We start from the raw sequence: 288,358 nt of genomic DNA, 5'->3' as shown, positions 1-288,358 counted from the left end.
AAATGACTTCAATATTGTTGATCACGCTCGTTTAGTGGCCTGAAATCAGCGCATGTAGCTACAACCAAAATGTTTCTGTTGGTGCAATATGTTAGCATTTGGGGCCCCATTTTAAACTTTTGCCTAGGGCCCCACTTTGCCTAAAACCGGCCCTGTACCCGGCACTGGGGACCGGAGTGTGCGGCTGAACGCTCCGGTCCCCAGTGCCAGGTATTGATGCAATAGACTCGCGTGAGTTTCTCGCATCACACTTCCAAGTGTGACCCCGGCCTAAGAAGGAAAAGTTTTGGAATTCTAGAAACCACAGGATCAGAGGTGTATGTAGATTTTAAGGTACCTGGGGCGAGAATTCAGTTTGGTGCCCCCATCCCAGGCACATACGAGATTTGCACACTTAGTCACGTGCCGTTGAACTGCTCGACGCTAATTCTCTCAATGTTCAGTGAAAAACTGAGAGAAGCAGGAAGAAAAGCTCATTGTCACATGACTGTAAGATTGAAAATCACATATGAGTGACACGGCCATGTGATTCCTGCTGGAACCAGCAAGCAGAGCCGAATCTTGACAGTGAGGATATTTCACACTGCTAGGAATGGCTGCAGGGCTGCATTTTATAATTAAAGGGTGCATCCAGATTTGAGATAAAAGTCTACAGTCACTCTATGTGACTGCTGGCTTCTGAATTCTCACAGCACTGCACACTTAGGCTAGGTTCACATTGCGTCAAGTACATGGCGTTAAACGGATGCGTTAAACGCATATACAGAAAAGGAGCAAAAAATATGTGAAATTCGTCGTCACAGTAACGCTAGCGTTAACGCATGTGATCGCGTTTTTCATTTTGATGTCCGTATCCGTTTGTCTGCGTTTGTCACTGTCAATAAAGTTGTTCATTTTTTTTTTTTTTTTTTTCCCTTTTGTCATTGTCGGGTGTGGGCACAGACTCATTCTCCATTTTGAAAGCATTGAGTGAACTTCTGCTAGCAAGATGTTTGTGTCTGAGCTCGTCAGATTTCGCTTGATGCGGTTGCGACTTCGTCAGAGAAAGCGCAGTTCGCAAAGGAGATATTGGATCCACGAAGTGAATTTCTTGCGGAGTACATATGGTGCCTTTCACACCCTGTATGTGCAGCTTCGGGATCACCCCTCCAAATTCCAACGCTATCTACGGATGTCCATTGAGACCTTTGATGTTCTGCTCTCGCATGTGACGGATGAGATACATCATCATCGCAGCACTTTTCGTGAAAGCATCAGTGCGGAGCAACGTCTAGTAGTGACTGTGAGGTAATTATACATTTTTTTTAGCATTCTATTGACAAACACTAGATGTAGGTATCGTGGGGCATAATGTTCATTTTGCAATTGTATATTCTATTGTAACTAGGCTTTAGATGATCACTAACAATCCTAATTTTTTTTTTTTATTTAAATGTCGACAGATATCTGGCTACCGGAGAATCTTTTTCGTCACTGCATTATCAGTTTAGACTTGGGAAGTCAACAATTTGCCAACTGGTTCGGGAGACTTGTGATGCCATTTGGAATAACTTGCAACCACTTGTGCTACCAACCCCGACATCAGAAATGTGGCTAGCGATTTCCCAACAGTTTGAGGATGTGGCTAATTTCCCCAATTGTATTGGTGCCGTGGACGGCAAGCACATACGGATTCAGAAACCTGCGCATAGTGGTTCCCTGTACTATAACTATAAGAAATACTTTTCTATAGTATTGATGGCTATTGCGGATGCCAGGTACCGTTTTGTTGCTGTGGATATTGGTGCTTATGGCCGGACTAACGATTCCAGAGTATTCAGAGACTCCAACATGGGCCGATGTTTGTACAGCCAAAGTTTCAACATACCCTCATCAAGACCTCTTCCGGGGACCGAAGGCCCAAGTTTGCCCTATGTTTTAGTTGGTGACGAGGCGTTCCAACTAGGACAAAATCTCCTCAAGCCCTACTCAAGCTATAGTCTAGACTCCAGCAGGCGCATTTTTAATTATCGCTTGAGCCGGGCTAGACGTTATGTGGAGTGTGCCTTTGGGATTTTGACATTGAAATGGCGGATTTTACTAACCTGCATGTAACTGCAACCAGAAAATGTGGACCGTGTTGTGAAGGCGTGCATCTGTCTGCATAATTTTGTGGCGAGACATGAAACCCAGGTGGTAGACCCTGATGATTGTGAGTCGAACCTCATGAGCATTGAATCTACTGCTGTTCGGTCAACAGCACAAATAATGAGGATTCGTGATCAGTTTGCACACTACTTCACACATGAAGGCCATGTTCCATGGCAAGACAGATACGTGTGAAAATATTGTAAAGTCTTCCTGATGTTGTGTAAAAAGTTACCTTATGGCGTGTAAAAAGTTTTTTAACAAGATGTCGTGTTAAAAATTACCTTATGTCGTGTATAAAGTTGTGTTGTGTTAAAAGTTAAAGTCATCCAAGATTATTAAATTTGAAACAGTTTACAACATGTTTATGGGTTTTTCCAACAAACTTTTGGTACACAGGTTTAACATATGATATCCCATAGGGAAGAAAAAAAAGGAAAATAGAAATTCACAACAAAAAACATAACAAAAAAAAAAAAATAGAAAACTTGCAACGTGGTTATTGCACCTGGCTGGGGACACTGAACTGTACTAAAGACTTTGGTACTGCACGGGCGTATTGTCTGCCCAACTATATGATGGACTGCTACTATGTCTATGAGGTTCCACGCTCGTTTCACCCCGGCCTCTATATTGAGGGTTGTAGGCCGGCAAGTCCATTCTTCTAGTTCCCGATGGAGCGGGTTCTTGTGGTCCCACAAATTCCTCTACAAGCTCGTTCAGTCTTTGTCTAAACATAAAGTTTCTATGTGCCGGGATATTTTGGGCAACAGGCACATAGGATAAGAAAAGTAGCTTCCACTCATTAGCAGAGTAGACAGACTCGCGTGCTTGCAGCTCGGTAATTTCGCGCCTCACGTCTTTCAGCTCACTGCGACACATGTCCTCTACCCGTTGGAGTCCATCCACGATAATTGCATCAGCTTCATCTTTTTGGGTTGCTCGCTTGCGTCCACGCTGTGATTGCAACCGGGCACTCACACCTGCAGCAACAGTGCTTCTGTCCGCAGATCGTGGCTCGCTGATGCCAGACACATCTTCAGGTTGTGTTGGTTCCACTGGAGAAGGTTCCAGTTCCTCTGTCGGTCTCGGAGCAGCGGTACTGCATATCGTGCTGTAACCCCAAAAAAAAATTAATATAAATAAAGTAAATTAGTTACCTTTATTAAACAATTTTGTCTCGCACACAGACGTTTTTGTACTTACGAGCGCTGAGACAATGTTTTTTGAAGAAAGAGCAGTTGGTCGTAATGCACATACGGGGTCACCCGTTTACCACTGGATCCACTTGCTGCATTTTGATTGTTCCGGTAGTCACGGACAAAGCGATCGCGGATGGACTTCCAACGGGTATGGACAGCATCGGCTTTAAATTTAAAAAAAAAAAAAAAAAAAATAGTAGACAGATAGTTTGAAGATATAGGAAACATTTTTCATAGTTTGCTAGGATAGTTGAGATATAAATAGTAGATAGATAGTTAAGAAATAGTTTTTAGAAATAGTGTATAGATAGATAGTGTACAGATAGTTCATAATTGAGAGATAGACAACAAGTGGATAGGTTGATAGGATAGAAATTTTTTTGGGGTTTACATTTTCCGATGTTACGTCACCAATATTTACCAATTTTTTTCTTTGAAGTTGTAGACTTCTCCATGTATCGGGGATCAAAGTGACAGATTATTTGATCCCACAACTTCCGGTTTTTCACGATGTCATGGTGGGAGCTGTCGCTCTGGTCCCATATGGAGGGGTTGGCTTCAACAAGGTTGATCAGTGTCTCGTTGTGGATAGTCAATGGCTCTTCGTCAACGACAATCCTTTTTTTTTTGGCCGCTGACTTGGACTAGGTAAACCCAAAAAATTTAGGTTGATAGTTTCAATTTCACTGGATGGCCATATTCATATATACAGAGATAGATAGATACATAGATATAGCAATAGATAGATACATATATATAGATAGATATAGATAGATATATAGATACATAGATATAGATAGATAGATACATAGATATAGCAATAGATACATAGATATAGATAGATATAGATAGATATATAGATACATAGATATAGATAGATAGATACATAGATATAGATAGATAGATACATAGATAGATACATATTTATAGATAGATACATAGATATTGATAGATAGATAAATAGATAGATACATGGATATAGATATATACATAGATATAGATTGACAAAAATAGATGGAGCGATAGATAGTTGATATTTTACAGGTATAGTAGATAGAAATTGAATAGATAGATTGTTGATAAATATTGGATAGAATATTTCTAATTTGATATTTACCACTGGCAGTTGTGGCGACGACAGACGGCTAGGGACCTTCTTTCTTTTTTGTCCTCCGTGTTGCACCACCTATTGTGTATGTAAAATGTAAAAAAAAAACATTTTAACATTAAATTATGTTAACATTCATTGGATCAATAAATTTATGCCTGAAAAATTCAACATGTGTGCTATGTACCTTTGTTTTTTTAGCATGTTTTTTGGGGGGTGGTCTAGCAGCCTCGGGCTCAGAAGACTCCTATTCACAATAAAACAATAAACAGGATTGTTATGCCTAGCTCAATACAATGGAGTTTCACACAACATTATAGTGGTTTTTTAAAGTGCAAGCCTACCGACTGTGACGAAAAAATCGCAGACACACTGCTGCTGCTGCTGCTGCTGACATCTGTGTCCGACATCTGTGTGCAACAAAGCAACATGTTTAGTACACACACATCCGACGGACATTTTACAGACTCCCATGATGTATACTGAGATATATATATAGAAATGTACTTACATTTCAGGAGAGGTATTGCAACACTCTGTCACGTGCAGTAGTCCTATTGTGGGTGGTATATTCCTCTTAATGGCCGAAATCACATTTCCTGTCACATGACACATGTGACCACCCTCAAACGCTATTAAAACGTGTGGTCCTATTTGGAAATTTTTCATGATTTGCGTCTGACTGCGTTTGCCATAGCCTTCTATGGCAGAATGAACGCTTCCGTTAGTAGTGCGTTAGCTTGACCGGACCCGAGAACGCTGCAAGCCGCGTTGAAGGTCCGTCAGAAAAAAAACGTTATGTGACAAACGCATACCAATTTAGGGATGCGTCACGATGCGTTTTACAATGCAAGTCTATGGGCGCGTTAGTAAGTGCGTTACATTGCGTTTTTACTACTTAAAAACGAGTCCGTTAGACGGACACACCTAGCGCAATGTGAACCCAGCCTTACAGGGTATGTCCACACGTTCAGTATTTGGCACCACACCCAATACATTGAACGTGTGATATTTATCTTGTGGAGACTGAGTGTCTAAAGAAGATAAATAGACATGCTGCGGTCTGGAAAGATGTGCCGCATGTCCGTCTCCACAGGGAAACCGCGGGTGCCGGTGAACGTATAGTGGAGATGGGATTTCTTGAAAACCCATCCCCTATGCTGTAACTTCTGGCTGCTGCGGATTGGACGCTGTGGATGTACATAGCGTCCAACCCACAGCGTTTACTGACTGTGGGAACATACCCTTAGGATCTTCCCTTTCACAAGTATGTGATTTGCATACTCTTGGGCACATTCCGACTAGACGTGCCTGGCCTTGCTCAAATCAATTTCACAGAGTGAGGCCAAGCATGTCTAGTCGGCATGTGATCACATGTATGCAAATCACTGGCACTGTGAGAATTCAGAAGTCTGCAGTCACATAGAATGACCGAAGATTCATCACAAACTTGGACAATAGCTTTAATGCTCCTAACATAAATAAAAATATGAGAATTAGTCATTATCACAAAAAAATTTACATCCAGGTACCTTATAGATGACGCAGTAGCGTAGCTACCGGGGGCAGAGGGGGCGGCCCCGGGCCCTGCGCTCTGAGGGTGCCCACCCAGAGCTACACCACTGTAATGGTATTGGCGTGCACAGAAAGCCAATATAATTACATTCTGTGGCAGAGATGGGAGAATTGATCTCTCTGCTCTGCCACCCGGCCTCTATGGTCCCCTTGAGCAGTGGGCCCCCTCCGCCCGTCATCGCAACTGTATCAGCTAGATGCCGATATTACTGACTGCATTGATGAGAGAAGGAAAGTTACGCTCCCTCTCCCATCATTCCCCCTGTCAGCATCTGACATCCCTGAAGCAGACACTGACAGGGGTCTTGATGACATCACTACTCAGCGCCTGTAGTCCAGAGATGTGCGGGCGCTCAGAGTAGTGGAGGAACCAGGAGAAAAGATGAGTTTTGCATTTTTTATGGAGGTGCATTATACTATAGATTATGCCTATGGGGGCTGAATTATACTACAAAGTCTGCCTATAGGGGGCTACATTATACTGTAGAGTTTGCCTATGGGGGTGCAGTATACTATATAGAGTCTGCTTATGGGCGCTGCATTGTACTATAGCGTCTGCCTACGGGTCTGCATTATATTATATAGAGTCTGCCTATGGGGGCTGCATTATACTATAGAGTCTGGCTATGGGGGGCTGCATTATACTATACAGTGTCTGCCTATGGGGGTGCATTATACTATAAAGAGTCTGCTTATGGAGGGCTTCATTGTACTATAGAGTCTGCCTATGGGGCTGCATTACACTATAGAGTCTGACTATGGGGTGTTGCATTATACTATATAGTCTGCCTGTGGGGGGCTGCATTATACTATAGAAAAGATGGACTCCAAAAGCTAAGATTTACAGTTTATTAAAGAACCATTAAAACAATACAAGATACAGATAAAGTATATAATGAAGAAAATAGTAAAAAGTGGAAAGGCGACACTAGTGCCGCATACACATATATCCTGCTCTAAAGGTAGAATCAAAGGAAGGGAAATATGCCATAACTCAATACACAATAAATATTCTAATGATATTGTAAAATGTAAATCATGATTCACAGCCAATCACCTGTCAGATAATAGAGTGAAATTCACATATAAGAAGCAGGTATGAAGAAACAAGGCATGTGAATCAGAAAAACTAATAATAATAAATAAGGTGCCTAATGCAAATTACGTATGGCAAAAAAACCATATGTGTGAGACCTAATTATACCCCCGAGGAAGCAATATATGCGAAACGCGCGTCGGGGCTCCTCTTTTCCGCATACGGCTACATGGGGTGACTCTACGTGTGTATTTACCCTCTTACTTGTAAGTACATTATAACTTGATTGATGCATGTGCTTGGGACTCTTCCCCATTATACTTACACATATATACTATGATTTACTTTAAAATATGCATGAGGCACTTTATTTATTATCCCCTGTGAATCATATGCACACCTATTGTTCCCCTGTACCTGCTCCCCATGTGTGAACTATCACATTACTGCTGTCAGTATATTTGTATACTATTGGTATAATTAGGTCTCACACATATGGTTTTTTTGCCATACGTAATTTGCATTAGGCACCTTATTTATTATTATTAGTTTTTCTGATTCACATGCCTTGTTTCTTCATACCTGCTTATTATATGTGAATTTCACTCTATTATCTGACAGGTGATTGGCTGTGAATCATGATTTACATTTTACAATATCATTAGAATATTTATTGTGTATTGAGTTATGGCATATTTCCCTTCCTTTGATTCTACCTTTAGCGCAGGATATATGTGTATGCGGCACTAGTGTCGCCTTTCCACTTTTTACTATTTTCTTCATTATATACTTTATCTGTATCTTGTATTGTTTTAATGGTTCTTTAATAAACTGTAAATCTTAGCTTTTGGAGTCCATCTTTTCTTTTGGTTTATTATATATTTTGATGGCTGAGCATTTATTTGTAGTGCCCTTTTTATAGGTTTATCTAATTATACTATAGAGTTTGTCTATGGGAGGCTGCATTATACTATAGAATCTGCCTATGGGGGGCTGCATTATACTATAGAGTCTGCCTATGGTGGGCTGCATTACACTATGGAGTCTGACTATGGAGGGCTGTATTATACTATACAGTCTGCCTATGGGGAGGTGCATTATACTATAGAGATTGCCTATGGGGGCGCATTATACTATATATAGTCTACCTATGGGGGTGCATTATCCCATAGAGTCTGCCTATGGCGGGCTGTATTATACTATCGAGTCTGCCTATGGGGGGCTTCATTATACTATAGAGTCTGCCTATTGGGGGCTCCATTATACTATAGATTCTGCCTATGGGGGGTGCATTATGCTATATAGAGTCTGCCTACAGGGGTGCTTTATACTATAGAGTTTGCCTATGGGGAATGCATTATACTATAGAGTCTGCCTATTGGGGGCTGCATTATACTATAGAGTCTGCCTATTGGGGGCTGCATTATACTATAGTGTCTGCCTACGGGGGTGCATTATACTATAGAGTCTGCCTATGGGGACTGCATTATACTATGGAGTCTGTCTATGGGGGCTGCATTATACTATAGAGTCCGCCTATGGGGGCTGCATTATACTATAAAGTCTGCCTATGGGGGCTGCATTATACTATAGAGTGCCTATGGGGGTGCATTATACTATACAGTCTGCCTATGGGGAGTTCATTATACTATACAGTCTGCCTATGGGGGCTGCATTATACTATATAGAGTCTGCCTATTGGAAGTGCATTAAAGTATATAGAGTCTGCCTATGGGGAGTGCATTATACTATATAGAGTCTGCCTATGGGGAACGTATTATACAGTATAGAGTCTGCCTATGGGGAGTGTATTATACCATATGGAGGCAGGCCTATGGGGAGTACATTATGCTGTATGTAGGTCTATGGGCAGTACATTATACTATAAGGCGGCTTATGGGGAATGTATTATACTATATTGAGGACTGTGGTGAATTATACTATATGGAGGCTATCTAGGGGGCTATCATACATTGTGGAGATTACAGTGAGAGGGCCATCATACAGTGTTGGAGCCATTAAACAGTTTGGGGGCTACTAAACGGTCAGTATACTGAGTGGGTGGTACTAGTGAAGGGGCATTATACTATGCTATATAGGGGAGCTGTACAGGGAGAGACTGGGGTTATTATTAAATGTAAAGTGGGCAAATTTGCATTCATCAGCCCAGAAGCTGCGCATGGGACATACTTGGACATTCCAACATGACAACGATCCAAAACACAAGGCCAAGTCGATCTGTCATTGGCTACAGCAGAACAAAGTGAAGGTTCTGGAGTGGCCATCTCAGTGTCCTGACCTCAATATCATTGCGTACCTCTGGGGAGATCTCAAGCTCGCAGTTCATGCTAGACAGGCTTTTTTGCAAAAGAAGAGTGGGCAGCTTTACCATCTGAGAAAATAAAGAACCACATCCACAACTACCACAAAAGACTTCAAGCTGTCATTGATGTTAGAGGGGGCAATATACGTTATTAAGAAATGGGGTATGTGAACTTTTGATCAGGGTCATTTGAATGTTTTGGATTGTCATTATGATTTAAAAAGAGAAAACACAGTAGTTTGACCATAAATGGCTTCACCCAACCACTAACCATGAGTGAAGAAAAAGTTTTGGTGTTATCATTCATATTCTCTGAAAAAAGGCCAAGGTAGCAAAAATTCTGCCGGGGTATGTAAACTTTTGAGCACAACTGTATCTATGTAAGCAAGCTGATCTATTATCCATCCATTGAATATCTTTATATTTAATTTCTATCACATTTCTATACAATCCATCTACACATCATTTTCTATGTATGCAGAAATGAGATGTTATTACATTCTCTCTATGGCAATCTAATATATAAAGCTGAATGTGTGTGTATGTGTGTGTGTATGTCCGGGATTGGCATCTGCACCATCGCAGCTACAGCCACAAAATTTTGCACAGTCACACGTCTGGACCCCGAAAGCGTCATAGGCTATGTTGTGAGGCAAAATTTTAACCCCGCGCTTTCCAATTCACCAAACAATTTTGCCCCTATCTACATAATGGGGAAAAGTGAAAGGAAAAGTGTTGGAGGCAAATTGACAGCTGCCAGATGTGAACAAGGGGGACTTAAAGAATGAGAGCGATGGCGCCAAAGAGTATATACTGTACAGTTGCTAAGGTGGGGCCCCGACATGGGATACTCACCACACACGGGGATATGAACACACACACAAAATGCGCCACACACTACCACGTGCTTGAACACATATACCACCCACAGCACACATTTCACCACACATACACCAACCTCGCCACATAAAAGTCAAAACACAAAAGTCGCCACTCAAAACTCGCCACACGCAAAATTCGCCACATGCAAAACTAGGCTCACGCAAAACTCGCCACACGTGCAAAACTCACCTCATGGAAAACTCGCCACACGGAAAACTTGCACACGCGGAAAAATTGCCACATGAAGAAAAGTTGCTACACATGCAAAAGTTGTTTCACACAAAACTTGCACATACTCAAAACGCACCACATATAAAACTCGCCACACGCAAAACTTGCTGCACACAACTTGCTACACACAACTTGCTACACTAACCTGTCATATTCAACTCAACACACAAAAAGTTGCTACACGCATGTCGCCACACAAAACTCATCTCACAAAAGTCTCTACATGCATGTCGCCACACGCAACTCAACACACACAACGTGACACATGAAACTCGCCCTAAAACACACACAAGTCTGGTATTATCCTTCAAAAATAAAAATCTGATTAATAAGCAGACAAACTACAAGAGCAACAACTGTACCATATAGGAAATACGGCAGCTGTCAGTCACATGACCTGTCTATTATGTGTATGTGTGAGCTAATATATACTGCCAGGGGGTGGGCTTACTGTTGGCTGGGGATTTATCAGGCTGCCAATTTAGCTTACAAATACTGAGGTAAACATACTGACCAAATAATGTGTGAACGAGGTCTAATACAGGAGGAGATGACATACAGGTACATACTATATACAGGGGAGATGACACACAGGTATATACTATATACGGGAGCAGATGACTCACAGGTATATACTATATACAGGAGGAGATGACTTACAGATATATACTATATACAGGAGGAGATGACATACAGGTATATACTATATATAGGAGGAGATGACATACAGGTATATACTATATACAGGAGGAGATGACACACGTATATACTATATACAGGAGGAGATGACATACAGCATGTATATACTATATAAAAGAGGAGATGACTCATAGGTATATAGAGGAGGAGATGGCATACAACAGGTATATACTATATACAGGGGAGATGACATACAGGTTTATACTATATACAGGAGATGACATACAGGTATATACTATATATAGGAGGAGATGACATACAGGTATATACTATATACAGAAGAGATGACATACAGGTATATACTATATACAGCAGGAGATGACACATAGGTATATACAATATACAGGAGGAGATGACATACAGCAGGTATATACTATTTACAGGGGAGATGACATGCAGGTATATACTATATACAGGGGAGATGACATACAGGTGTATACTATATATAAAGGAGATGACAAACGTGTATACTGAGAGGAAAATGAGAGGTGTGAGGTGAAATTGAGTGGTGTGAGGTGAAAATGAAAAGGTGTGAGTGCAAAATGAGAGGAGTGAGGGAAAATAGTGGAGTGATCGGAAAATGACAGATGTGAGGTCGAAATGACAAGTGTTAGTGGGGAATGAGAGGAGTGAGGGGGGAATGAGAGGAGTGAGGGGGAAATTAAGAGGAGTGAAGGGGAAAATGAGAGGTGTGAGGGAGAAAATGATATATGTGAGGGGAAAATGAAAGATGTGAGGGAGAAAATGAGAGGCGTGATGGGAAAATAAGAGAAGTGAGGTGCTATAACTAACCACAGATATTTACTATGCCCAGGCAACGCCGGGCTCTTCAGCTAGTTACCTATAAATATAAAAAGAGTAGACAATAAGTCAGAAGTTGGGTTGCAGAAGCGTTGGGTAACCGGCCCTCTTGTTATATAAGGGTGCTTAATCACATTGTGACCTGGCATCACAGTTCGGTGTGGATTTCGGCTCAGTGAGTGGAGTGCCTAACATGCTTTCCTGGAAAGTTGTTTCCACCTATATCCCTTCCATGAAACTAAAGGCCATTAAACCCTTATCAGAGATTTCCAAGTAAACAAGTAACATCTGTGCCCGCGCTCCTGCCCTCATCTGCTCCTTGTCACTGCACGCTTCCACTAGATAGAAGTTATGTCCCTATAAATGTGATCACGGGTGGGTCATTATCTTATTCGGGGGGGTTGTTTCCATACAGCACCAGGCACACGACTTTTCTACTTGACACGCTTTACTATTTTACACATTTATCACATTACATAACTCCATCAGCTCCTTACCGTGCACCTGACCTTTTACACAAAACCTGTAGAAAGGCATAGTCTTGCTTTATTCATGCCTCCACATCTAGTTAATACTGCTTTTGGTGATTATACCAGTCTGATATGTACAGGAACTGTCCCAAAACCCGTGATTGATAAATTGCCATAATTTCTTTTTAAGTGGCTGCACCCTCTTCATTGGCATTCTGCCAGCACTATAGGAGCTGCAACTTCTTCCCCTCGCTTCCTAGCATGTCTTGCACCTATTAAAATTCAATCACTTGCTGAAAGTCCACTTCTTTCCTGTGCTTGTGTACAGTGTGGTAGATCGGCTCACTGGGCTGCACACGGAGGTAGACACAGGTACACTGTCACTTTAAATCTTTCGTTGGTTTAATAGACATGTCGCATAAATCAGCGTGAACTGAAAATAAACACGTCCCTTCCGGCAAAAACAGGAGAAACAAAACAAAATGGTATGCAGTCTCTGCATCTGTGGGGATCGGCCCGCTCAGCATAGTAACCACTCACTGATTCAGTTTTTCCTTCTCAGGACACAAAATGCTAGAGTTCCTCTCTGCAGCCCTACTGAACCCTGAATGGCTCAGGAAGCCGGCTATTTAACCCCAGACCGCACCCTGGGGTGGAGATAAGGTGGGCAACCTCCCAATCTATGGTTGTCCACAAAACCCCAGCCTTAAAATGGCCATTTAACCTCTCTCAACACATAGTGTGCTGGAGCAAACTTCTGGATTTCACTGAACCTAATAGTCTCAGTGAAATGTATCTCGCCTCCAGGACTCTGCCAGTGACTTTGTCACAACAGTTTGACATACAGAAGAGCTGAGGACAAAGACAAAAAAATGCCCCCACTTCTTTTACAGAGGGAAAGACCCGACACTACTTCTTATAGAGCAGCAAAGACCCAGCTCCGCTTCCTGTAATCTGGTGTAATCTATTATCTATCTACAGTATCGATCTATCTATCTATCTATCTATCTATCTATCTATCTATCTATCTATCTATCTATCTATCTATCTAATAGTCAAAAAATAGGAGGCAGCACTCCAAAAATTAGTTTCCAAAAGAGGTGGACTTTATTAGGTCCTCATGGCATCCCATGTGGACCTAATAAAGTCCACCTCTTTTGGAAACTAATTTTTGGAGTGCTGCTTCCTATATTTTGACTATTACATATTGGCAAGTATGGATTGATTGCTGGGACTACACAACTTTGTAGTGCTGATACATTTTTCTCTAACTATCTATCTACTTATCTATCTATGTATTTAGTAGAAAAAATACTGGAACCTCACCAAAATAGCACAAGTTGGGTGCAAGGCCTCCCCGACAACTATCCCGTTGTCATATAGGTATGTAGTAAGAAAAGATCTATCTATCTATTATCTAGATCTATTATCTATCTATCTATTTTCTATCTCTCTATTATCTATCTATTAGCTATCAGCTATCTATTAGCTATCTATCTAATATCTATTGTCTATCTATCTATTATCTATCTATTATCTATCTACAGTATCTATCTAATATCTATCTATCTATTTTCTATCTATTATCTATCTATCATCTATCTATTATCTATCTATCTATTATCAATCTATCTATCATCTATCTATTTATTATATATCTATTATCTATATATTTATTATCTATCTATCTATCTATCTATCTATCTATCTATCTATCTATCTATCTATCTATCTATCTATCTATCCATCCATCCATCCATCTCGCTTTGAATACGTATTTTCTGTGTTTCTGGCCATAATGAGCACATTTGGGGTTTGTGCTCCCATCAATGATGATTTTTTAGACCAAATTTAAGATTGGATCTTTTGATGATCAGATAAACTTTCATTGACAGGTCTGTGCCGTGTTTGCATGGATCGGTAATCCGGAATGAACATGCTTTTCTACTCATATTCTGCCAATTACAGAGGCTTTACACACAGCACAGCAATTATCCAGGAGAAGCAAAGGACATTGCAATGCTGGTGTCACTGACAAACACTGAGCTCTGACCTTGTAATTCTATCCCTGGAAGCAAAGTGGAGTATCCTGTTTGTAAAAACAGAAATGCTGATCAAAATAATAAAGCGGGAATATGTCTTTACTCCATCCACATCAGCAGACAGCGATCCCTTACAGCATGAGATCAGCGTCTGATGGAGGACGCTTACACACTGACGACACTTTGTTATTCCCCTGGGCTAACACTGGGGTACATGCTAAAATAATATTTCCCATTTCCTGATTATTTTTATGGGACCCGTGTTCCTGTATTGGTTGGAGGATAACAGGAAGAGGTGATGATATCTGGCAGGAGATGATGTCACCTCGGGCCCCGCTGTGTGATCCCCGGAGGGGCAGAGATAATGGCAGTGTCGCCTGCACAGTCATTTACTTGATATATAATCAGCGTCCTCTATGGAGATCCTGAGCTGAACAACCCAAACAATGCATATTCACGGACATTGTGGGAAAGTTAGTATTCGTAGTCATTTTTAAGATAAACACTAATGACCTGGTCTACAATTATTTATTTATTATGCTTTGCTTACCAAGCGCCATCATATTCTGCAGCGCTTTACTGACATCATCGCTGTCCCCATTGGGGCCTACAATCTAGATTCCCTATCGGTATGTCTTTGGAGTGTGGGAGGAACCTGGAGAACTTGGAGGAAACCCACATGGGGAGAACATACAAACTCCTTGCAGATGTTGTCCTTGGTGGGATTTGAACCCAGAGCTGCAAAGAAGCAGTGCTACCCACTGAGCCACTGTGCTGCCCCTACCCAATCATTGTCCATTTATGTTCATTTGTCCAGCAATCTTCATCTTTTATGCAGGCCTAAAAATCATGGTTTATTGACTGCAGTATAGGGGAGTCAGGAGAAATTATCTAACAGATATGGCCGACTTTAGATCAATGTTGTTCAATGCAATTGTCTAAGCTAATCTAACCTGGTGTGCACTGGACAAATCAGCTTTGTGTTGTTTAAACATTGTGTTCCTAGTTTTTGACAAAAGCTAATGTTCAATTTGCATTTTAGGCCAGAGCTGTAATCACAAATCTGCCAGCTGCTATTGGTGTTGGACTGGCCCACCCCAGTACTGAAGGATAATCTGATGGTGCCAAGTTGTGATACAAGTGGACAACTACTACAAGAAGTCTGTAGCCAATTATTAGCCTTTAGGACAGTGATGGGCAACCTTTTGAGCTTGGTGTGTCAAAATTCGCCAAAAAACCGAACATAACTTGGGTGGTGTGTCACCTTGATAAAAAAACCATAATTTTGCGACATGTATAGTTTAAATAACAAATATGTATAATTATAATTAACTTACTTGCTTAGTGACGTCTTTGTTCATCTGTCAGTTGGTTTCTTTTGTTGGTCTTGCTATTATTTAACTTGTGTGGGGTGCCGTGAACTAAGATGATGGGTCTCCCCTGTACACTAATGCTGGAGTGCATAGCAGATGACGGGTCCCCCCTGTACACTGATGCTCGGGTGCAGGGCAGATGATGGGTCCCTGCTGTACACTGATGCTGGGGTGCAGGGCAGATGATGGGTCCCTCCTGTACACTGATGCTGGGGTGCAGGGCAGATGATGGGTCCCTCCTGTACACTGATGCTGGGGTGCAGGGCAGATGATGGGTCCCTGCTGTACACTGATGCTGGGGTGCAGGGCAGATGTTGGGTCCCACCTGTACACTGATGCTGGGGTGCAGGGCAGATGATGGGTCCCTCCTGTACACTGATGCTGGGGTGCAGGGCAGATGCTAATCACTAGCTGTCCTGTGACTGTCCAGGACATTAGTGAAAGTCCTTTGCTTTTCTCCCTCCGGCCCTTGGTGTACTCTACAATACCCCCAGTCATTCTAGTGGCGGCACCAGGGGCAGTGTGCGACAATGGCAGGCGCCCTCCATACATAGCGTGTGATGAGCTCCTCTGAGGATTTTTGTTCACTTCCTTTCCTCTGAACTGGCCTGGGATCGCTTCCTCGGAGCACACGTAGCTCCGTCAGTAATGGCTCAAGTGTGTGTGTGTGTTTCCCCCCGGGAGGGGGTTGGGAGCGTGAGCCGTGGCCAGAGTCCGCCTGCTTCCTCCTGCCGCTGGGAGGCCATGCATTGCTGGCTGCAGTGACGGAGAGTGAAGCGCGATGAGCAGCTCTCCGCGGCTCCGCTCCGTGCTCTCCGCCGGCCGTGCTCTGCAGCAGGCCGCCCCCTCTGCTGTGCAGTGTCATGAATCCCAATGGCTAGGGATAGCAAGGGACAAGCAAAGTAATACAAAATATCGGACGAGCTCTAGGGTGATGGAACCTGGGCTGACCGCTGCCCTACGCCTGACAAACGCAACTAGAGATAGCCAGGGAGCGTGCCTACGTTGGTTCTAGACGCCACGCACCAGCCTAAGAGCTAACTAGTACTGCAGAGAAAATAAAGACCTCACTTGCCTCCAGAGGAATGAACCCCAAAAGGTACAGTTGCCCCCCACATGTATTGACGGTGAAATGAGAGGAAGGCACACACATAGAGATGATATATATAGGTTCAGCAAATTGAGGCCCGCTGTAAACTAGAAAGCAGAACGATACAAAAGGGGTCTGAGCGGTCAGCAAAAAACCCTAATCAAAAAAACCATCCTGAGATTACAAGAACCCATGTGCCAACTCATGGCACATGGGGAGAACCTCAGTCCACTAGAGCTACCAGCTAGCATAGAGACATAATAAGCAAGCTGGACAAAAAACCAAACAACTGAAAATCAGCACTTAGCTTATCCTGAAAGATCTGGGAGCAGGTAGGCAGGAACCAAACAGAGCACATCTGAATACATTGATAGCCGGCAAGGGAATGACAGAAAGGCCAGGTAAAATAGGAAACACCCAGCCTCTGATGGACAGGTGGAAACCAAAGGCCGCAACCCACCAAAGTCACCCAGTACCAGCAGTAACCACCAGAGGGAGCCCACAAACAGAATCCACAACAGTACCCCCCCCTTGAGGAGGGGTCACCGAACCCTCACGAGAACCCCCAGGGCGATCAGGGTGAGCTCTATGGAAGGCGCGGACCAAATCAGTCGCATGAACATCGGAGGCGACCACCCAGGAATTATCCTCCTGACCATAACCCTTCCACTTAACCAAATACTGGAGTTTGCGTCTGGAAACACGAGAATCCAAGATCTTTTCAACAACATACTCCAATTCTCCCTCCACCAGCACCGGAGCAGGAGGCTCAACCGAAGGAACAACGGGCACCTCATACCTCCGCAACAACGACCGATGGAACACATTATGAATAGCAAACGATGCTGGGAGATCCAAACGAAAAGACACAGGGTTAAGAATCTCCGAGATCCTATAAGGACCGATGAACCGAGGCTTGAACTTAGGAGAAGAGACCTTCACAGGGACAAAACGAGAAGACAACCACACCAAATCCCCAACAAGAAGTCGGGGACCCACGCGGCGACGGCGATTAGTGAACTGCTGAGTCTTCTCCTGAGAGAACTTCAAATTGTCCACTACCTGATTCCAAATCTGATGTAGCCTGTCCACCACCACGTCCACTCCAGGACAATCCGAAGGCTCCACCTGACCAGAGGAAAAACGAGGATGAAACCCCGAATTACAAAAAAAAGGAGAGACCAACGTGGCAGAACTAGCCCGATTATTAAGAGCAAATTCGGCCAGTGGCAAAAAAGCAACCCAGTCATCTTGATCAGCAGAAACAAAACACCTCAAATAAGTTTCCAAGGTCTGATTAGTTCGCTCCGTCTGGCCATTCGTCTGAGGATGGAATGCAGACGAGAAAGACAAATCAATGCCCATCTTGGCACAAAACGTCCGCCAAAATCTAGACACAATCTGGGATCCCCTGTCAGAAACGATATTCTCCGGAATCCCATGCAAACGAACCACGTTCTGAAAAAATAAAGGGACCAACTCAGAGGAGGAAGGCAACTTAGGCAAGGGCACCAAATGAACCATCTTAGAAAAGCGGTCACACACAACCCAGATAACGGACATTTTCTGTGAAACCGGGAGATCCGAAATAAAATCCATGGAAATGTGCGTCCAAGGCCTCTTCGGGATGGGCAAGGATAACAACAACCCACTGGCCCGAGAACAGCAAGGCTTAGCTCGAGCACACACTTCACAAGACTGCACAAAGGTACGCACATCCCTAGACAAGGAAGGCCACCAAAAAGACCTGGCCACCAAGTCTCTAGTACCAAATATTCCAGGATGACCAGCCAACACAGAAGAATGGACCTCGGAGATGACTCTACTGGTCCAATCATCCGGAACAAACAGTCTTTCTGGTGGACAACGATCCGGTTTATCCACCTGAAACTCCTGCAATGCACGTCGCAAGTCTGGGGATACGGCGGACAATATTACCCCATCCCTAAGGATACCAGTAGGCCCAGAGTCTCCAGGAGAGTCAGGCACAAAACTCCTGGAAAGAGCATCTGCCTTCACATTCTTTGAACCTGGCAGGTATGAAACCACGAAATTGAAACGAGAAAAAAACAACGACCAACGAGCCTGTCTAGGATTCAAACGCCTGGCAGACTCAAGGTAAATGAGATTCTTGTGATCAGTCAAGACCACCACACGATGTTTAGCACCCTCAAGCCAATGACGCCACTCCTCAAATGCCCACTTCATGGCCAAAAGCTCCCGATTACCCACATCATAATTGCGCTCGGCGGGCGAGAATTTTCTAGAGAAGAATGCACATGGCTTCATCACCGAGCCATTAGAACTTCTCTGTGACAAAACCGCCCCCGCTCCAATCTCGGAAGCATCAACCTCAACCTGAAAAGGAAGTGAAACATCTGGTTGACACAACACCGGAGCAGAAGAAAACCGGCGCTTAAGTTCCCGAAAGGCCTCCACGGCCGCAGGAGACCAATCAGCAACATCAGCACCCTTTTTAGTCAAATCAGTCAAAGGTTTAACAATACTGGAAAAATTAGCAATGAACCGACGATAAAAATTAGCAAACCCCAAGAACTTCTGAAGGCTCTTAACAGATGTAGGTTGTGTCCAGTCACAAATCGCCTGAACCTTGACGGGATCCATCTCAATAGTAGAAGGAGAAAAAATGTACCCCAAAAAAGAAATCTTCTGGACTCCGAAGAGACACTTTGAGCCCTTCACAAACAGAGAATTGGCCCGCAGAACCTGAAACACCTTCCTGACCTGTAGAACATGAGACTCCCAGTCATCAGAAAACACCAAAATATCATCCAAATACACAATCATAAACTTATCCAGATATTCACGGAAAATATTGTGCATAAAGGACTGAAAGACTGACGGAGCATTGGAGAGTCCAAAAGGCATTACCAAATACTCAAAATGGCCCTCAGGCGTATTAAATGCGGTTTTCCACTCATCACCCTGTTTTATCCGCACCAGATTATACGCACCGCGAAGATCTATCTTAGTGAACCACCTAGCCCCCTTAATGCGAGCAAACAAATCAGTCAATAATGGCAATGGATACTGATATTTGACTGTAATCTTATTCAGAAGGCGATAATCTATACAAGGCCTCAGGGAACCATCTTTTTTTGCCACGAAAAAAAAAACCTGCTCCCAGAGGGGACGAAGATGGACGAATATGTCCCTTTTCCAAGGACTCCTTAATATAATTCCGCATAGCAGTATGCTCTGGCAGTGACAGATTAAATAAACGACCCTTAGGGAACTTACTGCCAGGAATCAATTCTATAGCACAGTCACAATCTCTATGAGGAGGGAGCGAATTGAGCTTAGGCTCCTCAAAAACATCCCTATAGTCAGACAAAAACGCAGGGATCTCAGAAGGAGTAGATGAAGCGATTGAAATCGGAGGTGCATCATCATGAACCCCCTGACATCCCCAGCTTAACACAGACATTGTTTTCCAGTCCAGGACAGGATTATGAGTTTGTAACCATGGCAGACCAAGCACTAGTACATCATGTAAATTATACAGTACAAGGAAGCGAATCACCTCCTGATGAACGGGAGTCATGCGCATGGTCACTTGTGTCCAATACTGCGGTTTATTCATAGCCAATGGTGTAGAGTCAATCCCCTTCAGAGGAATAGGAACTTCCAGAGGTTTCAGACTAAAACCGCAGCGTTTAGCAAATGACCAATCCATAAGACTCAGGGCAGCGCCCGAATCCACATAGGCATCAACGGAAATGGAAGACAGTGAAAAAATCAGAGTCACAGACAAAATGAACTTAGGCTGCAGAGTACCAATGGCAAAAGATTTATCAACCCTTTTTGTGCGTTTAGAGCATGCTGATATAACATGAGCTGAATCACCACAATAAAAACACAATCCATTTTTCCGCCTATAATTTTGCCGTTAACTTCTGGACTGAATTCTATCACATTGCATAGTCTCAGGTGCCTGTTCAGAAGACACCGCCAACTGGTGCACGGGTTTGCGCTCCCGTAAACGCCGATCAATCTGAATGGCCATAGCCATACACTCATTCAGACCTGTAGGCATAGGGAACCCCACCATAATATCCTTAATGGCCTCAGAAAGACCATTTCTGAAGTTTGCAGCCAGGGCGCACTCATTCCACTGAGTAAGCACCGACCATTTCCGAAATTTTTGACAATATATTTCCGCTTCATCATGCCCCTGAGAGAGGGCTAATAAAGCCTTTTCAGCCTGAATCTCCAGGTTAGGTTCCTCATAGAGCAATCCCAATGCCAGAAAAAACGCATCCACACTGAGCAATGCAGGATCCCCTGGTGCCAATGCAAATGCCCAATTCTGAGGGTCGCCCCGCAGGAAAGATATTACAATCTTGACCTGTTGAGCAGGGTCTCCAGAGGAGCGAGATTTTAAAGAAAGAAACAATTTACAATTGTTCCTGAAATTCAGGAAGGTAGATCTATCTCCAGAAAAGAACTCTGGAATAGGAATTCTAGGTTCAGACATGGGAGTGTGAACAACAAAATCCTGTATGTTTTGAACTTTTGCCGCGAGATTACTCAGGCTGGAAGCCAAACTCTGGACATCCATGTTAAACAGCTAATATCAGAGCCATTCAAGGGTTAAGAGGAGGTAAGAAGCAGCTAGACAGCAATTAAGGGCTAGGCAGCAAAACTCTGAAGGGAAAAAAAAATAAATAAATAAATAAATTTCCCTTAAACACTTCTTTTTCTCCTGCTTCAGCCCAAACAATTAACACTTTGTTGGCCGGCTATACTGTCATGAATCCCAATGGTTAGGGATAGCAAGGGACAAGCAAAGTAATACAAAATATCGGACGAGCTCTAGGGTGATGGAACCTGGGCTGACCGCTGCCCTACGCCTGACAAACGCAACTAGAGATAGCCAGGGAGCGTGCCTACGTTGGTTCTAGACGCCACGCACCAGCCTAAGAGCTAACTAGTACTACAGAGAAAATAAGACCTCACTTGCCTCCAGAGGAATGAACCCCAAAAGGTACAGTTGCCCCCCACATGTATTGACGGTGAAATGAGAGGAAGGCACACACATAGAGATGATATATATAGGTTCAGCAAATTGAGGCCCGCTGTAAACTAGAAAGCAGAACGATACAAAAGGGGTCTGAGCGGTCAGCAAAAAACCCTAATCAAAAAAACCATCCTGAGATTACAAGAACCCATGTGCCAACTCATGGCACATGGGGAGAACCTCAGTCCACTAGAGCTACCAGCTAGCATAGAGACATAATAAGCAAGCTGGACAAAAAACCAAACAACTGAAAATCAGCACTTAGCTTATCCTGAAAGATCTGGGAGCAGGTAGGCAGGAACCAAACAGAGCACATCTGAATACATTGATAGCCGGCAAGGGAATGACAGAAAGGCCAGGTAAAATAGGAAACACCCAGCCTCTGATGGACAGGTGGAAACCAAAGGCCGCAACCCACCAAAGTCACCCAGTACCAGCAGTAACCACCAGAGGGAGCCCACAAACAGAATCCACAACAGTGCAGCCAGCCTGCCTGTGCCGCCGCCGACCTCCTGCTCACTGGCGCTCACTTTCTGCTTCTAGGGTGGATCCATGCCGTGTACACTCCAGCAGACTTCCGAACTTCCGGCCTGCGCAGCAGGGAGCAGCGCAACGCCGCACCGCCGCCCCAAACAACAGAGCTCTGGCGCAGAGCGTCTGGGCCTGGGACTTCCGGGAGCTGCGCCGGGTCTACCGGAAGTCCCAGGCCTAGACGTTCTGCGCCGGAGCTCTGTTGTTTCGGCCTACAGGCCTCCTGCATGGCATCCGATCCGATAAAAAATCGGAACAGCTTGCCATGCAATTTAAGGATGCAATTTCTATGGGGCCACGGCCGGCGGCCACGTGTCACTGAAAATGACTACGCGTGTCAGCACTGACACGCGTGTCATAGGTTCGCCATCACTGCTTTAGGATCTACTGTATTTTTTTAATCTGTTGCATCACAAAATCTTATTGCAGGGGGTACACAAGTACTATATGTTGACCCCTCAGCCGCCGAGGTTGACTGCTCATAACCTCACAAATAAAGAAAATGGTCATGTGGAGACTGCTGAACCGTGTTGGGCGAATGCAGCCATGATTGTATCAGGGCGCGGTGAAGCCTTACAGGACCAAAGTCGGCTGCACTTTTGCTTATGGAAGACGTGTAGATGCGGTAGGTATCATGTAGGGGTTTTTATTCATTATTTCATCTACACATTTCAGGGTTGAACCGTCTCCTTCATCAGGATGAAGTTCGTCGATGAAATAGCAAATGGAAATCTTTAAAATATACCTACTACATCTACCACTGGTAGACACAGGCAGAAAAGGGCCCCTGTGCCAGAACAATATATGGGCACTTTGCTGTCCAATATAGTCTCATGACGCACAATTTCACATGTTTTGGAGGTGGTAGTGGCCCCCTTATCTGTCGGGCACCCGTGTGGCTCCACAGGTTGCACCAGTCATATGTCCGCCCCTGTCACATCTACGTATCTTCTATAAGCAGCACCGCAGCTGATTTTGGGCCTACAAGAAATTCGCTGCATCTTCATACAGTCTCCGGCTCTGGTCACATCTGCGTTTTGGGTTCTTTTTCTCTATTGCGTTTTATGTGAAATATCAAACTGAAGCACAAGTTCCCCATTGACCGGTTCATTTTCTTTTTAGATACAAGGCAGGCAGCAATACTGGGATTTAGGACAAGGGCTATATTTAGTTGGCTTCGTCTCCTTTTAATCCCTTTAAAATGAGATGTAATTAAATAAGTAATGTCTGCATTTAATACATTAGTTTCTGCAGAGTCACTAACAAGTCAATTATCTCATTAAAATAAGAAACAAATGCAAATGTGTCAGAATGAATGAGAAAAGGGAAACTAACATAACAGGCAAGAAGAAGTGACGACACCCAGTGACCACTAAGAAGAAAACTATGGTTAATAAACAGCTCTCGGGGTTCCTGGCACAGATTACTCACTATCACAACCTCCAACTGGGAGGAAGGCTTGTTTTTGTACAAATGTGGCTGCAGGGTTCCCTGCTGAGAACAACAACATCTCTCATCAGTCATTGTGATGGGATCTGGTATGGGGTGATATGTTCTGCAATGTAAAGCAAAAGGCAAATAGAAGATACTAGTGGAGCTGCTGGAAAAGCTATCACTTAACTTTGTCATTAGTAAAAATTATATCCTCTTAATGTATGCATCACTTTCCATAGTTGTTGCACTTGTGAAAATACCTGCACTATTATTTGCGCGCACCTCTCTGTGGCGCATGATGCACTGAGGAGGAAGGGACGCCCTAGCCAGGAGATCCTGAAGCAGACGGTTACTTACCTACCATACTTGCGGAAATATGACTGAGATAAACTCGTTTGAGGTCCAGTGGACCCCCACACAACTAATTAAAGGTTACTGGTCACTAGATCAGAAGTGGACGTTTTTTGCTCTTAGTTTATTCCTACTGCTCCCCAGAGTATTTTGGGTTTTTGTATGTTTGTTTGTTTTTTTAGTTTCCCATATGGCTCCAGAGATATAAGTTTTTTTTATATAGTGCTACTTTTATGTTGTTTTCCAAACGTGTCGTGTGATGTGTCTCACAAGTTGATAGCAGCAGAACATCCTAAAGACACGCCCTAGAGGAGCATGTGAGCCAGGCACTTTGATAAAAACTATAAAAATTACTACCAAATAAAAAGGCCTCATATCTCTGGAACCGTATGGTGGAATTTAAAAAAACAAACAAAACATTAAATACTCACGGGAGAGGTAAGAATGAAATCAGGACACTTTTGACTTGGTGACAGGTCCGTTTTAAAGAAGTGTCCATCCAGGGTAGAGATGGGTGAATAACTGCAAGTGGAATTGAATTCTACTGGAATTTTATAAAAAAAAATCCACATTGGCAAAAATGGGAATATTTTGAAATTCACTTCTGCGCAGATTCAAAAATCAAAATGTAAAAAAACCACATCTTATAATCACCTCACCGCTCACCACAACGGCCCCTTCATCACACGTCTGGTCCTCAGATCGCCACCACTAACACTGAAGTGTGTTCCTGCCCAGAACTCCAGTATGAACGGGCGGCAATCTGAAGAATCTGTGAGAAGACCAGAGCAGTAAGGTGAGTATAGGGATTTTTTTTATTTTTTACAGCTTACATCTATTATGTTCTGGGGTCTGGAGAGATCCTAGAGCATAATAAGGGACATTAGATTTGCAGAAAATCACTTCTTAATTCCTGGGAAAATTCATGCAAACAGTCAAATTAGAATTTTGCCTGATCAGCTCATCTCTAGTCTAGGGCTTACAAAACAACTGTAGCAGAGGACCAAAAGTTCTCTACCTTTTTTAGTCTTAATACATCATGAAAGGGATTCTGTGTCAAGAAGTCACAGAAGCGTGTGACCCATAGGTCTTCATCCCCCTGGCCAGCACTCTTAAATAAGGTGAGGCAGTCCTCACCACATTATTCTTGTTCTATCCTCGGCTTGCCACGTGAAATATTCTACATCGAGACCTGGTACTTCATTCATCCCAGATATATGTGATCATGTCACTACTGAATTTGGATAGGACTGCCCCATCAGTGAAAATTGACAATTAGGGGGGCTGAGATCTGAGATCTCTGGGGACCAAATCGCATGCTACTGTCATGTGTCAATCTATTTCTTTATGTGTCGAGATGGAGAACCGCAAAGGTAAATCACTAAAATTTACTTTCTGTTATTTTTTAAAAATGTGTTCCATGGACACCCTTTTAAACTATTAGTAGCTCATGAATTTTTCACTAAGGACAAAAAAATTAAAAGGACTAGACAGCTCTTCCGACATGTTAATTGTCACGGCGGTAACTCTACTTAGCGTGGTCACTGCTTGGCTTCTCCTCGTGTCAGGCCTTCTCGCTGAGTTTGCCTCTTGCAGCACTCCTCGGCACTGCTGCATCTGCATTTTTGTTTCCATTGGGTTTTAGGGTGACATGGCTGATCTCTGCGGGAATTTAGCCTTGCTGTGTCCCGCAGAGATCAGGTTTCCTAGCCTGTTAGCACCTGTTTATGCATATCTCCCTATTCTGTCTCCCAGTATCGACTCGGCCTGTTTACCCACTCAGTTTGACTTCTCCATTCCTGACTCTGACTTTGTATAGTGAACATGTGCTGCCTGCCCCGACCTCAGACTGTCTGACTACGTTTCTGTTTCAACCTCCTGTACCTCATACCTGTGCCTCTGATGCTCCCGTCCGCTGCTACAGTCTCAGGGACTGCTGTTGAGTTTTATATGGTTGTCTACTGGCAGCCCAGCTCATCCTCACCATCAGAGGCCCTGGTGAAGACCCGATCACCACTTAGTCACACCCTCCAGTATAAGTCCAGCCTGTGGCGCAGTGAATCCACACCCATCAGCGTTACATTCATTTTATTTAGAGAACTTTTCACTAGTTTGGACATGTTAAACTGGCCACATCATGGAATAGTGGATGCAGAGCTGAATAAAACATCTTACAGTGCTGATGAGGGAGTAAATGAACTCTATTCCCCCTGGAAGCTTCCCCGTTTCAGCCATTGGGGAGGCGCCGGCAAGGCTTAAGTCACCACGTTATATGTAAAGAGCAGCCACTGTAACTGACTGAATGATGAACCATCTCATGTGGTCGGCAGCCTTTATTTAGTGGCAGCAGGTAGATATTCTGAAGGTTGGTAATAAATAGATACAGAAAGTATAATGGAAAATTGTATGATTCTATTTTACAATTAAAATTCTTTACTTGTTTACATTGTTTGTAATCCATAGAAACCGGAAGTGTTGTAATTTTTTATTGGGCTAGTGGAATGTTTAATCTCCTCTGACAATAAAAGAATGACATAAGTGCGTTTCAGGAGTAAGTCATGTGTCAGATGTAAGAAGAATGAGTCAATAGGAAACATGATCCAAAGGGAAAACAATCAGTATTGGGATGTAGAAAGGAAACATGATCTTTGGACCAGAAGATTACGAATTTCCAGGGGTAATATATAACCAACATATCAAGTCTATAACAGCCGCGACTATAGTCAGTGCTTAATGAATGACTTGCATCCAAACATAAAATGTTAGTATGATAAATGCAATGCTGTATTGACACTTTGCTGTAATTTGACCGTCCCGCCATAGTTCCAGAAGCCGACCCTACAATCCTGACTCTTGATACCTTGTATCGGCCACATGGTTCTTGAGGTGCCGATACATCTTAGATAACAGTGGGGTTGCTCACTTGTTTGACATACAGGTATCTCTATCAAATGCCTCATACACATGCATACACTGTTTGGTTGAGTGTGCATGTGTTTGTAGTAGGGAGAGTATAGTTAGACATTTCCAAACACCAATGTCATCTGTCCGGGGAGTCTGGAGGCCAATATAGATATTTTATCCTGAGCCGATCCCTGCAATATTAAAGGCCTTTACTTTGGTGCCAATTGCAATTGTCAACCGTTGGAAGAGACAATGGGCTCAAAAGTCACATGTGATACTTGTTGAGTTAGATGTGAGTAGGTGACTTGTAAATTTTTATTTCAGGTGGTCGAGAGAGAACCTTAGGTCGCCTTCAGGTCCCAAGACCTTGTCACATAAGCGTCATTATTAAAAAGCAATAAATGGTGCAAAAGTACGGATTGAACCTCTGTCTATGTTCCAGATTAGGGGGAGTCTCATGTCCCATCTGCTACTTAAAAAAGGCAAATGACACTCAGAAGTTAGTGGGCACTGGTAAAGATTCTACATTTCAGCCCACAGTTACACCTATGACTCTCGCATAGTACCTGTACTTTATGCATGATTTGCGTCTATTGTAAGTTTACTTTGAAGTCAGAAATACATCAGGTTGGGCTAAAAAATGTTTGGTCGTTAGGAAAATGTAACAGGCATGTTGTATGTTGGGTTGTCCAGGACTTTAACACTGATGGCCTATCCTTAGGATAGGTCATCAATATCTAATCGGTGACACCGGGCACCCTGCCGATCAGCTGTCCCCGTGTTGGCGACAGCTGGAATTGCTTAGTTGGGGAGCTGCACAGCTCCTTCGATTGTATAGTGGCCGCGGCCGGATACTGCACATCTGTCCCCTATTCAAATTAATAGGGGGTGGATGTGAAGTACCCGTCCATGGCCACTATTACGTCAACGGAGTTGTGCTGTGTATGTAAGAGAGCATGCGGTAGAAAATGAGATTACCCAGCACTGTGTGTCTTTTCTGAATGGAGATTGTCACCTACTGCCAAAGCAGAATCGTGCAAAACGAACAGGAAGTAGAAGAGTTTTGGGAAGGACAAGTCTAGATGGAGCATGGGGTCAGGTGACCTTCGATCCCTGATATAAGAGGTACGAGTGGCAAGGCGAGAAGTGATTTTGCGCAAACCAGTGAAACGAGCATGACATGTGCTAAAAGGGAGGCCAAAACACTGGAACATACCAAAAGACCAGAACCTGCAGGTTGTTGTGCGCCCACGAGTGGGGTCCAGACGAAGACAGTAAGGATCTGTGGACCAGACCATGCCGGTCAGTACCTGAGCCTCAGTCTAGCGCCAGTCAAGATCTGTGGACCAGACCATGCCGGTCAAGACCTGAGGCCCAGTCTAGCGCCAGTCAAGATCTGAGGCACAGCCATCTTTTCTCCAGGTCCAATAGACTACCATTGCAGGTATAGCACCAAAGACCAGGTGAGGACATCCGCAGCAGTAAAGCAGAGGCAGAAGTGAGCCGAGCCGTCACCTCCAGCAGTGACGTATGGTACAGGGTTGTTATGGTCTGGTGATTAAGGAGCGACATGCGACTAGCTCTGGGCAGGTGGTAACTATACCGACCGCAGTTCCTAATCTTAACACAGACACTAGCAGTAGCCGTGGGATGTTCCTGTCACTCCCTGGACACCTCGTCACAGCCGGAGATCTAGCTACCCCTAAAGGTAGAAGCAGGAAAGCTATCTTGCCTCAGAGAAAATCCCCAAAGGATAGGACAGCCCCCCACAAATAATGACTGTGAGAGGAGAAGGAAATGACATATGTAGTATGAAACAAGATTTAGCAAAGGAGGCCACTACTAGCTAGAAAGAATTAGTACAGAACAGAAAACTGTGCGGTCAGTAATAAAAACTAGAAAAAGTCCACCGCAGAGAATGCAAAAATCTCCACACCTGACTAAAGGTGTGGAGGGCAAACTCTGCTGCCCAGAGCTTCCAGCTTAGCTGCCTAGATACATACTGATAAGCTGGACAAATGAGCAAAACATAGAAAGTGCTAAACAACAAAGTCCACAACAAGTGAACAGCAAAAAGACAAGCTTTGCTGAAATGGTCAGAGTGACAGGGAAATCCTCAGAGAGCCATGACTCCAAGCTCAACAATTGACAACTGGCATTGAATTAGGGAAAAGGCCAGACTAATATAGCAGAGCCAGAAAGACGATCAGTGAAAACAGCTGCTGATGCTAAATCCAAGAAGCAGCCATACCACTCAAAACCACAGGAGGGAGCCCAAGAGCAGAACTCACAAAAATGCTACTTATAACCACCGGAGGGAGCCCAAGAGCGGAATTCACAACAAGGGTTCAGTCTGGTGTAGTGCAGCCAACGAGATGGGGATTGAACAGTGTGAGTAAAGGCCCAGAGAACATTACTTGGCTGTCAGAAAAACTTGCGACCTGGCAGAAGGAACCGGAGACCCCTGCTAGGGCCTGTAATAAAAAGGGAACACTATATCGACGCCCTTATGAGTATGAATACTGCTCTCATCAGGAATTAGTCAGATGGCATAGAGAGCTTGCTGTAAGTGTCATAGCTTGCTTGATAACAACAGCACTGTAAATTGTATATTGTAAAAACTCTATTTTAGTTTGTGTTGTTAAAATATTGTCCCCTAGATTAACTACCTCAATTGTAAACCACACTTTTTAACAATCTTTTGCATGTCATAAAGAAACACCCAGGGCCGGCGTTAGGGCCAGGCAGCCACCTAGAGCCCCCGCTCCACCAGAGGCCCCAAACCAGTGGCGTGCTGATAATAGCAGCACACCATGCGGCTGCTATGGGGCCCGTAAGAGGGGCCTGGCGCCGCCACCCTGCATCGCGCATTCAACTTATCGGCATCATAGATGCCGATATGGTTGAAAGCAGTAATGGAGGAGAGAGCGTCAGATGACGTTCCTTCTCCCATCGTTCCCGTCTGCCTCTCACACAGCCGGTGTGTGATGACATCACTTCATCGTGTGCCACACTGTGCCAGCAGTGGAGGGAACGGCAAGAGAACGCCAGAGCGTGAGCAGAACGAGAACGCCAGAGCAGAGCGAGAATGCCAGAGCAGCGGGGGAACAGCGAGAGGTAAGTAATGTATGTATGTATGTGTATGCATTATAGTGTGTGTGTGGGGTGGGTCTGCATTATACTGTGTGTGGGGAAGTTGGGGCTGCATTATACTTTGTATAGGGGATCTGCATTGTACTGTGTGTAGGGGAGTTGGGACTGCATTATACTGTGTGGGGGGCTGCATTATACTGTGAGTGAGGGGGCTCTATTATAGTGTGCGTGGTGGGCTCTGCATTATACTGTAAGTGGGGAGCTGCATTATACTATGTGTGTGGGGGCCTGCATTATACCATGTGTGTGGGGAGCTGCATTATACTATATGTGTGACTGCATTATAATGCGGTGGGGGGCTGCATTATACTGTGGTAGGGGGCTGCATTATACTGGGTGTTAGGGGGATACACTATACTGTGTGTAGGGGGTGCGTATGTGTGTGCCTGCATTATACTGTGTGTGGGGCTGCACTATACTGTGTGTGTAGGGAGGACTGCATTATACTTTGTGTTAGTGTGTGGCTGCAATATACTGTGGTGAGGGCTGCATTATACTGTGGTGGGGCTGCATTATACTGTGTGGGGGGCTGCATTATACTCTGAGGGGTCTACATTATACTCTCTGAGGGGGGCTGCAGTATACTTTATGAGGGGGGCTGCAGTGTACTCTGAGGGGGGCTTCATTATCCTCTGAGGAGGTCTGCATTATCCTCTGAGGGGGTCTGCATTATACTCTCTGAGGCGGGCTGCATTATACTCTATGATAGGGCTGCAGTATACTCTCTGAGGGGGGCTGCATTATACTCTATCAAGGACCATGGCGAGTGCATTATACTATATGTATTATATGGGAACTGCATTATACTGTATCGAGGACTATCTTTACCCATCATTCTTTCTCAGCCGGTGTAAAGAAACTCGGGAACAAACGTCGAACGACTTCAATATTATCGATCAAGCTCGTTTAACGGCCTGAACTCAGCACATGTAAATACAACTAAAATGTTCCTGTGTGATGGTGCAATATGTGAGCATTTGGGGCCCCACTTTAAACTTTATTATGACCATGTCTTCAGTCTCGGATGAGGGTAGCACTCAGTTTCTGCTTTTTAATTTTTGCAAATTTCTAGAGATGCCCTCTGAATAAAACTTCTGGTGTGTCTCTATGACATTTCAAATTATTTTTAGAAGTGCAACTACATGTTAAGGACCTCCAATATGGCCTGCTACCTTTCTATCTAAGCAGTCTAAGGTAGTCATTGTCAAACCTTATTTTGTCATAAGTTCACAATTTTCCCTCGCCAATTTCTGAGTTTATCAGAAAAAAAAACAATGACACCATGGATTTAGGTTAAAAGTTACTTATTTCTGTGGCTACCGGTTTCCATTTTGACTATGACTTTCTGTAAATTATGTTGACTTACATCACTCTTCAACATAATTTATCCTCTTTGGTCCCTCCTCCATGAGCCGTATTGTTTTGTAGCCTTTGTATGTTATAAAACCAAAAGAAATTTAATTTGAAGCTAAAATTTTTCCAAAACTAATCATCAACTTTTCACTAATTTGCTAAACGGTTTCAGTGGCTGTTCAAGAAATTATTATTACTTAGGTTTCACGTGTCTCCACCGGCCGTGGATCTCCCAACCTGAACTCAACGGACTCATATACATCTATGTGGCTGTTGCAGTTGGGTCCGAAGACTTCCGGAACAAGTGGACAGGGGAGCAACTTTTAAGAAAAAAGGACAAAAGGGCTTCTGTTCCCTTGTCATCAGGATTGGCCAGAGTCCCAGAAGTCAGACATCCACAGATCAAAATGTTATGCTGTATCCTAGTGACGTGTCATAACATTCTAAAGTGAGAATGCTCCTTTAAAGAAAGGTTAAGACACAGCTCATAAAACAGGTCAGGTCATCATACCACATGCCTAAGTTAGCCTGGCCTCTTCAGTCCTTAGGAGTCCTCGGTTGTGTGAGGACCTGCTGTGTCTTATTAGAGCATGAACTAATAAAGTAAGACTGCGAATGATGTGATCCGGGGATCGCTGACGCTAAACATTAAGGAAGTGATACAAGTGTCAATCATATATAACAAATAGCAACATCACCTGCGTAAAAAAACACTATACAATAAAAAGTATCAATATCTAAAAACAAAATACGGTAAGTATGATGAAAGGAAACACAAGATAAAAAAATACATTTTTGTTTAAAGCGTAAAAGTATTTCTTCTTCAAAATTATTTTTCTTTGTCCCAGAATTGTCAATATTTATTAATTCAAAATCTACAAAAGTACAAAACCTGAGATCTCAGAAGGCTGATCGTCTTTCTCACATGACAGGGCCGTGTGATTACAACAGCACATGACGAGACACGTGAGGCTTGAACATGTAGAGAGGAGCACACACATACTAAAAGTGTTGTCCTTGGGCAGAAAAGACCATAATCTGCTACTGCAAGGAGTGTCGGGAAATGTCGTACTGAAGAAGACCCTGGCAAGACAGTACCAGGATACTTCTTATTTACCATGTCTGTAGTTAACTAACAGAAAAAGTCACAAGTTACAAACCTTTTTCCCTAACATGGTACCTAATAAATAGTAATATATACAATGTAGCACACACCCTATTTTTGGAACATCTGTGCGAAAATGCCGCCCTACGACATTGTCATAAATCCCCGCAGAACAACATCCTAAGAGATCTCGTTTTAAGAGATATTACCTTTTCTAAATTGGTGATATGTGGCTATTGGATAATTTAGTTTTTTTAGTTAATTTGAAATATGAATCAGTACAGTCAAGATAGATCATAGGGGTCAAATGCCCCATGGCCTCGCTTCTTTTTCCCTTTCCATTTAAACATTCCCCTTTCCCCTCTGATTAGGAATTTAATTACCTATAGATGTACCTGTGATTTATAAAATAGAGTATGAATAAAATTTGATTAATCAGATGAACACTTTTTGAATCCATTGGACAATTTTAAAAAGGCAGGATTGTATTGCTTTAATCCATTAAAAAAAGGCAAAGAAATGCATAAATTGGTATACGTGCAAGGTATAAGAGCACTTTCGCACTGTGGCCATTTCACAAGCAAAACTCAAGTAAAAAACATTATGAGCATATACCCTGTAATAAGTAAATAGTAAAGTGAAGTTTTATTACTAGAGACAAGTAAGGATTGTCCCGGTTGGGTGCACCTTGTCGCCGTGGGATGACTTTTGTGCTTTTTTTTAAATCAAAATAGTGTTAACTAAATACCCTATGTGTCGTAGAGAAAAATTGTGAAAGCCGTAAAGTCATCTCCGGAGAGAGGACATATCAACCTCACATTGAACTGGGGAAAAGAGCTGACACTTCACTCTCCATTGAAGTAGGACCCCCTGTCATGAAAGGTAATTACAACAGAGATATGCTCTGAGAGCCAACCACCAAGTCTAGGATTCATGTACATTGAGGTGGAGAAATACAGGAGCTTTCTCTGTTTATAAGAATCAGCTTCCTCTGTTCAAATGATTTTGCTCAGATGCTCTGGAGCCAATGGTCAATGATGAATTTTGAGGTTTGCATCCATCCATTATTTATGAGAGATGTATTTTTTGGCATCATAGCAAAGGGACAAATATAGCACATTCACTCTCATCACCGTTAGGCCAGATGAAGACCTCCAACTTAATATTGACAGATGGCTAATGCTATCCATGCCATATATTTCTCTATAGAAAGTGGAAATTGTGATAGGAAACATGACAACAATATCTTCCACCTGGGACTTCCAGGAGTAAAAATATCCTGAAAGTTGGGGATCTCATAAAAATCTAAAACTCCTAGCACATTCCATGACCAGCCCCCATATGAGCTCACCAAGGGGAACTATGTGGGCGTAACCTTGATCTAATAAAAATCAGAATTTGGATTTTGGTAATTTGTCATTCATGTAATATACAGCTTGCTGTAGTTCTGTCCATTTTCCTAAAGAGTAATCTGAGCCATTTCTGTGACACAGGTTTAGTTATTTTTTTTGTCATCCCTATTCTATGTAATTGTATATACCGTAGTGTTTTGTTCCCATTTTGTAACATCTTTGTATATTTTTTATAAACACTTCCCACCTTTCCAGATTAGATTTATCAAATTAAATAGCTCTGTTCCTCTTGCTCTGTAAACCGCACCCCTGAAGACATACGCTACAGGTAACGGGTGTCCAATATGCTTGTACAAAACATTGGTGGTGGCAACTAGTAGTTCCTTTTTGTTATTGTGGAATTGGCTGTGATCATATCGAGTATATATCGGAGGTTTATATACCATACGCTCATTGAGTTCCCCAATAACTGGCCTAGTAGTGGAAACAGCCGCCATCTCGTATATCACTCGTCAGTCAATTGCGTAATTTTCCTGATGATTGGAGGCAGCACAGTTGCGTTCCATGACAAATTGGTGGCAGCGGTGGGATCTGTGTGATCTCCATGGTGTTCTCCTTGATAAAGTGGTGGGATTTGCACGATTCCCCCTGCCGTCTCTTCTCCCTGACACTATGCAAGACTGGAAGTAACTGGATATAAATCCTCTCTTACATTGGTCCAAGATGTATTAGGAAATCAAAAAGGTTAGCATGCGTTTTTAATTCATCAATGCATTTTGAAGAACACATACTTCTTCATAAAGACAAGCAACAAATAGTTTTTTATTTATTCGTGTGTGCCTGACACTGTTACTTACATGTACTATTACTATTTACTTATTACATGGTATATGCTCATTTTGCTTTTCTCTTGGTTTTTTTTTGTGAAATGGCCACAGTGTGAGCGTACTCTTACAGATACCAACTTATGCTCTGGCTCTTTTTTGGTTTTGCTGTAGTTTCTTGTACTATGCATTGCCCCCCTTCCAGAGCTAGGCATTTCATTTTTATAGCTTCCCATGGGCAGGTGCATGAACAGTCAGGCCCTTGTCCTCCAATGCTCTGAGTCTTACCTATATTGAGGTTGGCTGACACAAGTTGAGGTTTTAATACCAGAGACAGAATCGGACCGTCCCGACTGGGTACACCTTGTAGTGGTGGGATGGTGTTTACGCTTTTTTGATCAAAATAGTGTTAACTAAGTTCCCTATGTGATTTATATGTACTATTACTATTTACTTACTGCAAGGTATTTACTCATTTTGTTTTTCTTTCTTTTGCTTTGCTTTAATCCATACATAAAACTCCACTTTCATCAATGGAGCCCTAAGCAGCTGCCTGTTCTGCCTACCCTTTGCCATGCTCTTTGTATAAGATGGTTAATAGTCATTGTTACCGATTTGCTCTCTCCGTTCATAACAAGCATTCAATTGTCATCCAATTTCAGGTGAATCAAAATGTGTCCCAGAAGACTGTAGTGGCCCATGAAATCCAATACGTCGTGCTCAGTTTTCAAAACTGTCCTTTATGTGAGCCTGGACTGCAAAGTATGTCCTACGAGGAATGGTTAAAGGATCTGGGAATGTTTAGGTTGCAAAAAAGAAGGCCAAGAGGAGAATTAATAGCGGTCTACAAATATCTGAAGGGATGTCACGGTGTAGAGGGATCATCTTTATTCTCATTTGCACATGGAAACACGAGAAGCAATGGAATGAAACTGAAAGGGAGGAGATACAGATTGGATATTAGGAAAAGCTTTTTGACAGTCAGGGCGAGTGGGATAGGTTGCCACGAGAGGTGGTGAGTTCTCCTTCAATGGAAGTCTTCAAACAGAGGCTGGACCGACATCTGTCTGAGATGGTTTAGTGAATCCTGCATTGAGCAGGGGGTTGGACCAGATGACTTAGGAGGTCCCTTCCAACTCCAACATTCCAGGATTCTATGTTTCCAGCCTCAAAGTCAACCATAAGCTCCAGTGGAACATGGACTGATGCGATTAATCAGCGCTGTTTGTAGCCATAAATGTTCTCATATTTTCATTACATAAATAAAGGGTAATATAGTAATGATTTGTCATATGATATGTGCAATGTCCGTGACTCACTTGACACAGGAATAATACGATATCTGTAACAGGATGACACAGTGCAAATGACATTGTGGCTAAAATTAGTATTGACATTCATATAAAGGCCAGATCTACAACCGATGGTGGACGGATGACTGTGACCTAGTTACTGACTTTTCTAGTATTGCATGGGTTAGGTAATACCTGATCTCTGAAAGAACAGAAGTTGCCGGCTGGGAACGTTGGCTGCCGGCAGTGCGCTGAACATGTTTGCAAACAGAAGGAACAGAGACAGGAGCAAGCATGTTAATCCAGGATTAATTTATGACACCACCATACATATTTGGTTTAACTCCTAAAGGTTCAGAACACAATGATAATATATCATACAGAACCAGCTGCGTACATTACATGTGCTGATCCCAGCTGCCAGAACTTTCTCCATGGTGCATTGTGAAGGTGTCCTCGAATATCAATGTCACTCACTGAGTCTCATTGATGGCAAATGATTCGGGCAAGTTGGATTTTAACATCTCCGATTTTTTCTCCATATGGGAGATAAGCAGTGGTCATGTCTGACAGTGACTTATCTCCCTCTTTCCATTAAAAAAAAATCCAAGCATGCTCAAATAAGCAGAATGTGCATGTATGTGGGAAACAGTACCTTTGAAGGGTTATCCGCAGGATAGGTAGTAACTTATTGACCAGTGAAGGTCCAACTTCTAGGACTCACACCGCTTGGCATAACAGGGAGCTTTTGCGCCAATTAGAATGGAGCGGCAATGTGCAAACTCGACCTATGCTTCATTCACTCCCTATGGGGCTATCGAGCGCTGTGCTCGACTTTTTCTGACAACCCCATAAAGAATGAGTGAAGCAGTGGTCAGACTTGCAACCTGCCACTCCATTTTGTAATGGAGATAAAACTTCCTTGTAGGGGCTAAAAATTCCCTGGTGCAGGTCCCAGCGGTGGCACAACCAATGATCCGCAAGTGGTCACCTATCCTGTGAATAGCCAATAACTTGATCTTATAGGACGACCATTTTTGCTTCAATCCAAATCCCTGACCTACTGATACGCCATGTGTGGAAGGGTTTTACTGCTCACTAATGAACTTTCACATCATGGTGAAGGCACAGGCGTAGGAGCTGTACCCACACGATAACCGGTGGGTGCCGGCTATAATAGTCAACTTTCCTCTGTAACCAAAAAAAATTGGTTTAAACATCGATCCTGACTCTATTAAAGTTAAAGTGGTTGTCCATCCTTAGAATACAAGCCTGCAGTCACTCTATGTGACTGCAGACTTGTGAATCCTCACATCGCGCACACTGTGAGCTAGCAGGATTCTCTGATTCGATTTGCATACTTCGGGCCACATTCCGACTAGACATGTTTGGTCTTGCTCCATACACTTGCATTGAATGAGGCCGTGCACGTCTAGTCGGCACATGACCGCATGTATTTAAATCACATTTATGCGGTCACATGCTTGCCCGCTCCCAGCACCGGAGAGTCCTCACAGTGCACAGTGTGCGTTATGTGAATATTCACAAGTCTACAGTTACATAAAGTAACTGTAGACTTGTAGCCTAAGGCTGGTCAACCCCTTTAATAGTGACCACAGGACCTGTATAATTGGACAGTGGAAGTGGGTTACTATAACACCTTTTTGGAACCATTGTGACATGATAGTGTGATATAAGTGCATCATTATTGCAGCCAGATCCTACGAAACTACGGTAACTCGTGTCAGTAAGGCCGTACTGGGCCTCCGGCCCTCAGGGGAGGCCGCCATGACAGGGTGACGTGGGACAATAGGGAGCTCATAGGAAGGTTGGGGGTTATAGGGTTAACAGGAGCCGAGGGGAGGGACGGAGTTTTTTGAATTTGAAAAGGAAGGAGGGGTCGGACACAGGGCAAGGGGGAGGGACCTTATAAAAGGTAGTGGCCACGAAAAGGGGGCAACCATTTTGGGTACTCACCAGCTAGTGAAGAGAAGCTCCCACCCACCCTCCCTTTGTAGTTACGGTTTTTAAAGTTAGAATCGGTGATGGTTATTACGAAGTCAGTGCTTGGTTTTTTTAACACTATGAATATACGTATGTACAAATTTCATATTGAAGATATTATGTCGCGGCAGCATGGCAGGGGGTGGTGGTCCTCGAAGTTGGTGGAGGTGGAAAATGGCGGATTGATGGGGGGGGGGAATCTCAATAGGTCCTGGACTCCCCGGGGTGATTGGAAATCGGAAAAGTGGTATCGATAATCCCGTGGAGGGGATTATTAGGGGACCCACAAGCAGGTGTGCGGTTTTGGTCTGGCGGGTGGAGTTTGCCTCCGAGCTGGTGCATAGCGGCTGGGGGTAAGGTGGATATAAGGCCAAAATAGGTGGCACGGTTGGCAAAAATATTTAATACAGTTTTTCGGGCTTCGAGGATCATCCACTTCCAGGGTTTATTGTTATATCATTTTTATATGTTAAATGTTAATAAACGGCTGCTGTGGCCAATTAATCCAACCTATTTGTCGTGTGTTTTAATGGGGGGTATTCTTTGGCCGCAAGAAAGGGGGAGGTGGCCGTTATCCCGGGGGTGTCATAAGGTAAGGTGAAAGGTTTTATATTAGAGCTCACAGGAGTCACGGATACCCGTTGTCATGCCATGTGTATTCGCTTAGTCAACACCACTTTTAAAACATTCCCCGTCTCTCTGTCAAAATGTTTATGTGTAGCACCCATAAATTACCGCAGAAACATATACCTACTTCACAAGAAAAGAAAACATGAAGCTATGTGCGCAGAAATATAAAACTAGTTTCAATGCAAAATCAGAATGAAATTAAAAGAAATAAATACATAAAAAATAAAGGTTAAGATAATGCTTTTACACAGAAAAGGTAGGAACGTTGGAAATAAAAAGCAAAAAATTTAACAAATATTCTCATCCTGAAAGCGAAAATAGTCCATGTACTGGGAAATTTAATGAGTAACTAAAATTTTTTATTTTTAACATGGAAAGTAATGAACATTTGTAAATCACTTTATTAGGGGGCTTTATCTTCATTCCTGTAAATACAGAAAAATTACCATTGTCCGTACTCCAAAATGAGTACATTCTGATATCAATGCAAAGGAAGGCAGATAGACTGGGGAATAATTGGAAGCCACTCACTGTACATGCAATTTATTTGTGATTGGTGAAGTTTCATCAAGGATAAAAAAATAAAAAATAATAAAAAAATAATATGGAAATGTAGTTATTCAGTAAGGTATCCACTAAACAAGGGGTAAAAGCGTATCAGGGTCACACTATAATTACCACAATGTGGTGGCATAGCTATCTGGGCCATTGTAAAGCTAGGGGTGAAAGGTTACACTTGCCCCCATGACCTCTGTTTGCCACCTTGATGGTCTGTGGTGCCGGGAGGGAAAGGTGTTGCTGGTATAAGTTGTATTATTGTAGTGAAGGAAATTAATGATTACCTGCACATGAATGGATTTATTTGATATTTTGACATAGTTAGGGATAAATGGAGAAATCTGTTCCGGAGAGGTGAACAGGAAATCTGACTTCCTTGTCTTTTTTACAGTAATGAATGAACGGCATTGTCGCTGCCAAATAAATCTGTATGTAAGCAAAGCGCACGAAATACCTGATAATTATTTCCCGTAGATTTATGCAATCTTTGGGTGTGTGCGGACGGCTCGGGGGAATTTCGGGACATTTTTGTGCCGTGAGGTGAGGCAATATTTGTTTATACAACTAAGACGGAGAATTATGGAGTCATGGGAAAAGCACACAACCTGAATCCTCACACACACACACGTACGCTGCATGGCACACACTGGCTCAGTCCCAGGTCCTTCCTAATAATTGGACACTTAGGGTAAACATGTCCCCCCATTACCAATCCCACGCTATTACCGTTCCAATGTGACCTGATCTCCAGGAAGTCTGTTTCCATCTTCAGTTATGGCGCTACACCCAGAGGAACACATGACCGCTGCAACCAGTCACTAACTGTAGCATGGTACCAGGATGGTGTGGCCTGTAAGTTCCTGTTTAACCCCCTATCAACCTCGCACTGTCTTTTCACAGCAGTAGGGCTGCTACTAAATCAGCTGTGATGTCATTGATGCTCATTAATGGTCCTTTACCTGCAACCTAGCAGGTGTCAGACCCAGAAGAGAACTCTCTTTGAAGGAGACAGAAGCAGTTTATTACCATTTCTGCCTTCTCTTTTGCCAGCTAGATGGTGCTTAAAGGGAACATGTCACCCGGATTTCCCAATATAACGCAAGGCCGGCACCTTTAATCCCTCTTTTACAGCATTCTGCCATGCTGTATTCATATCCTCAATTCCCTCTGCAAGGCATAAAAAAGACCCTCTATTATACTCTTAGATGGCGCTGTCCGGTCCGATGAGCATCTCTGGTCTTGATCCCGCGCCTCTTCTCTTCTTACGATTACTGTCCTCCTTCCGTGTTCCATATAGATATCACATCCTACATCATCTACACATTGTCCCCCATCGCGTTTCTGCGTAGGCGCACTTCTCTCAGACCTCCTGAGAGCAGAGCGAAGTACTGTAGTGGGCATGCTCGAGGAAAGGCCAAAGAGCGCAAATGACCCATAGGTAAAGCCGGCGCATGCGCACTACAGTACTTTGCTCTGCCCTCGGCAGGATAGAGAGAGAAGTGCGCCTGCGCAGGAGTGTGATGGGTGATACTGTGTGGATGATGTAGGACAGGATATCTACCTGGAATAGGGAAGGAGGACGGAGGTAAGAAGGAAGGAGGCGCCGGATCAAGACCAGAGACGCCCATCGGACCGGACCGCACTGTCTGTGAGTATAGTAAAAGGACTGTTTTGTGCCGTGCAGTGCGGATTGGAGACTTACATACATAGAGGACTGAAAGATGCTGATCTTACTTTATATGGAGGAAACTTGGTGACATGTTCCCTTCAATGAGTGCTACATAGTGAAAAGGAGCATCAGCATCGACACTGCTTCTATAGGACCCGCTGATCAAATGTTCACCCGGTGTGTGCCGGTATTAGCGAAAGGTGCTAGGTCTTTGTGTAAGGAGGAAGACTGGGTTGCGGGTACCTGCGCTGAGCCGAGACCAGAACTGTCGGGGCTGCGTCCCATGTTGCCCGGGGAAAGGAATAGGGGACCGGACAAACCATGAGCCAGAAAGAGGGAGCGTGTTAAGAGGGAGAACAGAACGGAAAGCGCGCAAAGCAACAGGCAGGTTTCCCGCCGTCATATTTCTTACAGTAACTGACGCAATAAAAATATATTGTGTCTCAGCTTTCGTGGGACATATTAAGTAATTTACTCATGTAAATAGAATTTTTTTTTAATTTATAGATATATATTTATAAGTTACAGTATTTTTTTTGTATAATTCACATCCCAAAAAGGTAATATCAATTCCAGTAATTTATTTGAAACCCCAAAAAGCGCAGAGCAATAAAACTATTTCCTCCACATAGAACAGCCACCTCAGTGAACAATATAAAAGCTATGGTTGCTAAAATGGGGAGAGGTAACACTTTTATATATGGATGCTCATTAACACCTTATAAATCTATTTTATATGTGTTGATTTTGGATTGAGAATGCCTTTAAATTACATGTCTTACATTTTAGTTTTCGTCTTTGGGCAGGGTTACCGACGGTCCGAAATTCCTGGAAAGATGTAAAAATAGAGCACTTTATTGCCCTGTCCGTAAAAAAAAATATGAGGTGTCCTTGACTTTTTTTTTGACGCTGAAGAAACTTCTACTTTTACTATAATTATCATCATTTTACAGTTTGCAGTGAAGGCAGCTGATCAGTAGTGTAGTTACTGGGGAAGGGGGAAGGGGGGAGGCAGATGGGACGGTCGCCCCTGGGCCCAGCGCTCTGAGGGTCCCACCTGGAGCCAGGGCTGGCGTTAGCCCCCGGCACACCCGCTCAAGGGCCCTGAGCATGCGGGGGGCCTACTCACCGTCGAGGATGCCTGCTCAGGGAGCCCCGGTACATGTAATACTTATTCAGAGGGCCCGATGACATCACGTCTGTGCGCCCGCAGCCTGATCAGTCACAGTGCAGAGAGTCGAAAGACAGCAAAGCTGAGGAGTCTGGTCCAGAGCAGCTGCCACGAGGAGAGGTGAGTGTTTCATTACATATGGAGCATCATATGGGACCATCATATACTGGAGCATCATCTGAGCCCAATCATATATGGAGTATCATATGGGGCCAATCATATATGGAGTATCATTTGGGGCCAATCATATATGGAGCATCATATGGGGCCCGTCATATACTGGAGCATCATATGGGGCTGACTAGTTGTTAATAAACAATATCTGGTAGGGATTATGAATCAACTGAGCTAGCAAGAAAAGGGACCCTACATGAATTAGATAATTAAAATAGACCTTTTATTAAATGTTATTAAAAAACAAACAAACATCCACCGTGCAAGTGGAGCGCCCCTACGTTAAAGGCAATGGGGTACTCGGTACCGGGTCCCTCTGTCTCATTTCTGGGGATGTCACGGTGGCCCGACCCGGTCCGTGGCCCTTCTGAGGGGCGGCCAATTAAAGGTGTAGTTTGTCTGGTGTTCGTGACGCCACCTGTGGTATTCGGTCAGGATGACCGACGCTGCTTAGGGATCCGCTGGGGTGATGGAATGGCAGCTAGATGGTATACCTTCCCACAGGTGAAGTATGTCCCCAGGGCTTCCCAGATGTGTAGGTGATGATGGTGGACGTTGTAAGGCGCAATGAATAACGAGGACACAAGGTTCAGTCTCTTTACCTTTTACTGAAGACTTCAGCATCCACAGTCCAGAGCAGAGATCACAGGGCAGGCAGAGTCCGGCCGGTCCGAAGGCACATCCAGAGTTCCCTTGTTCAGGTGGAAATCAGTAGCCTTCCTACTAGCGCCTGTGTGTTGTAGTACCTCCCTGCTGAGCACCACGGGATAGTCCTCACAACTTTCGTGAATGTTTCTGATGTTCTCTCTCTGTGTCCCCCAGATGGTATGGATAGGACAACCCATATGACGGGGTAGGCCTGGAATTAATTTATAGGGACCCTAGAGACGCCCCTCTCCCACAATTTGCCTCCGTGTCTTCTTAGGTATTAAGGTCGGGCAGCCAACTTGGAATTGACTGTCCTGCCGGTCTCTGAAGTAATGCGTAGAGTCAGTACTCCCTCGGTGTTCCGGCCACCGGCTACGCGCCTCGGAAGGAGGCTGCCGGTCTCGGGGCAGGACTCCTCCTGGTATTATCTCCTTGTGCTGTGACTTCGTTGCTCTCACTCTCCACAATACAATTCGCTTCGTGTCCTTTCTTATGGGTGCAGGAGCAGCTCCGTAACGCTCTGTCTCGTGCTTGGCCTCTGTCATGATCCCACCCCTGACTGGGACCCTCTGTCTGCAGCTCAGATGTTCCTCCTTCTCCCCCTGTCTGCCTGACAGGTCCTCTCTGGGTCAAACCCAGGCAGCTTCTGACTGGCTTCCTATCCAACCCACCAGTTTTACCCGTGTGTGAGGAGTGGCCTAGTAGATAGAACCTTTGCTCCCCCTGGTGGACTGGAGTGTGAAGTGTAGTGTGTGACTGTGATACCTGGCAAGGTGAACTCCTTTAGTACCATCAGACGAAATATCACTCCCCCTGGTGGAAGAGCGACATTACTGCAACGACCAGGACTCTGGGGCGCTGCACTCCCCCCCCCCCCCCTGTTAAATCCAGTACTCCGGGACTGGGAAAAGAAAACAACAATTACAGGTTATAAAAGACATGCTAAATTTTTGGAATGCTGTAAACAAGTTAATTTAACAGTGCTTCCCTTTATGGGAGGTGAGGACACTTGAACGTTACAAACATGAACATATTTACATTGTGCATAGGGCAAATTGAAAACAGTTATTATCTATCTATGAAACCAATTACCCATATAGGTATTCTATCTACTAAGTGCTATAACAATAATTTAACGTTTTTTTATTCTTTATTTTTCTCTAAGTGCAAAGTCTTTTAACTCACTTCCTAAGGCTCTTTAGAGGACTCACTAACCTCTACGGGTTCACTTTATTGAAATTCAGCTTTCAACTTTCTATTGTCCTCAATTTTATTTAAAGTACATCATTAAACATTTCTTATCCTTGACTACATACTATCACTATGTAAGAACATTATTACTATCTAACTACTTAAGGCAACATTATCATGTTTTATCTAAGTGCAACAAGTGAACGTTCCCTTTAAGAGGAAACCAAGTCTTTTCTGAGGTAGTGCAAACAATCAATTTGCAAGTCAGTTTAAAGCAAGAACTTTCATGCTGTAATCAGGAACAGTCTCTTCAAAAAGCTCTTCTTTGTAAAACCAGTAGAGAGCACCTTTAAGAAGGTGCAAACTATGTACAATAGCAGTTTGTAATCATGCGCAGTCCATGATTCAAATGTTCTTTGGCAAAACAGTGATGAATTGGTGTAAACTAGAAACAATAGGGATCCCGGGTAAACGAAGGGATCCCTTTAAGAAGAATAACCCTGAATGGGTTTAAAGCAGCAAAAAGCAGGAAAACAAACAGTTAACTATTTACAGTTTTCGGTTCTCCGAGGTTTATTCTGGCGATTCAGGAGGCGTCCCCTGTGGGTGCTGACCACCACCTGCTACCACATAGAGTGCATCTGCGCTCTGGATAGGGGTCTGTGTACTCACAGTTCTCCTTGGAGTGATGGTCTGCAGGCACTTGGCGCACAGGGAGATCGGAGCGAGGGCCACTGACCCCGGTGGGGAGTCGCAAGATGGTGGCACAGTTTCTTCTGGTTTGTACTTAGGAACGTGAAGAGCATACCACCCTTTGTCTCCCCAGTGACGGGTATACCGAACGTGGTCCCCCGGGTAAAGATCCCGGCCTGGGTGTCCCTCAATGAGATGCACCTCCACATCCCGCCGATTCACAAATACTTCCAAGGCGAGACCGGGCTCTTTGATGAAGCCCCAACCTCCCTGTAAGCGGCAGGTACTGATGACTCTGTAGCGCTGTGGGCCTCAGTCCTCCTCAGCCGTCTGTCTGACCCGGGCCTTAGCCTGGAGGTCCTTCTCCTGCTCAGCCTGACGTTGGAGTTCCTTCTTGCGGGCCCATTCCTCCTCCTGCCGGCGTAGCTGTTGGCGATATTCTCGCTGGTGGATGACCTCAATGCTCTCTCCCTCCGTCTGGGCCTCTCCCGGGAACCCGATCAGGTTGGTGGTAGCGCGGGTCCACTTAAAGGTCATCCACTCCCCCTGGAGGTTTACGGGCTGCTTGATAGGCTGTAAGGGAACGTCGGCGGTCTTTAGAGCCTCCCAGGGCCTCTTGCATTCGATGCGGCTACACACCCGTCCGGGTGGTCGTGGCGGCGGTGAGTCTACGTCGATGAGCAGGGATTCTTCGGTCAACCGGGCTGGGTCGATGTCGTTACCTGCCTCCGCGGCATCTTCGGCGTCGATCTCCTCTTCTGCAGACTGAGGTGTCGGCGCCTGGTGATGACGTGGCCCCTTGCTGGTAGCGGCCGCTCGCTGACACAGGTTCCGGAGCTGATGGCATAGTTCCTCCACTTCCGCCCCGAGGATCTCCTGGTCCACGCGGCCTGGTAAGGGTTCACTCGGCTCCCATTGGCTGGGACTGGTGCGGGTTTTCTCCCCCTCTTCCGGGCGACCTCCGCTCGCCATGCTGCCAACCAGATTGTGCCTCGTGGCGTTCAGTGATTCCTGCTCCTCCCCGTCCGGAGGGTGGTTCCTTCTTCCCCCTCCACCATCCCAGAGCAGGAGGCGGACCTTTCTTGTTGACGGACATATCTCTCGGACATAGTAGTATGTGTGGGGGGCTGGCTCCACTTTCGCGCCGTTCTTCCAAGCTACTCCCACGAAGACACGCCCCACTCCTCCTGCACGCCACATGGTGCTGTAATGGCGGCGGTTTTGGCGGGAATTTTTGGCGGCAAATGGCAATACACAGTCCTTAAGCAAATCACAGTTCCAATACAGTTCTGACACAGTTCCTAGGCACACATGACCTGATTCTTCAGGCTTAAGTAGATCCTGTTCGTGACGCCAAGATTTGGAGCGCCCCCACGTTAAGAGCAATGGGGTACTCGGTACCGGGTCCCTCTGGCTCGGTTCAGGGGATGTCACGGTGGCCCGACCCGGTCCGTGGCCCTTCTGAGGGGCGCCCAATTAAAGGTGTAGTTTGTCTGGTGTTCGTGACGCCACCTGTGGTATTCGGTCAGGAAGACCGACGTTGCTTAGGGATCCGCTGGGGTGATGGAATGGCAGCTAGATGGTATACCTTCCCACAGGTGAAGTATGTCCCCAGGGCTTCCCAGATGTGTAGGTGATGATGGTGGACGTTGTAAGGCGCAGTGAATAATGAGGACACAATTTTTCAGTCTAATCAAATATGTTTAAGGGGGCACCAAGGTCCACAAAGTGGGATCACAACCCTGACCAACAAATATGTATGGCAAGAAACAACAAAGAAAAAAAGGGAAGGTCATACAAATGGGGATCACCACACAATGGATTTAAGCAAAAAATAAACACAGCTTTTATTAGTAAATATTAACAAACATGAAACATGCATTTAGAAAAAACACAATTTTTAAAAACAATTAAAAAGGTAACATACTTGTTCCTTCTAAACACAGCCCATAATAAGGCTAACACCTGCGCCAGGGAAATACAGGCCAATCCCTATAAAGGGGTGCCTATATGGACACCACTGTACATGCACAAAAGATATAACAGGGCAAACCCATAGATGAATCCCTAGAGGTTGACAGAATAAAAAAACAGTCCTACCAAAACATGACACAATGTGCACTCACAATGTCCTTATCAATACAACCAATAACACTACCCCTAATACCGGGATAACCCTAATGAGTGTGCACAGGAGTGATTCTCCTGATTCACATCACCACATAGGCTAAATGCGAGCAAGGTACAGGGTGCCCTGTGTAAAGCCGTTCATATACTATACCATGAACCCATCCCTAGCCGTGCATGGCCTGATTGCATGAGCGCAGGTGAAGCGGTGACCTGACGCGTGTCGCCACACTAAGGTGGCTTCGTCAGGGGTGACAATTTTGCAGTCTCTTTACCTTTTACTGAAGACTTCAGCATCCACAGTCCAGAGCACAGATCACAGGGCATGCAGAGTCCAGCCGGTCCGAAGGCACATCCAGAGTTCCCTTGTTCAGGTGGAAATCAGTAGCCTTCCTACTAGCGCCTGTGTGTTGTAGTACCTCCCTGCTGAGCACCACGGGATAGTCCTCACAACTTTCGTGAATGTTTCTGATGTTTTCTCTCTCTGTCCCCCAGATGGTATGGATAGGACAACCCGTATGATGGGGTAGGCCTGGAGTTAATTTATAGGGACCCTAGAGACGCCCCTCTCCCACAATTTGCCTCCGTGTCTTCTTAGGTATTAAGGTTGGGCAGACAACTTGGAATTGATTGTCCTGCCGGTCTCTGAAGTAATGCGTAGAGTCAGTACTCCCTCAGTGTTCCGGCCACCGGCTACGCGCCTCGGAAGGATGTTGCCGATCTCGGGGCAGGACTCCTCCCGGTATTATCTCCTTGTGCTGTGACTTCGTTGCTCACTCTCCACAATACAATTCGCTTTGTGTCCTTTCTTAGCATGCTGCCGCAATGGGTGCAGGCGCAGCTCCGTAACGCTCTTTCTTGTGCTTGGCCTCTGTCAGGATCCCACCCCTGACTGGGACCCTCTGTCTGCAGCTCAGATGTTCCTCCTTCTCCCCCTGTCTGCCTGACAGGTCCTCTCTGGGTCAAACCCAGGCAGCTTCTGACTGGCTTCCTATCCAACCCACCAGTTTTACACGTGTGTGAGGAGTGGCCTAGTAGATAGAACCTTTGCTCCCCCTGGTGGACTGGAGTGTGAAGTGTAGTGTGTGACTGTGATACCTGGCAAGGTGAACTCCTTTAGTACCATCAGACGTAATATCACTCCCCCTGGTGGAAGAGCGACATTACTGCAACGACCAGGACTCTGGGGCGCTGCACTAGCAACCGTGCATGCTAAAAACACCCTACACCAAGAAATCTATCCTCACAATCTGCCTGTCAGCGGAGGTTGGCACCCTATTCAATATATGAGTATGGCGCCCCCACTCCTCGGCGGCTATCCCTAAAGCTCCTAGATATCCCTTTGCTGGTGAGACAGCCAGACTCCCAATAAAAAACATAGAGAGGAGGGTAGGGATGCTGTATGAGGACTGATGATACAGACAAAAAGTTCTGGAAAGGTGCTAGTGGATCACCCCCAGGGGCCGTGGGGTCCTCGGGTCACAGGGGGATGTCACGGTGGCTGACCCTGTCCTTGGCCCTGGGACGTCCGTGTTAAAGAGGAAAGGTCTTTAAAGGGATAGAGTTTATGTTCGTGATGCCACCTGTGGTATTCGGTCAGGGTGACTGACGCTGCTTTAAGGGGTTCGCTGGGGTGATGTTATGGCAGCTAGATGGTGTACCTTCCCACAGGTGAAGTATGTCCCCAGGGCTTCCCAGTGTGTAGACGGTGGATGGTGAGAGGCGCAGAGAAGACCGAGGACACAAGGTTGAAGTCTCTTTACCTTTACTGAAGACTTCAGCATCCACAGTCTAGGGCACCAGATCACAGGGAAGGCAGAGTCCGGCCGGTTTGGAGGCAAGTCCAGAGTCCCCTTGACCAGGTGAAAATCAGTAACCTTCCCTTGCGCTGCGGTGGTGTAGTCCCTTACTGCCTATGGCTTCACATAAGGGTCTCACAGATGTGGTGTTTCGCTCTCTCTGTCCCCCATATAGGATAGGGCAAAACAAGTATGACTGGTGACTTGATCCTGTTTATAGGGTCTCTTAGATAACCCGGCTCTGTAGGTGTCACCGTGCCTCCTGGGTGTAGGTGCGGACAGGTAACCTGCAATTAGCTGTCCTGCCGGTCTCAGAAATAAGGAGTAGAGGTCCTTACTCCCTTGGTGTTCCGGCTACAGGGATTTTGTGCCTCAGAAGGAGGCAGCCTGAGCAGGGCTGGTCCCCTTTCTGGTATCCTCTCCTTTGCTTTGACTTCCTTCACGCTCGCTGCAATGCAATTCTGCCTTTCAATGTCTCTTATTGGGAGCTGCAGCTTTGAGGGCATGCAAAGCTCTGTTGACCCTCTGTCCTCCTTAGACTACTGTCTGGAACTAACAGAACTCCTGTCTGGAGCTCTGTCAGGAACTGACTAACTTCTGTCTGGAACTGACCGACTTTCCCTACAGACTACCATTTATATATATATATATATATATATATATATATATATATATATAGGGAGTGACCTAATAAATAGGAGCAAAAGCTCCCCCTGGTGGCCTGGAGTGTGAATGTGTTGCATGTTTGTGATACCTGGATGCAGTTATCCTTTCTTTTCCTCCAAACGTAGCATCACTCTCCCCGGGAGGAAAGCAATACCACTGCGACGACCAGGACCCTGGGGTGCCGCACTCCCCCGTTAAATCCAGTACTCCCAGACTGGGAAAAGATAAACAACGGTTACAGGTTAGCAAAAGACATACAAATTTTTGAAATGCTATAAAACAAGTTAATACTATACTAAAGCTTTCCTTTATGGGAGGTGAGGACACTTGAACGTTGCATTAACTATGTACATTGTACGCGTACTTTCACGGATACAAAACTTTAATAAAACAGTATGATTATTAACTAACTATTAAGTGCCATGACCCTCACGGGTATACTGAAGAAGCAGCATCCGTTCCAGGTGAAAGAAGTAGTATCAAAAAGAGTCTTTATTCTGCCATAGAAACATACAACGTTTCGGCCATGTTGGCCTTTATCAAGTATACTTGATAAAGGCCAACATGGCCGAAACGTTGTATGTTTCTATGGCAGAATAAAGACTCTTTTTGATACTACTTCTTTCACCTGGAACGGATGCTGCTTCTTCTTTCTACAAGTGTGAGTACTGTTCAATTGGGATCCTTGAACTTTGGAGCGTGCATCCACACACTCTGGTGCTGTTGGTTACATTTTTTTACATCCTCACGGGTATACTATCTCAAAGTTTTCATCCAACCCCCTTGGGTTACTTTATTCTTTTCTTTTTATCAAAAGTGTATCAGGATGTCAGCTACATAAAACATGACTCTATCTAAAGTGAAATCTCAACTTTCATCACTATTAACTTCATTAGTTCTTTAATATATTCTATCAAAGTGCAACGATTAAACATCCCCTTTAAGGGTTCCAACAACATTCAAGTCTCTTCTTTTTGAGGTAGTGCAAAGTATCAATCACTTCAATATTCAAGTCAATCATTAATGTAACAGCAGGAACGGTGCAAGAGACCCGCCATTAATCCTCAACGTTGGGCTTGGGCGGGCTACAAGGCGTGTATCCAGACCTGGAATCCTGCCGTGCCAGACGGGGTTTTTTTCAGGTCTCCGGAAAACAAGACAGTTATCACAACAATGTTAGAAGCAGTCTTTTTAAAAACTTCTTTAAAAGCTCCTTTTGTAAAACCAGTAGGAAGCACCTTTAAGAAGGTGCAAACTATTTACAGTGGAAAGTTTGTGAATTATTCACTGTCCATGACTCCAGTGTCTTTAATTAAGAAAACTTGTGCAAACTTAGGATCCTCTTAAAAACTGAGGACCCCTTTAAGGAATAACCCTGGCTGGGTTCAATTATCTTTAGCAGCAAAGAGTTTTTAACAGTGAACTATATACAGTTATTTTTCACGTTTCCTGTGGTCTACTGGGGTAGCACGGGTAAAGGCAGTCCCTTGGGATATGGGCGGCTACCAGGTACCACAAACGGTGCGCCTTCACTCCTGATGGGAGTTCCACAACAGGTTCACTCCTGACCTCTGTTCCACAACAGCTTGGGTGCAGGTGATGGTTGGCCCAGTGGCTACTGCAGTCTCCGTAGTGGTGATGGTACACACCATAGTCTTAGTGGTGGTGCAAGCTGCGGTGACAGTGGGAGCAGTAGTGGTTGTGGCTGCTTTGGCACAAGGGGGCGCTGTTACTTCACGAGGTGGCATGGCTGGTGTCTTGGAGCTGGGCAGCTTGGACATGGAGTCTTTGCATTTGTGGACGTTTAATGTGTACCACCCCTTTTCGCTGAAGCGCCTGGTGTACGTGACGCGGTTTCCTGGGTACAGATCCCTATCCGGGTGTCCTCCCCAGAGATGGGATTCTACGTCCCTCCGGTTAACAAATACTTCCGCATACAACCCCTGCTCCTTTATGAAGCCCCAGCCTCCTTGCAGTTTAAAAGTTACCACGGTGCCCTGCTTAAGCGGGGCCTGGTTTACATAGCGGTCCTTGCGGGCCTGGGCCTTGGCTTGCAGATCCCTTTTGTCAAAGGCTCTGCGCTGGGCCTGGTGTTCCTCCTCCCTTTCTTCCCATCTGCGGGTGAGTTGCTGTTGATTATCATCCCAGCTCAGGACCTCTAGGGTTTCTCCCTCCTGTTTGGCTGTCCCGGGGAAGCCCATGAGGTTTGATCTGGGATTCACCCAGCGGTAGATTGTTTTCTCCGCATATACCTCCCCAGGTAGGCTGGCAGGTTGTATTGGGGCCTTCAGGAACTGTTCCATCCCCGTGGCCTGGTCCCACTTCCCTAGGATCTGGAGTCGGGTGGACCCATACCAGGGTGGTGCAGCTACGGGGCCCATTAGGAGGTCTTCAGCTACCAGGGCAGGGTTGTCACAGTTCAGGCACAATTCTGGCACAGTCTCTAGGCGCACATGACCCGATTTGCAGGGTTTAGTAGATCCTGTTCGTGACGCCAAAGTTGGATCGCCCCCATGGCAAGGAAAACTAAATCTCCGAGCTGTCATAAATACCCGGACACCACCCGAGCATACTCGGGAAAACCCGAGCAACGAGTATACTCGCTCATCTCTAATTATTAATCCTATTGTAGTAAAAGAGTTAAAAAAAAGACAGAGCAAGAAAAAAGTATTTTAATATTCTTAATTTCACCATACTTACAACAACGCCTAATTCCTGCGACGCTCTCGATCGCCTGCAAAAAATAAAAAATGATAAACCAGCCGTATACTCCCTGTCTGATGCAGTCCAATTAATAGTGAGTGTCCCACGACTATCTCCCCTATAGAGCTGTCACATCAGGAGATGTGACAGCTCTATAGACCTTCAGTGACACACTGGCAGGAGACAATGGCTCCTGCAGTGCATCAATGAAGAGGTTACCTGAGTTCATTGCTCTCACTTGATGGCAATGCTGCGTGGGAATTTTCCTATACAACAGTGCCGCAAGTGAGAGTATGAACTATACTCACAGCGGCGGAGGGATACAGTGCGGAAGAATACCTTCTGTTATTGTATCCCGGGGCCCCTGGAGAGCGGTCACATCAGCTGATGTGGCAGCTCTCCATGGGAGAGCGTCTTGGGACACTCGTATTAATTGGATTTCTGCGGATCAGGAAGTATATTGTTGGTTTATTATTTACATTTTTTTACAGGAGATCGATGGCTTCGGGATGAACGTGATTGGTGAGTATGTACTCTATGTTGTATGTACTGTATGTACTGTATGTTGTATGTACTGTATGCACTGTATGTTGTATGCACTGTATGTTGTATGTACTGTATGTTTTATGTACTGTATGTGTGACGCGATGAAAGATCTTCTTTATCAGGTAGTCACAATGCACACAACATGTTCACACTCCAGGCCACAAGGGGGAGATTTTGATCCTATTCCTAGGTGACTCCCCTATATATATTGTGGTTTGGAGGGAAAGGGAGGTCAGAGAGACAGAAGAGAGCAGACCGACATAAAGTGTCAGAAGGTCTGAAGGGGCCGTGTAGTCTGAAGTACTACAGCCCCTGGAGAAAGAGACATACAGAAGGAAAGAACATCGTTCAGTGAGCGTGTAGGAGAGCAAGGCACAGGAGAGTGATATCAGGGGAGACCAGCTGCAAAGGAGCTGCCTCTCTCTGAAGCGCAGATAACCGGTAGCTGGAATACCGAGGTTGTAAGGGACTCTAAGCCTTACAGCAGAGACTGGCAGGACAGCTGAATTGCAAGTTACCTGTCCGCCACAAATACCTGAAGACACAGTGGCGCATAGAGCCCGGGGCGTGATAGAGTCCCTGTAAAAAGGCTTGAGTTACCTGTCATACAGGTATTGTCCTATCCTATGTGGGGGACAGAGAGAAGAACTGTGAGGACCTTATCTGAAGCCATAGGCAGTAAGGGACACAACACCACCGGGCTAGAGGAAGGCTTTTAACTGCACCTGGTAAAGGGGACTCTGGATTCGCTTCCAAGCTGGCCGGACCCTACCTGCCCTATAATCTGGTGCCCTGGACTGTGGCTGCCTGAAGTCTTCAGTAAACCAGGTAAAGAGACTGCAAACCTGTGTCCTCGTTCTTTTCTGCACCCTTCACCATCATCTTCGATCTACACACCAGGAGCCCTGGGGATATACTTCACCTGTGGGAAGTTATACCATCTAGCTGCCATAACATCACCCCAGAGGACCCCTTAAAGCAGCGTCGGTCCCCACTGACCGAATACCACAGGTGGCGTCACAAACATAAACTTTATTCAATCTCCCTTTTACATGGGAGCCCAGGGCCACGGACTGTGTCGCCATCGTGACATTCCTCTGTGAACACTGGACCCGGTATCGGGTACCTCATGGCCCTAGCGGGTGACTCATATGTTGTATACACTGTATGTTGTATGTACTGTATGTTGTACGTACTGTATGTACTGTATGCTGTATGTACTGTATATTGCATGCACTGTATATTGTATGTACTGTATGCTGTACGTACTGTATGTTGTATGTACTGTATGTACTGTATGTTGTATGTACTGTATGTACTGTATGCTGTATGTACTGTATATTGCATGCACTGTATATTGTATGTACTGTATGTAGTGTATGCTGTACGTACTGTATGTTGTATGTACTGTATGTACTGTATGTTGTATGTACTGTATATGCGTGTATATTTTTTTCTTTTTTTTTACATTCAACACATTAGCCGGATGATGGGACTAATACTGTCCTATCATTGGCTAATGTGTCAATCACTGTCACTGTAGCAGGCATAGCCAAATGGGACTTGTAGTCCCATCGGACGATGCCTGAACACACACACACCAAAGACCGCAGACCCCCGGACAGTGCCTCACAGCCCCGAACAGCGCTGCAGAACCCCGAAGACCCACAGACAGCCCACAGACCCCACCCGCACACAATGACACACACACAGTCACCGCCCACACTCCGCCCACACACTTCCCTCCTCCCGATCTGCAGCGTTTCATCCGCAGCTAAACCGCAGACCTTTTTTACATCAGTGGTTTTGCTGCGGATGTGCCTGACTCAATGGAAGTCAATGGGTGCAAAAACGCAGATCCGGACAATGAATTGACATGCTGTGGAAAAAACACCGCTGAGTTTCCGCGTGTTTTTTTCCGCAGCATGTGCACAGCGGATTTGGTTTTCCATAGGTTAACATGCTACTGTAAAACGCAAGTAAAACTGCTGCAGCAACGTGTGCACATAGCCTGAATCCTGCGCCGCTCAAAGCCGCGCGGCACCACTCATTGGCTGAGCCGCCCGCCGGCTGAGCCAATGAGCGGTGCCGCGCGGGATTTGAATCCCCCGCCAAGCCTCAGGCCAGGGGCGCTCAGCCAATGAGCGGTGCCGCGGGGCTTGGCAAGGGATTCAAATCCCGCACGGAACTCTCATTGGCTCAGCCGGCGGGGCGGGGGATTTGAATCCCGGCCGCCATATCGGTATACCCATAACTTGGGTGTTCCAATATGGCGGTCGGCGTAGTTCCGATGCGAGCAGTGGGGAGATGAGCGGCTGCCGCAGCTCATCTCCCGGCTGCGTCGCCGCTGACCTCCCTGCGACGGGAGATGAGCCGCGCTAGCACCGCTGATCTGCCAACGGAATAGCGGTGCCGTTTTTGTCACTTCTGGAGGCGCAGTTCGTGGCCTTCCGGCCGTCGTGGATTGTGGGATAGCGACACAATCGCTGAAAGCTGTGACAGAGCCGATTGGCAATTATATATTAGATAGGCAGGAACAGAAAAAAGAACAATAAAATGTTCATAAACAATAGCAACATATAGTGAATATCATGATGACAGCAAGCAAAGAGGGTACTTATGCTTTAAGATGCTTTAACCCCTTCATGACCCGGGGTATTTTTGTTTTGTCATTTTCGTTTTTCGCTCCACTCCTTCCCAGAGACATAACTTTTTTATTTTTCTGTCGATATGGCCATGTGAGGGCTTATTTTTTGCGGCACAAGTTGTACTTTTGAATGACATCATTGGTTTTAGCATGTGATGTACTAGAAAACGGTAAAAAAATTCCAAGTGCGGTGAAATTGTTTTTTGTTTGGCTTTTTTGCAACTAAATGCTAAAACTGACCTGCCATTGTGATTCTCCAGGTCATTACGAGTTCATAGACACCAAACAAGTCTAAGTTCTCTTTTATCTAAGTGGTGAAAAAAATTCCAAACTTTGCTAAAAAAAAAAAAAATTGCGCAGTTTTCCGATACCCGTATCATCTCCATTTTTTGTGATCTGGGGTTGGGTGAGGGCTTATTTTTTGTGGGTCGAGCTGACGTTTTTAATGATTCCAGTTTTGATCACCCGTTGTTGAATTGTAATGCGAAGTCGTGGCGACCAAAAAAAAGTAATTCTGGCGTTTCAAATTTTTTTCTTTCTATGCCGTTTAGCAATCAGGTTAATCCTTTTTTTAATTGATAGATCGGGCGATTCTGAATGCGGCGATACCAAATATGTGTATATTTGGTTTTTTTCTTGTTTTATTTTGAATGGGGCGAAAGAGGGGTGTTCTAAACTTTTATATTTTTTTATTTTCTTCATATTTTTTAAAACTTTTTTTTACTTTTGCCATGGGAGGGTAGAAGCTGGCATAGCCTGATCGGCTCTGCTATGTAGGAGCGAAGCTCAGATCGCTCCTATGTCGTAGAATTACTGCATTGCTATGAGCGCCCACCACAGGGTGGTGCTCACAGCAATCTGGCATCAACAACCATAGAAGTCTTCAATAGACCTCTGGTTGTCATACCGATGCATCGCAGACCCCCAATCACGTGACGGGGATCAGCGATCAGCGATGCGCACATTTCCGGCCCGATGGCCGGAGGTGCTAGTTAAATGTTGCTGTCAGCGTTTCACATTTAACTACTAAATAGCAATTCCACCCGCCACTATTGTGGGCACATGTCAGCTGTTTTCAACAGCTGACATGTCGCGGCTTTGAGGTGGGCTCACCGCCGGAGCCCACATCAAAGCAGGGGAGCTGACCTCGGACGTACTATCCTGTCTGAGGTCAGAAAGGGGTTAAGGAACCTCAACACGTTTCACCATTCTGGATCATCAGAAGGTTGGATATATTGATGCGGTGGTTGTGTTCCTGAGGAAGAAGTCACTTGAACTTCGAAACGCGTTGAAATAAAAACCACTTTCCTTCATTTGGATATCTTTGGTCCTGAATCTTAATCGGCAGCGCGGATTACATCCACAAACCTTCTACGGCCGGGATCACACACAGCGAGATACTGCCGAGCCTCGCAGGTTAAAACCAAGCTCTGGCACCGGCACTCCGGAGCGGAGCATGCGGCCGCACAGCAATACATGGAGCCGCACGCTCCGCTCCGGAGTGCCGGTGCAAGAGCTTGTTTTTATCCTGCGAGACTCGGCCGTATCTCGCTGTAGTGTGACTCCGGCCTACCTCTTCACATCTGATACGGTCACCTACAGACCCGTGGATCTGCTGCAGTGGATATTCTCAAAGAGATCTATATGTCATTACATTAGATCTATCAGGTTAGTGCAATTTCAATAGATCGCTTATTTTGTCCATCGGATAAGACCCTATGTGCGCTGGTTTCTTCTACAGTTACATTCTTCATATTTAACCCATGGCAGTCCCTGAATGTCAGCGTATAATGCAGTCTGTAACCTCATCCCTCATCTAATGAAACAGTCTTCATATAATCACGCCGGATCATCAATCCATATTTCCTGGCAAACGGCAGGGGTGGAATGTGCTGACCGCCTGTAACCACATACGGGGGTCTGGGTCTTGTCCCACATTCACCCATATGTTTATACAGGACTGGTGTTGGTGGAATACCTAAAGTAGATACACTAGGTGCATGCCCTTACCCTTGTATTTAGGAGCATAGGTGTGCACACAAATAAAGGGGCACTCCAGCAACTGGCACTGAGGAGTTGTCCAGTATAGGGCTCGTGCAGACGACAGTGTTTTTGGTCTGAGGGTTATCTGACAAAACATCGGATCGCACTCGGACCAATGTTATTCATTGGGGCCGTGCATGTGTTACATTTTTTTTTTCTGTGTCCAACCGGTATGAGGGCAAAATCTCAGCATTTATACTTTGCAGCCGATATCAAAACTGAAAGAGATCAAGTGGAGTATAAGTTGGTATACATGCAATGTATAAGAGCATGTTCACTCTGACCATTAACCCCTTAAGCCCCGAGGGTGGTTTGCACGTTAATGACCGGGCCAATTTTTACAATTCTGACCACTGTCCCTTTATGAGGTTATAACTCTGGAACGCTTCAACGGATCTCGGTGATTCTGACATTGTTTTCTCGAAACATATTGTACTTCATAATAGTGGTAAAATTTATTTGATATTGCCTGCGTTTATTTGTGAAAAAAACGGAAATTTGGCGAAAATTTAGAACATTTAGCAATTTTCCAACTTTGAATTTTTATGCCCTTAAATCACAGAAATATGTCACACAAAATACTTAATAAGTAACATTTCCCACATGTCTACTTTACATCAGCACAATTTTGGAAACAAATTTTTTTTTGTTAGGGAGTTATTAGGGTTAAAAGTTGACCACAAATTTCTCATTTTTACAACACCATTTTTTTTAGGGACCACATCACATTTGAAGTCATTTTGAAGGGTCTATATGACAGAAAATAACCAAGTGTGACACCATTCTAAAAACTGCACCCCTCAAGGTGCTCAAAACCACATTCGAGAAGTTTGTTAACCCTTCTGGTGCTTCACAGGAATTTTTGGAATGTTAAAAAAAAAATGAACATTTAATTTTGTTTCACAAAAAATTTACTTCAGCTCCAATTTGTTTTATTTTGCTAAGGTTAACAGGAGAAAATGGACCCCAAAAGTTGTTATACAATTTGTCCTGAGTACCCCGATACCCCATATGTGGGGGTAAACCACTGTTTAGGCGCTTGGCAGAGCTCGGAAGGCAAGGAGCGCCATTTGACTTTTCAATGCAAAATTGGCTGGAATTGAGATGGGACGCATGTTGCGTTTGGAGAGCCACTAATGTGCCTAAACATTGAAACCCCCCACAAGTGACACCATTTTGGAAAGTAGACCCCCTAAGGAACTTATCTAGATGTGTGGTGATCACTTTGACCCACCAAGTGCTTCACAGAAGTTTATAATGTAGAGCCGTAAAAATAAAAAATAATATTTTTTCACAAAAATTAACTTTTCGTCCCCAATTTTTTATTTTCCCAAGGTTACCAGAAGAAATTGTACCCCAAATGTTGTTGTGCAATTTGTCCTGAGTATGCTGATACCCCAAATGTGGGGGTAAACCACTGTTTGGGTGCATGGCAGAGCTCGGAAGGGAAGGAGCGCCGGTTGACTTTTCAATGCAAAATTGGCTGGAATTGAGATGGGACGCCATGTTGCGTTGGGGAGCCCCTGATGTGCCTAAACAGTGAAACCCCCCACAAGTGACACCATTTTGGAAAGTAGACCCCCTAAGGAACTTATCTAGATGTGTAGTGAACACTTTGAGCCACCATGTGCTTCACAGAAGTTTATAATGTAGAGCCGTAAAAATAAAAAATAATATTTTTTCACAAAAATGAACTTTTCGCTCCCAATTTTTAATTTTCCCAAGGGTACCAGAAGAAATTGTACCCAAACATTGTTGTACAATTTGTCCTGAGTACGCTATTACCCCATATGTGGGGGAGAACCACCGTTTGGGCACATGGCAGAGCTTGGAAGGGAATGAGCGCCATTTGGAATGCAGACTTAGATGGATTGGTCTGCATGTGTCATGTTGCATTTGCAGAGCCACTGATGTACCTAAACAGTAGAAACCCCCCACAAGTGACCCCATATTGGAACTTAGACCCCCCAAGGAACTTATCTAGATGTGTTGTGAGAACTTTGAACCCCAAGTATTTCACTACAGTTTATAACGCAGAGCCGTGAAAATAAAAAATCATTTTTTCCTACAAAAATGGTTTTTTAGACCCCCAAATTTTTATTTTCCGAAGGGTAACAAGAGAAATTGGACCCCAGAAGTTGTTGTCCAATTTGTCCTGAGTACGCTGATACCCCATATGTTGGGGTAAACCTGTTTAGGCGCACGGGAGAGCTCGGAAGGGAGGGAGCACTGTTTTACATTTTCAACGCAGAATTGGCTGGAATGGAGATCGGACACCATGTCGCGTTTGGAGAGCCCTGATGTGCCTAAACCGTGGAAACCCCCCAATTATAACTGAAACCCTAACCCAAACACACCCCTAACCCTAATCCCAACCACACCCCTAACCCCAACTCCAATACACCCCTAACCCTAATCCCAACCATAACCCTAACCACACCCCTAACCCCGACACACCCCTAACCCTAATCCCAACCGTAAATGTAATCCAATCCCTAACCCTAGCCCCAACCCTAACCCTAGCCCTAATTCTAACCCTAACCCTAGCCCTAGCCCTAACCCTAGCCCTAACCCTAGCCCTAACCCTAATGGGAAAATGGAAATAAATATATTTATTTAATTTTTTTATTTTTCCCAAACTAAGGGGGTGATGAACAGGGGTTTGATTTACTGTTATAGCGGGTTTTTTAGTGGATTTTTATGACTGGCAGCCGTCCACACTAAAAGACGCTTTTTTATTGCAAAAAATATTTTTTTTTGCATTACCACATTTTGAGCTAAGCTAAGCGATGCAAAAATCATTATTTTTTCTATAAAATAGTTTTTATCGTATAAAAGCGCCAAAACATAAAAAATGATATAAATTTATTATCGCTGTAATCGTACTGACCCGAAGAATAAAACTGCTTTATCCATTTTACCAAACGTGGAACGGTATAAACGCCCCCCCAAAAGAAATTCATGAATAGCTGTTTTTTGGTCATACTACCTCACAAAAATCTGTATAAAAAGCGATCAAAAAATGTCACATGCCCGAAAATGTTACCAATAAAAATGTCAACTCGTCCCGCAAAAAACAAGACCTCACATTACTCTGTGAACCAAAATATGGAAAAATTATAGCTGAAAAGCATTACTGCGCAGGCGCCAGCGCACTATGTTCCGGAGCACAGTTAAATACTTCCGGGACATAGTGTGCGGGCGCATGCGCAGTAATGCTTTTCGGTTTTGCCCGCAGTAGGGCAAAGCATACTGCGCGTGTGCCACCGAAGACTGTATGGCGCACGCGTACTCTTATTCCTGAAAATAATGTGGAAAACAGGGACGGACGGGGTGAAGAAATAAAGAGGATACACCGCCCATCTGACTGGCAAGAAATCATTTTAATATCCCGCCAATTTGAGCTGACAGAGTCCCTTTAAAGGTTTCATAGGAGCACCAATATGTCATTGATGGGGGAGTTGGGAGGGCATCTCGGCATCTCACCCTTGCGATAAAGAAAATGTGGACAATGATCATACAGTTACAAAATAAAAAAATATGGCTGTGCTCTATGAATAACGGCTCAGACACCTGACCAGAAGAATTCCTTATATTAGCCTTAGGCTTCATACAGATGTAGGTTTGTTTCACGTACAAGAAAACTGGACCGATTTTTTTTTTGTATCAGACTTTGATCAGAGTGTGGTCCAATTGTCATCAGTTTTTCTCGTATATGGAAAAAAAAATAGAAAAGTTTATGCACCTTCTCCTATGTGACAGCCATTCGAGTGCGGTGAGAATTTTTTTACGGACCTGCATTGCCGATTTTGATCAGATGCTCAGATCCAAATTGCACGTGTCCAGGGCCGGACTGGCCATCTGGCAATTCTGGCAAATGCCAGAAGGGCCTGTCTGGTCATAGGCCGCCTTGTCTGCTACGTTGTTAACAGAATCGGTGTTCTCAAGATACCCATACTGTTAAGAGTTGTGATGGAGCACAAAGTCACCTACTCCGTCACTTATCCCAGCAGGCCACGGGTATCATTAGAAATATTGGTCTTGTAGAAAATCTTTCTTTCCTCCATCCAGGGTAATATTAGTAATATATCCCATCTGGTTCATGGGGACGGGAACAGCATGGGCCTGTGTGACTTCAAGTGCCAGGACTGAACTTCAGCCCCAGTCCATACATGCACGTGTCTCCGCAATTTTCTGCTAACTACTCGGTCAACAAAGAATCATAGCAATGTGAATGATCCCTTAGACCAGAGGTCCCCAACCGCCGGTCCGCGGACCAGGACCGGGCCGTTAGGGTTTTTCAGCCGGTCCGCGGCGCCCCTGTTCAGCGGTCACGTGGGACCGCTCATTAGAGAAATGAATAGGCGGCTCCACCTCCCATAGGGGCGGAGCCGCATAATTCATTTCTCTAATCAGCGGTGCCGGTGACCGCTGACAGAGGAAGAGGCTGCGGCACCGAAGACCAGCTGTCCGGGGGAAGGAGCGGGACGCCGGGAGCAGGTAAGTATCGCATATTCACCTGTCCGCGTTCCACACGCCGGGCGCTGTCTCCATCTTCCCGGCGTCTCTCCGCACTGACTGCAGGCAGAGGGCGCGATGACGCATATAGTGTGCGCGCCGGCCTCTGCCTGATCAGTCAGTGCAGGGAGACGCCGGGAAGATGGCGCCGAGGAGCTGCAAGCAAGACAGGTGAGTATGTGTTTTATTATTTTTATTGCAGCAGCAGCAGCACAGCTATGGGGCAATAATGGACGGTGCAGAGCACTATATGGCACAGCTATGGGGCAATAATGGACGGTGCAGAGCACTATATGGCACAGCTATGGGGCAATAATGGTGCAGAGCACTATATGGCACAGCTATGGGGCAATAACGGTGCAGAGCACTATATGGCACAGCTATGGGGCAATAACGGTGCAGAGCACTATATGGCACAGCTATGGGGCAATAATGGTGCAGAGCACGGTATGGCACAGCTATGGGGCAATGGTGCAGAGCACTATATGGCACAGCTATGGGGCAATTATGAACGGTGCAGAGCACTATATGGCACAGCTATGGGGCAATTATGAACGGTGCAGAGCACTATATGGCACAGCTATGGGGCAATTATGAACGGTGCAGAGCACTATATGGCACAGCTATGGGGCAATTATGAACGGTGCAGAGCACTGTATGGCACAGCTATGGGGCAATAATAAACGGTGCAGAGCACTGTATGGCACAGCTATGGGGCAATAATGGTGCAGAGCACTATATGGCACAGCTATGGGGCAATAATGGTGCAGAGCACCAGGGAAACAAGCATGGTGCTCCCACTCATTCTGAACCTATGGTAAGTTGAATCACATTCTCATTATAAATGTCATAATTATATGATAAGTATGCACTAAGCTCCATCCCTCCATAACCCCATCCCCATATGACCAAAGCCCCGCCCCTGCCCCACCCCCACCGGGCCATGGAAAACTGGTCTTGCTTACAGCCGGTCCCTGGTGCAAAAAAGGTTGGGGACCTCTGCCTTAGACTATCAGAAGTATGAGTACTATCTGTGAAAACCACAGATAGCACTCATACGAGAACATCAAGTGTGTGAATGAAGCCTTAGTCAGAAGGCGTGGACAAAAGTGTGCGCTCAAATGAATGAAAGTAAAATACCTGCAAAACTCCTGGTGCTTAGAGCGGGAGGGTCTAGGACAACCTGTATGTAGCCATGTGAGCCAACCTGCCTACACCAGAAGCAGGGCCAGCTCCAGGTTTTTGTGAGGTTTTCCTGAACCCTGGGCGAAAGATTTTCAGTTGGCCAAAGATTTCATTTACTTCTGACATTACATGAGTGATAGCTATTATAAATTCTACAATAGCTTAGAAATGAGCGAATCCTCACAGTGCACGGTGTGTGTCCTAGTGGGGATTCAAAAGTCTGCTGTCAAACAGAGTGAATGCAGACTTATCAATATGGATTGGACAGTATAGTCCTCCATACAGTATTATGGACACTATATAGTCCTCCATACAGTATTATCGGCACCACATATTCCTCCATACAGTATTATGGACACTACATAATCCTCCATACAGTATTATAGGCTTCCTATATTGCTCCATACACCATTATGGGCTCCATATAATGCTCCATACAGTTTAATGGCTCCATGTAATGCTACAAACAGAATAAAGGGCCCCATATATTGCTCCATACAGTGTAATGGGCTCCATATAATGCTCCATACAGTATAATGGGCCCCATATAGTGCTCCATACATAAAGAAGTAATCAAATACTCACCTCTTCTCATTCCCGCAGCTCTGGTCTCCTGTGCACTGCTCAGCAGAGGGCTCGCTATAATGAAGATACTGGAACTGCGGGGAACAGGGAGAGGTGAGTATTTGAGGAGGGCAGGTGCCAGCTTTCGTACCGGGCTCCCCCAACTGAGGGGCCCTAAAGAGTGCCGGTGAGGCTAATGGCGTGTTGATCCTCCTGTTCATCTAGGGCCCCGAAACTTTCCCTGGTGCATCGGGTGGTGACGCCAGCATTGCCCAGAAATTTCCACTAACCAGAGTGGCAGTGTGTTTTTTTTTTATCATATCAACACCTTAAGAATAAGTGAACAGAGTCTTCTGTAGCAGGTCCACTCCCAAAAAATTTTTTGAAAAATTGCTTGAAAGACTCTTTCCATTAATTTCTATTGTAAAACAACTTGCTAGTCAAATTTTCAGTGTTTTAAGCATTTTTATACCTTTTTAGGTTTTCAAAGATAAGAAAAAAAAGTGGATTCCAATAGAAAATACTCCGAACTTGACACTGTCCAATCAAAACTCTGCAAAAATGCTTGGAAAAACTTTTCAATGTCGCTTCAGGAAACAGAAAACCTTTCAAAATATTCGGCAAAGAAGAAGTGTTTCTTCTAAAGAAAAAACTCTGTGTTCACATTTAAGGTTTACTGAAAAAATTCTTGGGATGGAGAACAAGGAAATTCATGTTGATGACTCACAATTGAACATTGGACAACCACCATTCCTATATAATTCACGCATGTTAAGTGGAAATGTAAACTTCCAGCTGCGCCCTGAATACTATCAGGTCTTTGCTTGCAGCGTCACACCCTTATTTTTATTAATTTGCATCACAGTCTAGTTTGTGGGAACATTGTGTTACTAGGTCACAGTGAGCGATAACATTGCAATTCATTAATAGCAGGAACGTATTGCATTTAGTAGAAACGGGTTCATGGGTTTTGATTTGCCCCCAATTAATCGCTCCTGAAATGCAGTTTAGGGTTCGCTCACATTTGCGTTTTAACAATCGCTCGATGTTCATCTTGAAAAGTTGGGCGAGTGTCATGCATATGTCATGCGAGTGCAATGCAAGTATTCGATCCTTTTCTCACCTAGCATCCATATGACATCCATATGCAATCCGTTCATAACATCATCTTTTACATACTGTAATGCTGTATGTAACTTAAAGCTACAGGTGCTTCTCACAAAATTAGAATATCATCAAAAAGTTAATTTATTTCATTTCTTCAATACAAAAAGTGAAACTCATATATTATATAGAGTCATTACAAACAGAGTGATCTATTTCAAGTGTTTATTTCTGTTAATGTTGATGATTATGGCTTACAGCCAATGAAAACCCAAAAGTCATTATCTCAGTAAATTAGAATACTTTATAACACTAGCTTGAAAAATAATTTTAAAATCCGAAATGTTGGCCTACTGAAATGTATGTGCAATAAAAGCACTCAATACTTGGTCAGGGCTCCTTTTTCATCAATTACTGCATGAATGCGGCGCGGCGTGGCAAGGAGGCGATCAGCTGAGGTGTTATGGAAGCCCAAGTTGCTTTGATAGCAGTCTTCAGCTCGTCTGCATTGTTGGGTCTGGTGTCTCTCATCTTTCTCTTGACAATACCCCATAGATTCTCTATGGGGTTAAGAATAGGCGAGTTTGCTGGCCAATCAAGCACAGTGATTCTGTTGTTTTTAAACCAGGTATTGGTACTTTTGGCAGTGTGTACAGGTGCCAAGTCCTGCGGGAGAATTAAATTTCCATCTCTAAAATGTTGTAGTCAGAGTGAAGGATTTGGAGCGCCCCCACACCGCCGCAGGGCCGAGGGGTACCCGGAGCCGGGCCTCGGGGATCTCAGTCCTGGGGTTGTCACGGTGGCTAGACCCGGTCCGTGGCCCTGTCTGTCAGTGGGGGACGTCCGTTGCAAATAGGTACTGTTAACGGTGGTATAGCGGTGCAGTTGTGGGGTGCAGGTCGCGGTAAATAACGAGGACACCAGGTTGCAGTCTCTTTACCTCTTTACTGGAGATCTCTCGGTCCTCAGTCCAGAATCCGGTCCACCAGGCTGCGCAAGTCCGGCCGGTCCAATGGCACTTCCAGAGTTCTCCTCACAAGTGGAAATCAGTGCCTTCCTTCTTAGCGCTTTGTGTTGTAGTCCTTCCCTGCTGTGCTTACGGAAAGTACCCCACAACTGTTGTGTCTGTTTCTTAAGTTCCCTCACAACTCGATTAACTGATCTTCTGCTAATCTTCCGTCCCTTCCTGATGTTACAGTAAGAACGGCACCCGTTTGTCAGGTAGGCCTGGAGTTCTTCCGGGACCCTAGAGACGCCCCTCTCCCGCAATTGCCCCCCAAGACTTCATAGGTGATATGTGGTAGACAGCCCGCCTGAGACTGACTGTCCTGCCGCTGTTTGGAGTATGGCTTAAAGCTGTATCTTATTCCACTCCCTCGGCGTTCCGGCCACCGGTAATGCGCCTCAGCAAGGTGCTGCCTCTTTCAACAAAACCCCTGCTGGTATTCTCCTTCTGCTTGATTTCGTTTCTCACTCAGCACAATCTATCTCGCTTCTAATCCTTTCTTAGGGCACCGCCGCTATTCTGAGCAGGCACAGTCCCGTTACGTTCTTTCAATGCCAAGCCTCTGCCAGGATCCCACCCCTGGCAGAGACCCTACTGTCTCTTCCTCCACAACACCCTCTCTCACTAGGTGTTGCTTCGTTCGATCCAGTCAGCTTTCTCCTCTAACTTCCTGCCTGACCCCCAGTTTACCCACTATGGTGGGGAGTGGCCTAATGAATAGCACCCTTAGCTCCCCCCGGAGGCCCAGCTGTGAAACATATTGGTGTCTGTGATACCTGATTGGAGGAACTCCTTCAGTGCCATCGAACGCACCATGGCTCCCCTTAGTGGCGGAGCCACAGTACTGCAACGACCAGGACTCTGGGGCGCTGCACTCCCCCCTGGTTAAACACAGTACTCCGGGACTGGGAAGAAAACAACAATACAGGTTAGCAAAAAGACATACAAATTTGTTGAGTGCAAAACAATAAGCATACTTGAACAGGCTTCCCTTTATGGGAGGTGAGGACACTTGAACGTTAAAAAACATAATCAAATATCATAGCAACAGGCTACAATTAACTCCCATTACCCAACCGGGTATTCTACTAAGTGCAAATGCTGGAACAATAAATTAACATTGCCTTTAAGAAACATACACTCTTAGTTTATCAAAGGCCTTCCTATAATCACATTACAGGGCAAGGTAACTTCACATTCTCCTACTTTGAACCTGCAGGACCGCCTGTCCCTATGGCACCAGACCTACTGCCTCTCCTTTCTTTTACAGGACCGCCCCGTTCAGCCAGGGCCTACTGCCTTTCTCTACTATACATAGTATAGACATAACATTCCTTTCAATTTGAGAGCATGGAGCCCACTCTGCTTGGCTCCTATAAGGACTCACTCACTAACCCCTACGGGTCTACTTTCTGTCCTTAGTAACGAACTAACTTTCTATGGGGACGCAGGGTTTACCTTCTATCCTCACCTTCGTTATTACTTCTTTACTTTTAGTTAAACGGAACTCTACATCTACCCCTACGGGCTTTCTACATCTTTCTCTTCAAAGAACATTATCTAGGTTTCACATTTTAAACAAATTAAACACACATAACTTTTCCATGAAAAACAGTTACATTTCCTTCAAAGCATTATCTTGACATTACTGTTCTAAAACAGTATCACTTTCAAGTTCAATTCTAACCTCCCCTTTAAGAGGAGATCAAGTCTTTCTGAGGTAGTTCGTCTTCTCAGACTACCAGTCCATGCTCAACAAAGGTTCCGGTACGGTATCTTCACAAAGAGTCTTTGTTTAAGTAAAACCAGTAGGAAGCTCCTTTAAGAAGGTGCAAACTATTTACAAGCAGTTTGTATCATGCACTGTTCATGATTCAGCAGTTTTTATAACATTGTGGAACAAAAAAGCAAAAATAAAAAGCAATAGGGATCCCGGGTAAACAAAGGGATCCCTTTAAGAGTTAACCCAGGACGGGTTTTAGCAGCAAAACAGCAAGGAAATAAACAGTTAACTATTTACAGTTTCAGGTTTCCGAGGTTTAGTTGGACGGCTTCCAGGGCTGCACCTGGCACTTAACCCTTCTTGGCCTGGGCAAAGTGAGGTCCAGGGTTACACCCAGTGCTGGACAAACGCCGTTAATCCGTCTTGCATGTACAGTTAAATCATGCGCAGCGATGGAGGTCTGCGCAGCTTGAGTATGGGCATTTGCTGCAGCAGAGGTAGCGGCCGCTGCAAGATCAGTCACTGGAACAGAGTCAGCAGCTGTGGCACTAGCAGTCACTGGAGTGGTGTCAGTTGTCAGGGCAGGGTCGTCCTTCATACCTGCTTCAGATGCGGTCCCTCCGGTGCCGGTCTGCTCCGTCTCCACTGGGGTCTGGAACGCTGGTTGCGGGACCTTGTGCTGCGGCGTTGTCATCTCTGCTCGCAGCATACCCCTTCCCGGCAGCGCCTTGCTTTCCAGCTTCGGAGCGCTGGGACTTCTTTCCTGCTCCGGACCAGATGAGGCTGCCGACAGATGTCCGGTGAGGCTCCTGATGATGGCCTTCTTCCACCCGGCCTCGGTGCTCAGCTGCGTCCGCCGGGGTCGGTCGCCGAGCTCGTCCACTCCGGCCTGCAGGAATTCAGCGTCAGCGGTGGAGGCCTGGTTGCGGTGCCCCTCCGGGTAGCTGGGGGAGTCCTCGGCTCCGACCCCACGCTCCGGCTCCGGGTGGCTCGCCATGGCGTCCTCCATGTCTCTGACTTCTTCTTCCTGGTCCTTTTCCCGCTCTCTCCTTCGTGGGCGGTTTCGTTTTCTCTGTCTCTGCCCACCATTGAGGATCAGGAGGCGGATCTCGGCTGCTGACGGACACGTCCTCAAGGGGCCGAGATATTTAGACTGGGCGGCCATTGTCTTTCGCGCTCTTCAGCTTGTTCACGCCCACTTCCACGCCCTTCTTCTTCTCCTGCGCTCTCCTTAGCGCTGTAATGGCGGCGGTTTTGGCGGGAACTCCTGGCGGCAAGTGGCAACACACAGTCCTTGTAATAAAGCACAGTCCAAGCACGATAAATCACAGTTCCAAGGCACACATGACCTGATTCTTCAGGCTTAAGTAGATCCTGTTCGTGACGCCAAGATTTGGAGCGCCCCCACACCGCCGCAGGGCCGAGGGGTACCCGGAGCCGGGCCTCGGGGATCTCAGTCCTGGGGTTGTCACGGTGGCTAGACCCGGTCCGTGGCCCTGTCTGTCAGTGGGGGACGTCCGTTGCAAATAGGTACTGTTAACGGTGGTATAGCGGTGCAGTTGTGGGGTGCAGGTCGCGGTAAATAACGAGGACACCAGGTTGCAGTCTCTTTACCTCTTTACTGGAGATCTCTCGGTCCTCAGTCCAGAATCCGGTCCACCAGGCTGCGCAAGTCCGGCCGGTCCAATGGCACTTCCAGAGTTCTCCTCTCAAGTGGAAATCAGTGCCTTCCTTCTTAGCGCTTTGTGTTGTAGTCCTTCCCTGCTGTGCTTACGGAAAGTACCCCACAACTGTTGTGTCTGTTTCTTAAGTTCCCTCACAACTCGATTAACTGATCTTCTGCTAATCTTCCGTCCCTTCCTGATGTTACAGTAAGAACGGCACCCGTTTGTCAGGTAGGCCTGGAGTTCTTCCGGGACCCTAGAGACGCCCCTCTCCCGCAATTGCCCCCCAAGACTTCATAGGTGATATGTGGTAGACAGCCCGCCTGAGACTGACTGTCCTGCCGCTGTTTGGAGTATGGCTTAAAGCTGTATCTTATTCCACTCCCTCGGCGTTCCGGCCACCGGTAATGCGCCTCAGCAAGGTGCTGCCTCTTTCAACAAAACCCCTGCTGGTATTCTCCTTCTGCTTGATTTCGTTTCTCACTCAGCACAATCTATCTCGCTTCTAATCCTTTCTTAGGGCACCGCCGCTATTCTGAGCAGGCACGGTCCCGTTACGTTCTTTCAATGCCAAGCCTCTGCCAGGATCCCACCCCTGGCAGAGACCCTACTGTCTCTTCCTCCACAACACCCTCTCTCACTAGGTGTTGCTTCGTTCGATCCAGTCAGCTTTCTCCTCTAACTTCCTGCCTGACCCCCAGTTTACCCACTATGGTGGGGAGTGGCCTAATGAATAGCACCCTTAGCTCCCCCCGGAGGCCCTGCTGTGAAACATATTGGTGTCTGTGATACCTGATTGGAGGAACTCCTTCAGTGCCATCGAACGCACCATGGCTCCCCTTAGTGGCGGAGCCACAGTACTGCAACGACCAGGACTCTGGGGCGCTGCACATGAAGTGATATAAAATTTCCTTGTAGATGGCTGCGCTGACTTTGGTCTCGATAAAACACAGTGGACCTACACCAGCAGTTGACATGGCTCCCCAAACCATCACTGATTGTGGAAACTTCACACTAGACCTCAAGCAGCTTGGATTGTGGCCTCTCCACTCTTCCTCCAGACTCAGGGACCTTGATTTCCAAATGAAATGCAAAATTTGCTTTCATCTGAAAACAACACATTGGACCACTGAGCAACAGTCCAGTTCTTTTTCTCCTTGGCCCAGGTAAGACGCTTCTGGCATTGTCTATTGGTCATTAGTAGTATAATACACTCCCCATAGTCCTTCATATAGTATAATACACTCCTCAAAGTGCTCCATATATTAAAATACACTGTTCAGTCCTCCATATAGTATAATACACTCCTCATAGTTCTCCATATAGTATAATGCACCCCCATAGTCCTCCAGGCAGTACAATGCACCCCCCATAGTATAATGCACCCCATAGTTCTTCATATAGGATAATGCATTCTGCATTGTCCTCGATACAGTATAATACAGGTCCCATATAGTATATATAGTATAATGCACTGCCCATAGTCCAACAGAGTATAATGCAGCCCCCATATAGTATTATGCAGCCCCCTCAGAGTATAATGCATCCATCAGAGTATAATGCAGCCACCCCATAGAGAATAATGCAGCCACCCCACAAGTATAATGCAGCCACCCCATAGTGTATAATGCAGCCCCACATAGACTATTATATAGCCACCTCATAAAGTATAATGCAGCGTTCCTTATATAGTATAATGCAGCCACCCCATAGAGTATAATGTAGCCCCCTCATAGAATATATTCTAGCTTCCTCATAGAGTATAATGCAGCCTCCCCATAAAATATAATGCAGCCCCCTCATATAGTATAATGCAGCCTCCCATAGAATATAATGTGCCCCCATAGAGTATAATGCAGCCCTCTTCATATAGTAAAATGCAGCCACCCCATAGAGTATAATGTAGCTCTCTCATAGAATATAATCTAGCCCCCTTATAGAGTATAATGCAGCCCCCACATAAAATATAATGTAGCCCCCTCATAGAATATAATGCACCTCCCATAGTATATAATGTAGACCCCCATAGAATATAATGCAGCCCCCCTCATATAGTATAATGCATCTCCCGCATAGATTATAATGTAGCCCCTCATAGAGTATAATGCAGCACCCCCATAGAATAAAATGTAGTCCCCCTCATAGAGTAAAATGCACCCCCATAGAATATAATGTAGCCCCCTCATAGAGTATAATGCAGCCCCCCCATAGAATATAATCCAGCCCCACAGTCCTACAGTATTAGGGGCACCAGTACTCACTCACTGATATATATATATATATATATATATATATATATATATATATATGTATATACATACTGCTCAAAAAATGAAGTGAGAACCGATTATAACTCCAAGTAAATCAAACTTCTGTGAAATCAAACTGTCAACTTAGGAAGCAACACTGTTGTGCAAATGGAATAGACATCAGATGAAAATTATTGGCAATTATCAGGACACCCTCAATAAAGGTGTGGTTCTGCAGGTGGGGACCACAGACCACATCTCAGTATCAATGCTTTCTGGCTGATGTTTTGGCCACTTGTGAATGTTGGTTGTGTTTTTACACTCGTGGTAGCATGAGACGGACTCTACAAACCACACAAGTGGCTCAGGTAGCACATCAATGCGAGCTGTGGCAAGAAGGTTTGCTGTGTCTGTCAGTGTAGTGTCCAGAGGCTGGAGGCGCTACCAGGAGACAGGCCAGTACACCAGGAGACGTGGAAGGGGCCGTAGGAGGACAACAACCCAGCAGCAGGACCGCTACCTCCGCTTTTGTGCAAGGAGCTACAGGAGGAGCACTTCCAGAGTCCTGCAAAATGACTTCCAGCAGGCCACAAATGTGCATGTAAACATAAGGATGAATGACCTCAGGGAGATCAAAACATCCAACACCGCGGAGACACCATCACGTGATCCAGAACACTGCCCCCATCCCTTATGGGAAATATGCAAATGCATGTAGAAAAGCCGCGGAGACACCATCACGTGTTTCTCAACGCAAGCAATGAATAGCCAGGTCTTTCACCGGGAAGGAGCGTTGAGAAACACGTGATGGTGTCTCCGCGGCTTTTCTACATACAAATGTGCATGTGTCTACACAAATGGTTGGAAACCGACTCCATGAGGATGGTCTGAGTGCCCGATGACCACAGATGGGGGATGTGCTCACTAGCCAACACCGTGCCGGACGCTTGGCATTTGCCACAGAACACCAGGATTGGCAAATTCACCACTGGCGCCCTGTGCTCTTCACAGATGAAAGCAGGTTCACACTGAGCACATGTGACAGACGTGACAGAGTTTGGAGATGCCGTGGAGAGCGATCTGCTGCCTGCAACATCCTTCAGCATGACCGTTTTGGCAGTGGGTCAGTAATGGTGCGGGGTGGCATTCCTTTGGAGGGCCCCACAGCCCTCCATGTGCTCGCCAGATGTAGCCTGACTGCCATTAGGTACCGAGATGAGATCCTCAGACCCCTTGTGAGACCATATGCTGGTGCGGTTAGCCCTGGGTTCCACCTAATGCAGGACAATGTCAGACCTCATGTGGCTGGAGTGTGTCAGCAGTTCCTGCAAGATGAAGGCATTGAAGCTATGGACTGGCCCGCCTGTTCCCCAGACCTGAATCCGATTGAGCACATCTGGGACATCATGTCTGGCTCCATCCACCAACATCACGTTGCACCACAGACTGTCCAGGAGTTGGCAGATGCTTTAGTCCAGGTCTTGGAGGAGATCCCTCAGGAGACCATCCGCCGCCTCATCAGGAGCATGCCCAGGCGTTGTACAGTAGGGAGGTCATACAGGCACGTGGAGGCCACACACAATACTGAGCATCTTTTCCTTGTCATGAGGCATTTCCACTGAAGTTGGATCAGCCTGTAACTTCATTTTCCACTTTGATTTTGAGCATCATTCCAAATCCAGACCTCCATGGGATATTCATTTTTATTTACATTGATAATTGTTATGTTTTATTGTTCTGAATACATTCCACTATGCAATGAATACAAATTTGCAACTGGGATATTTCATTCACAGATATCTAGGATGTGGTATTTTAGTGTTCCCTTTATTTTTTTGAGCAGTGTATTTAAAAACAATACTCACCTCTCCTCTTCGTTCCCCCGCTGCTCCAGGCTCTGCTCCGGTCTCAGCAGTTGCAGTGCCTGCCACACAGCATGGCGTTTGATGAAGAGATGTCATCGTTCACCTGCTGTGTCAGAGGAAGGAGGGAATGAAGGTGGAAAGAGCATCATCTGACGCTCTCTCCTCCATTATTACTTTCAACTGGTGATAATATCAGTAGATCTTCAGATAAAAGCAGGACAACACAGTACATCAAACATAACAAAATAGGATATTTTGGAATCCTCGCATACTGCACATATTCCAAGCAAGTTACCCACGGATCCAATCTTCACTGCATTATTAACATGTGTAGCTAATTAGTGGTTCTTCATTAACAATAGACGGGTTTATGTAATGGCAATGTTATGCTGGCTGTTGCTGATCTTTAGCCATTAGGACAGGAATAAACGTTCTGTAGCCATCATTGACTCTTGTACACATTTGTATTTATGACTTATTCATATGGCAGCTTGTTTAGCTCATAGTTGCTCACACTGATCTATAATTAGCCCTTTTACTCAGTGACTCCTTGGGGTTGGTAATGAGGACATGGCATTATTTATTACTGTGTATAGAGGTGGTCCTTTACGTCTCTATTAAAGGGATACGCATCATGTGAAGGTAGGACCAGAGGTTTCCTTTCATGGTAGGAGCAGTGTTACTGCAGATCTCTGAGTAATGACCTTGTGGCAATTTACACCCGAGGTTCTCCCCCTGCGAAACCGTCAGGGTTACAAGCCAAGTATACGTACAATGTCCTCTTCCTTCACGTTTAATAGGCACAGCAGAGCAGAGGGTTTTTAAAGTGATATTCCAGTCTACATAAAATATTATAGTGCTCAGTATATTTGTTGATAGGTCCTCCAGATTACCAGCATGGTGTCCTTCACCATTTTCCAAGGAGGAGGAATAGGGGATAACTTTCCGATTGCTGGGCTTCTGAATGCTGGGGCCCCTATTGATCCTGAGAACAAGAGCTTTGTAGACCGCATGTGATGTAGCAATGGTCAATCATGCAGATTGCCACTCTTTCACCTTATGGGGCCACAGAGAAAACCAAGTGCAGTACTTGATCAACCATCGCTCCATTCACACATGGCTCTTTAGAGCTCCAGTTCTTGAGGTCGGTGGGAATCTCAGCGATCAGTAACTTTTTTCCCATCACACTTGAGAATATCTTTTCTAACATACAAACATAGTTGAGTACAGCGCTGCATTTGGCTAATGTTTGATATTGCCACCGATTTTTGACAAAAGCTGCAGGTTGCATGTGCAACCAGCTGCACCATTCACCTTCTCCTATCTTATAGCCAGTGCAGAACCAGGGAAGAAACGGAGACACAAATCCAACATTCTGGTGACTGGTGAGGGTCCCAATGCGGGAGACCCACACTGATTTAGAAATGATCATGTGAATAGCTGATAATTGATGTAAACTGGAATACTACTTTAATATGGTGTATTTGAATAGTGGGTACGTGGCTTAGAAAAGTTGAGAAACACCAATGGCTCATGAATGTGTGGGGTATGATGTAAAACAGTCAAAATGTAAGAACGTTTTTTTATAACTGCATGATTAGTCTTAGGTGTTTGCAACCTATATAGTTTCATACTATTCCTCACTACTGAATAATAAGACAGCACTAGTCCTGATGGCTCTAAAAAAGATTCACTTTTAATCCCCCACCAAGTAAATTATGGGGGGAGTACAGTGGTAGCAAACAACCAACCTAAAGCCGTCGGTGCTTCATGTATTCACTTAATGGCATGGACTGCTAAAGATTAACAATGTAGACTTGGATCACCTCGTATGGTCACCAAACTCTATTTTAACAGATGCAATGATGCAATGTGTCTCATAGATTGACTGAGCTTTTTCACAAACCACCTGCTGTGAATGGGCACGTGGGTAAACCTGTGCCGCCTTGTAAAGAAAGCAAACAGAATGTATTATGGGGTCCTGGCTGTGCCATGAGTTTTCAATGAGTTCAGGGTTTTTTTTTTCATGTTTACTTTTTGTTAGTAAAAGTAATGTCAATCTGCCAATATAAGCCTCCCTTGTAAAGGGAATCTGCCACCAGCCTTTTGAGACCTAATCTGAGAGCAGCATGATGTAGGGGCAGAGGCCCCGAGTTGTTCTAAGGAGCGCTTCCCTCTGCTAAGCTCGGAGATATTTCAGTGACATCAGGTTTAGTACTTTTTCTTTTGTTATCCCTCTTATACCATGTGATTTTATATACCGTATTGTTTTGTTCCCATTTTGTAACATTTTTGCATAATTAAATCTTATTGAAAGAAGGAAAGTATGAAAAACACTGCTGTGGTATTCATAATCCTCTTGCAATAGGACAAACTGGATGGGAAAACAAGTGCTAGTAATATCCCAAAAGTATTAGGAATGAAAAAATAACTGTTAACCATGACAAAGGAGTTGAAAAGAAAAGTCTTGAGTGAGGAAAAGAAGGGCTCAATTCTGGCTTTACTAGCAGAGGGACACAGTGAGCGTCATGTTGCATCCATCTGTAAAATTTCTAAGACGCCAGTCCATTACAACAAGGTCAAGCAGCAGACATTGGGACAACAAAGCTACAGAACGGCACAGGGCGAAAACGACTCCACTGACCGGGATGTCCGTCATCTTATTCGAATATCACTCAGCAACCGCATTATGAAATCAAGTGACCTACAAAAGGAATGGCAAATGGCAGCTGGGGTGAACTGCACGGCAAGAACAGTTCGTAACAGGCTCCTAGAGGCAGGACTCAAGTCATGTAAAGCTAGAAAAAAGCCTTTCATCAATGAGATGCAAAGGAGAGCCAGGCTGAAGTTTGCCAAAGACCATAAGGCTAGGTTCACATTGCGTTAGGGCAATCCGTTTAGCGCTAGCGCTAGCGGATTGCGCTAACGCAATGTTTATTTAGGGGCCGTGTTAGGGGTCGCGTTAACGTCCCCACTCTCGCAGATCCCCGATCTGCGAGAGCGGGGAACGGACCTCGGGCGCGCCGCGGACACTGCAAGCAGCGTCCGAGGCGCGTCACAGAAGAACGGCACATCACTAGCGCGAGCCGAAAAAGGCACGCGCTAGTGATGCGCTGCAGGAGAAATTGACATTGCTGTCAATGGGCACGCTAACGGCCCCGTTGCACGGCGTTAATTGCGACATTTTCGCCGTGCAACGCTGTCCGTTAGCGTGCACACATTAACGCAATGTGAACCCAGCTTTAGGATTGGACCATAGAGGACTGGAGTAAGGTAATCTTCTCTGATGAGTCTAATTTTCAGCTTTGCCCAACACTTGGTTGTCTAATAGTTAGATGGAGACCTGGAGAGGCATACAAGCCACAGTGTTTTGCACCCACTGTGAAATTTGGTGGAGGATCGATGATGATCTGGGGATGCTTCAGCAAGGCTGGAATTGTTCTTTGTGAAGGACATATGAATCAAGCCGGATACAAGGTTATCCTGGAAAAACAGTTGATTCCTTCTGCTCAGGCAATGTTCCCCAACTCTGAGGACTGGTTTTTCAAGCAGGAAAATGCACCATGCCACACAGCTAGGCCAATCAAGTTGTGGATGAAGGACCACCACATCAAATCCCTGTCATGGCCAGCCCAAACTCCAGATCTGAACCCCATTGAAAACCTCTGGAATGTAATCAAGAGGATGATGGATAGTCACAAGCCATCAAACAAAGAAGAACTGCTTACATTTTTGTACCAGGAGTGGCATAAGGTCACCCAAAAGCAGTGTGAAAGACTGGTGAAAAGCATGACAAGACGCATGAAAGCTGTGATTAAAAACCATGGTTATTCCGCAAAATATTGATTTCTGAGCCCTTCCTGAGTTAAAACATTAGTATTATTGTTTCTAAATGATTATGAACTTGTTTTTTTTTGTATTATTTGGGGTCTGCAAGCAATGCATTTTTTTGTTATTTTGGTCATTTCTCATTTTCATAAAATAAATAAAAAATTTATTGCTTGGAAATTCGGAGACATGTTTTCAGTAGTTTATAGAAAAAATGAACAATTCATGTTTTACTCAAAAATATACCTATAAAGAGAAAAATCAGACAAACTGAACATTTTGCCGTGGTCTCTTAATTTTTGCCAGAGCTGTAAATATATATGCCATGTGTGGTATCAGAGGTGTATATAGCATATCATATGCTCACTAGGAATTCCCCAGTAACCGGCCTTGTCCATCGCTCGTCAGTCAATTCCTTAATAGTCCTGGCTATTGGAGGCAGCGGAGTTGCGTCTCCTGACAAATTTGTGGCAGTGGTGGGGTCTGCATGATCTTCCCTGCTGCTACACCTCACAGGCTGCTTACTGCAGTTTTGCTAAAATCAATATTTTATCTGCAGCAGATCTACCAGATCTCTGAATCCTGAGCTCTGTATAACTCCGCCCACACCATTGATTGGCAGCTTTCTGTATACACTGTGCATAGGCAGAAAGCTGCCAATCAGTGATAGGGGTGTTGTTAGGCTACTTTTACACTAGCGTTGTACGACGCACGTCGCAATGCGTCGTTTTGGAAAAAAAACGCATCCTGCAAAATTGCTTGCAGGATGCGTTTTTTCTCCATAGACTTGCATTAGTGACGCATTGCGACAGATTGCCACACGTCGCAACCATCGTGCGACGGTTGCGTCGTGTCGCGTCGGACCGTCGGCACAAAAAAATGTTACATGTAACGTTTTTTGGTGCGTCGTGTCCGCCATTTCCGACAGCGCATGCGCGGCCGGAACTCCGCCCCCTCCTCCCTGCACCTCACAATGGGGCAGCGGATGTGTTGTAAAACTGCATACGCTGCCCCTTTGTGTTTTTAACTCACAGTTTGTGTCGGTACGTCGCAACGTCGCATTGCGACATGCGTCGTACGACGCTAGTGTGAAAGTAGCCTTAGACAGAGCTCATGACTAAGGAAGACTACATGACAGCAGGTTTACTAGTCCTCTAGTGATAAACTCCTGCTGATAAAGCTGTGACATTATCAAACAACAGCAAACAGTCCAGTAAGTAAGGGTACTGTCACACTCTGCAACTTTCCAACGATCACGACCAGCGATACGACCTGGCCGTGATCGTTGGAAAGTCGTTGTGTGGTCGCTGGAGAGCTGTCACACAGAACGCTCTCCAGCGACCAACGATGCCGAAGGCCCCGGGTAACCAGGGTAAACATCGGGTTACTAAGCGCAGGGCCACGCTTAGTAACCCGATGTTTACCCTGGTTACCATCGTAAAAGTAAAAAAAAACAAACAGTACATACTCACATTCCGGTGTCCGTCAGGTCCCTTGCCGTCTGCTTCCCGCTCTGACTGAGTGCCGCCGTAAAGTGAAAGCAGATCACAGCGGTGACGTCACCGTTGTGCTCTGCTTTCACTTTACGGCCGGCAGTCAGTCAGAGCGGGAAGCAGACGGCAAGGGACCTGACGGACACCGGAATGTGAGTATGTACTGTTTGTTTTTTTTTACTTTTACGATGGTAACCAGGGTAAACATCGGGTTACTAAGCGCGGCCCTGCGCTTAGTAACCCGATGTTTACCCTGGTTACAAGCGAACGCATCGTTGGATCGGTGTCACACACACCGATCCAACGATGACAGCGGGAGATCCAGCGACGAAAGAAAGTTCCAAACGATCTGCTACGATGTACTATTCTCAGCAGGATCCCTGATCGCTGCTGCGTGTCAGACACATCGATATCGTATGGAACGTCACGGATCGTACCGTCGTAGCGACAAAAGTGCCACTGTGAGACAGTACCCTAACACATCGCTTGAATATTATGCTGCTATCAGAGTAGATTACAAAAACCTGATTACAGATTCCCTTTAAAAGGAGTTTCCCAAGAAAATAAAATCGTGGCTGTTTTTCTTTCAAAGCATCACATCTGTCATCTGTCTCTAGGTTGTTGTGTCTTATTGCAAGTCAGTTCTATCGTCTCCAGTACTAGATACAATTCATGAACAGGTATTTTTCTAATAATTGACAATGTTTCTAAAAATGTAAGTGGAATGCCCACCAGGGCCATGGGGCACTCAGTAGCAGGTCTGGTACTTACAGGGATGTGTCACGGCGGCAGCAGCGGCGACCCGGTCCGTGGCACTGGTCGCCCATGGGAAAGGACTTAAAGTTTGTTTGTGACGCCACCTGTGGTATTTGGTCAGAGGTGACCGACTCTGCTTAAAGGGGTCCTCTGGGGAGATGTGGCAGCAGGGATGGTATAGCTTCCCATAGGTGAAGTTGGGTCCCCAGGGCTCCCGGTGTATAGATAAAGATGGTAGATGGTGTAGCAAGAAACGGAGGACAGAGGGTTGCAGACTCTTTACCTGGTTTACTGATGAATTCAGGCAGTCGCAGTCAAGGGTACTGGATCACAGGTACAGGTTTGATCTGGCCGGCTTGGAAGCAAATCTGTTATCCCCCTTACCAGGTGGGGTTGGAAGCCTTGCTACTAGCGCTGAGGTGTAGTCCCTTGCTGCCTTAGGCCTCTCACAAGGTCCTCACGTTTCTTTCTGACCTCCTTGCAGGTAGGACACTAAAACGTATGACAGGTGGCTCAAGCCTTTTTACAGGATCTCTATGATGACCCGGGCTCTCTGTGTCACTGTGTCTTCGGGTGTTGGGGTGGACAGGTAACTTGCAATCTGCTGTCCCGCCGGTTTCTGCTGTGAGACGTAGAGTAGTGCACAACCTCAGTCTTCTGGCTACTGGTATCTGCGCTCAGCATGGAGGAAGTCCAGTCGCAGCTTCCCTCTCCAGCTCTTTCCTCTCCTTTGCTTCTTTTCCTCCTTCACACTCTCTACAATCTGTTCTGCTTTCCCTTCTCTCTTTCCAGAAGCTGCAGCATCTCACGTGGCTGCACGGCCCCTCTCTTGCTCTCTCTACCTCAAACTGCTCCAGTCTGCTGTCTGGCACTCACTGACTGACTAACTTTCCTTCCAGACCAGAATATATATATAGGGGAGCCACCTACAAGCTGGATCAGAGCTCCGTCTTCTGGCCTGGAGTATAAACATGTTGCATGTTTGTGATTACCTGATAAAAGAGATCCTTCATCACTTCCAAGCACGACATCACTCTCCCCGTGAGGAAAGCAATGCCGCCGCAACAACCAGGAACCTCGGGTGTTACATATGTGTATACATTTTTTTATGCGGTACATGTATTTTTTTATTGTATTTCTTTTTTCATTTATATCACAATCTGTAGTTAAAAAACAAACCAAACATAATAAGTAATTGCAGCGCCCCAGAGTCCTGGTTGCTGCAGTAATATTATTCCTCCACCAGGGGGAGTGATATTACGTCTGGAGGCAATAAGGGAGATCTCCTGTCCAGGTATCACAAACACACCACACACTTCACACTCCAGTCCACCAGGGGGAGCAAAGGTTCTATCTATTAGGCCACTCCTCACAGATAGGTAAAACTGGTGGGTTGGTTAGCAAGTGAGAGAGAAGCTAGTTGGATTCCATCCAGTGAGCATCAGACAGAAGCTGACTGGGCTTCGTACAGACAGTCAGATCCAGACTGTGGTCTGTGGAAGACGAGGGTCCACGAAGCTGCGCCTGCCCCACGTGCGGCAGCATCCAAAGAGAGAGACATTGAAAGGAAGCGTGTTGTAGTGAGTGAGAAACGAAGGCATAGCAACAAGTGGATACCAGAGAGGATAGTAGACGAGAGGAGCTGCATCCTTCTGGTGCGCGTTCCGGTAGCCAGAATACCGAGGGAGTAAAGTGCTCTACGCCATTGCTTCAGAGACTGGCAGGACAGTCAATTCCAAGTTGGCTGCCCGACCTAAAATACCCAAGAAGACACGGTGGCAACTTGTGGGGGTCGGGGCGTCTCTAGGGTCCCTATAAACAAGCCTCAGGCCATCAGTCATACGTGTTTTGTTCTATCCGACCACGGGGAACAGAGAGAGAAGAGTAATAACAGTGAGGACTTCATTAGAGCTTAAGCAAGTGAGGACCTACTGTGTTACTGTGCGCATAGGAAGGCTATTGCATTCCACCTGGATAAGGAGACTCTGGATTTGCCTTCAGACCAGCCAGACTCTGCCTACCCCGTGATCCGGCGCCCAGAACTGTGGACACTGAAGCCTTCAGTAAAGGTAAAGAGACTGCAACCTTGTGTCCTCGTTATTCACCGCGCCTTTCACCATCACCATCTACACTTCTGGGAAGCCCTGGGGATACACTTCACCTGTGGGAAGGTACACCATCTAGCTGCCACAACATCACCCCAGCGGACCCCTAAGCAGCGTCGGTCAACCTGACCGAACACCACAGGTGGCGTCACGAACATCATACAAACTTTCCTTTTCATTGGACGTCCCTCAAAGGGCCACGGATCGGGTCAGGCCACCGTGACATCCACCGAACCGAGGGACCCGGTACCGAGTACCCCATTGCCCTTACGTGGGGGCGATCCATAATCATATAACTGAAGCCCTCGCACTGGGGCTATTTTTGAAACATGCTTCCTGTCCTTCCTTTCAGGAAGCATTTTCAGCAGGCTCATTATCAGCAGCGTCAGGATCACAATTAGGCCGGCGTCACACTAGAGAGTTTTACGGACGTATGAGAGGCGCAAATAAAACGCATTGCACACGGACCAATGATTCTCTATGGGGCAGCTCCTATCTGCCGTATATTTCGCAGCTGTATTTTACGGGAGTAGAAAATCCACCAATGAAAGTCTATGGGTGCAAGAAAAATACGGATTGCACAAGGACCATGCGTGAGACTTGCGAGAAATACGCAAGAGTTTTGCAGGTGACAGGAAATGTGTCAAGCCCTCAATTAGGAAACTTAGACATGCTAATTAGCTGAAAAAGCCAGACAGACATCCCGGAAGTCTGCTGCACGCCTCCACGGAGTCTCAAGCAGCATGGCATCCATAATTAACGTGGATATGCTTCTGATCCTGGTCCAAGAGAGGCCAGAAATCTGGGACCAACGGGATGCCAATTACTCAAACCGGGCCAGAAAAGAGGCTGCTTGGAGGAGCATCGGTAGGATCCTTTTCCCTGATTATGAGCAGCGGCCACGTGAGGACCAGAGGCAAATAAACTGCAGTAACTACAAGATTTTCAGACTATTAGTATTTTTTTTATTATTATTATTTATATAGCACCATTAATTCCATGGTGCTGGACATGAGAAAGGGGTTACGTACAGAGTTATAGATCGCTTACAGTAAACAAATTTACAATGACAGACTGGTACAGAGGGGAGAGGACCCTGTTCTTGTTGACTTACCGTATTTCGCGGACTATAAGACGCACCGGACCATAAGGCGCACCCCAAATTTGGGGTGAAAATTGCAGAAAAAAAGATTTTTTATAAGATGGGGGTCCGTCTTATTGTCCGAATTTACAGTATCTTACCTGAAGGCTGGCGGTGGCAGAGCAGGGTCACAGGAGGCATGGTGTCGGCAGAGGTGGGGTGATGCGGTACGGCGTGCACCTGAGCAGGGTCCCTTCCTGCTTAGGTGGGCGACGCCACGGCCTGGTGTCCATGGGAGGGTTGCAGCACTGGTTACCGGCAGAGGTGCTGGGATGAGGAGGTGCTGGGATGAGGAGGTGCTGGGATCAGGAGGTGCAGGGATCAGGAGGTGCAGGGATCAGGAGGTGCTGGGATCAGGAGGTGCTGCGATCAGGAGGTGCTGCGATCAGGAGGTGCTGCGATCAGGAGGTGCTGGGATCAGGAGGTGCTGGGATCAGGAGGCGCAGTGACAGGTATGGTGTGAGAGGGTCCCTTTCCCCGGTGAGGTGATGCAGCAGCCCGGTAAGGAGCAGAGCCGGGTGAATGCTGTTGTTATCGGTGGTGGCGGCCATCTTCCGGGGGCCGCATGAGCGCAGATGAAGCGCTCTGCTTCCCGGGGCTTCAGGAAAATGGCCGTGGGAGGCCGCGCGTGCGCAGATGGAGATCGCACGGCCATTTTCCTGAAGCTAAGAACTTCAGAAAAATGGCCGCCGCGATCCCCATCTGCGCACGCGCGGCATCCCGCGGCCATTTTCCTGAAGCCCCGGGAAGCAGAGCGCTTCATCTGCGCACGCGCGGCCCCCGGAAGATGGCCGCCATCACCGATGACAACAGGATTCACCCGGCTCTGCTCCTTACCGGGCTGCTGCATCACCTCACCGGGGAAAGGGACCCCGCTCACTGCTCCTCCTCATCTCCGCACGTCTGCCGCCGCACCTCTGCCGCCGCACCTCTGCCACCGCACCTCTGCCGCCACGGGTAAGCCTGCATTTCGACTATTAGACGCACCCCCCATTTCCCCCCCTTTTTTTGGGGGGAAAAAGTGCGTCTTGTAGTCCGAAAAATACGGTACATTCTATGGGGTTCCCCTTATATCGTATTGTGCTATTTGTGTTTTCAATTTTATTACTGAAGATATTTTGTAAGAAATGCAGCTTACTAGGGCACATTAAAATATGTTAAATCACTGACACCTTGTGGTACCACTGTGCACAATGGCCTTATACATTATTTTATTCTCTGCCATTGCACTGGAAGATGTTATGATATGATGGTGCAGCATAAGGGACCAATACAGGAGGGAAAGGCAGCAGCGGGCCAGGAGTGGGTCAGCAGCTCCTTCCCAAAAAAAGGAAATACATATATTTTGATCGTCTCTCCTTTTTGGATCCCAGTATGGATCTGAGACCGTAAGTACAAACCTCACAACACATTACACATATGTTTAGAATGGTCATATATTACATTTGATTTTAATATTCTCATACTTTCCTAACAGAACACAGTCCAACCTCACTGAGAGGGAGACCGGGTCAGACTCTGAGGTTCTCATTTATCCGGTTGGGGAAGGAGAAGAGTTGGCTGGCCCATCTTCGGATCCTTCCAGGTCCATCCCTCCTGGAACATCTTCTGCTGCACCCCAAGCTCCGGCAACAACTGGGACAGATGCTGCACCACCACCCACAGCAGCACCAGTTCCAATAAGCCAGGATGATCTTGGAAACAGCAGCAGCCCTACTGTTCCACTGTAGACCTCCCCACAGCCTGCTGTGACTTCACGCCGTAGCCGCAGAAGGAGAGAGCTTCAGGAAAGTAGGAGGAATGTGGACACTGGGGTCCTTAATTATGTGGCCAGAGCTGCTCAGGATGAGGGTGAGGAGGCCTATTCGCGGAGCCTGGCCCGGTACCTCCGTCCCCTAGCCCTTGAGGTGAGGCTACATGTGAGAGGGTGTATTCAAATCCTTATTGATGCATGCACCCCCCAAATGAACCGTGAGTTGTTTGAATACATTGACAGTTGGCAGCTGTCACCACGTTATGTCCTGAGACTTCCAACAACTCAACAGGTGCATGCTCAACAGGGATTTGAAGCACCTCCTCCACGTGTGCCTACACCTCTACCCGTTCCCACCCAAAACCCACCAAGGCCAGCACCTTACCATATGCCATCCTACCATCAACCTTCCCAATATGGCCACTTGTACAGACTCAGTGCTGGAGGCTGGTCCCAAACTGGGTTTGCATTACTTGGCCATATTGGGGGGGTATGAGTCACGGCAATATTTCCATCCTCATGAGGCCCATAGTCAAAACCCTTATGGCCAATCCACAACTGGTAAATATGAGCAAGCCCAGTATTTTGAGCAGGGACAGAGATCATCCACACAGGGTGAAGGACAATTTCCCCAAGAAAGGACACAAGAACAGGAAACCGAGCTGCTGCCATCACCTCCACCAACTTAGAAAAATCTTTAAGAAATTTGTTCTTTTGTTGCAAATTTCGGTTACTAACCAGATATTTGTCAGTCTGCTGTGATAGCACTTTTTTTTTTTAATTTTGTTATGCCAAGTTTAATTGGCCACAAAAGCCATATGATCGTAAAATGGTGTTAAAAAAAAAACATTTGGCTTTTGCTATAATTAAAATATATAGTAAAAAGCCAATTTACAGTAAGTTTGTTGGAACAATCATTATTACATCATACACAATTACTATGTTCTTAACCATCTGTTAATTAAGTCATTTCAACACACAGAGTTAAGTAAAGTAATTTTTTCATTTTAACTGAAAAAATATATATATAAAGGAACAAATCACAACATAGAAACAGCATTTTCTTGCCAGGGCGTAGCACCTTGAGGAGAAACAAAATAATTTGTCAAAATATCCCGAACTTTTATTCCAGAAAGGGGACGACGCTAAGGAAGGCCATGTAGTGTAGGCCTATCCACATTGGCCAACATGCCTTCACCACTATCAGCTGAGGAGCACTCATGTAGTCTTGTGAAGTTATGTAAAACTATACAAGCTTTAATCACTTCGTTTACATTTGACTCACTCAACTGAATGGCAGACTGGAGGATCCGCCATTTGGCACACAGAATGCCAAAGGCGCACTCCACCAGTCGCCGTGCCCGTGATAGTCGCAAATTAAAGACCCACCGCCGGTGGTCCAGGTTGCGACGGGGATAAGGCCTCATGACATGCCTTGTCAACTGGAATGCCTCATCTGCCACAAGGACATATGGCACTGCTTCAACATTGGAGCCTGGGAGTTGTCGCAGTGGTGGTAGGTCCAACTGGTTCTCATGCAGCCGCCGACCCATAATGGACGAAATGAAGACTCTAGAGTCTCCAGTTCGATCATAGGCCCCAATATCTACAATTATAAACCTGTAGTGGCTGTCAACTACAGAGATAAACTGTTTATAATTGTAGAATTGGGAGCCAGAGTTCAGCGACTTACGCACCCAGATATGTTTCCCATCTAGGGCTCCAATACAGTAGGGGAAATCACAATTGTCCTGAAATCCACGTGCTATCTTCACCCAATACTCCATTTTGGGCTCAGGCATCACCAGTTTGTGTAGTCTTGCCCACATTTCAATACACGTAGCCCGCACAATGCCGGAAATAGTGGACCTCCCAATTAGAAATTAAAGATGGAGTCCAGCATATGATAATCCAGTGGACAGGAAGCTGAAAGCACACAAAAAAAAACAATTATTACCAATGTAAAGCTTGTGAAAAATCATAGTAAAGACAAGTAATGTTTGGATCTAAAAAGGCAGGATACCAGTGTACCTTCAAAAGTATACATTGGCTACAGAAATTTTACATTAACTACATATTTTGATTGTGATTTTGGTTTCATTTAGCCATATAATTTTAAACAATTTTAATCAACTGTTAGGACACAGAAAAAAACAAAGTTAGATTAGATAAACATCATCAACATACAGTATGTGAGGATGGTGAATACATACCATAAAGTAAGGAGAAGACGCTCCTCTGCGGATATGCATTTCCGCATCCTGATGTTCTGATACGTAATGCCTGGTCGTACTGTCTCCAACAAAATGTCAAAGGTGGCTATGGTCATGCGACAGTACTGATAGAATTTGTCTGGATGTGTCTGCAGAGATGTATACAGCCTGTGAAAATGCACTTTAGTGAGGCGTTGCCTCAAAAGTGGATGCACCCACATTCTTCTCCTCCTTCGCGGATCCACTATCACGGGATATGGCTGGCCAAAGCGATGTGACAACACCCAGTCATATAACACCCGCTGAGTTGGGGTGAAATGCAGGAGGTCACACATGTTGCCAAAGAACCACCAACACACCAACAGAAGCACAGCAACAAAATGGCCAGATTGGAGGCTGCCATTTGTTGTAGAGGCCTAAATACGGTTGCTGATGATGATTTAAATTAATTTCAGGCCTGAAAACCGTTAAATGTCCATTTTGGAAGGTTGAGAGAAAAAAAACGCGGTACGGATGCCATACGGATTACATATGGAGGTTTGCATGCGCAAAATACGCTGCCACACCCTGCCTACGGATTACATACGGATCACTGTTTAGGGGACATTTCTGTGTATTACACCTGTAAAAAACGGACTGTATTTCCCTACGCTAAGTGTGACGTGGGCCTTACAGGTAACGTCTCCATACACAGCTGATAACACAGGATTCACTAATCACAATAGGTGATGTGACCGGTGATCCCTCTCCCCTACCTACTTTTAATGATGTCCATCAATATCTGATTGGTGGGTGTCCGATATCCGGCACCCCCTGCTAATCAGCTGATACAGGCAGCCGGGAGTTCTCGGATGCTGCCAGAAACACAGAAACTACAGCAATTTTTTAGCCGGGTATTAAATATCCACCCTGTCTTCAGATGAATATATCATTTTTACAGCGCTGCGTTACGGCAGAACTTTTGGCTGCCTGTTTCAGCAGGGGGTGCCGGGTGTTTCACCAAAACTGATCAAATAGTGATGGCCTATCCTATTGATTGACAATAAAAAAAGTAGTGGCCAACCCCTTTAAGTAAATGCTTTCAGAATTGAGTGAACGCAATTTGGCTCCACCCTTCCTGTCAACCATGTGACCTAACAGCTGAGCTCCCATAATGCAATGCCAACTGTCATCCACATGCTGCAGATCGGCCCAGACTCTGACAGGTGGTGCGGATTTCATGTCTGCAGAATATCACTTTTATATTGCAGATCTTTGCAGGAATTCCCAGATTTTGTTGTAGATTTGCCAAAAAATTCCCTGTAAATTTATATCCCGTGTAGCCTTTGAATATGTTCCCATGAGATTGTTCCACTGAGTCATTTCTTGCAAAACAGTTTCATCATTATTTTGTTCGTATGTCAGTTTTTACCATCAGAATTTCATCACTTTTTCTCATATGCAAAAAAAACAAAAACTGGTGCAGATTTTGCAACCTTCTATCAAACAGTCCATGAAAAACAGACAACAAACAGATGTCAAAAACAAACGTCTCTCTCTGATTTTGTGCAGACTACTCGATCTGTGGGCATTAAGCGTACGGCCGGCTTTAGGTCTATGGCTGGCTTTAGGTGTATGGCGGGCTTTAGGTGTATGGTGGGCTTTAGGCATATGGCTGGCCTTAGGTATATAGTGGGCATTAAGTGTACGGACGGCTTTAGGTGTATGGCTGGCTTTAGGTGTATGATGGACTTAGGTGTATGGCTGGCTTTAGGTGTATGGCTGGCTTTAGGTGTTCGGTGGGCTTTAGGTGTATGGCAGGCTTTAACTGTATGGCTGGCTTTAGGTGTACGGTGGGCTTTAGGTGTATGATGGACTTAGGTGTATGGCTGGCTTTAGGTGTATGGCTGGCTTTAGGTGTTCGGTGGGCTTTAGGTGTATGATGGACTTAGGTGTATGGCGGGCTTTAGGTGTATGGCTGGCTTTAGGTGTATGGCAAGCTTTAGGTGTACGGTGGGCTTTAGGCATATGGCTGGCTTTAGGTGTATGATGGACTTAGGTGTATGGCAGGCTTTAGGTGTATGGCGGGCTTTAGGTGTATGGCAAGCTTTAGGTGTAAGGTGGGCTTTAGGTGTATGGCAGGCTTTAGGTGTATGGCTGGCTTTAGGTGTTCGGTGGGCTTTAGGTGTATGGTGGGCTTTAGGTGTATGTCAGGCTTTAGGTGTATGGTGGGCTTTAGGTGTATGGCAGGCTTTAGGTGTATGGCTGGCTTTAGGTGTATGGCTGGCTTTAGGTGTATGGCAGGCTTTAGGTGTATGGCAGGCTTTAGGTGTATGGCAGGCTTTAGGTGTATGGCAGGCTTTAGGTGTATGGCTGGCTTTAGGTGTATGACGGGCTTTAGGTGTATGGTGGGCTTTAGGTGTATGGCTGGCTTTAGGTGTATGACGGGCTTTAGGTGTATGGCTGGCTTTAGGTGTATGGCTGGCTTTAGGTGTATGGCAGGCTTTAGGTGTATGGCAGGCTTTAGGTGTATGGCTGGCTTTAGGTGTATGACGGGCTTTAGGTGTATGGTGGGCTTTAGGTGTATGGCAGGCTTTAGGTGTATGGCTGGCTTTAGGTGTATGACGGGCTTTAGGTGTATGGTGGGCTTTAGGTGTATGACGGGCTTTAGGTGTATGGCTGGCTTTAGGTGTATGGCAGGCTTTAGGTGTATGGCCGGCTTTAGGTGTATGGCAGGCTTTAGGTGTATGGCAGGCTTTAGGTGTATGGCTGGCTTTAGGTGTATGACGGGCTTTAGGTGTATGACGGGCTTTAGGTGTATGGCAGGCTTTAGGTGTATGGTGGGCTTTAGGTGTATGGCTGGCTTTAGGTGTATGGCAGGCTTTAGGTGTATGGCTGGCTTTAGGTCTATGGCGGGCTTTAGGTGTATGGCAGGCTTTAGGTGTTTTGCAAGCTTTAGGTGTATGGTGGGCTTTAGGTGTATGACGGGCTTTAGGTGTATGGTGAGCTTTAGGTGTATGGCTGGCTTTAGGTGTATGGCTGGCTTTAGGTGTACGGTGGGCTTTAGGTGTATGATGGACTTAGGTGTATGGCTGGCTTTAGGTGTATGGCTGGCTTTAGGTGTTCGGTGGGCTTTAGGTGTATGATGGACTTAGGTGTATGGCTGGCTTTAGGTGTATGGCTGGCTTTAGGTGTATGGCTGGCTTTAACTGTATGGCTGGCTTTAGGTGTACGGTGGGCTTTAGGTGTATGATGGACTTAGGTGTATGGCGGGCTTTAGGTGTATGGCTGGCTTTAGGTGTATGGCAAGCTTTAGGTGTACGGTGGGCTTTAGGCATATGGCTGGCTTTAGGTGTATGATGGACTTAGGTGTATGGCAGGCTTTAGGTGTAAGGTGGGCTTTAGGTGTATGGCAGGCTTTAGGTGTATGGCTGGCTTTAGGTGTTCGGTGGGCTTTAGGTGTATGGTGGGCTTTAGGTGTATGTCAGGCTTTAGGTGTATGGTGGGCTTTAGGTGTATGGCTGGCTTTAGGTGTATGACGGGCTTTAGGTGTATGGCTGGCTTTAGGTGTATGGCAGGCTTTAGGTGTATGGCTGGCTTTAGGTGTATGGCTGGCTTTAGGTGTATGGCTGGCTTTAGGTGTATGGCAGGCTTTAGGTGTATGGCAGGCTTTAGGTGTATGGCAGGCTTTAGGTGTATGGCAGGCTTTAGGTGTATGGCTGGCTTTAGGTGTATGACGGGCTTTAGGTGTATGGTGGGCTTTAGGTGTATGGCTGGCTTTAGGTGTATGACGGGCTTTAGGTGTATGGCTGGCTTTAGGTGTATGGCTGGCTTTAGGTGTATGGCAGGCTTTAGGTGTATGGCAGGCTTTAGGTGTATGGCTGGCTTTAGGTGTATGACGGGCTTTAGGTGTATGGTGGGCTTTAGGTGTATGGCTGGCTTTAGGTGTATGACGGGCTTTAGGTGTATGGCTGGCTTTAGGTGTATGGCAGGCTTTAGGTGTATGGCCGGCTTTAGGTGTATGGCAGGCTTTAGGTGTATGGCAGGCTTTAGGTGTATGGCTGGCTTTAGGTGTATGACGGGCTTTAGGTGTATGACGGGCTTTAGGTGTATGGCAGGCTTTAGGTGTATGGTGGGCTTTAGGTGTATGGCTGGCTTTAGGTGTATGGCAGGCTTTAGGTGTATGGCTGGCTTTAGGTCTATGGCGGGCTTTAGGTGTATGGCAGGCTTTAGGTGTTTTGCAAGCTTTAGGTGTATGGTGGGCTTTAGGTGTATGACGGGCTTTAGGTGTATGGTGAGCTTTAGGTGTATGGCTGGCTTTAGGTGTATGGCAGGCTTTAGGTGTATGGCTGGCTTTAGGTGTATGGCTGGCTTTAGGTGTATGGCAGGCTTTAGGTGTATGGCCGGCTTTAGGTGTATGGCAGGCTTTAGGTGTATGGCAGGCTTTAGGTGTATGGCTGGCTTTAGGTGTATGACAGGCTTTAGGTGTATGGTGGGCTTTAGGTGTATGGCTGGCTTTAGGTGTATGGCTGGCTTGAGGTGTATGGCTGGCTTTAGGTGTATGGCGGGCTTTAGGTGTATGGCAGGCTTTAGGTCTATGGCTGGCTTTAGGTCTATGGCGGGCTTTAGGTGTATGGCAGGCTTTAGGTCTATGGCTGGCTTTAGGTCTATGGCGGGCTTTAGGTGTATGGCAGGCTTTAGGTGTATGGCAGGCTTTAGGTCTATGGCTGGCTTTAGGTGTATGACGGGCTTTAGGTGTATGGTGGGCTTTAGGTGTATGGCTGGCTTTAGGTGTTCGGTGGGCTTTAGGTGTATGGCTGGCTTTAGGTGTATGTCAGGCTTTAGGTGTATGGCAGGCTTTAGGTGTATGACGGGCTTTAGGTGTATGGTGGGCTTTAGGTGTATGGCAGGCTTTAGGTGTATGGCAGGCTTTAGGTGTATGACGGGCTTTAGGTGTATGGCAGGCTTTAGGTGTATGGTGGGCTTTAGGTGTATGTCAGGCTTTAGGTGTATGGCAGGCTTTAGGTGTATGACGGGCTTTAGGTGTATGGCTGGCTTTAGGTGTATGGCAGGCTTTAGGTGTATGGCTGGCTTTAGGTGTATGACGGGCTTTAGGTGTATGGTGGGCTTTAGGTGTATGGCTGGCTTTAGGTCTATGGCGGGCTTTAGGTGTATGGCAGGCTTTAGGTGTATGGCTGGCTTTAGGTGTTCGGTGGGCTTTAGGTGTATGGCTGGCTTTAGGTGTATGTCAGGCTTTAGGTGTATGGCAGGCTTTAGGTGTATGACGGGCTTTAGGTGTATGGTGGGCTTTAGGTGTATGGCTGGCTTTAGGTGTATGGCAGGCTTTAGGTGTATGGCTGGCTTTAGGTGTATGACGGGCTTTAGGTGTATGGTGGGCTTTAAGTGTATGGCTGGCTTTAGGTCTATGGCGGGCTTTAGGTGTATGGCAGGCTTTAGGTGTATGGTGGGCTTTAGGTGTATGGCGGGCTTTAGGTGTATGGCAGGCTTTAGGTGTATGGCTGGCTTTAGGTATATGGCGGGCTTTAGGTGTATGGCAGGCTTTAGGTGTATAGCTGGCTTTAGGTGTACGGTGGGCTTTAGGCATATGGCTGGCTTTAGGTGTACGGTGGGCTTTAGGTGTATGGCTGGCTTTAGGTGTATGGTGGGCTTTAGGTGTATGGCAGGCTTTAGGTGCATGGCTGGCTTTAGGTGTATATCAGGCTTAGGTGTATGGCTGGCTTTAGTTGTATGGTAGGCTTTAGGTGTATGGCGGGCTTTAGGTGTATGGCTGGCTTTAGGTGTATGGCGGGCTTTAGGTGTATGGCGGGCTTTAGGTGTATGGCTGGCTTTAGGTGTATGGCAGGCTTTAGGTGTATGGCTGGCTTTAGGTGTATGGCAGGCTTTAGGTGTATGGCAAGCTTTAGGTGTAAGGTGGGCTTTAGGTATATGGCAGGCTTTAGGTGTATGGCTGGCTTTACAGTAGGTGTACGGTGGGCTTTAGGCATATGGCTGGCTTTAGGTGTATATCAGGCTTAGGTGTATGGCTGGCTTTAGGTGTATGGCAGGCTTTAGGTGTATGGCAGGCTTTAGGTGTATGGCTGGCTTTAGGTGTATATCAGGCTTAGGTGTATGGCTGGCTTTAGGTGTATGGCTGGCTTTAGGTGTATGGCAAGCTTTAGGTGTATGGTGGGCTTTAGGTGTATGGCAAGCTTTAGGTGTATGGTGGGCTTTAGGTGTATGGCAAGCTTTAGGTGTATGGTGGGCTTTAGGCATATGGCTGGCTTTAGGTGTATGGCAGGCTTTAGGTGTATGGCGGGCTTTAGGTGTATGGCGGGCTTTAGGTGTATGGTGGGCTTTAGGTGTATGGCGGGCGTTAGGTGTATGGCTGGCTTTAGGTGTATGACGGGCTTTAGGTGTTCGGTGGGCTTTAGGTGTATGGCTGGCTTTAGGTGTATGGCAAGCTTTAGGTGTATGGTGGGCTTTAGGTGTATGGCAAGCTTTAGGTGTATGGTGGGCTTTAGGTGTATGGCAAGCTTTAGGTGTATGGTGGGCTTTAGGCATATGGCTGGCTTTAGGTGTATGGCAGGCTTTAGGTGTATGGCGGGCTTTAGGTGTATGGCGGGCTTTAGGTGTATGGTGGGCTTTAGGTGTATGGCGGGCGTTAGGTGTATGGCTGGCTTTAGGTGTATGACGGGCTTTAGGTGTTCGGTGGGCTTTAGGTGTATGGCAGGCTTTAGGTGTATGGCAGGCTTTAGGTGTATGGCAGGCTTTAGGTGTATGTAGTTGTTCAGTAGTATAAATCAGTTACTATCACGAGGTGATAAGATTTTGTGCTATTCAAGTTGTCTGCGAGCTGGGAGAGGCCAGATGAGATAACACCTGGAGCTATGTAGATTCACCAAGCTAGAGAAATTGTTTATGAAGCTTTTGTGGAAACGTTGTCACAGGGAGGTGATAGAAAACAAGCTCAAATACCAAAAACAAAAGTTGGAGAAACAACGGTGGAATGTTGTTCCAAACAAGATACAAGGTGTTCTAGGTGATAGTGATGTTATGTATGTAGTAAGCATTATTATCCAGCCTATGTGCAGCGTACATGCTCAATACTGTGGCTTTTCTTTACACTACAGGCATTTAGTGGTATACTCAGAATATTTGACAGTAAAAAATCCTCTGTTTTACATTAAATTTTGTTTGTGGCACCTTAGTCTAGAAAAAACAGAAAGATCACGTGGGCACCTGCCGGTTTCTTCTATGTACTATATCATATAGTGTATTTTGGTGCAAGTTCTTTGGTCTGGTTTATAAACTACTAGGACAACTCTATCTTGTTCTAAATGTTTGGCACCGATAAAATAAGAACACTTAGGCTGGAGTCACACACAACGTATAAAAATATGGTCCATTTTTTACAGACCAAATACACAGAAATGTTCCCTGAACAGTGATCCGTATGTCATCCGTAGGCAAGGTGTAGCTGCATATTTTGCGCATGTAAATCTCCGTATGGCATCCGTATAGCGAGATTTTCTCGCCTGCTTGCAAAATGGACATAGAATGGATCCATGGGTTCAAATATTTGTGAAAACATATATACAGTCTATATGTATATGTCAGTGAGACACACATATATATATTTATATTTCATACAGCGCTAGATAGCAGAAAAGACGGTAATTCAATTGTCGGCTTTTGCTTTCTCCTTATCAAACCCGACAGGATATGAGACATGGCTTACATACAGTAAACCATTTCATATCCCTTACATTTTTATTTTTACATATCCCTCACTAATAATGTTAGTAGTGTGTGTGCAAAATTTGGGAGCTCTAGGTGTTAAAATACAGGGTTAAATCACTGAAAAAACTAGCGTGGACTCCCGCGCAATTTTCTCCGCCAGAGTGGGAAAGCCAGTGACTGAGATCAGATATTAATAACCTAGAGCGGGACCATGGTTATTGCCCCCCCCCCCCCCCGGCTAAAAACATCTGCCCCCAGCCACCCCAGAAAAGGTTCCCTCGTGTGCCAATTTATTTTTGGGGTCGTGGGAGCATATGAAGGTATACTGTTTGGATACATTCTCTCAGCATGTTATCAGGTGGTTTCGCTACATTGACCACATTCTATTGTTTTGGACAGGCACCTTGGAAGAATGTCAAGCCTTTATTGGACAATTGAATGCCAACTCTCTCAATATCCGGTTAACGGCACACTTTTCTTCCATGTTGATTGAATTTCTGGATTTGAAGCTCCATCTCAAGGAAGGCCATGTTTATTCCACTTTGTATCGTAAACCTACTGCTGCCAACAGTCTCCTTCACTATTCAAGTTTCCATCCGATACATCTAAAGAATGGTATTCCCGTTGGACAATTCTTTCGACTTAAAAGGAACTGCAGTAGTCAAGAGGATTTTTTGATCCTGGCTAAAGATCTTACACAACGATTTAGGAGAGGGGATACCCCAAAAAAGTAATCTCCAGGGCATTTGTGGCAGCTCGGGACAGTGACAGAGCACAACTCTTAAAATCCCATCCACCTATTCCCCCTAGACCACTCAGTATCATTACAACTTTCAATAATAAGTGGCAGGATATTCGTGGGATTCTTAATACACATTGGGGAATTCTTTTGAGTGAACCCAAGTTAAAACCACATATTGCTGAGCAACCCAGTTTGGTTGCCAGAAAAAATATTAACCGAAAAGACTGTTTGAGCCATCGTCATTTTAAGAGGCCTACAAGGAAATTAAACAGGGATTTCGGCCTGAGTGGCACCTTTCCATGTGGGGGATGCACGGTATGTCAGTTTATTGTTGGTAGTGACATTGTTACCCTCCGTATATTTCCATTTAAGATCCATCTCAAGGCCTAGTGCAATGTTGGTAGTGACATTGTTACCCTCCGTATATTTCCATTTAAGATCCATCTCAAGGCCTAGTGCAACTGTAAGACACGCAACTTAATATATGCATTGATTTGTCCCTGCTCAAAAATATACGTGGGTCAAACCACGCAAGAATTGAGAAAGCGGATTCAACAAAATTTTTCCAACATTGCCACAACCAAGAAAGATATAAAGAAGGGTTAAACTCTAACTTCAGTAACTCTCACACTTTTTGAATGGACACAACTCCAACATTACTGGAACTAAGATCGTGGGATTGCAGCCTGTACATTCCAACATTAGAGGTGGCAATATCACTCTAGAACTGTTAAAATGCGAATCCAAAGGGATCTTTAATTTACAAAGTTCGACCCCTTCTGGATTAAACGAATAATTATTATTTACAGGTTTCTACAAACAGACTTGATGTATATATATATTTTTTCTCTCCAGAGCCTCCCTCGTATGAATGATTGGATGGAATCACCCCAATTGGTACTGTGAAGAACCGTTCCGCATTGATCGGCAAGGAAGGCGAGATATATGTATATGCACTTTATATTGTACTGTATAGTAAGTGTTGTACATGCATAATACAAACAGCACATCTATTTGGGCAATATTTTTGACTATTGGATATAATTGAATTTTTGACATGTATTGACCTTTTCGGTTATATATTGTATACATTAAGGGATTTTTTCTTATCTGTCTCCCACCTTTGTATATATGGTTTGACATTATAATCTTGCGGCATGAGTGTTTACTCTTGTTTGTTCTTTATTATCTGGCATGTATCTTTTTTTAGTATCTGAAAGTCTGTATATGTTCTGCCCCTTTTTGAAAACACCATTGATAGGTCAACTTAATATCGCTTTACCTCTTGACCCCTATTTTGCAATTTGCAATCTGTTAGTGTGAAGGTATTAGTGCTGGAAGAGATATATGTGGGGGCTCTTTTTAGCTCACTCTGCTGTAATTGCCCTACGGGCATTTGCGGATGTATATTTAGAGCCTGGGCAACAAAGCACATCTAGTTTGCGGGCTCTTGTAGCCTATCTATTACTGCGCAGGATTGGTTGGTAGGGCAACCTTCATGCCTATTTACTACTAGTTGTATGTAGAGTGCGCACACGTCTTTTCCTGTTTAGCGCCTGCGCAGTAACACCAGGTTCCTCTTCTTGACTTGCGCAGTAAGGATACTACTTGGCGCTGCACCCTATACCTGATCAGACTTCCGGCGCCTCAGCGTTACTCGTCTTCTGCCCTGACTTTCTGCGCGTCTTTGGTAAGCCACACAGGTGCGGTTAATATTGTTAATTGTGTTTGATATATATTGTGTGCAATGTGTGTTGTGAACTACTTTCCCCTGACGAAGCCACTGAGAGTGGCGACACGCATCGGGCTTCCAGCCCCAGCCCCATGACACTCCGCTTGCAGGTTTCCATTTGCAGGGATTGACCTACTTACCCATCTCTTGGGACTTCTTGGGATTTCAAGGCACCTAACTTTTTTGGAGCGGTCCTCTGGTCTGTATATTATTTGTGTGTTTTGTAACATACTTTGACCAGTTCATAAATCAAGGATTCACTTATATTTTTGTAAAAGACCGCTTATATACTATATTTCCAATTGGCTCACAGCCCCCCTGGGTATTTTTATAGCCTTTACAGGGGGATATATACATATGGGGCCTCTCTTGAATATTTCTTTAGGTGCAAACCTCAGGTGGTTTGATAACGTTAGGTCATCCTGCTAATTGTTATGTACAGACACCTTTTCTCTCCATGTGGTTATAGTATGTCACTATTTCTGCCTGAGTCACTTATCAGGGATTAGGTAGGGATTGATTATTGACATGGTGTGCTCTTTGTATCCTGCATTTATTGACGTATATAGATTGTTATTATGAGTGTCATGGTGTTATGGGTTTCATCTTATCGTGGGTTATAAGTATAGTTGTTCAGTCACTTGTGTGACTTTTAAATGTTTTTAAATGTGTTTGTTGCATGTTTTTTTGCACTCAATAAAAACCTTTGTTATTTCAATCATTGTGTGGTGATCTCCCGTTTATGGCCCTAGCTGGTTTCTTTCATGTGTATTTGGTTATTTTCTGGGCCTTGGGTTGATCTCTCTAATTTCAGTCCTTGGTGCCCTCTATTTTCTGTTTTTTCAATCATTGCTGACATCACTGTCTTCGCCTTCGTACGAATTCAACATGAAGAGGAAGACAGGGCTGCGGCTCCAAAGTGTCCCAAGAACAATTTTTCAACACTGCAACGCCAGGCTGCATTTTGCTTGTGCCACTGTGAGCAGCATGTGTGGCCTGAGCATGCTACAGCTGGGATGTCATTGGTTGTCAATTAGAAAAGCAGATGCCAGCAGCGGATTTTGATGATTTACGTGCCAAAGTACAAAGTGACAGCATTCCTCAGACGACCATTAATAACCTCATTGATACAAGCTTAGGTTGTAATTGCGGGGATTTCTGCATGTGACACTCATAATCGACACTAAAAAAATCTAAATGTTTTGAAAATTGTGTTTACATTTTTCATCATTTTCAGATCAGTAATATCATGTGATTTCCATAACTCCAAAATGTTTCGTTTTGGGGGTTGCAATGTGGTAGAGTGTGGTATGATAGATTAGATTAGACAGAGATAGATAGACAGATAGATCGACAGATATGTGAGGGGGCGCCAGGGCCGTAGTCGTGGCTGTCATGTACTGCTCAATCGCGCCCTGGTTCCCGTCACATAAATACAATGTCCCTTATTTGGCATACCTTCTGCTTCACCCTCTGCACCATCAGGGTTCCATCGGGGCTGCTGAAGTTCTGCTGCTGGCGGTGTTACGCACAAAGAGACAGAGTTCAATTCAAACTTTAAACGCAGAACTTTACTTGGTTTCAATCGCAGCACTTCCACATCAGTTACAGCATCAACACCGAGTTGGGCACCGTTCACATCCTTTATTTTCCCTGTGCTCTCTTTTATGTCCTTCAATTTGCACCTGATTCGTCCCGTCTCGACTGGTACAGCAGGTTCCTCCCTGTTCAGCCTCACTACATTCAGGGTTTCCCTTGTCTGTTTTACACTAGACAGGAGGGCATCTGCGCATGTAGAAAGCTGCCACATCTTGGAGCGCCCTGCGTCCTTGTTCTGCTGTAACCTACTGGCCCACTGGCCCTGGACTAGTGGGCCCTTTTCTTAAACGTTGCGGAGCTGACCGCCCTGACTGGGCTCTATGGCCTCTACTCACTAGAAATAGGATATAGCTATTTAGGATATAGCTCCTCCTATATGAACTATGTGCACTATTATACCCCGTCTAGTGGCAATATACTACGTGGCTGTGCTATATACTATGTGGACATGCATATTCTAAAATACCTGATGCGTTAGAATCGGGCCACCATCTAGTATATAAATATATGTACATAGCAGCCTTAGAAAAATATATACCGTATTTTTCGGACTATAAGACGCACCGGACCATAAGGTGCACCCCAAATTTGGGGTGAAAATTGCAGAAAAAAAGATTTTTTATAAGATGGGGGTCCGTCTTATTGTCCGAATTTACAGTATCTTACCTGAGGGCTGGTGGTGGCAGAGCAGGGTCACAGGAGGCATGGTGGCAGCAGAGGTGGGGTGAGGCGGTACGGCGTGCACCTGAGCAGGGTCCCTTCCTGCTTAGGTGGGCGACGCCACGGCCTGGTGTCCATGGGAGGGTGGCAGCAGTGGTTACCAACAGAGGTGCTGGGATGAGGAGGCACAGTGAGAGGTATGGCGTGAGAGGGGTCCCTTTCCCCAGTGAGGTGATGGAAGGATCTCGTGGGCACATGGACTGGAGATGATGGAGGTAGTGGTGTACATTGTGAAGCGAGTATTCCACAGGAGCTCAGATGTCTGAGTCCTTGCCGCTTCCCGGCGCTCCTCAGCGCAATAATTATTTCAGAAGCCGGTAATAAGTGAGGAGCTCCGCTACCGAGACACAGCCGCCATGACCGGACTCTGCGGGAAAAGCGCCTCTGTACTGCTGCGAGCCCTGCTGGAGGCGGACAGCCGGCCGTGCCATGCAATGCTGAGGAGCGCCGGGAAGCGGCAAGGACTCAGACATCTGAGCTCCTGTGGAATACTCGCTTCACAATGTACACCACTACCTCCATCATCTCGTCCATGTGCCCACGAGATCCTTCCTGAACCTTGCTGCACCCATCCTGGGAAGCAAAAGGATGGAGTATACAGAGTCCAAAGTCCCGGTGAGGTGATGCAGCAGCCCGGTAATGCAGCAGAGCCGGGTGAATCCTGATGATATCGGTGGGCGCGGCCATCTTCCTGAGGCCGTGTGTGCGCAGATGGAGCTCTCTGCTGCCCGGGGCTTCAGGAAAATGGCCGCGGGATGCCGCGCGTGCGCAGATGGGGATCGCGGCGGCCATTTTCCTGAAGCCGAGTTCGCATCTCGGCTTCAGGAAAATGGCCGCCGCGATCCCCATCTGCGCACACGCGGCATCCCGCGGCCATTTTCCTGAAGCCCCGGGCAGCAGAGCGCTCTATCTGCGCACGCGCGGCCTCAGGAAGATGGCCGCGCCCACCGATAACAACAGGATTCACCCGGCTCTGCTGCCTTACCGGGCTGCTGCATCACCTCACCGGGAAAAGGGACCCCGCTCACTGCGCCTCCTCATCTCCGCACCTCTGCTGCCACACCTCTGCCGCTGCACCTCTGCCACCGCACCTCTGCCACCACGGTAAGCCTGCATTGTGACTATTAGACGCACCCCCCATTTTCCCCCCTTTTTTGGGGGGGAAAAAGTGCGTCTTGTAGTCCGCAAAATACGGTATATATAATTATATACAAAAGTGCATTTATCAACATTAAGACACATACAGTGAAATACAGTCAACATTTTTCAACGTTTGAACAGGACATGCTCGGGGTATAAAACAGTCTCTGTGACCCCCTTACAGATATATAGATAACATATAGATAAATAGATAGATATGTAATAGATAGATAATAGATAACTAATAGATAGATGATAGATAATAGATAGATAGATAGATAGATAGATAGATAGATAGATAGATAGATAGATAGATAGATAAAAAAAAGTACGGGCAGCACAAAAAATTACAAATCGGGTGCAGGCCCCCTGGCAATGACCAAACTTTGGTAAATAAATAGATAGATATGTGATTGATAGATAGATAACAGATAGCTAAATAGATAGACAGATGATAGATAATAGATATATAGATACAGAGATAATCGATAGCTAGATAGACAACAGCCTATGTTTAGTGTCACCATAATAACACTGAATCATATTGCCAAGTCATTGCCAAGTCACCTGTATTTTTCCCCGCTTATCAGTACATCAAATGATAAAATGAACGGGGTCATTAAAAACTAAAACTCATCCCGCAAAAAACACAAGCTCTTATACAGCTACGTCGACAGAAAGAGTAAATAAAAGTTGTGTGACTTGAAAGAAGGGTAAGAAAAATAATAATAAAAAAAAAAAACAACTAAAACAATCACATGGTCAAGAAGGGGGTTGAAGTGCTTTTCCAGAATTTTAATATTGAATACCTATTTTTAGGGTTAGATCGATGGAGGTCTCACTCCAGAATCCCGTCAATAAGCTCTTTGACCGCGCTGCTGGCCACTGCTTCTCTTCATTCTTTGCCTCTTCCATCAGCGTTCGCTCTGGGTGTTCCTATAACTGTGTACTATGGGGTCATAAGCTCTTTGTCGGCAAGTTCTTTGTGCCCCCCATATAGCACAGTTTTATGGAGATTTTCTTCCCTAGAAACAATGCTTTCAGAGACAAGTACCTCCGTAATACATCATCCCATGGAGCGTTTCTGGATTCATTTACTTCTAGATTTAACGGGGAATAAGGCGCACCATTCTACCGGTGAATGCGGGTCCTAGATATGTGATAACATGGAGAGTTGATAACTTTTTTGCAGGACAACCCCTTTAAAACAGGCTGAGCTCTTCAAAAATAGTCATGAATTTCAATAGCACCAGGGCAAGCTGTATTTTGCTGCCATCTAATGGCTATTTTATAGTAGTGCTGAAAAAATAAACCATTATTCCTACAGCGTCTCAAGAATGTCTATTAATCATAATAGAAGAATGGAAGTGGAATATTTATGGTCGTTATATATTTCAGTATTATCTGCTCACACTTATGATTTTTTACTGGAAAAATTAAAAGTGAAATTTTACTGGATAGGCATCTTTTCACAGCACAATATGAACAGAACTGGAACATAGGTGACCAATGTGGCAGAGCTGGAGCTGGAACAGCGATGACTTATTTAGCAAAGCTGGAACAAACATGACTGATGTTGCAAAGCTGAAACATTGATGACTGATGTAGCAAAGCTGGAACCGCGATGACTGATGTAACAGAGCTGGAACAGCGATGACCGATATAGCAGAGCTGGACAGTATTTCTGCTTAAGTTCCTGAAACTTCGTCTGCACTAGCCGATGGAAAGTCTGCAACTGGTGCCAATGCTCCTGGAGCCAAGAGGACACCCTCGACCGCAGGTAGTCCCACTCTGGGTCCAGTTCCAGCTCTGTAATCTCTTGTCCTTTTCGCCCGAACAACAAGGTGTACTGTGTGAACCCGGTCGTGCTGTGCACTCAGTTGTTGTTCACCCATACCTACCCTGTCACAAACTCAGGCAACCGTATCTTCTGGGCTTCTTCCGAAGTATGTAACATCTGAATTAATGTTCGATTGAAGCGTTCACAGGCCCCATTCCCTTGAGGGTGGTAGTGAGTAGTTCTGGACTTTTCAATCTGGTACAAATGGTGCAGTTCTTCCATAACTCGTCCTTGGATGCAGGCACCTTGATCAGAGTGGATCCTTTTTGGACAGCCCATACACACGGATGAAATCTCAACAGATAGCCTGTGCAGCTGATTCGGTGGTCTGATCTTTAGTTGGAGTTACCACATCAAACTTGGTGAAGTGGTCTGTCATCACCAGACAATGTTCGTAGCCAAGATGCGCTGGTCCTACAGTCAGGTAGTCAATCATCAATACTTCCAGAGGGGCGGAGGTCATCACAATGGTCTGGGTTGGGGATCACTGTTTTGGGTGTTTAGCCAGCTCACAAATTCTGCATTGTTGACATGCATCTTCCACCACATTCCTCAGTCATGGGTAATACACCAATTTTGATCGCTTTGTCCGGGAGTACTACTTGCCAAGTGATTCCCTCTTCTCGCAACAACTGCACTTTCCGATATAACAGTCCATCCTTCAAGCACAAATTGCCTGTAGTAGCTAGTAAGCCCTAGGAAAGCCTGTATATCTTTCACCATCTTAGGAGTGGACCATTCTTGAACCGCACCACTTTCTCTTGTGCAGGTCCGACTTTTTCACTTGACACAATATGCCCGAATACTCAATTTGCTTATGGAAAAGATAACATTTCTGTGGCTTCACCTTCGGGCAATAATTCTGTAACGAGCTCAACACTTGTTCTAGCCGCTGTAGATGCTCCTCAAAGGTGGACGTGTAGACAATAATGTCATCAAGGTAGATCAAGGTAGCCTCAAAACTAAAATCTCCCAAACATCGCTCCATTAAGCGCTGGAACGTCCCTGGGGCGTTAGTCAGACAAAAGGGTATGCGATTGAACTTGAACAATCCCATGAGCAGTGCAAATGCTGTTTTCGGCCGGTCATGTTCTGCCATTGGCACCAGCCAGTACCCGCTAGCCAGATCAAGGGTGGAAAAATAATTCACCCGACCCAGGGCAGAGAAGGACTCCTCAATTCGGAGTAACAGATAAGAGTCCCACACAGTGCAGGCGTTCAGCCGCCTATAATCAACACAGAACCGCAGAGTCACATTTTTTTTCGCACCAGCAAAATGGTGGCTGCCCATGGGATCTGACTCTCTCGTATCACTCCACTTTGCAGCATATGAGCCAGCATTATGTTTACCTCCATGTACATCTGGAGAGGTATTTGGCGATATCTCTCTCTGATTGGTGTGGCACTCCCGATAGGAATTTTATGAGTGAAGGTCTGAGTGCAACCGAAGTCATCTTCATGGCGGGCAAAAACTTCCTGATAGCGCTCCAGTACATCCTCTACTTGCTGCACTTGTTGAGGTGACAGGTCTGTCAATTCTTTTCCCCTCACATAACGGCCAGTTGTATTACTTTAGGTGGCATTAGCTTCTCTGGCATGCCCAAGATTTGTGCCATCTCAATCTTGGATAAAAGGGTGATACTTTCAGTCCCCAGCTTGACACACCGCACTACAATGTTGCTGTTTTGAACTGTGGTAGTGTTTGAGTGACGAGCAGTCCAGGGGGTATTTGGAACATCGCTCCTGGCTCGATCTGCACCTCCACTCCCTCCAGAGAAGTACGAGCTCGCACTGGCAATGTGAGCACTGTCTGGCTGGGCGGTAAAGTAATCTTTGCAGCCGCCAGCACCACCACCTTTCCCAAGATTCTTCCATCTTCCGACGTTTCCTGGGCTAGAGCTGCTTCGGATTAGCCTCTGAAACATTTTCCGCTGGGGGGTTTGAGTGCTCCATTGATTCAAGAAAGGTCCCTGCAGCTCGCTAATCAGTAGTTGCCCCATCTCCTTCAACACGTTCATCCTCAGAGGCATTACGGGTCCACGACCGGCATCTCCAGTAATCAACACAACCCCCTTGCGGCATACATCCTCCCACATACTTTAATCTCCATCCAGACCACTCCTGCGACTGGAATGGGCAACTGGTTGGCCGCTGTTAATCTTATTACGGGTCCCACTCTGGTCGTGAGACCTCTGGAAAGTGTCTGAAGTAGGCTTCCGGCAGAGTAGTCACTTGTGACCTGGTATCGATCAGACAGTGAACAACCTGCCCATTCACCTCAGCTCAGACTGTAGGGCTCGCAGAAACTATATTTTAGGGACCTCCTCTCTCCTTCCTTCTCTCCGGCTCCAGGCTGCATCCCAGAGCCACGGAGCCCTCTAGTTTAATGGCTGCCTTGGTGGGGACCATTTCCGACTCACACAGTCTCGAGCGTAATGCCCTGTCTTCCCACAATTGAAACACATCAGCCCTCCTTCGGGATCACGGGATCTAACTCCTTGATGAGGCCCGGTAGTAAGGTGAGACCCAGTATCACTTTCGTCTCTGATTGAGGGGACTTGTTTTTGTGGCTCTTGAGCTGGAACAGCGTCTCTCCTGAGACTGGACTATTCTCTCAACATCTCTTTCCGGATCTCTCGAGCCCACTCAGGCTATGCTGTAGGCGGAGTAGGTACTTCACAGCTACAGACCATCCCTGCCAGGGCCGTCACCCCCTGCTCCTGCTCTCTTACGCACGCCTCTGCCCCACCTCTAAAAAGGTCAAACGTGGGCTAGCGTGTAAGTGCGGCGCCTCAGGGTCCTGGTCATCGCAGTGGTATTGCTTTCCTCTCGGGGAGAGTGATGCTACGTTTGGAGGCAAGGAAGGATAACTGCATCCAGGTATCACAAACATGCAACACATTTCATACTCCAGACCACCAGGGGGAGCTTCTGCTCCTATTTATTAGGTCACTCCCCATATATATATATATATATATATATATATATATATACACAGTAACTGGTAGTCTGAAGGGAAAGTTAGTTAGTTGCTGGCTGAGCTCAGCTCAGTTAGTTCCAGACCAGAGTCTGAGGAGGACAGAAGGTTAACGGAGCTGTGCATGCCCTCAGAGCTGCAGCTCCCGGAAAGAGATATTGAAAGGCAGAATTGTATTGCAGGGTGGTATGCATTAAACGTCCACAAATGCAAAGACTCCATGTCCAAGCTGCCCAGCTCCAAGACACCAGCCATGCCACCTCGTGAAGTAACAGCGCCTCCTTGTGCCAAAGCAGCCACAACCACTACTGCTCCCACTGTCACCCCAGCTTGCACCACCACTAAGACTATGGTGTGTACCATCACCCCTATGGAGACTGCAGTAGCCACTGGGCCAACCAGCACCTGCACCCAAGCTGTTGTGGAACAGAGGTCAGGACTGCAACCTTGTGTCCTTGTTCTTCTCTGCGCCTCTCACCATACCACCATCTACACACCGGGAAGCCACGGGGACATACTTCACCTGTGGGAAGGTACACCATCTGGCTGCCATAACATCATCCCAGCGGACCCCTTAAAGCAGCGTCGGTCACCCTGACCGAATACCACAGGTGGCGTCACGAACATAAACTCTATCCGTTTAAAGACCTTTCCCCTTTTATACGGACGTCCCAGGGCCACGGACAGAGTCAGCCACCGTGGCATCCCCCCTGTGAACCACGGGACCCGGTACCGAGTACCCCACGGCCCTTGGGGGGGCGACCCAACTTGGTGTCACGAACAGGATTTACTAAACCCCGTAAATCGGATCATGTGCGCCTAGAGACTGTGCCAGGATTGTGCCTGAACTGTGATTTATTGAAAGACTATGTATTGCAAAAAGAACACCAAAATTGCCACCAAAACTGCCGCCATTACAGCGCCACGAGGAGCGCCGGAGAAGAAGGGCATGCCATCATGGGCGGGAACTAACTGAGAAGCGCGAAAAATAATGGCCGCCCAGTCCAAATATCTCTGTACCCTGAGGACGTGCCCTTCAGCAACAGAGACCCGCCTTCTGATCCTAAATGGCGGGAGGAGACCAAGAAGAATAAACCGCCCCCGAAGGAGAGAGCTGGAAGGAGGCCTGGACGCAGAGAGCCACGTGGAAGACGCCATGGCCAGCAGTCCGGAACCAGAGTATGGGTGGAAGCGGAGGACTCCCCAGAGACCTGGAAAGGAGCCGCGGCAAGCCGTTACGTCGACCCTGCACTCCTGCAGACTGGAGTGGAAGTTCTGATCGACCAGCTCCTGCAGATGCAGCTAGACACCGGGACCACCTGCAAGCCAGCACCCGCGGAAGACGTGCAGGAGTTGTGTCCTGTCCAGCAGCCCTTGACACCGGAGGAGGAGCCCGGCACCGGAGATGCTGCGGGAGGTAGGAACGACAACCCTGCCCCGGTAGCCGGAGACCTCCTAGTGGGCCCCGTAGCTGTACCACCCTGTTATGGGTCCGCCCGACTCCAGATCCTAGGGGAGTGGGACCAGACCACGGGGATGGAACAGTTCCTGAAGGCCCCGATCCAACCCGCCAGCCTACCTGGAGAGGTATATGCGGAGAAAACAATCTACCGCTGGTTGAACCCTGGATCAAACCTCATGGGGTTCCCCAGGACAGCCAAACAGGAGGGAGAAACCCTAGAAGTCCTGAGCTGGGACGAATACCAGCAGCAACTCGCCCGCAGATGGGAAGAAAGGGAGGAGGAACACCAGGCCCAACGCAGAGCCTTCGACAAAAGGGATCTGCAAGCCAAGGCCCAGGCCTGCAAGGACCACCATGTAAACCAGGCCCCGCTTAAGAAGGGCACCGTGGTAACTTTTACACTGCAAGGAGACTGGGGCTTCAAAAAGGAGCAGGTGTTGTACACTGAAATATTAGTTAACCGGAGGGACATAGAATCCCATCTCTGGGGAGGACACCCGGATAGGGATCTGTACCCACGAGACCGTGTCACGTACACCTGGCGCTTTGGCGAAAAGGTGTGGTACGCATTAAACGTCCACAAGCGCAAAGACTCTATGTCCAAGCCGCCCGGCTCCAAGACACCAGCCATGCCACCTCGTGATGTAACAGCGCCCCCTTGTGCCAAAGCAGCTGCCACCACCACTACTCCCACTGTCACTCCTGCCTGCACCACCACTAAGACTATGGTGTGCACCATCGCCACTACGGAGACTGCAGTAGATACTAGGCCAACCATCACCTGCACCCAAGCTGTTGTGGAGCAGAGGTCAGTAGGCACCCAAATCCCCATCAGGAGTGAAGGCGCCTTTACCTGTGCTACACCAGTAGACCACAGGAAATGTGAAAATGACTGTATATACAGTAGTTCACTGTTAAACTCTTTGCTGCTAAAGTTTATTGAACCCGGCCAGGGTTATTCCTTAAAGGGGTCCTCAGTTTTTAAGAGGATCCTAAGTTTGCACAAGTTATCTTAATTAAAGACACTGGAGTCATGTACAGTGAATGACTCACAAACTTTCCACTGTAAATAGTTTGCACCTCCTTAAAGGGGCTTCCTACTGGTTCTACAAAAGGAGCTTTTAAAGAAGTTTTTAAAAGACTGCTTCTAACATTGTCATGAGAACTGTTTTCTCTTCCAGAGACCTGAAGAAAAACCTGTTTGGCGCGGCAGGATTCCGGGTCTGGATACACGCCTTGTAGACCGCCCAAGTCCAACGTTGAGGGTTAATGACGGGTCCCTCACATCGCTCCTGCTGTTCTAAAGTTTTAATTGACTTGAGTATTAATTGCACTACCTCATTAAAAGAGACTTGAATATTGTTGGCACCCTTAAAGGGGATGTTTAATCATTGCACTTTGCTAGACTATATTAAAGAACTAATGTAGTTAATAGTGATGAAAGTTGAGATTTCACTTTAGATAGAGTTGTGTTTTATGTAGCTGTTATCCTGATGCAATTTTGATAAAATGCAGAAAATAGAATAACCCGCGGGGTTAACTTGCTTCATAGTATTTCAAAAATTTGTATGTCCGTTGCTAACCTGTAACTGTTGTTTTTCTTTTCCCAGCCTGGGAGTACTGGATTTACCGGGGGGGGGGGGGGGGAATGCGGCGCCCCATGGCCCTGGTCATCGCAGTGGTATTGCTTTCCTCTCGGGGAGAGTGATGCTATGTTTGGAGGCAAGGAAGGATAACTGCATCCAGGTATCACAAACATGCAACACATTTCATACTCCAGACCACCAGGGGGAGCTTCTGCTCCTATTTATTAGGTCACTCCCCATATATATATATATATATAACTGGTAGTCTGTAGGGAAAGTTAGTTAGTTGCTGGCTGAGGTCAGCTCAGTTAGTTCCAGACCAGAGTCTGAGGAGGACAGAAGGTTAACGGAGCTGTGCATGCCCTCAGAGCTGCAGCTCCCGGAAAGAGACATTGAAAGGCAGAATTGTATTGCAGCGAGCGTGAAGGAAGTCGAAGCAAAGGAGAGGATACCAGAAGGGGACCAGCCCCGCTCAGGCTGGCTTCTTCTGAGGCGCAAAATCCCGGTAGCCGAAACACCGAGGGAGTAAGGACCTCTATGCCTTATTTCAGAGACCGGCAGGACAGCTAATTGCAGGTTACCTGTCCGCACCTACACCCAGGAGGCACGGTGACACCTACAGAGCCAGGTTATCTAAGAGACCCTATAAACAGGCTCAAGTCACCAGTCATACGGGTTTTGTCCTATCCTACATAGAAAATCTCGATATCCGACTCTGATTTCTGCTCCTTTGTTCTTTTCAATCACTGTTTATCATTTATGTATTCTTATATGATGTTTAAATATATGTTCATACGATTAATAATAATAATAATAATGTCCTATCCTATATGGGGGACAGAGAGAGCGAAACATCACATCTGTGAGACCCTTATGTGAAGCCATAGGCAGTAAGGGACTACACCACCGCAGCGCAAGGGAAGGCTACTGATTTCCACCAGGACAAGGGGACTCTGGACTTGCCTCTAAACCGGCCGGACTCTGCCTGCCCTGTGATCTGGTGCCCTGGACTGTGGATGCTGAAGTCTTCCGTAAAGGTAAAGAGACTGCAACCTTGTGTCCTCGTTCTTCTCTGCGCCTTTCACCATACCACCATCTACACACCGGGAAGCCCCGGGGACATACTTCACCTGTGGGAAGGTACACCATCTAGCTGCCATAACATCACCCCAGCAGACCCCTTAAAGCAGCGTCGTTCACCCTGACCGAATACCACAGGTGGCGTCACGAACATAAACTCTATCCGTTTAAAGACCTTTCCCCTTTTATACCGACGTCCCAGGGCCACGGACCGGGTCAGCCACCGTGACATCCCCCCTGTGAACCACTGGAGCCGATACTGAGTACCCCACGGACCTTGGGGGGCATCCACAAGCATTCCCGCAATACCTGTTTCAACGGTGCATCCCTAAGACCCGACACAAATTGATACCTCAAAATCCTATCAGGAGGCCCCACTCCCATGATTCCATCTTCTCTTTTTGTAATGTGCGCATGTATCTCCTGCAACTCGTTGCTATATTGCGTCATCATCTCCCCTTCTCGCTGGACGCAACCAAATAAACACACGTGCAACTCTCCAACGTTAGTGGGGTCCCCGTGCATCTCCTCCAAAACCTAGACCACCTTCTTCAATGTATCCTGCTCGTGCGGAGGACGAAACATCACAGCACACCGAGCCTCTTCATCCAGTGCCATTAACGCTATCTCCGCCTGTAACGCAGGCGCCATGGGGTGCATTCGCAGCATGCTCCTAACCCGTTCAGTCCAATCCCACAGCATCATGTTATCTCCTGTGAACTTTGGGAGGTTACTGAGCATTGCCCCTAACAGCAGACTGGACCTGGGGGTACCCATAGTGGACTGGTCTGCAGCATCTATGTCCCCGGAATGCATCCTGCCGACTACGCCAAATGTAATAAGCAGGTACTAGGATGCAGTAACACAAATGCTGCAGAGCAGGGATCAACTATATTTAATTAACAGTGGGAGTACTCCTTGCAGGGAGTTAGCAGGGTAAACAAAGAGTAAAACTAAATAAAAGTTGATTAGCGAAACAGTCTCTTGTTAACGGTTTCACTTATCCTGACTCCGCAGCCTGTCACTCTCTGAAGACTCCGTGGGTAGCAGAATACCGGAGATGTTCTGTGCAATGTCTGCTGGCATCCTCGCCTAGCACACGGTCCTTCTTCTGGCGGCAGCGAGCGGTCTCCGGTTTTGCCCGCTGAGCCCCTAGTCCATATATCTGTGGAGAAAGCGAGTACAGCTCCCCACAAGATTCCTCTCATCGCGGGTGTCCTTGAAGGACTGTGCTGCAATGCTTTACCCAGCGTGCGTCTCTCTGGATATCAGCCGACACCTGGATGTTTGTACGGTGATGCTCTGTTGTTCGTGCAGTGCCCCAGAGTCCTGGTCGTTGCAGTAATGTTATTCTTCCACCAGGGGGAGTGATATTACGTCTGAAGGCAATAAAGGAGATCTTCTTACCAGGTATCACAAACCACACAACACACTTCACACTCCAGGCCGCCAGGGGGAGCTATGCTCCTATCTATTAGGGCACTCCTCACAATTAGGTAAAACTGGTAGTCTGGACAGGAAGTTAGGCAGAAGCTGGCTGGAGGGAGTGAGAGCCAGATGCAGACTGCGGTCTGAGGACGAGGGTCCACGGAGCTGCGCCTGCCCCACGTGTGGCAGCATCCTAAGAAAGAGACATCAGAAGGGAATTGTCTTGTAGTGAGTGAGAAACGAAGTCATAGCAAAAGGAGAAGAAACCAGAAGGAGTTCTGCCCTGTAAAAGGCTGCCTCCTTTCTGAGGCGCAGGAATCCGGTAGCCAGAACACCGAGGGAGTAAGGATCTCTACGCTTTACTTCAGAGACCGGCAGGACAGTTAGTTCCACGTTAGCTGCCCGACCTTATACCCAGGAGGCACGGTGGCAACTTGTGGGGGCCAGGGCGTGATAGAGTCCCTGTAAAAAGCCTCAGGCCATCAGTCGTATGGGTTTGTCCTATCCTATCCATCAGGGGGACAGAGAGAAAGAGACATTACATCCACAATAGTTGTGAGGCCCTTACCGAGAAGCTCAGCAGGGAGGTACTACAACACCCAGGCGCTAGAGGAAGGCTATTGAATTCCAACTGGATAAGGGGGCTCTGGATTTGCCTTCAGACCGGCCGGACTCTGCCTGCCCTGTGGTCCGTACCCTGGACTGTGGATGCTGAAGCCTTCAGTAAAGGTAAAGAGACTGCAACCTTGTGTCCTCGTTATTCACTGCGCCTTACATCATCCATCAGCTACACTCTGGGAAGCCCTGGGGATACACTTCACCTGTGGGAAGGTATACCATCTAGCTGCCATTACATCACCCCAGCAGACCCCTAAGCAGCGTCGGTCACCCTGACCGAATACCACAGGTGGCGTCACGAATCCCATAAAAACTCTTCCGTTTAGTGGACGCCTGTCACGGGGGAACTGGGTAGACTAAGGTTGGTTACCCGGGCCCCTGCGATATCCCTCAGGCTAGGGAAACCCTGTCTGTCCCTTTCCCAGAAGTTACACTAAAGGTGTGCATGTCTGGGCCGCCAGGCCTGACCCTGACTCCTGTTTCAGCCCTGAGCTGAAACCACCACCCACCACCTAGTGAAGAGACCACACACCAATCCCCACAGAAAGCACAGACAAGGAAAACTGAAAAACGCACTACACCGCAGACACACAGGAATACACTATAATGTGCACAGGGCAAAACAAATACAAATAGGAAGGAGGAATATGACAAAGGATTATACACCACCAGATACGATATTCCTGCAACAAGACCACCACTCCAGACCGGAATCACCAGGCATAAAGCACAAGCTATAATCGGCGACGCCCAAAGTCCAGTGCAACTATTTAAAGGCCGTGGGCGTGACCCAGCCTCCAACCTGATTACCAGCTAGATTAACCCCGAGCAAGCTAGATAAAATCTAGCCGACGCCACTGAGCGTGTAGTGGACGTAAGTGGAATTACTGCTGTCTGTCGGACGCCCTAGTGTGAACAGCGTCCGACATGACAACGCCCCTCAAAGGGCCACGAACCGGGTCAGGCCACCATGACATCCCCCGAACCAAAAGACCCGATACCGACTACCCTATTGCCCTTACGTGGGGGCGATCCATTCGCACGCTCTCCTGCGCAATCGCCGATTTTGGTGAGTCCCTCACTATGCCGCCTTTTCTCTTCATGCCGCGGCCTGTTAGTCCCCTCACAGCGGTTACGGTCTGCCCCTCACCGGCGTTCTGGCGGGAACGATACCCCAGTTGCCGCGCAGCCCATTCTCGGTCCCCCCAGAAACAGGGTTCGGCCTCAGCAGTTCCAGACCCGATGCTTCAGCAGCAGCAGCCCGATCCTCCCTTCTACACCTCCCTTAACTTCTGGTCACATGACTGTATGTTTTCCATCTTAGAAAAACGATCTGATTATGCAAATAAGACTTTGATCAGAGTGAGATCTGTTTTTCTCGGAGGTGGAGAGAATAAAAAATGTTTCCGCATCTTCTCCATTCTGTCAGTCCAAGTGTGGTTCGATGATTTTCATGGACCCATAGCCATGAATGGGCAAGTGCCATCCGATTCTCGCAGGCAGATTGTGCAAGCTGTGATTTTTTTCCTCTGACCACTCGATTTGAGGAATACAAAAAAAATCAGATATGTGCGTGGCCCCATTGAATAATGTGGAGGCGAGTGCTATCCGATGTTTTGAGGGATCACTCTCGGACCAAAACTATGGTCGTTTTCATGAGCCCTAACCAACATTGCATCCCGCTAACATGAATAAATATAAGTAGATTATATTTTGGCCACACTACACAAGCTCGCAACCTGCCACAAGGGTCCTCACTGTCTTGTGAGTCCTTACACTTACTGTAAATTAAAAGCAATTCACAGAAAAGGACATAAATCCAAAACACATAATAGACAAAAGCAGCCGTACTTACCAACATCAGGTCACAATACTGAAAGATGCAGCAGATCCCCATCATACAAGGCTTAGGCCACGTTCATACCTTCAGTATTGGTCAGTATTTCACATCAGTATTTGTAAGCCAAAACCAGGAGCGGAATAATCAGAGGAAAAGTATCATAGAAACACGTCACCACCATGTAAAATACTGACCAAATACTGAATGTGTGAACGCAGTCTTAGGCTATGTTCACACGTTTTTACAGTGCTTTTTTAATGTGTTTTTATGCAATTTTTCAGCTGCATTTCACAGTACCAGCAAAATCTATAAGGTTCAGAAATCCCATGCACACACATTGTTTTTTTTCCTGATTTGTCAAAGAGCTGCGTTTTGCAAAATGCAGCATGTCACTTATTTAAGTGTTTTTTCAGTTTTTGACGGTACAAAAAAAACTCAGGTATCAGGTTTTGTTGTGTTTTGGTGCTGAAACCTGATGAAGTTGAATCACATTTTTTTTTATTCACTAAACTTTATCAGCACGCACAAGAACCAAATGTATCCCGACAAAAAACGCACCAAAAACGTCACAAACAATCATCAAAACCTGCTTTTTTGACGTTGCTTCTTTACTGTCAAGAGAGCAGGTTTTGCCTGCGGGGAAAAAAATACATAAAAAAAGCAAAGTGTGAACATAACCTTAGGGTTTGTGCACACGTTAAGGGTATGTGCACACTAGGGTGCCAAGGAAATGCATGGTAAAAATTAAGTAGCAAGTTTTTGAAGGTCTTACCTCCTAATTTTGTTCCTTTTTGGTCATAGAAATTTTATAATTTTCTTTTTTTAAGATTAGTTATCATTTACTGGATGCTCAATGGCACATCATATTGCAGTTTTAAATGTTTGTTTAGTATTTATCGTCATGCATATCCTGCGTTATGTATGTTATGCCGCTTACCGATCAGATTAATTGATGTTGTATTTTGATAGATTGGGCGTTTCTGAACGCGGCGATACCAAATGTGTGTTTTTTGCTTTTTTTTACCCTTTCATTTTTAATGGGATAATTCACATGCCTTAAGCAAGTGGTAAATCTAAATTTAATGGCAACATATTTTACATGGTGAATATTTATCCAAAAGGAACAAATTTGAGGGGTAAGACTTACCAATTTGCAAAGTTCATTTTTCCTTGGCACCCTAGTGCACATGTTGCAGATTCGTTTGTGGATTTTTCCGTGCGGATTCTGAAAAACCTGCAGGTAAAACACCCTGGGTTTTACCTGTAGATTAACTGCAGATATACCGTGGATTGTGTGTGGAATTCGCCTGCGTTTTTAAACCTGCGGATTCCTATTAAGGAATAGGCGTAAAACGCTGCAGAATCTGCAGAAAGAATTGACATGCTGCGGAAAATAAACCGCAGCTTTTCCACAGCATGTGCACTGCGGATTTGGTTTTCCATAGGTTTACATGATACTGTAAACCGCATGGAAAACAGCTGCAGATCCGCAGAAAAATCCACAACGTGTGCACATACCCTAAGTCTTTGGTGCAGAAATTCAACATTTCTTGGCAGGAAAATGCAGTGTAAAATAGGTGGGTTTTTGGTGTAGATTTCCCCCCGCTCATGAGTATGGGTGAAATCTGCAGCAAAAACCCGGAAAGAATTGACACGTAGATTTAAATCTTCACTAAATCTGCAAGTAAAAAATAAGCAAGGTGTGCAGGAGACTTCAGGGTTCTCATGCACTTTGTGGGCATCAGTAAACCCTTCATGTTTTGTGACAAATCTGAGCAGAAAAAAATGCAACAAAAACACAAGTCTGCAATGTGTGCACAGGCCCTTAGGCTACATCATAACCATGAGCTTTTGATGTTGCAGATTTTCTGGATCTATTAGGTAATAGGTTACTTGTGTTTCTTAATAAAATCTGCAACATCAAAAGCTCATGGTGGGAACATAGCCTTAGGTCAGGCAGCCTGTCTGTTAGGCTACTTTCACACTAGCGTCGGTACGGGGCCGTCGCGCTGCGTCGGCCCAACGTACCGACGCATACTGTGCAAGCGCCGCACAACGGGGGCAGGGGATGCTGTTTTTCCACGCATCCGCTGCCCCATTGTGAGGTGCGGGGAGGTGGGGGCGGAATTCCGGCCGCGCATGCGCGGTCGGAAATGGCGGACCGTCGGCACAAAAAAGCGTTACATGTAGCGTTTTTTGTGCCGACGGTCCACCACAACACAACGCATCCGTCGCACGATGGATGCGACGTGTGGCAATCCGTCGCAATGCGTCGCTAATGCAAGTCAATGGAGAAAAAATGCATCCTGCAAGCACTTTTGCAGGATGCGTTTTTCCGCCAAAATGACGCATTGCGACGGATGCCAAAAAACGCTAGTGTGAAAGTAGCCTTAGGCTATGTGCACACGATGCGGATCTGCAGCGGATTTTTCTGCGCAGAAACGCTGCAGATCTGCACGGTGATTTACAGTACAATGTAAATCAATGGGGGAAAAAAAAAGCTGTGCAGATGATGCGGAAAAATCTGTGCGGAAACGCTGCGGATTTAAAAGAAGTGCATGTCACTTCTTTTGTGCAGATCTGCAGCGTTTCTGCACCCTTCCATTATAGAAATCCGCAGTGGTAAAAACCACAGAAAATCTGCACAAAATCGGCATCAATTCCGCATAAAAACCTTCTGCATAAAAACCGCATAAAATCCGCGGCAAATGTGCACCTGTGGTTTTTGCCAGGAGATGCGGATTTTGTGCAGAAAATTCTGCACCCCATTCCGCAACGTGTGCACATAGCCTTACTGTGAAAGTGCATCCCACAAGGACCTATACCAAGGACCAAATACTAAGGCTATGTTCACACGCTGCGGATTTTGCTGCGGATCCGCAGCAGTTTCCCATGCGTTTACAGTACAATGTAATCCTATGGGAAACGCAATCCGCAGTGCACATGCTGCGGAAAAAAACACGTGGAAACGCAGCGGTTTACATTCCTCAGCATGTCAATTCTTTGTGCGGAATCCGCAGCTGTTTTACACCTGCTCCATAATAGAAAACCGCAGGTGTAAAACCGCAGTGGAATCCACCCAAAAACTGCGGTAAATCCGCAGGAAAAAAGCTGTGCTTTTAGGGCTTGTTCACACGATCCTTTTTTCACTGCGGATTTTTCAGGTCCTTTTTTGGGAAAATCTGCAGTGAAAACCCGCGGTGCTTTTCACCGCGGATTTGTGTCCTTTTTCTACTGAGGATTCCACTGCGGGTTTCCAACTGCAGTTTCCTATTGGTGCTGTTGGAAACCCGCAGCGGAATCCGCAGAAAGAATTGACATGGTACTTCTTTTTTTCTGCAGGCAAATCCGCGCGGATTTGCTTGCGAAAAAAAGGATAGTGGGCACAGCGGTTTTTGTTTTCCATAGGGTAACATTGTACTGTACCCTGCATGGAAAACTGCTGCGGATCCGCAGCTGCAAATCCGCTGCGGATCCGCTGCAAAAACCGCATCGTGTGAACATAGCCTTAGGCTACGTTCACATTTGCGTTGTGCGCCGCAGCGTCGGCGTCGCAGCGCACAACGCAAACAAAACCGCGGCAAAACGCACGCTAAAACGCTGCGTTTTGCGCCGCATGCGTCGTTTTTGGCCGAAAGTTGGACGCAAAAAAAATGCAACTTGATGCGTTTCTTGCGTCCAACGCTTGCGGCCATGCGGCGCAAAACGCAGCACAACGCATGTCCATGCGCCCCCATGTTAAATATAGGGGCGCTTGACGCATGCGGCGCCGCTGCGGCGCACAACGCAAATGTGAACGTAGCCTTACACTGCGGATTTATCAAATCCGCAGTGGACCATTCCTACGTGTGCACATACCCTAAGCAACCACCCCTCCCCCATGGGTGATAGGAGTGTGAGTGGTGGTCCATCAGTACTCGCACCTGTGCTGCCTCGGCCCTATATAACTGGGGGCCGGGTGCATCCTCCAGTGCATTAGGACTGTGGCTTTTCTTGTTGGTAAGTGAAGTTGGGAGTGTGTTGTGGCCTTTAAATCACTTATTTTAATGTAGGGCTCAATGTAGACCCTTACCTGGGGTGGAGTACTGGGCAGCCCCTTTAATTTATCAGTATGGGGGTCACAAACAGGCTGTCAGATTTGTACTACTCTGAAGACCACCATTACCACTATATATTGCAGGTTCACATTCGTCTCCCTGAGGCGCCTGAAGAGATAGAGATATATAGATTTTTATTTTTTTTTTCAGACTATAAAACTGATGCAGGGTTATCCACCAAACTGTGGGGTCCATGACCGTATTAAAGGGAACCTGTCACCCCCAAAATTGTATGAGGTAGGCCCGCTGTCATCAGGGGCTTATCTACAGCATTCTGTAATGTTGTAGATAAGCCCCTGATGTATCCTGAAAGAGGTTGGATTATACTCCCCCAGGGACGGTCCCGCTGCGGTCTGGTCCGATGGGTGTCGCGGTCCGGCGCCTCCCATCTTCATTCGATGACGTCCTCCTCTTGTCTTCACGCTCTGGCACAGGTGTACTTTATCTGCCCTGATGAGGGCAAAGTACTGCAGGCGCTGTGCCTCTCCGACCTTTCCCTGCGCACTGCAGTACTTTGCTCTGCCCTCAACACAGCAAAGTACGCCTGCGCCAAAGCCACAGCATGAATACAAGAGGACGTCATCGTAAGAAGATGGGAGGCCCCGGACCGCGATGCCCATAGGACCGGACCGCCCCTGGGCGAGTATAATCTAACCCCTTTTTCTCACCTTTCAGGATACATCGGGGGGGGGGGGGCTTATCTACTGTAGATAAGCCCCTGATGACGGTGGGCTTACCTTATATACGATTTTGGGGGTGACAGAGTCCCTTTAAGGCTATGTTCACTTGATTATTTTATGCTGCATATTATTTAAATGCATATAACTTATTGAGTTAAAGTTGTGGAAATGTAGAGTAACCCAAAAAAACAAGCTAGGGGCAGAAAAGGGTGGCAGGTCATGAAGGGGGTGTCTGTATGTGCAGTTATGGGGGGGATATGCTCTGGCTGAGGTTCCTTCCCCCGTGACTGTCTCTACGAGCTCCAGACACAAGTTTCCCTCTCCGGCCGCACTGAGCCTGGGCAGCCCTTCCAGCAGATCGCCGCTCTCCGGATCAGTGGTGCTCGGTGTTTTCAGAATGGTCCCTGCATAGGTGCTCGATTAAGGCTGCCTACTTCCTGCTTTCCCTGCTGTGCGCGGACTGAGCGCTCAGGAGGATCAGGACCTGCAGCTGGTAACGAGGGACCTCAGCTGGGGGGGGTTAACCCCTTCGCCCCCAGTGCAGTGACTCTATCTTGCTGGAGTGACACTGCTGCCTCAGTCTTGCTGTGACTTTTGACCAGAGAACTGTTCTCGCTAGAAGTGTCCCTCCTGTAGCATCACCTGGCATTACTTTTTTTTTTTCACTCTGCTATTGTGATCTTTTCTGTGTCTTCCTCTTCTAAAACTTTTCAGAAGTGCATTTTATTTTTTCCTTATTCCCAATTTTCTCCCATGCAGCATAATGAGATCCCCCCCCAGCAGATCCCTTAATGTCTGCACCTCACCCTCCTCCAGATACGCCATGTGTCTGATAAGTGCATGGACCATCTCTAGGGAACACATTTGTCACACTCCTCACTTCTATGGGAGTTCAGGAAAGTGAGGATCTCCCATAAAAGTGAATGGAATGCGCCGCCCCTCCCCTTACAGCAATGCAACATGTGGCCCCCAATCCAGAGATGTGGCACTGCACTTATCGGACCCTTGGGATGTAGCCTGTAGAGATGCCATAATGTCCAAGATGGCGATGCCTGCCTAAATACCCAGCAAAGAAAGCTCAGCAGTGCTGCCCTGACTGTGTGGTGGATCGGTGAGCGCGCTGCTGCCCTGACTGTGCGTGGTGGATCGGTGAGCGCGCTGCTGCCCTGACTGTGCGTGGTGGATCGGTGAGCGCGCTGCTGCCCTGACTGTGCGTGGTGGATCGGTGAGCGCGCTGCTGCCCTGACTGTGCGTGGTGGATCGGTGAGCGCGCTGCTGCCCTGACTGTGCGTGGTGGATCGGTGAGCGCGCTGCTGCCCTGACTGTGCGTGGTGGATCGGTGAGCGCGCTGCTGCCCTGACTGTGCGTGGTGGATCGGTGAGCGCGCTGCTGCCCTGACTGTGCGTGGTGGATCGGTGAGCGCGCTGCTGCCCTGACTGTGCGTGGTGGATCGGTGAGCGCGCTGCTGCCCTGACTGTGCGTGGTGGATCGGTGAGCGCGCTGCTGCCCTGACTGTGCGTGGTGGATCGGTGAGCGCGCTGCTGCCCTGACTGTGCGTGGTGGATCGGTGAGCGCGCTGCTGCCCTGACTGTGCGTGGTGGATCGGTGAGCGCGCTGCTGCCCTGACTGTGCGTGGTGGATCGGTGAGCGCGCTGCTGCCCTGACTGTGCGTGGTGGATCGGTGAGCGCGCTGCTGCCCTGACTGTGCGTGGTGGATCGGTGAGCGCGCTGCTGCCCTGACTGTGCGTGGTGGATCGGTGAGCGCGCTGCTGCCCTGACTGTGCGTGGTGGATCGGTGAGCGCGCTGCTGCCCTGACTGTGCGTGGTGGATCGGTGAGCGCGCTGCTGCCCTGACTGTGCGTGGTGGATCGGTGAGCGCGCTGCTGCCCTGACTGTGCGTGGTGGATCGGTGAGCGCGCTGCTGCCCTGACTGTGCGTGGTGGATCGGTGAGCGCGCTGCTGCCCTGACTGTGCGTGGTGGATCGGTGAGCGCGCTGCTGCCCTGACTGTGCGTGGTGGATCGGTGAGCGCGCTGCTGCCCTGACTGTGCGTGGTGGATCGGTGAGCGCGCTGCTGCCCTGACTGTGCGTGGTGGATCGGTGAGCGCGCTGCTGCCCTGACTGTGCGTGGTGGATCGGTGAGCGCGCTGCTGCCCTGACTGTGCGTGGTGGATCGGTGAGCGCGCTGCTGCCCTGACTGTGCGTGGTGGATCGGTGAGCGCGCTGCTGCCCTGACTGTGCGTGGTGGATCGGTGAGCGCGCTGCTGCCCTGACTGTGCGTGGTGGATCGGTGAGCGCGCTGCTGCCCTGACTGTGCGTGGTGGATCGGTGAGCGCGCTGCTGCCCTGACTGTGCGTGGTGGATCGGTGAGCGCGCTGCTGCCCTGACTGTGCGTGGTGGATCGGTGAGCGCGCTGCTGCCCTGACTGTGCGTGGTGGATCGGTGAGCGCGCTGCTGCCCTGACTGTGCGTGGTGGATCGGTGAGCGCGCTGCTGCCCTGACTGTGCGTGGTGGATCGGTGAGCGCGCTGCTGCCCTGACTGTGCGTGGTGGATCGGTGAGCGCGCTGCTGCCCTGACTGTGCGTGGTGGATCGGTGAGCGCGCTGCTGCCCTGACTGTGCGTGGTGGATCGGTGAGCGCGCTGCTGCCCTGACTGTGCGTGGTGGATCGGTGAGCGCGCTGCTGCCCTGACTGTGCGTGGTGGATCGGTGAGCGCGCTGCTGCCCTGACTGTGCGTGGTGGATCGGTGAGCGCGCTGCTGCCCTGACTGTGCGTGGTGGATCGGTGAGCGCGCTGCTGCCCTGACTGTGCGTGGTGGATCGGTGAGCGCGCTGCTGCCCTGACTGTGCGTGGTGGATCGGTGAGCGCGCTGCTGCCCTGACTGTGCGTGGTGGATCGGTGAGCGCGCTGCTGCCCTGACTGTGCCCGGTGGATCGGTGAGCGCGCTGCTGCCCTGACTGTGCCCCGTGGATCGGTGAGCGCGCTGCTGCCCTGACTGTGCCCCGGAACATCACCCAGTTATTGTCTGGATTCGCTGGTATATAGGGGAATAGAGCCACACAAGAGGAACGTGGAATCCTGACTACTCTGAGGATGTGAGATCTGTAGATGATGGTACACAGGGAGCAGTCTTGTATCTCTCCTCTACATATTTCAGACAATTGCCTATAGTGCAATTCCTCAAGCAGATGGCTTCCCACAGTTCAGCTCACTCTCGTATCTGCTCTCTTGCCTCCACATTCCTATAATGTACACTCCTGCATTGTGTATAATGCTTTATCTGTCACTATTCAGGTCTGCTAGGGCTGATCGTCTTGGATTATCCATTGTGTCCCTGTATATTGAGTGCAGTGTCGGCTACCGCTGAGCATCTCCATAGATCTGCCGGGCAGTCACTGGACGCTACAATGGCAGGTGAGGCCAGGATAATGGGAACTAGGCTGGATCTTGAGATGAGTAATGTATCAGGATAGTGCAAGCTAAACTGTGAGCACGAGTGAGTATTGGTCAGTGTGCAGGCTGTTGTGCCCAAGGCAAGCACACTGACCAGTACTCGTCTATGTGCATGATCCTAGTCTGCAAACCTGACCAGATCATTGCAGCAAATATCAGGCAGCACTCGCTTATGAGGACGGTCACAGAGCCAGCCATGTCTGCAATGCGTGGTCATAATCTACTGGTGAACACTGGCACAGGGATGAACTTGGTTCATGGAGACTGTGTATCTATCTTTGATCATACACCAATCAATGTTATCTGGTAAATGATTAATTCCACTTGTACTTTAAGGTGAAGGAGGGATGAGGCGGAGAGTAAGGACTGCTCCACCGGGACCCCAGGATGCCCAACAGCATGACACAGACGAAGGAGAAGCTGAACTATTTTCAAGGCGTAAGGTTATATGGGTTGTCCACCAGGGCCGTGGGGTTCTCGGTACTGGGTCCGGTACTTAAGGGATGTGTCGTGGCGACCCAGTCCATGGCCCTGGGCGCTTATGTTAAAGGGGTTAGCTGAATAATAAAAGTTTGATGCCACCTTGGTATTCTGTCAGGGGTGACTGACGCTGCTTAAAGGGGTCCTCTGGAGTGATGCCATGGCAGCAGGGATGGTATGGCTTCCCACAGGTGAAGCTGGGTCCCCAGAGCTACTGGTGTAATAGATGAAGATGGTGGTAAGAACTGTGGTAATTGGCTGAGAGGCACTTCAAAAAAACAAAAAAAAAACGAACCTTCACTGACAGCTTCTCAGTTAGCTCACTCTACAGGCAGGAATAAAGTAGAGGCTGCAGAAGGCATGTGGGCAAGAATCTTTAATGAAACTCCATTACAAAAGCCTGCATGCATTTAAGTGGGTGAGGGGACTTTAACCCTATAGCCTTCAAAATAGCAGATTGAACTCGTATACTTCCCACTACTCAATGATACTGGACAAATTTACAACAATAGTGTTTTTTCTGTAAAAGTAGTTTAGCATGGTGTGCTATCAGAGTACGTCCAAGTCCTTCATCAATCTATCCACCACAACTTTGTCTACTTTCAGACTGAAAAGTTGTCCCTCCGGCACGGTTGCCTCCATATACCTGGCACCACCGGCAGTATACCTCCATCCCAGAGGCCGATGCAGATGGAGGAAGCGGAGTACTGAGTGAATTGATCAGTGGGGCTGATTTCTAATCTTCAGTATACATTACCTCTAGTGCATTGGATGCAGAAGTGTCTGGTAGATGAGGGGTCAGAACCTGCAGCGCTCCAGCTGTTGTGACACTAGACTGTCAGGGCATGCTGGGAGTTGTAGTTCAATTGTCCATAGCCTCACCCTCCTTACTACATGGTATTATGCAGGCGGCTGCTCCTCATGTCTGACCTTGTCTTGCCTCTCTTGTAGATGTTTTATTGGAGTGGCTTTCCAAGCACTTTGTTAGTTTACTCTTAACGGCTGCGATCGGCATGATGTATACAGCCTACCTGACTGCCCTCCATGAGAAAACATCCTGGGTTTCCAGTCTCAAGGTAAGGAGTCATTTTTAGAACTCTATATAGGGCTCTGCACTCATCTGTTTTTTTTTTTGTTTGTTTGTTTTTTTTATTTCTGGGACAGTCAGCCCATCTGCGACTCCAGTTTCCATGCAGCACCCCCACAGGGCATGTGAAGTATTACAGTTGTAACTCAAATCAATATGCTGCCCCTCTAATGCATAGACATACTGGTCCTTTTGTTTGAAATGGTGCCTAGGTGAAATGTCTATAGATTAGTTGTGTTCTTTCTACAGCAACTAAATTCATGCGTAAGAGGTTTTTTTTGTTTTTTTTTTCTTCTTTCCCCAAGATCTTCAAGGAAAAGATGATGTATAAAACAAGGCTTTACATGGCATATAATGCCGACTGGGCTATACAAAGCGGTGACGCTTAACAATCTGATAGCAGTGCCATTAACCCCTTCATGACCCAGCCTATTTTAACCTTAATGACTTGGCCGTTTTTTGCAATTCTGACCAGTGTCCCTTCATGAGGTAACAACTCGGGAACGCTTCGGATCGTAGCCTTTTTTTTTTTTTTTTTTTTTTGGGACCATCTCACATTTGAAGTCAGTTTAAGGGGTCTATATGGCTAAAAATACCCAAAGTGACTGCACCCCCTCAAGGTGCTCAAAACCACATTCAATAAGTTTATTAACCCTTCAGGTGTTTCACAGTAGCAGAAGCAACATGGAATGAAAAATGAACATTTAACACTTTAGTCCCAAAAATGATCTTTTAGCAAAAACTATTTATTTATTTTTTTTGTCCCCAAGGGTAAAAGGAGAAACTGGACCCTGAAAGTTGCTGTACAATTTGTCCTGAGTACACCAATACTCCATATGTGGGGGTAAACCACTGTTTGGGCGCACAACAGGGCTGGGAAGGAGCACCGTTTGACTTTTTGAACGCAGGATTGGCTGGAATCAATGGTGGCACCATGTCGTATTTGGAGAACGCCCCCACCCCCCCCTGATGTGCATAAACAGTGGAAACCCCTCAATCCTAACTCCAACACTAACCCCAACCATAACTCTAACCACAACCCTAACCCCAACACATCCCTAATCTTAGCCTTAGGGTTGGAATTAGGGTTATGTGCCCACGTTGGGGATTTTTCCACACCGTTTACTCACTGTCAGGCAGGGGTGGATCGGGTCTCCAGCCATGGCCGATGATATTGCATCTTCGGCCATGTCTGGATTGTAATATTTCACCAGGTTTCATATTTGAAATATTACAAATTGCTGATTGCCTGTTTCACTTTCAACAGCCAATCAGAGCTATCATAGCCACGTGGGGGGTGGCCCTGCAGGTCGGATGAAATTTGAGTTAACCCTTTCACCTGATCTGCAGGAACACAATCATTCTGTGACGCAGCATGTCACTGGTCAGATTGGCACCAACTTCCATGACGCATACGCTGTCACAGGTCAGGAAGGGGTTAAACAATATTTCAATAGTTGAGTGCTGCACCAGGTCTCTTCATATTGAGAAGTGTATATGTGTTGTACATTTTCCTTACAGCTATTAGCTTAAAGTTAATTACACAATATTCACAAATCCCAGAAAATACAGCTGTTTCTAAATGGTAAATCTGCAACCAAAGGACAAGTCTGTTACTTCAGTAGAAGAGGAAGTGGGGGCTCTTAAAGGGTGAAACGCTCTAGAAGACTCCATGCCTCCCTGAGTCTGTCCACACAAGCTGAGGGGCTGTGGCAGGTTTCTGCTTCTATAGCTATTTCTGCCCCATAATACACAGGCATCACATCCTGCATCAGCACAGATCTCGCCTGTGTTCGCATGCTGCTCATGCTCCCTGTCTCACTATCTTGACAGCTGTGTAAGACTTGCTGCCATTGAGATGGGAGATGCTAGAATGTCTGGTTCCCTCCTCATGGTATCGCTCAGGGGCTGGAAGTCTTGCAAAGTTGTCAAATTAAGTCCTTGCTTCCATCTTCTTAGATGGAACAACTTGTTCCAAAATTCAGTGATGTATTTATTCTTGTCATTTTCTCCCAGGATATTGATGGCGAAATCACCGTCCAGGGAGGTGGAGCAGTTTACTACTCCTTTTATAAGGACCTGTTGCGGGCACCGACACTCGGAAGAGGTACCGGAGTTTAAATTTTCTAAGGGTAGGACTTGGGGCTCTTCTACTGGGGCCTCATGTGACAGACTCGGATTAATTCCCAGGCCTCACCAGACAGAGCAAGATGATGGCTGAGCCTCCCTCTGTAACGTTAGATCTAAAAATATAAAAAATATTTGTTTTGTTTTTTTGGCCACCCTTCTGTTAAAGCAGCGTATCATAGAAAAGGGCAACCTGTCTGGTGTGCTTGGCATGATCCCCTGCAAAGACTGACACCAAGTTTTTCCTTGGCAATCATGGCTGAGCACCAAGAGGGTTTCAGCAGCAATCAGTCTATCAAACACTTGGTCCCTTCATGCACAACATGTGGTATAGGAGTTCTAGGGGCAGTGTCATACAGCCAAGCGGCTCCTAGGAAAGTATTGGCCCCCTGTATGTAATTGCTTTATATACCATTTTTCATTCCAGGAATAGTTAAGCTGGCCAACAACAGCAAAACAATTCCCTTGAAGACAATTAATGCTGTGCAGCAGCTAAGCCTGTTCCCTGAAATCCTTACCAGTATCATGTTGGAGACTGTGGGGAGGCATGTAAGTCATATCCACAATCGGTCCTACACGGGGCTCCAGTCTAGTTGTAGTGTCAATCGCTTATTTCTGAACTCTCCTGAAAGTGACTTCTTCCTTATCTCTTCTGTTGTGAACAATCCAGCGCTATAATGCAGTGTACCAAAGGTAGACGATGGTGTTTGGTCTTTACCTGATCATCTAGTGCAGAGGTGTCAAACTGCATACCTCGAGGGCCGCCAACAGGTCATGTTTTCAGGATTTCCTTAGCATTCCACAAGGTTCTGGAATCATTCTGTGCAGGTGATTAAATTATCACCTGTGTAATACAAGGAAATCCTGAAAACATGACCTGTTGGCGGCCCTCAAGGAATGCAGTTTGACACCTCTGATCTAGTGGGTCCATGTCTGGTGTAGTTTCCCTGGCTTAATATATTCTTGGAATTTGATAACGTCATGTGTTGAACCACTGGATTACCAGGAATAAATCTCCAATCTAGTATTTTTCCAATGCTCCTGTCATACAGGCAGTTAATGATGACATTCTTGGTGACTCGGAGGCTCTAACCTTCCTGACAATTTGATTCCATTTTAATCATTGTTTCTCCCACTGTAAAGTATAGTAAAGATCCCTGGTATCTAATGGTTGGGTATATTGTCAATCACTGCCTGGGCTGCTGTGACAGACAAATATTTATATAGCATTATAGCTAGGGTATTTGTAAATGAGGATATTGTCCTCCCTTTTTTGCCCTGCTCCCACTCATCCTCTGGAGCATTCTTTGAACAGGCTAAACCTGGTCAGGGTGGTGAGGGTCTATCTGGCTAGGACCACCCCCTTTAGGAAGACAGTCTTTTGTCACTCCAGATGGTGCGTGAAGAGGTCTGCTGGCCTCCAAGGCTACAATTGCTTGCTAGATCAGAACTGCAATTTTGGAGGCTTACCAGGTCAAGAACAGAGTGCCTGGGATTAAGGCTCACTCTACCTGGGCAGTGGGTGCCTCCTGGGCGGTGCACCATAGGGCATCCACCCTACAACATTGCAAAGCGGCATCTTGGTCTTCCATCCACACATTCACCAAATTTGAGAAGGTCCACACCTATGCCTCAGCAGATGCCAGCCTAGGTAGAAGGATCTTGCAGGCAGCAGTGGTGAGTTCTCCAACCTGAACGACTCTTTGGCTGTTCCCTCCCAGGGACTGCTTTGGGACATCCCATGGTTCTGGTGTCCCCCCCCCCCCCCCCCCCCCCCCCAATGAAGCAATAAAGAACAGGATTTTTGGTTGCTTACCATAAAATCTGTCTCAGCCTTCATTGGGGGACACAGCACCCTCCCATGTTTTATCAGCTCTTCGTTCTGTGTTCTATTGTTTTGAGTTGTCTGTTTATATCCTGTTGCTTCTCCTACTGCTTTCTCACCAACTGATTAACCTAGTGCCAGTCAGTGGGGTGTACACTGCAGAGGAGCGCTATATATATATATATATATATATATATATATATATATATATATATATATATATATATATATAAATTTTTTTTTTTTTTTTTTTTTTTTTTTGTGTATAGTGGCAGCAGTATACACCCCATGGTTCCTGTGTCCCCAATGAAGGCTCTGAGAAACAGACTTTACAGTAAGCAACCAAAAATCCTGTATCACCTGCTCACACTGCTTCTTATCCTTTCCATTTTGTAGGGTGTGGATCCAATTTATTTCTACCTTGGGATGATATTTGGATTGCAAGGAGTGTATTTGGCTTCCTTGTTTGTGACCAGCTGGATAATGAGCGGGACCTGTCTGGCGGGGTTGCTGGCCGCAGGCTGGTTTATTATTAACAGGTACAATCTCACTGACCACTAGATCAAATATTGGACACATTGTTTTATACATGGACGGTGTTGGCATTGGACTGGCTCCTACCCAATTTCTTTGTATAGAAGCAGCATTATGTAATCCTGTGTCTGAGGAATGTGAACACGGATCTCTGTATAAGCAATGGCAGATGGCATTACTCGCTAAAGGCCCCGTCTCACATAGCGATTTACCAACGATCACGACCAGCGATACGACCTGGCCATGATCGTTGGTAAGTCGTTGTGTAGTCGCTGGGGAGCTGTCACACAGACCGCTCTCTCCAGCGACCAACGATCAGGGGAACGACTTCGGCATCGTTGAAACTGTCTTCAACGATGCCGAAGTCCCCCTGCAGCACCCGGGTAACCAGGGTAAACATCGGGTTACTAAGCGCAGGGCCGCGCTTAGTAACCCGATGTTTACCCTGGTTACCAAAAAAACAAACAGTACATACTCACCATCTGATGTCCATCAGGTCCCTTGCCGTCTGCTTCCTGCTCTGAGCCGCCGTACACTGAGAGCAGAGCGCAGCGGTGACGTCACTGCTGCGCTCTGCTCTCACTGTACGGCCGGATCTGTCAGAGCAGGAAGCAGACGGCAAGGGACCTGACGGACACCGAAAGGCGAGTATGTACTGTTTGGTTTTTTTTTTGGTAACCAGGGTAAACATCGGGTTACTAAGCGCGGCCCTGCGCTTAGTAACCCGATGTTTACCCTGGTTACCAGTGAAGACATCGCTGGATCGGTGTCACACACACCGATTCAGCAGGACCTCAGCGACCAAAAAAGGTCCAGGCCATTCCGACACGACCAGCGACCTCACAGCAGGGGCCTGATCGCTGGTACGTGTCACATAGCGAGATCGCTACTGAGGTCGCTGTTGCGTCACAAAACTTGTGACTCAGCAGCGATCTCGCTATGTGAGACGGGGCCTTATCTTGTGCCCCTATTCCAGACTCATCACATGCAGCTCATAGGAAGGATGATGCAGTGATGAATTCAACAAGTTTTACTTGCAGTACCAAGATGAGGTAGAAGTTAGAGCTGATATTAGAAGCATGAATTTAGGGGTAACAAGAGAATCCTTTCTCCAGTACTGAAGCATGTGTTGTCCAAGATGGCACTGAGAAAGATAGGAGTTGCAGAAGGAAAGGATTATGGATGAAGCACAGTAATAATACAAGAACAAAATATGGCAGCAAAGTACACAAATACTATAAATTTAAACCATGTACACTAGTGTCCTGTAATGGCTGAAAGTCTTTGCAAAAGATTTAGCTAACAGCACAGTACTAATGAGGCTGCTGAATTCATCTGTAGTACATGAATTGAGTCTGGTGTAAGTCCTAGTGACAATGTCATTATCACACACCCCACGTAGCAGACATAGGAGGGACTATTAATGCCTTGATTCTGCTCTATACCTGTCAGATGTTGCATAACAGCAGCAATTAAAAACAATTTCCAAAGTATACATGCAGACTCCCCTGCAACACAATCGGATTATTAGACAGGGGCTGTCTGAAGGTCCATGTTGGCACCTTCTTGGTTCTTTGACACCTAGAGAGGTAGTCTTGAAGACTGTAGAACTGCATGGTTAAGCCTTCATAAAGGGTCTAAACTAAATATAAATTTGTATTGCCCCTCTTTGAATAAGGGGGAACAATTTTACCTGTTTAGGGAGGGCAAATTCCCCACAATGCCAGAATTGCTATTTTTCAGTTGTTGCACCTCCCTTAAGTGAAGAAACTCTCATGTAACCCAACATTGGTGTCAACTGCGTGTTTTTTTGTTTTTTTTTCAGTTTGAAACTTTGAAAATTCATTTTTGGTATGTGTAAAAAAAATAAATAAAAAAAAAAAAAAAAATTTCCCCTGCAAATTGCTCTCCTGTAGTGGTCCTAAATCAGCTGAGACTCTAAAATAAAACCTGACATCCTCTAATACATTCCACAGCTAGCAAGAAATATAGCAAATTATATATTTATACCAGTGGACTACCTTAAACAAAAGGCTGATGTCTGAATTCCCTCTTGCATCTATGATGTCTCTAATGCAGGACCGATACCACACGGATAGAGGAATCTGTTCCACTGCGGGAGAACTGGGTGCTTCCCTTTCTTGGCCTTCAAGTAGCAGCGCTCACCTGGTACTTGAGGCACAACGGTACATCGTTCTTGGAGGTAAGTGTTCCAGACTTGTAGATGCCAAACTTCCTAAGTGAAGCAATCTCTAATGAGCATCTTATCTGTTGCAGAGGCTCGTCTACATGCTGATGTGTGCCACCTCCTATATCAGCATGATCATGTGGGAGTACAGCCATTACCTGCTTTTTGTGCAGGCCTTCTCTCTGTGCCTGCTGGACGGGCTCTCGCTCATCAGTAAAGTGAAGGTAAAAATTGACTGTTTTAATTAGTCTTGATATCCAAGAAGTATCGTTTTCTCCTTGCGGAGATCGACATGCTAAGCATGCTGAAATGAGGAGACTTAAAGCCGCAATGCTCCTCTGGGTAACAAGGTAGCAATCCTATAAGTCAATGACTCTTAACGAGCCTTGTCACATGACTTGGGATAATTAGTCTTGAATGACACTAACAAACCCATAAGGCCCCGTCTCACATAGCGAGATCGCTGCTGAGTCACAAGTTTTGTGACACAACAGCGACCTCAGTAGCGATCTCGCTATGTGTGACACGTACCAGCGATCAGGCCCCTGCTGTGAGATCGCTGGTCGTGTCGGAATGGCCTGGACCTTTTTTTTTTTTTTTTTTTTTTTTTGTCGTTGAGGTCCCGCTGACATCGCTGAATCAGTGTGTGTGTGTGACACCGATCCAGCGATGTCTTCACTGGTAACCAGGGTAAACATCGGGTTACTAAGCGCAGGGCTTAGAGCTTAGAGCAGACGGCAAGGGACCTGACGGACATCAGATGGTGAGTATGTACTGTTTGTTTTTTTTTTTTTTTACATTTACGCTGGTAACCAGGGTAAACATCGGGTTACTAAGCGCGGCCCTGCGCTTAGTAACCCGATGTTTACCCTGGTTACTCGGGTGCTGCAGGGGGACTTCGGCATCGTTGAAGACAGTTTCAACGATGCCGAAGTCATTCCCCTGATCGTTGGTCGCTGGAGAGAGCTGTCTGTGACAGCTCCCCAGCGACCACACAGTGACTTACCAACGATCACGGCCAGGTCGTATCGCTGGTCGTGATCGTTGGTAAATCACTATGTGAGACGGGGCCTATACTTGCTGTCCTTATGAAGATGTTGGCTGGTGTAATGCCTTTTCTGTTCCAGCAAATAGCATGGGGGCCACTTGTTATGCTTGTGGAGACCACCAAGCTGGCGTATGGAAACCTTCATGCCAGTCAGTGCTCCCTGGGGAAAAGTATGAGTTGAGGCTCTCCTTCACCCTCTTGGATGGAGTCAATCTCGGTGTTGGCTGTCAATGAAGTCTCCTTATGCCAGCTTGGTGGCCTCTAAAATGGAGAAGCCCTTCCCTGTAGAACATGGTCATACTAGATGGGTACATTCTCCTCTTGTAGTGGCTTGCTTTCCCCCAAGTAATGTTGTGCTGCTTATGAGAGCAAAAAATGGAGGGCGTTCACTTGTAGGGGTAGCTACCTCCAATAGGTTGCATGAGAGCCTAGCCTAGATCTCCCCAAGGACAAACTTGTCCTCTCCCACCCAGAGCCTGTCCAAGCATTGTGTGAACAATTAACTAGATTGCTTTACTTGAGAAAATACTATAATCACATGGAGAATATACATTTTGACTATAAATTTTGTTTTGCAGGTGTACGAAATATATAAAATGTACATGGCCGCTGTATTTTTGCGCTACTTACTTCTGTCTAAAAACTCAGCGCTGCTGACATCACCTCTATTAAGCCTTGTAATAGCTGCCATGATTGCACAATGCCTTAAGGTAACCTATTAGGAACTTCTGTTAAAGGCCATGAACTGTTGGGGCTCCTTCACACAGTGGCTTCTTATGAATTTAAAGAACATCTGCCATTTTTTTTAAATGGCTTCATATTTGACTGGCTTTATATTTTAACAATGTGCTTCCCTTCCCACCTCCCATGATGGGTCTGCTTTGAGACAGCCAGTTAGAATGCAGTCTGGAGAGGGTGTAAAGCATTTAAGCCTTCAGAGGGCAGATCTCGGGGTGTAAAGAATCTAGAACCCTGCAGAGTCTCTGGGAAGAGGAGGAAATTTTGCACCCTCCACATGTATGAGAGGACATGTTTTGTGGGTATTAATTTGGCAATGGAGCTGTGACACACGACCTAGGGAAGACTTGTCCAGACCTCACATCTAGTATTGGGAGGAACTGGCAGGCTGCAATATGAGGGTCTCTGCTGCTGTACCTCATTACGGTACTTTTTCCAGTGTGGATTAATTACATAGCGATGCTACTGGCCACACAGGCGGTGTACAGAATGAGACCTATGCAGATGCCAAATCATTAACAGTTTCTGTGCACAAACTAATCACGTAGAGAAATATTTACATCTTTTCTCAATCTCACAGGGCAGAGTGACTCGCTGGACCTTCCAAGTCAAAATGATGATTATGATGTATTTTTGTTTTCCATTTATACTTGCAGCATACCTAAACCTCTTCATAGGGGTAAGTACTGAGCTGTTGGGAGTTCTCCAGGGTTTTGCTAAAGGGCCTACTCTACTGTCAGGCTGTGACTGCAATCATACTCTAGTCCCACGTATTTTGATTTGGCAATGAGCTGTGATATCGGACACGGCCCATGAACTGGTGCAGGTTGTCGTACAAAGCCTACGCATTCTTCATATCCATGTCTCCCACGGTCGGCTATCAACTGTAGTTTTTGTTTTTCAGAATTTTGTTACTCATACAGGAAATTATCCAGTCCTGCAAGCTCTGAAGGCTAAGTTTGGACTGAAAATGACCAAGTAAGCTATTGAAATAAAGGGCCCCCCCCAAAAAAAAAAAATTGGATCCACTGCAACTTTACTACTTTTGTCTTGCGCAGGAACTTCACAGTGAACTGGCTGCTATGTCAGGAATCATTTCGGCCACTTTCCCAGGACTGCATCTTAAGGCTCACACAGTCTTCACTTTTACCTGTTTACATTCTGGTCCTAATTATATGCTTGATCTCCATGGCTCAGGGACTACTTAAAAGGCTTCGGTGGGTAGTTAATTCCCTTTTTTTTTTTTAACAAAAAACTGTTAGGTTGTACCATTCTGGATCTTCCAGATGTCTAGATCAGGTCATGTGATCTAAGCCCAATGCATATGTCAGGATTAAGGACCATTGTGCATTATTTGAATGGCTGGCATGTCAGGAGTCTTGGCAGGCATGTCAGGAGCTCTCCCTGTCACTTCAGGAAAGGCTTTAGCTACTGATCCCTGAGGTTAGAGAAGCTGATGTCACTCTAAACTTTATTTATAAGTTTCTCATGCTAAATATTAGAAATAAGTCAATGCATATTTTGCAGCTGTCAGCCAAGCGCCTCCTTTATGCTACAGATCAGTAAAGTATACAAATTGGCAGATCCACCACCCCTCCCAATCAATAACCTTGTGCTGCCATGTCATATCAATCCATTGAAACCTGTAAACTTTCTGCTGTAATCATGGCTTTCACCAACTCCAGATTAAATATGGGTGATTTTTATTCTCTTTGGGGGTCATTATTTTGGTTTGCTTCTGCATTCAGTGGCGATCCAGTCAGTCGTGAGATTACTCCTGAGGAAGGCAGAGTTGGTGAAAGGCCAGAGGTCATCTATCATGTTGTCCAAAGTCTTATCCTTGGTTTATTGGCCATGAACTTTGAGGGGTGAGCAAGTTTCCAAAACTTCTAAACTATGGGCTAAATGTTATACACAACTCCAGATTGTGACATGTCTCTCTTCTTAGACTGAAGTGCCTATGGACACCTTATGTCTGTGTCATCGCTGGTTTTGGTGTTTGTTCTCCAGCACTCTGGATAACTCTCTTTAAGTGGCTTCGCGTGAGAACTGTCAATCCGGTTATGCTGGTGAGTGTGCGGTGTTGCTTATACTATGTACTGAGCTGCCACCATCAGGTGCTGGTTATGGGCCATTATCAAGAAATCAATTTGTGCTTATACCCTGTAAATGCCATCTGATGTCTCATACACTGACCTCCGGCTGCTGCTGGAGGTGATGCCCAGCTGTCTAATGCTTACAAGCTTGTATTAATGATGACCTGGGTTGGCAATAGTTATATAAAAGTAGTGGGCAGTGACACATGGCAGTGACCCAAAAAAATGCACTTTTTTCCTACAAAAATTGTCTTTTAATTTATAGCAGTGATATCACAGGGTCTGGCATCCATTCCTCAAAGGGATATCTATAATATGATGGATCTGGTTATAGCAATCCCTCCACCCACTCTTATTCTGTTACCATTGCAACCTTGTAAAGATGTGATACGTCCACTTGCCCTAGCTCTCCTGGGTGCCAGACCCCCTCTGTTCTTGATGCAGATCCCTTGTGTCCCTATACTTGGGCTGCATAGCTTTATAAAGTTTCTGACTCTGGGTAGAAATGGTAAACTCTTGTTTCAACCTCAAATATAATAAAACGCTTTTTTTTTTTTTTTTTCTTTTCTCTAAACTTCTCTTCATTCTACCACTTAACTTTTTATTTCCATGTTTGCATGCCTTTTCTAGGCCTTTTTGCTAAGTGCCACTGTCCCTGCTGTGCTTGGCTTCAGTCTATGGAGGGAGGTAAGAACTGCAAAATTTAAGTGGAACTTTTATAGGGACTGATCTGCTTCTGTAAGTTCTCACTACAGAGAGATGCTAGCAGTATACAATGGCTGCAATGAACAACTAATGGGGGCAGGCTGGCTTCCAATACTCCAATTATAGGTGTGGGGGAAATCACTCAGCTTCTAATTTTGATTTTTCTGGATGGTAATGGTCAGCCACTGACTCTTAGGGCCTATAATCTATATAATCAGCCAGTGTAAAAAAACACCGCATGCCTAGAAAAGCTTGAACTTCATTGCAGCAATCACTTGTGTGAATAGATCATACCAACCACTTCTGTAGTTTACCACTGGTAATGACAGCAGTTCTTTAAAGCTCTGATATAGAACTCGAAAGAACTGTCCTAAAGTTGGAAGGATCCAGCCAGATGGTCTTTCTACCCCCCCCCCCCCCATAGGAACTTGAGGGACCAGAAGCTCAGTCATGCAACTGGGCAGCCTCAGTTCTAAAAAAGCCAGGAAGTAATGGTGGGGCAATCCTGACAATTTAATGAGCTATTCTGACTATTGGGGTTTAATAATCCTGGAAACAAGCTGCCCTTAAACATGTTCTTTACACTGAATATAGTCAAGTAATCTTGTGATTACACCACAAATGGTCAGATTACATGGACATGTCACATTGCGAGGACAAAGCTGTGCAATGGACAAGGTTGGTGGGGAAATCTTTCCATGTTGCCCCTCTTGTGATCATGTTAGCCTCACATGGCCTCTAACACTCTGTATCTTCTGCAGTTCCTACCCAGGATGGCTAATGAACTGTCAGAGCTGGAGGAATATGAGTCTGACACTATGGAGGTCATGAACTGGATAAAGTAAGTCTAGCTATAGGAGGCATGTCTGCCACATGCAGCCGGACAGTGGAGTGTATACTTCAGCTGGTGCTCAAATGCCAGCCTTTGGGGTCCATCAAGGTGCACCATGTGTCTTGTTTGGTTAGAGAATGTTAATTTCAAACATTGGGAGTCTGGCACACCTTGCCTTCTGTAGGTTGTGTTGTGCACTGGCTATGGAACTGGTTAACAGAGAATTCATCAGGAGCTATGTCTTAATTACATTCCCCCCCCTCCCCCACACACTATAGCTGACACCTCTGTATCAGCCTTGATTGGTTTTGGCACCAACCTTGGCTTTTTAACCTTAGGGTACCGTTACACAACGATTTACCAACGATCACAACCAGCGATACGACCTGGCCGTGATCATTGGTAAGTCGTTGTGTGGTCGCTGGGGAGCTGTCACACAGACTGCTCTCCAGCGACCAACGATGCCGAGGTCCCCGGGTAACCAGGGTAAACATCGGGTTACTAAGCGCAGGGCTGCGCTTAGTAACCCGATGTTTACCCTGGTTACCGTCGTAAATGTAAAAAAAAACCAAACCGTACATACTCACATTCCGGTGTCCGTCAGGTCCCTTGCCGTCTGCTTCCCGCACTGACTGACTGCCGGCCGTAAAGTGAAAGCACAGCGGTGACGTCACCGCTGTGCTCTGCTTTCACTTTACGTCAGTCAGTGCAGGAAGCAGACGGCAAGGAACCTGACGGACACCGGAATGTAAGTATGTACTTTTTTTTTTTTTTTTTTACATTTACGATGGTAACCAGGGTAAACATCGGGTTACTAAGCGCGGCCCTGCGCTTAGTAACCCGATGTTTACCCTGGTTACAAGCGAACGCATCGTTGGATCGGTGTCACACACCAATCCAACGATGACAGCGGGAGATCCAGCGACGAAAGAAAGTTCCAAACGATCTGCTACGACGTACGATTCTCAGCGGGGTCCCTGATCGCTGCTGCGTGTCAGACACAGCGATATCGCTGGAACGTCACGGATCGTACTGTCGCAGCGATCAAAGTGCCACTGTGACAGTACCCTTAGGGTACCGTCACACAGTGCCATTTTCATCGCTACGACGGCACGATTCGTGACGTTCTAGCGATATCGTTACGATATCGCTGTCTGACACGCTACTGCGATCCGGATCCCCGCTGAGAATCGTACGTCGTAGCAGATCGTTTGAAACTTTCTTTCGTCGTCTAGTGTCCCGCTGTGGCGGCATGATTGCATTGTGTGACACAGGTTGTATACGTTGTGCGCACAGTAACCAACGGCTTCTACATCGCAAATACGTCATGAAATTATCACTCCAGCGCCGTGTATTGCAACGTCTGACCGCAGTCTACGACGCTGGAGCGATAATCATACGACGCTGCAACGTCACGAATCGTGCCGTCGTAGCGATGAAAATGGCACTGTGTGACGGTACCCTTAGATTCTGATGTAAATGGTGATTCCTCTTTAATCCCATCGGCACCCGGAGATCTATTGTGTAGTCCTCATGTTTGTGATGGCAATACATGGCCTTCAGAGCCTGTCAGCTACAGTAGACTATTCAGAAGTTGGTAACCTTCTAGGTGGTAATCATTTATCCTTCCTGTCACTTTGTATTCCCAAAAAGCACCCGAATAGTTTTCAGAACTGCTGTCAGGTTGTTTAGTATACATAGAGGGGTGCTGTTTTTGTTGAAAATGTCTCACTTTTGAGGATTTTACAACATGGGTCCACCAGTCACTCAAACTGAATTTTTTTTAATAAGTTTTGTAAATTTCCTTAAAAAAAAAAATACTGCTACAATTTTAACCTTGTAACAGCCTAACAAAAAAAAAAAAAAAAAAAATTACAAATGGTGCTCATGTAAAGCAGACGAGAGAAATGTTTAATGCCCATTTTGTGTTGTATGACTGTCTGGATTAAATCAATTTTCAAACTTTTTTTACTTACACTTCTGATTTTTAGAAGTAAAACACTGTTAATGGTAGATCTGCTAATCTCAATCAATGATCTGTTGCGTTCTCGAGTTACCACTTAAAATGACACTGGTCAGACTTGAAAAATTTGACCCAGTCACTAAGGGGTTAATACAATCCAACTGCAAAATGTATTTTAACACCCCCTGCCAACACACTTCCCATATCCTCCCCCATGATGCACAACATTATGACTACATCTAATAGTATGGAAAATAAACAGGTTATTGCATCTCTATAGAATAGAAACAATAAATAACTTTCTTGTGAGGCGACTCCTGAAGCTGTCTGACATCTCTGTTCTTCTCACTAGAAGCCAGACTCCCAAAACAGCAGTGATTGCTGCCAGCCCTCTCCTGATGGGGGAGATAAAGCTCTGCACTGGACGGATGGTTGCCAGCTTACCGGTCTACAACGATGAAGAGCTAATGAGGCGAAATGAACATGTAATTTTAGAATCTTACACTTTCTGCATCTTTCAGGCCCACAAGCATTAGACTGTTTTGTTTTTTTTCAAACCCACCAATATCTACAGGTACAGCTGACCACCTTATGTATGGAGGGGCGCCCCAACTCTACAATTTATGACGGCTAAGGATCCACCCTGTCTTATTTCAGACTGGAGATTCTTTAGTCCATAGATCCCTGGCAGTGACTCTAAAGAACACGTGCAATTGGCAGAGCAACAACTCCTATGTAGGGGAGAGTCAGGCAGAATGGCTGTTTTTTTTTTTTTTTTTTTTTTGTTTGTTTTTTTTCTGAATGTTTCAGAACACCCTCCACCATGCGTCTGAGCAACTCTTCAAGAAAGCGTGAACATGGCCTAATGAGTATCTGTCTTTTGAATGGAAATCAAATGTACCACTTGGTAACCGCAAACAAGTGTGTGAGTGAACCATAAGTTATATTAAGTGGCAGAACTTTTCACTCTACAATAATTAAGCTTTATATTTTTCATACGTCACATGGAGAGAAGTTTCTTCAAGAAACTTTGAAGTTGGAGAACAAACAAATAAGCCCCAATGATATATACCAGTAGTGGAGACATGCTCTAGCCTCTTGGAAAGGATTATGCTTGGCAGGCAGGGCTGTGGAGTCATGGAAATTGAGGAGTCGGAGGTTTGGCTACCGACTTACTGCTGGCAGGAAATTACTGATCATGTCGTCATGGGATTAATGCAGGCATTCCACCAACACTATGGAAGTGAGAACCATGTATTATATGGTCACACAAGTCCTCCAGAAAGTAAGGTGTTCTACAGAACACCACCTCTATTCTGGCTTGTTGTGTTAAACCTACATTATGATGGCATAAAATTAAGGGGGGCCAACTCATGAAACTGTTTCCTCTCACAGGTGTATCAGATCTATAGTATGAAGTCTGCAGAAGAGATCTATAAGATCCTTACCTCCTACAAAGCAAACTACATAGTGATTGAAGAATCTACCTGCAACGATATGATTAGAACTGACAACTGCAGAGTAAAAGACTTGCTGGATACTGCAAATGACCATGTAAGTTTGCGGGGGGGTGTCTTCCACCTCCCTCCTGTCAACTTGGCATTAGCTATTGCGTTGTTATCCTAAACTTGGAAACCCCTCTTAAGGATATGTGCACACAACAGAACTGCAAAAAATGAACTTTATGTTCAACCATAGGGGGATAAACTGTATATATTTGCTGTGCACGTCTCATAGCTTCTGAAGGATTGACGGCTTCATTTAAAAGTATAGGGAAAGGTGCAAGCAAAACCACCACAACTTGGATTTCCTCGCTGTTCATTATCTTAATCCTTTTAACTTATTGGGGTTTTTGTTTAAACAGCTTCAGCGGGACAGTTTGTTTTTTAACTATAAAATGTTCTGAACTATTACTCAACCCACAGAGCCTTTGTATGGCTATATTAATACCAATAAGCACTCCTAGAGTTCTGGACTAAAGGTACCGTTACACTAAACGACTTACCAACGATCACAACCAGCGATGTGATCGTTGGTAAGTGGTTGTGTGGTCGCTGGGCAGCTGTCGCAGACAACTCTCTCCAACGATCAGGGGAACGGCATCGTTGAAGACAGTTTCAACGATGCCGAAGTCCCCCTGCAGCACCCAGGTAACCAGGGTAAACATCGGGTTACTAAGCGCAGGGCCGAACTTAGTAACCCGATATTTACCCTGGTTACCATTGTAAAAAAAAAAAACACCATACTCTCCTTCTGATGTGTCACGTCCCCCAGTGTCCACAGGGTTACGCGCTGCTGCTCAACTTCCTGCACTGAATGTGTCAGCGCCGGCAGCAGCGGTGACATCACCGCCGTGCTCTGCTTTACAGCTGGTGCTGACACATTCAGTGCAGGGAAGCCGCCGGCGGGTGACGTGACAGACATCAGAAGGTGAGTATGTAGTGTTTTTTTTTTTTTTTTTTTTTTCTTTTACAATGGTAACCAGGGTAAATATCGGGTTACTAAGCGCGGCCCTGCGCTTAGTAACCGATATTTACCCTGGTTACAAGTGAACACATCGCTGGATCGGTGTCACACACCGATCCAGCGATGACAGCGGGTGATCAGCAACGAAATAAAGTTCTGGACTTCTAGCTCCAACCAGCAATATCACAGCGGGATCCAGATCGCTGCTGCGTGTCAAACACAACGAGATCGCTATCCAGGACGCTGCAACGTCACGGATCATCGTCGTTCTCGCTGCATAGTCGCTTAGTGTGAAGGTACCTTAAGCCTCGGCTGTGATCATCCACACTTGTTTCCTGTCTTGACAGGTGGTAACTGAAGAAGATGGGTATGTCTATTCCTTCTCGCAATATGGACGATTCTGCCAGGAAATCAAATTTAACCGTTCGCCGTATGTGAACTACTTCACCCGGGTGTACTGGAACAGGTCCTACTTCATATATGAAATCAACGCTGTCATTGCTTTCCAATCCTGAGAATCAGATGGAGGACCGCCAGTGCCGGACCTCCCCTTCCTGCAGAACATTGACATATCATTGAATATATGACCCTCCACTAAGGAGCCTAACCCAAAGATGGTCCTGATGGAACTCATTTTACTTGACGACAAATTTTTTTTTTAACTTGTGCAAAAACTTTCTTTTTTATAACCCTTTTTTTAAGCTGATGTTCTGTCTATTGCCCATGAAACTGTAATGCAGTGTTTTTTCTTTTTCTATGCATCATTCAGGTCCTCTGGTATGCTTCCTGGAAATGTATGAACACATTCACTAACAAGTACTGCCATTCTTTATGGAAGGTGTCTTGTCTGAACACTGCAGTTGGTATTGACCTTGCCAGATTGTGAAGGGACACTAATTCCAGAGAAAACAGGAGCAGAAACATCTGTCAACTTACTCATGTGGTTTATATATAGTTCTATACCTGTAGACATGTAGCTGAATACTGGGAAGAATGTATTTGCTGTGCAAAATAAAGATCATCTTTTATAGAAACTTTTTTTTCTTTTTATGGTGTGACACGTGGCCACATTGGTCTGACCCTATTATAATGCTTGGTGTAGTCCACCTGCTCTATAGTTGGGGTGTTTTTTTTTTTTTTGTTTGTTTTTTTTCCGGGGGGGGGTCGGCTACCTTCTGCTTAAATAATATAATTGTATCGAGCAGATTTTTCTACCCTTCACAAGTCACTCATAACCCCTCATAGATAATTAACTGCACCCTTGTACTAGAGGGCTCTTGTAGCAGAAGGCTTTATTTCCTGAACTATTATGAAACCATTCTGTGAAGACTCCGAGTTTCTCGTCATTATTCAGTGTTTAAATGACAACTAAATTATTAAACTGACTAAAAACAAAAGTGGCCCAAAGCAACCAATCGCAGCTCTGCTTAAATATCTCAAATTGCTTTGGTAAACTTAAAGTTGATCTGTGATTGGCTGCTATGCACAGCAAAGATGGCACTTTTAGCCAGAGCCCATGGCGACCACTCTGGCAATGCAGGGAGCCTGGGGTTACCAGGAGCTGTAATCCCAATATGAAGGGATTATCCCAGAATGGAGGCTCTGAACCCCATAATGGCATTAGTTTGTCATCGAGCTCCAAGTCTGAATCATAGGAAGCCACTTTTCATGAGTACTAGGCAAGGGGGACACTCAAGTCCTGCAATTTAAATATCTTAGACTGGGTGTCTCCCATGTAGAAGCGGCGTCCATTTGAGCTTGGCTTTGTTAATGTAGGGAGGTGTAAATGAGAAATATAACTGGCAGTCTCTTCGTCCTACCAGAAGAGATGGCGGCTGCATGTCTACAGGCTCAGGGAGGGTAAGGGTACCGTCACACAGTGCCATTTTCATCGCTACGACGGCACGATTCGTGACGTTGCAGCGTCGTATAAGTATCGCTCCAGCGTCGTAGACTGCGGTCACACGTTGCAATACACGGCGCTGGAGCGATAATTTCATGACGTATTTGCGACGTAGAAGCCGTTGGTTACTGTGCGCACATCGTATACAACCTGTGTCACACAATGCAATCATGCCGCCACAGCGGGACACTAGACGACGAAAGTTTCAAATGATCTGCTACGACATACGATTCTCAGCGGGGATCCGGATCGCAGAAGCGTGTCAGACACAGCGATATCGTAAATGCATCGCTGGAACGTCACGAATCGTGCCGTTGTAGCGATCAAAATTGCACTGTGTGACGGTACCCTAAGGCTACGTTCACATTTGCGGTCAGCGCCGCAGCGTCGCGTCATGCGCCCCTATATTTAACATGGGGGCGCATGGACATGCGTTGTGCTGCGTTTTGCGCCGCATGGCCGCAAGCGTTGGACGCAAGAAACGCTTCAAGTTGCATTTTTTTTGCGTCCAACTTTCGGCCAAAAAGGACGCATGCGGCGCAAAACGCAGCGTTTTAGCGTGCGTTTTGCCGCGTTTTTGTTTGCGTTGTGCGCTGCGGCGCCGACGCTGCGGCGCACAACGCAAATGTGAACGTAGCCTAATACAGGGTTAGCACCTAACAACTGGGCAAATCCACTTCTCACCATGTAGTGTCATCTAACTCGTTCATATATAGGAAGGTTTTACCTCAGACCTTGTGCTCCTCTGCCATTCACATCTACTAGTGTAGAAGTTTTACCTCAGATTCTGCGCCACCATTATCTATCTCACACATTGCCCCTGTAGTCACAATGCAGACATGGCTGACATATCATTATAGTGATAGCATTATACCTCACATAGGTCTGCAGCTTCTCACAGTCCTGATTGTGGTGTTGACACAGGCAAGTGTGTGACAGAAGGAGCAGTACAAGGACAGCCACTTTAATCTGCTCAAGATGGAGCAGCAGAACAGGTCTCAGACTGGTGTCGGAGCAGTGTGGGCCAGGGCATGTCACAGATGAGCCACAATGGAGGATATAACCTCCATTATTCATCAGATCTAGCTGCCTCCATACATCTTTAGTCACCGTACATGTATATAGCTGTATACTGATGTATGAACATGGTGGTCTGGTACCAGAAATGCCAGTGTTGTGTATATAGATCTCTCTGGTGTCACACCATCATGTGATCAGTGCTGTATACTGATGCTGCTGTGTGCAGGTCATTAGTTAGGCTACAAATGGGATGAGGATTTATTTTATTTTTTTTATGTAACCATATTCAGAGAGCTGATATTTTTGGTGGTTCAGGGTTCTGTATGATGAGCAAATGTGCTCGATAACGTAATATACAAGTGTGCCTGGATATTATGTTATAGTCCCGGCAGCTGCATGATTTGCAGTTGCTAGACAGCCTCTACACATGCAGAGATTGCCTGTTTGTTAAGCAATCTCCACCTGTTTTCAGGCTGTAACTGCAAATCATGCAGCCACAGGGACTCTAACATAATACACAAGCACGCTCATAACACCGGAGCATGCTTAGATAAGACATTATCTGAGTATGTTTACCTGTCACTATTCTAGATGTATTAACCAGACTTATGATACACAGATAAGAAATATAGTTATAGTGCAATGCCAAAGATTTCACTTACTACTTGCATTACATGAGTGAAACCTAATTTAAACTCTACAATATCTCAGACTGGTGACTCTTCAGTGTACCCTGAAGGGATTCAAAAGTCTGCAGTCAGTGACTGCAGCATCATCTTAGGCTGGACAGTAAAGTTCTTAGACTTCTATGGGCATCACATAATGCTCCATACGGTATTATGGGCACCACATAGTCCTCCATACAGCATTATAGGCACCACTTCGTGCTCCATTCAGAATATTGGGCTCCATTCATTATAACTGACCCCATATAGTGCAATTGGCCACGCATAGTGCTCCATACATAATGAATAATGTGACAGTCATGACACATGCATGGAGAGCCCAAATCCTTCTCAATGACATTTGATTTTGATGTATTAATGTACTGATAATGGTTCTTTTGATGTATTCATATAAGTACCCCTTAAGAAAATTATATTATAAAATATTAGTAGCAGCTCACTTCCTATCTCTGTAATGGGAAAGTCTCCAAATTATTTTATAGTGATTTGTTAATGGCATAAAATGTTTTTTTTTTCTCCATTAAATCTTTAAACATAAATGTAACAATTACATGTTTGTCAAAACAAAAGGTACAATAAATGACAGTTCATCTCAAACCTCATGGTAAATTTTATGTAAAGTTAAAACTGATTTTTATAGCTATCATCCATTTTTCTTATCTAGAGTATAGTTGACTCTTGCTTATGTTTTTATTGAATGTCCATTTCTTTCATGTGAAAAGGAATTGTTTTTCACTGTGCTGGATGAATTATTTTGCCTTTTATATTTTCTCCATTTTTACCATTAATATTGCGTCCGTTCTTTTCATGCACAACATAAAAAAAACTTCTACCCATTAAACAGTAGAAAATGGACAGCACTCAGAACCCATGGGGGGGGACATCCATATTTTTTTTTTTTCTTCTCCTTCCTTGTCTCTAAACACATTGATTTGAGTGAGTTTGATCTGTGACTTGTATCGTGTGTTTGACCAGTCTCCATTTTTGGGAATGCGTGGGCTGCAAAATATACAGACATGTGAATGGCCCCAGAGACTAATGAATGTGTGGTCTATTTGTGAAAAACCCCGGGATAGAACATACTCGAAACACGGATGTCTGAACAAGGCCTTAGGTAGATATTCAGTCTACGAGGGTAGTGTGGACAAGTCTGTGCTATGGCTTAATCAGCATTTCCAGTAATCAGAAGAAATCTATTGTTCAGCTCATTTTGTAATATTGTAGTCACTAGTAATTTTGGGGCAATGCTTTCATGGCCCTATACTTCCATTTCTCCACTAATGTGTCCTCCGAGTCCTGTCATCATTGTCGTTTTGACATTAATAATCCTATTTTCTAGACATGATCGTCCTGAATTCCTCTGTACATTGGATATAATGAGCTTATTTTGGTAACTGAGATTTTAATTCCATTTTCATATCCTTTATCAAATTCCCAGTGATGGACACAAATTGATGATCCGGTTATTACGTACATTATAGAGAGGGATTGTGCCAGTTCTTAGAATATGACTGTTATTAACGTCCTCTTTTTAGGCCAAAGCGGTTATTCCAAAGTCTGCATGTTCTCTGGTGTTAGTGGTCTGTTCGAGGTGAATTATCTTTGGCCTACACATTGTGTCTTGGGAATAAAGGGATCTTCATTACAGAGATAGAGTTGGGCTCATGAGCTGAGCTGCAATACAAGAACAGGCCAGAAACAAGAGCGGCGCTGTTTGTAGAAAAATGCAGACTCCCGTTTTTCTTTCTGATCCCACACCGCTCCCTTAATTCCTCAGACACAGAGGCGCTATGGCTCCATTCTACTAATCTGCTGGTGCTCTGTATGGCAACGTATTAACTAGAAATTCTCCCATAAAAGCAATGATTGTAATAGAAATCGGCGAACGAATGGATCCAAACACACGACATGCTTGTGTAATATACTGTACATAACTATTCTTTAACACCTTTCTGTGACTTCACATACTATTAGAAAGTTACGGACAGAAACAGAGAGTTCTATCTGTTTTTAAATTTTTTATTTTTTTTTTCAAAATGTGAAAAAGGTAAAGTGTCAGAACGTTTTTTTTTTTTTCCATTGACACGAAAAAAACAGATGGGGAAACCCAAATCTTGCTGCATCGGTGCCCATCAGACCCATCGGTTATGCAACTACAGATCCCCATAGACTTCAAGGGTTAAATCTAGTCAGTAAAACTTGATGAGAATAGAACATGCACTGAATGTTACAGAACTGACACTCTAATCCACTTTAAAGAATGAGTTGAGAACTGTCCCATTAAACTGTATGGTTCAGTTTTCTGTCCATCTTAAAAATGGACAACACATGGATGAGAAAGACTGATGTGTGAATTTAACCTTTATCTAATACATTTTGATTCTTATACTGTACAAGGTAAGACCACCACCTTGCCGGTGATCGCCAGAAATATCATCACTGTTGTGGACAGCAGAATAGTGCGATCCTTGGACCTGGCAAAAGCTCTTGTAGAGATCTTTTAGGTCATATTTCTAAGTGCAGTAAGTAACAGGTAGCTACTGTCAATATTGGGTAACCATTTGGGCCGGCAGATGTGTCCCTATACTCCTCCACTGGTAAAACAGTATTTAAGGTTTTGGTTTTTTTTTATTATAATTCTAGTTTTACAGAGTCCATAGATTTATCCATGATCGAGGAGACTATTCACATCTGTGGGTAAAATTGCAGACGTTTTTGTAGCTAGCCACACACAGGGACACAATATCTCCGTGAAGAATGAATATATCATATTCATATGTGGTATGTATAGAATGCTTGAAGGATGTTCGGCCATATTGTTTCTCTAGGAGGTTCCTTATGGTATCACCCAGAGCAGAAATGAGAGCAAAAACTGGATTAGAACCGAATCTAATCAGCTGTCTTCCTCTTTCCTCAGCTGAAGGAGGATTGAGGGGTCTGTGAGACAGATCCCAGGAGAAGCAATGAGTTGTCACGATCCATTTTTAGATTTGTGGCAGCTCTGGTTCCACTCAGTTTAAAACTTTTTTCCTTTTGGACCATCTGGGGTTAATGTCAGTTATCCCCCCACTGGCAATCTTGTGTTATGGCACTGCTGCTGTGTCAGCTGATGCAGGTGGTGACCACTTCCACCATCCTTTAAAAGGTCACCTGATGCATCAGCTGACTGTTGGTGATAGTTTCTTCCTGGAGACCAGCCTAGCAGGAGCAGCCTCTCTGGTGTCAGCCACATTTGGTTGTTGAAGTCCAGTTGCTGTTATCTGCGGTGTGGAGCTTAGCAGCAGTGTTCTTAAGCTAAGTGTGGTATTTTTGTTGCCTTGTCCCTTTGGTGTTGTCACTTCCCCCTGTGTGTATTATCCGCAGAGGTAAGGCTAGTGCTCCTTGCTGGCCAGTGCACTAGCCAGGCCAGTAATAGGTGACTACTAGGGATGAGGTATCCTGACGGCGGCGGCGGCGGGGGGGGGAAGAACCCGCATAGGGCGTTAGGGGAGTGCAGGGACAGGCTCATGTGGTGACCATTCCCAATTCCCTATGGGTAGGGCCTTCCTCTCACCTATACCATCCCCGTTGTATGTGTATTGTACCGTTAGCTGACCGACCATCCGTTGGGTCGAGTCAGACCGTGACATTATCACCAACCATCACATTTTTTCCTGTGAGCCATGGCTTAAATGCAGGCCTTTGCCCAACTGATCCAGACCCTCACTGATATACTTAAGGAGCTGCGAGGTCAGGTGATGCAGCAGCTTCAACAGTTGACGGGAATCTGGGCCTCAGCTCAGTTGCAGGCTCAACCGGAACCCAAGATATCTCTCACTGACCATTCCTCTGGAGGGAGCACCTAGGCTGCAGGATACTCTGGTGAAGTACGCTGCTCCCAGGTCATTGGAAGCCGCCATGTCCCTTGCTATCCGGGTGGATAGACGCCTCAGGGAGAGGCACACACCAAATCTGCCCCCTGTTGTCCTAGCTAGGGAGGACACACCGGTGCAGATGGATGAACCCATGCAGGTGGGAGGAGTTTAGTCTCAAACAGGATTGCCTGCGACTCGCCGTATCGTGGCGGGCATGTTTCTATTGTGGGCAGACTGGTCATTTCCTTGGTGTCTGCCCAGCTCGCGCCAAAGTATCATCACCATCATGTAAGGAGTTAAAAGCACCAGAAGAGTCTGGGGGCGGTTACCTTCTCGGCTCTGTGCCCGGAACCTTTGAGCTGTGCCGCAGGTTCCCTAGGGGAGAGACTTGTAGACTGGGACAGGAGGGAAGCAGCCAGAGAGCGGGAAAGGGACGCTTGCAGGAGAGAGAGCAGCTTGCAGAGCAGCGTGCAGAGCCGGGTGCAGCTGCGCTCCAGAAGAGAGAGAGAGACTGCCCAGAAAGACTGCATCTTGTAGAGACTGCCCAGAAAAACTGCATCTTGTAGAGACTGCCCAGAAAGACTGCTTCCAGTGAGTACTTAAAGCGGACTCTGCTGTGACTTTAGGGGGGCGCTTTGAGACCCGTTGAGAGACTACTACACCCTGGCCCCTGACTCCTGGTACAGAGACTTAACAGTGCAGAGCCCCTGTTTTCCTGGTACAGAGACTACCGTGCGGAGCCCTGATTTTCTGGCTGTGCTATAAAAGTTAAAGACTCAGAGCCTGTGCATACCACATTAACTCCCGAAACCCCAGGCAGCAGGCTCTCAGAGACTACTCTGCTCACGGACCACAGAGGGACGACAAGTGCCACTGATTCCCGGCGCCTACGTTGGAGAAGACGACCCTCCAAGCAAGTCCTCATGAGACTGATAAGTGTTCTTTTCTCAAGAAATCCTGCTTAATTCTGTTTTATTGTTTAACTCCCGTATTCTTGCATTGTTTTATTGCTAGCTATTTTCCATTGCTTCCTCCCTGCGAGGAGAACCTAATTCCTGTTATTAAACCCCTCAACTGTTGGTCTGTCTGTTCCGTGGTGACATACTCAGTACCTGCACGTTATTACATTTGGCGTAGTCGGCAGGATGTCACACGGTAGTGCGGATAGAGCAGACCAAGCAGCGGGGGAAGTTCCCAGGTCTAGCATTTCCCTGGGAGCCATGTTGAATAATTTGCCAAGGTTCACTGGGAACAATGTAATGTTGTGGAGTTGGACAGAGCGTATCCGGGGAATGATGCGGATGCACCCCATGACACCAGCCCTGGAGGCAGAAATTGCATTGATGGCTCTGGAGGGGGAGGCGCGGGATTCTGTCATGCATAGGTCCCCCCGGGAGAGAGATACCCTGGACAAAGTGCTGCGCATACTTGAGGAAACGCATGGGGACCCCACTGACGTAGGGGAACTTCGCATGCGACTGTTTCACCGGGTACAACGGGAGGGGGAGACCGTGACCCAATTCATGAACGCCCTACAAGAGCTTCACACTGCTATCAGACGAAAGGATGGTGTAGGGGTAGGGTCAGTTGATGTGGTGCTCAGAGATCAGCTAGTGACAGGACTGCATGACGCAATGATGAAACAGGCACTGCGAGAGCGCATGCGAGTAAAGCCAGACATAACTTTCTCTGAGGTTGGCAGTGAGGCGCGTGTGCAAGAACAAGAACAGGGAGTGGCAGGGCTGGTAGGAAGGGTGCAGAGCGGGGAGGTAACCACCACCGCAGGCAATATTCCCCAGTGGGTGGAGGACCTGAGAATGGAGATTAGACAGGTCCGTGAAGAAATGGCGGCCTCCAGAAGAACTCTGGCAGAGGGGCCCGGCCCTCTGGTGCGAGACAGAGAAGCTGCCCCCCGAAGGGAGGGTGAAACTACCGGGAGGAGAAGCCCTCTTACATGCTACACTTGTGGAGAGTCCGGCCACATTGCTCGATGGTGTCCCCGGCGGAGCCGACCATCCCCGCATCCTCCTTTAAACTAGGTGGCTCTGGGCTTGAGGGGCGCCGCTCAGAGCGTGAAGAACAGAGGAGGAGGAGTAAAAGTCCCCACAGCCTTGTTTCCACGTGCCCTCTGGTCTGGGCAGAAATCAATGGAAGAGCAGTGCGATGCTTGATAGACACCGGATCACAAGTGACCACCATACCTGAGAGATATTTCCGCCATCACTTCACAGAGGCGCTACGGCCCGAATGGGGTCCTGTGATCAAACTTATGGCGGCCAATCACTTGCCCATCCCGGTCGCAGGGGTGGTATGGATGAACATAGAGGTCTGCGGAAAAGACCTCGGGAGGAGAGGAGTGGTATTGGTGGATGGAGAGGTAGCTAAAGACCATACCGTGACCCTGGGCATGAATGTGTTAAAAGACCTCGGAAGCCTCGTTTTCAACGAGTCCCCGGAACAGTTCCTACAACAATGGAGCGACCAAACTCCCCAGAGAAGGGTCTTCCAACAACTGATACGGACCGCCCAGGTCCGGGAAGCATACAGCGACGGAAAGGAACTCGGCAAAGTTGTCGTCCCCGCCTCAGTCAATTGAGTGTTGCCCCCTGGGCAGACAGTGCTTCCCCTGCCTGTACGAGCTGGCATCCCGCTGGAGGGAGTCGAAGTCCAAATTGAGCCCAGCAGAGCCGACCAGCTGCCGTCAGGAATATTGGTCGCACGGTCCCTGGCTACCGTGCGGGATGGAACTGTCCTTGTGCACTGCATCAATTTGGGGGAGACAGATATAACTTTGCCCCCTAAAAGCAAAGTCGCTCAAGTCCTGGGCCTTCCAGACGAATTGGTCCCCACTGAGGCGGTACAGCTGACAGCAAGGCCAGAAGATCCGTGGCTGGTGACCGTCAAGGCGGAGGCAGCTCCGGACCCCATGTTAATGCAAGAAGGGCGCCAGATACTGGAATGCATGAGGGCGGAGCTCTCGGAACTTACTCCGCAGCAGGTACCTCAGGTAGAAGCTGTATTGGGGAAATTTCAGGATGCGTTCGCCAAAGATGAAGATGACTTTGGACGTACCACGGCCATTACCCACGAGATACCCACCGGGGATGCGGCGCCAATCCGGGAACGGTACCGCCAAATACCTCCACAGATGTACCAGGAGGTGAAGGGAATGCTGTCACACATGCTGAAGAAGGGAGTTATACGTGAGAGTCAGAGCCCGTGGGCTGCCCCTATCGTCTTGGTGAGAAAGAAAGACGGGTCCCTGCGGTTCTGTGTGGACTATCGGCGGCTCAATGCTTGCACAGTGCGGGACTCGTACCCACTGCCCAGGATAGAGGAGTCCCTGACGGCACTAGGGAATGCCAGATATTTCTCCACGTTAGACTCGGCCAGCGGCTACTGGCAGGTGCCCATGTCTGAGCAAGACCGAGCCAAGACGGCCTTCATCCTTCCGATGGGACTGTATGAGTTTGACCGGATGCCCTTCGGCCTAGCAAACGCCCCAGGAACATTTCAGCGACTCATGGAGAGATGTCTGGGAGACCTGAACTTTGAAGCCACTTTGATCTACTTGGATGATATCATCGTCTTTGCCCCCACCTTTGAGGAGCATCTGCAGAGATTAGAGCAAGTTCTGAGTTGGCTACAGAAGTATGGCTTGAAAGTGAAACCCCAGAAATGTCACCTCTTCCGTACCGAGATTGAATACTTGGGACATGTTGTCTCCGCTGAAGGGGTGAGGCCTTCCCAGGAGAAGATCGCTGCGGTACAAGAGTGGCCAACTCCAAAAACGGTGAAAGATGTGCGTGCATTCCTGGGACTCACGGGATACTTCAGACGCTTTGTAAAAGACTTTACCCGCCTTGCTAATCCACTCCAGGAGTTGTTGAGGGGAGTGCCCTCTTGCGCCAAAAACAGGAACATACAGTGGGGGAAGCATCAGGAGGAGGCATTCTTGGCTTTGAAGAAGGCATTGACGGAGGCCCCTGTGCTGGCTTACGCTGACTTCACACAACCGTTCATCTTGCACACTGACGGGAGCCTGCAGGGCCTCGGGGCTGTACTGTCGCAGATGCAGGACGGGAAAGAGCGCGTCATCGCATACGCCAGTCGGTCTCTGCATGACTCAGAAAGGAATCCAGAAAATTACAGTTCATTCAAGCTGGAGTTGTTGGCGCTGGTGTGGGCAATGACTGAGAAGTTCGCGGAATATCTGGCTGGCTCAGAAGTTCATGTACGCACCGATAACAATCCGTTGGCCCATCTCGAGAATGCCAAGTTAGGCGCCCTAGAACAACGTTGGGTAGCCCGAATGGCCAAGTTCCGATACAGAATTTGGTATAAAAGAGGAGCTGAGAATGTACATGCGGATGCCCTCTCTCGAGTAAACTATCGCAAACCAGCACCCAGCCAGGATGAAGAACTGGAAGATGTAGAGGTTCCAGGTTTTGGAAAGACTGCCAGGACGGTGGCAGCGGCGTGGGAAATTGAACAGGAAGAGGCCTGTGTGAATTTGCTGGAGCAGCCCCGCGATGAGTGGGTCCGAGTACAACAGGAGGATCCGGAGCTAGCTCAGTTGAGAAGGTGGGTCGTGTCTGAACAAATGCCCAATCGACGTGAGAGGAGGTCCATGTCACCTGAAGTACTGAAGATGCTACGCCAGTGGGAGAGGCTCGAGTTGCGGGATGGTATCCTGTACCGGAAGGTATTCCTGCAAACAGAACTCAGTCTTGTATGGCAGACAGTGATTCCCTCGTCCATGATAGACCAGGTGGCTAAGGAAGCACATGAGAAAGGAGCACACTTTGGGCCAGAAAAGACTTTCCAGTGGTTACAGCGCCTATTTTATCACCCCCACTTAAGGAACACTGTGGATAAAGTATGTCCGCAATGCAGAAGTTGTGAGCTGGTCAAACCACCAGAACAAAGAGCTCCCACAGAGACGGTGAGGTCTTCTGGCCCCATGGACCTACTGGCAATAGATTACTTGACAATTGGACCAGCACATCAAGGTTATGAGCATTGTTTAGTGATGATAGACCACTTTACTAAATTTGCCGTAGTGACGCCCACGCGGGACCAAACTGCCGAGTCTGCGGCTCACGCAATCTGCAAACACTTCATTCAGGTGTACGGGTGTCCCAAGCGCATCCATTCTGATCAAGGGGCCTGCTTCCTCGGAAGAGTGATGGAGGAGCTGCACCAGCTGTACAAAATAGATAAGTCCCGGACCACCCCTTATCATCCACAGGGGAATGGGGCTTGTGAAAGATTTAACCGCACTCTGATTCAAATGCTGAGGACTCTGGAGGAGGACCAGAAGGCGAAGTGGACTGAGTCCGTCCCTGAATTGGTGTGGGCATATAACAATCGTAAACACAGCACTACCGGATTCACCCCCTACTCTCTGTTCTTTGGCCGACCCGGGAAGGGACTGGCAGAGCTGGCGCTGGAACCCGAGGAGGACTACCCACGGACGGGGGTGTACTCCTGGGTTCAAGAACATCGTCGTCGGCTGCGGACAATTCAACGTCTAGTGCAGGACCGGCTACAAGAATTGGAGCATCCCCAGGTAGCTCCTAAAAAGGGGACAGCCCTGTGGCCTGGAGACCGAGTCTTAGTGAGGGAAAAGCGCCCACACAACAAACTGGAGTACCGATGGGAGAAAAGGCCGTACCGAGTGAAGCGGCGGCTCGGCAACGGGGGTCCCGTTTATGAGGTCCAGCCCGAAACGGAAGAAGGGACTCCCACCCGCACGCTGCACAGGAATATGTTGCGTCCATGTTTGTCTCGAGATCCTGAATCAGTCCAATTGGCTCCAGCACCCCCACCGACTGCGCCAGTGATCAATGTAGATGTGGAAGATGAGGAAGACTTCGAATCTCCTCCAGTGAACCCAGGAACAGGGCTGGTGCCAGATTCTACCAACGTATCGGAGGAAGCCTCGACTCCTCCCACAGCAGCTGACACCACCGCCCCTGCTGGTTTTAGACGCTCTGAACATTCAACGGCTGGTGTACCCCCTGTTCGCTACAATCAGGATGAGTTCATCTGGCAGCAGATTGTGCAAGGACTAGAAGATTGCCAACAGGAGCTCCTGAAGATCTCGCCCGTGGAATGGCGAGCAGAAAGAGGGGGGGAATGTAAGGAGTTAAAAGCACCAGAAGAGTCTGGGGGCGGTTACCTTCTTGGCTCTGTGCCCGGAACCTTTGAGCTGTGCCGCAGGTTCCCTAGGGGAGAGACTTGTAGACTGGGACAGGAGGGAAGCAGCCAGAGAGCGGGAAAGGGACACTTGCAGGAGAGAGAGCAGCTTGCAGAGCCGGGTGCAGCTGCGCTCCAGAAGAGAGAGAGAAAGAGACTGCCCAGAAAGACTGCATCTTGTAGAGACTGCCCAGAAAGACTGCATCTTGTAGAGACTGCCCAGAAAGACTGCTTCCAGTGAGTACTTAAAGCGGACTCTGCTGTGACTTTAGGGGGGCGCTTTGAGACCCGTTGAGAGACTACTACACCCTGGCCCCTGACTCCTGGTACAGAGACTTAACAGTGCAGAGCCCCTGTTTTCCTGGTACAGAGACTACCGTGCGGAGCCCTGATTTTCTGGCTGTGCTATAAAAGTTAAAGACTCAGAGCCTGTGCATACCACATTAACTCCCGAAACCCCAGGCAGCAGGCTCTCAGAGACTACTCTGCTCACGGACCACAGAGGGACGACAAGTGCCACTGATTCCCGGCGCCTACGTTGGAGAAGACGACCCTCCAAGCAAGTCCTCATGAGACTGATAAGTGTTCTTTTCTCAAGAAATCCTGCTTAATTCTGTTTTATTGTTTAACTCCCGTATTCTTGCATTGTTTTATTGCTAGTTATTTTCCATTGCTTCCTCCCTGCGAGGAGAACCTAATTCCTGTTATTAAACCCCTCAACTGTTGGTCTGCCTGTTCCGTGGTGACATACTCAGTACCTGCACGTTATTACAATCACATAAGCCGTGTCCCCCTCGTCGTGTGGAGGGAGGTGACCAGGATGTGTATATTTCCTCCATTTTCTCTTCTCATTGTACCTTACCTGCTGAGGTGGTGGTTGGCGGGGTAACTGAGACTGCTCCGGTGCTGCTGGACAGTGGAGCGGGAGTCAATTTGGTGGATGCTCGCTTTGTTCAAATCCATGGCCTGGTGGGTTTGACGCTAGTGAGACCTCTAAGTGTACAGGCCATTGACTCTGTCGCACTCAGCCAGGGGAGGGTGACCCAATTCGAAGACAATATACACCTTTGGATAGGGACTCATGAAGAGTCCCTGTCGTGCTACGTCTTGGAGGGTATGCCAACTCCTATCGTCTTAGGCCTCTCTTGGTTGAAGAAATACAACCCGGTCATAGATTGGCAGTCCAGGGAAGTAGTCAGCTGGGACCAGACATGTAAGGACTGCAGCCCTGGAGCTATGATCTCTGCTGTCTTTCTGCAACCTACCCCTTCTTCTCCGGTGGGGGCAGCAGAGGTGCTGCCAGGCAGTAGGGGCAAAACTCAACCCTCACTACTAGTTAACCCTGAGTGCCAGAGTCCTCTTAGGAGGAGGGGTCAGGGGAGGGTGGTGGTTCCCTCTGTGCGTAGTGGGGGTGTTAGTTTGGTGACACAGGGGAACACCTCAGTTGTCGGTTCTGTAAAGAGTTCACCATCTTGTGGCAAACGTATGCATGGAAATAAACGTTCAGGTCCGGACCTGTGTGTGAACGAGTACGTGTGGGTGGCCACCAAAAACATCAGGTGGAAGTGTGCTACTGGGACCTGGAGTTCTAGGGTAATCAGGCAGTATCGGGTGTCGGACATTCTCAGCCTGGGGACTTTCCAGCTGGAGTTACCCCCAGTAATTCACATACACAACTCATTCCACAGGTCGACGCTCTGGAGATTTGTGGCACCTCTGGAGCCTATGTTGTTGTCACCTCAATTGGGCTGCGTTCGCCGTAAACCTGAGGGTCAGGTGTCTGCAGAGGTGAACTCTGGTGGATCAAGGCGTCCTCACCATGTGTCGTTTTCTGGTGAGGTCTGGTGTTGAGGGGTCCAGAGGCCCCTCATTGAAAGGGTGGTACTGTCACGATACATTTTTGGATTTGTGGCAGCTCTGGTTCCACTCAACTTAAAACTTTTTTCCTTTTGGACCATCGGGCATTAATGTCAGTTTTTCCCCCGCTGGCAATCTGGTGTTACTGCAGTGCTGCTGGGTCAGCTGATGTACGTGGTGAACACTCCCACCATTCTTTAAAAGGTCACCTTATGCATCAGCTGACTGTTGGTGATACAGTTCCTTTCTGAAGACCAACCTAGCAGGAGCAGCTCTCTGGTGTCAGCCACGTCTGGTTATTGGAGTCTAGTTGCTGTTATCTGCGGTGTGGAGCTTAGCAGCGGTGTTCTTTAAGCTAAGTGTGGTGTTTTTGTTACCTTGTCCCTTTGGTGTTTGTCACTTTCCCCTGTGTGTATTATCTGCAGAGGTGAGTCTAGTGCTTCTTGCCGGCCAGTGCACTAGCCAAGGGCAGTAATAGGTGACTACTAGGGACAAGGTATCTTGACGGCAGCAGGGAGAAGGACCCGCATAGGGCGTTAGGGGAGTGCAGGGACAGGCTCAGGCAGTGACCATTCCCCATTCACTGGGGGTAGGGCCTTCATCTCGCATATACCATCACCATTGTATGTGTATTGTGCCATTAGCTGACCGACCATCCGTTGGGTCAAGTCACACCAGGACAAGAGTATTGCAGATCTGACCATATTTCCTGTGGCCTCCTCTGCCAGAAGCTCTCACACATCTGTATTTGATCCCTTTTGTTTTATACTGTTTTGCCTTTACGTATGTCTTTTTGTCCTGTCACCTTTTGTAACCTTTTTAATGCACTGCATTCTTTTTGTAAATTAATTATTAAATAAAAAATTCCATAAGCTTGTCCCTCATTGCTCTAATGTACCCACGATCTTGAGGAGAAAAACAATTGCTCGGTTGTGTTACCTTGTGACCAGAGTGCAAGTAGTGAACCGTTCAGGAGCTTGGGAAAGCTGGGTGTGCATGTGTAAAAGTGTGTTGCTCAGTGCAGGCATCTCACTGGCCTGGTAAAATGGCGAGTGGTGGCAGTGTAAAGTGTGGTATGGATGGGTGGATTGCCTGTGGGGTTAGCGACATGTGAGTGGACGAATGAGTGGTAAGCGTAGCCTCCCTTTATATCCACGGGTGTCCTGAGCAAGTGGTGTTTGTGACATGTTTTTTTAATGAAAGATTTATGAATTTGTATCTTGGTGCACTTGAACTCTTTTTTTTTTAAGTTGTGCGCTATGTTTTTCTATGAAAGAAATGTTCCAGCACATGTGCGATGCAATCCTAAGCAAGGGCGGTGTGTCTACCTGTACACCAGAGGCAGGAGAAAGGAAGGTAATCCAGCTTCACAGAAAAGACAATCTTCATTTATTAAAGTGCAATACACAATGGTGACAGATTAAAACCCGGATGGAAATGAGTTCGCCTGACATATGGGTGGAAATGCGTCAGTTAGCCTGACATATAGGTGGAAAAACATAATTTAGCCTGACATATGGGTGGAAATGCGTCAGTTAGCCTGACATATGGGTGGAAATGCGTCAGTTAGCCTGACATATGGGTGGAAATGCGTCAGTTAGCCTGACATATGGGTGGAAATGCTTCAGTTAGCCTGATATAGGGGTGGAAATGCGTCAGTTAGCCTGACATATGGGTGGAAATGTGTCAGCCTGACATACGGGTGGAAATGCGTCAGTTAGCCTGACATATGGGTGGAAATGCGTCAGCCTGACATATGGGTGGAAATGCGTCAGTTAGCCTGACATACGGGTGGAAATGCGTCAGCCTGACATACGGGTGGAAATGCGTCAGTTAGCATGACATACGGGTGGAAATGCATCAGTTAGCCTGACATATGGGTGGAAATGTGTCAGTTAGCCTGACATACGGGTGGAAATGCGTCAGTTAGCCTGACATATGGGTGGAAATGCGTCAGTTAGCCTGACATATGGGTGGAAATGCGTCAGTTAGCCTGACATACAGGTGGAAATGCGTCAGTTAGCCTGACATACAGGTGGAAATGCGTCAGTTAGCATGACATATGGGTGGAAATGCGTCAGCATGACATATGGGTGGAAATGCGTCAGTTAGCCTGACATATGGGTGGAAATGCGTCAGTTAGCCTGACATACGGGTGGAAATGCGTCAGTTAGCATGACATATGGGTGGAAATGCGTAATTTAGCCTGACATATGGGTGGAAATGCGTCAGTTAGCATGACATATGGGTGGAAATGCGTCAGTTAGCCTGACATATGGGTGGAAATGCGTCATTTAGCCTGACATATGGGTGGAAATGCGTCAGTTAGCCTGACATACGGGTGGAAATGTGTCAGTTAGCCTGACACATGGGTGGAAATGCGTCACTTAGCATGACATTTGGAGACATTATTTAAAAGGAACATAAAGGAATAATTTTTTAGCTTTGTGCATATGTGTCAAATCTACTTGTTGGGCTTGCCTGGTGGTCACCAGAACAATACAAGAGAATTCATCTGATCTGGAGTGTGGCGAGATCAGCCATACTATTTTTATGATGTACATTGCATTATCTAATTTGTGCCCCATTTAAATCTCATTGGAAAAAAAAATATTTCAGCAAATGAGACCCAGTGCTGTGTGTGACGGGCACTTTCCGATACTTTTGGATAATCCTTGATGAAGCACAATTATGGCCATCGGTGTTGTGTGATGCCATGTAATAAGGGTAACGCTGCCTGGCCGCATTATACATTGTCACTGGGGGTGGGGAGTGTCATGAGTCTATGGAGCAGGATGACTGGAGCTTAGAGCTTTCACATTGCATCTGGCAGAGGCTGGATCTCACCATTGAACTCCTCAAACTTCCCATATTTTTCCTGCTGGCTCCATGCACAGTGCTGTGTGATCTAATGATGTTTCTGTGCAGAAGACCCCCAGATGACTACACTATAAGCTTTCATATCCTTACAATGCTTCTTGTCATTGAATGCCAGGCTAGAAATCAGCACATTTCAAGATTTGTGCAGCAAAATCCCACCAGTGGATTTGATCAAGGAGTCCTGATCTGCCCTTTCAAAGAAGTTCAAGACATGGGGTATCAAGGGCAGGATTTGAAGACACATGGTAACTTTACAAAAATTGGAACTCATATTGATGGCACAAGAGGAGCACCCCTTAAAACAAGAAGTGGCTGCAAGAAGAGAAATTTAGTTATGCAAAGTATCTCCACCAATGCGGCAAAGTCTGCTTTTAAGCCGCCTGTCATTGCTTCTAACTCCCATGCATCTTACAGACCAGTGACTGCTAGACTCCTTTCAATTCCAGAGATGCCACTAAAAATGCCAACTATTTCTACTACTTACCCCACATCTCTTCTACCAATCCCAGTTACTCCTATGCTTCCTCCTTTCGCCTCCAAATACAGAACGGTTCGCTCCCTTTACCCCCAAGCCATAACTTCATCCTACACCGTGAGGGTTCCCGCAGGAGGGGCCCTTGGGGAGACCGTCTTTACCGTCCCAGACAGGAGATACCGGGGTAAATGGTTTGAAATCAGCTGGCCGCCCAACCCTCCGCTAAGGATAGAAAGTGGATCTGGACGGCTGTATCTAACCCATAAATTGCAGGGTGGGCAGACAGAAATACAAGTGAAAGTGCATAATCTGGAGCAAGGTAAGAAATGGACGTTGTGCCGTTATTGCAATAAAAGGGAATCCTGAATTTATGTAGAGCATAAAAAAGTACTCATGTGATATTTTATTATTCCCAAGACATGTTTATATGTGTATGTAATGCGGTCTGAGGTTCACACTGTCAGTATTTGGTCAGAATTTTACATCAGTATTTGTAACCCAAAACCAGGAGAGGAACAAATAGAGGAAAAGTATAATAGAAACATATGCACCACTTCTGTATTTATCACCCACTCCTGGTTTTGGCTTATAAATACTGATCTTGTTCTCTACTAGAGTACTGAAGTGCAATTGTGCAAAAATTTGGAAATTCCACAAATGATAAAAAAAAAAAGCTGAAAACATCCGGATAATGAAACTCATGCAAATATTTGTGACCAACCCCCCCAAAAAAGTAAGGATGGAAAAACATGTGGAAAATGACACAAAAGCCATAGAAAAATTTTGTGCAAAAATGAAAATGCCTAAAGAACAAACATTTACTTCTCCAATTTTTTTTTTATCAAGATCTATGCTTGATAAGTTTGTCAGTTTCTGCAATCATGGTTGAGCTAAACTCACACGAATTCTTCTCTGGTCCTTATAGCTCACTACTATGTATCAGTGCAAGTAAAATGCAATCAGAGTGCAGGGTTCCAATGGGGTGATCAAAAGAGCATATTGAGGTCTCCTTCAGACTTCACGTTTTTTAAAATTTTTTTTAGCAGAGTGTCATCAGAGTTTGGTCAGAATTTCACTTTTTTTTCACTAATGAGAAAAAAAAAAGTTTCTCCACCTTCTCTTATCAATCGGTGAAAAATGGACGGAGCATGGATGGCTTTTAAGCACTGTCCGATTTTATTCAGAGGCTCATAGACTTGCATTGCCGATTGTGATCCGACACTTGGATCAATACCAGACATGTCTACTCAATTTTCATCCACTTGGTCTGAGGAAAAGTGCTGAACACATTTAGGGCTCAATCCGAGTATCTATCCGTTAAAAAAAGCGGACAGCAGTCGGACCATTATTATTCAATGAAGCAGTGCAAAGGAGCGATTATTTTTAGTGACCGCAATAGAAAAAAAAAAAAAAGTGCAGTAGCTTCTTCCATAAATCAAATGAGACTCGGTCACTCGAATTTATGGGTGCGCCCAAAGAAAAATTGGATGCCATATGGAGCAACAGTACGGCGCCCAATTTTTATGGATGCATTGCAATTCTGTAACATAGGAAACTGTAAATGGTTAATAGTCGCTGCTGTAAAAAAAAAATGGATTGCATACGGATGACAAGTGAGAAATAAATTGTCCCACTTTACTAGATGAGATTTTTACACACAGTCGTGTGAAACTACACTTACAGCAATGAGGACTACGTGTATAGCTGCAGCACTATAAAGGTACAGTGTAAAGGGTTAAAAAAAATTAATCACTTTTGTAAGAGGGGGTTTCTGGCCATAAACTAATCATGGTGAAAAGAGTTCCGGCTGTAATCTGTAGGAAAACTCTGCAGCAAGTATTCACTATGCCTATAGCGCCACCACAGGGACAATTAGGCATTGCATAGCCCCTATTCATTTCAATGGGATATTATGATAATATAAAGTGGGGATAAAAGTAAGAAGTACTATGCAAAGCATGGAATGCCTCCTGGGGGTCCTTCTTTCGTATATTCCACATGATAAATGGAATTTTGACTTATTTAGAATTGTACTAAAAGTATCACTTGACTTCCATATGCCGGGAGTTACACTATGAGCAACATCCTAAACCTTAGACTGGGTTCAGATGAAAATGTATTTAAAGGGTTATTTCTAAAGTATATAATCCCTAAACCAATTTAGTTAGCTTTGCCCTTAGTTGATTGCATAATGCTATTCTATGGATAACAGTATCGTATTCTAGCAATGAATGTTCTATAAAGAACACTTAAAAAAAAAAATCCTTTTTCCATAATATTTTGCATATATTTCTCTTGAGTTACAGGTCATATGATTTTTTTTTTTACTCTGGTTCGATGTTATAACAGGTCTCCTAAGTGTATCCGGCGCTCTGATGGCCATGTATCGATAGTGTATCTGCCTCCAGGGAAGCACTGGCAATGAACGATGTAGTTCAAGGTTATTTGGTGCTGTAGCAATTTATAATGCACTTTACAAGAAGTAAACACCGCAGGGCGCTGCTATGGGTTTATTTCATAAGACAAATGCATTAAAATGGATTCTTAGATGTTTGATGTGACGTGACCAACACTACATTCAATCAGAGGTAACAAGACGTTGAACTACTGAGCTAAGTAATAGTTATGTTGAAGATATGTCTTAATGATATTGGCTGTATGTTTGGGGTCGTTTTCATGCTACAGAATAAGGCCGGCGTCACACTCAGCGTATGTAAATACGGTCCGTTTTTTACGGCCGTAATACACAGAAAAGTCCCCAAAATAGTGATCCGTATGTCATCCGTAGGCAGGGTGTGTCAGCGTATTTTGCGCATGGCATCCTCCGTATGTAATCCGTATGGCATCCGTACTGCGATATTTTTTTGCAGGCTTGCAAAACCGACATCTAATGGATTTATGTGCTCAAATGTTCGTTAAAAGATATATACAGTATATATATATACATATATATATATATATATATATATATATATATATATATATATATATATATATATATGTCATTGAGACACACATATATATATTCTGTATTTATATTTAATTCAGCGCGATATATGTGAAAAGCCGGTAATTCAATTGCCGGCTTTTCATTTCTCCTTCACAAACCCGACAGGATATGAGACATGGTTTACATACAGTAAACCATCTCATATCCCTTTTTTTTTGCATATTCCACACTACTAATGTTAGTAGTGTGTATGTGCAAAATTTGGCCGCTGTAGCTTGTAAAATAAAGGGTTAAATCGCGGAAAAAATTGGCGTGGGCTCCCGCGCAATTTTCTCCGCCAGAGTGGTAAAGCCAGTGACTGAGGGCAGATATTAATAGCCTAGAGAGGGTCCATGGTTATTGGCCCCCCCTGGCTACAAACATCTGCCCCCAGCCACCCCAGAAAAGGCACATCTGGAAGATGCGCCTATTCTGGCACTTGGCCACTCTCTTCCCACTCCCGTGTAGCAGTGGGATATGGGGTAATGAAGGGTTAATGTCACCTTGCTATTGTAAGGTGACATTAAGCCAGATTAATAATGGAAAGGCGTCAATTATGACACCTATCCATTATTAATCCAATAGTACTAAATGGTTAATAAAACACACACACACACACACACACACACACACACACACACACACACACATTATTACACAGTATTTTAATGAAATAAAGACACAGGGTGTTGTAATATTTTATTATTCTCTTAATCCACCTGAAGACCACCGTCCTGAAACAAAGTAAAAAAAACAAACAACAATATTCCATACCTTCCGTTGTTATGTCCCACAATGTAAATCCATCTGAAGGGGTTAAATCATTTTACAGGCAGGAGCTGTGCTAATGCACTCGCTCGTGCCTGTAAACCCCGGGTACTGAAAGGAAAGCTGGTTGACCTGTAGTTACCTTGAGTTGCGGTGATGCGCCCTCTGCTGGATGTCCTCATATGAACTCGAGCGTGGGAACTTTTCCAAGGCTCCAGTTCATGAGGACATCCAGCAGAGGGCGCATCACCGCATCTCAAGGTAACTACAGATCACCCTGCTTTCCTTTCAGTACCCGGGGTTTACAGGCACGAGCGAGTGCATTAGCACAGCTCCTGGCTGTAAAATGATTTAACCCCTTCAGATGGATTTACATCGTGGGACATAACGACAGAAGGTATGGAATATTGTTGTTTGTTTTTTTTACTTTGTTTCAGGACGATGGTCTTCAGGTGGATTAAGAGAATAATAAAATATTACAACACCCTGTGTCTTTATTTCATTAAAATACTTTGTAATAATGTGTGTGTGTGTGTGTGTGTGTTTTATTAACCATTTAGTACTATTGGATTAATAATGGACAGGTGACATAATTGACGCCTCTCCATTATTAATCTGGCTTAATGTCACCTTACAATAGCAAGGTGACATTAACCCTTCATTACCCCATATCCCACCGCTACACGGGAGTGGGAAGAGAGTGGCCAAGTGCCAGAATAGGTGCATCTTCCAGATGTGCCTTTTCTGGGGTGGCTGGGGGCAGATGTTTTTAGCCACGGGGGGGCCAATAACCATGGACCCTCTCTAGGCTATTAATATCTGCCCTCAGTCAATGGCTTTACCACTCTGGCGGAGAAAATTGCGCGGGAGCCCACGCCAATTTTTTCCGCGATTTAACCCTTTATTTTACAAGCTACAGCGGCCAAATTTTGCACATACACACTACTAACATTAGTAGTGTGGAATATGCAAAAAAAAAGGGATATGAGATGGTTTACTGTATGTAAACTATGTCTCATATCCTGTCGGGTTTGGGAAGGAGAAATGAAAAGCCGGCAATTGAATTACCGGCTTTTCTCTCTAACACCGCTGCGTATTTCTCGCAGGTCACACTGCTGGTCCGTGTGTAATCCGTATTTTTCTCGCCCCCATAGACTTTCATTGGCGATTTTTTTTTTGCGCAATACGGTGACAAACGCAGCATGCTGCGATTTTGTACGGCCGTACAAGACCGTATAATACGGATCAGTAAAATACGGCTGATAGGAGCTGGGACATAGGGAATCATTGGGCCGTGTGTTATGCGTATTTTACGGATGCAGTTTATGCGCTCATACGTCCGTAAAACTCGCTAGTGTGAGGCCGGCCTAAGTTTTGAGCCAATCAGATGCCTCCCTGATGGTATTGTATGATGGATAAATATCTGTATTTCTCATCATTGAGGACACCATTAATCCTGACCATAACCCCAGCTCCATTAGCTGAAATGCAGCCCTAAACTTGTAGAAACCTCCACCATGCTTCACTGTTGCCTGCAGACACTCATTATTGTACGCCTCTCCATCCCTTTGATGAATTAACTGCCTTATGTTCGAGCCAAATATTGCACATTTTGATTCATCAGTCCAGAACGTTTGCCTGGGTGAGACCTTGCTGATGCAATATAACTACCTTGTATATTGTTGCTCTTCTTAATCTTGCCATGGTGTGTGACCTGTGACATGAAACTGTCTTCCACAACCTCACTTTTACAGAAGAATTTGACTTCACCTCATTTTAAAGGTAAGGTACCACGTTTGTAGATCATTAATAAATCACTGTAATGTAGCATAACATGCTGCTATAACCAAGTTTTAAATGCACGTGAAACAGATTTCGTGTGTTATATGTGTTTAAAGAAGGAACTGGGGGCTGACATCTTGGTTTCACAGCAGTTCACGACACTAACAGTGTCATTTTACAGCACCCCATGGACATAGGAGATAATAGACCGGCGCGGACCCTATCTATAACATTGTAGCTGCATTAGCAGTGAGCTGGGCACGCCTCTGTGGGCTGCACAACTCACTGCTGTAGGTGTGACTAGCTGCCATTTTAATATAGCCCAGTGCTCTCTGCCCAGCTCCACTTAATGCTCCCCCTAGTGGTCAATATATATATTTGTAAGAAAATATATAATATTTTTCATATAGAAATGTTTGCAAACAGTGCAAACATTGCATTAATACATTTTATTTAGTATTTTAAGCTTAATTTCACAAAAAAAAAAAAACTACAAGAAAACTGGTGGCACCTTCCCTTTAAGCCTCCTGTACAGCCATTTCTGTTTCAGCTGTTTTGAAGGCAAAGGTTGGTTGCACCAAATATGGATTTGATTTAGATTTCGCTTTTGTTCATTAACTTTGCATTTTGTTAAACAATTAACACTTCTATTTTTGAAAGCATTCTTACTGTGCTCCACTTCTTCCACACTTGCCTAAAACTTTTGCACAGTGTAAATGCTGCTCTCTCCGGAATTTGGCGTTGTTTTTCTTTTCTTTCGGCTTCTCTCCATTTCTGAGACATGGCCCCTTCTTCCCTGTATAGGAATCTAGTCTTTTTAGCCACATGAATGAGGTCTCAACAGGGACTATTACATCAGGTAAAGAAAACCATATATTTATGGCAAGTGGCAGGTCTTTATTAAGAGTTATTGTAATGTGAAAGAATGTAATTTTTTGGAGCTCCCATACCACTGACTGTTACAGCAAAATAATATATATATTCTATATACAGAATATAGATAGATTGATAGATACACTGCCAATTTTGCAAGTTTTCCCACCTACAAAGAATTGAGAGGTCTGTAATTTTTATTGTAGGTGCACTTCAACTGTGAGAGAAAGAATCTAAAGAAAATCACATTGTATGTTTTTTTACATAATTAAATTGCATTTTGTTGCATGAAATAAGTATTTGATCACCTACCAACCAGCAAGAATTCTGGCTCTGACTCCTACTCTGCACTCATTACCTGCATTATTGCACCTGTTTGAACTTGTTACCTGTATAAAAGACACCTGTCCATGCACTCAATCATACTCCAACCTATCCACCATGGCCAAGACCAAAGAGCTGACTAAGGACACCAGGGACAAAATTGTAGACCTGCACAAAGCTGTCATGGGCTACAGGACAATAGGCAAGTAACTTGGGGAGAAGGCAACAACTGTTGGCATAATTATTAGAAAATGGAAGAAATGCAAGATGACTGTCAATCTTCCTCAGTCTGGGGCTCCATGCAAGATCTAACCTCAAGGGGTAAGGATGATTCTGAGAAAGGTCAAGAATCAACCCAGAACTACATGGGAGGACCTGGTCAATGACCTGAAGAGAGCTGGGACCACAGTCTCAAACATCTTTAGTAACACACTACGCCATCATGGATTAAAATCCTTCAGAACACACAAGGTCACGCCAGCACATGTCCAGGGCCAATTTGAAGTTAGCCAATGACCATCTGTATGATTGAGAGGGGGCATGGGAGAAGCTAACATGGTCAATTGAGACCTTCAACCTGGAGGACACAGACAGAAAATATACGGGCCCTTTGCAGCCTAAGAACTCCTAAAAATGCAAAATTGTCCCTGCTTTGGAGGTAGAAATGGCCCCCTTACCCCTTAAGCCCCTGTGCGACCGCACAGGTTGCACCAGTGATATGTCCGCCCCTGATATACTGTATATACCCATTGCACTTGGCCTACCCCTATAAGCTGATCAAAAGGGCTCAGCTATTATCCAGCAAGTGCTCATTTTTCCTGCAGTGTCTCTCAGGAAAAATAAAACCTTACACAGTTTCCACTTAAATCAATGGATTGTGTATGGAACAGATGGATATACTGGGCTATCTGGAGGAAAACGCTTTCTGGAGGTCAAAACAAGACTTCTCATTTTAGAGTAAATTTTGAAGCAAACCCCACTATGTAAATTACAGGAATATGCACTGCACAAAAAAATAAAGGGAACACTAAAATCCCACATCCTAGATATCACTGAATGAAATATTCCAGTTCTAAATCTTTATTCATTACATAGTGGAATGTGTTAAGAACAATAAAACCTAAAAATTATCAACGTACAGTACAGACCAAAAGTTTGGACACACCTTCTCATTTAAGGATTTTTCTGTATTTTCATGACTATGAAAATTGCACATTCACACTGAAGGCATCAAAACTATTAATTAACACATGTGGAATTATATACTTAACAAAAAAGTGTGAAACAACTGAAATTATGTCTTATATTCTAGGTTCTTCAAAGTAGCCACCTTTTGCTTTGATGACTGCTTTATACATTCTTGGCATTCTGTTGATGAGCTTCAAGAGGTAGTCACTAGGAATGGTCTTCCAACAATCTTAAAGGAGTTCCCAGAGATGGTTAGCACTTGTTGGCCCTTTTGCCTTCACTCTGTGGTCCAGCTCACCCCAAACCATCTCGATTGGGTTCAGGTCTGGTGACTGTGGAGGCCAGGTCATCTGGCGTAGCACCCCATCACTCTCCTTCTTGGTCAAATAGCCCTTACACAGCCTCGAGGTGTGTTTGGGGTCCTTGTCCTATTGAAAAATAAATGATGGTCCATTTAAATGCAAACCGGATGGAATAGCATGCCGCTGCAAGATGCTGTGGTAGCCATGCTGGTTCAGTATGCCTTCAATTTTGAATAAATCCCCAACAGTGTCACCAGCAAAGCACCCCCACACCATAACACCTCCTCCTCCATGCTTCATGGTGGGAACCATGCATGTAGAGTCCATCAGACACGGTGGTTGGAATCAAAGATCTCAAATTTGGACTCATCAGACCAAAACACAGATTTCCACTGGTCTAATGTCCATTCCTTGTGTTCTTTAGCCGAAGCAAGTCTCTTCTGCTTGTTGCCTGTCCTTAGCAGTGGTTTCCTAGCAGCTATTTTACCATGAAGGTCTGCTGCACAAAGCCTCCTCTTAACAGTTGTTGTAGAGATGTGTCTGCTGCTAGAACTCTAGGTGGCATTGACCTGGTCTCTAATCTGAGCTGCTGTTAACCTGCGATATCTGAGGCTGGTGACTCGGATAAACTTATCCTCAGAAGCAGAGGTGTCTCTTGGTTTTCCTTTCCTGGGAGGGAGGGGGGGTCCTCATGCCAGTTTCTTGGGGACACTTTCAAAGTTTTCCCAATTTTTCAGACTGAGTGACCTTCATTTCTTAAAGTAATGATGGCCACTCGTTTTACTTTACTTAGCTGCTTTTTTCTTGCCATAATACAAATTCTAACAGTCTATTCAGTAGGACTATCAGCTGTGCATCCACCAGACTTCTGCACAACACAACTGATGGTCCCAACACCATTTATAAGGCAAGAAATCCCACTTATTAAACCTGACAGGGCACACCTGTGAAGTGAAAACCATTCCCGGTGACTACCTCTTGAAGCTCATCAAGAGAATGCCATGATTGTGCAAAGCAGTCATCAACACAAAAGGTGGCTACTTTGAAGAACCTAGAATATAAGACATAATTTCAGTTGTTTCACACTTTTTTGTTAAGTATACACTCACCGGCCACTTTATTAGGTACACCATGCTAGTAACGGGTTGGACCCCTTTTGCCTTCAGAACTGCCTCAATTCTTCGTGGCATAGATTCAACAAGGTGCTGGAAGCATTCCTCAGAGATTTTGGTCCATATTGACATGATGGCATCACACAGTTGCCGCAGATTTGTCGGCTGCACATCCCAAAGATGCTCCATACAAGGCAGGATGGATCCATGCTTTCATGTTGTTTACGCCAAATTCTGACCCTACCATCCGAATGTCGCAGCAGAAATCGAGACTCATCAGACCAAGCAACGTTTTTCCAATCTTCTACTGTCCAATTTCGATGAGCTTGTACAAATTGTAGCCTCAGTTTCCTGTTCTTAGCTGAAAGGAGTGGTACCCGGTGTGGTCTTCTGCTGCTGTAGCCCATCTGCCTCAAAGTTCGACGCACTGTGCGTTCAGAGATGCTCTTAGGCCTACCTTGGTTGTAACGGGTGGCGATTTGAGTCACTGTTGCCTTTCTATCAGCTCGAACCAGTCTGCCCATTCTCCTCTGACCTCTGGCATCAACAAGGCATTTCCGCCCACAGAACTGCCGCTCACTGGATTTTTTTTCTTTTTCGGACCATTCTCTGTAAACCCTAGAGATGGTTGTGCGTGAAAATCCCAGTAGATCAGCAGTTTCTGAAATACTCAGACCAGCCCTTCTGGCACCAACAACCATGCCACGTTCAAAGGCACTCAAATCACCTTTCTTCCCCATACTGATGCTCGGTTTGAACTGCAGGAGATTGTCTTGACCATGTCTACATGCCTAAATGCACTGAGTTGCCACCATGTGATTGGCTGATTAGAAATTAAGTGTTAACAAGAAGTTGGACAGGTGTACCTAATAAAGTGGCCAGTGAGTGTATATTTCCACATGTGTTAATTCATAGTTTTGATGCATTCAGTGTGAATGTACAATTTTCATGGTCATGAAAATACAGAAAAATCTTTAAATGAGAAGGTGTGTCCAAACTTTTGGTCTGTACTGTAAATCACAGCTAATATGCCACGGAGGTCTGGAGTTGGAATGATGCTCAAAATCAAAGTGGAAAATGAAGTTACAGGCTGATCCAACTTCAATGGAAATGCCTCAAGACAAGTAAATGATGCTCAGTAGTGTGTGTGGCCTCCACGTGCCTGTATGACCTACCTACAATGTCTGGGCATGCTCCTGATGAGGTGGCGGATGGTCTCCTGAGGGATCTCCTCTCAGACCTGGACTAAAGCATCCGCCAACTCCTGGACAGTCTGTGGTGCAATGTGACCTTGGTGGATGGTGCGAGACATGATGTCCTAGATGTGTTCAATAGGATTCAGGTCTGGGGAATGGGTGGGCCAGTCCACAGCTTCAGTACCTTGCAGGAACTGCTGACACACTCCAGCCACATGAGGTCTGGCATTGTCCTGTATTAGGAGTAACCCAGGGCCAACCGCATCATCATATGTTCTCACAAGGGATCTGAGGATCTCATCTTGGTACCTAATGGCAGTCAGGCTACCTCTGGCAAGCACATGAGGGCTGTGCGGCCCTCCAAAGAAATGCCACCCCACACCATTACTGACCCACTGCCAAACCGGTCATGCTGAAGTATGATGCAGGTACAAACAATGATAACATATTTATTAAACATCCATAGATACATAAAATGCAATTAGCAAAATGATACAGTCACAGCCCCCCGAAGAAGCCTACGCGAAACGCGCGTAGGGGCTGGCGGTCCACAGGCTCATACAACGTCTGACATGGGTGAGGTCCGGTCTGTTACTAATTATTAACCCCTTTTTGTCACATGTATCAAGGGCGGGTTTAGTAAGCTGGTATTGCCACTTATTTATTGTATTTACCCGGACTCTCTAGGCGCATACTTGTGGTATGACCTGTGGATTATGTTTACCTGTTTCCATATTCACAGTATTATTTTTCTATGACTGTATCATTTTGCTAATTGCATTTTATGTATCTATGGATGTTTAATAAATATGTTATCATTGTTTGTACCTTTAAGACAACTTTATGACTCCTTTTTTCGTATTATATATGCTTCCATATATGGTAGAATCCATATATCATTAGCCTCCTGATGATCCGAAAAGGTGAAACGCGTAGAGGCGTTAAGACATCATGAAAAGATAAGTATATTCCCTTACTAGCTGCTATATTTTATCATTCTGGGTATGCAATTGGTGGACCAGTTTTGTTGAAATTATGTATCTGTTGTCTTATTATTAACATGGTCTCCAATGCTATATTATACCTATCCTGCCTCATTAGCTATCATTAGGGTCCCTGAGGGACAGCCGCCGTGGAGTGGGGGCGCCATATCCGCTGCACAGTAGGGTGCCAACCCCCACAGCTAGGCAGGCATTCAGAAAGCAGGGAGCAGTCTAGTAAGGAATTTATGTTCACTTTGCACTATTTTTTGCACTTTTATGCACTTTTCTACCTGTGTCTCCCACCCTGTTACTACCGTTTTTGATTAAACCATAGCCACAATTGGCCTTATTCTATCCCTATTCATTTTCCTGCTGAATGATTGACAGTACTAGTGGCACATTAGCCTAGGCTGTATCAGGAGATTTAGGGACAGCCTACGAGGAGTGGGGGCGCCAATCTCGACATAACTTAGGGTGCCAACCTCCGCTGACAGGTAGATACTAACAGGGTTTGCAACAGGGTTGTCTCTAGGGAGCACGGTTGTCTGTCGTGTGTGTCTGTGGTTGTTCTTCATGGTTTTAAGGATATTGATTAAAGTTATGTTTTATCTACTACATCTAAAAGGATTTTAGGTCGTTTTCTCTATATTCTTGACTCCCTTTGACCTATAGCTAATATTGATTTTTTTGGGTTTTTCTAAAATAAATGAGTAAAAGAGGGGGTAGTGTTTATTTCAAACAAAGGATTGCATTTAGGCTGTGTTTTTTTACAATTTTGCCATGGGGTTAGTAATAGGGGGATGTTTTGGGGGTACGTTTCGGGGTCAATACCTAAAGAGCACGTAGTAAACCAAGGGAAAAATACGAAGTCGTAAGTCAGGTCACATACCAGGGTCAGAATACCAGAGAAATAGCGGATAAGCAAAGGGGCAATAACAAACGGGTAATCAGGACACGGTCCAAAGGTCAGCAGCAGAATATCAGATGCAAAGGGGCAATGACAATCAGGTAGACTGAGCACGGTCCAAAGGTCAGCAGCAGAATATCAGATGCAAAGGGGCAATAATAAATGTTTAGTCAGAACACGGTCCAAAGATCAGCAACAGAAGATCAGAAATTTTAGCACAGGGTACAGGCGAACACACCAGAGATCACAAGCTTAGAACAAGCTTTTGACTGGTAGTGATCTGGGCTGGACAGCTCACCTAAATAGCACTGCAAATGCCAAGAACAGGGAGGACCTATGGAAATCTCTGCCCCTCCCAGTCAGATAGGTCAACCGAGCTGTCAATCAAAGCACCAACAGCTCAGCATACCCAGCACAGGATAGAATGACAGAGCTGTCCATCACAGAGTCCCAGATACTGAGAAGACGAATAGTGACATCTTCTTTTGCTAACCCCTCGGCTTGATGTCAGCTGCCAATACAAAGCGGACATACTATTACCCCACTTGCCACCTCTCCAGGGCAAGTGAGAAGAGCTTATGGATGCTTCATTTCTGGGGCAGCTGAGAGCTGATGTTTTTAGTCTGGGAGGGGGCCAATATACATGGCCCCTTCCTAGCCTATTAATATCAGCCTGCAGCTGTCTGCCTAGATTTTGCTGGTTATTAATTATAGGGGAGCCCCACATATTTTTTTGGGGGGATCCTCCATTTTAATAACCAGTAAGGGCTAAGTATATAGCTGTCAGCTGATATTAATAGCCTGGGAAGTTACATTGGTATTACCCCTTCAAAGGATATGAACATCAGCCCCCAGCTGTCGGCTTTCCCTCAGATGGTCATTAAAATTGAAGGGGACCCCACACCATTTCTATCTTTAAGTTTTTTATTTAATAGCTTGGTTGTTTCCTCAAAGTTTTCGAGAACCGCACAGATGTCAGACATCCATGGCCACTTGTCAGTTGTTATGTGCGGAGGCTGATTGGAATAACAATGGGCATGTTGGAGATGGTATTCAACTACTGCCCTTTGCTGCTCATAAAGCCTTGCCTACATATGCAATGTAGAGTTCTAGCATGTGAGCAGGTCGCAAACCAGTCAGTGAGGTGGCCGTTGCAAGCGCTCTTGCAGCACTGCCAAACAGGCAAACTGTAGCTGACTTATGGAAATGGGCTCACATGCGGCCTACCTTCACAAGTAGCTCAGGAAAATAGGGTTGGTTTTCAGAAAATGCTGAACCACTAAGTTGATCATGTGACCAGGCCTGGTATGTGTGCGAGGGTGCCAAGATTTAGAGCCACCACCAAGTTACAGCCATTATCACACACAATCCTGCCTGGTTGTAAGTTCAGAAGTGAGAGTCACAGATCTCTCTGGTCTGTTCGATCTTTCAACAACTCTGTGGTGTTGTGCTGTTTGTCACTTAAAAATATGAGTTTAAGCAGAACTTGTTGCCACTTCACCGAGACAGTGCTCCAGTGCATCCAGCTTACGACTGATATGAATGATAATTCTGAGATGGAGGATGAAGAGTAGGAGGAGGGGGTGCAGGAACTGGTGTGGTAGTGGCCACATGTGGGTTCTCTGGGGAACAGTTGACCACATTCTTCCTCTTGCCACACCACTGCCTCTTCCTGATTATTGCGATGCTGCGGATCCCTCCCTCTATGTGCTGCTGTGCTCGCTCTGCATGCCACCTTGCCAGGTTGGGTCAGTGAATTCATCATTCACCACCTCGTCTTCCACTTCCTCACGCTAGTCCTCCTCCTGACTTGTTGACTTAACATGACTTGTTGGTGACTGTTTTTCATCATCATCCACCTCTTGAAACACTGTCGGCTTCTTCTAACGGTGGCTGCTCAAATATTTAGGCATCGCCACACATGATCTCCTCATGTCCCTCTATAAACGTGCTAGGTGAGAGACCAGAAGAAGTCATAAATGGAAAGGTAAAGCACTCCTTGGTATGACCAAGTGTAGGGTCACTTGTCTCCTGGAACTCACTATGATGAGAGGAAGTAGGATCAGGGTGAGGATTATGTGGTCAAGACTCTTGTGAGACTGGAACTTGTAGAAGACAGGGTGGTGCTAGAAATAGACTGGAGGTATTATCTGCAATCCAACTGACCACCTGTTCACATTATTCTGGCTTTAAGAGTGGTGTCCCGTGCCCCCATGCAAAGTAGGACAGGAAGCTAGGTCTCGTGGATGAGCATATTTGTTGTTCTCTGGCAGCAGGCACAGTTTCACCTGTCCCATGGCCTCGGCCTCTGCGTGCACCATTAGCAGCACGTCCACTTCCTCTTTCCTTACCACACGCCTTGCACATTTTAAATAAAGGCCCCGTCACACATAGCGATTTACCAACGATCACGACCAGCGATACGACCTGGCCGTGATCGTTGGTAAGTCGTTGTGTGGTCGCTGGGGAGCTGTCACACAGACAGCTCTCTCCAGCGACCAACGATCAGGGGAACGACTTCGGCATCGTTGAAACTGTCTTCAACGATGCCGAAGTCCCCCTGCAGCACCCGGGTAACCAGGGTAAACATCGGGTTACTAAGCGCAGGGCCGCGCTTAGTAACCCGATGTTTACCCTGGTTACCCCCCCAAAAAAACAGTACATACTCGCCTTCTGATGTCCGTCAGGTCCCTTGCCGTCTGCTTCCTGCTCTGACTGAGTGCCGCCGTACAGTGAGAGCAGAGCGCAGCGGTGACGTCACTGCTGTGCTGTGCTCTCACTGTACGGCGGCACTCAGTCAGAGCGGGAAGCAGACGGCAAGGGACCTGACGGACACCGGAATGTACTGTTTGGGGTTTTTTACATTTACGCTGGTAACCAGGGTAAACATCGGGTTACTAAGCGCGGCCCTGCGCTTAGTAACCCGATGTTTACCCTGGTTACCAGTGAAGACATCGCTGGATCGGTGTCACACACACCGATTCAGCGATGTCAGCGGGACCTCAACGACCAAAAAAAGGTCCAGGCCATTCCGACACGACCAGCGATCTCACAGCAGGGGCCTGGTCGCTGGTATGTGTCACACATAGCGAGATCGCTACTGAGGTCGCTGTTGCGTCACAAAACTTGTGACTCAGCAGCGAACTCGCTAGCGATCTCGCTATGTGTGACGGGGCCTTAAGGTATGCAGCTATCAGCGGTGTTAATAGGGACTAGAATTGAATAGATGGAGCCCTGATAAGAATTTTTTGCTTCTTTAGCAAAGCCTATAATGTACTATCCCTTCTCCACAAGCTTTCTCTACACTCAATAGGACAAGTCACAGTGGTATTGAATACAATAAATGGAGCGCTGATAAGGATTTTTTGTTTCTTCAGCAAAGCCTATATTGCACTATCTCTTCTCCGCCAGCTTTCCCTACACTCAATAGTACAGAACACAGCGGTATTGAATAGAATAGGTGGAGCCCTGATAAGAACTGTTGATTTTAGCTTTCTTTTGCAAGGCCTATAATGCTCACTTTCACTTCTGCAGTGACTCTCTCTACTGTTTCCTGGTACAGTGTGGTAAGCATCGCGTCACCAGGACTTTCTATAGACCCAATGAAGTGATGCGGCCAGCCAACTCAGTAATTCCAGTAGCCAACATGGCTATTGCATTACTGTGATTGGCAGGTAATTTCTGCATGCTTAGTAGCTGAAAATCAGCCGCAAAACATGCGGGGCAGGGAATCAAGCATGGCGCCCGAGTACCAGGATAAGGATACTCAATCCAAGTATCTAGCGTCTCGGCACCAGGATGCTCGATCGAGTACCAAGCAGTACCTAGCACACTCACCCATCACTATAAACTACTAAAGGTTCCAGTGAGCATTGTTGGGGCCACAATCTGTACGTGGAAAGAGCATCAATTCTCCATAAACCAGCCACCATCAGGTGCTCCCTGCAAGATTTCAGAAAAAGGATTGAAAAGAATTATCAGAAGAGTTGTCCAAGAGCCAAGGACCACCTGTGGAGAGCTACAGAAAGACCTGGAATCAGTAAGGTACAATTGTCTCAAAGAAAGCTATAAGTAATGCTCTCAACCTGAATGGACTGTATGCATGCTTGAGACCAGAGGCCTCCCTGTATCCATGTCCTTAGCTCCTGCATCAGCTGCAGACACATCAGGGAATATTCGGTTCACTTTAACAAGTTCAACTTTACTGGACAGTTCAATTACATCATTCTTTAACACGCAATATTTAGCACAGCACCGGAGGGGTTACAGTTCCATCAACACAGTACCTTTCAAGCCTTTACTTGCGTTCAGTTCAGACTATTCCTAGGTTTTATCCTATTGTCAGCTCAAAGGATTTCCTGTCCGGGGCCCACAACACTCTGTTACATCAAGGGCAGCATGGTGGCTCAGTGGATAGCATTGCAGCGCTGGAGTCCTGGGTTCTAATCCCACCTTGGACAACATCTGCAGGAAGTTTGTATGTTCTCCCTGTGTTTGCATGGGTTTCCTCCGGGCACTCTGGTTTCCTCCCACATTCCAAAGATATACTGATAGGGAATTTAGATTGTGAGCCCCATCGGGGACAGTGATGATAATGTGTGCAAACTGTAAAGTGCTGCTGAATATGTTAGCGCTATATAAAAATAAAGATTATTATTATTATCTCCCCTTCGAGGTGTCTCATACTGCTTCCTCTGTATGGAAGGGATTAAGGCCGTAGGCCCTAGATGTTGCAGGAAGATCTGCAGGAAATTTTATTCAACCTCATGTTGCCAGAATGTTATACACTCCATGTTCCTCCAGCCAACTGCACCTTGAATTTCCACTTGTCACAAACCTCACATTTTTTCTAACTAAACCAGGAAGTGTTTCCCCTTTTGATTTTACTCTGCTCCCTTGCATGCTGGGCTGGTCCCAAACATTTAACTGTATCCTAGACTATTCCTATTACTGTACATTAAGGAAGACTATATAGTATAGGAAGATAGATCTTCCTATCTATCACTAACTAAGCACTAATCTATTTTCTACACTTTTCCTACTCCTGAGCTGAGGGTACCAGATTACCTTAGGCATTATCAATATAGTACCCACATAACAGCATCAGTCATTATATATTAGTCACATTATACTCTACACATTCCACATTACTCAATAAAATGCAATAAAACCATATATCATAGTTCACTCTACGCAATTTGTTGTCTTCAGGGCAGTATCTGTCACATCTTTCCACATGCTCACCATGCAAGATTCCATTGCTGAACAAAAAGCATGTTCAAGCATGTTTAAAATTTGCTCAATAACATTTTGACAAGTTTGTGAAATACTTGGAAAATATAGTCTGAGTCTGGTCAGATGAGACCAAAATTGAACTCTTTGGATGCCATAATATATACCATGTTTGGAGGTCAAATGACACTGAATATAGCCTCCAAAACATCATACCAATAGTGATGCTTGAAGGGATTCGAATATCATGGTGTGGGCCTGTTTTTCAGCATACAGCAGTGGCAAACTTCATATAATTGAAGGAAGGATGAATGGAAAAATGTAACGAGACATTCTTGATAAAAAATCTGCTGCCATCTACCAGGAAGATGAAGATGAAACGAGCATACACATTTCAACACGACAATAATCCCCAACACACAGCCAAACTCTCAGAAAAAAAAAAATAAAGCTGCTAGAATAGCCCAGCCAATCACCTGACCCGAATCCAGTAGAAAATTTATGGAAGGAACTAAAGCTCAGAGATCATAGAAGGAGCCCACGGAATCTTCAGGATTTGAAGAGTTTTTGCGTGCAAGAATGGAACAAAATCACACCTGAGCAATGCATGTGACTAGTTTCTCCATACAGTAGGCATCTTGAAGCTGTCGTCACCAGCATCTGGTGAGAATTTCATGTAAATATTTCTGTAGGAAATTGGTGACATGTTCAATACTTGTTTCACCTGCTAAAGTATGGCAGCAGAACGCCGTATATAAACAAAACAGTCAAGCGCAATTAAATATCTACATTTTTTTATTTCTTTTTTGTATATGTAAACAAAATTTAATCCCCGTTCCCAAAATTGATGTTATAAGAAATATTAGGTAGGCAGAGAGCCAATAGCCAATAAGACAGTACCTTCAACATTATGCTACATGTGCAGATGCAAAATTTGACTAGTAAAACAGATGTGCAAAATAAAAAAATGTTTGCGTCACACACACTTTTTGTGAGCTAGACGGGTACACTTAAACCAGTCTGGATTTTGGAGATTTTTTTTGTATTTTTTTTAAGACAATTATCGTCTGTAAAAAATATTGTACTGCCTTGCTGTTGCTTTCTGGTACATTAAAGGGAACCTGTCATCAGGTTTTTTCCACATAAAGTAGGGCCAGCACGCATTGGTACTTTATTCCTGTGTGTGGGGTAATGTGTGGTTAATGGATGTAAGTCCCCCCCCCCAGTACACAGTTAAGAAATATAAAAGAACTTCCCCAGGAGGCAGGAATGTTACATATCCGGTTAAATTGTTCTTTTATTTATTCTATATGGTATGTTTTGTTAACACCACTGTCCTTGCTTCATTCATATGGATAAGTACTTTTTAATAGTTATGGAAACGTATCGCCAATGTACAGTTGTGCTCGATGTTTGCATACCCCGGCAGAATTTTTGCTTTCTTGGGCTTTCTTTCGGAGAATATGAATGATAACACCAAAACTTTTTCTCCACTCATGGTTAGTGGTTGGGTGAAGCCATTTATTGTCAAATTACTGTGTTTTCTCTTTTTAAATCATAATGACAACTCAAAACATCAAAACAACTATCAACAAAACACACCTACCCCTTAAAACGTTAATCTTTATTAATATTCTATTTAATACAGAAAATCCCTATAAAAACATCCCAATTAGGGGACCACAGGTTTCTAGGGTTAGGGACTCCACTCGTCTATCTCCAATATAAGTACCAGAAAAATAACTCAATAGAAAAAATCAGCAAAATGTGAAAAAATAACCCCAAAAAATAAAAAAACATGAAAAAAACATAAAAAATCAAAAATTAATATATACTATGCCTATATTGGCCCTAATGTGCCCTTAGGTCTAATGCCCTTCCTAGCAGCGGAGGTTGGCACCCTAAATAGTCGATATGGCGCCCCCGCTCACCGGCGGCTGTCCCTTCTCTCCCTAAACGGCCCCTAACAATCTAAAAGACCACAGACAAATACACCATATAATATGGATCAATACAAATCCATAAAAACACACACTATTAGTGATGCACCTGATACCCTACACCCTCTGAGGTAAATCTATGATGAGCTTAACAATAGACCCAAAATTTGTTATGTAAAGGATGTGTAGTCTATATAGACATAGAGCTGTACCTAGATTATTACAGATGGCTTATATCCAATCTAAGCTTAGTAATGTGGTGGATATATAGTAATCCATATAGAAAAACTGCCCGTGATTTATTATGTAAGTAACTCAATATAACTATATCCTCCCAGCACCCCTGAATTCATTCAAGGTGCAGACTTAGATTCTTCAGAAACTCATACATTATTTAGAAAAAATGTTTTAGAGGAAAAATTGTCCGTCAAAGATCATATCGGGAATAATCACCCACTAAAAAATATATATATAGTTATTTTAGGCAGTTCACCCCCACATACCCAGGTACCCTCTTTATGTCTGCTGGGTTATACATATGATATATGCATCACTATTATTTGCCAGATAAAGTGCTCAATATGCCAACAATTGTATCATCAGACAAAGCCAGTGCTTTTTTTTTTTAGAGAGTCGGGATGCCCGATATCAACTCAGAGGTCGCACAGTCACCTGAAACAAATAGGGGCCGGGATTGATGTAGAAAGAGACTGGGGCACACAGAAATCAGAAAAAAACTGTATTATTAATCTATCCTCTCACACACTCACTACATCTGAATTCAAGGTATTGAAAGCTGGAATGACGTTTGTCCCTACTACTCGGTTTGACCCATTTTTATGGGTCAAGGATATACACTTATTTTTGCGTAAACTTAGGTGGAGGAAATTTTTTGCTCACAATGATAGAAATAAGTGCCAGGAATTGGGGATATCAATTGAAGAACTTCGTGACGTACTTTTACTTACTGACCTGGCTAGGGAAGGAGAAAGGAACATAGGGGAAGGTCCCTTTACAAACTTGAAATGTAAGAGTGTGAGGATGCCACCGAGTGGAGAGGTGAATAGTATTGATATTTTTCTGAAACTAGTGGAGGAGGACATTAGGAAGATCAATAGAAGACAACACTGTACACCCCGTAATCTATCAGTGGATGAGTTACATGCAATACAGAACTTGAAAGAGAATACATCCCTTATTATAAAACCTTCAGATAAGGGGGGTAATACAGTGTTGATGAACAGTGAACAATATCAAGAAATGTGCTTAGGACTGCTGTCTGATAGGACAGCTTATGAGATTTTGAGATATGATCCCAGCCCAGTCTACTTTAAAGCTCTGAAAGAGATAGTATCTGAAGCCAAACAGAATTGCCTCATTTCGTCCAATGAAATGGATTTTCTTTTGCCTAAACACCCACTAATTGCGACATTTTATGCTAACCCTAAGATACATAAGGGATACCCCCCTCTTAAAGGGAGACCTATTGTGTCCGGGATTGATGCATTATGTCAGAATAGCAGTGTCTATCTGGATAAAGTCCTGAGGAGTTTCGTGACGGCATTGCCATCACATCTTAGGGACACCACGGACCTTCTAAATAAGTTGGATGGTATCAGTGTTGAACCAGGAACCATCTTAGCATCGATTGATGTAGAATCGCTGTACTCAAGTATACCTCATGAACAGGGCCTAATGGCAGTGAGATACTTTCTGAGTATGAGAGGTAGGCATCTAACAGCTCATAATGAGTTCATACTGACTCTATTACAATTTGTACTCAGACACAACTTCTTCCTTTTTGGGGGGAAGTTTTACCACCAGCTCAGGGGTACAGCGATGGGGAGCCCTTGTGCTCCCACGTATGCCAACTTACTCCTGGGCTGGTGGGAGGATACGGTGGTGTTCAAGGACGGGGATGTCATCTGCGGCCCCAAGATACAATTTTGGGGCCGATATATAGATGACATCCTCGTCCTTTGGTCAGGAAATGTGCAACAATTTGCCACTTTTGTCCAGCAGCTTAACATTAATGACCTGGGCCTGAAATTCACATATGAGGTGGGTGGTGATAGGATTGCTTTCCTGGATGTGGCCATTACTATACAATCAGATGGCTCATTAAAAACCTCGATCTTTAGAAAGCCTACGGCTACAAACAGTTTACTGAGATGGGAAAGTCACCACCCTGTCCCTCAAAAACAGGGCATCCCCAAAGGGCAGTTTCTTCGTCTCAGGAGGAACTGCTCGGGAACAGCAGATTTCCGCAATAGGGCATGTGACCTCACAAAAAGATTTAGAGATCGAGGGAACCCAGGACCAGTGATAAAGAGGGCATATGAGAATGCACTTAGGACTGAGAGGACATCTCTGCTGACCACTAAGAATGAGCAGGATCCAGAGTCACTTACTAGACTGATAGGTACTTTTGATGACCAAAACCCTAGAGTTATGCATATCCTAAGAAAACACTGGAACATATTGAGAACTGATTCGGATATTGCCAAATGGATTACACCGAGACCGTCGGTGACATTTAGACGGGGCAAATCAATAAAGGACCAACTTGTTAACAGTCACTTTGCCCTACCTAAAAAACAAGGGACATGGCTCGATAATAGAGCCATAGGGACCTTCAGGTGTGGGCATTGTAGCTACTGTCGATATGTTACACCTTCCAACACGTTCACAAGTGTAACGACCAAGAGGACGTATAACAATAAACAGTTTGCAAACTGCAAAACAGTAGGTGTTGTATATCTGTGCACATGCTCTTGTCCATTAAATTACATTGGTAAAACGAAGAGACAGTTTAAAATTCGGATTGGAGAGCATCTTGGAGATATACGCAACAAAAGAGAGACACCTTTGGCGCGTCATGTGAACATGCAACATGGGGGTGATCTAGGGTCTATCGGGTTTAGGATGATAGAGGTGGTGGAACCGTCGGTCCGCTTAGGAGACTGGGACAAGAAGATCCTACAGAGAGAAACGAGATGGATTTTCTGGATGGATAGTATCCATCCAAATGGTCTGAATGAACAGTTGACCTTCTCGAGCTTCATTTAAGACATAATGGTGAGCACATCTCCCATGATAGGAAACAATATAGCTTATGTACATATTGTTGGTGTGGTATCTAGGTAAAGTCAGGTGCTAAAGATACCCCTGTCAGTAACATCCTTTAGGGAATATGTAAGGTTTAGATGTGGTAGATTCTTATCTTATGCCTTATAACCTATACTGGTAGCTCATATCCCCTCGTTGATATGTGATGGGAGAACCCGGTTATATTGACATGGCATGCATGTAGGTATGTGCACATTAGCCGGTGGACAGTTCACAAAGTTATGAGATTTGGATTAGATATCTCATTAAGACAAATAGTACACCCACTATGTGGTTAGGTATACAGCGTTAGCCGCAAATGTCATTAGAAGCCGTGTAATAAGTGCAAGCGGTAAACAGAGCATTTGGCCGGTATTACTCTGCGGTTGCGCAGCAGGTTGAGATATGGCTGTGCGTTTCAGCACAGCATGCGTGTCATCAATGTGCGCTAATGCGGTCCAAAGCACGTCATCAGCAGAGGCGGTTGAACGCTGCAAGCCACCATACTTCCTGCTGCAATGTAAACACATGTATTATGGCGCCGATCCTGGGAAGACGCCGCTGCCAGATGTAGGTGGGTGGAGCGTCTAAGGGTATGCTATATAAATGAGGGGAGTGAGTTAGAGACAGCACAGACTACGGAACTCAATACCTTGATTCCTGCGTGTGGCTCTATAACCTATTATGGTGCAATGATCTAAAGTCCCCTGATGAACCCCCTGGATGAATTAAACGGGGGAGAAACGCGTCGGGACAGCGTGTACATGAGCCGATGGATTGAAGTGGCGGCCATGAGGGAACGTCTGATGAATAAGGAGCTAAGTTGAAAAATAGCACTGGCTTTGTCTGATGATACAATTGTTGGCATATTGAGCACTTTATCTGGCAAATAATAGTGATGCATATATCATATGTATAACCCAGCAGACATAAAGAGGGTACCTGGGTATGTGGGGGTGAACTGCCTAAAATAACTATATATATATTTTTTAGTGGGTGATTATTCCCGATATGATCTTTGACGGACAATTTTTCCTCTAAAACATTTTTTCTAAATAATGTATGAGTTTCTGAAGAATCTAAGTCTGCACCTTGAATGAATTCAGGGGTGCTGGGAGGATATAGTTATATTGAGTTACTTACATAATAAATCACGGGCAGTTTTTCTATATGGATTACTATATATCCACCACATTACTAAGCTTAGATTGGATATAAGCCATCTGTAATAATCTAGGTACAGCTCTATGTCTATATAGACTACACATCCTTTACATAACAAATTTGGGGTCTATTGTTAAGCTCATCATAGATTTACCTCAGAGGGTGTAGGGTATCAGGTGCATCACTAATAGTGTGTGTTTTTATGGATTTGTATTGATCCATATTATATGGTGTATTTGTCTGTGGTCTTTTAGATTGTTAGGGGCCGTTTAGGGAGAGAAGGGACAGCCGCCGGTGAGCGGGGGCGCCATATCGACTATTTAGGGTGCCAACCTCCGCTGCTAGGAAGGGCATTAGACCTAAGGGCACATTAGGGCCAATATAGGCATAGTATATATTAATTTTTGATTTTTTATGTTTTTTTCATGTTTTTTTATTTTTTTGGGTTATTTTTTCACATTTTGCTGATTTTTTCTATTGAGTTATTTTTCTGGTACTTATATTGGAGATAGACGAGTGGAGTCCCTAACCCTAGAAACCTGTGGTCCCCTAATTGGGATGTTTTTATAGGGATTTTCTGTATTAAATAGAATATTAATAAAGATTAACGTTTTAAGGGGTAGGTGTGTTTTGTTGATAGTTGTTTTGCGTTATACTCCCCTACTTTAATTAGCTGGACAGTTGTTTTTTTTTCAACTCAAAACATCCAAATTACCCTGATCAAAAGTTTACATACCCCATGTCTTAATACCGTGTATTGCCCCTTATGACATCAATTACAGCTTGAAGTCTTTTGTGGTAGTTGTGGATGAGGTTTTTTATTTTCTCAGATGGTAAAGCTGCCCATTTTTCTTCGCAAAAAGCCTCCAGTTCCTGTAAATTCCTGGGCTGTCCAGCATGAACTGCGCGCTTGAGATCTCCCCAGAGTGGCTCAATGATATTGAGGTCAGGAGACTGAGATGGCCACTCCACTTTGTTCCGCTGTAGCCAATGACAGGTCGACTTGGCCTTATATTTTGAATTGTTGTCATGTTGGAACGTCCAAGTACGTCCCATGCGCAGGAGGATTTATTAACACAATGTAACATCTAACTACATTTGAGTTAATTTTTCTGTTTGCAGATGGTGACTGGTATTTGGGCCACATAACCATTGTTGTACCGAGAGAGGAGAGCTTGGAGTGGACCATGTACCCATTCCCGTACCTGGCTTGTGTAAACCCTGAAGCGCCAAAGGGCACTATTGTATACCAGCTATTGGCACATTACTACAATGACGAGAGCTCTGGGGGCGGCATATCTTACCATCTCATGGAAGGTAGTATCAAGCTGTATAACAAAGTATGGCCTTATCTTAAATGTGGCACAAGATTATTTTTTACCTTTTAACTTGACATTATATCTTATCAGCAAGCATTATACAGGTGTCTGTAAAACTTTTCCAATATTTGCGCCTATTTTGTCTTACTACTCCAATAACTGTAAAATACACTAAAGGCTTTTGTGTCTCTACAGCTCCTATGCAAAGCAATGGCCATCTGAAGTTTGATAAAAATCACAAAAGTTATCAAAAGTTATATTTTGCTTTGTTCTGACCTTTTTGCATTCTATAAAGGTGCCGACCAACGCTTCAAGGTGGATAAAGATACTGGAGTTATTAGTACAACTGGTTTACCATTAACGTGGAACAAGGAATATGCCCTGACCGTTCAGGCCACCGACAAACATGCAAAGAAGAGTCCCTACGCGTCTATCTCCATCCTGGTTGGGTTACGGCCACCACAGTTTACCAATATGACGTATAGTGTGTTTGTCCCAGAAACCACAGCTATCGGAGAGAAGTAAGTAGAAACCTCAGTTATGCTGCTATGAAATTTCATGTAGTAAATCGAAGAGACTTAACATAACTTCAGTCCAAGGAAATGAACATGTAAAGTTACTCTAACGCTCATTCAGATCTCCGTTTTTCACGTTCATGTATTTTCACAGATACAACACATGTTCACTGATTTTTATCTACTTTTCCAATCCAACTCGCCCATTGCAACAATGGGTCCGAGAAAAAACAGGTGCCATCTATGTATCATCTAAGTGCTATCTATTTTTTTTACTGTTTAATGGGTAGGAGAAGCATATAAATTTTTTTTTTGCATACAAAGAAAACCAGATGAAGCACTGATGCTAAAATTGAAGACATGGTCCAAAAATGGATGAAAATCAGATCAAGCGCTCTGATGGAAATCTGTCCAATTTTTGTCAAAACATTAGATGTCTAATGGCTTCACACTTGCGTTTTTATCTGCATGCGTTTTTAAAAAAAACACATGTGTGAAAAAACGCATGTAAACGCGGTAAAACGCATGCGTTTTTTAGACGCATGTGTTTTTATAGAAAAACACAAGAAAACACAAGAAAACACAAGAAAACCCTAACCCTACCCCTAACCCTAAATGTGACTGAAATACGTGGCACTGAAATACGTGCAACTGAAATACGTGCAACTGAAATACGTGATACGTGGCACTTAAAAATGTGGCACTGAAACACGTGGTACTTAAATACGTGGTACGTGGCACTGAAACACGTGGCACTGAAATACGTGGCACTTAAATACGTGATACGTGGCACTGAAATACGTGGCACTGAAATACGTGATACGTGGCACTGAAATACGTGGCACTGAAATACGTGGCACTGAAATACGTGGCACTATGACTGTCAGAAAATGTTCATTAAACGGTTAGGGGTGAGGTTAGGGGTAGAGTTAGGGTTTGGATCCCTTTATCACCTTGATGGTGGTGGGTGGCTTTTCAGTGTGTTTTCTGTTTTTTTCCTATAAAAACGCATGCGTTTTTAACGCAAACAAACGCATGTGCTTAAAAACGCATGCGTTTACATAGACAGCAATGCAATTTTTTGCCGCGAAAAAACGCATGCGTTTTTTCGCGGCAAAAAAACGCTGCAAGAAAATACTGCAGGTTGCATTTCTGAAAATGAACGCATGCAGAAAAAAAACGCATGCGTTTGAAAACGCGACCAAACGCGTACAAAAAAACGCATTTTTAATGTTAAATATAGGGAAAAAAACGCATGCTTTTTTTGTGCAAAAAACGCTGCAGACAAAAACGCAAGTGTGAAACCACCCTAAATGAGGCTTTACAGGGGTTTTCAAATTATGTAAAATTGATAGCCTGTCCTAAGTATAACCCATTAGTGTTAGATATTTGGAGATCTGATTCCCAGCAAAGGAACATTTACCGATATATGTCAAATGGCTCATTTAGAGGAAGATCCATTATGTCATCCAGTTTTGCTTCCCGGGGCAAAACAACCGGTCTCTTTTCCGCTCAATTATCTAAGCTTTTTCTTGGGCCCATCACCTAAGGAGAGTGAAGACCCACACAGGTTTTTGTAGCTGAAAATCAAATAGGATGGAACAATTTTAATTCTTTCTTGTAGGATGGCGGTTGTGGAAGCCGTGTCCTTCCAAAGCAAATCTGTCACTTACACCTTACTGATGAATCCAAATGGCCTGTTCACCATTAACCAAGAGAGCGGGGAGCTGAGCCTGACACATGCTGTGGATTACGAGAGTGAACATCATCTTTATCACTTGTTGGTGAAGGCTCTGGAGGCAGAAAATGGACTCAGCAGTGTCACTGAGGTATCGGCTGATTGGGGCCAGATTGTCATTGGGTCAAGTAAATAATCTACTTTAGATTTCTATGGGCCTTTAATCAGTAAATATATGTACAGTTGTGGCCAAAAGTATTGACACCCCTGCAATTCTGTCAGATAATACTCAGTTTCTTTCTGAAAATGATTGCAAACACAAATTCTTTGGTATTATTATCTTCATTTAATTTGTCTTAAATGAAAAAAACACAAAAAGAATTGTTCTAAAGCCAAATTGGATATAATTCCACACCAAACATAAAAAGGGGGTGGACAAAAGTATTGGCACTGTTCGAAAAATCATGTGATGCTTCTTTAATTTGTGTAATTAACAGCACCTGTAACTTACCTGTGGCACCTAACAGGTGTTGGCAATAACTAAATCACACTTGCAGGCAGTTGACATGGATTAACCCCTTACTGACCTCGGACGGGATAGTACGTCCGAGGTCAGCTCCCCTGCTTTGATGCAGGGCTCCGCGGTGAGCCCGCATCAAAGCCGGGACATGTCAGCTGTTTTGAACAGCTGACATGTCCCCGCAATAGCGGCGGGTGAAATCGCTATTCACCCGCCGCTATTAACCTGTTAAATGCCGCTGTCAAACGCAGACAGCGGCATTTAACTACCGCATCCGGCCGTGCGGCCGGATATGACGTCATCGCCGACCCCCGTCACATGATCGGGGGTCGGCGATGCATTAGGAAGGTAACCATAGAGGTCCTTGAGACCTCTATGGTTACTGATCACAGGTAGCTGTGAGCGCCACCCTGTGGTCGGCGCTCACAGCACACCTGCAATTCTGCTGTGTAGCAGCGATCTTATAGCACATAGCAGAGCCGATCGGGTTGTGCCTGCTTCTAGCCTCCCATGGAGGCTATTGAAGCATGGCAAAAGTGAAAAAAAAAAGTTAAAAAAAATGTGAAAAAAATAAAAAAAACATAAAAGTTTAAATCACCCCCCTTTCGCCCCAATCAAAATAAATCAATAAAAAAATAATCAAACCTACACATATTTGGTATCGTCGCGTTCAGAATCGCCCAATCTATCAATAAAAAAAAAGCATTAAGCTGATCGCTAAATGGCGTAATGAGAAAAAAAATCGAAAAGCCAGAATTACGTTTTTTTGGTCGCCGCGACATTGCATTAAAATGCAATAACGGGCGATCAAAAGAACGTATCTGCACCAAAATGGTGTCATTAAAAATGCCAGCTCGGCACGCAAAAAATAAGCCCTCACCTGACCCCAGATCATGAAAAATGGAGACGCTACGAGTATCGGAAAATGGCGCAATTTTTTTTTTTTATTTTTTAGCAAAGTTAGGATTTTTTTTTCACCACTTAGGTAAAAAATAACCTAGTCATGTTAGGTGTCTATGAACTCGTAATGACCTGGAGAATCATAGTGGCAGGTCAGTTTTAGCATTTAGTGAACCTAGCAAAATAGCCAAGCAAAAAACAAGTGAGGGATTGCATTTTTTTTGCAATTTCACCGCACTTGGAATTTTTTTCCCGTTTTCTAGTACACGACATGGTAAAACCAATGATGCCGTTCAAAAGTACAACTTGTCCCGCAAAAAATAAGCCCTCACATGGCCATATTGACGGAAAAATAAAAAAGTTATGGTTCTGGGAAAGAGGGGAGTGAAAAACGAACACAGAAAAACGAAAAATCCCAAGGTCATGAAGGGGTTAAAGTTGACTCAACCTCTGTCCTGTGTCCTTGTGTGTACCACATTGAGCATGGCGAAAAGAAAGATGACCAAAGAACTGTCAGAGGACTTGAGAAACCAAATTGTGAGGAAGCATGAGCAATCTCAAGGCTACAAGTCCATCTCCAAAGACCTGAAAGTTCCTGTGTCTACCGTGCACAGTGTCATCAAAAAGTTTAAAGCCCATGGCACTGTGGCTAACCTCCCTAGATGTGGACGGAAAAGAAAAATTGACAAGAGATTTCAACGCAAGATTGTGCAGATGTTGGATAAAGAACCTCGACTAACATCCAAACAAGTTCAAGCTGCCCTGCAGTCCGAGGGTACAACAGTGTCAATCTGTACTATCCGTCGGCATCTGAATGAAAAGGGACAGTATGGTAGGAGACCCAGGAAGACCCCACTTCTTACCCCGAGACATAAAAATGCCAGGCTGGAGTTTGACAAAACTTACCTGAAAAAGCCTAAAACGTTTTGGAAGAATGTTCTCTGGTCAGATGAGACAAAAGTAGAGTTTTTTGGGCAAAGGTATCAACATAGAGTTTACAGGAGAAAAAAAGAGGCATTCAAAGAAAAGAACACGGTCCCTACAGTCAAACATGGCGGAGGTTCCCTGATGCTTTGGGGTTGCTTTGCTGCCTCTGGCACTGGACTGCTTGACCGTGTGCATGGCATTATGAATAGACTGTCCTGAGGAAGTGGTGTGATCACCACAAAACGCATAGAAATAAAGTCTATTTTCTATTACATCTACTTGGACTTCTCTGGTACATTATCCTGACAGGCGAGCAGCGCAGTCTGATGCCCCATTCTCTTCACCTAGCAAAGGATCATCACATCGAGGCTTGCAGCAGCCGCCAATGCTAAGTGCAGTGGTTGTGTCTTACACAACCATAATAGGTGAGTGAATTTATAATATCTCTCACAAATATTCGGATAAGACCCTATTTGCTCTCTATATTCCTTCTAGCTACCATAGAACACCTGTGGAGAGATCTAAAAATGGCAGTTTGGAGAAGGCACCCTTCAAATATCAGGGACCTGGAGCAGTTTGCCAAAGAAGAATGGTCTAAAATTCCAGCAGAGCATTGTAAGAAACTCATTGATGGTTACCGGAAGCGGTTGGTCGCAATTATTTTGGCTAAAGGTTGTGCAACCAAGTATTAGGCTGAGGGTGCCAATACTTTTGTCTGGCCCATTTTTGGAGTTTTGTGTGAAATGATCAATGTTTTGCTTTTTGCTTCATTCTCTTTTGTGTTTTTTTTCATTTAAGACAAATTAAATGAAGATAATAATACCAAAGAATTTGTGTTTGCAATCATTTTCAGGAAGAAACTGAGTATTATCTGACAGAATTGCAGGGGTGTCAATACTTTTGGCCACAACTGTAGGTGAGGTAAGGTCATATATAGAACAGAGGTGGCCTCATAGAAAATCTTTCAATGGGTCCCTAAGGATAGATTTTCTATATCTTGTGACCAACCACCCCTTCTAACTACTTAAGGACCACCCATAGACAATAAATGTCCATGCAGTTGGTGTTCTACTCTGCAGTGATGTATACGTCACTGCATAACAGAGTGATTATTTGAATAATTTCCAATTGTTTTAGGCCAGATTTCTGTTGTAAAGTATTTGATGAATCTGCCCCTATAGTTTCATTAAACTTGTGTTATAGTTTTTTCCTGTAATTATTTTAATACCCAGGTCATAATACACATCACCGATGATAACGACTGCTCTCCTGAATTCCATAAGTCGATTTACAGCCAGGACAACATTGTAGAAAATATTCCTGTGGGCACATCCATCTTACAAGGTGCAGTGTTTTTCTAAATTCCCACCAAGCCACAGAAGTCCTATGTTTCTTGTGCATTTGTATAGATATTATATGTCCATAACAGCTATGATGGTATTTGTACATTAGTTGCAGCTCAGGACTGTGACTCCGGGAGCAATGCAGAGATTTCCTACTTCACCCAGAGCTCCGAATTCTCCATCACATCACAAGGAGACATCCTGTCCAAGCAGAGACTAGACTACGAACAAGCCAACCACATGTATGAGTTTGTAGTGATTGCGGTAGACAAAGGAATCCCTCCTCATACAGGAACAGCTTCAGTGCGTCTGCGGATGTCCAACATCAATGACGAAGCCCCTGTTTTCTCCCGAACTTTGTAAGTACTGTTATCTTATACTATTACTATCCAGTATTTCAGTGAACGGCAAAAATAGGCAATTTTGTTGCAAAGAAACTGTTAAGACTCTTCTCACATGGCCAGCTGTCACCATTTATAACAAATCTAGTATTAAAAATGGATCCTTTACAAAGGGAGCAGAAACATGCAAAATGGAAGCCAAGGTTCAATGGATCTCTTTAATTGTAAACACAGACACTTTGCTTACTGTTTTTTACATTCATTTTTGTTTTCTTTTAAAAGGGAACCTGTCATCTTTGAAAGCACTACTTGCCTGCATATATAAGGTTAATTTGCAAAGTAATAGAATTACAATGCTTTCCAGCCACCTTACTGTAAGTGCAGCTACTGGGAGAAAATGAACGTATTTCCTCCCTGAAGCCGCCGGCTTTTAGCAATTGGAGCGTGCAACGGAGCAGCTACAGTCACTGCTCACAGCACACTCACTATACTGTGAGCGGCGGCACTTTGATTGCAATCAAATTGCCAGGTCATGCTTACAGCCGCTGCTCGAAGTATAGTGAGACATGCATTTTAGTCCCTACGTACACGTCCTATGACTGAAAGCTGGCGGATCCCGGCAGGGAATAAGTTCATTTTATCCCGGTAGCCGAACTTTTAGTATGGCGGCAGGGTAGCATTGTGACTCTGTTAACATGCAAATTAACCCATGCAAGTAGGATTTTCCGAGGTGACAGGTTCCATTTAAAGAGTCCATTTTTATTAGAGGTGTCTCTAAACACATCTAGGGGGCAATTCATTAAGACTAGCGTAGCACACTCACCCAGTTTGCTGGCATACATTATAAGGCGCATGCCACTTAATGAATTTGGCGCATCTTCTTAGTAGCATGCGCCTTCATGCGTCACACTGGAAATGCAGTAGTAGTATTTTTGATATAGGAAACGGTGGAACTTTTAATGAATAGGATGTGCGGTCACTCCCTGTCCTGTCCTGACCCATTTTAATGGAGCTGATTCAATCTGACTACGGCATCACACCCTTCTTTAATTTTTCAGTGAATCAGCCATCACAAATTGGTAGGGCAGAGAGTAACAAAGCTCCATTACAGTAAGGAGTCCTTGTTTTCACTTCTGGAAACATTTTGTAACCCATTATAAGTCTTTGTAATCACCGCCTGACTCTTTTATTGCCAGCCTGATTTGTGCACACATACGCTGCACATACTTTGTGGAGCAGGCTGTCAATCAAAGTGCCAGGGAGTGATTACAGTGCACTCACTTTACAGTGAGTGATGACTGAGGCACCGCCCCAATGACTTGATAGCGTACTGGGAGGAAATACATTAATTTTCCCCCTATAGGCACTGCCCTAGTAAGGCAGCCTAAGGGTACGTTCACACAGGCAGGACTTTTTTGCTGCTTTTTTTTGCTGCTTTTTTTTATGCTAATTTTCAGCTGCTTTTTACAGTACCATTAAAGCCTATGAGATTTCAGAAATCTCAGGCCATGTGCACACGTTAAGTATTTTTCGCGTTTTTTTCGCTATAAAAACGTGATAAAAACGCAAAAAAATTGCTTACATATGCCTCCCATTATTTTAAGTGTATTCCGCATTTTTTGTGCAAATGTAGCCTTTTTTTCCGCAAAAAAATAGCATCGCGGAAAAAAAAGCAACATGTTCATTAAAATGCGGAATTGCAGGGGATTCCGCACACCTAGGGGTCCATTGATCTGCTTACTTCCCGCACGGGGCTGTGCCCACGATGCGGGAAGTAAGCAGATTATGTGCGGTTGGTACCCAGGGTGGAGGAGAGGAGACTCTCCTCCACGCACTGGGCACCATATAAGTGGTCAAAAAATAAGAATTAAAATAAAAAATAATGATATACTCACCCTCGATGTCTTCCCGCCTCCACTGCATGCTGTCGCTTCGGTTCCTGTAGCTGATGTGCGGTGAAGGACCTGCCGATGACGTCACTGTCCTGTGATTGGTAGTGAGCGGTCATGTGACCGCTCACGTGACCGTGACGTCACGGAAGGTCCTGCGCGCAGAGACCAGCTATAGGAAGAGGAACGGACGCCGCTGAGGAGATGTCTGGGTGAGTATAACCTTTTTTTTTATTATTTTATTATTTTTAAACATTCGATCTTTTACTATAGATGCTGCATAAGCTGCATCTATAGTAAAAAGTTGGTCACACTTGTCAAACAGTATGTTTGACAAGTGTGACCAACCTGTCAGTCAGTTTTCCAAGCGATGCTACAGATCGCTTGGAAAACTTTAGCATTCTGCAAGCTAATTACGCTTGCAGAATGCTAAAAAAACGCGAAAAAAACGGAAAAAAGACGCAAAAAAAAAAATGCGGATTTCTTGCAGAAAATTTCCGGTTTTCTTCAGGAAATTTCTGCAAGAAATCCTGAACGTGTGCACATACCCTCATGCACACACGTTGGTTTTTTGTTTGATCAGTATTTTCTGCTTTGCTGCTTTTTTTGGACATAGGGCATGTCACTTCTTTCAGCGTTTTTGCTGCGTTTTTGCAGCGTTTTTTCACCCATTGACTTGAATGGGTGATGAAAAAAACGCTGCAAAAACGCATGTAGCATTATTTGCTGCGTTTTTTGTGCAGAAAATCATGGCCAGCAGGAAGGGATCTCACAGCCAAGAGCTTAGGGGTGTGGTTAGTGAGGTGTGAAGAGCCATTGTGAGCCATTGTGAGGTGTGAAGAGCCATTGTGAGGTGTCCTAGCAGCTGAAAATTGGCATAAAAAAAAACTGCAGCAAAAATCTGCAGCAAAAAAGTCCTGTGTGAACGTACCCAAAAAACGCACCAAATACGCACCAAAAAAACGCACCTAAATTAGCATAAAAAAAAGCAGCAAAAAAAAGCAGCAAAAAAGTCCTGTGTGAACGTACCCTAAAACTGTTTTAATGCTATTTACCTGCAGATTATCCTAGTTCTGTTTTTTTTGCATCTAAACCTTCTTTTCTCTAGATGTAGATCTCTTGTCTTGGGTACAAGGCAGGCCCAAGTACAGACAGATTCTTGGACAGATTTCCATATTTCCCATTCATACTGTACATGAATGAATATATATGAATGGTAGATCTTGTGGTACCTACTTTATATAGATATTGTAATATAGTCTGTCATGATAATGGGACTACTGAAAGGATTTCTGTACAGAAGAGGAAGTGTGAGTCTAGCATAAAGCCTTGTGGCCAGTGTGAAAATGATAAAAAATGTAAAAAAAACCCCAAACAAATATTTGATTTAAACACGTCATTTTTAGCGATGAGCGAGTGTACTTGTTGCTTGGGTTTTCCTGAGCACGCTCAGGTGACCTCCGAGTATTTATGACTGCTCGGAGATTTAGTTTTCATCGCGGCAGCTGAATGATTTACAGCTACCAGCCAGGCTGAGTACATGTGGGGGTTGTCTGGTTGCTAGGGCATCCCCACATGTAATCAAGCAAGCTAGTAGCTGTAAATCATTCAGCTGCTGGATGAAAACTAAATCTCCGAGCAGTCATAAATACTCGGAGGTCACCTGAGCGTGCTCAGGGAAACCAGAGCAACGAGTACACTCGCTCATCACTAGTCATTTTCTGATTCCGCGTTCCCGTTAAGTGGTTATTTATGAAGAATTGACTTACATATCTCTTGATAATTGTTTCTCACACTCTACTATCTAGTGATTATGATCATGTCTATGTGATCATTTCAGATATAACACTTTCTTGTCAGAAGATGCTGGACCAAACACCTTGGTGGCCACGGTCCATGCAAAAGATCCCGATGGAGACAGCGTAGCATACTTCATTGTTGAAGGAAATGAAGAGGGAAACTTTGACTTGGACAGTCAGAAAGGTAGAAAATACCCAATTTCCAAGCAAACGTACATAGAATTCTACCGCTATACGTTGACTATGATTATACTGTGTCTTATACGAGGACTCCGTCATTCAATGCTTTTCGCAGGTATCTTAAAACTCCGTGAAACGCCGCTGCCAAGGCTGCTGAGGACTCAGTATATATTGAACGTCTCCGCAGTGGATGATAACTCCTCGGGGGGAACCTCAAGTTTGAGCAGCTTCACCCATGTAATTATAGGAATAAACGATGTTAATAACAACAAGCCGATCTTTCGAGAGGTAAGACCATCTTTCGAGAGGTGAGAGGATCTTTCGAGAGGTGAGCCGACCATGAGAGCGTTATACTCCAGCACTGATATAAAAGTAAAAAAAAAAACCACTGTATATTTCTTCCTCTTTAACCGTTTAAGCACCGGGGAAATTTTTCGTTTTTGTGCTTTCATTTTTTTTTGCTCTCCTTCTTCCATAAGCCATAACTTTTTTATGTTTCCCTCAACAAACGTATTGGTTTTCGTTGGGCGAGTTGTACTTTCATTCATTTTACCATATATTGAACTGAAAAATTTGAAAAACAATTCTAAGTGAGATGAAATGGTAAAAAAAACTGCAAATGTTTTTTAATGCATTCATTGTGTAGTGAAAATAACCTGGAAACACGATTGTCTAAGGAAAATTGTCAGCAGGATCTCACCCCACAAATTATTTATATGCACAACTAGCTCTTTCAAAGACAAATACAGCAATACCTTTACATGGCAAGTCCGTGCCTTCGTTACTCATAAACCAGCATTTTAATTGATATACCAACGAGTCTGAAGGGCTATGGTAGATTTGAAGCCTCTGTCACTCCAGCTCTATTTCCCGCCCAGCATTGCCTCCTCCTGCTTGACTGACAGTTCTTTTGCCTGAAGTCACACAACATTCAACTGTCAGTCAAACTGGAGGACTCAGGGCTGGTTGGGGAATAGAGCTGGAGTGACAGAGGCTTCAGATCTATCTTAGCGCTACAGCCTCATTTGCATATCATTTCAATGTCTGATTTCTCAGTAATGGAGGAACGGACTTGCCATGTAAAGGTATTGCTGAACTTGTATTTGAAAGAGCTACATGCACATATAAATAGTTTGGGTTGTGCTGACAGATTCCTTTTAAGTCATGTAAAAAAAATTAAGAGTATTGTAGAAAAATGTTTTTGCTTTTGTCACCATTTTCTGGGACCTACAACATCTTTATTTTTCTGAGGGAGCATTTTTTTTTTCTTTGCTATCAATTTTGTGCACATAAAATGCTTTGATTTTTTTTTATTATTACAATTTTTTGGGAGTTGAGGTGACCAAAAGAATGATTTTTTTTTTTCTCTTTGTGGTGTTTATTGATCAGGTTAATTAATGTTATCTTTTAATATATCTGACTTTTATGAACGCGGCAAAGCCAAATGTTTATTTTTTTTTTTTTATTACATTCTTTATTTTTTTAGGGGGGGGAGGGGGAATTGAATTCTTGCATCCGCAATCGTTTGATCATTTGCACTATATATGGCAATACCAACAGTATACAGTGAAAATCTCAGTCTCCTGTTGAGCTGAGCCTATGGCAGACCCCCGGCAGTCATAGTAACCCGTTGGTACTCCATGATCACGTTGTAGGATAACGCCAATGTGCGCAGCTGCTGACTCACGTACCATTTAAATGCTGTTGCCAGAGCTTGACAGTGGCATTTAAATAGATAACAGCCACGACCAGAGTTCGGCACCAGTCGCGTCTGTTAGAGACAGATGTTGGCTACAATATGACCGGTATCTGCCACATGTGGAGGGAGCTCCATTCCTGAGCCCTCGCTACCTCTGCAGATCCTTTCTCAGGATATTAATCCACGGACTAATGGGAAGGGAATAGGGATTAAAAGACAGACGTAGCTGGAAAAGTCAAACACATTTTCCTAGGCATGTTTAAATCATTTTGGAATCTTACTCCCTAAATCCAGACATTTCAATGATAAAATCTACAGAATTCTACAGATTCTTTCCCCACAAGCTTATATATATATAAATCTGTACAGCTTCTCCTGCTCGGCAACATGATGCCCACAGATTGCACAGCATTTCCAAGCTTATAGGTTCCCTTTAGATATGCAAGTTATGACTTATATTCATTACTACTAAACCTACAAGATATGAGTTCTTGTGTCCTTCCTCTCATATTTAACAACTCAAAAATGCGTCTTTTACAACCTTTTTATTTCTATATGTCTCCATAGTGTTTTCAATATAGTGAGAACTCATGGGTTTCGGAGAACCAGCCTCCTGGTATTTTTGTACTACAAGTAGAAGCTCGTGATGCAGACAATGGCTTGAATGGAGAAGTGAAGTATGGATTAATGCACAGAGAAGACGCAAGCCCTGCGTTTACTATTGATGCCTATACGGGTAATATAAGCTCATAGGTATTATGAACTCAAACTGGTTTGCAGAAAATATACAATAGAAAGATAAAAGTATCCTATCCTGAGATTATACTGATCTGCAGGTTAAACATGACCTATAATTAATGATGAAAAAGATATAAACGGAATTTGTCAGATGGATCTACCCTGCTAAGTCGTCTATATGGGCATGCAGGTCATATAAAGCTGAATAAAATTATAACTTGATATCTGTGATCCAATGTTTTATTCCAGAGGAAGCCACATTTTTCTTATATGTAAATGAGCTGTTAAGATCTATGGGCCAGACATAGATCTCCCCGAGAATCTGCCTCCAAAGCTTATTTTAAAGAAAAGGGGGCGTTACCAGTGGGAAACATGTAATGACTGACATACTGCTCTCATAATAACACACAGCTATTCAATGAGATCAGAACTAACAGAGAACAGCAGAGCTAACACACTACAGCAGTAGTAAACTTTTTTCTCATTACAAAAACATTTGCAGTTGTCCTTTGATAGTGCTGTAAGCTCTGCTGCAGAGCGTGTGCCTGATTATAACCAACAGTACCGCAGAACTGAACCTTGTCTCGTTACAATTACACCAAACACATTTGCAGCAGCAGATATCGTCTCATAGTTTTTCAGCTTCTATCTAACAGGCAACCAATGTGGGCTAAGGGCAGTACAGCAGAGCTGACAGCACTATGAAAGGACAACTGTAGTTGCAAATATATTTGTAGAGAGATAAAGTTCACTTCTGCTCTACTGTGTTAGTTCTGACGACACTGCAGAGCATGTGTGATTATTTTAGTCAGTCAGTTACTACATGTCTCACACTGGTATCTCTCCCCTTCATTTAAAATCTGCTGTGATGGAAAATTCTCAGGGAGATCTATGATTGGCCCATAGAGCTTAATAGCTCATTTATATATGAGAAAAATTTGGATTTTTCTGGACTAAGCCATCGGATTGCAGGTATCAAGGTATCATTTTATTCAACTTTCTATGATTTGCCTGCCCATATAGATGGCTTAAATGGTTAGATCGTACTATCAGATTCCCTTTACGAAAAAAATGTATAAATGTTATGCAATTTGTGTGGTCATCTTTCCATGTTTATATACGTAGGTGTGATCACTACCACTCAGAGCTTTGATCGTGAGAAGCAAAGGGAGTATACAATCTCAGTGACCGCCACAGATCAAGCTCAAGAGCCCTTAATTAGTGTTTGCCAAATTACAATTTTTGTGGCTGATGTCAATGACAATGACCCCAAATTCGAGAACAGTCATTACCAATGTGAGTGGACATCACATGTCAATCATGGCTAATACTAGCATACTGTAGGTATACCAGTCAGATCTCATCCACACCTTCCTTTTATTTTTTCCTTTCTAGATTTTCTTCGTGAAGACACACCAGTTGGTACAAGTTTTCTTCGTATTACTGCCCTAGATGATGACCAGGGAGTCAATGCTGCCATCACATACTCAATTATCCATCAACAGCCAGAGTATTTCCAGATGAACCCCAGCACAGGATGGATTTATGTCAATTACCCAATATCCAAAGTAACTATGAAAAAGGGTCTGTGTTTTTCCCAACAACAGCACCACTCTTCTTTAGAGGTTGTGTCTGGCTGATCCCTATTTAGTTGAATGTGTTTGAGCTGCAAGTGTGAAGGGTTGAAATCAAAGAGCATTTCTTCAATCCAAAGAGCATTTTTTAAATCCATATACTATGTACATAATTTAACGATTTTTGCTTAACGCATATAATGCAGGGTGGTCCAAAAGTAGGTGGACAGTATGTGTAATAGGGTTATGAAGGGGGAGATTTATCAAACATGGTGTAAAGTGAAACTAACTCAGTTGCCCTTAGCAACCAATCAGATTCCACTTTTCATTCTTCACAGACTCTTTGGAAAATGAAAGGTGGAATCGGATTGGTTGCTAAGGGCAACTGAGTCAGTTTCACAGATCCAGTTTTCACAGATAAATCTCTCCCAAATCTGTTTTCTTTTCAGATAATTCTGATAACCCATAATGGCAAATATTTTAAATACAGATCAAAGAAAATTGATTTTAAATGACTATTGGAAATCTCAAAATGCTGAAACAGTTAGAGCAAATTGGGTTGAAACATTTGGTACTCAAGCCCCAAAGAGACAAACCATTTACCGCATTTGTGACAAATTCGATGCCACTGGCTCAATCCTTAATGCTCCAAAAACTGGCCGACCCAAAACAGTCTGTAAAGAAAATAATAAACAACTTGTTGCTGAAACATTTGTTCTGAGTCTAAAAAAGTCCACCAGAAGAGTCTCTTTAGAATTGGGAATTTCACGAGCTTCCATCATGCGAATCCTGAAATCTATTGGGTGGGAAGCTTATCGTCCACGTCTAATTCATGGTTTATTGGAGGATGATCCAGACAGGCGGCTGCAATTTAGTGAGATTATGCTTAACGAAATTGAAGAAAATCCAGTAATTTTAGATAACATGTGGAGTGATGAAGCTTCTTTCAAATTATCTGGCCATATTAACAGACATAATTGTATTTACTGGTATAATGAGAACATGCAATTAACATTAGAGCAACAACTAAATGAGCCTGGTGTCAATGTTTGAGGTGGTATTTCAAGTTTTGGTGTTTTTGGACCATTTTTTTTTTGTTGATGGAACAGTCACAGGAGATAAGTATCTCGAAATTCTAATGAATCAAGTTGTTCCCCAGTTACAGCAACAGCCTAATTCAAATGACCTTTATTTCCAACAAGATGGGGCCCCTCCACATTATTCAAGAGTAGTCCTCGAGTATCTTGATGAAACATTTCCTAATAAATGGATTGGCCAAAGAGGCCCACTTGATTGGCCGGCACGTTCACCAGACTTGACCCCAATGGATTTTTTCTTTTGGGGAGTACTCAAGAACAAAGTTTATAGTCGAAAACCAAAAAGTGTCAGTGATTTGAAAAATTACATAAGGGATGCATTTCAATAAATTAATACCCAAAGAGACTTGTGCAAAAATGTTTGTCAAAGCGTAAGAGGCAGTCTTCAAAGCTGTTCAAACTTTGATGGAAAACACTTTGAGCACCTGCGTTGATAAAATTTAAGGGCTTTTGTATTAGTGTTCAGAATAAAATTTAATTGTCAATGTTATGCTTGTGTTAGTAAATATAATTTTATATATAAATCAAAATAAATGTTATTATTTTCTGTCCACCTACTTTTGGACCACCCTGTATATAAGATTGTTATCCATCCATGTAAGAAGGTTTTCCATTCTTCTGATTTTGCCTAGATTTCTTGCATCACTCGACACATTATTGCCAAAGATGGAGGCAACCGAAGCTCAAGTGTGGAGCTTTCCGTGACTATCACTAATGTTCTCAACCAGCCTCCTCGATGGGAACAGGCACGATATTGGGTGTCCATCCCTGAAAATATTACTCGTGATTCAAAGATTGTGGTATGTAGTGAACCATCTGATATTCGCAACAGTACTACTATGTAGGCTTTATATACTAGTGGCCGGTCCTTATTCACCTATGCACACCACAATCCTTTTTTATTAGCAGAGCTCTGCAGTGAGGTCAAAGCTAACACAAGCACAGCACAGCATTAGTAAGCAATGTCTCATTACAAACATATTTGCAGCAGCAGTAGTCTTCTGACAATGCACTACAGCAGGATTGAATGAACCTTGTCTCATTACTGGGTGTACTGCTTGAAGCTCAAATCTGCAGGAGAAAAGTTAAACTCTACTGTAGGGCCACCACTGGACTAATAAAGCATTATACAATGTCAAAGTTGATATTATTGGTCTGTCTATGTAATGCATGGGAAGGCTGGATCATCCAGAAAGAGGGAGGCTATCCAATCTGTACATTATAAACCTAAAAATGCGTAATTTGGAACAGGAAAATGAGTTTTAAATAGACAATCCCATTGATCTGTACACATTCCAAAAATATCGAATTACCTTTGTTGGTTTTTTAGCATTATTTGATTCAGATAAGCCAAATAGATGGTGTACAAGTAACCTCTGTATTTATTGCAGACTGTGAAAGCTACATCTCTGCTTGTTGATCCGCGAGTCACATACAATATAGAGGAAGGCCTTGTGCCAGAGACAAATAATCCCATCTGCTTCTACCTGAAGCCTAACAGAGTAGATGGCTCAGCCTCCATACTTCTGTCCGAACTACCGGATTATGAAAGGACCAAGTTCTTCACCTTGAGAATCCGAGCTCAGAACGTGGCCATTGTTCCTTCAGCTTCTTTCACAACTGTTTATATCAATGTGACTGGTGAGTGGCTTTAGGGTGTAATGATGAGTCTATTCCAGTTTGCTTACAGTTTAGAAATATATACACTGCTCGAAAAAATGAAGGGAACACTTGGACATCACAATATAACTCCAAGTCATTTACACTTTGGGAATATGAATCTGTCATAGGAAGCAAAAGTGATTGTGAACCAATTTGTTGCAAATGAAAGTGACAACAGGAGCACTGGAAAGGAACAGCAAGACAACCCATCGAATGGGAACAGTTTTGCAATTGGTGGCCATAGATAATTACTTTCTCCTTATCCTCCCTGGTTGTTTTTTTCAAGAGTTTTGTATTGTTTTAGTGCCTGTGTCAATACTGGTGCCATGAGGAAGCACCTGCAGATCATTCAGATTGCACAAGTAGTCCAGCAACTACAAGATGACACATCCATACTTGTCATTGCAAGTGTCTGCTCAGTACAGTCTCAAGACCCAGTTGTTACCTGAGGAGATCCAGATAGGGCTGTAGGAGGGCATCAACCCAGCAACAGGACAGGCACCTGCTCCTTTGTGCAAGGAGTTACATGAGGTCCTGACATCCTGTTGTAGGACCTGCACAGCCCGACATGGTGCAGCTCAATTTAGACTTTAGCCGAGAACATCAGAATTGGCATGTGTTCCATTGGTGCTTTGATCTCTTCACAGATAAGTGTAGGTTCACACTGAGCACACGTAACAGATGTGAAAGTCTGGAGGCGCCATCATGAATGTTATGCTGCTTTCAACATCATCCAGCATGGCTGGACTAGCCATAGCAGGGTTGACCTAGAAACAAGTATTCATGGTGCTCTGGTGGTCCTAGTCTTGGACCCAATAATGAGGCCTAACAAGGATACAACATAGACAATTTAAAGTGCAAATCATTAGCTGACAGATGTCCTTTATTGAATTTTTGAAATGTTTCACTAATAAGATATTAGTTTTTCATGATGATATGACCCGTGAGAGCAATGGAAACAGCACAATTTACAATGCAATCAGCTATAAATGAAAAGAGTGCTGAAAATAGTTGTGACACACGAGTGTGGATATCAGTAAGGAGATAGTTTTCACCATCTTGTCTTAGCTTCTGCTTTCTTACCTGTTGCCTAAATGATGTACTGGCCATCTTGCTATAGAGATTTCTTTCCTTTGTGTCCTTTACAGATGTCAATGACAATGTCCCGTCCTTCACTTTTTCTACTTATGAAGTGACTTTGCCAGAGGGAGCAGAGATTGGTTCATCGATAGTAGAAGTTAGAGCTACAGATGAAGACTCTGGACTTCATGGAAAGGTCCTCTCCTGTACTAACACTATGGGAAACTTACAAGGAACAGAAGGGTCAAAAATCACTTGGGGATTGTGCACTTGAGATCAATTTAAATGTGTTGTACCAAGAATATAAATTATCCCCCATCTATACTGTCTTATAGAAAAGCATGATCTGCTACACTATTCCACCCTTTTTTGCAGTATACAGCCATATTCCAGCACTGTAGAGGCAAAAAGCATATTTAGCTTTTGTTGGGACATTGGCGCCCTACAGATTTGCATAGCATTTCCCAGGGTGCACAGTAAGTTATTATCACAAACATAATACGAACAGACCCTAAAATCCCACTAGCTCACACTTAGTTGCCTATATTCTGTCTTGTCCATTTGTTTAGCGTGAGGAAGACATCTGAAGGCATCTAAAGGTACATGGTGCGTTTCCACTGATTAGCTGAAAGGCTGTTCACATCTCGGACATTTATGGATAATCCAGAGGATATGCCATAAATGTATTATAGATGTGTGACCTACATCTCGAGAATGAGACCCTGTCTTGTATCTCCTGGAATGGAGATCTATGGGACTTTCAACATTTGGCAAACAGTCACAAAGAAGGGCGAAATGGGTGGGACCCACATCCATCAGGCATTGGTGGCATGTCATGCGGATAAGCCAGAAATGTCAGAATTGGAAAAGCCTTTTTAAATGATCTTTCGTTATTTATAGGTTCAATACGTGATACTGAAAGATAGCAATGAAGACTACCAACATTTCACAATAAACCCCGAGACGGGAGTGATATACACAGCAAACCTCTTTGACCGGGAGAAACAAGCTTCCTATCTAATTGAGGTTCAGTCTCGGGACTCCACAGAGTCGGCTCGGCCAGGAACACGAGGACAGCCCAACACAGGTCAGGATAGCCGCTCCTCCTAGCAATTGTCATTTCCATGAATAATCATTTTCCAAACTAAAGCGATATGAAACAAGTACTTATTCACTTATCCAATACACTAATATCATTCTTTTCTCAAACTGAATTGCGTTATGTAAAATGTGACATTAGAGTAAAGGAGCCAAATGATTCACAAAGTTATTCAACTGCATAAAACTGATGTGAAAGAGTAAGGCTACGTTCACACGATCCGTTTTTCACTGCGGATTTTTCCGGTCCTTTTTCGGGGAAATCCGCAGTGGAAAACGGCGGTGCTTCTCTCGGCGGATTTGTGTCCTTTTTCTTCTGCGGATTCCACTGCGGAATTCCAACTGCAGTTTCCTATTGGTGCTGTTGGAAACCCGCAGCGGAATCCGCTGAAAGAATTGACATGGTACTTCTTTTTTCCGTTGGCAAATCCGCGCGGATTTTCCAGCGAAAAAAAGGATCGTCGGCACAGCGGGTTTTGTTTTCCATAGGGTAACATTGTACTGTACCCTGCATGGAAAACGGCTGCGGATCCGTAGCTGCAATTCCGCTACGGATCCGCAGCAAAAAACGGATCGTGTGAACGTAGCCTTAGAGTATTAGTATGCATCTGAGTGTCTGCCTCCATTATGCGTATATTGCCATAAATGATGCACGGGACAACGCTCTGCCGGCACTATTATAGTCTATGGCCCCGTTGGCACATATGTTCTAATACCTTTTGACGGGGGGTTCAGGCACAAGCCCCGACGGGACCCATGAGCGTGAAGATAAGCGCAATGTGAAAGTATGTTGAAGGATGTAGTTTTTTTTCAGCAGGAAAAACAAAGATAACTGCTAGTAAAAAATGCAAGTGTCATTTGTTCATTAAATCGCTGGAATCTTGGTCTCTGTCTCTGCATTATGCTGCTCCCAGATTAGGTAGCAAAAATTGGGTGACAAACTCCCTTTAAGTGATTTTCTCCATTGAAGATGCATTTTTTGGCTGCTCAGCCTAATTGATCCTAATGGTGAAAAAGTGCAGTAAAATGCTGAAAGTATTGACAAAAAATTAAAAAAACACCCTAGATCAAAAAAGCACAAGGAAAAAACTTCAATATGTGAATCATAAAAATGCAACACATGAATTCACTACAATATCTGAAATCTTGTACAAAAAAAAAATCACAGATTTTGCCACAAGTTCCTTGATGAATCCTCTGAAAAAAATTTGTAGCAGATTTTGTTGTGGATTAGATCCTGAATTCTATTCTATCTTGTTAAAATCTCATCTACGGTGCTATTACTGTAATAAGTTGCTGGTTTTCTGCCTGAAAATTCAGATGGGATATCTTCAGAGTTTCTGGCATATGAGAATGTCCCCTAAAAGTTTATTTCTCAGTGCTGGTTTTGAGGGGGATTGCCGCAACACAGGAACATACACATAATGTCTTTATCAGACGGATTCCGCCCGGAATCTACCTAAAATGTACCACAGGAAATGAACATAGTACACAGCATGTCCCCTACAACCTCCTATACATTATCATGTCCCCCACAGACCCCTATATAGTATGATGCCCCCACAGCTCCCTATATAGTACGATGCCTCCAGAAACCTGGAAATGGATAAAAGAAGTAAAATGTTAATAAATCGGTTGGCTTAGCTTGGAAGTCTATGTTTAAGGAAAAGATGCAGGTGGAGGAACTACCTCAAGAAAGACAGAAAATACACCATTGGAGGTTTTAGAGTTTTCCTGAAGCGTTTTCAGCTTGGAAAACTTGGCTTAAAGACACCATAGTCACAGTGCACATACCCTCAGAACTTATTCAGACAATAGTTTTTCTCATTTCTCTGTTTTTCACTGATAGCATTCATACCCATTATAGTCTATGGGGTAGTTCACATGTCCAACTTTTTCCTTGGATCCAGTTGTCCGCTCAAAAATCACAGGGACTAATCCGATTTTGTTCCGAGCCTCAGCTCAAACTCCCAATGTAAGTCTATTGATCTGTGAAAATATCGGACAGTTCTCAGATGCTATCTATATGCTCTTTTTTGTTGATGGAGAAACCTTCTACTTTTTTTTTCCATTGGAGAACTGATCAAACTCTGACAACTCTCTGACCAAAAACGCTGATGAAACTCGGACCGTTTTTTGTGTACGTGAAAAATCACTGCCCAAAGTTGTCACAAAACAAAAAACAACATTTTATAGATAAAACTGAAGTATGTCGCAAAAGAATACAACCTAAATCTGAAAATGACTTGTGATCTGTTTTCTCCTTAGATACGGCCTACGTGAGAATATTTGTAAGTGATGTCAATGACAATGCTCCAATGTTCCCACAGCAGAGATATGAGACCAGCGTGGAAGAAGATAAGGATGTGGGATATGTTGTCATGACCGTAAGCGCTGTTGATGAAGATGAAGGTAATATCTTTATTTAATTTGCCTTTTTTAAAATGTTTTTTTTTTGTCACTACATATCAAATGTCATCCAAGTGTGGCCCGTGCTGCTACCGGAAACATTGATATCTGACAGAGTCCTTAGAGAACTCCATCATTTGCCAAACCTATGCCGAATTTTGATGATTTTTAGGAAAAAATGCTCAGGAACCCTAACACGAATCTGAATGTGCAACTTTCATGCCGAATCTGAGATTGGCGAATGTTTTCCAAACAAGTTCGTTCATCTCTAATAATGAGGAACTTTATTATCTTTTGTGGATTGTAAGAAGATCTTTGGTTAAAATAGTGTTACTCTATGCAGGTGCCAATGCAAATCTAAGATACCAAATCACCAGCGGGAATGACAAAGGGATATTTGATGTGGAACCAGAGATTGGAAGAATATATATCACCCAGAGACTGAACTATGAGCAAGAGGCAAAATTTGAGCTTAGACTGGTGGCTTCAGATGGAAAGTGGGAGAATCATACCTGTGTCGTTATCAATGTGATCAATCTAAATGATGAGCCACCTGTCTTTACACAGAGTGAATATCAGGACAGCATCGTGGAAGAAGTGACTGATCTCCCCACGTTTGTGCTGCAGGTAATCATAAAGCTCCCGATTCATCACTGGCGTTTTTTAAGCCACTTTTCTTTTTTTGTCTTGTTGTATTCTCTGGTGTCTATTGTGCCAAATTTATAAAAATGGCGCGTGCAGTTCATGGCGTACAAAATGGGCTTCTTCCCGTTGTTAGGCTTTTGATACATTTTTTAACAAAAAGTTGCATCTTTTTTCAAAATGTCGCAAAAAAAATGGTTACTTTTGGGATTTCGTGCATAAAATCACTCCATGAGGATAATGGAGTGGAGTTGCGCCAAATTTAGTGACTTTAAAAAAAATTGCAAATAAAGAATCAGCTGAAAACATCTGGAATCAATAAACTTCACCCACAAAGCTGAATAAAAAAAAAAACAAAAACAGGCAAGCACATATAAAATAAAAATAAAAAATGCGCAAATATCATAATGAATTTCGTGCAAACAAAAAAAGGCACAAAACTAGACAAAAAGGAGCAAAGCCAATGATGAATGGGGCCAAAGTTCTAGAAGTTTTAGGGAGGAAATGGAATCATTGATCTCCTTGTACTCTATTGTTCCTGGACAACTGTATTTATAAAATATCATTTCTATTTTTTGCAGGTTTCAGCTACGGATCCTGATGAAGAAGCAGATCAAAGTGCTCTCCTATACACTTTACATGGGCAGGGTGCCAACAGTGAATTTGTCATTGACCAAATCAATGGAAAAATCTTTGTGCACAAGTCTCTAGACCGAGAACAACGCTCTACATGGCATCTCCTTGTTCTTGCCACAGATGAGAATGGTGAAGGACTGACAGGTTTTGCTGATGTGATTATTGATGTTAAAGATGTAAATGACAACCCACCAATGTTCCTCTGCATGTACGATGGCTGCTTCATGGGATACATCCCAGAAAACTCGCCAGCAGATACTACAATTATGGAGATGACAGCATTAGACTTAGATGATCCAAAGTCTGGAACCAATGCCATTTTGACTTACAGAATAGTCCAAAATATCAAGAGTGAATTAAACCTTAATTTATTTGCAATTCATCAATCTACTGGCGCCATATATACTGTACTGGGTTCTTTGGATCGTGAGAAGGAGGATAGATACCTTATTGTTTTAGAAGCAAAAGATGGAGGAGGTCTAACCGGAACTGGCACTGCCACCATTCTAGTATCTGATGTGAATGACCATGCACCATTCTTCACACAGAAGCTTTACACAGCCTTTGTTCCTGAAAGCTCTGGTATAAATAGTGAAGTGACTGTTCTACAAGCCTGGGACAACGATGAAGGAGAAAATGCAATTATGGTGTTTAGTATTATTGGAGGAGACGATGACCGCAAATTTTTTATAGAGACAGATAAAATCCATAAACGGGGCATCATTCGTCTTAGGAAAAGAATGGACTATGAAAAACCCCATGAGAGAACATTTAATCTGACAATAAAAGTAGAGGACATGGACTTCTTTAATGTTGTCTCCTGTATTATTCATGTTGAAGACTCAAATGACCATGCCCCTTTGTTCTACCCACAGTTTTATGACATTGCCCCTTTGCCTGAAGATGTCCCAGTTGGCACAACGGTGGCTCAGATATCAGCCATAGATTTAGATTCTGGATTGAATGGTATGTTTTCCTATCACATACTGAATTCTTCAGATCCTGGTAGTCAGTTCTGTCTTGTTGGTGATGGTTACATTGTGGTCTCCAAACCATTAGACAGGGAAACATCTCCCCATCACCGGCTGGTGGTATTGGCAACAGACATGGGAAAACCAGTGCTTACAGGAAGTTCAACCATATTCGTAAGCCTTCAAGATCTCAATGACAATGCTCCTGGATTTGAAGCTCAGTATAGCCCCATGATTTGGGAAAATACAGAGTATCCACATGTCGTCCAAATAAATAAGACATCAACACTGTTATACGCTACAGACAATGACACAACGGAAAATGGTCCTCCTTTTGCCTTCTATTTATTGACTGATCCACAAAACTCCAATGACTTCAGTTTAAAAGACTTCCACAATGGGAGCGCTATGATTACTGCTCTGCACAGTTTTGACAGGGAATTACAAAAAGTGTTTTATTTAACAATTTTAATAACTGATAGCGGAAGCCCTCCCATGACTTCAACCAATACATTAACAATCCTAATAGGAGACAGAAACGACCATCCTCATTCTTCTGGAAACATGGATTGCATTGTCTACACGTATAAGGGTAATGCAATGTACGACTACCCATTGAAAGTGCTAGATAGCTAATGTTCAGCTATCTTATTTCAAGAAAAGACATTTTTTGCTAAATTGATGGAAAAGGAAGTGCAGTCAAATTGGTTGTTACCTTTGAATTATCCTCTGTTCTATATCATGTTATCGGGATGGCACTGGAGCCTCCACCAATGCTGCCTCCATAACTCCAGTAGACTCATTGTACACGGCCACATGGACGTGCAACCACCTGTCCCTCATCTGGCAGCAAGAGGGTGTGGGCTTCGGGTCTCACACATTTGTTTTTCTTAGTGGGCTCCACCTAGTACCTATCAATTTATCATGAGCAAAGTAATAAGTGGTAAAACAACAAAAATACAAATACACTTGCCTATCCTGATTTATCACTTTTGAAAAGTCCAAATGGTCCACCGATTCTGCCCTTAGGGCTCATTTCCACTGGCGAGGAAAACGGACGAGTGCAATCCGATAAAAAATCGGATTGCACTCGGACCAATGTTATTCAATAGGTGTCTTTTCATTTGCGATTTTTTTCTCAGACGAAATCGGACTGAGAAAAAAATCGCAGCATGCTGCGATTTGCTGCGAGTCTCGGACGAGACTCGCCAATGCAAGTCAATGGGTGCGAGAAAAAAAATGTACGGAATACGGACCATCCGTATTCCGTCCGTTTTTTACGGATACATCACCATTCTGTGGTCTATAACACTGTCCATGGTCCTGTAAATGATTGTCTAAAAATAGTTGCAGAGAAAAAAAACGGATTGCATACGGATGTCATACGGATGTAAAACGGATGGTGCGATTAAAAATCGCATTGCACTCGCATTACACTCGCATGACAATCGCATACGCTACATCTCTTTTTTCGGTCCAGATTACGGACCGATTTGTCTCTCGCCAGTGGAAATGAGCCCTAACATGTATTATATGTTAGATATATTTCTTGGAAAGAGGTTTATTTCCAGGCATATTTAATATCACTCGCTGATGATTTTTCGACATAATAGGTTTCAGATTCTATATCAAGAGTTTATTACATGGTGTCTTCTATAACAGGCATACTTCCAACACTCATCCTTGGAAAAGTTCCAGCACCAGATCTAGATGACTGGGAGCACAAAATGTATTATTTGGAAAGTAAATCAAGGTAAATGCATGGTGCAAAAATAGAAATACCCTACCATTTACTGCTATATGTACACACTCCATAACATGGGGTCTACATTTATGTCAGAAAACCACTCTATATAACATTAGTGCATGGAGAAGACATTGGGATACATGCCACAGTTCTTCCAGTGTATATTAACATCTGTGATGTGCGATACTAGCTTCTCTTGATCACCCACAGTACTCCATGTGTCCCTCTTATAATATAACCTCCATATTTCCCTCTGGAAATATGGACAAAATATGAAAATATGGACTCCATATATTCCTCTAAGAATATGGACTCTATTTGTCTCTCTTACAGTATGACCTTCATATGTCCCTCTTACGAAATGACCTCCATAAATCCCTCTTACAATATAACCTCCATATGTCCCTCTTATAATATGACCTCCATATGTCCCTCTTGCAATATGACCTCCATATGTCCCTCTTACAATATGATCTCCTTATGTTCCTCTTACAATATTACCTCCATATGTCCCTCTTATAATATGACCTCCATATGTGTCTCTTACGATATGACCTCCATATATCCCTCTTCCAAAACGACCTCCATAAGTCCCTATTACAATATGACCTCCATATGTCCCTCTTACGATATCACCTCCATATATCTCTCTTACAATATGATCTCCATATATCCCTCTTAGAATATAACCTCCATATGTCCCTCTTATAATATCACCTCCATATGTCCCTCTTACAATATAACCTCAATATATCTCTTACAATATCACCTCCTTATGTCCGTCTTAGAATGTAACCTCCATATGTTCCTCTTATAATATGACCCCCATATGTCCCTCTTACAATATAACCTCCATATGTCCTTCTTACAATATCCCCTCCATATGTCCCTTTTAAAATATGACCACTATATGTCCCTCTTACAATATGATCTCCATATGTCCCTCTTACAATATGACCTCCATATGTCCCTCTTACAATAACATCTATATATTTCCCTCTTACAATATGACCTCCATTTGTCCCTTTTACATGTGACTTCCTCCACATTTCCACCACATAAGCCTCTACTAGGAAAGTTCCAAAATGGTAAATGACCATACACAATTTCCTTAGAACATATCTGCTATTTGCGGAGGATTCAGATGCCAGACTCACAACCACACATTACCAGTCCTGGCATTTAACCTTTTTCTCATATTTTCTGTTAATGTGACAGGATCTTTTCAGTCCATGATGCATCTGGTTTACTGAGCATACGAGAAGGGGCCATACCTGGTGTTTATAAGGTGAGGGTCAGAGTGACGGATGGAGTATGGCCGGACGTGGTCTCCATTATTAAGGTTGTACTGATTGCTATAACCGAAGAAGATACCAACAATGCTATTGCCATAAGATTAAGAGGTAAGTCCACCTGTAGTCCTACAATACAAACATTAAGTAAAGGATGGGAGCAGACATGATCACCATAAGGGTCATTGTGAGAAGGTATGTTCTTCTCTATGTAACATATCTACAGACACACTACAGTTGCAGTTGCGACCAGGACCCATAGTTCAGGCTGATGTTGTCTGTGGCAGAGCATCCAATGTCCTGACTCTAATGGCTTCCTTACACAATAGACTAAATTCCACTAAACTTGGTGATATCGGCAGGATCGGCCGTCCGACTGTTTAATTCGTTTGTGGTCCTCCCAACTTTCCCCCAACAGATGATGTTGCTGGAGAGAAGGATTTGACAATGGCGGAGACTGGCGGCTGCTGTCTAACAGAGACCACAGGAGCATTTTTTAACATTAAACCTTAGTGCACTCTCATTAGTTCTCCAGTGACAGCCGATTGACCCGGTGACTTATATCCATACAGCCCTCCACCTCCATAGTCAGCTTTGCAGTACAGTACAGGCCAGGAGGCCTCCCTAGCACCTTCCATTACCCACTGGCACAGACCACCTACTGACCCAACCTGCAATTCACACCCTACATCCCTGTCAGTTAAGAGGTTCTGCAGCATCCTTTCTTCAGCCCTGTTCTGCATCACTTGAGATGTATTCAGTCAGAGCTTGTTGAGATGCTCCGGAGAGAATATTGGATGATGTATCCTTCTCAAAATGTTAATTTAGGGGATTGGAACTAAACCAGAGAGCACCGAACAGGCACTTGCTAATCATTTGATGTGTATGGGAGTTGATCCATTCTTCACTGGTATTATTTGGAGAAGTTTGAACTCAAATATATATCCATCATAGATCTGTAGATTTACACTGTAGGTTACATATTAAAAAAAGTTAATCAAAAGAAATTGGAATATCTATTTAATTTTATTCCATTAATTTGAATGGAGGATCCTTTGCTATTTTTTCCTGTTGATTCAGGTATCAGCGCAGAACAGTTTATAGCTCAGACACAAGGTGTGAAAATCAGTAAATACGAGCAGATGAAGACTCTCCTGACAGAAATCCTATCCTGTGCAGAAGATGATGTCCAGCTTTTCAGTGTACTGAATGTTCCTGGTCTGTCCAACTTTACAGACATTTGGATTTCCATTTCCAGACCGCCCTATCACCAGCCTGGAAAGTTGAATGGCATTGTTGCTCTGCATCGGGACAAGGTCTTACATAAATTTTGTATCTAAGTCCATGACTCTCTGTTTTTTGCCATATTGGTATATTTCATGTACATAGATTGGTGTAATCGCTATACTAAAAGATTCCATATTCTCCACAGTTAGAATCGGCATTGGGCATCCAAGTGACTCAGATTGGAGAAGAAGAGTGCAGGAATGCACAGTGTAGCCACAAGGCGGGATGTGTCATTAGAAACCTATATAAACATGTCCCAACGATGATCAGAACTGACAACGTCTCCTTTGGGTCAGTGACTGTTGCAACTTATTTCCAATGTTCCTGTGCTTCTCGGGAGAATGAGCACCTTTCCTGCTCCTCATATCTCACTAATCCTTGTCTGAATGGGGGTACCTGTGTGGACACGGAGCTCGGATATAGGTAACGTATGGAAATCTGGAAAACTGACAGTTTCTTGGATTATATGATTGCTAAATACAGATTGGCTATGAACCCTGGATGTTCGGGTCTGGCGGGTTCAGACGAATAGTTAAAAAAAAGTTTGGGCTCGGGTTCTGACACTTTGCCCGGCTCTTCCCACTTGTCACGTGGCGGTGACAAGTGGGGTTCATGCTTGTGGGGTTGATGTCACCTTTGTAACATCAAACCCACTACTTAGTAATGGAGGGGTGTCTATAAAACACCTTTCTATTACTAATCCTATACTTATATTGTAAATAAATACACAGTCAGAATAAAGCCTTTTATTTGAAATAAAAAAACACACGTTTCCATTTTTATTTAGAAATAACAAACACATTTATACTCACCTAACACCCATTCCATTGAAGCCCTCAAAAATCATAAAATAATAAACAAAATACCTAATGCCTAATTGCACTGAAGCCAATGTCTCCTGTAAAAAAATAAAAAATAAAAAACAACCATATCCCTCATCTGTCCATGTTCTCTCCCATTCCATAATCCATGTCTGGGGATAAACAGTTTTCTGCCTGAACGGTGCCAAAATGTGACCGTCCAGGCTGAGAACCGCTAGTGAATGAGCTGCTGCAAGCTCAGCCTCAGTGACTAGTGGTAATGTCATCAAGGTTATCGCTGGTCACTCAGGCTGTGTTCCCAGCTGGGTCCCTGAACTAAGGTGACCTCGGTGAGATCACCGCTAGCACAGTGAGGAAAAGTCTCACGGTGCAGCTCTGAGCTCAGAGAATTCACTGGGAGAAATGTGAAATTAGGCAATGCAAAGCTCGTTAAACGGTGGATAGTGAGTTTTATGATTGGTACTTACAATAGTTGGCAGTAGAGTTCAAGTACTCTTCCTCTCTGAAGAGGCAAATTGAATATAAATATTGAAAGAATTGACCATATGATTATACCATCCTCCCTTGCATTAATTCATGTGAATGGTAGAAAGCACTATCTGATATGGTCAAGTATGTCTGCCTTGGCATGGTTATGGTGTGAAAGTGCAGTAAGACTTGACAAACTCTCCCGCTTCCCAATCTGCCCCATCCCTCCTCGTTATGTTTTTCATGCCAGCATGTCTGGTAGTTGACTCACTGGTCAAATGCCTCAACCAACCTAAATTGGTATTCCAGTTGCAAGAAGTTATCACCTAATTCAATTTGAAGACATTTTCTCTAATCAATAAGATGGCATTTTTGGAGAGAGCCAAGTTCGGCGCTCTCTTACATCCAGTAGTGATTGGAGCATGGGTGAAGATGTGCACTGCCACTCTGTTCAGAGGGTGAACAAAAGAGCACCATAACAGCAATAGGTTGGGGTCTCAGTGCTCAGTTGTTGGACCCAAACTGAATGAAAAAACTGTACAAAAGGAGATAGGAGAGAGGAGGAGGGTTGGAAGTATAGATGGATCCATTGCTGTAATCAGAAACCAGTGGGTGCCGTATCTGCTATTGATAAAAGAAAAAATATTAGTGTAGTTACCGGCACAGAATTACTTAATAATGTCCTATATCTCCGATAAAACTTCCTAACAACACTAAAGCACACAAAAGACGGTACAATAACCGTCACCTCAAAGAAGCAATCACATCCATATTATATCCAATAATCTTTTATTGAGAAAGTATAACAAAAAAGTTAAAAATAGCCACATATTCAAAATCTCACCATATTATAACCCCAAGGAGGGTAAACAACCGGCATATTTGGATAGACAATCAAAAGGAGTAAAGGTAGCTCTATATTTAAGTGTTCCTTCGTTGGATTTAAACACATAAAAATCTAAATGAATAATTCAGGTGCTGAATAGCATCCTAGTTACTCACAATTGCATATTATCACCTAGTATTGTACTAAAAGGATTATGTAGGTGCTAAAAAGCATCTTAATTGCTCACTGCTGCAGATAAACATAAAGCAATTGCACGTAATGTAATACAGTATATAAAGTGATTTACACCTCTTATATAAAAAAGTAAATAACTATCCGGCACTTGTGTGCTTTAGTTTCCAGCACAACCAGCTGGATAAAAACTGTAAGTTTATTGAATCAAGTTAAAAGTCCATAAAAGTTAAAAACCTCAACACCTTACTCATTTCTGGTGCACTAAGATGGCCTTCATTTTCCTCTGTATAGTGGCAATAATGCTTAGACTGTTGGGAAAATGTACCATTGCTCATGAAATTAATGTTTTGTAATATTGGCGGTCTCATTTGTTTGTCAGGTGTGAATGTTCTCCTGCTTTCCATGGACCAGAATGTCAGCAAACAAAACACTCATTTTCAGGGCAAGGCTTTGCCTGGTTCCCTCCAATGTTTCTCTGCTTTGAGAGTCATATCTCCCTGGATTTCATCAGTGAAGAAGCTGATGGTCTTCTTCTCTACAATGGTCCTATGGCATCCAAAAACCATGGGGAGTCAGAAGATTTCATTGCAGTAGGTGAGACTGTTATACATGATCGTCGGCTTTGATCATTAGATATCTGTATCATCTTTTGCTCTTGCAAATAGTTGGTGCTATAGGGAGAACAGAACGCCAGGCAACCCAGCTCCTGGGCCCTATAGTGGCTGCGTGGTCTCCGGTACGCCCCTAAAGGTGCTCAGTTTTTCTGTAGGTTGCTGAACTCCTGAGTACTTGTGTCAGTTAAGTTATTGCTTGTAATGAACATTCAACTAAATATTGAGGACATACCCTGGTCATTTGTGGTTGCACGGGCTCCACGGTGCACCATCCGCGTGGCCAAGGTCTCAGTACAAAAAATATATTATTTTATGTATAACTAAAATAGTGAAATCTATATTGCAGGGATAATTCATCCCCTAAATGATTGTATAAGTGATTTTATTTCCGTTTTTGACATCCTTTTAAGAGAGGATAATGTGACAATAATTGATACCATACTGTACTGTATGGTGTAGATAATAATGGACAGCTCTTCTGTCCTATTTTATGCAAGCATGTATCTGTGTGTTTCATACAGAGCTTCAACATGGATCCCCTTTCTTGGCTATTAACCATGGCTCCGGATCTCTCCTCCTCAAATTCAACAAGAAGTGGAATGTTTCCGATCGCCAGTGGCATAACATAAAGATCCAGAGTAATGGAAAGGTATACAACACTCACGCATCCCTTTATTATACTCACAGCGCGTCTTTTATACCAACACACAAACTGCGTCTTATAGTGGAATAATATAGAGATGAGAATGAAGATTTGAGGATTTGGTTAAACTTTGGAATTTGTCAAATTCCAAGTAAATTGCTCAGAGTAGAGCCCAATGTTTTATAAAAGTCCCCCATCTCTGACCGGCAGCTTTCTTCCTATTAGGGCTCATTCAGACGAGCGTATTAAACATCAGTGTGCTGTCCGTATGTAAAATGGAGAAAGTACGGACAGCACAAGGACCTGAGCATGAATGTTTTTACAAAGGCACTGATCCACACGCAAGCAGTTTCAGCAGGCACTACTCTGATCCATATTTCCGATCAGATTCACCCATTATAGGTACGCAAAAAAAAAAAGGAACACATACAGGTTACCATCCGCATGTCATGCATTGTTTCACAGATCCATTGCAATTATTAACATCGGAAAATGTATTTGGCCTTTTATTACTTATTAAATTGTTCATGTAAAAAACAGATGCCGTGCAGAGGTAGAACACGGACATACGGATGGCACACAGATGTAAAAAACGGACATATAGATGGCACATGGGTGTGAAAAACGGACATATAGATGGCACATGGATGTGAAAAACGGACATATAGATGGCACATGGATGTGAAAAACGGACATATAGATGGCACATGGATGTACAAAACAGACATAGAGATGGCACATGGATGTACAAAACGGACATAGAGGTGGCACATGGATATACAAAACAGACATATAGATGGCACATGGATGTACAAAACGGACATATAGATGGCACATGGGTGTGAAAAACGGACATATAGATGGCACATGGATGTACAAAACAGACATGTAGATGGCACATGGATGTAACAGACATAGACATGGCACATGGATGTAAAAAACGGACATATTGATGGCACATGGATGTACAAAACGGACATATAGGTGGCACATGGATGTACAAAACGGACATAGAGGTGGTACATGGATGTAAAAAACAGACATATAGATGGCACATGGATGTACAAAACGGACATATAGATGGCACATGGATGTACAAAACAGACATATAGATGGCACATGGATGTAACAGACATAGACACGGCACATGGATGTAAAAAACGGACATAGACATGGCACATGGATGTAAAAAACGGACATAGACATGGCACATGGATGTAAAAAACGGACATATTGATGGCACATGGATGTACAAAACGGACATAGAGATGGCACATAGATGTACAATGGACATACGGATGGGTCATGGATGTAAGAAATGGACATACAGATTACATACGGATGACAATAGAAATGAAAAATCATCTGATTTTACTTCTTCCCTGCTAATATCAGCTTCTGGAGCAGATAAAAAGATAGAGGAAAGTGATGAGGCCCCCCATACACATTACATAAGTCAGCAGAACTTGGCAATTTGGTGGGATTGGCTGACCATCATCTGTGTATCTATGGAGACCTCCCAAGTATCTCCAAAAGATTATATAGGGGGACATATGTAGCAGCGCCTTATCTCCATGACAGGTGGCTTATTCCCACGCAGAACAAAAGGATCAGGCAACTGAATTCCAGCTACCAGATCCTTTGTTCAGCATGGAGATAAGCCGTTGCCAGATACTTCTAGTAGTGGGTCTCTCTGTCTCTCTAAATCAGTGTTCCCATGTATGAGGGGAGTCGGGAGAGATAGCTGTTTGCCAAATGATAGCTCAGCCGACATCTATCTAACCTGTATGGCTAGACTTGAATATCTTACCGAACAGGAAGCTACCGGCAATATGCTACTTATTAAAGTCCTGTGATCACAGCAGCCTCAACACTAATTCAAGGCAGCAAAACTGCTGTGCGAAAAGGGAGGGAAAGAGAAAGAAGGTGTCCGGCGTAATGTGAAGCTTATAGAGACAGTGGCCAGGCCATACTATATCTGTAACATGGCAGACAATTATTGCAGCAGTTTTGAATGGAAAGGCTTCACTTAGGGGTTGTAAATGAGCAATGAAAGTATTTTTCAAAGAAGGAAGATTATGTATTGTAGATAAAATAGATAAAAATGGGTACAAATGTTACATGCCCGGTATTTCGGTAATACTATGCTAGTGATTCTTTATATCTTTATATGGTGATCTAATCATCAGCTTTGTGTATTGTGTTAGAAAGTGAAGATGATCCTGGATCACTGCTCAGATGAAGCATCGGTGACTGGAGCTGGTGATCTTCCTGGACCACCTGGGGATCGTTCATGGTGTGAAGTTTCTGGAGAGACTCCTGGGAAAAAGAGGTGGTTATAGATAAGCTTTCTGTAGTCACACTATACTAGGTATGTGAGAATTCTGGATAATGATCTGCATCACCGGTGGCAGCACCAGGAAATCCAGGGCACTTTAAATGTCTCTACTGTAGATCGGTGAGAGTCCAGGTTCTGAGGCTCCTCCGATCACTCAGTGATGATGATGTGATTGAAATACGGGCAGCTCAGGAGACAGAAGCTCACGGCCCTGGCTTGAGCGGAGTACAGATTCAACTGTCTATTGAGCCAGGGCACTGTGCAGAAGTGATGGTCACGCAGTCTGTGGCCTGGTGACAAGCGCAACTGTGGCGTGTTCTCTACTCTACAAGTGGGTAAAGAGAAGAATTTACAGCCGTCACAGTGAGAGCGCTGTGTGGACCCTGCTTCTGCACTCCTTTCACTGTGACTGCAGACTTGCGAATCCTTACATCGCACACACTGGAGCTGAGAGCCAGGAGCAGAAGGTGCGTGATCGCAAGTATGTGATTTGCATACATGCAGTCACATGCCGACTAGATGTGTTCAGCCTCGCTCAATGCAAGTGTATTGAACGAGGCCCAACAAGTCTAGTTGGAATGTGGCCAGAAGTAAGCAAAATGCACATTTGTGGTCACATGCCAGCACCGGAGAATTCTCACAGCTGGTACTGTGCGCTATGAGGATTCACAAGTCTGCAGTCGCATAGAGTGTCTGCAGACTTGTATTCGAAGTCTGGACAACCCTTTTAAGTGTTTGGTTATTCTTTAAACTCATCAGCCTTCCATAGGATTGTTAACAACTTGCTGATTACTGTGGGTCCGACCCCAGGTATCTCCCCCGATCCTGGGCTATCTCTGGCCACCCGCGGCAGTCCTACAGAGAATGGAGTGGCGGAGCGCATATTTGCCCTGCTCTTGAGATATATGGCCACTATCAGATGGATAGGTGATAACTGTTTAAAATTCAGCACAATTCTTTTAAGACTAGCATGGAAACACCTGCCTTAGTAACTTCTCCCCAGTATATAGTAGTAGACACTTTATGTCTTCTAAGAGGGATATATAATTTTATGTTTTTTCTTTTATTTTTGTCTTCTGGTCTATCTAGGTTCCTTAATGTTAATCAGCCCCTACAACTTGGCGGAGTAAAAGTATTTCCATCCGGAGTTCATCCTTCCTTACGTTTTAAAGCTTTTACTGGTTGTGTCAGGAATCTGCTGGTTGATAGCAAGGTGAGATGAAGTAGACCGTCTAGGGTGGACCAGCATTAACTACCTTCAGCATATTTAAAGTATGCTTCTTGGATATTTGCTCAGATGTACATAGTTTCATTGCATCTCTTTCCTAAGGTCTACGACTTGGAGCAGCCCATGGATTCAGTACATAGCGCTGCAGGGTGCTCTACAATGGATGATCAGTGCAGTATTACTGGATCGCCCCCTTGTGGAGGTCATGGGTTCTGCATAAGCGAATGGAGCTCAGCGAAATGTGACTGTCATCCAGGATTTTTTGGAGAACATTGTGACTTGGGTAAGTTTAATATACAAATTGCCTCTTCAGAGAGGAAGAGGACTTGAACTCTATGGCACCACCTGTTGGAAGCTGCAATCCTATATATGACTATCAACCCTTTAACGAGCCGTTAAAGGGTCGATAGGGACTTGTAGGATTACTGCTTCCAACAGATGGCTCTATAGTGTTCATGTCCTCTTCCTCTCTGAAGAGGCAATTTGCTTATTAAATTTCCCAGAGGAGCATTGCACGCCAAATAATAAGCCTCCTTACCATGGCATGCCAGAGCCGGCATGTAACTCTCCGCAAGGAGAAACGTTACCCCTTAGAAATGACGCGGGTAAGGAAATTCTGGACATAAATTCAATAATATTTGATCATAAATGCAGAATATTCCTGATTTTATGTCCTGATTACAGCTCTGCAGGAATGGAGCTTTGATAGAGGAAGTTGGGCGCATTTTGTGATACATCATCGTCTCAGCCCCCACACTACGCATATACAACTTCTGGTTCGTACACGAATTGTTTCCTCTACTGTTCTTCATCTGGTGTCAAAAGACAAATCTTCATTTCTGCGGTTGGAGGTGAGAGTCATGGGTCCTCAAATCTGGGGGTCATTTTCCTGTAGCCATTATCAACTATTGGACCTGGAAATACACAAATGTGAATGATAGTGCAGAAAACAGTACAAAGACAGCAGCGGCACAAGGCTGTTGCGGTTAAAAGCTGCACTGTGACTGCTGTATGTGAACACAGTATTAATAATATGGCTGATTGTTGTATATGTGCATAACCAGGCAGCATACTATATTGCAGGTTGTTGAAGGCTATTTTGCCGTTCGCTTTAACTTTGGAGAACGAAACCTTGTGATCAGACTGTCCGACACCCGGATAGATCATGGGCAATGGACGCTTGTGAGCCTGGAGCGTTATGACAATACCTTCACCTTACGCATTGAAAGAGGTGGCGGTGTCCGAGAAGTGACATCAACCATCGGGAAAAACAAGCTGTTTAATGTTGATCCATCCCACATTGTACTAGGAAATAGCTCACCACAGCAAGCGGAGAATGATTTTCAAGGTGAGAATGGTAGCAGATATAAGCAAATCCGAAAAATGGGCCAGCACACGTGTTGGTATATGTGTAATGAGTAGGTGCACATTCACACCATGGCCACTAATATTATCCAAGCACGGTCGTGTCTTAATTGAGTATTTTCTGCGTGATCTAAATAAATGATCAAGTCGTCGTATCTGAATGTCTCTCGGTGGTTCGACAGCCACAGCACATGCAGGGACTCCCTGTTTGTTAGGCAATCCCTGCATGTGTTAAAGCTGTCGAACAGCCAGGAGACATGCAGCCGCGACGACTCAAACATATTTTTCGAGCACGCCGAAAATATTCAATTAAGACTCGAGCGTGCTCGGATAACACCTTATCCCAGCATGGTCGCTCATCACTAGTAAAAAAAAACATTGGGTACTTAGTTGAACCTTTTTTGGTCTGTGCATCTTGTCTATTTAACTTTACATGGACAAGTGTAAAGAGGTCACGTCCAGGTCCTGCTCTCCCCCTTGTCTATTTTGAGGCCTGCTGGCACATAGCGAGGTGAGATACTAAAGTTAGGGACCATCTGGACTGAGAACACCTTGTCGCGGTGGGATGCTTTTATGCTTACTTAATCAAAAGAGTGTCAACTAAGTACCCTATGTTTTTACATGTATTACTACTATGTATTTACTTACTGCCTGGTATCCATTGTTTTATTCTAGTTTGTGGGTATCATGATATGTCTGTGTAATCTATTGTGGATCTACACTTTTTTTTCACCTAACAGCATGTCAACTCCATCTCGTTTTTGATCTTTAGAAGTCTCAGACCCCAATGGTCAGATTGAAATTAGATGGGCTTCCATTTTATTTTATTTAAGATTTTTTTTATGAACACTTATTCTGCAAAAAACCCCAACACAGACATGTAAACAGCTATAAAGACTATAATGGGACTGGGTACATGTTATATCCGTGAAATATGGACTTCTGTATTGGACTTAAGCTAGATGCAAAAAGTGGTCTTCTTCTACTATTGATCTAGTAATACAATATTTTACTGCTTGCCACAATAGTAACGTCGGTCCAGACATTATTGGAGAACAGATCTGTTTCGCATTTGTCTACAGGATGTCTACGTGACGTGCGGCTTAATGGGCTTCTGCTGCCAATAGGCGGAGAGGGAAATGAGCACATTGTGGTGGTCAGTACTGAGGGGATAAATAATGGCTGCCTCTCGGAGGTTTGTAGGAACCAACCTTGTCAGTCTCATCTCAACTGCGTAGATTTATGGAGAAAGCATGAATGCAGGTACGTGGTGTGCAAAATGTTGTAACTATAGGGCACCAAAGCCTTCTGGTTCTAAGAGAAGAAGAACATAATGAGGCACAATGACTAAGAGCCCAAGATGTTCAGGTTAGGGATCGACAAAGTATCTTCATCCATTCCCGATTTATAATAATAGTCCAATAGTTGCAATTTTTCGATAATGGTGCATACTATGTTGGGTGGGATGTATTTACTGAGCCCAGCTACATTGATGAATAAAAAAGGATACTGGTCTCCGAGAATAGCAACACAACCAATTTTCTTTACAAAGGTCAGAATTTTTTTTAATCACTAAAATATAACAAAATGAACTATGCGAGTTTTGTATTACCGTAATCATACAGGCCTGAAGAATTGTGTGACCAGATCATTTTTACTGCACAGCACTGTAAAACAAACACAAAAAATACATTGGAGGCATTGTTTTTTTTTACCATTATTCCCATTTTTTACTACACAGTTTAGTAAAGTGAATGATGTCACTGAAGAGCACAAAAAAGAAAAATTCAAAATTCAGGTTCAAAATGTTGGTGGAGGAAATGGAAGGTGTCAACCCTTAACTAGGTTCACTCTCCACAGGCCACATATAAGGATGTCTCTATATGACATTGTACGAGCTCAGTGACGATACATGTAATGTCCTGTCTTTGTCCAATCATAATTATGCTACTTATAAGAGTTTTCGAACTAGGAAACCACCTTTTGTAAACATACACTGGACCCTGTGATCAGATAATTGCCACCAGTCTGGCTTGTCTAATTCCTGTCCACCAGACAATCACTGGGGAAGCAATTTACGTTCCACCTTATAAGTCATTTCATGGCAGTCCATGAATTCACCCACTGTGCTGTAGTTTAGAATGTGGTCCCATAAGGCAAACCCAATTCTATGAAGTTCATGTAAGGGTTGTCTTTATGACAAAAGCCTATGTGAATGGAAATTGGGTGAAAATTAGAAAAGGTTTTAGATGTTCATATAGACATGGATAACCACCATATACAGTTAAGTCCATATATATTTGGACAGAGACAACATTTTTCTAATTTTGGTTATAGACATTACCACAATGAATTTTAAACAAAACAATTCACATGCAGTTGAAGTTCAGACTTTCAGCTTTCATTTGAGGGTATCCACATTAAAATTGGATGAGGGTTTTAGGAGTTTCAGCTCCTTAACATGTGCCACCCTGTTTTTAAAGGGACCAAAAGTAATTGGACAGATTAAATAATTTTAAATAAAATGTTCATTTCTAGTACTTGGTTGAAAACCCTTTGTTGGCAATGACTGCCTGAAGTCTTGAACTCATGGACATCACCAGACGCTGTGTTTCCTCCTTTTTGATGCTCTGCCAGGCCTTCACTGCGGTGGTTTTCAGTTGCTGTTTGTTTATGGGCCTTTCTGTCGGAAGTTTAGTCTTTAACAAGTGAAATGCTGCTCAATTGGGTTGAGATCAGGTGACTGACTTGGCCATTCAAGAATATTCCACTTCTTTGCTTTAATAAACTCCTGGATTGCTTAGACTTTATGTTTTGGGTCATTGTCCATCTGTAGTATGAAACCACGACCAGTTTGGCTGCATTTGGCTGCATCTGAGCACACAGTATGGCGGCTCTGAATACCTCAGAATTCATTCAGCTGCTTCAGTCCTGTGTCACCTCATCAATAAACACTAGTGACCCAGTGCCACTGGCAGCCATGCATGCCCAAGCCATCACACTGCCTCCGCCGTGTTTTACAGATGATGTGGTATGCTTTGGATCATGAGCTGTACCAAGCCTTCGCCATACTTTTTTCTTTCCATCATTCTGGTAGAGGTTGATCTTGGTTTCATCTGTCCAATGAATGTTCTTCCAGATCTGTGCTGGCTTTTTTAGATGTTTTTTAGCAAAATCCAGTCTAGCCTTTATCCTTGATGCTTATGAGTGGCTGCACCGTGCAGTGAACCCTCTGCATTTACTTTCATGCAGTCTTCTCTTTATGGCAGATTTGGATATTGATACGCCGACCTCCTGGAGAGTGTTGGTCACTTGGTTGGCTGTTGTGAAGGGGTTTCTCTTCACCATGGAGATTATTCTGCGATCATCCACCACTGTTGTCTTCCGTGGGCACCCAGGTCTTTTTGCATTGATGAGTTCACCAGTGCTTTCTTTCTTTCTCGGGATGTACTAAACTGTAGATTTTGCCACTCCTAATATTGTAGCAATTTCTCAGATGGGTTTTTTCTGTTTTCGCAGCTTAAGGATGGCTTGTTTCACCTGCATGGAGAGCTCCTTTGATCGCATGTTTACTTCACAGCAAAACCTTCCAAATGCAAACACCACACCTCAAATCAACTCCGGGCCTTTTATCTGCTTAATTGAGAATGACATAATGAAGGGATTGCCCACACATGTCCATGAAATAGCCTTGGAGCCAATTGTCCAATTACTTTTGGTCCCTTTAAAAACAGGGTCGCACATGTTAAGGAGCTGAAACTCCTAAACCCTTCATCCGATTTTAATGTGGATACCCTCAAATGAAAGCTGAAAGTCTGAACTTCAACTGCATCTGAATCGTTTTGTTTAAAATTCATTGTGGTAATGTCTGTAACCAAAATTAGAAAAATGTTGTCTCTGTCCAGATATATATGGACTTAACTGTAATTCCACATCCAATGAGAAATGTATACTGTGTTATGTCTGAGGGGAGACAACATATATTTGCTGCCCTGCAACATCTTAACATCTTCTCCTCTGACAGCTTGGAAATGCAAAGAAATCTGCAAGTAGCATGTTATAGAGCACGAGGATATATATATATATATATATATAAATATATATATATATATATATATATATATATATATATATAGCTCTGTCAAAAATTAAGAGACCACTGCAAAATTTTCAGTTTGTCTGATTTTTCTCTCTTTATAGGTATATTTTTGAGTAATACATAAATTGTTCTTTTATTCTATAAACTACTGACAACATGTCTCCGAAGTTTCAAGCAATAAATTTTTTTAGTTATTTTCTGAAAATGAGAAATAGTAAAAAAAAAAAATCCATTGCTTGCAGACCTCAAATAATGCAATCCATCTTCCTCTTGATTACATTCCAGAGGTTTTCAATGGGGTTCAGGTCGGGAGATTGGGCTGGCCATGACAGGGATTTGATGTGGTGGTCCTTCATCCACACCTTGATTGAGCTAGCTGTGTGTCATGGCGCATTGTCCTGCTGGAAAAAAACAGTCCTCAGAGTTGGGGAACATTGCCTGAGCAGAAGGAATCAACTGTTTTTCCAGGATAACCTTGTATGCGGCTTGATTCATACTTCCTTCACAAAGATTAACCTGCCCAATTCCAGCCTTGCTGAAGCATACCCAGATCAGCACCTAGTCATTTAATGGTTAGACGGAGACCTGGAGAGACGTACAAGCCACAGTGTTTTGTAACCACTGTGAAATTTGGTGGAGGATCGGTGATGATCTGGGGATGCTTCAGCAAGGCCGGAATTGGGCAGGTTGTTCTTTGCGAAGGACATATGAATCAAGCCGCATACAAGGTTATCCTGGAAAAACAGTTGATTCCTTCTGCTCAGGCAATGTTCCCCAACTCTGAGGACTGGTTTTTAAAGCAGGACAATGCGCCATGCCACACAGCTAGGTAAATCAAGGTGTGGATGAAGGACCACCACATAAATTCCTTGTCATGGGCAGCCCAATCTCCAGACCTGAACCCTATTGAAAACCTCTGGAATGTAATGAAGAGGAATATGAATAGTCACAAGCCATCAAACAAAGGATAACTGCTTACATTTTTGTACCAGGAGTGGCATAAGGTCACCTAAAAGCAGTGTGAAAGACTGGTGGACGGCATGCCAAGACGCGTGAAAGCTGTGATTAAAAATCATGGTTATTCCACAAAATATTGATTTCTGAACTCTTCCTGAGTTAAAACATTAGTATTTTTGTTTCTAAATGATTATGAACTTGTTTTTGTTTTTTTGCATTATTTGAGGTCTGCAAGCAATGCATTTTTTGGTTATTTTAACCATTTCTCATTTTCAGAAAATAAACAAAAAATTTATTGCTTGGAACTTTGGAAACATGTTGTCCGTAGTTTATAGAATAAAAGAACAATTTAGATTTTACTCAAAAATATACCTATAAAGAGAAAAATCAGACAAACTAAACACTTTGCAGTGGTCTCTTAATTTTTGCCAGAGCTGTATATAATAATAATAATAATAACTTTTATTTATATAGCGCCAACATATTCCGCAGCACTTTACAATTAAGCGGGCACATCTACAGACAAATTCAATACAAGTTAAGACAATTTAAACAGTGATATTAGGAGTGAGGTCCCTGCTCGCAAGCTTACAATCTACAAACTATATATATATGTGTGTGTGTATTGTAGGGGTTCACGCTGCTGGGGGGTAACCCTTTGGAACACAAAGCCGCAGGGTTTTTATATGACACACTTACAATTTACGCAATATGATTTGATGAGTTTAGGTCTTGTTGTCCAGATGTCCAACAGATAAGGTTGAAGTGATGAACAATGTGACAGGACAGAAGCAATGTCATCCATCACCATGCACAAGATGGAGTTGCCGAAATAGAGGCACCTGCGTAGTGCGATCCCAAAATAAATATGTCTGCCAATGCAAGAATGGCTACAAGGGAAGGAGCTGTGAGAGCACTTTGACCAGGACAGGGAAAGCCATTGGTCTGAGCTCAGGATCCATCCTAGCCATCAGTATGTGTCTTCTGATCTTCATCGGTGAGATATCCACCACTTTCCTCTTTTTCACAAGTTTGTGTTATTAAAGAAAACTTATTAACTCCAGCTTTTTATTTAAGACTATAAAATACATCACCATAAAGACTCAAGAAATGTGAATATATCCATGGGCTCAGTAACTATGGGGTTTGGGTTTACTGGGTACAGACATCTCGTCAAACATGTACGGAGCTGTGATAACAAGGACTTAGGAGTAGTAAAGCAAGAAAATAACTCCAGGAATGTAGTTACGGTATAGACATGGTAATAAAGACACATAATAAAGTTCACATGTCATTTATGCCACAAGGTGAACGACGTAAACATTTGTAGAATTGCTGTTATTCTTCCGTTCCCCTCAAGCGCATTTTTTTTAAGTATATAATATATCCTAAAATGGTGACCTTAAAAAGTACCACCCTTCCTGCCAACCGCTATGATTATTTTAAAAAAAACAAAATTGGTCCTTTAAAATAATAAAAATAAAAAATAATAATTGCGTCCACGAGCAGCATTAATCGGAGTTCGGCTCTGCTATTGCAGCCGTTTATGTCTCATTCTGACTCTTTCACAGAAGACATGCTTCTATAAACCGTCAGGGGATGAGGTGACTATGCGGACTTCCCCTTATCCAAATCCCCTTGGCAGACAGCCCTCTATGTGTGTACAGAGAGTGACCTGCCAGTCAAACGGAGCATCCAAGACATAAAAAGTTGAAAAAAATGATGTATTGACATCTGTGATGCAAAGTCTTATTCCAGGGAAATCCATTTTTTTCTTACTATGCAAATGTGCTGTTAAGATCTATGGGCCTGTCATACATCTCTTCGAGAATCTGCCTCCAGAGCTTATTTTATATGGAAGGGGAAGTTTGACAGTCTGCTCTCCTGATCTACATGTCTCACACTGGTAGTCATTACATGTCTAACACTTATAGTGCCTCCTTTCTTTTAAAACAAGCAGATTCTCAGTGAAATCTATGTCCGGCCCATAGATCTTAACAGCTCATTTACATATTAAGAAAAAAGTGGATTTCTCTGGAATAAGACATCGGATTTCATATATTAAGGTGTCATGTTATTCAGCTTCCTATGACCTACATGCCCATATAGACGGCTTAGGAGGGCTGATCCTACTAACAGACTCCCTTTAACCGTCTTAGCTACTTTCTAATCCCCCTGTCACAATAGGGGCGGTCACAATAGGGGCATGACTCCTGCAGCCTCTTCATTCTTGCAAACACTGGAGATCATAGCACCGTCCTCTCACTGTTATGAACACACGGTGTCCCCATGATATATCTGATGGGCCACAAAACTCCAGGTGGTCTTTTCTTGAGTCTAAATATCACATAATACGCTTCCATATCCCATACAGCAAATCATAATGCTGCCTCCTCTAAAAATCTTCTGTTTCTTGCAGCCTTGTTGGTCTCCTATACGGTATGGAGTCAGTGGGGACGGTCTAAGTTTCGGAAAGGAGGACTTTACCATTTACCTGTTGAACATGAGAGCTGGGAGGACATGAGAAGAACTGTCATTCGTCGTAATGAAGAAGGCGGACACCACGACCAAGTACAGACTGCAATGCAGCTTCATACGGCAGGAATAAAATGTCATCCCTTTTCATATAGCTTGTGAAGATCAGTATCTGTCCGCTTGCTTGACTGACAGCCTGTGTTCTGTGAGACTGCAGTCAGAAGAGCTGTCAGTTAAGCAGGAGGCGGCGCTGGGCGAGCAATAGAGCTGGAGTGACAGAGGCTGCAGATCTACCATAGCTCTTCAGCCTCATTCACATGTCAGTATATAGCCTGATTTCTCTGTAAGGCTATGTTCACACGCTGCGGTTTTTGCTGCGGATCCGCAGCGGATTTGCAGCTGCGGATCCGCAGCCGTTTCCCATGCAGGGTACAGTACAATGTTACCCTATGGAAAACAAAAACCGCTGTGCCCACTTTGCTTTTTTCCACTAGAAAATCCGCGCGGATTTTCTGCGGAAAAAAAGAAGTAGCATGTCAATTCTTTCTGCGGATTCCGCAACGGTTTTCCACCTGCACCAATAGGAAACTGCAGTTGGAAACCCGCAGTGGAATCCGCAGAAGAAACCGCACAAAAACCCGCAGGGAAAACCACCGCGGTTTTCAACTGCGGGTTTTCCAAACCCGCAGCTGAAAAATCCGCAGCAAAAAAAGGATAGTGTGAACAAGCCCTATCAGAAAATGGACTGGCCATATAAAGTTAAACAGCTAAATGTGCATATAAATAATATGGGGTGTGAAATCCTGCTGACAGATTCCCTTCAAGTACCCTGTGTCTTTTACCAGTTACTATGATAAAATAAGTATAGTACATTAGTAAATTGCTGAATATGCAATTCTATAGTAGATATCCAGAGATTTCTGAATAGTTGGAACAGCACCACACCTGTCTGCAGTTTATGTGTGGTATTGCAGCTCTGCAGCATTTACTGCTAGATGTATTTCTATGCAGCTGTCATGCTGGGGTCAGGGGAGCCGATGGCCAGTTATACGGCCGTCTGACTCTTCCCTAACAGGTTCCCATTAAGACAAATTTATAAATTGTGACTTTTTAAAACTTTGGCAAAAAGTTATATTTTTCAATCTAGTAGAAGGGCAGAATGAAAAGTGGAAAAACAGCTCTACACCGAAATTGTTATATATAACTGTGTGTCAGATTTATCAAATTTTCTGGAACATTTTGTAAAATTTAGTGAAAATAATGGCATTGCAAAATTTCAACAAAACTGATTTAAATTCCTTTTAGGCCTCATTGACACATCCATGTTTAACCCCTTTATGACCTATGATGTATAGGTACGTCATAGGTCACCAGGGCCGGCTCCAGGTTTTCATGGGCCCTTGGGCGACAGAACCTCAGTGGGCCCCCTTGTGGAGCAAATCATGTGGCGACAGTAAAACAGCAGGGACCACAGAGACCCAAATATTTTATTTAGAAAAAAACTATGTAAACTTTATAAAAACACTAGTGCAAAATAGAGAAAGTGCAATATATCAGGGAAACTTTTGATAAATTAGCTTCTCTGTAAGTTGTAAACTTCTAAACAAATTTAAACAATTTATGCCTTTTGCTAGATCTTTAACAGTAGTTACTTTTCTTAGGTGCTCCTTTAAACCTTTCTTCTTGATTTCTCTGAAGCAAAACGGTGTATAACGTCATTAAAATCTACACACTCAGCTTCTTCTGCCTCAATGGAAAGAACGGCCAAAGCATTTAACCTGTCCTGAGACATCTGGGACCTGAGGTAGTTCTTAATCAGCTTCAGTTTGCTGAAGCTCCTTTCAGCTGATGCCACTGAGACAGGAACAGTTAACAGCAATTGCAATGCTAAAACAAGATTAGGAAATGTCAAGTACAGTGAGTGAGACACTATATACTGCAAAGTCTCTTGTGGGCTTAGATGATCATCTGGCAACATCCTAGCCAGTGTTTTACATTCTTCCAGCATATCCTCCCCATCAACTGCTGGATCAGAAAAGTTTAAACAGTGTTGCTCCAGCACCGATCCATCAGAGGCTGATTTCTTGAGGTCCGTTAGAAATCCAAATTTGGTAGTGAATTGTTTCAAAAAATTAAATCTTGTATCTATTTCCTCAAGGACGGTGTTAAGCAGAGGCTTGAAGTAAGTTTCTTCAAATTCAGTCCTTGTGTCTAAAAATGACGATCCACTACTTGCTTGCTGGCATGCTGGCTCTTGACAATCTTTATCACTGCATTGTCGAGTTTTTTTTCTCATTCTGTGAGTTGGGTACACAATCGGGATATCGAGCTTTTCACAAATACCAGCAGCTTTACTTTCTGCTGTTTTGAATCCTGATGACAAATATTCTTTAAAAGAAGCAGTCACAGATTCGACAAGTGGAAGGACATCAGCGAGATTAATGGTCTTTGTCTGGACAGCCAGGCTAATTTGATTAACCTGCAGAAGGACATCATACCAAACACATAATGAGACAACAAAAGGGTATGAGCATATGCAGTCTAATAAAAACTTTGCCTCGCTGTATGTGTCACTTGAATATGTAGTAGTAGTACCATGTACAAATACTTCTAGGGCTTCGACAAGCTGGGGAAACTGTAATAAAACAGCTTTCAATGATTGAAGACGAGCACACCACCGTGTCTGAGACAAAGCCTTAAGTGTCAACTGTGACAAATGCTCTTTGGCCACTTCCCACCTTTTTGTCGCTCCAGAGAAAAATGTATAAAGGCGATTTAGGACGTCATAAAAACGTTTGGCTTGGCTCGAACTTTCAGCAGCGTGTACAATGACAAGGTTCCAATTATGTGGCGAGCAGGGTACAAAAAAGGCATAGGGATTTTTTTCTAAAATTATGGCCTGCACTCCTTTGTATTGCCCCCTCATATTGGCACCATTGTCGTAGCATTGACCTCGAATGTCAGATACACATAATCCATGTTCGCTCAGTCTTTCCAAAACAACTCCTGCAAGACTTCTTCCAGTTGTTTCTGTGACATGAACGAATTGCAGAAAACTTTCCTTTACCTCCACTGTTTTTGTTATTTTATCAATCTCCACATATCGCAGCACAAGTGACAACTGCTCTTTTTTGGAGATGTCTGGTGTACAGTCCACTATTATACTGAAAAATTTAGCTTGTTTTACCTTTTGAATTATTATTTCAATCACTGCTTCTGCGATCAGTTGCAAGAACTTGTTTTGCATATCCTTACTTAGGTAGTGGACATTGGTTCCTTCTTTAGCACGCTGCAAGTGTTCCTTCAGAACCAGATCAAAATCGGAGATTAACTCCAGTAACTGCAGAAAAATTCCATTTTGTTCTGTAAACACTGTATCTGACGATCCTCTAAATGGCAGATTATTTTTTGCCATCCATCGAATAACTTTTAACAATCTCAACAATACTTCACGCCACCGCTGTTCTTCTAAACGGAGTTGTTGGCGCAAATCTTTATCAATAGTTCTCTCTGAACTGATGCTTGCCTCTAGCTCTTTCCACTTGACATAATTAGACATGTGGCTGCTAGATACTTCATGGAGGTGCAAAGATCCCTTACCACCGACATGCTTCCAGTCTTTAAATCCACCTGGGCTGGAGAATATTGATCTACTTTGATTGTCAAATAACCGACAACAAAAACAATATATGGAGTCACCAAGCATTGAGTATATTAGCCAATCACGTGGAACCTTTTCTCCAGTACCTATCACCCTGTAATAATGAACAGAAGAAAATCGTCTCTTACTACCATCCGGAAAATCTGTGAGTGGAAAATCGTGAAGATTTACTTGTTTAGGTCCCCTTTTGATAGTTTGGCATCTCTGAAGGTTGGTGATTACATCAGGCCATTTTGCTGGATCATCACTGAGTTCTGGCACAGGTCCAGGATGACAGGGCAGGACTGGCTGGTCTGGAGAATCCAAAGGCATGTCACCTATTTCCTCAATGTTGGAACACGCTTCTAATGAGCCACTAACATTTGGCTGCACATCAGACATGGTAGAAATCACAGATTCTTCATTCTCTTTAGATGCACTCTTCCTGAAGAAACGATCAATAGAAGGTAGCTTCTTGATTTTGTCCTCCAATAACTGTTTATCTTTTCTTTTCTGACTTCCAGACTTGTACTTCTTTGTAGGAGGTCCATGTTGACTTGCCAGTTCTTGGCCTTGATCCGTGCTATCCATTTTAGCCTAAAAAAAATAAAAAGGGATCGCCGCCATCATCTCCGCATCACCGTCATTATTTTTCCTATCACCGCCATCATGTCTCGATCATCTCTGCATCACCGCCATTATTCTCTGCATCAGCACCATCATGTCCCCATCATCATCATCTCTACATCACTTTCATTATTCTCTGCATCACCGCCATTATAAGACCACACCGGGTACCACTCCTTTCAGCTAAGAACAGGAAACTGAGGCTACAATTTGCACAAGCTCATCGAAATTGGACAGTAGAAGATTGGAAAAACGTTGCCTGGTCTGATGAGTCTCAATTTCTGCTGCGATATTCGGATGGTAGGGTCAGAATTTGGCGTAAACAACATGAAAGCATGGATCCATCATGGTGTCATGGTGTGGGGAATATTTTCTTGGCACTCTTTGGGCCCCTTAGTACCAATTGAGCATCGTTGCAACGCCACAGCCTACCTGAGTATTGTTGATGACCATGTCCATCCCTTTATGACCACAATGTACCCAACATCTGATGGCTACTTTCAGCAGGATAATGCGCCATGTGCATGTCATAAAGCTAGAATCATCTCAGATTGGTTTCTTGAACATGACAATGAGTTCACTGTACTCAAATGGCCTCCTCAGTCACCAGATCTCAATCCAATAGAGCATCTTTGGGATGTGGTGGAACGGGAGATTCGCATCAGGGATGTGCAGCCGACAAATCTGCGGCAACTGTGTGATGCCATCATGTCAATATGGACCAAAATCTCTGAGGAATGCTTCCAGCACCTTGTTGAATCTCTGCCACGAAGAATTGAGGCAGTTCTGAAGGCAAAAGGGGGTCCAACCGTTACTAGCATGGTCATATATATATATATATATATACCATGCAGTGTACTTACAAAAATGCTGTCAGGCGGTGAGCGGCAGTGGCTTCAGCGGACAGGATGCTCCGGCGTTGAGTGTGCGCTGATGTTCCACAGCGGCTTCAGTGGCTCAGTTTGCGCTGCCATGCGCCGTGGCTCCAGCGGACCGGACGGCTCCCTGTGTCTGCGCTCCTATGTCACATAGGACCAGTGGCGGACACAGAGGCCAAAGGGCCCATGTTCAAAGAATGGTCCTGGGCCCCCCCTTCCCCCATATATAGTGTATAACGCAGCACTTCCACATGTAGTTCAGTCAAGGGAAGGAAAGTAATGTTTATTCATTATATTGGCTGTGTGCGCACACACTCATTCTCACTCACGCTGCCACGCACACACACGCACGCACGCACACGCACTCACACACACACACACTCACGCACACACTCACATACTCACACATATATACAAATACATATGATATATACACAGTAACACATATGTATATACATAGTGGACGTTAATTGAGTACTTACTGGCTGCTGTCTGCTGGTTCTGGCGGGCAGGTGTGGTGACAGTGGTGTGCAGCGTATATACAGCGGCGGTGAACCTGCCGATACGAGGGGAGATGGGGAGATCGAGATGGGCAAGTGGACGGCCGAGTCCGACGGCCGTGGTCTGGAGCCGGTGGCTCTGTGACTGTGACACAGACAGAGCCACCTGTGTCCTGCGAGCCGGCGGGTTCTGCGTCCGGAATTCCGCCGGGGTGCAGCAGTGGCTCGCTTCCGGGTCCAGCAAGCAACGGCTGAAGGACGTTCCGCGTGGAGGGGCCGGGCAACATATGGCTGGGCGGGGCTTTCAGCGGGGACTCCGTCTCCTCCGTCCCCTCTGTCTCTGGATCGGCGAGTCGGCGGCCAGTCCCAAGTAAGAAAAAAAAAATAAAAAAAAATTGCCGTCGGATCCTGGGGGCCGGGGGGCCCCCAGAAGTCAGGGGGCCCCGGCATCTGCCCGACCCTGCCGTCCGCTGACGCCGGCCCTGTAGGTCACCTCCCCTTCTTTGATGCGGGCTCCGCTCCGTTCAAATCACCCCTTCTTGAGCCATTCAAAATAAAACAACAAAAAAATAAATAAAAAATACATATATTTGGTATCGCCGAGTTCAGAATAGCCCGATCTATCAAAATATAAAAATAATTAATCCGATCGGTAAAAGGCGTAACATGAAAAAGAATCAAAACGGCAGAATTAGTTTTTTGGTCGCCAAAACATTGCAATAAAATGCAATAGCAGGCGAACAAAACATTGTATCAACCCCAAAATGTTATCAGTAAAAACGTCAGCTTGGCGCATAAAAAAATAAGCTCTTATCCAGCCCCAGATCCCAAAATGTGGAGACGCTACGAGTCTCGGAAAATGGCGCCATTTTTTTTTGTCACAAATTTTGGATTTTTTCTTCAACACTTAAAGAAGAACCTAGACATTTTTGGTGTCTGTGAACTCATAATGACCTGGAGAATCATAATGGCAGGTCAGTTTGGGCATTTAGTGAACTTGGTAAAAAAAAAAAAAAAAAAAAAAAACATTGTGGAATTGCATGTTTTTTTTTATTTCTTGGAATTTTCTTTCCATTTTCCAGTTCATGGTATGGTAAAATCAATGATTTTTTCCAAAATTACAACTTTTCCCACAAAAAACAAGCCCTCACACAGCCATACTAATGGAAAAATAAAAAAGTTATGGCTCTAGGGAAGAAGGGGAGCAAAAAGCGAAAACGCAAAACCAGAAATCTCAAGGTAGTGAAGGGGTTAAACACACACGTATAAATATGGTACCGGTCCAATCAGTGTTTTTCACTGCATGGATAAAGAAATAAATCACACAATGCCTCCAATGTTAAACACGGACAGCACACGGATGACACATGGATGACATCCATGTGCTGTAGTGTTTTGCAAGAACCTTTGAATAGCACCATAGATAATAATTTGTACGTGTTGTATCCGTGAAAATAACAGATACAACACATACATGTCACACATGTCATTACATGACGGGGTGTACTAATTTATAGAGTAAAATGTCTGAACCCATTAATTTTTACAGCGCTGGAAGAAAGCGGACAGAATTACAGGAGCCGTGAACAGCAGAGGCAGAAAGGTGAGCGTAAACTAAACAGAGCCGTACAGTGACATGTAAAAGTTTGGGCACCCCATAATTACTGTTATTGTGAAGAGTTAAGCAAGCTGAAGATGAAATAATCCCTAAAAGGCCTAAAGTTATAAATTACACATTTCCTTTATATTTTATTCAACTAAAAATATATATTGTCATTTTTTACATTTTAAAACTACAACAAGGAAAATGGGTCAATGCAAAATGTTGAGCACCCTTGAAGATTTGTGTGCTCAGATGACTTTGACCAAGCTTTTAGACCTTAATTAGACTGTTAGGGTTATGGCTTGTTCACTATCATAGCTAGGAAAGGCCAAGTGATGCAAATTTCTCAGCTTTATAAATACCAAGCCTTCTCTAACCTTGTGCCAAAAAACATCAGCCATAAGCCAACATCAGCTGCCTAGCTCTCTGAAAATGAAAATGGCGGACGACCACAAAGCATGAGAAGGCTAAAGGAAAATAGCAAAGCGTTTTCATTTTGCCCTTTCCTCAGTTCAAAATGTAGCTCAGAAATGGCAGTTACCAGGAAGAATGGAGGTCAAGATAAGGTCTGATAGACCAAGCAAACATTCAGTGAGAGCTGATTGTAGGATTGCTAGAGAGGCAAATCAGAACCCCCGCTTGACTGCAAAAAACCTTCAGAAAGATTTAGTAGACTCTGTAGCTGTGGTACATTGTTCTACTGTTCAGAAACACCTGCACAAATATGGCCTTCATGGAAGGGTCATCAGAAGAAAACCTCCCCTGCGTTTTCACCATAAATTTCAGCGTCAGAAGTATGCAGAAAGACACCTAAACAAGCCTGATGCATTTTGTCAACAAGTCCTGTGGACTAAATAGAACTCTTTCAGCACAATGATCCAAGATATGTGTGGAGAAAAAAGGGCACAGAATTTCAGGAAAATAAGATCTCGCCAACCATTAAACATGGGGGTGGATCAATCATGATTTTGGGTATTACAGACAATGACACAGGGAACCTTTCACGGGTAGATTGAAGAATGTATTCAATGATATTTCAACAAATTATTGATGAAAACATAACAACATCTGTGAAAAATCTGAAGTGGAAAAGAGGATGGCTTCTACAAATGAATAATGATCCTAAACACATAGCAAAATCCACAATAGATTACTTCAAAAGGTGCAAGCTGAAGGTTTTACAATGGCCCTCGCAGTCACCTGATCTGAGCATCATTGAAAATCTGTGGTTAGCCCTCAAAATAGCAGAGGATGCAAGACGACCCAGGAATCTCTCAGAACTGGAAGAGTTTCCCAAGGAAGAATGGGTGAAAATCCCTCAAACAAGAATTGAAAGACTCTTGGCTGCCTACAAAAAGCATTTATAAACTGTGATACTAGTGCAGCACCCCAGGGTCCTGGGGCCTTCCAGGTGCGATGATCAAGGATGTGACCGATAGGATACCAAAGCTCTTCAGCTCCAAGGATGTCCACCGATTTCTTCTGATACATGTTGGCACCAATGACACGGCAAGGAAGGACCTACCGACAATCTGCAAGGACTTTGAAGAGTTGGGGAAGAAAGTAAAGGAACTGGATGCACATGTATTTTTTTCTTCTATCCTTCCAGTAGACGGGCATGGCACCAGGAGATGGAACAGGATCCTTGATGCGAACAACTGGCTAAGACGATGGTGCAGACAACAAGGATTCGGATTCCTGGACTACGGTGTGAATTACTTGTATGATGGACTCCTCGCCAGAGACGGACTACACCTCAACAAACCTGGGAAACACACATTCGCCAGAAGACTCGCTACACTCATCAGGAGGGCGTTAAACTAGAAGAGGGGACGGGAAGAAAAACATTAGACTCGAACAAAGAAGACCCAGGAAAACATACTCAGAAGGGAAGTAAGAACATTTCTAAAACAATCCACAGCGAGGAGATTGGAACAAAACAAAATCCTCAAAACTGCATGCTCGCAAACACCAGAAGCCTGACAAACAAGATGGAAGAACTAGAAGCAGAAATATCTACAGGTAACTTTGACATAGTGGGAATAACCGAGACATGGTTAGATGAAAGCTATGACTGGGCAGTTAACTTACAGGGTTACAGTCTGTTTAGAAAGGATTGTAAAAATCGGAGAGGAGGAGGGGTTTGTCTCTATGTAAAGTCTTGTCTAAAGTCCACTTTAAGGGAGGATATTAGCGAAGGGAATGAGGATGTCGCGTCCATATGGGTCGAAATTCATGGAGGGAAAAATGGTAACAAAATTCTCATTGGGGTCTGTTACAAACCCCCAAATATAACAGAAATCATGGAAAGTCTACTTCTAAAGCAGATAGATGAAGCTGCAACCCATAATGAGGTCCTGGTTATGGGGGACTTTAACTACTCGGATATTAACTGGGAAACAGAAACCTGTGAAACCCATAAAGGCAACAAGTTTCTGCTAATAACCAAGAAAAATTATCTTTCACAATTGGTGCAGAATCCAACCAGAGGAGCAGCACTTTTAGACCTAATACTATCTAATAGACCTTACAGAATAACAAATCTGCAGGTGGTCGGGCATCTAGGAAATAGCGACCACAATATTGTACAGTTTCACCTGTCTTTCACTAGGGGGACTTGTCAGGGAGTCACAAAAACACTGAACTTTAGGAAGGCAAAGTTTGACCAGCTTAGAGATGCCCTTAATCTGGTAAACTGGGACAATATCCTCAGAAATAAGAATACAGATAATAAATGGAAAATGTTTAAGAACATCCTAAATAGGCACTGTAAGCGGTTTATACCTTGTGTGAATAAAAGGACTAGAAATAGGAAAAACCCAATGTGGCTAAACAAAGAAGTAAGACAGGCAATTAACAGTAAAAAGAAAGCATTTGCACTACTAAAGCAGGATGGCACCATTGAAGCTCTAAAAAACTATAGGGAGAAAAATACTTTATCTAAAAAACTAATTAAAGCTGCCAAAAAGGAAACAGAGAAGCACATTGCTAAGGAGAGTAAAACTAATCCCAAACTGTTCTTCAACTATATCAATAGTAAAAGAATAAAAACTGAAAATGTAGGCCCCTTAAAAAATAGTGAGGAAAGAATGGTTGTAGATGACGAGGAAAAGGCTAACATATTAAACACCTTCTTCTCCACGGTATTCACGGTGGAAAATTAAATGCTAGGTGAAATCCCAAGAAACAATGAAAACCCTATATTAAGGGTCACCAATCTAACCCAAGAAGAGGTGCGAAACCGGCTAAATAAGATTAAAATAGATAAATCTCTGGGTCCGGATGGCATACACCCACGAGTACTAAGAGAACTAAGTAATGTAATAGATAAACCATTATTTCTCTTTTTTAGGGACTCTATAGCAACGGGGTCTGTTCCGCAGGACTGGCGCATAGCAAATGTGGTGCCAATAATTCAAAAAGGGCTCTAAAAGTGAGCCTGGAAATTATAGGCCAGTAAGTCTAACCTCTACTGTTGGTAAAATATTTGAAGGGTTTCTGAAGGATGTTATTCTGGATTATCTCAATGAGAATAACTGTTTAACTCCATATCAGCATGGGTTTATGAGAAATCGCTCCTGTCAAACCAATCTAATCAGTTTTTATGAAGAGGTAAGCTGGACCACGGTGAGTCATTGGACGTGGTATATCTCGATTTTTCCAAAGCGTTTGATACTGTGCCGCACAAGAGGTTGGTACACAAAATGAGAATGCTTGGTCTGGGGGAAAATGTGTGTAAATGGGTTAGTAACTGGCTTAGTGATAGAAAGCAGAGGGTGGTTATAAATGGTATAGTCTCTAACTGGGTCGCTGTGACCAGTGGGGTACCGCAGGGGTCGGTATTGGGACCTGTTCTCTTCAACATATTCATTAATGATCTGGTAGAAGGTTTAACAGTAAAATATTGATATTTGCAGATGATAGAAAACTATGTAAAGCAGTTAATACAAGAGAAGATAGTATTCTGGGTAAACCACTGTTTGGGCATATGGCAGACAAGCCTACAACCTGCAGTAACCACCGATTGACCAAACTGCTGCATGACCAGCTCTACCCTCGCCTACTGTATTCTCACCCATCCCTTGTAGATTGTGAGCCTTCGCGGGCAGGGTCCTCTCTCCTCTTGTACCAGTTATGACTAGTGTTGAGCATTCCGATACTGCAAGTATCGGGTATCGGCCGATACTTGCTGTATCGGAATTTCCGATACCGAGATCCGATACTTTTGTGGTATCGGGTATCGGGTATCGCAACAACATTAATGTAATAATGTGTAAAAAAGAGAATTAAAATAAAAAATATCGCTATACTCACCTGTCCGACGCAGCCGGGACCTCAGCGAGGGAACCGGCAGCGTTGTTTGTTTAAATTTCGCGCTTTTACTTGGTTACGTGAAGTCCCGGCTTGTGATTGGTCAGGGCGGCCATGTTGCCGGGACGCGGACCAATCACAGCAAGCCGTGACGAAATTACGTCACGGCTTGCTGTGATTGGTCCGCGTCCCGGCAACATGGCCGCCATTAACCAATCACAAGCCGTGACGTCACGGGAGGCTGGACATGCGCGTATTTTGAAAAGCGCGCGTGTCCAGCCTCCAGTGACGTCCCGGCAACATGACCGCCATTAACCAATCACAAGCCGGGACGTCACGGGAGGCTGGACATGCGCGTATTTTGAAAAGCGCGCGTGTCCAGCCTCCAGTGACGTCCCGGCAACATGGCCGCCATTAACCAATCACAAGCCGGGACGTCACGGGAGGCTGGACATGCGCGTATTTTGAAAAGCGCGCGTGTCCAGCCTCCAGTGACGTCCCGGCAACATGGCCGCCATTAACCAATCACAAGCCGGGACGTCACGGGAGGCTGGACATGCGCGTATTTTGAAAAGCGCGCGTGTCCAGCCTCCAGTGACGTCCCGGCAACATGGCCGCCATTAACCAATCACAAGCCGGGACGTCACTGGAGGCTGGACACGCGCGCTTTTCAAAATACGCGCATGTCCAGCCTCCCGTGACGTCACGGCTTGTGATTGGTCCGCGTCCCGGCAACATGGCCGCCATTAACCAATCACAGCAAGCCGTGACGTAATTTCGTCACGGCTTGCTGTGATTGGTCCGCGTCCCGGCAACATGGCCGCCCAGACCAATCACAAGCCGGGACTTCACGTAACCAAGTAAAAGCGCAAATTTTAAACAAACAACGCTGCCGGTTCCCTCGCTGAGGTCCCGGCTGCGTCGGACAGGTGAGTATAGCGATATTTTTTATTTTAATTCTTTATTTTACACATTAATATGGTTCCCAGGGCCTGAAGGAGAGTTTCCTCTCCTTCAGACCCTGGGAACCATCAGGAATACCGTCCGATACTTGAGTCCCATTGACTTGTATTGGTATCGGGTATCGGTATCGGATTGGATCCGATACTTTGCCGGTATCGGCCGATACTTTCCGATACCGATACTTTCAAGTATCGGACGGTATCGCTCAACACTAGTTATGACTTGTATTGTTTAAGATTATTGTATTTGTTTTAATTATGTATACCCCTCCTCACATGTAAAGCGCCATGGAATAAATGGCGCTATAACAATAAGTAATAATAATAATAATAATAATTCTGCTACAGATGGATCTGGATAAGTTGGAAACTTGGGCTGAAAGGTGGCAGATGAGGTTTAACAATGATAAATGTAAGGTTATACACATGGGAAGAAGGAATCAATATCACCATTACACACTGAACGGGAAACCACTGGGTAAATCTGACAGAGAGAAGGACTTGGGGATCCTAGTTAATGATAAACTTACTTGGAGCAGCCAGTGCCAGGCAGCAGCTGCCAAGGCAAACAGGATCATGGGGTGCATTAAGAGGTCTGGATACACATGATGAGAGCATTATACTGCCTCTGTACAAATCCCTAGTTAGACCGCACATGGAGTACTGTGTCCAGTTTTGGGCACCGGTGCTCAGGAAGGATATAATGGAACTAGAGAGAGTACAAAGGAAGGCAACAAAATTAATAAAGGGGATGGGAGAACTACAATACCCAGATAGATTAGCGAAATTAGGATTATTTAGTCTAGAAAAAAGACGACTGAGGGGCGATCTAATAACCATGTATAAGTATATAAGGGGACAATACAAATATCTCGCTGAGGATCTGTTTATACCAAGGAAGGTGACGGGCACAAGGGGGCATTCTTTGCGTCTGGAGGAGAGAAGGTTTTTCCACCAACATAGAAGAGGATTCTTTACTGTTAGGGCAGTGAGAATCTGGAAATTGCTTGCCTGAGGAGGTGGTGATGGCGAACTCAGTCGAGGGGTTCAAGAGAGGCCTGGATGTCTTCCTGGAGCAGAACAATATTGTATCATACAGTTATTAGGTTCTGTAGAAGGACGTAGATCTGGGGATTTATTATGATGGAATATAGGCTGAACTGGATGGACAAATGTCTTTTTTCGGCCTTACTATGTTACTATGTTACTATGGTCGTTGCAGTAATGTCGTTCTTCCACCAGGGAGAGTGATATTATGTCTGAAGGCAATAAAGATCTCTTTACCAGGTATCACAAACCACACAACACACTTCACACTCCAGGCCGCCAGGGGGAGCTATGCTCCTATCTATTAGGGCACTCCTCACAGTTAGGTAAAACTGGTGGTTTGGATAGGTAGTCAGTCAGAGTCAGGAGGCAGAAAGCAGGAGAAGCTGGCTGGAGCAAGTCCAGTCAGATCCAGACTGCGGTCTGAGGAGGACGAGGGTCCATGGAGCTGCGCCTGCCCCACGTGCGGCAGCATCCAAAGAAAGAGACATTGAATGGATTTGCGTTGCAGCGAGTGAGAAACGAAGTAATAGCAAAAAGGAGAGGAAACCAAAAGTTCTGTCCTGTGAAAGGCTGCCTCCTTCTGAGGCGCAGTAATCTGGTAGCCAGAACACCGAGGGAGTAAGGATCTCTACGCTTTACTTCAGAGACTGGCAGGACAGTTAATTCCACATTGGCTGCCCGGCCTTATACCCAGGAGGCACGGTGGCAACTTGTGGGGGCCGGGGCGTGATAGAGTCCCTGTAAAATGCCTCAGGCCATCAGTCATACGGGTTTGTCCTATCCTATCCATCAGGGGGACAGAGAGAAAGAGACTTAACATCCAGAATAGTTGTGAGGACCTTACCGAGAAGCTCAGCAGGGAGGTACTACAACACCCAGGCGCTAGAGGAAGGCTATTGAATTCCACCTGGATAAGGGGGACTCTGGATTTGCCTTCAGACCGGCCGGACTCTGCCTGCCCTGTGATCTGTACTCTGGACTGTGGAGACTGAAGCCTTCAGTAAAGGTAAAGTGACTGCAACCTGGTGTCCTTGTTATTCGCTGCGCCTCACACCATTCACCATCTACACTCTGGGAAGCCTTGGGGATACACTTCACCTGTGGGAAGGTATACCATCTAGCTGCCATCACATCATCCCCAGTGGACCCCTAAGCAGCGTCAGTCACCCTGACCGAATACCACAGGTGGCGTCACGAACACTATTCCCATAGAAACTCTTCCTTTTATTGGACTCCTCTCAAAGGGCCACGGACCGGGTCAGCCACCGTGACATCCCCACCGAGAACCGAAGGACCTGGTACCGAGTACCCCATTGCCCTTACGTGGGGGCGCTCCACTTGCAAAAGAGGGTGCTACTAGTCATGCATCGGCCCATTTGCCTTTTTGCAATTTTTAAAATGTAAAAGATTAAATATATATTTCTGTTTGCCTAAAATACAAAGGAAATGTGTCATCTTTAACTTTAGGCCTTTAGGGATCATTTCATCCTCATCTTGCTTAACTGTTCACTGACAGTAATTTTGACTAGGGGTATCCAGACTTTTACATGCCACTGTATTTCAGTTCTAAACATCTGCATTATTCTACTTCAAAATGGCTTTATTTTATATTACAGGGTAGCACTTTTGCCAAAATAGCTGCAGAAAATTCCAGCTTGCCGGTCTCTGCAGGCAGCCATTTGTCATGCTTTTGCTGTGACTCTATCCCTTGACAGTGAACCAGATCTGAGTTGCATGATGTAAGTGAGCAGGTGAGCGCATTGCAACTATGAATAAGAGAGCGCGTGCAGGGACATGAGAAATAACTGCTGGCAGACACTGACATAGACTCATTATATTTCATGAAAACAGTGCTTTGCCCAAACACACGAATCTGGATACACATAGGACGTCACACTTGTGATGTTGCCTTGGCATGATCTTAGCCCGGCTTCCGCCCCCTACATTCGACAGAAATGGCACTCATCAAGGTGACCAACGACCTTCTGACAGCAAAATGTAATGGTGACCACTCACTGCTCATTCTTCTCGACCTTTCTGCAGCTTTGAACACTGTTGACCACCCTCCCTACTCTCTAGGCTCCAGTCACTAGGCATTAAGGACACTTCTCTTTCCTGGTTCTCTTCCTATCTTTCTGACCGCTCCTTCAGTGTTTTGTTTGCTGGCTCCACTTCATCTCCTCTTCCTCTCACTGTTGGGGTACCTCAGGGCTCAGTCTTTGGCCCACTTCTCTTCTCCCTCTACACAGCCCCAATTGGACAGACCATCAGCAGATTTGGCTTTCAGTACCATCTTTATGCAGATGACACACAACTATACATGTCATCCCCTGACCTTACCCCCGCTGTACTACAGAACGCCAGTGACTGTCTGTCAGCAGTCTCCAACACCATGTCCACTCTCTATCTGAAACTCAACCTCTCCAAAACTGAACTTCTTCTGCTCCCACCATCTACTAACCTCCCTAAATCTGACATTTCCCTCCCGGTGGGAGACACCATGATAACACCCTGGCAGCAGGCGCGCTGTCTGGGTGTTATGTTTGACTCCGATCTCTCCTTCACATCCCATATACAATCTCTTGCCCACTCTTTCCGCTTACACCTAAAGATCATCTCTAGAATCCACCCTTTTCTCACCATGGAAACAACAAAAACCCTCACTGTCGCCCTGATCTACTCCCGCCTGGACTACTGTAATGCTCTATTAATTGGCCTCCCCCTTACTTGACTTTCCCTTCTCCAGTCTATCCTTAATGCAGCAGCTATGGTTATCCATCTAGCTAATTGGTATTCAGACGTGTCCGCTCTTTGCCAGTCATTACACTGGCTGCCCATTCATTACAGGATACAATTCAAAGTACTTGTTCTCACCCACAAAGCTCTGCACAGTGCGGCTCCCCCTTACATCTCCTCCCTCATTTCTGTCTATCGGCCTAATTGACCACTGCGCTCTGCAAATGACTTTCGACTAATCTCTGCACTAATCCGTACCTCCCACTTCCGACTCCAAGACTTCTCCCGTACTGCCCCAATCCTCTGGAATGCTCTACCCCAAGATATTAGGACCATCCACAATTTGAATAGTTTTAGGAGCTCCCTCAAAACACATTTGTTCAGAGCGGCCTATCACGTTCCCTAATCAAAGTCATTTTAGGCTTGTGTGTGTGTATCCCATTCACTACTTCCATCTATCCCCCATCTCCTGAAGATGGCTGGACCATCATTGTAAATACACACCTGTACTTTGTATCTCCCCCACCTCATTGTAGATTGTAAGCTCTCACAAGCAGGGTCATCTCATCTTATTTTGCTTTAATTATTGTATTGTTAATGTTGTTATTTATGACTGTTGTGTTTGAAACTGTTAAACTGTAAAGCGCTGTGGAATATGTTGGCGCTATATAAATAAAGATTATTATTATTATTATCTTACTAAGGCCTCATTCACACGTCCTGGTGTTTCCAGTACTCGAAAAACCAGCACTGGTGAGATCTGTGGTCTGTGTGTCATCCGTGTGTACATGTGTAAGGCGGCCAGGGTGGTAGTTGTGGCAACGGGTTGTAGTGTTCCCACACCCTGGCGCCCCACAGATAAAATACAAAGTTCCTTCTGCTGCATGTGCAGCGTTCGCAGCAACACACTCACGTTTACTGTCAGAGTCCCCTCAGCTCTTGTCACTCCGGCTCCGCATTCATGAGCTCCACAAATAACTCTAGAGTCGAGGTCTATTTCCAACGGTTTAACTTTACTGAACAGCAGTGCATCCATCACACAGGCAGCACAGTTTACACAAAGCAACATTTCCTGCACTTTCCCTGCCTTCCGGGCAGCCTCTGTTCTTTCTCTCTTTGTGCAGCCCCTGTCTCACTTCTGGACAATCTTTGTCCCATCCGTGCTCCAGGCCCACCAGCTACCTACCAGTCCCAGGTCCGGCTTCAGTAGGATAAGTGCCAGGTTCACCATCTCAGCTCTACTTGCCCCGGTCGGAGACCCCAGATCCTCTTTGGGTTGGTCTCTATTCTTGCTGGTGACTGCCTGCATGACTCCCAGTCTAGGCCCCCTTTCCTGCCGTAGCAGCTCTATCCCCATGGCTGTCGGACTGTCTGATCTCACTGTTGCATACACCTTGCCCTGGGTAAGTCTGCCGGGCTCAGCTCCCTAACCAGGAAGTGTCTGTCCTATATCCCCTTGCTCTGCACCGCACTGCCCTATAGCTCCTCCCAACTGCTAAACCCCTATGCCAACAACTATTCTATGATGCCCCCACTGTTCTAATCCCCCTACAGTCCTATACTACCTAAGATCCTATCCTAGCCCTAATTTTATACAGAACACATATTACAGACATCCACATTACAGTACATGACACATAACAAATACATTCACATTAATGAACATCAATAAACTTCAAGGTGCGGCACATGATATATGTGCACAGTGTCCAAGGGAGGGAAGGCACGTGATGAAACTGGTCACCTCCTTACATGTGTTACATCCGTGTGCTGTCCATATCCAATTGTCCGTGTGCTGTGTGCTGTCTGCGTGATACGTAAGGAATGACATGTAGCATACAAATTAAAGTGTTATGTATTAAAGATGTTCACAGATAGAGATAGATAGTGATGAAGAACATAGATGATAGAGAGAGAGAGATAACGTCAGATATTTAATAAGCTCTGTGGAGCTTATCCAGCAGCTTTTAAGAAATTGGTGTAAAAAAAGAGAAAGCAGATAGCTGTTGTTATTAGTCTGGGAAGGGAACAATATCCATGGACCTTCCCAGCCTATTAATATCAGCCCCAGCTGTCTATTTGCCTTTGCTGGTTATTAAAAATAGTGGGACCCTAAAAAATGATGTGGGGTTCCCCCTATTTTTAATAACCAGCTAAGGGAAAGCAGACAGCTGCGGGCTGATATTAATAGGCTGGGTAGGTCCATCAATATTGTCCCCTTCCCAGCCTAATAAGACCAGCCGTCAGTCACCCCAGAAATGGCGCATCAAGAAATGGTACTTAGCCTTGGCTCTTCCCGATTGCCTGGTGCAGTCTCAATAGGAGTAATGTTTTGGGGTCGATGTCAGCTTTGTAATGTCCACTGACATCAAGCCCAGGTATTACTAACCCGTAGTCAAAAGAAATAAACACACACAAAAGACCTTTATTTGTAAAAAGCACTCCCCTACAATTGCCCTCTTTTTCCTATTTATTACAAAAAAGTAATCCACAGGGTCTGCCATAATCCGGATCGATGTCCTACGACGATCCCCAAATCTGCTACATCCGAAGGCTGTGATGAGCAGTGACATCAGTAACGTGACCTTTCACCACAATAAGAGTTGTGTAAGAACCATCGGCAGTGACAAGTGGTGACATCATTAAGGTTACCGTAGGTCATAGCTGACGGTTCTCACTTTGCTGTAAACTCCCGAAGGATACCGCAGTTCACAAATGGCAAGCTCACCCACATCTGCATGTGAGCCAGCCATCTGTGAACTACTGTAACCTTAGAGAGTTCACGGCAGTTCACAGTTGACTAATCACAGAGAGGTTACCGTGACCTGTGGTAATCTTATTGACATCACCACTCCAAATTCCTCGAAAAGCACGTCCACACCGTACTTTCCTCCCACCTCTCATCTAACCTACTCTTGACAACCTTCTATCCAGCTTCTGCCCCCACCATTTCACCAAAACTGCCTTAACCAAAATTACCAACTACTTATTTAATGCCAAAGCAATCAGAAATATCTCTATTCTCCTCCTTCTAGAGCTGTCCTCTGCCTTTGACACAGTCGACCACTCCCTCCTACTGCAGATCCTTTCTCTGCTCGGTATCACAGACCTCGCTCTCTTCTGGATCTCCTCATAACTCTCTAATTGCACATTTAGCATCTCGCACTCCCAGACTACGTCTTCTTCCCATCCTCTCTTTGTCAGAGTCCTTCAAGGCTGTCTTGGGAACCCTACTCTTCTCCATCTATACCTTTGTCCTAGGACAACTCATAAAGTCCCATGGCTACCAGTACCATCTTTACGCTGATGACACTCAGATCTACCTCTCTGGCCAAGGCGTCACCGCTCTGCTGTCCAGAGTCCCGGAGTGTCTATCGGTCATATCTTCCTACTTCTCTGGCTTCATAAGTTTCAACGTAGACAAAACTAAATTCATCACCTTTCCTCCAACCCACCTATCTTCCCTACTCGATCTATCTATCACAATAAATAACATCACTCTTTCCCCTGTACCTGAAGTCCACTGCCTCATGCAAAATTGTCAACTTTTCATTCAGAAAAAAAACAGATGATTTTTCATCTGCCTGCATTTATGCAATCCATGCAGGGCCGGACTGGCCATCTGGCAAATGCCAGAAGGGCCTGTCTGGTCATGGGCCGCCTTGTCTGCTATGTTGTTAACAGAATCGGTGTTCTCAAGACATCCATACTGTTAAGAGTTGTGACGGAGCACAAAGTTGCTGACTCCGTCACTTATTCCTGCAGGCCTCTGGTATCATTAGAAATATTGGCTTTGTAGAAAATCTTCCTTTCCTCCATCCAGGGTAATATTAGTGATATATCCCATCTGGTTCATGGTGATGGGAACAGCATGGGCCTGTGTGATTTCAAACGCCAGGACTGAATTTCAGCCCCAGTCTGTACCTGAATCCATGTGTCCGTTTTTTTTTTTTACGTCCGTGTGTTAGCCATATGTCCATGTTTTTACGTCCGTGTGTTAGCCATATGTCCATTTTTTTTACGTCCATGTGTTAGCCCTGTGTCCTTTTTTTATGTCCGTGTGTTAGCCCTATGTCTGTTTCTTTTACATCTGTGTGTTATCCACATGTCTGTTTTTACATATGTATGGCACACAGTTTTTACTCAAACAATTTAATGAATAAGAGATCGAATACAGTTTTCTATGTGAATAATTGTAATGGATGTGTGAAACACGCAAAATATATGGATGGTAACCCGTATGCTACATATTGACTCATAATGGACGAATCTCATCCAAAAAAACATATATGCAACATATATATTTCTTTTTACACTCAGACCATCGGTCATGTGTAAAAATTTTCATCTGAACAATCACGTTTACTTGCATTGGTCAGACCCTTCCTAGGAAGATTGCATAAGGTGTGTTTTGTGGCATGCGTCCAAAACTCTATCCACCATGATGCTGAAAAGCAGTATGATTTTAATGGGAATCTGTCAGTAGGATTCACTCTCCTTATAAGGCCATGTAGGTCATAGGAAGTTGAATAAAATGATACGGTTAGTATCTGTGATCTGATGTATTTTTCCAGAGAAATCCATATTTTTTTATATGTAAAGTAGCTGTTCCAGGCTATGGGCCAGACATAGATCTCACTGGGAATCCCTTTAAAACCAAATAATTGGGAAGAGTTTCTAACGCATGCAGCAAAATGCATCTTGTGCAGTTGTAGGGGGGTGGTGCTGTTATGGACAGTAAGAAACACGCTGCCACTTTAAGAGACAGCACCCCCTTGTCTGGTGTGATGGAATGTTCTGCTCCCCCCCACCCCCAATAGACTGTGTGAATGAACTGCAACGTACTGGGGGGAGGGGGTGGAGCCTGGACAGTGTGTGTGAGCTGGAGCTGCTGCAGAGACCTTTGTGCGGAGAACTTTTGTGCTTGTAACTGTAAAAGAGGACCCACAGCCTGGGACAGAGTGGACTCGTGAAATTGGACAGACTCTTCGGGCGTAGCAATGGTGGCTGTCCTGTGCTAGTTTGAGAAGCCGCGAAGATACCAAGAAAGGGATTTACAGTTTCCAGGCGCACCTCCCGGATCCAGAAGCAAGGAGAAGACCATGTTTCACGGAGCTGGCAGAGGGCCATGCGCACCACCGTACTGGACTGTCGGGGGCCCCCCGGGACTGGATCTGAGTCCCCAACATCACCGTTTGTTCCTATTTTGTGCACATGTCAGGGCCTAGTGTAGGCTTCAGCAGACAGAACATGGCAGCCATGTGGCCTGCTTAGTAAAGGCCAAGGAGGCTATATGTAGAGTAGCATCATTCTTTGTTCATTGTTTGCATTTGCTTGAGTGACGTATATTGATTCTGTAATAGTTGGAGCACTGTGCTATTTGACGGCCCAGCTAAAGAATACAACTCTTGTAAATTATCTTTTGCCATTGCACACCCCCGTTTGCACCTTCCTCATCCACTTCATTCCTTGCCTTCCAATAAATTTACCCTTTGTTGTTTGCACCTCATCTTGTGTATGGTAGTCTCCCTGCACCTTGGTGGTTCCCCAGCCATCGATTCAAGTGGCGCTGCGAGCAGGGTACTGTCACCAAGATGGAGACAGCAATGGCGGGAATGCTAATGTTAATGGAGATGCTGTGGGCATTGGTGGAACCCCTGCAAGGACACTCCCTATGGGCACAATATTTAGTGTGCTACCAAAGTTTGACGGTAATAATATGCCACTGTCCGACTGGGTGTCCCAGCTGCAAAGCACCCTGAAGATTTATAACATCAGCACAGACCTTGAAGTGGACATCGCTTTAACTGCCCTAGAGGGAAAAGCCCATAGAAACGTCTGCCTACAACCAGAACTCACCCGTAGTACCCTGAAGGAGCTAGTGAAGTTCCTGGAAGAGATCTGCGGCGAGACTGTTAGCGCAGGACACCTTCGCGACAAATTTTTCTCCAGGCTGCAGTGGGAAGAAGGAATTTCTCAGTATGCGACAGCACTGCAAGAAGTCTTAGCGCAGGTGCAGCGAAAGGAGTCAGATGGACTTGGTGGCATGGTTTCTAAAGTTCGGATACTTCAGGAGCAATTCATTCTGGGACTCCACAGCACATATGCACAGACATTGAGGCGAACACTGTCAGAATGGGTTCGGGCCGATCCGGCTCTCACATTTCGTCATATCCTGGCAGAAACAGTGGCAGGAAGTAAAGAAGAAAGCTACGTGTCTGGGATGATGCGTGTCCAGGGCGCCAATACCAGAGGGGACCCAAACCATCAGGAGGTGCTGTTCCAGATTGTACAAGACTTGCAGTGGTCCCTTGTCAACGTGCAAGAGAAACTGACCCAGATGGAGCGAAGAGTGGGGAAACTACAACAGTCTGACCCATCGTACTCAGACAACTATTCTTCGGCCCGACTAATAAGGGATCAGTGGGAGCAAGCCTCCTCCCGTCAGGCATCAGAGGCACGAGGACAGGCTCGAGGTGCCCCCCGGCGAGGAGGAGGCATTCAATGCTGGGAATATGGAGGGCTGGGGCACCTTGCCAGAGACTGTCGGAATTACGCTCAAGGCCAGCGGAAGCCGCTGTTAAACTGCCAACCCCCGCAGTAGTGCAGCACTCTGCGGGGGAGGCGAGGAGAGAGGCCGCTCTGTATCATATCGAACACTTGATTGCTGGGTGTCCCATCCTGCGTGCTGAATTTGAGGGTGTTCTAGCCCTTCAACGACTGATCCGCATCTGTGGGATGCAGAATAGTGTGCCATTTTATCAGACAGTAGGGGTCATCAGGGCTCCTGGTAAAGAGCCGTAATCCTGCTTCCCAAGCGAGAAACCATATTACACCTTCCAGTGGGGACCCATCGCAACCATGATGGATTGTTCAGCCTGTGGTAGGCGGAGGCGTGGACCAAGAAGTCATGATAGCTCATACGATAGCTGTGGTCTAGCGAGGACACATGCCCATAAGAGCTTTGAATGTGGGCCCCGGAGAGGTCGCCTTGCCACGAGGGACAGATCTGGCCCTGGTGTACCTACAGTACATAAGGGTGAAGTGGTGAGTCAGAAGGAGATGTCTTTATCACCGATGGAAGGTGCGGCGTGGACCCTAGCAGTTGCTGCAGGGTCCGAAGAGATGTCATCCCCGGGGTGGAGTGGACGGGTCATCCTTGATCAAATGGAAGTGGATGTGAAAGCTCTGGGCCCTGAGCGTGTGCAAGCGATAAAAGCTATGCTGTGGGAAAATCAGGCTGCATTCGCCCGTCACGCCGAGGATTTCGGCTGTACTGAAGCCATCACACATGAGATCCTGACTGGGGAAGCTCGTCCAATTTGAGAACGATATCGGCAGATCCCGCCCAAGATGTACCAAGAGGTGAAGACATTACTGAGGCAGATGCTGGATTCAGGAGTAGTGCAGAGTAGTCAGAGCCCTTGTGCCGCCCTGGTGGTGCTCGTCAAGAAAAAGGATCAGACCATACGGTTCTGTGTAGATTACAGGAAACTCAATGCCTGCACCGTTTGGGACTCGTATCCATTACCCCGCATCGAGGAATCCTTGACAGTGTTGGGGAAAGCCAAGTACTCCTCCACCTTGGACCTAGCAAGCGGATACTGGTAAGTAGCTGTGGCAGAGAAAGACAAAGAAGAAACCGCCTTCATCCTCCCTATGGGACTGTTTGAGTTTAACCGGTGCCCTTCGGGCTCTCCAATGCTCCGGGCACGTTTCAATGGCTGATGGAAAAGTGTTTGAGGGACTTAGATCAGGGTAGCCTCAAAATTTATCTGGATGACAGCATTGTGTTTTCAGCCTCATTCGAAGAACACCTTGCCCGGCTTGGACAGGTACTCGGAAGACTGCGGGCTCATAACCTGAAGGTGAAGCCAAAGAAGTGTAACCTCTTCAAGAGAGAGATTGAGTACCTGGGCCACATAGTGTCACAAGACGGAGTTCTACCCTCACCAGAAAAAGTGGCTTCTATTCAGAAGTGGCCAGTCCCCCGAACAGTGAGAGAACTCCAGGCCTTTCTGGGGCTCACCGGGTACTACCGCTGGTTTGTCAAAGACTTTGTGAAGGTGGTGGGTCCTCTGAATGAGCTGCTGAGGGGGACCACCATAGTGCCGAAGACCCATTGCATCCTTTGGGCCTAGAGACAAGACGAGGCCTTCCAGGCTATAAAGAATGCCCTTACTTCAGCTGTGATTTTGGCCTACGCAGATTTCGATCAACCGTTCCTGTTGTACACAGACGGTAGCCTTCATGGACTCGGTGCAGTACTTTCTCAGATACAGGGTGGACATGAGGGAGTCATCGGGTATGCCAGCAAGTCCCGTGTCATCGGGTATGCCAGTTTGCGGGCTTCCTGACAGGGACTAAGATTCAAGTTTGAACAGACAATATTCCTCTGGCCCACCTTGAGAATGCTAAATTGGGGGCCTTAGAACAACGGTGGGTGGCTCGCCTAGCCAAGTTTGACTTTACCATCCATTATCGCTCTGCTACCGAAAACACAAATGCTGACGGGCTGTCAAGAGTGACTGTGGAGACTCCAGTGGAGGATCTCGATGAACAGCTCGAAGAGGAGGAAACCTCAGACTTTCGTAAGTATAAGCCCCCAGTGGTTGCGGCCCAGTCAAGTAGGGAGGCCTGCGCACTACTGCGGTCCCAGGGGGTAACCAATGAGGAATGGGGACGTGTTCAGGATGAAGGCGAAGGGCTGAGACAGATGAAATGGTGGGTAACTTAGAAGCGGAAGCCCGGCAAACAAGAGAGGGATGATCTGGACGCTGAAATGAAGAGTGTCTTACACCAGTGGGATAGATTGGAAGTGTGAGAATCAGTGCTATATTGTAAGAGACAACAGCCAAAAGATATGGAAGTAAGGTGGCAGGTGGTCATCCCAGGAAGAATGGTTCAAGAAGTAGCTAAAGAAGCCCATGAATTTGGAGCAGACTTCGGACCCACAAAGACTTGCTAGCAGTACAGCGGTACGTGTATTGCCCCTGGTTGGAGTCTGTGGAGGAAGAGGTTTGCTGGCAATGTCGAGCATGCGACCTCATTAAGAGTACTGAACAGAGGGCACCCATCCAGACCATACAAATTAAGGAACCGCTAGAGGTCTTGATGATCGTCTATCTCCTCGTGGAACACTCGGCCCAGGAGCTACAGTACTGTTTGGTGATGACCGATCATTTCTCCAAGTTCGCAGTAGTCACCCTGACTAGAGATCAGACTGAGGAGTCGGCGACGCGAGCCATCTGTCAAGACTTCATCTGGGTGTATGGGTGCCAAAAGCGCATCCACTCCGACCAAGGCGCATGTTTCCAAGGCAAGGTGATGGAAGAACTGTATCATATGTATGGCATCGAGCAGTCCCGGACCACCCCTTACCATCCTCAAGGCAACGGAGCATGTGAACGTTTCAACCGAACCCCACTTCAAATGCTGAGGACATTGGAGGAGGATAAGAAGGCATGTTGGCCAGACTACCTGCCAGAGTAGGTCTGAACCAACAACAATCGGGTCCACTCCAACACAGGTTATACCCCCTATCTACTGCTGCTTGGAAGAGCGGGACGAGAGATCATTGAGCTGAAGTTGGAACAGTCTGAGGAGCTGATGGAGCGAACTGTCACTTTATGAGTGAAAGAGCATCATCAACGATTACAAACGACATGGCTGTTGGCGGGTCAGCAGCTGCAGGAAAAAGAGCATACGGGCCGTAAACCGACTCAAGAGATACCGCTCCAACCCGGAGACCAAATGTTAGTCAGAGAGAAATGCCCCAAGGGATAACTAAGTGAGAGATGGGAAGTACAGCCTTACAGAGTAATCGAGCAAGTGTATGCTGACGGTCCGGTCTACAAGGTGCAGGTTGAGAGTGGGGCATCCGCCTCTAGAGTACTTCACAGAAATATGCTGCGGCCCTGCCAGTCTGAGGTCTGTTCTGCATCATTGCTGCCTGAAGGTGCTACTCCACTTCCTGAATCTGTCATGCCTGATGGTGAAATCGATGATGAGTGGTGGACCATCCCTGACACAGTAGGGGGTCCTCAGCTGTACAGAGACGGTAATCTCATGAATGTATCACTACCGCCACGCGACGACGAGACCCTAGAAGAGCCCACTATGACTCCTCCAGCAAGTGTTGCTCTAGAAGATAGTCAAGCCTTGCCTGACAGCCAAGTGCTCCGGAGATCTGAGGTCTACTGCAGGGGTTCCACCAGTCTGATACGTAGAACAGTGTACTCTGTTTGTTTTTCCAACTTTGTTGCCTCCTCTATAGGTGCTGTTTTCGCATTGCACGTTCCTTCATTACACTGTGACCTTGATGCTGTGATGGCCGAGAACGACCATCATTAAGTAGGGAGGCATGTAGGGGGGTGGTGCTGTTATGGACAGTAAGGAACACGCTGCCACTTTAAGAGACAGCTCCCCCTTGTCTGGTGTGATAGAATGTTCTGCTCCCCCCTGCAATAGACTGTGTGAATGAACTGCACCGTGCTGAGGGGAGGGGTGGAGCCTGTACAGTGTGCATGAGCTGGAGCTGCTGCAGAGAACTTTGTGCAGAGAACTTCGTGCTTGTAGCTGTAAAAGAGGACCCACAGCCTGGGACAGAGTGGACTTGTGAAATTGGACAGACTCTTCGGGTGTAGCAATGGTGGCTGTCCTGTGCTAGTTTGAGAAGCCACGAAGATACCGAGAAAAGGATTTACAGTTTCCAGGAGCACCTCCCGGATCCAGACGCAAAGAGAAGACCACGTTTCACGGAGCTGGCAGAGAGCCGTGCACACCACCGTACTGGACTGTTGGGGGCCCCCCGGGACTGGATCTGAGTCCCCAACATCACCATGAGTTTGTTCTTATTTTGTGCACATGTCAGGGCCTATTGTAGGCTTCAACAGACGTAATAGTATGCAGGTGTTGAGTATGTCACCACGGAACAGACAGACCAACTGTTGAGGGGTTTATTAACAGGAATAAGGTTCTCCTCGCAGGGAGAAAACAGTAGAATATAAACTGATAATATAACCGTGCAAATATATGGAAAGTAGCATAAGTTCCCAGACAGTCAAACAGTGTAACAGTAGTAAACTGAATTTCTTGAGAAAACACTTATCTTTCTGATGAGGACTTGCTTGTAGGGTTATCTTCTCCAACGTAGGCGCCGAGAAACAGCGGCACTTGTCGACTCTGAAGTCTCTCCTCTGTCTCCTGGAAACTCCGGGGTTAAATCTTTGCAGTCTCTTCTCAGGGTGAAACTGGAAGCAGGAAGTAGAACAACCACACTGCTGCACAGATTCTCTGTATGTTAAGCTGACAGTCTCTCTGCAGTAGCAATGCTACACACACTGAGCAGTTTACTTGTCACACTCAGGGGTCTCGGCTTGTCACTGCGGTCACCGGGGCTGCGCGCTCGGGTCACCGTCTCTGCACAGTCAGGGGGAAAGTCTCCTCTGATCATGGAGGCTTCTGAGTCCACACCCTCACATCCAGCCTTCACTATGGCTCGTATCTCAGCCTCAGTGCCCTCACGGGGAGCACTCTCTTGGGGAGTGCGGCGCTGCAGATTGCTTTCTCTGTGGCGCGCTGTCCCCTCTCTGGCACGCTCTGCTTTTTCGCCCTCTGCCTGCCCGAGCTTTTGGACCACCGCCCCTTCCTCTTACCTCTTTGCCCCCAGCAGTCAATTGGTCTCCTCTGTTCAGGGCAGAAAGTCCTCCCCCCAACAACCCAGCTGTCCGGCTAAGTGGTTCCAGGTAAGGAGCAGGGAAAGCAATCTCCTTTGGGCTCTTCTTCCTCTTCTTACCCTTACATTCCCCCTCTCTTAAAGCTTGCCATTCCACGGGTGAGAACTCTTCGTGCTTCTCTTTGTTCTTTTGAGGGGAGACAGATACCTGCAATTCTCACGTCTCCTTCTGCCTTTCTTCTTTCACATACTGCCAAACTAAATGGTCTATGAGTTGTTCATCAGTCAGTTTGTCTGATTTTTCTCTTTATAGGTATATTTTTTAGTAAAATGTAAATTGTTCTTTCAGTCTATAAACTTCTGACAATATGTCTCCGAATTTCCAAGCAATGAATTTTGTATTTTTTTTTCTGACAAAGAAAAATGGTCAAAATAGAAAAAAACCCAGTGCTTTCAGACCTCAAAAAATGCAAAGAAAACAAGTTCATAATCATTTAGAAACAACAACAACAATAATAATGTTTTAACTCAGGAAGAGTTCAGAAATGAATACTTTGTGGAATAACCATGATCTTTAATCACAGCTTTCATGCGTCTTGGCATGCTTTCCACTAGTCTTTCACACTGCTTCTGGCGCAAAAATGTAAGCAGTTCTTCTTTGTTTGATGGCTTGTGACTATCCATCATCCTCTTGATTACATTTCCAGAGGTTTTGATGTGGTGGTCTCTTAATTTTTGCCAGAGCTGTATATATAAACAGTAGTGATGAGTAAGCGTACATGGATAAAGTGTTATCCGCCATGCTCATGTGGTAACCGAGTGTCTTCGGCGTGCTCGGATAATATGTCCGAGTCCCCGCGGCTGCATGTCTCGCTGCTGTTCAACAGACGCAACACATGCCGGGATTCCCTGTTTGTTAGATAATCCCTGCGTGTGTTGCAGCTGACGAACAGTTGAAAGACATGCAGCCGCGGGGACTCGGACATATTATCCGAGCACGCCGAAGACACTCGGTTAGCACATGAGCATGGCGGATAACACCTTATCGGAGCACGTTCACTCATCACTAATAAACACAATCTTTTCTAAGGAAGCTATGAAGAACATGTTGCCTTATCAGTGTACATATTTGACTTCTCTTTTCAGAACGACTATGATCTCCTGAAACTAAAAAATCCAACACAAGCAAACACCCATCAGCTCCGTTCTACCTCAGCTGAACCCAGAACATCAATGCTTTATCACCAGCCTGACCATCTGCTCCGTGTCGACAGATCCAGAGTCCATTCTGAAGAAACATCAGATACTGAGAGCTGCCTCTCCAGCACCCAGGAGAACGTGGCCCATATTGTTTGGGCAGCAGATAACGTTAGGACGTGCCTCCCTCCTGATACTCTCCATAACTACTGTGCACAGGGCAGCTACTCAATATTTGGGAGCCCGAGTCCATTGTATCCTTCTAGCACCAATGAAGACTTGAGTTTCGGGGACCTCGGTGAATGGGGACCAAAGTTTGCCAGACTTAGCGATCTCTACTATCCGTCACACACCCCTGATTAGCTGCATGTAGATGCATATTGTAGAGCCCCAGGCTTAATGAATTGATAACATAGGGGTTTTATATATGGAACCGATAATAAATCTGCTAGAATTAAGTTGTTGACTGGGGGTATCTTTATTTATCTTGTGTCCGTAGGTAAAAGGGGAAACCTGCTTGTCGTAAGGATCCCCTGACAATAAGCTAATCACGAGTGATCGCTGTGATCTGTGGGGAAGCCAGGGAATAAGTCTTACATTTTACTGCAGCGCCACCACAGGAGAAATTCAGCATTACACCATGCCCATTCACATCCTTGTAGTGTCTGTGTAATGCAGGACAGGACGGGTCTTTATAAACTGCTTTCTAGATTGGCCAACAGGTAAAACAATGTATCTTTAGGCTTCGTGCAGTGGTCTTTAACATGTGCATGAATGTTTAAGGGAAACCTACTATAGGCGATTCATGCTGCCCAAACTGCGGGCAGCCATTTATATTATTCTCTGAAAGGCTCCATTTCAAAGAAAATTTACTTTGAAAATCAGGACTTGAATGAGGAATATAGCTGGCGACAAGACTAGTCTGGCTCCATCCTTGGCCGGCTCTTCCCAGCGCTGCTAGTGGTTGACAGGTCTCTCCCTACGTACATGCGAGGTAAAGACCTGTCAATCACCTTCAGCGCCACTGGGATCTTCAAAGTATTTTTTCTAATGAAATGCCTGTGTGTTTCAGAGAAAATATACCTGGCTGCGATTGTGCAGCATGAGTTTCCTGACAGGTTCACTTTAAAAGCTATAAACACTGAGAAAAATAGATAATAAAATTGCACTATGAGTTCAGTCTGCAATCTTCATTCATTTTCAGGCCTCCTCAATATGCACCTTGTAGCCTGATAACATTTTCAGATACTCTTTTTGGAGTGACTCTCCCAGTAATATAGGTTGGATGTGAGGTCTGTGTATATCCAGGGATCTACTATCTTCATTAGCTCATATATCAGTACAGTTTCCACCCTGCTCCTGCTTCCTCTTCATACTTTTACTCCTTTCCTGCAGCTGGTTTTTGCTGCCCTCCCTGAAACTGTAGATACTTTCCACTATCTCCAAACTAAGGAGATCTGTATACAATCTCCTAACTTCTTCTATCGGTAACAGTGAGAGAAGTGATAGGTAGCATAGAGAGACTTGAGGATTTAGAACATTTTTGCCCAGCAGTTATCTAGATAAAAGACTTATAGAAACTCTTCAGTACCAAAAATGTACAATTTTTTTTTTTATGAAGACTGTAGACTGCTGAGGAAACAAACAAGAAAACAAAAATCTGTGCTAAGGTGTACAATACAATTCACTTCACAATAACATACTTTTCTTAAATCCTGTGAGGTGCTCAAGATAGTCACTTTTAATAGAAACATTAATTTACAACTTGATATAAAATCTGTTAATTTTTTAGCTGACGTGACAAATATTCACGTTCACTGCATTTATTAATATGAACACCAGAGGGCAGCATAGGCTAACACATCATTTCTATACGCAGCGGCAAGAAAAAGAGCATTGTAATATTTGTTATATTTTTGCTTGTCACCCCTTTATTTTACTTATAATTAACAAAAATAAAAAAACACGTTCAATCATTGCTATATTATGACGACAATATATGAGGGTTGTGATAACAGTTTTACTTTAAAGGAACCTGTCATGTCCAAAAAACTTTATTTACCTGCAGATATAGGGGTACTCGTCTGTTTATTCGGCAATCCCCGCATGTGTTGCGACTGTTGAGTAGACGCATGGACTCGAACATATTTTTCAAGCATGCCAAAGACATTCGGTTTTTAAGGTTGAAGGTAGAAAAGACATTCAATAAGTCCTTCGAATTAAACTTAGAATCTAACATTAAAACCTAAGATGAAAACAAAGAGAGCAAGTAGCCTGCCTGCAGTAAATAAATAGCAATAGTGCATGAAAATAACATAGGGTACTTAGTTAACATAATTTTGATTAAAAAAAATGTAAAAGCCATCCCACCGCGTCAAGGTGACCCTATTCGGGATGGTCCTAACCTCTTAGTAAGAAAACCTTAGCATGTGTCAAATTACAAAAATGTGAATAACAATATTATAATGAAATTTAGAGAAAAATAAATGTGCCATTACTGTTAATCTCTTTATCTATTCTGCCATGTAACTTGCCAAAAACTATATATTCACTCTGTGTGACTGCCAAGCTCTGTATCTTTACTCTGACATGGAACTGTCAAGCTCTGTATCCAGTGCCGGCTCCAGGTTTTCATGGGCCCTGGGTGAAAGAGTCTTTAACACATATCACGATTCATGATGCACAGATAATGCAGAGAAATATAGGTACAGTACAATGCCAGATTTCACTTCTTACGTTACATGAGTGATATCTATTGTAAACTCTACAATAGGTCATAAAGTGGACAGTATAGTCCTCCATACAGTATTATGGGCACCATATATTGCTCTATACAGAATAATGGACCCCATATAACGCTCCATACAATATAATGAGCCGCATATATTGCTCCATATAGTATTATGGGCCCCATATATTGCTCTATACAGAATAATAGACCCCATATAACGCTCCATACAGTATAATGGGCCCCACATGGCGCTCCATACACAACAATGAGCTGCATATATTGCTCCATACAGTATTATGGGCCCCATATAATGCTATATACAGAATAATGGACCCCATATAACGCTCCAAACAGTATAATGGACCCCACATAGCGCTCCATACACAACAATGAGCAGCATATATTGCTCCATACAGTATAATGGGCCCCACATAGCGCTCCATACACAACAATGAGCAGCATATATTGCTCCATACAGTATAATGGGCCCCACATAGCGCTCCATACACAACAATGAGCAGCATATATTGCTCCATACAGTATTATGGGCCCCATATATTGCTCTATACAGAATAATAGACCCCATATAACGCTCCATACAGTATAATGGGCCCCACATGGCGCTCCATACACAACAATGAGCTGCATATATTGCTCCATACAGTATTATGGGCCCCATATAATGCTATATACAGAATAATGGACCCCATAAAACGCTCCAAACAGTATAATGGACCCCACATAGCGCTCCATACACAACAATGAGCAGCATATATTGCTCCATACAGTATAATGGGCCCCACATAGCGCTCCATACACAACAATGAGCCGCATATATTGCTCCATACAGTATAATGGGCCCCACATAGCGCTCCATACACAATGTGCCGCATATATTGCTCCATAGAGTATAATGGGCCCCACATAGCGCTCCATACACAACAATGAGCCGCATATATTGCTCCATATGGAATAATGAGCCCCATATATTGCTCCATACAGTATATCATATGCCCCATACAATATAATAGGCCCCATATATTGCTCCATAAAGAATGAGCCAAATATATTGCTTCATCCAGTATAATGAGCCATGTATAATGTTCCAAACAGTATAATGAGCCCCATATATTGCTCCATACAGTAAAATTGGGGCCCATATAATGCTCCATACAGAATAATTAGTCCCACATATTGCCCCATACAGTAGAATGAGCCCCATATAATGCTCCATACAGAATAGGCCCCTTGTAATGCCCAGTACATCATGGGCCCCATGAAATGCTCCAGTATATGATGGGCCCCATATAATGCTCCATATATAATGGACCCCATATGGAGGTCCATACAGTGTAGGCCCCATATAATGCTCCATGCAGTATATGATGGGCCCCATATATGATGCTCCAGTGTATGATGGGCCACATATAATTCTCCATATATAAAGGGGCCCATATATGATGCTGCAGTGTATGATTGGCTACATATAATGGGCCCCATATATTGCTCCAAATATAAAAAAATTAAATACCTCTCCTCGCGGCCGCTGCTATCCTCCGGACCCCTCAGCGTCACCGTCTTCCGGCTTTCTGCACTGTGACTGTTCAGGGGCTTCTGCCTCTTTGTTGTTGTTTTTCCCTTTATATTTTCTCACACTGTAATATTGTGTATGTCACATGTTCACACCACACAATACACAAAAAAAAGTTGCACTCAGTAGTGCTAAAGCATGTCAATATGAAATACATGAAATATGAATAGCAATACTGCTTCTGGATACTAAGAAAAAATGAGACGCTTAGCACATAATTTGGCCAATTCATGCATGCCCAGCAACCAATGACAAGGTGGTCGCAAACCTGCTGGGTCCTACGTGTCTAGTGTGAATACTTCCCTAAGACTGAAGTCTGAATTCCTGGGTAGATGTGAATAACTCTCTTCAAAGCCTGGGTAGGTAGGACCCTGTTGCAATTAAAAATCCACAACAGTCTGAATGGTCAGAGAGCTAATATACAATACCAAAAAATGACTGTCACTTGCAAGCTAATGTGAACAGGTGCATACTAGGAGCAGCTACCTCCATATACAATAAACAAAAACAGGATTCTTGGTTGCTTACTGTAAAATCTGTTTCTCGGAGCCTTCATTGGGGGACACGGGAACCATGGGGTGTATGCTGCTGCCACTAGGAGGCTGACACTATGGACCAAAAAGGTTAGCTCCTTCTTTGCAGTGTACACCCCACCGACTGGCATTCTGAAACTCAGTTAGTGAGAAAGCAGTAGGAGAACAACGATAAAGTTGAAAGAACATAACCACAGATATAGAACTGTAAGCATGAAAACAATCATAGAACACAAAACAACGAGAAACTGAAAAATATGGGAGGGTGCTGTGTCCCCCAATGAAGGCTCTGAGAAACAGATTTTAGGGTAAGCAACCAAAAATTCTGTTTTCTCTATCGCCTCATTGGGGGACACAGGAACCATGGGACGTCCCAAAGCAGTCCCTGGGGAGGGAAAAAGAGACTTCCATCAGGTCAGAGGACTCACCACTGCTGCCTGCAAGATCCTTCTGCCTAGGCTGGCGTCCCCCGAAGCGTAGGTATGGACCTTGTAAAATTTGGTGAACGTGTAGATGGAAGACCAGGTTGCTGCTTTGCAAAGCTGTAGGGCGGAAGCCCTGTGGTGCACCGCCCAGGAGGCGCCAACTGCCCAGGTAGTGTGAGCCTTAACCCCAGGAGGGGGCACTCTGTTCTTGACCAGTAAGCCTCCAAAATTGCCGTTCTGATGCAGCGAGCAATTGTCGCCTTGGAAGCCGGCAGGCCTCTACGCGTGCCATCAGGAATGACGAAAAGCGAATCTGTCTTCCGAAAAGAGGCCATTGTAGCCAGGTAGACCCTCACCGCCCTGACGAGGTCTAGCTTGTTCAAAGAACGCTCCAGAGGATGAGTCGGAGCTGGACAAAAGGAAGGTAGGACGATGTCCTCGTTGAGGTGGAACTTGGAAACCACCTTTGGAAGGAAGGAAGGCGGAGGCCTCAGGACCACCTTGTCCTGGTGGATAACCAAGAAAGGAGGTCGACAAGACAGGGCTGCCAACTCTGAAACACGCCGAATAGAGGTGATGGCCACAAGAAAGGCCACCTTCCAAGAAAGAAATGACAGGGAAACCTCCCTGAGAGGCTCAAAGGGGGAACCCCTCAGGACCTCCAGAACAAGATTGAGATCCCATGAATCCACAGGAGCCCTGTACGGAGGAGCAGTATGTGCTACTCCCTGAAGGAAAGTCTTGACCTGTGGCCAAGAAGATAACGTCTTCTGGAAGAGGATGGAAAGCGCTGAAACCTGGCCCTTTAGGGAACTTAGGGCCAGACCCACATCCAGTCCTGCCTGAAGGAAGGCCAAAATAGAGGAAAGAGTAAAGGTCATAGGAGGAACATGGTTGGACTCACACTAACGAAAATAAGCCTTCCAGGTTCGATAGTAGATCCTAGCCTGGATCAGAGTGTGAATGACCTGATCTGAAAGCCCGGACGCTTTTAGAACTGCGGGCTCAACAGCCACACCGTCAAACTGAGTGACCGAGAATTCGGGTGGCAGATCGGACCCTGAGACAGCAGATCGGGTCTGTCTGGAAGCCTCCAGGGGGCATCCGCGAGAAGGTTGACGATGTCCGTGAACCAAGATCTCCTGGGCCAATCCAGGGCGATCAGAATGACCGACACCCCTTCCGCCTTGATCTTTTTCAACCGCAAAAAGCAAGGGAAGGGGTGGAAACAGATAGGAGAGCATGAACTGCGACCAAGGAATGGCCAAAGTATTGATGCCCACTGCGAGAGGGTCGCGGGACCTGGAGACGAACCGAGGGACCTTCATGTTCTTTCGGGACGCCGTGAAGTCCACACCCGGAGTCCCCCATCGAAGACAAATCTGACGGAAGACCTCCTCGCGGCTGAGGAAATCGGAGCCCAATTGTCCACACCGGGAATATGCACTGCGGATATCACCGCAACCGTTGCCTCTGCCCAAAGGAGGATGTTGAATACCTCGGCTAAGGCCTGAGAACTCCAAGTCCCCCCTGGTGGTTGACATATGCCACTGCTGTGGCATTGTCCGTCTGGATTCGAATTGGCAGACCCCTGAGAATCCTTTCCCAGTGAAGGGACACAAAGATGGCCCGAATCTCAAGGACATTGATCGGCAGAGATGACTCCTGCGCCGACCAACGACCCTGAACAGTCAGGTGACGAAACACCACACCTCAGCCGAGAAGACTGGCATCCGTCATCACCACCACCTGCCAGTGAACTGGAAGGAATGACCTGCCCTGGGAGATGAGAAGTGACGTCAGCCACCAGTTGAGGGACCGCTTGACCCGGGGAGAAAGCCGAATCGGGAGATCCAGGGAAAGTACAGACCTGTCCCACAGTGAGAGAATAGCCTACTGAAGAGGTCGTGAGTGAAATTGGGCGAAAGGAATGGCTTCCAATGTTGCAACCATCCTCCCCAGAACCTTCATGGCTGATCGGAAGGAGGGAAGCCGAGGACCTTGGAGCAAGTGAACTTCCCGACGAAGAAGGGTTCTCTTCTCTTCGGGAAGGAAAACTCTGGTCTCACGGGTGTCGAAGAGCATGACCAGAAATACGAGGCGCTGAGAAGGAACAAGGCAGGACTTCTTCTGGTTGACAAGCCACCTGAAACGGGATAGGTGTCGAGGACGATGGACAGAGTTTTGTGAGCCTGATAAAAGGACGGAGCCTTGATGAGAATGTCGTCGAGGTACGGAAAGAGTACCAGGCCTCTGATCCTCAAGATGGCTATCAGTGCTGCCATGATCTTCGTGATATCGTGATAACCCTGGGAGCGGTTGCGAAACCGAACGGCAGGGTGACAAACTGGAAATGCTCCTGATGTACTGCAAAACGCAGCAATCTGTGATGTCCCAGTAATATAGTGACATGGAGGTAGGGGTCCGGAATGTCTATGGAGCACAGAAATTCCTGAGCCTCCATAGAAGCGATTACTGAAAGAAGGGATTCCATCCTGAAGTGTCTCAGACGAACCCTCTTGTTCAGCAACTTGAAATCCAGAATGGGACGAACCTTGCCACCTTTTTTCGGTACCACAAACAGGTTCGAATAGAAACCTGTGAAACATTCTTTTTCTGGAACGGGAAAGATTACCCCGGATTTGAGGAGGGAAGCAATGGCTGCAAAGAAACCCAGAACTAGAGCGGGGTCTCTTGGAGGGCGGGATTCGAAGAAACGATCCCGGGGCCGTGAAATTAACTCTATTTTGTATCCTGAGGATACAACTTCCCTGACCCATGCGTCCTCCACTGAGGTGATCCAGACGTCCCTGAAGAAGAGGAGACGGCCGCCCAGCTTGGGAGATACGCTGGGGTCTTGTCACGAGTCATGCCGAGGTGGATCTTCCAGTCCTAGACCTGGAGGATCTACCTTGGGAGTAGCGGGAACGCCAGGAAGGAGTGGGTCTAAAGGACACCTTCTTCTTCACTTGACGTGCCTGTGACCTCTGCTGCTGGGAAAAGGAGTCTGAAGTCGCAAAACGACAAAAGGGCCGAAAGGAACTAAATTGCCGCCTAGGATGAGGCCGGCAAGGTTTGGACTGGGGAAGAAGGGAACTTGTGCCCCTGGTGGCGTCCTTCATAATTTGGTCCAGCTTGGAACCGAGAAGACGTGATCCCTGAAAAGGCAGACTGGTAAGGGACTTTTTAGATGACAAATCCGCCTGCCAGGCCTTGAGCCAAACGGTGTGACGGATGGCAACAACATTACTGGACGCCTGAGCAGCACAAGACATGGCGTCCAGGGAAGCGGAAACCAAATATTCCCCAGCATGGGAAATCTGTGTAGCAAGATCCGCCAGCTGTTCTGGTGGAGCTCCGGACAGGATGCCCCGACGGAGTTGATTGGCCCATTCGAAATAGACTTTGCAACCCAGGTGGAAGCAAAGGTCGGCCATAATGTAGACGCGGCCGCTTCGAAGGCCGACTTTGCAAAAGATTCTATGATTCTATCGTTGGACTCTTTCAGAGACGCTCCATCAGACAGCGGGAGGACTGTGTTGGTGGATAGTCTAGAAACTGGTGGATTCACAGAGGGAGAAGAAGTCCAGTTGGCGATGAGATCCGGAGAAAAGGGATATAAGATGCCAAGACATTTCCTCTTTGAAAGCGTCTGGTCGGATTCTCTCTTTCTCTGGCCAGAAGCTCATCAAATTCAGGATGAGGAGCGAAAACCTTAGGAGATGGTTTAGACCGTCTAAACGAAACAGCCTGACCTGCGGGTTCCGTAGAGGAATCTTTGATGCCACAGGTCTGATTGATCGCTCCAATGAGACTCTGAACCGTATCCCTCATGCTAGCGATTTGGTTAGAAGGAACAGATGATTGGCCTCGGGGAGACCAAAACATCCAACACCGCGGAGACACCATCACGTGTTTCTCAACGCAGTGATCCAGAACACTGCCCCCATCCCTTATGGGAAAGGTCTGGCTATTCACTGCTTGCGTCGAGAAACACGTGATGGTGTCTCCGCAGCTATCCTACATGCATTTGCATATTTCCCATAAGGGATGGGGGCAGTGTTCTGGATCACTGCGTTGAGAAACACGTGATGGTGTCTCCGCGGTGTTGGATGTTTTGGTCTCCCCGAGGCCAATCATCTGTTCCTTCACAGCCTTTTACTAGGCACTGCTCCTAATAGCCAGATTCCTACTCCACACTGATGAGGGGCAAACACCCCGAAACAGCTGTCTGTGGATGGATACCATGCTTGGCATAGGTGGTTTTCCTGTATTGGATGTTTTCCTTTATTGGATGCTGCCCTTCCCGTGGTTGTTCCTTCCCGGGGAAAGGTCTGGCTATTCACTGCTTGCGTCGAGAAACACGTGATGGTGTCTCCGCAGCTATCCTACATGCATTTGCATATTTCCCATAAGGGATGGGGGCAGTGTTCTGGATCACTGCTGTTATGACCCCAGTGGACAGGGTCTCAGAGGAACGTGTAAGTCTGCAAGATACAAAAATCCAGCTCATAGGGCTGTGGTAACTGGGTTGACCAAATAGCTACTCCTAACGCCAACACTAGAAGTAGCCGGGGATCATGCCTACGGTGATCGCTAGATGACTCGCGCCAGCCGGAGAATCTAACTACCCCTAGGAGAAGAAAACAAAGACCTCTCTTGCCTCCAGAGAAAGGGACCCCAAAGCAAGATACAAGCCCCCCACAAATAATAACGGTGAGGTAAGAGGAAATGACAAACACAGAAATGAACCAGGTTCAGCAAAGAGAGGCCAGCTTACTAATAGCAGAATATAGCAAGATAACTTATCTGGTCAACAAAAACCCTATAAAAATCCACGCTGGAGATTCAAGAACCCCCGAACCGTCTAACGGTCCGGGGGGAGAACACCAGCCCCCTAGAGCTTCCAGCAAAGGTCAGGATACAGATAGGAACAAGCTGGACAAAAATACCAAACAAAACAAAAGCAAAAAGCAAAGAAGCAGACTTAGCTTGAAAAACAGGAACCAGGATCAGAGGACAAGAGCACAACAGATTAGCTCTGATTTCAACGATGCCAGGCATTGAACTGAAGGTCCAGGGAGCTAATATAGCAACGCCCCTGAACTAACGGCCCAGGTGAGGATATAGAAAAAGACAGACGCTCCAGAGTCAAATAACTAATGACCACTAGAGGGAGCAAAAAGCAAAATCACAACAGTACCCCCCCCTTAGTGAGGGGTCACCGAACCCTCACCACGACCACCAGGGCGATCAGGATGAGCGGCGTGAAAGGCACGAACTAAATCGGCCGCATGAACATCAGAGGCGACCACCCAGGAATTATCTTCCTGACCATAGCCCTTCCACTTGACCAGGTACTGAAGCCTCCGCCTGGAGAGACGAGAATCCAAGATCTTCTCCACCACGTACTCCAACTCGCCCTCAACCAACACCGGAGCAGGAGGCTCAGCAGAAGGAACCACAGGCACAACGTACCGCCGCAACAAGGACCTATGAAACACGTTGTGGATAGCAAACGACACAGGAAGATCCAGGCGAAAGGATACAGGATTAAGAATTTCCAATATCTTGTAAGGACCAATAAAACGAGGTTTAAATTTGGGAGAGGAAACCTTCATAGGAACAAAGCGGGAAGAAAGCCACACCAAATCCCCAATACGTAGTCGGGGACGCACACCGCGGCGGCGGTTGGCAAAGCGCTGAGCCCTCTCCTGTGACAACTTCAAGTTGTCCACCACAAGATTCCAGATCCGCTGCAACCTATCCACCACAGAATCCACCCCAGGGCAGTCAGAAGGTTCCACATGACCCGAAGAAAAACGAGGGTGGAAACCAGAGTTGCAGAAAAACGGCGAAACCAAGGTGGCGGAACTAGCCCGATTATTAAGGGCAAACTCAGCTAACGGCAAGAAGGTCACCCAATCGTCCTGATCAGCAGAGACAAAACACCTCAAATAAGCCTCCAAAGTCTGATTAGTTCGCTCCGTCTGTCCATTAGTCTGAGGATGGAAAGCAGACGAAAACGACAAGTCAATGCCCATCCTACTACAAAAGGATCGCCAGAATCTGGAAACGAACTGGGATCCTCTGTCTGACACAATATTCTCAGGGATGCCGTGCAAACGAACCACGTTCTGGAAAAACACAGGAACCAGATCGGAAGAGGAAGGCAGCTTAGGCAAAGGAACCAAATGGACCATCTTGGAGAAGCGATCACATATCACCCAGATAACAGACATGCCCTGAGACACCGGAAGATCAGAAATGAAATCCATGGAGATATGTGTCCAAGGTCTCTTAGGGACAGGCAAGGGCAAGAGCAACCCGCTGGCACGAGAACAGCAAGGCTTAGCTCGAGCACAAGTCCCACAGGACTGTACAAATGACCGCACATCCCTAGACAAGGAAGGCCACCAAAAGGATCTGGCCACCAGATCTCTGGTGCCAAAAATTCCTGGGTGACCTGCCAACACCGAGGAATGAACCTCGGAAATGACTCTGCTGGTCCACTTATCAGGCACAAACAGTCTGTCAGGTGGACAAGAATCAGGCCTATCAGCCTGAAATCTCTGCAACACACGTCGCAGATCTGGAGAAATAGCTGACAAGATAATACCATCCTTAAGAATACCAACAGGTTCAGCGACTCCAGGAGCATCAGGCACAAAGCTCCTGGAAAGAGCATCGGCCTTCACATTCTTTGAACCTGGTAAATACGAGACAACAAAGTCAAAACGGGAGAAAAACAATGACCAGCGGGCCTGTCTAGGATTCAGGCGTTTAGCAGACTCGAGATACATCAGATTTTTGTGATCAGTCAAGACCACCACACGATGCTTAGCACCCTCGAGCCAATGACGCCACTCCTCAAATGCCCATTTCATGGCCAACAACTCCCGATTGCCCACATCATAATTTCGCTCCGCAGGCGAAAACTTCCTAGAGAAAAAGGCGCAAGGTCTCATAACAGAGCAACCAGGGCCTCTCTGCGACAAAACGGCCCCTGCTCCAATCTCTGAAGCATCCACCTCAACTTGAAAGGGAAGCGAGACATCAGGCTGGCACAAAACAGGCGCCGAAGTAAACCGACGTTTCAACTCCTGGAAAGCCTCCACGGCAGCAGGAGCCCAATTAACCACATCGGAGCCCTTCTTGGTCATATCCGTCAAAGGTTTCACAATGCTAGAAAAGTTAGCGATAAAACGACGGTAGAAGTTAGCGAAACCCAAGAACTTCTGAAGACTCTTAACTGACGAGGGCTGAGTCCAATCAAGAATAGCTCGGACCTTGACTGGGTCCATCTCCACAGCAGAAGGGGAAAAAATGAACCCCAAAAAGGGAACCTTCTGTACACCAAAAAGACACTTTGAGCCCTTGACAAACAAAGAATTTTCACGCAAAATTTTAAAGACCATCCTGACCTGCTCCACATGCGAGTCCCAATTATCAGAAAAAAACAGAATATCATCCAGATAAACGATCAGAAATTTATCCAGATAGTTCCGGAAAATGTCATGCATAAAGGACTGAAAAACTGAAGGGGCATTAGAGAGCCCAAAAGGCATCACCAAGTACTCAAAATGACCTTCGGGCGTATTGAATGCGGTTTTCCATTCATCCCCTTGCTTAATGCGCACAAGGTTGTACGCACCACGAAGGTCTATCTTGGTAAACCACTTGGCACCTTTAATCCGGGCAAACAAGTCAGACAACAGCGGCAAAGGATACTGAAATTTGACAGTGATCTTATTTAAAAGCCGATAGTCAATACAAGGCCTCAAAGATCCGTCCTTTTTAGCCACAAAAAAGAATCCCGCACCAAGAGGGGAAGAAGACGGACGGATGTGTCCTTTCTCCAGAGACTCCTTGATATATGAACGCATAGCGGTATGTTCAGGTATCGACAGATTAAACAGTCTTCCCTTAGGAAATTTACTGCCTGGAATCAAATCTATTGCACAGTCACATTCCCTATGAGGAGGCAATGCACTGGACCTGGACTCGCTAAAGACATCCTGATAATCAGACAAGTACTCCGGAACTTCCGAAGGCGTAGAAGAAGCAATAGACACAGGCAGGGAATCCTCATGAATACCACGACAGCCCCAACTAGACACTGACATAGCCTTCCAGTCAAGGACTGGATTATGGGTCTGTAACCATGGCAGCCCCAAAACAACCAAATCATGCATTTTATGTAGAACGAGAAAACGTATCACCTCGCGGTGTTCAGGAGTCATGCACATGGTAACCTGTGTCCAATACTGCGGCTTATTTTCTGCCAATGGCGTAGCATCAATACCCCTAAGAGGGATAGGATTTTCTAATGGTTCAAGAATAAAACCACAGCGCTTAGCAAATGAGAGATCCATAAGACTCAGGGCAGCACCTGAATCTACAAACGCCATGACAGGATAAGATGACAGTGAGCAAATCAAAGTTACAGACAGAATAAACTTAGCAAAAAGAAAAGAAGCCAGCACTGCTGAAGGTCAAAACGCAATTTCCAAAGTGCATATGCACATAATAAATTCTGACTGTATTTCAAATATGAGATATTTAGCAAATAATTGATCAATTCTTTGAGCCACCCCGCCACTTCACGGCAATCTCATAATGGGGCAGTCCTAACTCTACGTTTTTTATTACATTGTGCCATTACGGCCTCCTAAATGTATTGAGAGTGAGAAAAAAAAAAAGGACAAACCACATTATATAACATTACATGACAAACTGTACCTGGAGCATTGACAGAATCACTCCCTTAGTGCCAGGAAGGCGAGCGCGGATAGAGGCCGATCAGGTCCTGTGCTGACATATCAGATCTGGCCCCCACACTGCCAACCCAACACCAAAGTTAAAGGATGAAACTGGCTGAGGCACAGCTGCCTAATTAACTAGAGCCTGAGGCAGGGCAGGGCTGCTGTGTGTGTATGTGCACAGCAGCCTATCAATCATAGTGAACCCAGACAGAATGGCGCATATGACCTAGCGTGCGCGGCAACAGTGGTGGTCAGCCACATACCAATACAGAAGCAAAAAGAAAAGAAGCCAGCACTGCTGAAGGTCAAAACGCAATTTCCAAAGTGCATATGCACATAATAAATTCTGACTGTATTTCAAATATGAGATATTTAGCAAATAATTGATCAATTCTTTGAGCCACCCCGCCACTTCACGGCAATCTCATAATGGGGCAGTCCTAACTCTACGTTTTTTATTACATTGTGCCATTACGGCCTCCTAAATGTATTGAGAGTGAGAAAAAAAAAAAGGACAAACCACATTATATAACATTACATGACAAACTGTACCTGGAGCATTGACAGAATCACTCCCTTAGTGCCAGGAAGGCGAGCGCGGATAGAGGCCGATCAGGTCCTGTGCTGACATATCAGATCTGGCCCCCACACTGCCAACCCAACACCAAAGTTAAAGGATGAAACTGGCTGAGGCACAGCTGCCTAATTAACTAGAGCCTGAGGCAGGGCAGGGCTGCTGTGTGTGTATGTGCACAGCAGCCTATCAATCATAGTGAACCCAGACAGAATGGCGCATATGACCTAGCGTGCGCGGCAACAGTGGTGGTCAGCCACATACCAATACAGAAGCAAAAAGAAAAGAAGCCAGCACTGCTGAAGGTCAAAACGCAATTTCCAAAGTGCATATGCACATAATAAATTCTGACTGTATTTCAAATATGAGATATTTAGCAAATAATTGATCAATTCTTTGAGCCACCCCGCCACTTCACGGCAATCTCATAATGGGGCAGTCCTAACTCTACGTTTTTTATTACATTGTGCCATTACGGCCTCCTAAATGTATTGAGAGTGAGAAAAAAAAAAAGGACAAACCACATTATATAACATTACATGACAAACTGTACCTGGAGCATTGACAGAATCACTCCCTTAGTGCCAGGAAGGCGAGCGCGGATAGAGGCCGATCAGGTCCTGTGCTGACATATCAGATCTGGCCCCCACACTGCCAACCCAACACCAAAGTTAAAGGATGAAACTGGCTGAGGCACAGCTGCCTAATTAACTAGAGCCTGAGGCAGGGCAGGGCTGCTGTGTGTGTATGTGCACAGCAGCCTATCAATCATAGTGAACCCAGACAGAATGGCGCATATGACCTAGCGTGCGCGGCAACAGTGGTGGTCAGCCACATACCAATACAGAAGCAAAAAGAAAAGAAGCCAGCACTGCTGAAGGTCAAAACGCAATTTCCAAAGTGCATATGCACATAATAAATTCTGACTGTATTTCAAATATGAGATATTTAGCAAATAATTGATCAATTCTTTGAGCCACCCCGCCACTTCACGGCAATCTCATAATGGGGCAGTCCTAACTCTACGTTTTTTATTACATTGTGCCATTACGGCCTCCTAAATGTATTGAGAGTGAGAAAAAAAAAAAGGACAAACCACATTATATAACATTACATGACAAACTGTACCTGGAGCATTGACAGAATCACTCCCTTAGTGCCAGGAAGGCGAGCGCGGATAGAGGCCGATCAGGTCCTGTGCTGACATATCAGATCTGGCCCCCACACTGCCAACCCAACACCAAAGTTAAAGGATGAAACTGGCTGAGGCACAGCTGCCTAATTAACTAGAGCCTGAGGCAGGGCAGGGCTGCTGTGTGTGTATGTGCACAGCAGCCTATCAATCATAGTGAACCCAGACAGAATGGCGCATATGACCTAGCGTGCGCGGCAACAGTGGTGGTCAGCCACATACCAATACAGAAGCAAAAAGAAAAGAAGCCAGCACTGCTGAAGGTCAAAACGCAATTTCCAAAGTGCATATGCACATAATAAATTCTGACTGTATTTCAAATATGAGATATTTAGCAAATAATTGATCAATTCTTTGAGCCACCCCGCCACTTCACGGCAATCTCATAATGGGGCAGTCCTAACTCTACATTTTTTATTACATTGTGCCATTACGGCCTCCTAAATGTATTGAGAGTGAGAAAAAAAAAAAGGGACAAACCACATTATATAACATTACATGACAAACTGTACCTGGAGCATTGACAGAATCACTCCCTTAGTGCCAGGAAGGCGAGCGCGGATAGAGGCCGATCAGGTCCTGTGCTGACATATCAGATCTGGCCCCCACACTGCCAACCCAACACCAAAGTTAAAGGATGAAACTGGCTGAGGCACAGCTGCCTAATTAACTAGAGCCTGAGGCAGGGCAGGGCTGCTGTGTGTGTATGTGCACAGCAGCCTATCAATCATAGTGAACCCAGACAGAATGGCGCATATGACCTAGCGTGCGCGGCAACAGTGGTGGTCAGCCACATACCAATACAGAAGCAAAAAGAAAAGAAGCCAGCACTGCTGAAGGTCAAAACGCAATTTCCAAAGTGCATATGCACATAATAAATTCTGACTGTATTTCAAATATGAGATATTTAGCAAATAATTGATCAATTCTTTGAGCCACCCCGCCACTTCACGGCAATCTCATAATGGGGCAGTCCTAATATGACTTAGAATAAACTTAGGATGCAAATTACCAACGGTGACAGGACTAACAACCTTAGATATACGTTTAGAGCATGCTGAGATAACATGTGTAGAATCACCACAGTAGTAGCACAAGCCATTCCGGCGTCTATGAATTTTCCTCTCATTTCTAGTCAGGATTCTATCACATTGCATCAAATCAGGTGTCCGTTCAGACAACACCATGAGGGAATTTGCGGTTTTTCTATCACATTGCATCACATCAGGTGTCTGTTCAGACAACAACATGAGGGAATTTGCGGTTTTGCGCTCCCGCAACCGCCGGTCAATTTGAATAGCCAGGGACATGGTATCATTCAGACCTGTGGGAATGGGAAAACCCACCATAACATTCTTAATGGCCTCAGAAAGGCCATTTCTAAAATTAGCGGCCAGTGCACACTCGTTCCAATGTGTCAGCACGGACCATTTCCGAAATTTTTGGCAATACACCTCAGCCTCGTCCTGGCCCTGAGACATAGCCAGCAAGGCTTTCTCTGCCTGAATCTCAAGATTGGGTTCCTCATAAAGTAAACCGAGCGCCAGAAAAAACGCATCAATATCAGCCAATGCTGGATCTCCTGGCGCCAACGAAAAAGCCCAATCCTGAGGGTCACCCCGTAAGAATGAAATAACAATTTTTACTTGTTGAGCAGAGTCTCCAGACGAACAAGGTTTCAGGGACAAAAATAATTTACAATTATTCCTGAAATTCCTAAACTTAAATCGGTCTCCTGAAAACAGTTCAGGAATCGGAATCTTGGGTTCAGACCTAGGATTTCTGGTAACATAATCTTGTATACCCTGCACACGAGCGGCAAGCTGGTCCACACTTGTAATCAAGGTCTGGACATTCATGTCTGCAGCAAGCTTAAGCCACTCTGAGGTAAAGGGGAAAAGGAAAAAAAAAAAAAAAATGAGAGAGGAAAAAAAAAACTCAAAATTTTTTTTCTTATAATCCCACTTCTGCAATGCATTAAACATTTAATACTGGCCTGGCATACTGTTATGACCCCAGTGGACAGGGTCTCAGAGGAACGTGTAAGTCTGCAAGATACAAAAATCCAGCTCATAGGGCTGTGGTAACTGGGTTGACCAAATAGCTACTCCTAACGCCAACACTAGAAGTAGCCGGGGATCATGCCTACGGTGATCGCTAGATGACTCGCGCCAGCCGGAGAATCTAACTACCCCTAGGAGAAGAAAACAAAGACCTCTCTTGCCTCCAGAGAAAGGGACCCCAAAGCAAGATACAAGCCCCCCACAAATAATAACGGTGAGGTAAGAGGAAATGACAAACACAGAAATGAACCAGGTTCAGCAAAGAGAGGCCAGCTTACTAATAGCAGAATATAGCAAGATAACTTATCTGGTCAACAAAAACCCTATAAAAATCCACGCTGGAGATTCAAGAACCCCCGAACCGTCTAACGGTCCGGGGGGAGAACACCAGCCCCCTAGAGCTTCCAGCAAAGGTCAGGATACAGATAGGAACAAGCTGGACAAAAATACCAAACAAAACAAAAGCAAAAAGCAAAGAAGCAGACTTAGCTTGAAAAACAGGAACCAGGATCAGAGGACAAGAGCACAACAGATTAGCTCTGATTTCAACGATGCCAGGCATTGAACTGAAGGTCCAGGGAGCTAATATAGCAATGCCCCTGAACTAACGGCCCAGGTGAGGATATAGAAAAAGACAGACGCTCCAGAGTCAAATAACTAATGACCACTAGAGGGAGCAAAAAGCAAAATCACAACACACTGCGTTGAGAAACACGTGATGGTGTCTCTGCGGTGTTGGATGTTTTGGTCTCCCCGAGGCCAATCATCTGTTCCTTCACAGCCTTTTACTAGGCACTGCTCCTAATAGCCAGATTCCTACTCCACACTGATGAGGGGCAAACACCCCGAAACAGCTGTCTGTGGATGGATACCATGCTTGGCATAGGTGGTTTTCCTGTATTGGATGTTTTCCTTTATTGGATGCTGCCCTTCCCGTGGTTGTTCCTTCCCGGGGAAAGGTCTGGCTATTCACTGCTTGCGTCGAGAAACACGTGATGGTGTCTCCGCAGCTGTCCTACATGCATTTGCATATTTCCCATAAGGGATGGGGGCAGTGTTCTGGATCACTGCGTTGAGAAACACGTGATGGTGTCTCCGTGGTGTTGGATGTTTTGGTCTCCCCGAGGCCAATCATCTGTTCCTTCACAGCCTTTTACTAGGCACTGCTCCTAATAGCCAGATTCCTACTCCACACTGATGAGGGGCAAACACCCCGAAACAGCTGTCTGTGGATGGATACCATGCTTGGCATAGGTGGTTTTCCTGTATTGGATGTTTTCCTTTATTGGATGCTGCCCTTCCCGTGGTTGTTCCTTCCCGGGGAAAGGTCTGGCTATTCACTGCTTGCGTCGAGAAACACGTGATGGTGTCTCCGCAGCTATCCTACATGCATTTGCATATTTCCCATAAGGGATGGGGGCAGTGTTCTGGATCACTGCGTTGAGAAACACGTGATGGTGTCTCCGTGGTGTTGGATGTTTTGGTCTCCCCGAGGCCAATCATCTGTTCCTTCACAGCCTTTTACTAGGCACTGCTCCTAATAGCCAGATTCCTACTCCACACTGATGAGGGGCAAACACCCCGAAACAGCTGTCTGTGGATGGATACCATGCTTGGCATAGGTGGTTTTCCTGTATTGGATGTTTTCCTTTATTGGATGCTGCCCTTCCCGTGGTTGTTTCTTCCCGGGGAAAGGTCTGGCTATTCACTGCTTGCGTCGAGAAACACGTGATGGTGTCTCCGCAGCTATCCTACAAGCGATTTGGTTAGAGTCCAGCTCCAAATTAACCTCCAAAGGTGCATCAGAGAACGCCTCGCCTGACTCAGGGGAGGAGGACCAAGGGGAAGCCGATCTCAGAGAAGGGCCCTGGGGCGAGATGGAACGGGAAGAGGACTCAGAAAGGCGTTCCTGTCTGGATCTTTTGCGGCCTATAGTGGAAGTTTCAGACGGAGCTTCCTGCGACCCGCTGGCTACTGCGGAAGTCTGCAGGGGCAACCGATTGAGCACGGACACAAGGGTCTGGGACAACCGTGATATATCCGCTACCGATTGTGACAGAGAGGAAGCCCAACCTGGGGTGGAGGCTTTACTCACAAGCGGAGCAGCAGGGGGATCCTGGGCGGTGGGCATAATGGGGTTGCTGCAGGCCTGACAGAGGGGAGAGGACTGACCTGAGGGAAGCTTGCAGTTACAAGACGAACACACAAAGTGTTTGACTAAGGCAGAGGAAGTAGAGGAAGAAGTAGGAGGACGAGAGCGACCTCCCTTAAAATTAGACATGATGAACAGGCCCCTGAGTGGAATGCCAGAAGGTTAGGGGACAGGAGGGCAGAGGAGAGTGTCAGTTTGCATTGCAGAGCTACTCACGGCAGACGGAGCAGTTTCCAGATGGAAGTGCACGGCTAGGAAGATGCTCCTCAGGAACGATAGCCCTTCAGGCAGGAAACAGGCAGTCAGGGAAGACTTCTGGGACACCCTCGTTGTCCGGAACTTGCTGCAGGCCTCACAGAACAGCGAGAAGATGGCGACCACAAGGGAGACGAGGACGCCAGGATTCACGTGCTTGGAGTGGGAGGAGAAAGGCGTTCGTGACGCCAAAATAAATTCCTGCAGCGGCACAGAGAGGGTGGGTGGAGCTAACCACCTGGTCAGGAGCACAGAGATGGCGCCGGTGGGCGGAGGTCGCCGAGATGATAATCGGGCGGGAGAAAAGCCCGCCCGAGGGAAAAGGAATTGGGCGGAGTCGCGGAGCCGGAAGTAGGTCCGGGCAGAAGCTGGTGCCTAAATTAGAGGCCGGGGACTGCCGGAGAGAGGCGCGGAACCAGAACCAGCGGACAGTGTGGCCGCTGGGAAAAGAAGCAGCGCGGCTACCTGCAAAGGCCGCCGCGCAAGAACCAGAAGACAGTGCGGCCGCCAGCCGCCGGGAAAAGAAGTAGCGCGGCTACCTGTTAAAGCCGCCGCAGCAAAGACCCCCGCCCCGTGCGAACTGCCGATGGGCAACGAGGAGGGGAAGCGACGACCAGGCCAAGGTAGCCTGGAAAAACACTGCGCCCCCTTGTAAAATAGAACTCCAGAGGGACCCCTTATTGAAGTCAAAGTAGAGGGACTTGTCCAATTCTCAATACTTTCCTAATCTGGGACAGGTGAGGGTAAATGAAATACTCACCTCAAACATCCCACGCCATCCATTACTAACCTCAATCCGGGGAAGGTATCAGACGTCCAGGGAGCTGGTGATGGACGTCCTCGTCTCCGCAACCGACAGGCTCTGGTGGGCAAGTGGGTGGGGGACGGAGCTAGAGCCGGTCTTCTAAGCACGTTTGTGTGCTAGGGGTCTTGGCCCTGCTGTCGAATCTATGAGGATACGGGGTGGCAGTACACGCCGTACTCATAGTCCATATTGTGGGATTACAATTGTAACTGTTCACACTGTATCCCTCCGGAAAACCTGGAAGAAAAACGACGCACATTGAGGTAGATATGGGTCTAATGAAAGACCCGTGTCCACCTCCTACTGACACTAAGCTAAAACTGAGTTTCAGAATGCCAGTCGGTGGGGTGTACACTGCAGAGGAGGAGCTAACTTTTTTTGTGCATAGTGTCAGCCTCCTAGTGGCAGCAGCATACACCCCATGGTTCCTGTGTCCCCCAATGAGGCGATAGAGAAAAAAGTTGCACTCAGTAGTGCTAAAGTATGTCAATATGAAATATATGAAATATGAACAGCAATACTGCTTCTGGATACTTCGTTGGTTGCTGGTCATGCATGAACTGGCCAAATTATGTGCTAAGCGTCCCATTTTGTTCTTAGTATCCAGAAGCAGTAATTCATATTTCATATATTTCATATTGACATGCTTTAGCACTACAGAGTGCAACTTTTTTTGTTCATTGTATATGGCGGTAGCTGCTCCTAGTATGTACCTGCTCACATTAGCTTGGAATACCAGTCAGTCTTTTGTCATTTGTATATCACACCACAGAATGCAACGTCACGTGCAAGTGTAGTCACGTGGCTCGTACTTGAGCTCTTGACGGCCTTCACCTACATCAGACCATGTCTCCATTTACCTCGGACAGGGCCAGTTTTCTAGGAAATAACCCATCATTATGCAAAAGGAAATAAATGAGAAGCCGGAGAAAAGCCACATAACCGAGAAGAACACACAAACTCCATGAAGATGTCTTTGGATGAACTCTATGGCCACGATTCTGAAGGTCAATAATAAAGGCTCATTTACACAAGCCGAACCGTGGCCATAAAAGGCTACATAGAAGGCAATAGCGCTCATTTAACAGCCTGATTAGACAGGCCAATCCGATGAACACAGAGCGATCATTAATAGGTCATTCAGCTCACATATGATGTCATTGTTCTCAGCAGGACATCACTTTTTACACCGGATTATGTGCTGCCGAGAACGATTATTATTTACGCAAGCTCAAAGCGGTTGTCTGAAGGCCAAAGTAGTTTGGATTCTAAATCCCTAACAATTTAGTGTTATAATCTAAACTATTTTCTAATATACAGTTAGGTTCATATACACTCACCGGCCACTTTATTAGGTACACCATGCTAGTAACGGGTTGGACCCCTTTTGCCTTCAGAACTGCCTCAATTCTTCGTGGCATAGATTCAACAAGGTGCTGGAAGCATTCCTCAGAGATTTTGGTCCATATTGACATGATGGCATCACACAGTTGCCGCAGATTTGTCGGCTGCACATCCCAAAGATGCTCCATACAAGGCAGGATGGATCCATGCTTTCCTGTTGTTTACGCCAAATTCTGACCCTACCATCCGAATGTCGCAGCAGAAATCGAGACTCATCAGACCAAGCAACGTTTTTCCAATCTTCTACTGTCCAATTTCGATGAGCTTGTACAAATTGTAGCCTCAGTTTCCTGTTCTTAGCTGAAAGGAGTGGTACCCGGTGTGGTCTTCTGCTGCTGTAGCCCATCTGCCTTAAAGTTCGACGCACTGTGCGTTCAGAGATGCTCTTAGGCCTACCTTGGTTGTAACGGGTGGCGATTTGAGTCACTGTTGCCTTTCTATCAGCTCGAACCAGTCTGCCCATTCTCCTCTGACCTCTGGCATCAACAAGGCATTTCCGCCCACAGAACTGCCGCTCACTGGATTTTTTTTCTTTTTCGGACCATTCTCTGTAAACCCTAGAGATGGTTGTGCGTGAAAATCCCAGTAGATCAGCAGTTTCTGAAATACTCAGACCAGCCCTTCTGGCACCAACAACCATGCCACGTTCAAAGGCACTCAAATCACCTTTCTTCCCCATACTGATGCTCGGTTTGAACTGCAGGAGATTGTCTTGACCATGTCTACATGCCTAAATGCACTGAGTTGCGCCATGTGATTGGCTGATTAGAAATTAAGTGTTAACAAGAAGTTGGACAGGTGTACCTAATAAAGTGGCCAGTGAGTGTATATTTGGACAGAGACAACATTTTTCTAATTTTGGTTATAGACATTACCACAATGAATTTTAAACAAAACAATTCAGATGCAGTTGAAGTTCAGACTTTCAGCTTTCATTTGATGGTATCCACAATAAAATTGGATGAAGGGTTTAGGAGTTTCAGCTCCTTAACATGTGCGACCCTGTTTTTAAAGGGACCAAAAGTAATTGGACAATTGACTCCAAGGCTATTTCATGAACAGGTGTGGGCAATCCCTTCGTTATGTCATTCTCAATTAAGCAGATAAAAGGCCTGGAGTTGATTTGAGATGTGGTGCTTGCATTTGGAAGGTTTTGCTGTGAAGTAAACATGCGGTCAAAGGAGCTCTCCATGCAAGTGAAACAAGCCATCCTTAAGCTGCGAAAACAGAAAAAAACAAGCCGAGAAATTGCTACAATATTAGGAGTGGCAAAATCTACAGTTTGGTACATCCTGAGAAAGAAAGAAAGCACTGGTGAACTCATCAATGCAAAAAGACCGGGGCACCCACGGAAGACAACAGTGGTGGAGGATAGAAGAATAATCTCCATGGTGAAGAGAAACCCCTTCACAACAGCCAACCAAGTGAACAACATTCTCCAGGAGGTCGGCGTATCAATATCCAAATCTACCATAAAGAGAAGACTGCATGAAAGTAAATACAGAGGGTTCACTGCACGGTGCAAGCCACTCATAAGAATCAAGAATAAAAAGGCTAGACTGGACTTTGCTATAAAACATCTAAAAAAGCCAGCACAGTTCTGGAAGAACATTCTTTGGACAGATGAAACCAAGATCAACCTCTACCAGAATGATGGAAAGAGAAAAGTATGGTGAAGGCGTGGTACAGCTCATGATCCAAAGCATACCACATCATCTGTAAAACACGGCGGAGGCAGTGTGATGGCTTGGGCATGCATGGCTGCCAGTGGCACTGGGTCACTAGTGTTTATTGATGATGTCACACAGGACAGAAGCAGCCGAATGAATTCTGAGGTATTCAGAGCCATACTGTGTGCTCAGATCCAGCCAAATGCAGCCAAACTGATTGGTCGTTGTTTCATCCTACAGATAGACAATGACCCAAAACATGAAGCCAAAGCAACCCAGGAGTTAATTAAATCAAAGATGTGGAATATTCTTGAATGGCCAAGTCAGTCACCTGATCTCAACCCAATTGAGCATGCATTTCACTTGTTAAAGACTAAACTTCAGACAGAAAGGCCCACAAACAAACAGCAACTGAAAACCACCGCAGTGAAGGCCTGATAGAGCATCAAAAAGGAGGAAACACAGCGTCTGGTGATGTCCATGAGTTCAAGACTTCAGGCAGTCATTGCCAGCCAAGGGTTTTCAACCAAGTACTAAAAATGAACATTTTATTTAAAATTATTGAATCTGTCCAATTACTTTTGGTCCTTTTAAAAACAGGGTGGCACATGTTAAGGAGCTGAAACTCTTAAACCCTTCATCCGATTTTAATGTGGATACCCTCAAATGAAAGCTGAAAGTCTGAACTTCAACTGCATCTGAATTGTTTTGTTTAAAATTCATTGTGGTATTGTCTATAACCAAAACTAGAAAAATGTTGTCTCTGTCCAAATATATATGGACCTAACTGTATTTGCATTAAAAATTCCCTGTCGTTCCCTAACTACAGTACACTAACTGCTTTTCTATTTTTTCCACTATTTCCTTTTTAATGGCACTTCGTTTGAGAAAACAACTGCGGTCACTGCCGCAGTTCTTGCCCCTTCCCTGATAAGAAGTGTCATTGGTGATACTCGTTTCAGGAGGTGGGCTAGTCCCTACACGATGTGTCCTCTGCGGTGTGCACAATGACTGTGCGCTCTGTTGCCGACTCAGAGCAGAAGTAACGAGACGGCACCAGAGCATGTTGTCAGAATACCCAGTGTGCAGATAACATTGACATCAATTGGGGGCAGCGCTGGTCTCACGGTGCAGAGGCGAGTTCACAGCAGTTCACTGGGAGAATTTCACTGCAGTGAATTTGAACTGCGGTGAACTTGCCTCTGCACCGTGAGACTTTTTCTCGCAGTGCTAGCGGGGATCTCATCAAGGTCACTGCAGTTCATTTGCCGGCTGGGAACGCATTCTCAGTGACCAGCATTAATCTCGATGTCACCACTAGTCACTGATGCTGCACTCGCAACAGCTCATTCCTCAGTGGTTCTCAGCCTGGAACGGTCACATCTTGGCACTATCCAAGTTGAAAACTATTTATCTCCCAGATATGGATTATGGCGTGGGACAAAACATCAGACAGGTGAGGGATATTGTTGTTTTTTATTTTATTACAGGAGACGAGGGCTTCAGTGGAATTAGGCATTTGATGAGTATAACTGTGTGTGTTGTTTTTAAATAAAAATGGAAAACTGTGACTTTATTCTGGCTCTCATTATTTACCATATAACTATAGGATTAGTAATGGATAGGTGTCTTATAGACGCCTCTCCATTAGTAATCCGTGGGCTTGATGTCACCGGACAATACAAAGGTGACATCAACCCCACTCATTTGACAGTATGGGAACCGCGGTTGTCTATCAGTGATGATGTTCCTGCCGATCAGCATCAGTGTTTGCTGCGCTGTCTTGCACACCTGGTGTTTGGTGGGACAAACCTGAACAGTAACACGGATTTCCTGGTGAAGTCTGTGTTCGGTGTCCATGCCTGAACAGTTGATGTTCAGTACGGACACGGAATTTTACTGTTCAGGTTCACCAATCTCTAGTAGCAAGTGCTTCTTGTTTTGCTTCAGACACAGTATGTCTGTAATGTATTCCACCAAATCTATGCACATTACTAGGAAATAAAGTTTGCATTCATACCGGTTTGTCTTCTTGTGCAGCATGTCTTCTTGTGCTGGTCTCCTTGGGAAGAATCCTACATCACAGCTGCTTCAGGGCTCAAAGGACACTGCAAAGAAAAACTGCAAATGAAAAAAGGAGGGGCGTATTCACACAAAGGCTTTATGTATTCTCAGTTTCGTAAATTAGCACCTGCTATTGTTTGGCTTCTGCTGCACGAACACAACCAACTGCACAGCCGCAGCACATTCTTCATTACACAGAATATTAACCCTCACGTGGGGGGAGTATATTAGGTATTACCTCCCTTAAATCCTATCGAGCAGGGATATCCAACCTTTTGGCATCTCTGGGCCACATCGGAAGACGGAGAGTTGTCTTGAACAGCATATTAAATGCACAAACAGTAACGAAAGCTGATAAAAAAAAACATGTCCGTGCATAATTTTTGGGATTTCTACCTCCACACATAGGATCATTATGTGAGGACATTTTTTGCCTAATTATGCAGCGGTCAGTTCAGTGTTTTAAAATTGTTGAGAAAGTCTCGAGATTGTAATCACTAATATTATTATTTATTATGTATATTGCCGTCCATTATTACACAGTGCCCTTGTTAAGAAAAATAACAAGAATACGCTATGTAAAGCACAAGAATATACATAACAGCAGAGGAAGCTATATAATAAGGGATGGAACCATATATAACTAGTGAGGATGGTACGTAATAAGAGACGGTGTTATATATAAAAGAGGAAACTATGTAACTAAGGACGGCACTATACATAATAACTGAATACATTATATACTAAGTGACTGTGCTATACATTATAAGTGAATAGACTATATAATAATAAACTTTTATTTATATAGTGCCAACATATTCCGCAGCGCTTCACAGTTTTGCAAACATTATCATCGCTGTCCCCAATGGGGCTCACAATAGGAATTCCTTATCAGTAAGTCTTTGGAATGTGGGAGGAAACCGGAGAACCTGGAGGAAACCCATGCAACATGGAGAGAACATACAAACTTCTTGCAGATGTTATCCTTGGTGGGATTTGAACCCAGGACTCCAGTGCTGCAATGCTAACCACTGAGCCACCGTGCTGCCCATACTAAGGGACTGTGCTACACACAATGAGTACATTATATACTAAGGACTGTGCTATAAATAATAAGTGAATACACTATATGCTAAGGGACTGTGCTATAATTATTCAGTCTCTGTGACTCTTCCCAATTAACTGTAACTATGCGCACACGGAAAATATGCAAGGCTTTACAGTACAAGTGAAGTGAATGAGATCCCTGAAGTCTCATGCACACGTTGCTTATTTTTTCCTTGCAGATTTGCAGCAGAATAAAATCTGCATAATGTCAATTCTTGCTGTGAATTTCACCCTTACTAACGAGTGGAGGAAAATACATAAGAAAAGCATGGCAAAAATATGGAAAAAAATAAATGTGTTTTATGCAACGTTCTTCCTGCCAACACATTAGGATATGCAGCAGAATTTTCTCCTGCAAATCCTGAAGAATGTGTGCACATAGCCTTAGTCCCTGTCCTGTGTACTCCCCATTCATTATAAGTCTTTGATGGCATCATAATGAATTTGGGTGTGGGAGAAGATGCCATCAGATACTGAGCATCCTTCACCACCTCCCAATTCATTAAAGGTCCCTGACAGCATCTTTTCACTCCTTTCAATTCATTATAAAGTGTTCTATGCACCTTACCCCCTCCTCTCCCCAATAAATTTTAAGTCCCTGATAGTGTCATAATGAAATGTAAGATGGGGGAGAACGCTACCGGGCCCCCTGGTCCACCACCCAATTCATTTATAAGTCCATTATAAGCCTCACTTACTCCCAGCTTAATTCCCCACCCCCCTCATTGTCCTGTCCTCCATGCCCTTAATTGCCCTCTCCCCATCATTGTCTTCTCCCCCACATTCACCATTGTCTTCTTCGCTACCCTTCATCATTGTCCTCTTCTAAACCCTCATCATTGTCCTCTTCTCCACCCCCTCATTGTCCTCTTCTCCACCCCCTCATCATCCTCTCCACCACCCCATCATTGTTCTCCTTCACCACACCTGCGTCATTTCCACCAGCCCCATCATTCTTCTCTCCCACCACACCTCAGTGTCCTCTCCACCACCCCATCATTGTTCTCCCCTCCACACCTGTGTCCTCTCCACCAGCCTCATCATTGTTCTCCCCACCCTCATCATTGTTCTCCCCCACACTTGTCCTCTCCCCCACCAGAACTTAGTGTTCTCTCCCCAACACCTCAGTGTCCTGTGCAACACCCCATCACTGTTCTCCACAACCACACCTGCGTCCTTTCCACCAGCCCCATCATTCTTCTCTCCCACCACACCTCAGTGTCCTCTCCACCACCCCATCATTGTTCTCCCCTCCACACCTGTGTCCTCTCCACCAGCCTCATCATTGTTTTCCCCCACACCTGTCCTCTCCCCCACCAGAACTTAGTGTTCTCTCCCCAACACCTCAGTGTCCTCTCCATCACCCCATCATTGTTCTCCACAACCACACCTGTGTCCTTTCCACCAACCTCATTGTTCTCCCTCATCATTGTTCTCCCCAATCTCATCATTGTTCTTCCCCACACCTTAGAGTCCTCTCCCCACCACTCCTCAGTGTCCTCTCCACCAGTCCCATCATTTTTGTCCCCCACCACCCTCATCATTATTCTCCCTCACCCTTATCATTATTTATTATTTTAGCGCCATTTATTCCATAGTGCTTTACATGTGAGGAGGGGTATACATATTAAAAACAAGTACAATAATCTTAAACAATACAAGTCATGACTGGTACAGTAGGAGAGAGGACCCTGCCCACGAGGGCTCACAATCTACAAGGGATGAGTGAGGATGCAATAGTTGAGGGTAGAGCTGGTCATGCAGCAGTTTGGTCGATCGGTGGTTACTGCAGGTTGTAGGCTTGTCGGAAGAGGTAGGTCTTCAGGTTCTTTTTGAAGGTTTTGATGGTAGGCGAGAGTCCGATATGTTGTGGTAGAGAGTTCCAGAGTAGGGGTGATGCGCGAGAGAAATCTTGTATGCGATTGTGGGAAGAGGAGATAAGAGGGGAGTAGAGAAGGAGATCTTGTGAGGATTGGAGGTTGCATGCAGGTAAGTACCGGGAGACGAGGTCACAAATGTATGGAGGAGACAGGTTGTGGATGGCTTTGTATGTCATGGTTAGGGTTTTGTACTGGAGTCTCTGGGCAATGGGGAGCCAGTGAAGGGATTGACAGAGGGGAGAGGCCGGGGAATAGCAGGGGGACAGGTGGATTAGTCGGGCAGCAGAGTTTAGAATAGATTGGAGGGGAGTGAGAGTGTTCGAGGGGAGGCCACAGAGCAGGAGGTTGCAGTAGTCAAAGCGGGAGATGATGAGGGCATGGACTAGGGTTTTTGCAGATTCTTGGTTTAGGAATGTACAGATCCGTGAAATATTTTTGAGTTAAAGGTGGCAGGAAGTGCAAAGGGCTTGGATATGTGGTTTGAAGGAGAGATCAGAGTCAAGGATTACCCTGAGGCAGCGAGCTTGCGGGACTGGGGAGAGTGGGCAGCCATTTACTGTAATGGATCGGTTCGTTCGGGGGGTCGCGTGAGATGAGGGAAAGATGATGAATTCTGTTTTGTCCATGTTAAGTTTTAGAAATTTAGCAGAGAAGAAGGATTAAATAGCGGACAGAAATTGAGGGATTCTGGTTAGTAGGGTGGTGATATCTGGTCCAGAGATGTAGATCTGTGTGTCATCAGCATAGAGGTGATATTGAAAGCCGTGAGATTCAATGAGCTGTCCCAGGCCAAAGGTGTAAATGGAGAAGAGCAGGGGCCCTAGGACTGAACCTTCCCGAACTCCGACAGATAGGGGGCGAGGTGAGGAGGTGGTGTGTGAGTGGGAGACGCTGAATGCCTGGTCTGTTAGGTATGACGAGATCCAGGATAGGGCCAAGTCTGTGATGCCAAGGAATGAGAGGGTCTGTAGTAATAGGGAAGTGTCCACTTTGTCAAAGGCAGAGGACAGGTCCAGGAGGAGGAGGACAGAGTAGTGTCGCTTGCTCTTACCGGTTAATAGGTCATTGGTGACCTTAGTTAGGGCAGTTTCAGTGTAGTATGACCAGAAGCCAGATTGTAAGCAGTCGAAGAGGGAGCAGAAAGAGATGGGAAGACAGTTTAAGATGGACGTCTTGTTCCAGTAGTTTTGAGGCATAGGGGAGAAGTGATATAGGGTGATAGCTAGATACAGAGGATGGGTCAAGAGAGGGCTTTTTGAGGATAGGTGTGACTGAGGCATGTTTAAAGCTTGAGGGGAAAACACCAGCTGTTGGTTGTAGAGATGGGTTAGGGTTGGGATGAAGACTGTGGCGAGTTTTGGGATGAAGTGGGATGGGATCGGGTCAAGTGCACAGGTGGTGAGATGCGATCTTGAGAGTAGAGTGGAGAGTCGATCTTCTGTAATGGTGGAGAAGTTGATTTTGGAGGTGGAGAGCTGGGCAGTTGGGAGGAAGGGCTCTGGGGGTTGTCAACCAAAACTGTCTCTGATGTTATCAATCTTCTGCTTGAAAAATGAGACAAAGTCTTCAGCTGAGATGAGTGGAGAGGAAGGAGGTGCTGGGGGACGGAGGAGAGAATTGAAGGTGTTGAATAACTGTTTAGGGTTATGAGACAGGGAGGATATGAGAGATGAGAAGTAGGTTTGTTTAGTTGTGGCGAGTGTGGCCTTGAAAGTAGTGAGGAACTGTTTGAATGCAATGAAGTGCTCGTTGGAGTGGGATCATTTCCATCTCCACTTAGCAGCCCTGGAAGCTCGCCTCAGTTCTTTGGTCAGTCTGGTGAGCCAGGGCTGTGTGTTGATTTTGCGAGCTTTGGTATGTGTGAGAGGGGCAACAGATTCCAAAGCTACAGCTATTGTGGTGTTATATAGAGCGGCAATGGCATCTGCATTGTGTAGGGAACTTATTTCTGTAAGAGGGAGAAGGGATTCAGAGAGTGAGTGGAGATCGAGCTGCTTAAGATTTCTGCGAGGGTGTGCAAGTTTGTGGGTTGGGGATTGTAGACAAGGAGTGGAGAGGGAAGAGAATGTGAGTAGGTTGTGGTCAGAAAGAGGAAGAGGTGAGTTAGAGAGGTTAGATAGGGAGCAGAGGCAGGTGAAGATGAGGTCCAGTGCGTGGCCATCTTTGTGGGTGGCTGTAGAATACCATGGAGTTAGGCCGAAGGAGGAATTGAGAGATAGAAGCTTAGTGGCAACTGAGAGGGAAGTGTCAATGGAGATGTTGAAGTCACCCAAGATGATAGTGGGGATGTCAGCAGAGAGGAAATGAAGTAGCC

General features: G+C 45.0%; 3 protein-coding genes and 1 long non-coding RNA gene across 6 annotated transcripts; 2 read left to right on the top strand and 2 right to left on the bottom strand.

Annotated features, from left to right (window-relative positions):
* Positions 1–2,397: 2,397 nt before the first annotated feature.
* LOC143782940 (uncharacterized) lies at positions 2,398–5,365 on the bottom strand. Of its 2 annotated transcripts, XM_077270948.1 has the most exons (7): positions 4,949–5,364; positions 4,782–4,847; positions 4,625–4,684; positions 4,447–4,515; positions 3,751–3,973; positions 3,334–3,493; positions 2,398–3,241 (listed from the first exon to the last, which is right to left on the bottom strand). In XM_077270948.1, exons 2-7 carry the CDS (start codon positions 4,845–4,847, stop codon positions 2,659–2,661), a joined length of 1,161 nt encoding a protein of 386 aa, XP_077127063.1. In that variant the 5' UTR covers positions 4,949–5,364; the 3' UTR covers positions 2,398–2,658. The 2 variants fall into 2 exon arrangements, with proteins under 2 accessions (XP_077127063.1, XP_077127062.1); XM_077270947.1 differs by having other exon boundaries at positions 4,782–5,365.
* A 111,748-nt stretch (positions 5,366–117,113) lies between these two features.
* DPY19L4 (dpy-19 like 4) lies at positions 117,114–140,570 on the top strand. 2 transcript variants are annotated; one of them, XM_077270945.1, is made up of 20 exons: positions 117,114–117,217; positions 121,289–121,408; positions 121,784–121,885; positions 122,879–123,003; positions 125,031–125,121; positions 125,569–125,690; positions 127,363–127,505; positions 129,580–129,703; positions 129,778–129,912; positions 131,315–131,446; positions 132,055–132,153; positions 132,379–132,452; positions 132,533–132,691; positions 133,223–133,342; positions 133,423–133,543; positions 134,201–134,257; positions 135,037–135,116; positions 137,423–137,555; positions 138,466–138,624; positions 139,884–140,570. In XM_077270945.1, the coding sequence occupies exons 2-20, from the start codon at positions 121,402–121,404 to the stop codon at positions 140,049–140,051; spliced, it is 2,151 nt and encodes a 716-aa protein (XP_077127060.1). In that variant the 5' UTR covers positions 117,114–117,217; positions 121,289–121,401; the 3' UTR covers positions 140,052–140,570. The 2 variants fall into 2 exon arrangements, with proteins under 2 accessions (XP_077127060.1, XP_077127061.1); XM_077270946.1 differs by lacking the exon at positions 117,114–117,217 and adding an exon at positions 118,431–118,488.
* A 17,272-nt stretch (positions 140,571–157,842) lies between these two features.
* On the top strand, positions 157,843–257,389 carry LOC143783318 (neural-cadherin-like). The gene is made up of 34 exons (XM_077271723.1): positions 157,843–158,731; positions 183,403–183,597; positions 183,895–184,120; positions 185,739–185,943; positions 189,372–189,483; positions 189,592–189,841; positions 193,553–193,695; positions 193,807–193,979; positions 195,958–196,126; positions 197,254–197,424; positions 197,524–197,696; positions 199,432–199,599; positions 200,191–200,440; positions 201,610–201,737; positions 202,442–202,628; positions 204,908–205,051; positions 205,392–205,675; positions 206,272–207,889; positions 208,960–209,050; positions 210,263–210,447; positions 211,417–211,652; positions 211,769–212,046; positions 214,313–214,527; positions 215,069–215,196; positions 217,398–217,522; positions 218,618–218,741; positions 218,859–219,039; positions 219,441–219,607; positions 219,840–220,104; positions 221,204–221,384; positions 225,921–226,174; positions 227,597–227,748; positions 234,847–234,900; positions 256,783–257,389. The coding sequence occupies exons 1-34, from the start codon at positions 157,843–157,845 to the stop codon at positions 257,194–257,196; spliced, it is 8,535 nt and encodes a 2,844-aa protein (XP_077127838.1). The 3' UTR covers positions 257,197–257,389.
* Positions 257,390–258,847: 1,458 nt separating this feature from the next.
* LOC143782938 (uncharacterized) lies at positions 258,848–283,178 on the bottom strand. The gene is made up of 3 exons (XR_013217069.1): positions 283,014–283,178; positions 261,096–261,219; positions 258,848–259,078 (listed from the first exon to the last, which is right to left on the bottom strand). It is a non-coding gene; the product is annotated as an uncharacterized LOC143782938 (long non-coding RNA).
* Positions 283,179–288,358: the final 5,180 nt, after the last annotated feature.

This window comes from Ranitomeya variabilis, chromosome 6, assembly GCF_051348905.1.
Source record: "Ranitomeya variabilis isolate aRanVar5 chromosome 6, aRanVar5.hap1, whole genome shotgun sequence".
NCBI classification, from domain to species: domain Eukaryota; kingdom Metazoa; phylum Chordata; class Amphibia; order Anura; family Dendrobatidae; genus Ranitomeya; species Ranitomeya variabilis.
This window is presented reverse-complemented; position numbering and strand designations above follow the sequence as displayed.

Excerpts from the sequence above, each read along its gene's own strand:
- DPY19L4 (XM_077270945.1), top strand. Across the intron at positions 132,154-132,378 it reads ACCTAAACCTCTTCATAGGG|AATTTTGTTACTCATACAGG; the intron begins GTAAGTACTGAG and ends TTTGTTTTTCAG. Across the intron at positions 133,343-133,422 it reads TTGGCCATGAACTTTGAGGG|ACTGAAGTGCCTATGGACAC; the intron begins GTGAGCAAGTTT and ends CTCTCTTCTTAG.
- LOC143782940 (XM_077270947.1), bottom strand. The coding sequence starts at position 4,868 with ATGTTGCTTTGTTGCACACAGATGTCGGACACAGATGTCAGCAGCAGC. Across the intron at positions 4,516-4,624 it reads AACATGCTAAAAAAACAAAG|GTGGTGCAACACGGAGGACA; the intron begins GTACATAGCACA and ends CATACACAATAG. Across the intron at positions 3,242-3,333 it reads AAAACATTGTCTCAGCGCTC|CACGATATGCAGTACCGCTG; the intron begins GTAAGTACAAAA and ends TTGGGGTTACAG.
- LOC143783318 (XM_077271723.1), top strand. The coding sequence starts at position 157,843 with ATGGAGCAGGATGACTGGAGCTTAGAGCTTTCACATTGCATCTGGCAG. Across the intron at positions 158,732-183,402 it reads AGTGCATAATCTGGAGCAAG|ATGGTGACTGGTATTTGGGC; the intron begins GTAAGAAATGGA and ends TTCTGTTTGCAG. Across the intron at positions 234,901-256,782 it reads TGAACAGCAGAGGCAGAAAG|AACGACTATGATCTCCTGAA; the intron begins GTGAGCGTAAAC and ends TTCTCTTTTCAG.